Source organism: Anser cygnoides, chromosome 2 (genome assembly GCF_040182565.1).
Source record: "Anser cygnoides isolate HZ-2024a breed goose chromosome 2, Taihu_goose_T2T_genome, whole genome shotgun sequence".
Classification (NCBI taxonomy): domain Eukaryota; kingdom Metazoa; phylum Chordata; class Aves; order Anseriformes; family Anatidae; genus Anser; species Anser cygnoides.
The window spans coordinates 62,310,658-62,597,715 of record NC_089874.1 but is presented as its reverse complement, the minus strand read 5'-3'; the positions used below and the strand labels follow the sequence as shown (position 1 = coordinate 62,597,715).

General features: G+C 40.6%; 1 protein-coding gene and 1 long non-coding RNA gene across 5 annotated transcripts; both read right to left on the bottom strand.

The window, feature by feature from the left end:
- Positions 1-54,221: 54,221 nt before the first annotated feature.
- ITGA9 (integrin subunit alpha 9) lies at positions 54,222-271,752 on the bottom strand. Of its 4 annotated transcripts, XM_048075532.2 has the most exons (28): positions 271,450-271,751; positions 263,826-263,953; positions 262,679-262,785; positions 256,578-256,701; positions 249,382-249,449; positions 246,183-246,312; positions 244,469-244,554; positions 241,805-241,873; positions 238,446-238,583; positions 235,892-235,997; positions 234,434-234,528; positions 231,486-231,576; positions 230,905-230,950; positions 227,840-227,994; positions 221,137-221,297; positions 161,979-162,134; positions 148,677-148,753; positions 133,044-133,194; positions 110,656-110,742; positions 109,144-109,223; positions 105,804-105,893; positions 103,305-103,413; positions 100,488-100,595; positions 85,672-85,797; positions 84,959-85,078; positions 83,186-83,287; positions 75,067-75,186; positions 54,222-58,968 (listed from the first exon to the last, which is right to left on the bottom strand). In XM_048075532.2, the coding sequence occupies exons 1-28, from the start codon at positions 271,602-271,604 to the stop codon at positions 58,870-58,872; spliced, it is 3,084 nt and encodes a 1,027-aa protein (XP_047931489.1). In that variant the 5' UTR covers positions 271,605-271,751; the 3' UTR covers positions 54,222-58,869. The 4 variants fall into 4 exon arrangements, with proteins under 4 accessions (XP_047931489.1, XP_066848340.1, XP_047931490.1 ...); XM_066992239.1 differs by lacking the exon at positions 75,067-75,186 and having other exon boundaries at positions 271,450-271,752; XM_048075533.2 differs by lacking the exons at positions 54,222-58,968; positions 75,067-75,186 and adding an exon at positions 75,193-81,937 and having other exon boundaries at positions 271,450-271,752.
- A 2,488-nt stretch (positions 271,753-274,240) lies between these two features.
- Positions 274,241-279,340, bottom strand: LOC136790093 (uncharacterized). The gene is made up of 2 exons (XR_010829350.1): positions 276,783-279,340; positions 274,241-276,400 (listed from the first exon to the last, which is right to left on the bottom strand). It is a non-coding gene; the product is annotated as an uncharacterized lncRNA (long non-coding RNA).
- Positions 279,341-287,058: the final 7,718 nt, after the last annotated feature.

The window sequence follows — 287,058 nt, the reverse complement described above, 5'->3', positions numbered from 1 at the left end:
CGAGGCTGAGTCATGGAAGCCTGGGGATTTCTCATTTTAATTAGAAGGTTTAAGGAGCTAACTCTGTTTGAAATTTCCTCCTAGGAGATATGGGTGCAGGTGATCCCATTCAGAAGAATGACACAATATCAAGGCCAACATCTCATTTCCATATTAGATTACAGCTAGTTTGGCATAACTCCTGATCTGGATGCTGATGATGTGCTGCCTGAGCAGGAGACACGAACTTTTACCATTTGAAAACAGGGTTATGTCTGAAGATGTTTTAGGTTCTAGCTGGATGTTTCCTACCCTACCACACTGCTCTATCACCCTGCATAGAAACCATTTAGAAATGTGAATTATTTATTAGTCTGACTGAAGCAATAATTCTATGTCATTTAGAAAGCAGCGTTGTTAAGGATTCTCATGCAAAGAGATTTACCATATTGTCCAAAGGGCTGATCCTTGTGGTATTTAAGATATCAGTGTTTCAGATGGATTTTGTCTGCAAATATTATAAGCTGTATAAACAGAACATTCACCCAGCAAAATGTTTTATGTACGGCTTTAGTACTTGCAGTACACGAAGAGCAACGTTCCACCCCTGCCATCCAAAGGAGGTTATTCTTAGGCGCTCATAGCTGAGTTTGATCATTTGTAAGAATGCCTGTTGTTTAAGAGTTAGTCTGGTGTACTATTCACATGTCCCTTGATAGTCTATTGTGAAAAAAAAGAAACTGCTTCTTAGAAGACAGCTGTTGAAGTTTCATCAGCCTACACTGTACAGCCAATTCCTGTGCTTTTAGGAAAATAATGTGCATCTCTTATTCTTCCAGCATGGCATGCAGTTGTCAAGAAGTCAGATGAGACATTGTTTGCCTTTTATAACAGTAGGTTCCTGGTTTTCAAAAGACAGAAGTGTCTGTATTTTGGGAAAATAAAAATTTTCACCCAGCCTAAGCTGCAACACTTAAACTCATTAAAAAAATAAGATTTTATTGAAAGTAGTTCTACAGCATATAGACTTGATTGTGAGTGGAAGAAATAACATTTTCCATATTAAATCCTGCCACTCATCCCGTCTCCATGATTAGACTTTGATGAGCTTCAAGTTTTAAATTTGTTATACATTTTAAGACACCCTGTATATAATTATTCAAAAGCTTAAGTCATCATAAATTGTTTAAAGGGTTCAATTTCTATATAAAATCAATCAACTCATATATGCAATTTCTGTGTTCTTTGTTGCCAAAATACTCTAAAGATCTGGAGTTCAATTTGATGGCAGGTAATTCCCTCATGTATCACAGAAACCAAAAGGCAAAGAATTGTGCTTTAGGCTGTTTTCCAAAGACCAAATCCATCCTTACCAGCATATCACGGTCTACAAATAGCATTATTCCCAGTGAAGTGTTTCACCATTTGAGAAAAAAGAAGAAGCCATGCTAGTAAAAAGTAAGAAAAGCCAACCCTTGCCTGGGATATAGCAAGAAAAAAGAATTTGAACCAGCCCTAGATTGTGCATAGTATTTTGTATATGAAACATCAATATGCCATATAAAAATATCCTCATGCAAAGTGCAAAACCAGACATTTCCTCCAAGTGCCCGAGGGCCCAGATGATGCTTCAAGAATTGGCTGGATTTGACCTCTTGCTTCATGACTCCCTTTGCCCAGGAAGGCGGTGGCTGGCGGTAGCTGCCTTGCCAAACTACTTGCATGGAAGCAGGTTTGCCTCTGTGATATATGTTTATAATACCATTTTTTGTAATAAGAAGGCAAGTACACCCAGCGCTGTAATTTTGTGGAAAATCCAATTGTGTTGATTTCCAAAAAAAACGATGTAGGGGAAAGAAAGCATCACTTTTCATGCCCCATTCACATAACGGTTGAGACACAGAATGAACTCCAGGGTAGAGGGTCAGCAGAAAGCACAGGCAGCGACAGCATACTTCTAGGCAGTCAGACATCCAGCTCTGTTCTCCCCACTGAAGGCCCAAATCACGAAAAGAGGAGGAAAGACAGATTGAGAATACTCCATAAAACGAAGAGTTAAAGTGGCAGGTGAAGTCAGGTTCTGTAATGAGTTAAAGGGAAAATGTCTTCGAGTTCTGATTAATGACCAGGGACACCTAGAGCTGCTTTGCCTGTCTCAGCAGTACATGACTGGTGCAGCAGGGTAATGTCTAATAACTAATCTTTGACACTAGAATTAAGTCATTTTGCAAGAAAGCAGGTCATTAGAAGCTAAATTGAATTATAAGTAATACTATCTCTATGGAGGATTGTAAATTAATTGGTTTTTAACAATAACATTTCTGTATTTTATTAAAGCAGTGTAAGAATTCAGTGAAGAAAAGAATGTAGCAGATAAACAGGGCAGGTGTTGATGATGCAAATGAAATAGATGACAGATGGTTAGTAGCACGATCACTCACTGTGTGTGTATAATGGATAGAGGTAATCAAATTCCTTTGTGAATTGGTGACTTTCTTTACATCAAGAACTTTAACTATGGCATGCTTATACAGCTTCTCCTTAAAAATTAACTCCACTCCTTGTCATTATCTGGAGGTGCAGGACACTCATATTTGCATACTGTTGCGAACAAAAGCCAGGCATGCAAATAAAACCCCACCCAGGGAAGCAGCTACATCGCAATGTGGCCATGAGACTCTGAAGTCTCTGCCATGAAGGAGCAGTCCAGGTGACCCCCGGTATAAAGGCTTCCCTCCAGCCTCACAAACAAACCACAATGCTGAATGTGACCCCACAACATGGCCTCAGCCCCCGAAACCCCAGTTCATGGGTTTGTATCAGAAGGAATAGCCAAGTCATCATGAGAGCAGAATAACCCAACTGCTGTTTACTGAGGGGTGCTGAGCCCAGCTCAGTCCCTGACCAATATACCGATTTTTAAGGGAGATTTATTTCATGGCACCACACAGCCACGCCTGATGACTTGACATAGGCTGCGAGAGAAAATAACCAGGCTCTAGATGCAAAGATATCACATCATTATATATCTACCACGCACACATGCAAACACACAGAGGGGAAAAGCAGAGAATGCTTGAGCCAGCACTTACTTTACAGAAAGCTGTCCTTGTTCTGAGCCAAAAAAAATGAGCAAAAATAATTGCTCAAGGACTGCAGACACCATATCATGAGCCAATCTAATAGCAGAGCAGTTTCCAAGATAAGTACAGAATGGATTGCTGATGAGGTAGGATATATTATCTATGCAGCACTCTCTTAGTGTCTAAAACAAAGACATGCCTCTTTCATGGAAGTACTCTTTGTGCAGCAATGTCAGCAGAACCCTTGCAAGATATTCCTAGGATCATTGATGAGGCCAGGTTCATATTGCCTCAGCCCTTGTTCTTGCAATTACAGGTATGGCACTGCTGCACCAAGACAGCCTCTAGATCTGTAGCAGAGTGCTGTCAGCACGTTGTTGTAAGAGTGGTGCAAAAGGGTGATGGTCTTGTGTTCATGGTCCAGCAAAGCATTCCTCAAAGGATCTGCTCTGCTGAAGCACCTGCATTGCGCACCCCTCTGCTCAGCACAGAGGGGTAGAAAAGGGTGACAGGATGCTCTGCAGCAACCCTCTGCTGTGGCTAGTGCCAGTGAAGAGCCAAAACTTCACCTAAACTCTAACATTGCTGGGTGGAAGGCTTCATTAGCTCTAAGACTAGAGTAGTTACAGGGCCAGTGTCAGCTTCTTTTATCCTCCTTTGTCATCAGAAGCTTGAACCTGGATAAATCACTCCCCATGCTTTCGAAGAGCTTTGCAATATGATGATTTTCATCCAAGTGCTAAAATATTTTGGTGCTAGGTGCTCTGCTGCACACCCATAGCTGTATGCAGATTTAGAAATCTGAACAATAGATTTTGGTGATTTGCTTAAAGTAAGCAATAGTTCTGCTACATTTATTGAGATGTAACTTTTTTATACCTTGAATATTTGTTCTTGAAATTTGAATGCAAAAATGCAAAAAAATAAAATTAGCTAACAAAATACTACAGAAATTATATATATATATATATATATTAACCTCTTTGTAGCAATACGTACTCATTCAGTCTTTCACCAGAAGTATACTGCATGAAGTTCAGCAAAATAACTCATGCAGCTGCATTTCTTTGTGGAAAAATAAGATAGCCACATTTCAATAGAAAGGAATAGACTTTCTTTTGCTGTTAAGAAAGCCACTGCAGCAGCATCAAAAAAAAAAAAAAACAAAACACAAACACCATCAAGATATATAATACTGTGCTTGATGCTAAATGTCAGGAATTGTAGCAAGCTTCTGTGTTGAAGTACAGATATGCACAGATTCTAAAGAAAGTTTACTGCAATTTAAACAGGGAAATCAAAATCCTTCTCTATGCTAGATGGGAAAGCACATTATTAAATATCTTTTGGAATTCATCAAGAACACAGTTCTTGAAACTGTTTGGACCAGAATATTTTATTTTCCCCAGAAACTACATCTACTCCGTATTAAAATGAAATTGTATTACATTGCTATATCATTAGAACAGGGGAAATGCATGCACAATCCAGAGACTACAATATGCAACAAAAGATTGCAACTGCATTCAAGACCCTTTGATGTTTCAGTTTATTCATGCAGTATTTCTGTTTTATGATTCTTTAATATTATACAACCATTATTTGGGCTTATTCATTTCTATACTTATGATGGACACCTGCAAACAATTTAACAAAGTTAGGGAATTTTATTATTTTCCCTATGGGAAAACTGCATACTTCACAAAGGAAAGAATATGTGACAAGAAACTCTGCATAAATCCTTCAATACCGTAAGTATTTGGAATAAAACAGAATAATTGTCACTGAAGAAGAAGAAAAAAAAAAAAGCTATTTAGAACATATTTTTATCTCTGCCTTTAAATTATATCTGCTTAAGTATAAAAACTTTGTCATTACTAGTGTTGTTTCTGCTCCTTGCCTGCGCTACAGAGATGAAGCAGCAAAGAATGAGCTTGGTTATTACTTTTTAGGAAACATTATTGACAAGTAACTAAAAAATACATGGGCAGTGTGGTGACCCTAAGCTTTGTGTTAAGCCTAACCTTCAATGAAAACTGGCAGGTGAAAACCTGACCTGTTGCATTTTCACCACTGGTGGATGTTAACAGCTAAAGGAGAATGTGTTGGACTCTCAGATGGCAGGCAGAGCTTACAAGAGTATTTCTTACGGAAAAATATTTTGGTATAATCTACATTTGATACAGACTAGAAAGGAACAAAACTGCACCCACAAAATATCCATATGCTTTTTTAAGAACAGAAGAATGCTTCAAAATAAATGAAGTTAGATTCCATACAGAGGTATTTAACTGTCTTATGTTTGTGCTTCCTGATAGGTAAATACAAAGGCAGCTACCAAAGAGATAAATACTATGTGTGATTGGGGTGGGGGGTTATGTGGTAGTTAGAAAACAAATAGACAAATATGACTATTGTATGTGTTAAAATAGCATTTAACCACCACTGTTTTGACAAAACAGAAGTGTGGTCATTTTATACAAACCAGAGAGCTTAAAATCACTTCCCATCAGGGTAAAATTCTTCTTTTGCAGAGGCTGCAACTGCCTCCATGCTAGTCAGAATATAAGAAGGTCCATTAGGAGGCCACATCTGGAGCTCTGATCATCCAAGGTGTAGGTTCCTGCTCTAGCACGTAAGCTCTCACTGAAATTTGTGAAGGATTACATGCTTAGCAGGAAATAAGAATGTAAATATTTATTGATTTTAGCAGTCTTCCCCCCACCCCACCCTCTTCTAGGGTGACTGTGACAGAGTTACAGACACGAAAGCTGACAACATCCTGCAGGAGTCATGCATTTTGTATGTATTTTAGTAACTGCATCACAGTCTCTCAACAATGTTCTAACACTTTGTTGATACCACCACAGAAAATTTACATTAATATGTTACCTCTCACAGTCCTGGGGAAGGAAAGAGATATATCCCACATAGTTAAACTAAATTAAGATTGAATTTAGGTGTATAACCCCGATCTATACCTGCGTAGGTTGTGAGAAGCAGTCTTTGAAAGAACAGCAGAAACACCAGATAAAATTTACCATTTAGGCATGCAAATCTCCTCTGGAATTACTGGTGGTAGAAAGCTGAAATACAAAGGGAAGTTGAGGCAGAGGAGAAACCTACTTACTGCATTTTTATTTCTTAACTTCTCAATATTCCTGCTACCAGTAAGGAGATAGAGAAATAGTGTGATAGTTGCTTATGCATCAAAAACCTTACTCTGTGCGGAGGTGGAGAAAGCAGAAAATGCAAAAGAAATATAGCAGCAAAGATATCTTTAATTTTCCTGATTTTAGGAATCCAAAATATCAAAAGAATTTCTGCTTCCTTTATGAAGTAATTACATTGCCCTTTTCTCTGAGCTATTTTGGAATTGCTAAGAGCTCCCTGGGGTTAAAATAATGGTCTGCATTGAGAGTCAGATGCATCCCTATTCCAGTACCAAGCCAGAAAGTAACCTGCATTTGCACCAAGCAGCAGTTGCAAGGATGAGTAATTTTGCACCGCTTCCCTACAACAATGACAAAGCATCTGTGAGATGAAAAAAGCACTAAATTTTCACTTCTTTACCTTGATCCCCATCATGCCAATAGGCCTGGCCCTTGCACTGAAGCACTACCAATGTATTGCTCCTTAATCTTCTCATTAGGGATAGCCAGAATGCAGTTGAGTTTTGAGATGGGAACAGTGCACAAAAAAAAAAAAAAAAAAAAAAAGCTTGCCTCCAAGATTTGTTTGGAGAGTCCTTGGCTGCCAATAAACTTCAGAGAACACCGAAAGCATTTGCCTGTAGGCTGGGAGAGTGGCACACACAGAGCGAGGGCCGGACACTGGGAGCCAAAACGGTGCACAGCTCTGTCATCTGCTACAGGCTGATGGGAGAAGCCAGACTAAAAGAGTCCTTATGGCAGGCTCCTGGGATGTCCTGAAACAGATATCACTAATTTAGAAACAATTTTAAAATTTCTAGGTAGGATTTACCTTTTAAAGTTGTTACTGTGAAGGAACTGCCTTTTTGTTTCTGATATTTTTTTCTTACTCAGCATATAATTTCTGCTAATTATCCTTTTTTTTTGGCTTTTAGATGATTTATGCTAGATAATGAACTTTCAATGCTTGTTTTTAACTGGAATATTGGAATAGGAGTCCAGTACTGAGCTGCTATCTTCCAAGGATCAAACATCACCTCTTCTACAATGTCCAAAAGACTTGACAGCCCTAAAAGAGCTGAGAGGTTTCAGAAAGAAAGTAGCATTTGCTGCAGTCCATGAAGCTTCTCAGGATTTCACTGGGCTTCTTGGGATTTCACTGGGCAAGGTAAGAAAGAAATGGCTGCCAAAGCTTTAGGGGAAAGCAAATCACCAAGGAAATTGAAGTGTTACCATAAAGGAGTTGTTTCTTCCCATGGAGGGAAAAAAAAAAAAAAAAAAAAAAAAAGTCTCTCCTTAGACACGGCGTGAGATACTTTAATGAGAAAATCAAAGTCAAAGACATTATATGGAAAAATGGATGAAAAGGTCTGTCATGATCTAGACCTAAACCATTTACTAAATAAATAAATAAATAAATAAAAATGGGAAAGTAGACAGCTGAAAGGATTCTGTCTGCCTCTCAGCAGCCATGTGGTACCAAAGGTGAAGTTAGAGCTGCGCAAACTCATCTGTTCCTGAGAAAAAATCTGTAACCTAAAATTAGCGGTAGACAGCACAATCCAGTGATGTGACATGCATATGTGATCCATGATGTCCATAATGCAGTCACTCAAATACCTGATGGAAGAATTTTGTGTTGCTTTCACAGGAACTTGACTGTTGCAGAGGAGGCAGCTGAAAGGAGAGCCCACATAGCTAGTGCTGCAGGGAGCTGCATGGAAGACGGGATGGAGAGGGTGCCAAGGGAAAGACCCGGACAGCAGCTGGGCAAAAGGTACATGATAAGTGTGGGAAGAGAAAAAAAGCATGTGCACTGAAGCACATTTATAAGTATTTCAGCCTCTGCACTTGTTGAATATGGGGAAGTTGCACGATGCTTGCATGGTTCAGAAATGACTCAAAGCCGAGCAGCTCATTACAAGCTGCACCTGAGCTGCAACTGGTCAGCAGGGCAAAATGTGATCCTGGATGCAACACAGCCACTGGGCTCAACTCCTGTGGCAGAATCTCGCAAGAGAAAGTTCCCCACACCTTTCTCCTTGTTAAACTTGAGAATAACACTGATTACTCAATATGAACACAATTAACAACTGCAGATGCTTATAAGCAACCTGCTGATTAGAGTGGAAATGTTCCATTGCAGTGACACGTGGACCTCCACGTCCACACATAACAGCAGCATCACGTCTTGGGCAGCTGCAACAACATGTGATCCATGTATCTCCCTGCCCTACGGCTCAGATCTCACAGCTTCAGCTCCTCTGCTTCAGCTTAGTCCCAGGGTATCTTGATAGAAGCAACTGATGCAGTGCCCACCTGCTCTCTGGTGTTTCGAGGGGCTGCCACTTGTTTTTCCACAGGAAACCCCCAGTTTGCATGAGTGAAAGCTTCATGCATCTAGAGGGTTACCTTGTGTGCCAACCCCAGCTTCTGCAGCTGTAGCCTCCTCGTATGCACACAGACACACACTTCGCTCCTTGGAAAAATGGCAATACCCAGGTGGTCAAAACATTCTGAGTGTCTGTTTTTCATTGATCTTTATTCTTTCTGTATCCACTGAGCCTGACATCAGTGTCTAACCATGCAGACATTGTGCTGTGCAGCCGTCAGTTGAACAAAATGTCAGCAGGTGCCGACTCATGCTTCATTGATGCTGCTCTATAATTTAACAGCAGTATGTACAAATCAGGTCTGCCTCCATTTTTTTTTTCTTTTAAATGTATTTATTTAAGAAATGTGATATTATTTTGATGCTGTTTTCCAGCAACCTTTTTGCTAAGTGGTAAGGGAGAGCAGCAGATCCTGTTTGAAATCTTTATATGGAATGAAGAAATTGTGTTAACTTGGGATCATTCTTTTGTGGGAGTTACCATGCAAGATATAAAATGTATAAGGAATAGATTCAATATGAACAAATACTAAGCTATGGAATCTTGTAGTAAGAACATTTCAAGAAATGAGAAAGAGAACATCAGATTAAGAGAAATACCTAATTTTCCCTTCCTAGCTTACATAAATGTAAGACTACTTTGTTCCATGCAGATGTACATCTACTTTTTTTTGTTGTTTTGTTTTTGTTTTTGCACTAGGTTCAGCATTTCTTAAATTATGCTATATTTCTGGCCTCATCAGCAACTCCCAATAGCATTATTGGTTAGGTTAGAACAAAAGAAATTTTATAAAACTTATACACAGTTATTACATATATATTAATATATTAATTTATATACATTATATAACACATTTGTCAATTTCTGAGTGATCTTCATTATACTAGTCAAGAAATGAGTACATTCAAGGAAAACTCCATTTTGTACTGAGACATTTTTTGAAACGATTAAGAGAAGGGAACATGCTGTTATGCCCAGTATGTTTTAATAATGTTACTTGTTTTTTCTGGGTCTGCTCCCAACACTGGCAATTGCAATCCATGTAGCAACCAAGATCAGAGTTTCACAAAAGAGTGTTTAAATAGCGTCTCTTGGGACTTTGCTTCATTGCACTCTTTTCAAATGTTGAATATGACATGCTCACCACCACTATGCATCTCCCAGATTTGTAGCATACATAAAATTATAGCTGGGAAAAAAAAAAAAAAAAAAAAAAGGGGGAAGGGGAAGGGGAAGGGGAAGGGGAAGGGGAAGGGGAAGGGGAAGGGGAAGGGGAAGGGGAAGGGGAAGGGGAAGGGGAAGGGGAAGGGGAAGGGGAAGGGGAAGGGGAAGGGGAAGGGGAAGGGGAAGGGGAAAAAAAAGTGTCTCGGACCAATGCAGGGAGACAGAGAAAAATAGGAGAAAAAATGCCAAGCTAGGGATGAGTGATTTTTCAGAGTCAGTCTCAGTAAATGATCCTTCATAAATGCTGAGATGGATTTTTTGCACATTGTTACCTCTGGATTATTGGCATTCACTGACAGTGACTCAAATTTTTTACATCCACCTGCTAAAACCCAAACTTCTTCTTCTGCTTAAGCACACTTGTAATCAATCCACCTTGCCAGTCCCAAGGAGAAGCCATGAATCTCCAGTTTAGATCACAGCACTGTGAGAGAAGAGTAAAAATAGCCCAAGAAGCAATAATAAGAAATTTAATTTCTAAAATACTTTGACAGAAAATGTAAACTTTTGTTAACTGCTTCAGCCACTCAAGTGCTTGATTTAACATTACTTACCAGACCTGGTTTAAAATACCTTATTCAAAGTTCTTGGATCAGGTAGCTAAGGAGGATGTTTAATTCCTCCACCAGACTTGGCGTGTAATCTCAGTCTCGATATTTGTCATTATTTACTTAACAGTTCATGCAAGTCTAGAAAATATTAATAAATCTATCATTTTAGGAGTACTCTCCAGATACAGAAGACAGTATTTTTTAAATTAAAAAACAAACAAACAAAAAAACCACATAAAGCTAAAGTAAATGTGTTCCTATGGACTAAAAAAACCCCCAGTGTCTTTGGAAATGCTACTCTGCCTCCCTCAGCTTGTTACCAAAGAGCAGGTTTTGAATGATTAGCCCCAATGAGTGAATTGCCTGCTGGGGTTTATAACACTAAAACACGTTTCATTTATAAATGAAATATTTTTTCAGCTGCTGTCTCAAAGCAATCCCCATGCTCTGCTGTCTTATGAAATATCAAGCTTTAACATGTTGCTGATGTTTTATACATACTGACAGTCTTGTTTACTAAATACACGTATTGTCAATTGTGTTATCCCTAACCACATTATAATCTCTATTTACACCAATCTAATTGGTACTGCTGCTAAGCATTATTAGTATTAATAACAGCAACTAAAGCATGGAAAATACAGCAAATGTTTCCTCGGCTGAAGGTCACATTTTCTGTTGACCTATTCCCCCTTTACATCATTGAATTTATGGCAGCATAAACAGAGAAGTGCAAAACCACACTGAATTTGTCTCTGATTTTGTACTGTGCCACTTTTCCAAGTCCAACCCTGTTTCAATCACGGGCAGCTTCACACACAAAGGATTTTTGAGCAACTCAATTACAGGCAAAAATCTACTTGCATTTGACCCAGCGCTCATTGAAGTCAGAGAAGGTCCACCCTGACAATCTGTATCAGGCCCTTATTGTCCATTGCAGATTTATAATTATTAACTGGCAGCAGCATCAGCTAAAGACATTTGAGAAGAAAGCCCCTAAAATTCCGTACACAGTGTTTTTATAAAAAGCAAATAAATAAGGTTCCCCACTCTACTTTGAAGGACGTTTAAAAGAAATAACAGAAATGTTAATATTATTTATTAAATGATTTTTAAAGAGTAATGGGGGCATGGGGGTGGGGGGCATTTAATTTCTAAGCAGTCCCACTAGGTTTCATCTCTTCCGAATTCCACAGGGAAAAAAAAAGAGGTAAATTGCAATAATAATAATAATAATTAAAAAAAAAAAATCTGACGAGGAGAAAACATCTTGCCAGATCTGCACTCACCCCAGAAAAAAAAATGTAGTGAAAAGGATGATTTAAACAAAAATTAAGGACAACTCACATTTGAATATTATATCTTTGGGCACAGAGCCAAATGCAGATGCATCTAGCCATGTTTTGGACCGAGGCCAAATTCTCTCAGTCCCAGTTGTTCAATTTTATAGCAAGTGAACAAAAGGGGGGGGTGATATAATATGGTCGTTTGGTAACCAATGTTTGGGGGCTTGTTAAGGTGCAAGTGAGGGTGTTTATGTGAAAGGAGAGCATAAAATTAACACTGTGTTCTTCAAACCAAAGTATGATGTGTGTCATGTAGTACTGTATTTTGTGTTTATTTCCAATAGCAGCAGGGCAGCTCTATGCAATGATTTGCAAGCTAAGGCATTGTGTCGATCTGCTGGGTTTCTCTTCACAACCATCTTGAGAAAAATCAAACCTGGACACGATATGCAGTGACATATCCAAATATACTGTGACAATTGTGTTTCTGTCTACAGACAAACATCTATAACAATGTTTCTCATTTTTTCTCTCAGAGTACTGTTAAAACAAGCCAAACTGGCAGATCTCAGTACCTTTAATAAATCCCATGGTGTCTGGGAATATTAACACTCTCCAGTTTTAGGGGTTTTGCTCCAAATTAAAATGCATTCACTGGGCCCCACTGACCCAACACGTGGAAGGGGAACCTAATGGCTCTGGATTGGGATGGAGCAGAAGAGATTGCCAGCAACACAAGGGACAACCTCCCTCTCTCCTCCAACTGCACAAACATATTTCACGGTATGGAGGATCATTGAGTGAGCAAGCGACAGCTGCAGAGGCAGCACCAGCCACCACAGACCCACGGGATATTAGCAGGTACGTTAAGGCTGATCCTGTCGGCGTTCATTTCCTGGTTGTCCTCTCTGCAATGTGAAACTCTCTCTGAAAGGGCTCTGGGGCAGCCCAGGGAAAGCTGTGTGTTCTGGTGGGTACCCAAAGTGACTGGGACCAATCGAGGCGACAGAGTGCCAGTAGCCTGGACCTACATGGCTCTGACAGTTTGGGCTGGCTGCTCCACCAAGGGTGGAAAAGAAACTCTCTCTTTCAGTGCCTACTGGGAAACTAGTGAGAAGCTCAGTTAAGTGAGTAATAGTAATGATTAATAATCCTGGGGATTTGTAGCTGCAGGAAGTTAGAATAGCTGGCCAGAGGGAGAATTGAAAAGTCCTTTTGATGTTTGGGATATTTACAGTGACCCAAAAAATCCTCCACAATGGGAAACACAGAGTCCCAAGTGGCACTGTTGCTCTCGTGTCAACTGGAGAAGTGACATGACAGCCAAATGGTAAGAGTGGGCACTGAACCATGACAGCAAGCAAGACCACCCCACCACCTAGGGTGAGCTCCAACACCAAATTATCCTCCTGCAGAAGAGGGTAAGGCCAGCCCACCAGTGCTGTAACTGGCCCTGTTGGCTCAATGACACTTGTGACGCATACTCACTCACAGGTGAAGGCAGCAACAGGTCTTGGAGGACCATTTTGTGTGCTCTCCAGGCTGTTCTTGGGCACAATTCTCTGAGCCTAAATTCAGCTCAAGTGCAGGCGGCTGCCTCACAGTTGAAGTCAATGAAGTTGCACCCACCTACACCGGATCTGAATTGACTCTATGAATAGATATGTACTAGGGTAGGATATTCAAATTCTGTGGTTGCCAAAACTAGACATCTGTGTCAAAGCATTTGACAAGTGCACTGATATATGTCAGCAAATTGCCTGAGGTACTTGCTAAAAAACTACAGTAACTTTCTCATCCTGAAATACTTCATCTGCACAATGATTAGAAAATGGCTACAAAGGCAAAATGCTAATAACTCCTGCCTGAGAATGTAAGTGTATGCTTGTACTCAAGAACTGAGACTGCAACTTAAATTTTGTGTTCTGTTCAAAAGGAAAAACAAACTGAGTAATGCAAGGCTCAAACACAGGGCCTTCAAACAGCCTCCTATGCCGAAGATTTCACTGGGATCTGATGGTAAAAATCTCCTTCTGCAACTTGCCAACTCAGCCTTTAACCACTACAGGAAACTTACGACTGTCACGAGCACCGGTTCCAGGGAGCAACCTCTGTGCAAACGTTGATGGGTCAAGTGCCCCGTCCTGTTCTCTAGCTTAATAACCAAGTTGTGTTCCAGATTGGTGCTTGAGGAATCCATATGCTGACATTCTGCCTCTCTTGCCTAAGACCAGACTGCGCTGCTAGTCGCTGGCATTTCTGGACAACACATATGAGTGAGAAAAAAAGCCAAATTGAAAAAGAAAAACCCCATTCTGTCTCCTTTTATTATCAAGGGAGCTCAGAGCTTCTACAGCTTGGAATGGGCCATAAGCAAATTCTTTGGAAAGGAATAGCTGAGGCAGAGCAACGTCACTTCTCTTTTTCAGGGGAGGAAGGGTATAGTCGGGATTCCAGCAAGACACTGCATATACTTTCCTTTTTAAAAAAAAGTGACAGAGAGACAGAGAAAGAATATGACTTTACTCAGAAGTATGTGTCAATAAGTTACATAAGCTCTTAGAGAATACCAAAACTGCTTATTTAGATCTTTGATCATTGGGATTGGTATTACATTTTTTTCCCCTCTGGAAAAAAATAAAAACAAAACAAAACAGCATTGCTGCAAACTGCATTTTTTTTCCTTATGCATTCACTGATTAAACATTCTAGAAAAATCAGCAGATATTTTGAACCCAGCCTGAATAATTAAACAAATTATGTAGAAATAAAAATAAAAAGATAGTCATAGGGAATAATTAAGAAGAGAAACATATTTTATAAAACAACTGAGACAAGGTAGTGCTCCAAAACCAGCAGGAACAAAAGGCAGTTTTCCTGAGAATATGAACCCAGCTGGAAAAATTTAGTTAGAAAGTCTTTAACAACCCTGCGGAGCAGAGCAAATTACCCTGGTGCACTGCAGTCATGACATGGCTGTATCAGTACCCGAATAGCAGGTAGCATCTCTTCACAGCACTGACAGTATTTGACATCAGTTTATTTAGATCTGCAAATGCACAGGATAGCCACATTTCAGAATTTGCTGTAGCTTAAGCTATGTTACTCTGATGGCTGCAAGATTTAGTTCAGTAATTTTATGCAATTGGCAAATAGGCAGATCTAGTATAATTTAGCATTTATGAATTGCCAATCTTCTTATATAAATACCGTAAGGAATGCTGCAATTATCAAATTATCTAAAGAAAGTAAATTGCAATTTGGGATGCTGCTTATTTGTTAGCAATTTATAAACAAACAGAAGCACATTGACTTAAAGAGGCTAATCCTGTGACTCAACAGAAAAGTTACTCTGCCTAGCACAGGTGTTTTTGTAATTGTGACACATTAGGAAATTTCACTGTGTTTAATGGACCTCATAGTCACCCTTCCTCTTGAAAACGAACTATTGAGATCTTTGATGGAGAAGTGCCAAGGAGCCATCTCTGGAGTCACAGGTAAAATGCAATCATCAGCCACATACATATACATCAGCTATAACTTATTTGGCTGGCTCATGTTCACGGTTCCACTGAAGTGACAGAATCACAGAATCATCTAGGTTGGAAGAGACCTCCAAGATCACCCAGTCCAACCTCTTACCTAGTAAGTCCATGGTCTAAATTTAGTATAGCTAAAATTCAGCACCCTAGCATTTGTAATTTGACGCACTTCTATCAGCTAGGTTACATTGATTGCAGGGTAAAGAAAGCTTTCAATTCTCTTCCTTTCTCTTATAGTGAAGATATATATCTTCTCTTCTCTTATAGTGAAGACCACAAGAGCACCTCCTCTTCCTCCATCTCATTGCCATGGCTGCTCAGAAGCACTTGAGAAGACAGCAAAGTTACAATATCAGAAGGGGGGGGGGGGGGGGGGGGGGAAGGAAAAAGAAAAGAAGAAAAAAAAAAAGCCCTAGTTAACTTATAGAAGGGGAAGTGTCTGCATATAAAAGGAATGGTGTGGGGAGAAACCACTTGTTCCTGAAAAGTTTGACATTAGTTACTTAAATATCATATCAAGCCCACAGTTTGGAATGAATCGACAAGCAGGAAAGCTTGAAATTTGTTTGAGCCAAAGACAGACTGGCAAAACAGTCCAGAGTAAATAGCATATACTACAGAAGTGTATATAAATGCCAGATATATAAAGTAAGGTGGAATGTATTTAATGACATAAAGAATGCATATAAACATCCATAAATAATTGTACTTCCAAGAAACGTTTTGTCTACTACATCAAGCTAAGAATTAGAGTGGAATGCACTTGCACCTTGTCATCTATTGTTTAATTATATAAAAACTTTTCTTGGAGAACTGTATGTGGGGATGCATATATTGCATTCTGATGTGATCCCAGAAAAAAAAAAAAAAAAAGAGCACTAAAAATTTGATAACTTAGCAAAAGCACTTCTATTCAATGTCTTGCATTGCATTCATCACTGTAGTATCAGAGTGCCTTCCAGTAGGACAGTAAGCAACATGACTAACATCTGTTACACGTTTGTTCTCTCTTCCTCTCCCTAGGGGGGCAATTGTGTGCAGTGGAATGTTTTTCATTTGCTTTTTCTTTTTATAATGCAAGTATACACAAACATACACTTGCACACACAGACTCTATTGGTACTTCATATCTGTGCAAAAGCATTATGAGCCCATACAGAGACTAACTTTGTCCTTTGTGTAAAAACACACTTTGGCCTCATAAACAGAGTCATTTTCTCTTGTTGACCCACCTTAAGTACATACTGGGTAGAGCACCTGATGAAGGCTGAGTCATCAGCATTATAGAAAAGACAGAGGATTCAGTGAAAACACACTGAGCCAACCACTAGAAAATTCCGAGTTGAACTTTTCAATTAGCATACATAAAAATTTATGTAATGAAATGTTGAAACTACTTAGACACCAAGAACTAGCTAACATTTTCCCAGCAACACTTCCAACAGAAATGTGCCTTTCTGACTAAAGTTAAGTCTTAAGGAAGTGTCTACTTTCTAAGGAAATTTTGCCTGCTTGTTGAAAAAAATAAAAACACGAAAACTTTTTGAAGCCCATTCTCTGAAAAGTTCCAGTCAGAGGCATAAACTTAGCTTCATTTCACACTTCTTGACAATGTTTAGATCTGTTGACAGTGTTGTTATCAAGAAATGCCGAGGGGACACGGACAGAAATCTGTTTCATGTAGCTCATTTAAGTTAATACCTTCCCCTACCGTTTGCTATCCCAGCACAGTCAGTATGTCCAGAAATAGATGGAAACAACCGTGTGCAAAGGGTGGCTGGTGATAAATCCATCAAAAATAAAATTCAAGGTTCGAAAACCTTGACAGCAGGAGGGATCCAGATTTGAATCTGACAGCTAAATGAAAAGAGCAAAACTCTCATTATAAGTACTTTCATGGCTATCTGGAGGTTTAATCCTAGAAAGCTGCATCACAACTGGGTAGCAGGTTGCCACTGCTCTCCTGGAGGATTGAGAGGTTCACTGTCACCTTTAGAGATTTGTTCCCGTGACACCCCGCTCCTGCAGCTTGGGGCCAGGAGAAACATTAGGAGAAAACCTGTGTATAGAGGTTCCAGCACCAATGATGAAGCCTGGAAATTGATTTTGGCCTTTTGCATTCAGGGTCTAAACAGTCTCTAAATTTCTTCACTGATATCTTAAATTCAACATAAGACCATTTTTCATTGAGACAGCAACTGCTTGCCCAATTTATTCTAACATTATAGTGTCCTCAGTAGCCCAATTTAATTTCTTAATTTAAATTTGTCCATTACCTACTATCATAATTTTCAGATACTTCTTTAAAATCAATAAATAAATCTTGTTCTATGTCTTCTGCGCAGGATGGCTCTTCTGAGACTCTTCTGGAGAATTTAGGCAAATGCCCCCTGATAATCCAAAGCCCAGGAGCTTGGAGAGGTAGCAACACCTGTTTGTCCATGGAGATGGGCATATCACAGGAGCCAGGGCTCTGGCCACAAAACAAAACCACATGAGGGCAGGACTTGGAGTCTTATCCCCTTCTTGCCAGCCTCTTATCAGCTCTCCTCCCAGCTCTTGCTCTGTATGCACATCGATAATTCAATCAGATTTTCAGCTTCTTGTTAACCTAGGCTGTTCAAATATGTTTCAGTGTTGTGTCTACTGGTGGTTTCTTAAATACCAGACTGCATTGTATATATGTGTTGTGTGCTGCAGACCTATCAAAATGACAGAAACATGTTTAAGTAAAGGACTGGCCATCACATACAGACACCAAACAGAAAAAAAGTAAAAGTCAATACTCAAAAACTAAGCTATGTGAAACATTTCTAGGAAAAGTCCCCAAATATTCCTAAGTCATGCAGCCTTTCAAACATTGTTTCAGCCAACATTACTCTATAGCTGTGAGTCACCAGAGAAGAAATTTCAAGGTCACATATAGTACAAGGCATTTGAGGGCTTTAATTGTCACCCGTATGTGCATAGTGGTTGAATTTATTTTGCCTTACATTTTGCTAATATCCACATATGGAGATACTGCAGGGAGAAAACTCATCCTCATGGGACAAAGGTGCAACCTTCACTGCTCTTGGAAGGAGCCCTGCAGGGAGAACCCAGATCTGGGAGTGATATACCCAAAAAGAGTTTCTTCAGTGTGGGTTGCATTTTCCCATGTGTCAAAAGAGGATGGAAAGCTCCCTTTCCTGAAAAAGGCATCACTTGTTTTGGCCGTGAGCAGCACCAGTTGTTCACAACCTTCTTTCTCATCAGCCAGGGAGGAGCAGACTCATGTATTTGATATTTTCAGCTCAGTTTCTTTAGGCAGCCCTGAAACGGCTTGCGAGTAAGTGTATTGAGCCCCAGGAATGCAGACTGGGAAGTTAAGACATCAGCTCTGTGATTTTTTATATCTGTGCTCCTGTCAGCGTGAATGCTGAAATCTCCAGAGGTATAAATCTGGAGTATTTCACCATCATTGCCGACAAGGTATCAGTAAACTCCATTACGAACCCTTTGGGGGCATGGTAAATGAACAAAAATGTATGTTAGCCTTGGCTCTGTTATCTGTTGTTAGATGAATGAATTAAATCAAACGTGTCTGATCTGAAGGACCGCTTGGGTTTTAAAGTTTGAAAGGATGATAAATGAAGTGCAGCCTTCCTTCCTCTCTTCTCTGAGTTTGTGATGAGCCCAGTGGCCTGCTGAGAGAAGGGAGGCAAAGAGAGAGAGAGACAAGGAACAGACTAATGCTGTGTTTGCAGCATCTTCTGCCTGGGTGTCTGTGATAAAAGCTTTATCGTATGCTTTGTCTCTGAGAACTCTACATGTTGTTTGGTGGCAGGTAATCTTGCATCCATACTAATGTTGTTAGTGCGGATAAGTAACATAATATTCTTCAACCGACTGTATCAATAATTTCAAATCCTCAACATCCATGCTAATAAATACATATACACATAAGACCAGTCTGACCCAGGCACCTTAATTATGTTCCTTCACTAAATACCCATATGAAAGAGCCTCCCTCTCAGGGAACACCTACAGAGACCATCTTCCTAGCTTTGTTGGTAAGCTAAGGTCCCTAGCAGCAATTTCTCACACATTTTCTTCAGTCACACACATTTCTTGAACGTAGTTGAGTTTATCAATGACAAGTTCAGAAAGACAAACTCCTGCAACAACTTTCGAAGAGGAGCCTGCCCCATATGCCAGCACCCAGAGACAGCTGCTATGCTCCTCGGTTCTCCAGGGAGACAAGTAACAGTGATAGCTGAAGAAAGCAAGGTCTAGTGAGTCTGAAACTGGTTGGGAATGCAGGAAGCCTGGATTTTATTCCAAATCTGTCACTGAGTGTTGTCTGACTGACCTTAGGCAAGTCTTTTTTACCTCTCATTAGCTCCTTTTCTCTCCCACACATTTTCTATCTTATCTCTTCATGCAATAAGCTCTTATAGATTAGAGCTGCCACTCTATAAACAGAGAACCAGGAAACCTAAGCTGGCTGTTACACAATTAAATCAGCACTTCAGTTCTTTGGTATGTGCATGTAATTTCAAAACACTGTACAAACAATTAATGAAGTCTGCTTTTGCAGAGTAGTAAATAGACACCAGACACTCAAGTGACTAGCCTTTACATCTAAGAAACAGTGGCAAACTATGAACTACAGCCTTGAAATCTTGACTGCTAACCGCTTGATACAGTCCTTGCTCTCTTTGTACGAAGTCTGCTAAACCGGAATTGTTCTATCCTTTCCAGTGATATACATCCACAGCTCTTGATAAAAAAAATCCCCTAAACTTATATAACAAATGCAAAAATGTATTTTAGCTCAAAAGTATTACAGATCCAGAGTTGTCTTTACATGTCACAATCACATTTTCTTACCCATGCTTTTACCATGTGTTGTAAGCATATGGCATGTTGGCAAGACATGACAAGAATGCACAAAGTATGGTGTCAAAAAGAAAAAAATCCTACCAAGAAGTTTGAGAAGCTTCTTGCTACTCTATTTGCTCTTGGGTAAATCAGGCACCTTCTAAAGTATCTATTTTCTTGTAACCTGAAGTTTCTCTCTACTCTTGCAAGAAGATTTAATTTTTGCACTTAATAGAAACATGCAACTCTGGAAGGGGCTTGGTATCCTGGTCTCTTGCTGATGATAGATAAAGGTTAAACCTTCAGTTGGTTTACACCAGGAAAGAGTGTATGCTATATAATCTATCAGACTCCCAGATGTTTTTGTAATGGGCAGAAGAGTCCTGATTTTGGCTGCCTGTGTGTGGCACCAAAGCTCTGCCTCTAGTATTCATTCACTGACTAGCACCTGTAATCTTCTTTATTCAGTGGATGAAACAGACAAGTAAGGTGCCACTTAGCCTATACTACTGAATTAAATAGTGCCAAGGAATATTCCCGGCCACTAGAAGCCAAATGTGAAATTCCCAGAACAGTCTGCAGCCCACCTTTGTCCCAGGCCTACTAACACCTCCCCAAGCCATTCTTCAGCATGGTTCAAGTATTAATAACGCAGATGTAGGCTTCACTGTGCTAGATGGCATTGGGGCAGAGAATAGTCCTAGGCATGTTTAGTTTACTACTATAAACATAGCCAATATGAAAACACTGGTGGCATCTGATCTGAAATCTTAATAAAAGATTCTCAACAGAGAATAAGGTTGTATACCTCTTGGTTAGGATGTGAAAGCAACAGGTATACAAACGATTGAGTCGCTGCTTTAAGGAAAGCTAGGGCTATTCCCGCTGTGAAAGACTACAATAATCTCTAAGGTTAATTCTCTCCTTTTCTGAAGATCCCACCCCACCCCAACCCCTACTCCAAATCTCCTTGCTCTTTTCTGTAGCAAAAAGCCACATTCCTCAAGTTGACCCTGTAGTGTCCCTGCTAGGTGAGCTAGTTCTGCCACCAAATTTTTGACAGCAGTAGGAAGACAACTGCAGTAAGAAGCAGCAGCAAGAAGCAGTCAGCAGACAGGATGGTGCCACCTCACACAATTCCCAGCCAAATCCTGGGTAAATACGATTTAAAGCAATTGAGAAATGGGCCTTGAGCTTCAGAATATGAAGGAAGGCTGGAGTGATTACATTTAAAAATTGCTTTCTAATGATGTCAAAGTGGCTCTTTGTTATGCACTAAAACACATGTGATTATCACAAAGGACACTGGAAAAAATATTTAGGCAGACCAAGGAATGTTTTGCTCCTATTCCAGATCAAGTGAGTGATTTTGGTAATGAATACCCAAATTCACTCTCAAGTAAGGGGATGGTAAAAAGAGTAAAATTCTTCTTTTAGCCATCAAAATACTTGTCATCATGCAGGCAGGTATTAAGCAGACAGAACATGTCCAGCTAAAAACATTGAAACACAACGTGAAAAGCAATTTAAATGATTAATTACAATTAAGACTACACTACATATAGTGGTAATCAATGTATCTAGCAGTTCAGAGAGAGAAAAAGAATCACAGTTCATGGCACAAACTATTCACAGCTGCAAACCAAATAAGTTGTTGTCAGGATTATTTTGGTAAAAGTCAGATAAATAACGAGGCTGCCTGTCATTTTCAAGTCTATATCCTCATCATAAAATGGGCACTACTACAAAATCTTCATAACAGTGATGCTGAATACCCACAGCCCTTCTCATCATTAAGGTGTATTACAGTAACTCTTACAACATCCCGCAAATATAAGGACAAGTGATATAGATGTGATCATTGTGACCTCTGATACATTTATGAAAACAGAACAGTATTCTCTATTTGACAGCACCTCAGGCTAAGCTCAAATGGGTAGTCACACATTCAGGGTACCCAAAATTTCCTCATTATTATAAACTACACATTAGTTTTTAAGTAATTCCTCTAGTAGAAAGGCAAATCCAGATAATCATGTGCATGCAGAATAATGTATCAACTGACACCATTTACAGGATGCAAAATCACCCCCTTTTCTTCTCTCACACAAAATTAGCAATAGGACCCGCGGGAATGGTGTTAAGCTGAGGCAGGGGAAGCTTTAAGGCTGGACATCAGGAAGAGGTTCTTCACCGAGAAGGTGGTTGCACACTGGAACAGGCTCCCCAGTGAAGTAGTCACTGCACCAAGCCTGACTGAATTTAAGAAGTGATTGGACTGTGCACTTAGTCACATGGTCTAAACTTTTGGGTAGACCTGTGCGGTGCCAGGAGTTGGACTTGATGATCCTTATTGGTCCCTTCCAACTCGGGATATTCTATGATTCTATATGATCTCTACTTGTCATTCTTGCTTCCTAATAAGCTTTTGCCAGACACTTTAGAAATATTTGAATTTTATTTTAGCAAACATGATGTCCTGGACAAACGAAACTCTTAACAAGTTAATTTCATTAAGTGAGTAGGAAGACTAAGCCGTTAGTAGAGATGAAGTGAACAAAACAATGAAGTAGACAAAACAAAAGGAAAAGCCTTTGGTAGACATAGGGCAACCAATGAACAAACACTGAAAGAAATTATGGGCAAAACTCTTCTTTCAGACCCACATGGTAGCCTGTACTCCAATATTTTCACTCTGCTGGCCCCCACTTCCCCTGTTGATATCAGTGCGTGGAGGGAGAAGAACATCAAAGACATGCAAAGACTCCACTCTGCTTGGGGCATCTCTTGGCAGCTCTTCCTTTTGACCTCTCTTCTCACCCTCACTTATCTGTTACACCTCCCTTGCTTAAGGGAAGGAGGGAGGCAATGCTGCCTAACTCAGTCCCATAATCAATACTAATTTGCAGTTTAAACCTTGGTAGATATTGGTGGGTTTTACCCCATAGTGTAGAAAATGAGCAGATCGTTTTTTCTTGAGCAAGTAAGCTAGAGTCATGGGTTTGTGGTGTGCTGTTGAGACAAAGTAGAAAAATGCTGAGTTCCAGCCCAGTTCCCCGGCATGCTTCCACTTTCATGTTGGGCAGTTCCATCAGCTTCAGCTTTGAAGCTGGGAATTTTGTTTCTCTGAATAGAAAATACATTAAAAATGCAGCTTGGGAACCATAAAAAGATATAGAACCCACTTCACTGTCTCGTTGAAGCTAGTGAAGAGTCTCAGCTGATTTTTTTTTTCTGAAAAGTTGAAATGCCTTCTTTAAATTTTCAGTATGAAATGTTCTGATTTTTCTTTTTACTGAGATTTTAATTTCAAAATAACTTTTTTTTTTTAATGTTTTGAGAAGTGTTGCAGCATCCCAAAATAACAATTGTAAGTTCTGTATCAAAATAAATATTTGGCCACTGTTTTTATTTCTGTCTAGTAATCAAGAGTTCAAAGAAGATAAAATTCCTATTAAGTAAAATACTAAAAAGTGTTCCCCTTATCTTCAAATGACACACCACATATCTGCTATAAATGGGTTCATTTATCAAAATTAGAATTGCAGTTAGGGAACTCAATAGAAAAAAAACAAACTTGCCTCACAATGACATTTTTTTATTTTCTTCTTGTAATTCAGATTATATTCATTGGATCATATCTTCAAGGTAAAAATATTTTAAGTTTTTCCCTTCATGACCACAGCACTGAGTTAGGGTTGTTACAACGACTTAACCATCCAAAGCAGTACGTATATCTAGGGATCTCTGTCCTTCAGGGTTTCTCTCTCTTCAGTTCAGAGAGAACTGATCCTTCCTCAGCTTTCTCTGGTGCTACTGTCTTAATTTGCAGACATGCAAAAGCAGCAGCATTGCAAGAGCCTTTAATTCACTGATCTTTGTGTGGCAATGTAATATTAAAGGCCAGCGACAAATGGACCAAGAAATCCTCTCTTGACGTGCACTTTCCTTGAAACCACCAAAATCAGTAGAACTGTTGCAAGCAAATTAACATCAGTGGAAATGCACTTCCCAACAGAATTAGCCATATTATATAGACTTTACTTAAGAGTTATAAAAACTCTTGACCAATGCCTATCTACAAGTATCTACAGTAATCATAGTGATTCAGAACAGTTATTAACAGTGTTAATAACTTTGCTTATTTACAGCGTAATTTCTTCAAACATAGCCTAAACATGAGTTTTGAATTAGCTTCATACGAAAAGACTTAAATGACTGTTACTATGCTGTTAAGACCATGTGGGACAAAGAAAAGACTGACAGAGATGCCAATTTTTGTAAATTACCTAGTATTTAATTAATTTTAACTATAAAACTAATTAATGGCTTTCTATGAATGTTTTTGGAAATTCATCCAACAATTGTAAGCGAGGAACTCAAAGTTTGGTAAGGATATGCTGCATCATTTGGAGGAAACAAAGAGCTGATACACTTCTCTGTAAGCCAAATGACCAAGTTGTAACTTTTGGCTGATGTCTTCCCTCTGTTAAGTTTTGTAAGTATTTAATGGACTTGAATCATCCATAAATATCCTAGCAAATTAAGACATCTTTGAAGAACTAGCCTACCAGAATTCATAGAACAGGCTTAATGGAAAACAAATGATATCAACATTATGAAGTAAAGGCAATGCAATTGAAAACATCTTGCAGAGGAAAACATATTTTCTAACTCATATTTGAACGGTGGAATTCATCTGCACTAACTGAGTCAGTGCACCTTATGTTCTTGAAATAACTCTATTGCTCTATATAGATGTACTGTTTGTATTTAGGTAGTGCCTAGAGATGACAACAAAACTCCAACAGAAGAGGTGCAGAGATGTCCTCTCCTGCCAAAACTTTCTATAACCAGTTGGTTAGAGCAGTTGCTTGAGTGAAGATGGGTTTGAATCCCATCAGGCTAATGAGGGAATTATGTTTTGGTTGCCAAAGGTTGAGGACTCTGATTTGCTGCATAAAACTCAGCAGCAGCATTATTTTAGAAGGAAATGGCAACAACAGCATTTCCTGAAAGGCCCAATCATGTTAATATTCATGAGGCACATTCATAACATACCTTCTGGCTGAAGTCAATGAAGAGACTGAGACAGTTGAACATTGAGGTTTCTGGATTCTCATTAGGCTTAAATAAACTGGAAACTGGTATTGACATGCTCAGACGTCTGGTACAGGGTGCAAGTGCACTTCTAAACATTAAGAAGTGATTGAGAGGCACAGAGATGTTAACAGGTTTAAGGATTTTTCATTGCCAGTCAGGACTGCCATGTTTACCTTCCATAATAATCCCGTTTCAAGCACCCCATTTTTTACCAGTGGTCTTTTTAACCAGCAGTCATGGAACATATTTTGAATGTGATTGTAGGTTCTGTGAAAAATAGCTTGTAAGTATCGTCACACAGCCTAAAACACTCATACCACAGTGAGACTTACACCATAACTTGGTACAAAACATTCAGACACCATTACTTACAGATCTACTCAGTTATAACATGGCTTGCGTTTGCACCTAACATTAGTTGTAAGCATTGCAGGAACTTATAATGCATGGTTGATTTAAAACAAGGCAACAAAAAGGTTGGTATATGGCACGGTTTCATTTTAAAATGCCCATCTATGTCCAAAAAGAAAATCATGCTAAAATAATCCTGCTAGTCTAATATCAAGCAATAAGGTTCTGGATTCTGCAAATGGTTGTAAAATTGGGGTAAAAAGTGTAAATGGAGCTGAAATGTCACACAATTAACCAGCTATGTTCTAGAGGCCTCCCTTCATTTACTTTTTTGTAATATAAGGGGAAAAAATAAGGAGATACTGCTGTTGGTACATTATTTCTGCTTAACGCACAAGATCAGTAATTAAATATATTTCTGCTGGTCTTGTGGCCATATGCCTGCAATATGTAAAAATATATTTGCTTTTTTCTCTTTCTTTTTTTTTTTTTTTTTTAATTCCTTTTGTTCCCAGTACTGACTGCCTGTCAGAGTGAACCCTCCAGATTCCTGTGTGCTGGTATCCATGGGCTCTTTCTTGCCAAGCTGCCAGTCTGGAGCGTCACACCTTACTGCCTTTAAAGATTGCCCTGCAGAGATAGAGGAAAATGGCAATTTTTACATGATGCAGTCTGGCGGCCCAGGAGATTTGAAGTCAGAACTGGTGCCAAGATTTACCCAGGAGAGCAAGCAGAGGCAAAACAGAGAACCTCGGCCAAGGGAAAAAAAAATAAAGCAAAGGAAGAGAGAGTGAAAAGGAGGAAAACGTGGCAGAGTGGGAGCGGGTTTTCTCATAAAGGGTGGAAGGCAGGGCTAAGCAATGGACACTGCATGTTGTTTGCATGTGTTTATTAAGAAGGTCAGGGTCCTAAAGAAAGTCAAAGGGAAGAGGTTGGCTTTTTTTGCATGCCCCAAATTGTAGTAGATTGCAGAATGTAAATGAGACAATTATTACACCAATGCTCATCAAGCTGTGCTGGAAAGACTTCAATAGCCTGATGAATATGCATGCAAATTTGTTAATTAAGTTAATTATTCTGCTGAAAATTCATTTGTCTTCCAAGGACATTTTCCCAATGATTTTAACATGCTTGTGCCATTAGTCATGCTCCATGCTATTTAACATTACTTTTTGTCCACTTTTTCTTTTTTCCTTCCTTCCTTCTTGCTTTTCTGTTCTATTCTATTCAGCTTTTTTATTAAAGCTTTAAAACCAGATGATTGGTTCTCTTAATTGACCCCTGCAATGCTGGAAGATGCTAACAGCCAGCTCCATAGGAATCCCCTAAACCAGATTTCATTCAAACAATTGCTTCCTATATAAAAAGTCCCTAAAATGTCACCTAGGAAAAAAGGAGGTGCTGGGGGGGAGCAAACCTATCTGGAATCATTACAGCCGGAGTCTCAATGAATCCATGCAGGGATGGAGAGGGAGTAATCTGTCCCTGCTGCAGGCTATTTCTTCAGTTGCAGCCATTCTTTGGCACGAGCCGCTACCTTGTTCGGGAAGGTGTGATCTTCTCACACCTCCCTTCCCTCTGCCTGTACCACTATACACAGAAACATATGCGTTCAAAGAGGAACAAGAACTGAGATACTTTTCTGTCACCATGAGGGCCAAAACCTGTTACCATGGCAACAAAGGGAATAGTGAGTTTAAAAATCATGTCTAAATGGCAAAATGAGATACTTTAAAGAAACAGAAGGATTATTTCCCCCCGCCTCCTGTGGAAGAAAAGCATGGCATTGTTACAACTTTGTATGATTACGCGCTCAAAAAATGGGACCTTTCTCTATCCATTCTCAAATCCACATCATCTGAAAATGTGTCAGAGTGCACAATGACTGTTTTACATTTCTGGTATGTATTATGTTTTTGCTATAACTCCGCAGCGTCTAGCTATTGGTTCCTCTGAAGTTCTCTTATTCTATTCACTTATTCTATTCTATTGCCCATGGAAAAAATAAATTGTGTTGTTTTTTTTTTTTCACTAAGCTCAAGAAGAAAAGTCCCAACATGATTGTGGGATTGTTTTTCCCACAGCAAGAAAGGTACCAGGAAAAGCTTAGCAGAAAAGGGATTATAAGGAAGGGAAAATTACAGATAATGGAGTTTAAGAAAATTAATTGGCAAGATTTCTCTTTTGTGCAGTCCTTATACATTACACAGTCTGAATGGCACTGTAGTGTCACATAGATCGTAAACCAATTAGGATGATATTTTAAACCCTGTAATTTCTGTAATTCCATCTGCTTTAGATGGTTTAATTAGTGAAAGTTACAAAAGCCAAATATATTTGAATATTTTGAAATCAAGCCCAAAGGCAAGAAATAAGAGTTACCGAAAACACTTGGTGTGCAAGTGGGCATATTGCAGGAATATATGAAAGAGGGGAGGGGAAGGCTTTTTTTTTTTTTTTTTTAATGGAAGATAAGTTAAACAATATTAACGGTGAAATCCCAATTGTATTGAAGACAGTCGCAAAACTGACACGGACTTCAAAAGGGTTTGCGTTCAGCCCAAAAGAAGACAATTTTTTGTCCCGAGCTATTTTTCTAGCGGAGGTACAGCTGTTTTCTTCATTACCTAGACCCAATCCCTTTTCTTCTGAAATCAAATGCTTACTCCTCACTGGGGACTCTGACTGAGACATTCATCTGCAGTATAGAGAGTTGAGGGACTCTACCATATTTCTAATTTTAAGAGAGTCAAGGGAAAGACAGACCAACGGTACTAGCCCTTTTATATCCAGAAGCTCTGCCCAAAGCAATTGACCCTACTGTTTTATGTCTATAACCTTTGTCCGGGAAACTGGTGAATACTTTGAACAAAAACAAATTCTCACTTAGCTGCCTCCTGCTCTCTCTCTTTTTTTTTTTTTTTAATATATAATTTACAGTGGACCTGATAGTGAGAAACTAAAAGCCATAATTTTCTGGTGTGTTTCCAAATTGCTAACAGTACATCATAACATTGAAAGTCTCAGTTCTGGTATATTTGCTCATGCAAGCAGTCCCAGAGAAGTCGACGATTTGCTTGGAAGAGGGTTACACAACCCATGAAATCACTTTAACTTACTGGAAAGAAAAATAATCTCTCTTTTTTGAAATGAATTTATCAGAACCTTAAGAATGTCAAAGCCAAATTAAATGATTAGCACTGCACCATGTTTGTTTAGCTATGGTATTTCTCCTGCACAGCAGCTGTGCATTATTATGGACCACGAATAGCTTCAGTCACCAGTGACTGACAGCAGCATACTGAAGACAGGGTGTATGATATTACAACGTCTGTCACCCTCTGATTGAGACACTGTAGGTGTCCAGGGCTGTCCTTGCTCACTCTGATAGGTTTCTGAAATATTCCAAGGTAAAACTGTTACCCAGAAAAAAAAAGATCACTTGTCTTCCCACAGGAACACAGTAACAAAAGTCAGCTATTAATTCATCATACCTCCTACAGTTTAAACAAATCACTTTTGTTATAGCTATTGTGAGAAATGTCAAGTCAATGAAAATATCTAACATAACAACAATTGTCAACCAGTTACGATGAAACAGAAAAATTGAGGGGAAACAACAGTTATGTAGCAGTGCTGAAAAAACAAGACTTTTAAAATACCTGTATCATTATAGAGCAACATCCTTTTTCCATAATTGTCAGGAAAGGTCTTACTAATAAAATTAGGCACATACCACTTTTTGCATATTTGGTTCTGTAGCCATTTGCAACGGGATACTTCTAGTTTGAAAAACAAAAGGGGGGGGGGGGGCGGGAGAGGGAGGGAGAGGGAAAGGGAAGAGGAAGATAAGAGAAATAAAACTTTTTCCCATCCCAAACCTACACCCTTGGCTCCAATCTAAGTTATATCAGAAGCAGCTGTAAAGATGAAGGACACCTCCTGCTCCTGGGATTACCCAGCTGTTTGACTCTTGTTCTGTATAATGCAGGCAAACAGCTTGCTTTCCTTTCCATGGCCTAAAAATTGCATCTAAACGTCCTTGTGACAGCTGGTAATTGTCACTGTAGGTGTGTCATGAACATACACCTTTCCTCCCAGTTCACAACCCACTGATAAGGGGTGGGCTGAGCTTGCTCTCAACATTGCTGAATCTTTCACTAGTGGCTCCATTATGCATGAAGTGTAAAGCTGGCAGGCCATGGATAACGATTTGTACAAACACCACTCAAATCCAAGAGCATCAGTAGTCTAGTAGTTTGGGCACTCTCTGTAAGGAAAGGTATTTGTGTTTGTACACTCTATTAAATGAGCAAATTTGGGCGAACCACAGATGCATCACTGTTACTAATTAAAAAAAAAAAAGACAAAAAAAAAAGCACTATTGCTTCCACTGGACAACAATGGTTCCTCTGTCCCCACTTTATATTTCTCTCTCCTCTGGATCTCACCAGCACATTTCAGGATTAGCTGTCTCTGCTCTTTGCTCTTCATGACATTTTTAGGTAATTCAGGAGCAATGGAAAAGCAAGATAAACATTTATTTCAGGACAAAGCAAAGGTAAAATAAAGAAGATTAGGAAATCCAGAACTAGGCACAAAAATGAAATAACTAAATATAAATACTCATTCAACACTATTAGAGCAGAACACTACTCTCCCATAAGGGCTAATATTCCCTGCACAAGTATGCAGCACAGAAAAATCCAGCCCACATCTCTCCACAGGCACAGCCAGTGGAATTAGAGGTCAACGAGACGCCTAATGCTTATGCTAGGAAGCCAATCTGTCATCTTCTGCAGTAGGGTCACAGGGTGCTCTGCACTGGCAGCCTCCCTGCTGTCCAGTGGCCCCAAGGCTCGGCTGTCAGTCAGCTCCCACAGGCAAAGGGGAAAGGACAGCTTGCCTTCTCCAGTGGTGAAGAGAGGCAAAAAGGCACCTCCCCATCTGCTACAAGGAGCAGCTCCGGCACTGCTTCGCTTCCCAATGTGGAAACCAGCTCTCCACAAACTTTTAATTCCCCTTCTGACAGCAGCAGCACTCATATGTAGGTTTTTAGGGCCTACAAACTCCTCACAGGGGGACTGTTAGCAACCCTCTTTCTCCTGCAAGCATCTTGCCAGGTCTGACCCACCCCACAGAGCAAGAGAGTTCTGCAGAGCTGCAGCATCTCTTTGGGTTCTGGATTGGCCTCTGGAGGAGGTTTGTGCCTTCTGGACATGGCCAGCAGAACCAGTTTCACCATGTGATGGATATGACTTTGATCGCTGGCATTCTTTTCAAGCCACCAGAGCAGCAAGAATATTCCTGTTTGTTTCTTGCACTATCTAAAAATCACGAACTGGGAGTCCCGAGTGAAGGTACTATTAACCTCCAGCAGTATCTTTAAGCAGAAGGTGGCTTATTACAACTTATTAGTGTCTTGTCCCAATTCTTTTTTCCTCCAAACGCACCACTAAAGTTGTACTTCTACTGACTCAGAGCTGCACTGTAATTGCTTGCGCTCTATTGACCCTCAGAGAAATGCTTCGTGCATCCTGAAGGACTATTTTCATCAGGGTACTTCCCCTCAGGTATGCACAAAGTCCTTGTGTTCTTGCCCCCTCTGCTGCCTTTTCTGTTGACTCTACATCTAAACGTGACTATGACATGGAAGTAGCACAAATAGTGATAAAACCTTAAGAAGTAATACGTTGCTAAGTCTGCGCCTTCAATTACAAAAGAAACTTTAAGGAGAGTTGACTCAGCACACTACTGCAGCAATTCATTTTCATTTTTCTTTAATCCAACTCAGCCTATAAAAAAAAAGAAAGGGGGAAATGAAATGGCAACAGTGACTTAGTCATGGCAGATTTTAGCTCTTGTAAGACTGGCAAAGCAACAGAGGTATACCTAATCCTGTTACAGTCTAAAAATTAATATTGTAGCCCACCCTCATTCTGTGCAATAGAGCATTCATTATTATCTTCTGCGGGAAATACTGCATAAACTGCACGAGCTACGGTGCATTCTGTAGGAGCACCCTTTGGGATTATGGTCTGAAATGCCCAGGTGGCTGAGAGGATGAAGCATTCTCGTGACAGACCTCCAAAACAGGAGCAGAACTTTGTTAGTGGGACATCGGCTGCCAATGCCACAGTCGTGATCAGGCTAGAGCTTAGCATTTCTGCCTATGTTTGCTACCTCTTTTTTCATTCATTTCCCATATGAAGGCCAACTCTATCCTGTTCTGACAGCACAGCTGTGTTGGTCAGAGGTGCGATGAGATGTGTTCTCTGACAGCGTAAGCTGCAACCACACTCTGGAATGTTATTTTTCTCCAGTTATCATTAACACTTACAGTGAATAAACCTCTTAATGCAGATTGCAGCAAATCCCCATTTGTCTTCTGTTCTTTTAGGCAAAGAAACACAATATGTGTCTATGTTGCAGTCACAACAAAGACTGCGAGTTCTGCCCACAGTCCAAGCCAGTTTTAAACCGGCAGCAGTGTGGAGGCAGAGCTACCCTGCAGACAGCCAGGCAGATGAGCTCCTGCTGAGCTCCCTGCTGCCACGGCTCCCCCAGATAGCGTGAATAAAGCCAGCCCAGGTACACCGCAAGCACAACAGCAACTGTCAGGTAGAGACACTCGAGTGTGTCACAAGCCTCATGGTAAAAATCACAAATGTCTTGAGCTGAAGACACTCCTGTGATTTTCCTGCCAGAGATGAGATCTTTGGGATTTCTCTTGAAATCCCAGTCCTTTTGAATCACACAATTATGTCAGCATTTTCAGCCTCCGGTTTATGAAAAGGAAAGCAAAAAGTAAATCTTTAGCCAAGAAAAAGTCAGCAAGTGAGACCTCACTTCTCAAAAAAAAACCAAAAGGCAAATAAAAAGACAAGAACCTCTGGAGATTTGTTTGAGGGCTGGACACACGAGGTGTTGCTCATCATGTTTTGATTGATTTTGTGCTTCTTACAAGACTTCAACTGCTGGTCTCTGCAGTAAATGCCAGTGGAAGCTTTGTCATGCTCTGTGCTTGCACTAATGTATGCTATCTAATACACTAGAAATTTTAAGAAATACATCTTTGAGAGTCTGAAAAACAGCTACATCGACAATTGAGACTGCGGGTTTTTTTTGTTTACTTCAATGACAGCACATTTTAAACTAACACATGCTGAGCTAACATCAGGTTCTTATCCCATGACTCCTCGTCGTGATATGACTCCATTACCAAATCCAAAGAAACAGGGACACAAGGTACTTGAGCTTACGTGACAAAGAAGTAACAGACACATGCAGGCAGAAGGCTTCCTGCTCATCCCATGGCAGAGTGCTGTGTCCTCAGAGTAAAAGTGCCATCCGGAGGCACTGCATGGAGGTTGAGAAAGAAAAGAAGGAAAAAAGAAAGAGACCCAACAGGAGACAGGCAGCCAACTGTTAAATGGACTTTCTCTTGGTTGGCCACTACAAAACAGAACTGGGAGGGGTGCAACAAGCATTTGCAAATGACCACATTACCAGAAGAACTTAGGGGCAAAAATTAACCACACACATGCACTGGGCCTACTACAAACTGAATTAATACCTTCCAGTACATACATCAGTCTTAATCTCCTTGACCAGAACATCAGGGTTAACTTCCAGTGGACGTTGCAACTTTGCTTTCAGTGGGAAAAAGGGAAAATGGGAGCTGCTGAGGCTGTACTACAGTCTGCATGCACAAATAAGGTAATGCCAAATAAAAACAATGCACTGGTAGGAATTTATTCTCATTATTGCATTTCCTATTGCATAACGTGAATTATCCCTTTTAAGCTTTTTTGCAATGACTCGGACAAACACAGAATTCCTTGCAACGGAAAGCAGGGCACCGTGATTTCAGCTTTTCCTCTCCTCCCTCCCTTCTTTTCCTCCTGATTCCTCACCATCACCACCCATTCCCTGTTTACAATTTCAGCTGTATTTACTGATCATCAGCAAATGTGTAAACAATATAGTCGGGATGGTTAACATTCTGTTTAGCCAAGATCTTCAACCTCGAGCTTGCAAATGTTGCTGTGAGCACTGGTGGCTAAAGACAGAGGTTTTCAATTAGAGCTGAGCAAGTGCTTAATGTGTGCATCTGTTCTGCAGAAAGGCTAAACATCTTTAAAATTTTAACACAAGCGCACTGACATTGCAAAAAGAAAATCAAATGTCATTGAAAAGCGAATGGTTAAAAAGGTTTCTGAGGATCTTATTTGCATTTTTTGGATGGCTAATTAGGTCACAAGGGTTAATATGTTAAAGAATGGTCTGTCTATTGTTATGTTGGCTGTCAGAGCCTATCTCAATCAAGCATAACTACAGATTACGGGGCAGCTGTCTTTGATCAAAATCTGAGTCCTTGTTTAATTTCAATTCAAAATGAAGAGCCTAACAGTTAATAATTTAAAATATTTTGTAGCCTAAGTGTCATTGTCAGTAAAAGTCCCACTAAGGAAAACAAAAGCTTTCTCATGAAAAAACACTGAACTTCTCACAAATTTAGTCAGTCTGATGCTTTATGCCACAATAATAGACGGTGGTGTTGGCATCATTTCTCCCTCTAAAACAAACACTAATCCAGTACAACCCTGTTTCAGGAACTTTCAAAATCTGAGCAACATTTGCTGAGGACTTGTGTCCTTTCCACATATTTTACTGGAACAAAAACAATGGGCATATTCCCCTGTTATAGTGAACAATTACTCGGCAGTATAGGTTATTTTAATGGACACATCACTTTAAACTAAGCTTTCGCATCTGTTCTGCCCTCTAATTACAAATGCAGAAAGAACATAATTCACAATTGCATCATAAAAAAAGAAGCTGTAAGTGATTTAAATGCATGTGTATGTTCTTTAGTAAACACAACATGCATCTGCTATGTTTTTCCCATGTACTGGGAACAAATCAGATGGAAAATCTGATGTACCACACAGAGATTCCTCTTTCTCTCTAATTTTATTACCCCTATAGAAGAAAAATTTCACTGTATGAATGAATCTGTTGAAGAAGTAAACCCAGTAGAAGAATCAAGTCCATTCTCCTGCTGCTTTCTTATACAGTAGAGGATTGAATAAAGTTGAGCAAGTAATTCACAGTTCCTAATTTATTTAACAAACGTTGATGTCTTCTGTCTGCACTCTGGCCCTGAGCAACTTATTTTGTTGGTAATTCTTCATAAAAAGTTAGGGGAAAAGGCCATACAATTTTTTTCCCCTTTTTAGTAAATACCACATTTTAAAAAATCATTTTCTACCCACTTTTGATATTTTTTTCTGCTGCAGTTGCTGCAAATACTGAAGGAGTTTTGCTACCATTTTGTTCCCAGCTGACCATGGCTCATAAGCAATTTTGAACAGCCATCTGATATGTCAGTTTGAGCAGATTCAACTAGTTACTGGAACACAAGTTATTTGTTCCAGATCTTACTCAGATCACAGTGGTTCTCAAAATAATGATGTTAATAAATAATTGTATTTTTAATTTTTTTCCCCTCTGACTATTCACTTCAAATTCACAGTTGCTATAAATATGCCCAATAAGAAACTCACATATGAAATCTGTGTATGAATATGTAAATAACCAATACAATCTTTCTGATGTTTACTCATTTCTCCCTCTAACACTATATATGGAGTAACAAAGGTACAGCCCCAGCCTATCAGCTACATTGCTTGCTTTTCAAGTTGCTACCACCAGGCCAAGTGGATAACATTTGCTGTGATTTCCTCACACTCTTCTATCATCCTGTTTATACTTCTGAAGAGCAGACCACAGGACTTCACCCTACAAACTCAGTGCTGTAATCTAGCACTGAACTTTACAGAATGGCTGCTGTAGGGGCTGGCATTATGGGGGGAGTTTGTTTTTGTTTTTGTTTTCCAACTATCTACACTGTCCACCACAGCAGAAGAGAAGACATCAGGAGAAATGCTGATGTGTCTGAAAGTTTTTACCAATTTTTTTTCCACCTATGTCTTATATAAGCCATCCCCTCAGTCAGATATCTGTCCTCTCATTTACTTTGTCCCATATGTTTATGGAAGACATGGTATAACAGAATTGAGCTTTTTTTAGATCCTTGACATGATGAGGTCTCCAAAGGTTTTTGGAAGGAGACCTTCACTCATCAGTGATTTGCAATAGTTATAGAACATTATCTGCATATTTCAGTACTTTTGCTGGTCACCTAACCAGAAGTTAATTTTTCTCAATTATTCCCATCCAATATAGCATTGTTTCTGGGATTTTTTATTATTTTTTATTTTTTTAATCCTTTTCCTGTTGAGGCAATGGAAACTGGACAATGTTATGAGCAGAATGGGCCATCGCCCACTTTTTATACTTCTTTGAGAAATTTACCCATTAACACCTGTTGTAAGGACCAAACCCCCAGATCTTTCATTTTCCCTTTCAGGGGTGTATTACTGTCGTGGTTGATAGTATACTACTCACTAAGTTTGTAGTCATATCTTATGAGAGTTTGGTGGTGTCTGAAGATGCTCAAAGCTCCCTATTAATGCTCCTTCCCTTATACCACCTGATTATGGTGGCTGAAGAGTCCAGGAATGGTGGTGCCCACAGGCTCCTGTTACTATGCCACTTTAAGGACAAATCTAGTTGGCAAATCTTGAGCAATGCTTGAAGGTTAATGATGTAAAGCTCTTAGGAAAAACATGGGTATGGAGATTTCAGTGATGTCTGTTGAAAGCAGAACTTGCATGGCAGTTTGGCATGCTCTGTGTGAAAAGTGCACTCCATGGTACATGTTCCTTGCACTTGAAGGCATTGTCCAACAGAGATACTACTTGCAGCACTAAAGTATCAAAATGAATGAATGGGATTTCTTTGGCCACTCTACGGACTCCATTTAGAGAGACAGAGAACAAGGATTCAGATTCATATGCAAAAACCCACAGCAGAGGCAATGACCTTTTAGAGAGTCACCAACCAATCATCCAGCCAGAGCTATGACCTAGAAAATGTCAGCCCTACTTTTGGTCTGACAGGCCCAAAACAACTCCCTCGGAGCACATGAAGTCCATAGTGGTGCAAAATGTAGAGACAAAATTAGTCCTCCATTTTTGATTCCACAGAACACTCAGGAAAGAGAAGCTCATGACTCAGCTGGTGTGTTCCTCAGAAAATGCTGTATTTAGGGCCAGGTTTTCCCCCAGAAGTGATACAGGAGGAAGCATGTTTGAGCCAGGCTTATCAGCAGCAGGAAAATAACACCCATGCCCAGGAAGAGAAAGAAAGGCACTGAGTGATAGCATATGAAGACAAAATGGGTGTACAGGACAATACATATTTGGCACCAGCTTCCGAACTCTTCCCTGGGACATTTCAAGTCTGAAACAAGCAAAAGTGGTATCAGCGCAAACTTCATGGGGTACAAACAAAAGAAGGCAATAACATTCACTGCTTTTCCTTTCCTTGCTTTTATCTCCTTCTTTTGCCACTGAAATGTAGCAGAACAGGTGAGCGGCACCAGGCCACAGTGGGGCTGAATGCTGGACAACAATGCTGAGGCATCTTGACCCACGTTCACTCCCTCTGCTCTCCCCCATCCCTCTGCTGTTCCTGGCTGCAGCTGGCACAGCAAATGGCCGCTTTCTCACCGCAGCAGTTGGTTTCTATTGTTGCAGGGCATCAATAGGCCTCCTCTGCCACATTTATATCCCGCTAACAGCAAGTGCCCCAGCAAGCTGCCACACTGTTTGTTTCCACCAGTCCCCAGGGACCATCAGGGAAGACAGCACTTTCTCAAGAAATGGCAGGTGCTTGCTCTTTGACAAGGTGAATTTAAGTCTAGCGTGGCAGACGTACTGGGAAGAAAACAATCCTTGCCATGATTATGCCTCTAGCATGAAATGAAGGTATTTTCACTTGGTAGTTTCCATCTATTCTGGGCAGTTCTGTGCCCTCATGCCCAGTGATAAGGGGAGGTACAACATCAAGGGGAAACTATGCAGGGAGCCCAGCCCAGCCAGCCAGACCCTGCTACTGTGTCCTCTCCTCTGGCAGGCCTCTTTCCCCATGGCCGCAGAGAGCTGCAGACGACCACTGAGGCTCCAACTTTTTTTTTGTTGTTGTTGTTATTTAGCTGAAGCTCTCCACCTTGCTTCCTGCTGCCTGGCCTACATCAGGAAAATTCTCCTTTTAAACAGGCCCCAGCTGATGGCAGGCTGGCGTAGCAGAAGCAGGGACTTGCTTGCAGGAGGAACCCCACAGGTCCCAAATGAGACATGAGAAAGTGCAGCTAGGGGCAAAAGAGCAGAGGAGCCAGTGCTGCTGGCCTTTCTGGTGAGGAGCTAGCTGAGGACTGGTGAAATCCTCCCATTTGATGTTTTTTCTGCCCTTTAACGTCCTACTTCTTCTGGAGCACTGAGAGTCTGCCAGGAAGTAGGCCGACCTAGAGAGAGGAACAGATACATTTCTGGTGATCAGAAGGGAGCAAGAAATGGGAAGGCTTCTCACTGGTAAGAAATATCCTTCACAGAACTGCATAAAATTTGGCAGCATTGAGAAATCTCTCTGGATCTCCTCACCCCATCATATGTCATGGCTAAATGATAAAACACACAGTTCTCCCATTAAATAGCTGTGGAAAAATCCAGAAAGTAGTACACGGCATTCTCCTGAGTAGTACCATCTCTCAGCCAAAGGTGAGGTGGGCTGCAGGAGGACTTTTGCCACCATATCTTAACAAAAAAAAAAGATATGGTATTCACCTCCTTCACCAGCTGTGAGCAAAAATAGTTGCAAGGTAATGCGGACAGTTGATAAATCAACACTATGGAAAGAGCATGGGCCTGTCAGGCAGTGAAAACCCAGCTCCCCCAAAATAAAGCCTTCCACACTGAAGAATGAAAGGAAGAAGCAGGAATGGTAGAGGTCAAACAGCCTTTCAGTAACTTTCTAGCAATTTCATATTTCCACATGAAAATAGTGATCTTTTGGAGGGCCATAATTGCCAAGCATTTAAACAGCAATAACTAAAGAAGGTTTTTTGTTTGTTTTTGTTTTAATTGAAATCAAAAAAGAAAATGCAAAAAATAAGGATAAAAAAAGTCTTTTTTTTTTTTTGGGTGGGGGGAGGGAGATAAGTTCTCATATTAGCAAACTACACATGTAGGTTCCCATATACTATGTTCTAATACACACATTTTTAATTTTTCCACTTGCTCCAGCGCAGGTCATCTGGTCATCTCAAGTGGCAGAGGGGGCTCGCAGTTGTGGTTCAGAAGGACATTGAAACACATGCAGCCTTTACACAGTGAGTGCTTCCACTGCAGCCACCCGACCTCATCACATTCTCTGTGCTAAGCTGCCTGCAAATCCTTTACTGGAGGAGGCCCCATATTCTGTTTGACTCAACTGACCTGTAAAAATCACATTTTTTTCCCATCATTCCCTTCCTTGCAAGAAATAGAAAGTCATCAGTACTGTATATTATTACCACCTCTTTTATCCCTTCAACTAAATTCTTGCATGCCATTAAGTGTTATATATACACCCTACCCACACCTACCTTATACAACTCATTTCATGAACCTAGAAAAGGTCAATTTCTTTCTTTCTTTATATATATATATATATATTTATATATATTTATATATATATATAATCTTGTGTGTGTGAATTATGGCAGTGACATTTATTCTGCTTTTCCATGTAACTATGTGATGCTTCAAAATATGCCTTCTTTACACTACTGTGATATTTTATCACAGCTATTTGGTCAGATAGTTACTGGATATTTTTGTAACCGAATGCCTGAGATTTCTATAATTTCTATACTGTCCAAACAGGATCTTTAAACTTCTGTTAATAATTGGTCATATCTCCCTATATAAAATGCTTACTAGTGTAGTTATGTTGAATCCTGTGCAATTAGGAAATTAAGAGAGTTTAAAGTGGGTCACTAGAGAACTTACCAAGAAGCAGTTGCAAAGCAAGGCACAAAAAATGTACCATATCATTTCTGTATTTATGCTTTCTCCTCCAAGTGCTAGGCCAGTTCAAAACAAATGAGCATAGGGTTATCAGCAGAATGTATAGTATTAGATAGCTGATGCTGTATTAAAAGTCATTTGAGATGAGGAAAAATATAACAGCTACGTTTTGCAAATATGGCAGGTTCCCAAGAGAGGGCTGTGGCTGCTGATGCCGCAACAGTTCATCAACTGGATAAGCATATACTTCTGTCTCTGCTAACAAGTCATAGAGCAGAATCAAGGCTGACATGTTTAAATACTTTAAATCTCTTTTCTAATAGGATTAAATCCATTATTCATAGAAATTTGCATATTTTGCAATATGATGCAACGGTGGGATTCTGTGCTATTCAGTTATAACTGATACCATATAGAAGGGACCACAACGTATCTAGCTCCACCAACACACATTTCTAGCCATGGTTACTTTTCCTTGTTTAAAATTTTCTGTGGAGGAAGTTTTGGCCAGCTGTTTTTTCACTTATTATAACTACATGTACTTGCATTACAGTAGGATTTGCTTTGGCAAAATTCAGTGAGCAGGCTATGATCACAATACTGTGAAAAGAGGGAATCGGAAAAAAAAATCTAGCATTTTTTTCATATTGCGAAATAAATCTATTTTTCTAGCATTGAGACAAAGAAGCTCACATTTCACAGGTGTTTCAAAATTTATAGCAGACCTGAAAAATCCTGTAAAAGACTGACTGCAATTGGGACATTTTGATATCTCTACACCTCCCCTTCAAAACTGAAATTCTAGATGTTGCTCACTGAGTATCATGATGCTTTTGAACTATTGTCCGCTTCCAATGTATACCTACTACTGAGTCTCAGAGCTACCTGAAATCTGCATTGAAACTGGAGATTTAACTCCCCACCCAAAAAAAAAATTAAATCATATGCTGAAAAGAAAAAAAAAAACAACACCACCACCGCCACAACCAAACATCAAGGAGATACTGGTGATTCATGCCACAAAGCTAAATCAAATGCAGCCTAAATTGAGCAGCACAGTAGCATTCATTCCTATTAAGAATTTGAAGAGAAGAAACCCAAAGTTGTCTTCTTCATCTTCTGAAGGTGAATTCTGTCTTGAATTGAAAATAATTACAACAAATTAGCCAAATTTATCCTTCTTTCTTTCTTTTTTTTTTTTTTCCAAGTGCAAAGGAGGAAGTCATAATTAAAAAAAAAAAAAGGGGGGGGGGGGCGGGGGGAATAACAGCCAAGATCATTTCATCTGAAAGAAAGAAGGAAAGAAAGAAGGAAAGAAAGAAGGAAAGAAGGGAAGGAAGAGAAGGAAGGGAAGGAAGGAAGGAGGAAAGAAGAGAACGAACGAACGAAAGCAAGAAAGAAAAAAAGAAAGAAAGGCAAGAAAAAGACATAAACCCTGACTCTACCGTCAGGTTCCTGGTGGTAAGCTTCACAAGTCTGAAAGTGAAAGAGAGAGCAATGGAACGAGGAAAGAGAGAGGGAGGAAAGGCTTTTCACGAGAGTTATGAAACACCTGCTGACTTTCCAGACAGCCCAAGCCAGCAGGAAGCCACATTGTCCTTCTGCATGAGCCAGGCACAAACTTCACTCAGTGCCATGGAGGACTCAGTAAAATCCCTGGATCGCAGTGACCCCTAGGGGTAAACTATACTTCTGCAGGATTTCCCTGGTTCTCGTTGAAACGCATTTTCCTTCTATACAAAAGGCGTCTAACGAAGATTTAATTGAGGCTCATCCAGAAATCCTCCATGAGGAGCTCTCCAGTGTATACAGTTATTTTAAATTGTGAATAAGTCTTTCCAAAATACGAACTTGATGCAAAAAAAGTTGTTTCTCAGAAAACAGATTAATGTAATAAACCGGCTGAGAACATGATCTCAGCAAAGAAGAAAAATAGAAATTGACCCTGTCTGCCTTGAAAGCAATGGCAAAACTCAAACTCACCTTAGTGCATGAAGTGCAATGTGTCACTGCCAACTATTTATTGCTACACAAAGTAACTTCTGCCACAGCCCTGGGAAGAAGCCTTAGCACCTAAAAGCCTATCACTTGTAAATGTTGTTCTTTGAGTGTTGTGAAAGCCTGTTTCTCCTCTTTAAAATATTGAGAATCTGATGCCCATTTACTCGGAGAGACCTTTCTCTCACCAGTGTAGCATGTAAGTCTTTAAGGCAGAATAACATGGCAGGTTACATTTTAGCGTGATTTCCTCTGCATGAGGAATTAAAAGCTCAGTCCCTGATATTTGTGAAAATTACATAATTTATTTGTAGCATGCATTAAAAAACTCCTGTGAACTTGAGTGGATTAAATTAGTGATTTTCCTATTGTTCAACCAAGCTACACCTCAATTCTTAGAGAAAGGACTAGGAACTATAAATGGGAGGTTGTAACTTTGAAATCCCACTCCCAGTCTTACTTCAGCTGCCACTAAGGTCCAAACTGCGACTTCGCGGTTATTTGCAGGCTTCTCCCTAGAGCCTGTCTGTCCTATACTGGTATTTCAGCAGCGGACATTCACAGGGAGAGGGATAATACACAGGGAAACAATTTTCTGGTCTTTTCGGTGGCTACAGCAGATTCTGTAACACTAGCACAGGGAGTGTGGCTGTCTGCCTTCAAATCTTGGCAGAACTGGCTTTGAGGTGTCTCACCGCAGGGTTGTCCACAGGGAATGCCTGTAGACATAACCTGCAAAGACTTACGAAGTCTGGACATTAGAGGATTGGATCTGGAGTGTGAGAGGAGGAGGATGTGTGTAGCAGGCCCTTGGAGAAGACAGAAAGTGCAGCTCCTTGTCCACGTTACTGCTGAGGAGAGGTCTTCCGCCTCCTCCACCATGAACAGTCCTTGTACTTTCAAAGGTATTTAGGCAACTGATCTGTTTATTTCACCAGTGTAATTTTACTGCTATTAAAGATTCAAATAATATGAACCCCTCTGGAAAAAATAATAATAATAATAAAAAAAAATAAAAATCATGAACAACACAGCAGCTAGTTAGGAGAAGAATATGATTGGATTTATTGGACACAAGACTGCAGACAGGGGAAATACTGCTTAGAATAAAAAAACATGGCCCAATGCTTCCTTAAGTGAGGGAGAATCAGAGCAAAACAGCCTTGCAAATCAATCATCCATTACAAACCAGAACATATTGGCATCTCAGTCTGCAGTCACTCAGGATGGGGGCGAAGTCTCCTGATGCCAGCATTGCTCCAGGCTTTCTGAGACATCTGGTCACTTCACTGAAAGGTGAAGACTCTGAACAGAAGTGAATATACATGAAAATTAATTTAAAAGAGGGGGGAAATCCTCTCGCTAGTGCTGTTGGGATGATTTCAGGAAAAAGAAGAGTCAGTGCACTGCAGCATGTTGAGTAACAAGCAAGATGGGGGATTTTAACTGGGCTTGCTGCACACAGCAAAACCAGCATCCAAACCATTTCCACGATATTTCCTTATTCATTGTAAACTGGGTGAAAGAAGCAAATAATACGAACAGAAGTCAACCGAAATAACACGAGAGGTCGCTCTAGAACAGGATTACCCGCACTGACAGCTCCCCCTAATCCTGTGTGGTGACAAAATCCGAGCAAACACAGCTACCCTGTAGTGCAAGGAAGTCACACCAGAACTCAAATCTGGTTTTATTCGTTTGTTTGTTTTGCCCATGTGGAGCTTTTTCAAATTTACACAATGTTTACACATATTCATGTGCGAAACTGCTATTATATTTTTTTCTCTTCTCCCACTGATACTCAGAAAAATCAGATGGACCCAAAGTCAAGGTGACAGCAACATACCAGAGTAGAAATAAGTCCTGTAAAGGAAGAAAAGGGCGATGATATCTTCATCAGTTATGCTCATTTTCTGTGAGAAATAGTATTGCCCACAATAAATAGTGCAGCTTCACTTTAGTTACTATGTCAATTATAGGGCTCACCATATAACCAAAAATTGAAAATCAGTCAACGGAAAATAAGCAAATCTATGTTTGGCATCTGACAGCAAGGTCCACCGATGTCCCCTAAGTGTCTTCACACAGACTTAGCTTTAAATCTGCCCTTTCAAACAAAATCTCTTTAGCCATGTTTACTTTTCTACTACTTGATTCCCATGCACACAAGCAGTCGAGTTACTGCCTGTTGTCTAGTCCATGGAGCTATGCTGCCTTCGTTCATCATTGGCTCTCGGCTCTTTTCTAAAATTTATGACTCTTCCTGCATCATACAACTCTCTTCATTGAAAGAAAGCTTGTCATTTTGTTAATAAAATTTACGTTTTCAAAGAAAGAAACAGAAACCTCTCTTCTAATTGCCTGCACTCATATAAACTAATGATGCTAGGTTGGTAATGAATATGACAAATTCCTGTGGTAATTTGCACTTCATGCTGGCTCTGTGTGGGCTTGCAATAACATTTGCTACACTAAAAACATGAGGTGAAATCTTGGCCTCATTTGAATCCATGATTTTTTTTTTTCTTTCAGCCTCCGCAGGGCTGTGCCACGATGGTGCCTGCTGAATTCAGTGGCATTATCTGTTTGATTGCTGTGAACATGGCCATATGGACATATCCTTTGCCACATGGCATCACAAATGAATATCTGATTTTTCCCCCAAGAATTACAAGATGTTATAGTAAGTGATGGTACCATAAAATATTTAGGTTAAGTCCCTGCTCCCGCCAAAGTTAACGGCAAAGAATCTCTGATCTCAAGGGAACAGGACTTCACCCTAAAACATGCACCTAACTCCAAGGGCAGCTCTGGGAGTATCAGGGTCCCTTAAAAGGGTGCACAGGGGAGTTATTTAAGCTCACGTCCTGGAAGTGGTTTTGGTATGGTAGTACTGAGTTTTCATTCATGCAGCTATGTAAAGATAGTGCATTGTCTGTACTTTCACCGCTCTTTCCCAGCTTTTGACTGCTTTTCAATGCAAGCATTTATTCCTTTTACTATACATAAGATTGGCTTCCCCCCAACCCACATCCCTCACCATAAAGTAATGGGCATCCATCAGTATAGGGAAAACTAGGAAAGCTGAGTAGCTTATGACAGACATGGAATCAGGCAAGACTCCATCCCACCTCCATTTTGAGAATCATTTGGAGCTTTCAGCAAAATTTCTCAAGAAAGGGGCTGAGCACTCCTTTTATTTTCTGTTTTCCATGATTGTATTCAGGATTTTATTGTTAAAGCCCCCTTTCCAATCTTTCTGTTGCATTCACCTCCCCAGTCAACTCAAGCAGCTCTCTTAAGGCTCTCCTAGGTTCTCCTTAAGAATCAGCATCTCCTGGCTCCCTGACCAAGCCTTGTATACCCAAACCTTTGAGCTTATTTTCCAGGCAAATCTTCAGGAGGGGCATACTGCAAAGTCAGTGAGGGTGATTCAGATATCACCCTGTAACCCTGAGCTTTGCATGTGTGTGCATGGAGCTCGAGAGCACAACCACTGCTCGTTGGGCTACAGAGATGGGGAATTGCCTTAGGAAGCACCCTGGACAAACTACAGAAAGCAGAGCAGTGGGTCCCTCCTAGCTGCATAGACTACTTTCGCAGAAATGGTATGGGGAAGATGCAAAATATTCTGTGGTAGTACATAACCACATAGAAGTCTGGCACGAATAAAAGAAATTTCTGTTTAAAGACTTCAGAAAATTCAGTAAGAGGACAGTTTTTCAACAACCTTGGGTTTCTCTTAACGTGCCTTTTGAAGTCTATACAAAGAATAAATGCTTGAAATGTGTAACCAATCCAAAATCACAGTGGCTGCCAGTGAAGAAGTCCTTTCCAGGCTTTTGCATGTAACTTCCAGTGCTTAGGCCAAGCTAGTTTATATAATGGAGCCTGTTACAAGTTAACATGATGAAGTAGTGTATAAAAGAACTAAAAAGGGCAGAGCTAATCCTGAGGGTAGCTGCAGGCAACTAATAGCATAAAAGGAGTTTAGTCAGAATAACGATTGCAGCATAGCCAAAAAAAAAAAAAGTGTAATATGTTGTCATTCCAGTGTCACTTCCACACCAAAAAAAATTAATCAGAGGAGTAACTTTCATGATGTGATGCTAAATCTGATAGGGAAACTGGACCACTACTTACACGTTAAGGTATCTTTCAAGTCACTTCTTCTTATAACCATTATTCAGATGTTACCTGCCTCCTAAAGACTGTAAAAATTTTAACAACTTCTTTTTCTATTAAGAGGTTAATACAGCTTTCTAACAATACAGCAGTCAAAGCAGCAAAATTATGGTGCTCTTTTTTTTTTTTTTCCTACTTATTGTTCAAGATCTGCTCACTAGCAGTGAGTAGCTCTCTGTACACAGGAACTTGGTTTTTTTAGAGTTTATATGGTGTCAGTCTTACCTCCAATGTTTCATTTGGCATGTAGTGCTTGACAGCACTAGCACTGGACTGTGAAGTAGACAAATAAAGTTTTGTGGGGAGAAAATGTTCACTCAGAGATTCCGCTGCTGAATATTGTAAAAACCTAGGAAAGGAATATTTAAGACAAGCCACTGGGCCATTTTCATTCCTTTCTACTTCTGGTATCCTTTCCAACTTCTTTCTTTCCTCAGCCATTTTAACTCCCAATAAAAAATAAATCAATACATTAAATTAAAAAAAAAAATAAATCTTCAGTCCCTAATGTACTTTATCCAAAAATGTCACCAGGGTCTCTTTCAGCACAGTTGGCTAAAGCTTCGAGGCTAATGTTCATGTCCATTAGTGAACATTAGAGTTGGTCTGATCTCTAATTTTACAGTCATCTTGCCTTCAATAGCCTGTAGGTTTTCTTTGGCAGGCTGCTTGTAATGATAATGAATTGATCACTGCTGGATTGCTTGAAAGCTACACGAGCTTTATAGACAGTGGTCTTAATCCTGCTCAGAGTTACAATCACTTGTCTGCTCCAATTACCTCTGTTGCGGCTGTGCTGGAAGTGCCTGTCATAAAGAAAGGAAAGCATCTAAACTAATCAATGTGCTGGCTGTTGTTTGGTTGCTTGTTTATTTGTTTTTTAACAACCAAAGGTTTTAGCATCTCTGTGTGTATGTATGTGTCTAGGATTCAAGGTCTATCCAGGTTTCAAGCAGTCTGAGGTTTTTTGAATCTGTAATTCAGCGTTTGAAGGCACAGACTGATCTGAGGATGTGCCAAATAGAGGAGAAAGAATCCCTGCCCCACCAGTTCTGCAGTTCTGTAGTCCCAGGCATCAGGTCGATAAAATAAATGGAGACAGGAAAACAGAAGGGGATGAAACAGTAAGACACGGGGCACTGCAGTAAGTGACACAGCAGGATACAACTGTGGTATTATTGTAGGCATCATAAGAGACAAGTCATTTAAGGAGATTATCCTAATTATGCAAGGTGGCTTTGAATACACTAGTGATTCAAATTCAGGACAAATGAGGAGAGCATTATATTAGAGATGGATATGACCCATATTTTCTTAAACCAGCTTATAGTTTTAAGACTATTATAACATACCAGGGCAGAGACTCACCGTTTCATAGAGTTAGGTGACTGATTTTTTAGCAATTTAGGTCAGTCTCATAAATATGAATTACAATGAAAACTTGTCTGATATCAAAATCTATTCTACTTTAAAAGTGCAGCTGTCATTCAAAGTGTGTTCAGAAGTGAACGACAAAGAAACTGCTGTATCACACTGGAATAATTTGCTCTTAAATCATAGGACCAGTGTCACTTTTGTTAAAACCAAATTTTGTGTTTCAGTCTGCTTTCACGCTCTTTGGCTAACCTTTTTCATGACAGGTAGTTTTTTACATCGAGATAAGTCTGTAAGATAAAGATCAAAATCCTGTAGGATCTTCTAATACTACAGAAGCTTTGGAGTGTTTATTTTATTTCACATAATAGGGTCTAAGTATTGGAACATCTGGGCCATAGTGTAACATTAATATACAGACAACAGCTCAGGAGACAGATAGCTGAGTCTGCTGTTATTCAGCTCTAAAAGTACAGATTTAAATTTACCCAGTATCAGTATTTAACTTAGTGTCACATGTATTAGTGGCTTACATGAAATGAGTTAATGATTTCTGCTGGTTCCTGGGAAAAATTGCCAACACTAGATTTATTATCACTGTAGTCATGACTTCTCCTCTTAGACACATCTGCTGCAATGGTCTTAAGGACTGTGACTGATTCTGCTAAACAGTACGTGCATACCGACATTGATGTTGACAGTCCTGCTGAAGTTTTACTCACATGTAAATATTAGGATCTGGCTTTACATTCCCACAGCATCTCTGGTTATTTCAGCATTCAAATGCTTGCTATGGCAACACCCGTCAAGACACTGCAGTGCTTTTAGGGTTGCCTGCTCCCCGGTGAGAGGACAGTCCTTCAAAGCTTCCATTCCTCCACTCTCAAAGCACTACATCTCCACTGAAAAAAAATAGAGGGGGAAAACAAAGCATAAACATTTATTAGCACTTCACATCTTGTGATTTCTGCAAGACATGGAAGAAGCAGCCATCACCTGTTATTTTGAGATTCAAATTAAGATTTCAAATTACAGTTCTTTGATATTCTTTAGGTGGACAGCCTTAACTTTTATTCATATTCCTGACTAGCCTTTAGAAGCACTTTAGCTTTTAGGATGAGCTAAGCCAAGCAGAATTTGTTTTGTTGTTGTTATTAATATTGTTGATTGTCATCTGAAGGACGATTTTCCTCTGGGAACAACCTGAAATGTTTGTAGCTGGAGCATATGTTCGGAGTGGCAGGGGGAAGGCATTTGCTTTCTGCTATGTGATGGGAAGATGCTAGACAATAAAAAAAATTATAAAGATTTATGACAGAAGGAGCAAAAACTTTCAATGATGGAAATAAACAGAATGTTTAGTCATCATTTGGGTGAATTCTGAGATGATACAAAATGATATTGGGAAACTGGATATTGGGAGTATTTGATATGTGATACTTGGGATATTTGATATTGGGAGCCTCTCATATGTTTAGTATGAAATACTGATTTTCTTGGGAGGTATTTTGGGGTGACAGAAGAACTGTTACAATAATTCACTCTCCAGCTGCAACAGGAAAGACACAAATGTCAAGTTAAAAAAAAAAAAAGATGAAGCACAAAAAAAGGTCTTCTCAGTTTTCCTTATTCTCTATTATCTTCTATTATTGTGACTAAAATGACATTTAACTTATATAGAATGTTATGGGGATTTTTTTTAACTTATAAGGAAATAGGTGGTATTATTATTATTATTACCACCAAAACAAAGCAAAACCTCTCCCTCAGGAAGCCAAAGCTGTTCTCTGGTGCCATAGCTCATCTGGACAGTTTCCTGTGCCTGCTCTGCTGATGGAGGCTCCTTGAAAGCCATGAGGATGTAGAAATGCCTACTCTGCACCAACCTAAGGTCCGTTTTGCCCAGCATCCAGTCTCCAACTGTCTGGGGAGCATACAACAAGAACAAAGATCAGACCATGTGGGGAGTGACATTTCCCCTGAATATTTTTCCTGTTTCAAGTGTAGAAATCACTGGGATTTCCTGAGTGAGAGGTGATGTATTTTATTTCTAATAAGTATTAGTGGATTTTTTTTTACGTGGCAGTCAGTTTCCCATTGAAAGCAAAATCAGTGAGGCGAAGTCTGAGTATTTGCCTATGCATTGGCTACACCCCAGAGTTGTCCCAATTTACATAAACACACCCTAACCAGTGAGGGCAGACAAATTCTGCCAACATAAAGGTGGATGCATTTCTAATTCATGAGAAAGGTAGCATATTGTATCATTATAAAAACCCTCTAATCCATCTGGAATTCACTATGCCAGGCATTACAAAACTATCTATAAAAATTTACAGCTATAAATACAATAAATATACAAATTGAAAGCTGAATTAAATCAGAATCTTAATTAATTGAAACTTCATTGAACCGAGTATGTGAACCATTTCCGTAAGTTTTAGCTTAAACCCAATGCTAGTCTACCAAAGAATAACAACATAAAGAGTTAACTGCTATAAGAAGTTAATATGGAAAAAGATAACTCCAGATTCTTGTGTGGCACTTAGCCTGCGTCACTTTTTCCGTATGTGGAAAAATATATGTGGGTTTTAAGACCCATTTACACTCTGGCCATTTTATTTTTCAGTTTATTGAGGAAAAGATTATTCCAAACAGAAATGTTTGATAACTAACATTGTCCTTTCATAGTATATGTCAGCTTTTGTTACCTGTCATCAAAATAAGCCATTCTTACTACACAAAAACAGAGCCATCTTAAATGAGTACCTACTGAAGGTGATTTTGGTTTATCAGATACCAAATAGCTGTGTGGTTATGAACTTACAGATACTCAACATCTGGGGAAATATTTATCCTGTTAAATAAAACATGTACCTGGCCCCTTAATTGTCAGCTATAATTGACAACAACACTTCAGAGCACACTTTTCTACCTATATCACCTTGCTGTAATTAACTAGACAATAATTAATGATGCCTTGAATACATGACAACTTCAGAAAAACTCCAAGCATAAGTAAGACCAATGGGTCCCTTGGTCACCTTGAAAATGGTCAGCACTAGTTGGCAGCCCTTTGATGAAAATACTAACTTGTTGAAATCAAAACACTTTGTGCTTTTATCTATACCTATATCTATACACACACCAGTTTCAATTAACTTCTGCCAAAATACAGCCAAAGCCTCATATGAAGAATCTCCCCAGTTCCTCTCCAGTTTTACTAGCAGGAAGCATTATGCTCCAAGGAGCTGCAGTTCCAGGTGCAGCCATGGAATGGATCACTTCTTTTCATAACAACCTTCTCCACAGGGCACATATGATGCTTAGGTTCCAGACTCTTCAGACCTGTAGATGAAAAACCCTTGAGAAAGGTCTCTTGTGTTTGAGTTTTCAATGTCTCTCATTGTTCAAGACATCTCAGAGAGAGCTGGTAACTCACAAGCCAGGCTTATGTACCTGTGATGTACAAAACAATGAACAAGGCATTCAATACTCCATGTAGAAAACAGTGTCTTCTTATGGCCACCCATATTCAAAAAAGATCAACTCAGAACAGGAAGGAAGGGAAATATTTAAGTTAAAAAGACTCTGTTGGCATGAGAACAAATAGGGATGAAAATTACCATTAACAGCAGCATCAAAATGAGGTGCTAGAATAGTCTTTTAGCAAGAAAAATAAGGAAAAGAAATTTAAGTGGTTTGACTGGATCTTGTTCAGTTAGTTCAAGAAAGGAAATATATGGAGTAGACGCCAAAGAAAATAGGCAACTGGACTTGAGGACCTTCCAATCCCATGCTCCTAAATTGCATTTCAGAATTTCCAAACAAAATGTTTACATTAATCTGAAGGGCTGAGGCTTTGGCAGGCTTGGCCTTTTTGTATGATTTGTCTGCTTTCAAAAAAAGGCTTCAGTCACATGTTCATGTCTCTATGTATCTATTTCAGATTTCACGTTCGTTGGGGATTTGATAGTGTACATTTCAACTTAGATGAAAAGCAAGCCAAGGAAAGGACCACAGTGCCCAAGAGAACTTCCTGCAGTCCTTAAAACCATGGATGTAGTTGGGAAAACTGCCAAGTTTTCAGAAGGACAAACCTTTCTTCAGACCTGAAACAAAAATAGCACATTTCAAACTAAGTGCAAGTTAGAGGAAAAAAAAAATCACTTAAATTTAAGGTAGCTCTCCTATTTAGACAAAAATGAGAGAAAAGGTTAATCAACACTTATAAAGCAGAGGAAGAAATTAAGAAGAGATCACGTGAAAAAGTCAGTAGTTTCTGTAAGATGACTAATGAGTGTGGAACAAGCACAGCTGAGCAGGCAGCGGAGTGTGAGACAAGGTTATTGTACAGGGACACATGCCACCTGGCCAGGGTAAAGCATGGGCCTCTCCGTTGATGAAGTCACATCATGGACACAGTCTTGAGCTAGGAAACAGGGCACCAACACCATATCTTTACGTTGGCATTTGGCAATCTTACAAACAACTTGTATTTTCTTATGCTGTTGAATGCGATCTCTCATCCTCCACTCAGAAAACAAAACAGGAAAAGCATTTTATCCCTATTTCTGTCACCTTCCATCAAAGACTATATGTAAGCATCATGAATTTAACATTGAACAGGTATTCTGATCTCTTATTGGGTAAACACTTTATTGCCAGCTTCCTATTCTGGGCCATTCTCTTAAAATCAACAGAGCAAAATCTGTCTAAATAAATAGTAGGAATTTTAGCCACCAGCCTGAGTTCTGAAGTTCAATAAAGGCAAGGGGGCAGATTGTATCCACCTCTCAACGGCCCCATCTCCATTGAGAATCTGGTGTAGGACAGATTGTATATAATTAGCTCTCTCTGCTGGATGAAGTGATCACTTTCTTTACTGTTCCTTTTCTCTTTCTGAATATAGCATGGAGCAGCATCATTAGGATTGAATTACACAGCTCTCAGATAGCAAACCCAGAGGAATACTATTTAAATGACAGAAATTACTGTAAATTACCACTTACGCAGATTAGTGCAAAGCTTGTCTCATGATGTGTGTCCTTCAGCTTCAAGGGAGTCTAAGTCCCTTTTCACTTGTGTTAGTATAAACCTAGAATAATTTCATGAAAGTCAATACATCATATCTCAATACATGTCTGCAACAGGGAACTTTATGCTCACGGTTACTACTTCATTAGTTTCTGATTCTTTACAGGTGTTGAACTGCTGGTTAACTTACCAAAACATTGCACATCTAGAAGCTCAGGCATTAAAATGACACTAACTACATCAAAAGCAAAGGAGAAATGTACTGGAAATTCAGAATTGATCTTTCTAAACAGTCACAGATAATTACAACGTGGCTAAGACATGAAAAACTGATTTCCATCGCCCCTTTGTTAAGATGACTCATTTCCCCACTATTCCACTTTACCTCTGTCAAAAACGCTTTTAAATAAAAATCTCCATTTGCAGCCATTTACACAGAACCTTAGATGTGGTTTCTCTGGTCTCTCTTCAGATAGTATTGTGCATCTTAATCTTAAAAAAAATATTAAAAAAAATATTTAAAAAGTGCTTTTGTCATATCTTAATTCTGCTGGCAAACCAACCAAGGCCAGAGGACCATAAGATCTTTGCACCTGTCGTGACTCCCACGACACTTTCCTTAACCATTCTGGCAGTCAAAATTTTAATCAAAACCAAAACACATTACCTAGGACTACACAATATGCAAATAAATCTGCAAAAGGCTTCAGGCTTGAGACATCTCAGTTTTCTAAAGCAAAGTCGCTTTGTGATAAGGCTCCTAAGAGGTTCTTAAAAACCACTTACGTCGAAGGGAGCACACAAAATCATGCAATGTACAGACTGCTGTTCTCTGCTCATTAAAAAGAAAAAAAGGCAAGCAAGCCCCACAGGGGGCAGTATTAGCTCATCAATCCTCCTTCCCCAGGAGGGGAAAGCCACCGCCTGCTTCCACAAACATACATGCTCGCACCGTAACAACGTATTAGTACCTCTCAAAGCTTCTGTTTATTATTTTAGCTGCTGCTGCACTGAAGCTTCCACTAATCTTCAAAAGCAAACCGTGCCTTGCATTCCTTTCTGCAGCAGCATCCTCCTACTCCATTTACCCAGCGATGCTTGCTTTGTCCGGAAGAAAGCTTTCCAGACTGAGAATATTTTACTTTGAAGGCTGCTACCTGCATGCCAGGACCCATATCTACTTAGAGCACTCCTAATGCCATTGTGGTACATGAAGCCATGGTCTTCCACCAGTAGAAACATGCTCTGAGTCACAGGGTAGGTCCTAACCCTGCCCAGTCTGTTCTTAGATATTTAGCTGACCCCATGAAGCAGAGGAAACAGAAGGTTTCTGTATGTCTGGAGAACATGTAGGCACTTACACAGAGGGTCTCCAAAAAAAGCAGAGAATGGACTAGAAAAGAAGGAAAGGGATAGCCTGAAATTTCATGTTCAGTTTTTCAGTTTTATTTTCAAATGAAGGTTCAGGTCAGTTCAAGTTTTACCACTAAAGTTCCATCCATCCTCAAAACGAGGAGACAACACTGATGGAACCTCTTAATAGGTATTAGAAATACAAAAGGAGACATTATAGCTGTAGAAATAAATCAGCTTTTTTTATGGCTTCTCATCAGCTTCTTACCCTTGATAGAGTAAGCATGGGGACGGATGGAGTTGAAGAAAATATATCAAATATATTATTTAGCTACTTATGAAATACAAATCATTGCAGAAAAAAAAATATGTGAAAATGAGTAACTTCACTTTCATCCTAATTCATACAGATTTAAACAGAACTCAAAGTTGCACAGGTTAACACTCTTAACATAGGGCAATATCACCACCACGGGTATTATTTCATGTTGAAGGAGCAATACTGTTGGAATATAAACGATTCTTACTGCTGTTATTTTATTTCCATGGGCTAACAATATTGTAGTCAAGCTAGTTATATTCTTAGTCCCCAAAAACCTAGGTTTTATACAAGTTTTTGAATGACAGTGAAAGATATCTATTATCCACAAGCAGATAAACACATGCACATACCACTTAATTCAAACATACATGTGAAAATGTCTCACCTAATTAATAGAAAAATACTTGAGCTGGACAAGGACAAGAAGTGACAAAATGATATTATTAGCATAATTTTGCAGCCACTTTTTATTCAAAAAAAAAAAAGTTGTATTTTTTGTAAACCTGACATTTCCAAAACAGTGCAAGTGAATTAGAATACAGGTGAACATGAGCTTCTAAATACAGGTGACATCAATAAGAGTGAACACATTCTTCCAACCACAAGCTCACAAAAAGACACACAATTTTACAATACATAAGGAGTGACATTCTAAGAAAAAGGTGATGATGTGGGTACCCTACTGCATATGCAAACCATGCTCCAAAAGCCATTATAGTCTTCACGCCAGTTTAATGAATGTACAGTAAAGGAAACAAATCCTACTTTCATTTTTATCCAAGAACCCTTAGCGTCTGTTTGGACTTGGAAAAACATAGAAATTAGTTCTATGACTTCCTTAATCCTTAAAGCAATATTATATATTCCCACATCACATGGATACTACGCTTGAAACTTGTGCAAGACTCCAAAATGTGCCCATAAACAGAAGACATTCAAGAAAGTCAATACTAAATATTGCCAAACACAATCTTTGTGCAACTGTTGCTTTCAGCAAGCCAAATTACTCGCACATGACTGACTTGTAGATAGGGCCATTCCTTCTCATGTATCAAGGTAGAGAGGGCTGTCCTCACTTGGTATGCTAGGCATTGAGAAAAACCTTTCCCACTTTGAGATGAAAGGATTGTTCAAGTGGTTCAAGGGCTTGAGGTTCACATCAAGCACAGATTCTCTCTCAGATAACCCAAGTGATTTCCTCATTGTAGGTTTATTCGGTAAAACATACCTAGTATTTTTATTAACAATAATGGCCAAATACCAGGGCATCCCCAAAACAGTCTCAGAACACAGTAGCCCTGCTGCTGCTTGCAGTGAACTGACAGAAATTCACTACCAAGAGCAGAATTTTGGTTTGTAAATGAAATGCATGCAAAGCATGCTGTGAAAAGTGGCAAACGCTCTCAGCTCTTGGGAAGTAAAATTCGCCCCTGTGCTAAACTCTGAAAGAACTGTGATCCCCTTCTTGAATTCCATCTTGAAGATAGAAAGTAAATGGGGTTGCAACAGTATGGGTTCTGCATTAAGTGAATTCTCCCTTAACATTTTTTTCCCTTTCATATTTTCTGAGATTATTTTCTTCCTGCCCTAAAAGCAACTATAAGGGTACTATTGGAAAGAAGACATCTACACATTACAGAAATAACTTTAGGGTTAAAATAAAAGATCTCTCAGGTGCTAGATGACACATTTGAAAATGTTAATGCCCCACTTCTAAGCTTCTACCTGCATAGCTTACGGCCAGTGCAAAGTGAGCCTTTTACAGGGGAAAGAAAAAATAATAAACCAATGCCAATTCAACAAACCTTTCGATGAAGTTGTCCAAGACAAACAATGACTTAGTCCTGAAATGGATTAACTGGGAGAACCCATACAATGACTTCCACCAGCCCTACTGCGTGAGCGGTACAGCACAAAGGAACTAACAAGCAGCTGACAGATGGTAACTTCCAGAACCCTAGAAGCAATTTCCAAAGTAACCATGCCTCTGCATTTTGATACAATTACATTTATTATATTTTTTTAATTAAAATAAAAAACAGCTGAACTGTAGCACAGTGATTTGCTATACATTCTTGAAGTACACTACATTTTCATAAGATTTCTGAAACTGATTGCAGACAATTGATATTAGTGAGTACTTTGTTTGGCTCCCCTTTCTTTTCTTTCTTTTTTTTTTTTTCCTCTGCTTCTATAAAGAGTGGAAAGATGCAACAATAGGATTTTAATATTAAGTATTGGTACATTTCGTTGTTAAATCTGACTCTCATAATTGGAACTAAGCAAGAGCAACACTGTAATTTGAAAAAAAAAGACAAGTATACATAGAAAAACAAAAGCATGTGTGACAATGGAACTACTTAGTACATAACAGTGATGATACTAAGAATTTATGGATTATTTTCACTAATCTATCCAGTGCCTTGATTTTCTTTAAGTGAGGACTTGTGCAGGATGAATAATAGATATTTCACCTTCTTTAACTCTCTTCTTCAAACACTTTTAAAAGACGTTTCAAAGAAAGATCTATTCTTGATTCTTAAAATATTGAAATGAAACATTTTTGGCATTTTTGAAAGTCATTTTTTGTTTAAAAAGTGGAAATGCCATGGAGGCATTTCAATTTTTCCAAGGAAATTTAATTTTTTTTTGATAGAAACTTTTCAAAATCAGTTTAAATTCACAACTTGTTTCTCTTGTCCCCTGAATTATTTTTTTTCAGGGAATTCACTTTTAAATTTTCTTTTTTTTTTTTTTTTTTAAAACTCAGTTTTAAAGAAGTCAGATATTGAAAAATATTACAGCTAAATAAATGGACTCATTACTTGCTTTTCAGAATATATTTTAAGCAACTTCTTACTCAATTCATACTTACGAATCAATTTCATGTCTAACTTCTATCTGACATTCTTAGGTATTTTACAACAACAGAAAAAATAGATACATGAGGTTTAAATACTCCTAGCAGAAAAAAACTAAGTGATGTCAGAAGAATCATACTGTGAAAAATTCTATAGTCTCTAATATAATAGTGCAGTCGAAGGCTGTGAGCCTTCTGGTTTTGCACTTTGATGCAAAATGTGCAGTCCACTACATGTGGTTATAGCAGGATTTGTTCTCAGCAGTTTTTTTTTCAGATTCTAGCTTAAATGATCACTTACTATACCAGATCTGTCAAATCAACAATAATTTATTTTAAGAAAGATAATCAAATAGACTAATAGCTTTTTTTTTTTTTTTGGTCATACAAATTGATATTCTTCATTCAATTAAGAACCATCTTCTGCCTAATGGGTGCAGATAGTTAAGTTAATAACTATTGATCAATACTGTAGTAATAGGAGGCAACTAATGCCGGGGGGGGACAGAAACAGGAAGCAGGTTATTTTTTTTTTAAATTTAAAGCCATAAATGAATTTCCAAGGAAGAGCAAGAATTAGGCATGTTTTCAGACAGATTTCTTGCATGTGCCCTATATTCAGGTTTCCAAATGTCCAGCAGTTCTTTTACTTTACCCTTATGTGAGGAAACATCTCCTGCCACCATTCATTCCCGTTAATCCTTCATCTTCTATCATAGAACTTGATCCTTCTTTCCCTTAGATGAATTTTATACTAACACAATTACTTCTTATTTACACAAGGTGCAAAGTACAAATAGAATCTAAAACCAAGTTTTCACAGAATTCCACTGTTTCTAGTCAAAAATCCAAGAGCTTTTTGAAGACATATGGCAAAAAAGTGTCTTTCAAGTAAAAAAAATAAAAATGGTTTTCTAAGGAATTAGCAATGAACAAAGTGGCAATCTGAGATTCAATAACATCTACACCTTGACTAACTTCCTTCTTAACATTTGATGAATGGATGACATTCTGTACTAGGAACACCCACATAGGGAATCTCAAGATCCAAAGAACATTTTAATGCTTGCATCTACTTCTCTCTCCTAAAATTATCATATAAACAAACTCATGACTGGTGTATAAAACTCACAAGGCAGGTATAATGGTCATAGCTTGCATTAATTCATCACTTGCTTTCTTGCTTTGACAGCAACAGGTCACAATCATTGACAGTAGCTTAAAAAACATCCTTCTTAACATTAATAAGGCTCCATCTTTTTTTTTTCTTTTCTTTTCCTTTTTTTCTTTTCTTTTCCTTTTTTTTTTTTTTTTTTTTTTTAAATTCCAAGGACTTTATAATGCCAAAGTACTTGGCCCAATTACATCCTTTTGGTGTCTCAACTGTCCAGTCCTAGACCACAACACTAGAGACAGCAAGAGAAAACTTCCAAAAGGAAAACATTATTTTATGCTTTCTTTAGTGATACAAGGTGAGCTACAAGTCTTGCTACATGTCACCAAGGAAACATTTTCATCCTCTCCCATTTAGGTCAGTGAAGCATAGACTCAAATACAGAACACCATATATGTATAATGCTTAAGGTTGTTTAGTTTATAAATCAAACACCAAATTCAACTCAAAACAGAGACAGAGAAAAGATTTTGGCTTATTGTCATTAAATGGTCTATATACAATATTACCAAGCCTTGTGAATTAAGCATATGACATTTCCAGCTACTTTCATCTGAAAATCTTTGTCTCTTGCATTGAAGTTTAAAAGTACAATAGGATTTATATATACATATATGTATTTCCAAGGATTTAGCCAGATATCAGTGCTTGAGTGAACTATATAGCTATTCAATAGAAACTATAAACCATTGATACAAATATAAAGACATAATCAATATAAAAAGCTTATATTTATAAAAAATATTTTTAGGTAACAGTCTTCCCCTGAGGGTATACCACAGAGTTGGATTCATAAATATTGCTCTGCACTGCAGCTTGGTTACCAAAGTTCAAAGTTCAGCTCTTATATGAAGTGTAAATTGCTCCAGTCACCCGACATTGCCGCAGTGGTTGCCTCAGGATATGTTCCCTAGCTTGTTAGAGTGATAAGGACACAGCATCAATGGGGCCTCCGAAAAATCTGGAGAAGATTCCTTCTTCCACATATGGAAGATACGAAAGCAGGACCTATAGGCTAGCAAGGGCGTGTCACATGACTGGGCTTTTCATTTTTGTGGGCAGTTCACTGATTTTTCTGGACCCAGTCCCAACTATCTTCATTTTCCTTTCTGTTCTTTTCGGCCTCAATAATTTCTTTGTACCTCCGGCGAAAGAAGCCCATCTGTAAATCAAAAAGAGATTACAGTGGTAAGTAACAGAATCATTAAATTGGAACTCACACTGTCAGAAAATAAAAAAATTAAAAAAAAAAAAAGAAAATAGCACAGGTATCAATATACAATTTTTAAGCATAGAATCATAGCTCCTTGTTTACATCAGTATGAGATCAGACTGAGTCCCAAATCTTCACAAGTACTCTGCTCCCTATAGCTGAACTACTCTGACTCCTCTTATATAAAGTAAAATTGAAAAAAAAAAACAAAAACACATAACATATCTCTAACAAGCACAGACCAGACAAAGCAGATACAGGTTTATTGGTTTCAAATGAAGACTAATGCAAATTTTGGATATGAACCTAAAAACCAGGCTAGCCCTTGGGTTCCATGTAAAGGCTGCCAGAGTTTTATGAACTGTGCTCTCAGTGTCCACAAATGCATGAAACAAAAGAGATCAGAAAAATTCAATATGGCCATCTCCCAAACTCCAACTATCTGCTTTTTTCATAAACTCCTCTTCAAGAAAAGCCAGTATGGTCTATTGCTGGTGCTCCAACACAGCTCTGAAGAGGTCCACTGCCATTTTGGCTCCCCTGTTTCTAGAAGTAAAAGCCCATTTCTGTGTAACTACAGGTATTCTCCTCTTCCTGGCAGCAACGTCAACTCAGATCTCAAATTTTCTATTTAATAATCATTTACATTAGGATCCTTTGGAGGAAACAGCTTCAGATTCTTCTTTTTGCTAAATGCAATCCTTGTGCCATTGCTACCAGCAGTGTAAGGTCAGAAGGCAAAATACAAGCCTGATCCTACAAAATGCAGAGCATCAACAATAGCTCCTCCCCAAGCTTTCAAGCTGATAATCACTTCTGCATATCTGCATATCTTCTTGTTTCCTAAACCCCTGTACTGAGTTTAAAAAAAAAAAAAAAAAAAAGCAAGCAGTTTTCATTTCAGTTTGGGTAAAGACCTCTCGTATCTCTGTGGTTGTGGATTTTTTGTTTGCCTTTTTTTTTTTTATAAGTCTTTCAAATAAACAAAAGTTGTTTTAATAATAGACTTTGGTAGGCATTCAAAAACAACTCCTCAAGTTTAGTAGTGCACCATCGAGACCACTGAATCAATATTTTGTTCATCTTAATTAAACATTTATGTAACTCCTACCACTCCAAACCTGTTTTCTTACTCCTGCTGGGTAAAACACGATGCTTTAGTCTTCCTCTATCATCTAGTTATTGCCATCCTTTATTCCCCAATTGGCTGTATGTAGGAATATTTTGTGCTGTTTTGTCACTACTAAGTTTCTGTTAATTTGGACTTTTTAGTTTCAGTTCCTTAGCAATTTTAATTTTCTTCAAGTATATTTTAACTTGCAGGGGTTTGGAAGGCAGCTTGTTCAAGCAGATGAAAGCACTTTTCCAGCAGAGGTTCCTATAAAGCCCAGGTCCTTGCAAGTGAACCCCAACTACATCCTGGATTTATGGCAACTTGAGACCAGACACACACCACCTTTTCAACACCTGTTACCTCCACCACTTATCTTCTGTGCAAAGGACACAGAAGCTGCAGCACAGTTTAACAAGTTCCTTTTTTTGTGTAATCATGGACCACAGCCCTGATGCACGCTACTAATCCAGAGATAGGTGTACCCTCCTGAGTGCATGGATGTGCGTTACACACACAGCTACAATCACTTTATAAATACACAAGAGACAGACATATATGTAAATGCCTAAAATCTTGATTTTACAGAGTTTGATTAAGTGACCTTCCAGAGGCTACCAGGGATAACTGAAATCAGACCTGAAATGTGATTTGTTCGTAGTCTTGTACACAGACTGTGAACACAGTCTGCTCCCCAACCACCACAAGCAGAGCTTTATCAGCTGCTCAGTACATATAAACACGCTGATAATGGTCTTTCTGTTTCAAAAAATGTCCACACAAAAGGGATATTGTTGAATTTTGAAGGTCCCTGTCTCCCTCACTTCCCGTTCAGAACAGTGGACTCAGGAATACAGAAAAAAAATAATAAAGAGAAGTCTCTAGTTCTCTGTTCTTCAATCTTGCTTCAAAAAAGTCAGATCAAGTTCCTTCTTCTGTAGAAGGAAAATATCATTGCTAGTAATTTTTTGACTTGTACATACAGCTATATCAGTGCAAAGAATGTATTTGGGGAATAAATCCTCAAGATAAGAACGTCATAAAATCCCAGTAAAATCTCATTGTTGATGCCAGTGTAATTCGTATCAACAAAGACTTAAAGCCAAGAACAAAAGTTCCCTTAGATTTTCATGCTCCAGCATGGAGACTCCAGTGAATAGTTTTATTGGCAACGAACAAAAAAATAAGTTACAACTTACTCCACCTCTGCTGTCCCAATATTTGTCCCAATATCCCAGTAGGATTAATCATAAGTACTTATTTTAGTCATAGGAACCTGCAGATACACCTTACATATGCTCAGGTAGCAGATGTGTTGAAGAAGTGTGTGACATTTTTGTATTATCAGTTTTTTATAGCAGACCTACAAGTTCTGCACATAGACAAGAAAATTGCCAGGGGACTTGAATTCCTAAGATTAACAAGAGAAGTTCAATTTGTAGCTTTTAAAAACAGGTTTTAAACCCTTAAGGTTTCCATCCTTCATGCAAACACATCCTTGGTAAAATAAAATCCTCACTTGAAGTTATAATCAAAATTATAGAAAGGCTTTTTAATTTCCTCGAGGGCCAAACAAACAAAAGCAAACTCTATCCCACTGTTATTTTAATAAAAATGGTCTGTTCGTGAACATCTGCTTCAGGAATTATCTTTAAAAGTTGGTTATGATGGTTCTGGTATTCTACTATTTTGTTACTGGATACAGAATGTTTTTGTATAGCTATCCAGCAGGGCAAAAAAGTGAGCTGAAGACCTTAATAAATATTAACGAAGTATGAAATCCTGCACCAACAGGTGCCACTGTGAAGCCATGTATGTTCACTCGCTGTAAGTGCTGCAGGTAATCCAAAATTTTGTAGAGGGCTTAATTTAAGCATAATAGAAATGAGAAACCGGTCCTTAAGGATTTTTTTATTGGACACTTTGTAAAATAATGGTCAGGAATCTGATATATTTGCCATACCCAGAAGGCAAGGGCATGCTTTGTTATGGGATACTATTCCTTAGCGTTAACACAGCATATTTCCGCTTAATGAGATAAAGGCCCTCTGATCACCAGAAAGATTTTTTGGGAATGGCTGTGAAGGAATCACAACACAATCATTGCCTCACGAGAGACCACACAGCCCACATATCTATCTCCTTACAATAAACTGATTTCATTAAAAATGACAGCAATGTTAACCCATATGGTGATGGCGGAGAAGTGCCTGTGGCAAGGTGGAGAGAACAAGCTAGTTTAACATGCAGTGAGGAGACAAGGGGATAAAAAGGAGGAGGACACATGGACCCAAGCAAGAGAAATGGTGCAACGGGATGATTATATACTGTCTCTTGTCACTGGGGCAGAAGCGACACCAGAGACCTATAGTCTCTGATATTTTTTGTGCTAATGCAAAGCCCTTAACAGAACTTAGAAAACCCAGTGAAGACAGCTAGGACTCAGTGCTGGATGTCAAGCAGGGCAAAGGGGAGAAATTGTCAGCTATTGCTGTAATCTCATTTGTGGAAATGGAGTCTTCAGTGGACCAATGGTCTCCAGCCTGTTTCACGGGCCATGATTCTCTACTATTGTTTCTTTTCCATAAATATGTGTGTATGTATATGGCAAAGGAACACCAAGTCCAGATTCATGACCCCATCATGCACACCACCACAGCCGAGAAAAGGACTGATGATGAACCTGTGCCTGGGGAAGGTACTCATCAGAGGAAAAGCAATAGATCCTATTTATAGGAGGCAAGGAGAGAGTACCATGGGAAGATAAAGGGTTATAACGGAAGAGGAAAGACCAGCCACCAAGGGTAACATAGGAAAGGAGAAAAGCAAACCCTAGCCAACACTTCAACGTTGGGTGAAAATGATTTGGGAAGGCTGAAGAGGCCCTTAGGGGTGTTTTGAGTCAGTGTGGATGAAAGAAAGGTCTCAGGAGGGGGGCACTACTCAGCCTGAACCATGCTTTACTCTTAAACCTGAAAGACCTCACCAGAGGGGAACTGCCAAGCCAGGGGCACCATGTCCCAGATCCTTTCCTCTGTGTGGAGATAAGAGAGGAGAAAGAGGGACATTATACCTTGGGAAACATAGGGACAAAATCCTGAGGTTACAGTGATACTCACAATGGATTCACACCCTACACCAGGAAAAGGAGTGAGACACTGAAATATTTGCAAACCCACAAACTGTCATACTTCACATCTGCCATGATAAACTGCAAAGGAATGTCTCCTTGCTTTTAAACAAATTCACACAAATTAAGGCAGAACCAAGCAAAAAGGAAATAGCAAGTTAATTTACCAGAATAGACAAACAATGACCAGTCCCTTCTGGAGGTGCTTCAAGTAAGGATTAGAGCTGCTGTAAGTAGGAGGGGGCTTAGATTTGAAACCTAAAACCATCCATAGATTTTTACACATATACTTTAATTTAGTTATTTCAGTATGTGCACCTTTTTCTAGCATAACCTTACTGCCATCTACAGTATATGCTGAGCTCAAAGCATGTTCCTGGCAAAACAGAACAACAAAGCAATAGAAAATCTGTGTTACTTGCAGTCTGGGGAATTACACCTGATAGTGTGAAGTTATTTCTCGCCATGCAACAGCACTGTCAAGTCATCTATTCAATCTCAAGTATTCAAAGTCTCTTTCACTAGCATACACAACTCCCTTCTGCTGCCATGTCAGGTTTAAATCCCTTAAAAATCACCAGTAAGTGCCATCTACCAACACTCGCATGAAGATGCATTCTTCAAGCACTGACACAAACTGAAAACCCCAGTCAAAGTCATTCCAAAGTGTTAACATCACAACAAATTATTGTCTTTTTTTCTGCTGCTGCTTTCTTCATTCCCATCTGCATGTCCACAGGCTGGTCACTGAATTACTGGACTTTGTATTTTTCTAAATTCTGAAAGTATAAACACTTAGCTGACATTTCCTGCATTACGATCATGTGGCACTCTCTCTAGGGTGCCAACCATAAATACGTTTGAAGAATGAGGATGTTACAAAATAAAATTTAATCCACAGTTGGGAAAAAACAAAGCTGATGAGAGTGCAAGTAATACCACTGGCTTTGTTATATTTACTGTTGGGTAAATGCCTAAAGCATTTTTATCATACCCAGTGAGACTCGTATTCTGCCAAACAAATAAAAAGAGAAATATTTTGAAATGTGGATTGTAGAAGAATGGTTATGCTATATATTTGTTTAAAAAAGTACTTTTCCCATTAACGTCTTCCATTAAGAAACAAGAAAAAAAAAAGAAAAAGAAAGGAACAGCTACATACTGCTGTAAAATATCATTATGACTTGACTTACAGTAGTGTTTGCAGACTATAACTGAGCTAGGAATATAGGTTTGTGAACAATGTTCATACAGACTCCATTATTGTACGAGAGACTTTTGCCACTAATGTCAATCAGCGAGGTGCAATATTTCATTAAATTTCTACTGCATACTGATGTACTTAGCTGCACACACACAAAAAAAGTATTGACTTTTATCAGTATGCCTCCGCTGACAAACGTCTTCTAATGGAGATTACTGACCACAGTGCAAACCAGCAAGTAAGGAGAGCAAACAAAGTGCTGACACATGTAGCTAAGAAACAAAAATTTGAGAATCACCCCCACTGAACTAGGCTTTGACAAGGTACTTTGGGTTTGGTGCCTTAATCGCAAACCACCTTTTCTCTATTATACAGTTACTTCATCTACTATAAGAACTATCCAGACATACCTGCTTAAGAGCTACAGTCTGGATTTATATAAAATCATAAGGGTTGGAAAAGCCCTCCAAGATCATCTGGTCCAACCATACCCCTACTACCAATGTCACCCACTAAACCATGTCCTTAAACACCACGTCCAACCTTTCCTTGAACACCCCCAGGAATGGTGATGCCACCACCTCCCAGGGCAACTCGTTCCAATGCCTGACTGCTCTTTCTGAGAAGAAATGTCTCCTAATTTCCAACCTGAACTTCCCCTGGCACAACTGGAGGCCATTCCCTCTAGTCCTACCACTAGTTACCTGTGAGAAGAGGCCGACCCCCAGCTCCCCACATCTTCCTTTCAGGTAGCTGTAGAGAGCAATAAGGTCTCCCCTGAGCCTCCTCTTCTCCAGACTGAAAAACCCCAGTTCCCTCAGCTGCTCCTCACAGGACTTGTGTTCCAGGCCCTTCACCAGCTTCGTGGCCTCTCTCTGGACATGCTCCAGAATCATGAGTTTTTACTAACCAATCTCTTTAACTTAGGCTGAGGTCCCTAGCCACTTACCTTGCAAACCTTCATAAAGAATTAAACTAGCCTTTTATCACCTTTTTGGGGTGCATGCCTCATGAACTCTTCTCCCTTCTCTCAAATGATACCACAGTTAAAAAAGAGTATGCAGCTAATTACAGTTAAAGGGAGATCAGGAACCTCACCCCCACCAAGATGTCACCAGCCGGCAGAGTGGTGATAACCTGAATGTCTGCAAAGCAGGCTGGTGCTGCTAGGACTGGAAGGGTAGAGTGTTTCCCTTTGCAGACATAGATCACTGCTTCTTAAGTGCATGTCATTTTATTGCTGCCAAGATGGTAGGAGAAAAAACGCTTTGCACTTGGGTTCACGTGGCCCTGGATAATTCTGGCAGGCCGCCAGCTCCAAGAGGATGCACCACTTCCTTTCTCCCAATTAAAGCACCCCTGCCACAGTACAGAGGGGTCATGAACAGATATTGTGTATCAGCTTTTCCATAGAGGACTGGCAAACTGCCACTGCCTGGGCCCCCCTGTGAGGAAAAGGCATGTTTGGAAAGCTGCCATAGGCCTTGGCTGTAGTTAAAGGAGAAGCCGTGTATTTGGGAGGAAGGATGATATCGTGGTTAAGGTAAGCTCGTGAGGACTCCAGTGGTCTGGCTTTGATTATTCAGTCTCTCGTTGAGTTTTTGGGAGGCAAATCCCTTAGCTTTTCCGTAACGTAGATCAGCATTTGCTCAATGAAACATGTGCAAGCAAATAAACACATATGCTTCAAACATCACTTTTCCCTAAGTGGCTGGAATGTGTGCGTATATATACACAACGTATATAAATATGTCTGCAGCTAGGGAACTGAGGCAAAGAGAAGTTGAGCAACTTTCTTAACGGTAAGTTCACCTCTACAAACACTTTATTAGCTACTCGGGAAGAATTTGACGCCTAGCAACTGTACTTAATTCCGATTTATTGGGAGAGGGACGTTGCTATTCAGAAAACAAGTAGTAGCGTACACAATATTGCAACATACCACCTAACTTTTAAGTTACTTTCATCCAGCTAGCAAACTGACTCAAGATATTAGTATTAGTACCTAGAGTGAAGATTTGTAATCCACTGTAGATTTTAAAAGGAAATCCATTTCACGTGATTTTGTAATAAAATAAGCATAGTTTTAAAACATACTTTTTAGTAGGCATTTACTTTGAGAGGCTAAAATAATAACGAAAAAAATAATTAAGTGCTCTTTTCTTGCTAAGAACAGTCAGTCAATTAATAAACAGAACTCATATAGTCGTTAAATAAACTACTAATTTAACCAAATGCTTTATGTCTGTCTCAAAGGCCAAGTTTTCAAAAACCATAAGTAAGGCTAAGTACTCAAAGTGGATACACAAATTCAGTCTAGCCTCATACATGCAAAAGGCGTCTTTAGGAGTGCAAAAGAGAGAACTGCACACAGAGATGGACACCTGAAGACAATCTAATTTAGTATTTTGGTATTTTTTGAGTATGTGTTTTGCTGTTGTCACTGATGTACTTGATGTGGAATTCATTGTGTGACAAGTCATATCAAGATCTGTATGGTACGTTCACACTGCAAGGCTACATCACACTCCACTCTAAATGCAAAGCCCAGTCATCAGTCATGTTCCTCCCACACAACTTTTCTCCCAGGAGTTGTCCACTGAATTCAGTGGACCTGCTTGCTAATGAGGTGAAGAATAAAGCTGGTGGTTCTGGTGTCTACCCTTGGAATATCTTCACCACATAGGTAAGATCTTGTTTGCCTCCGACATGACTGATACTCACCTAGCAATTGGTTCATTTGTGCATATATTTTGCTAAGGAAGTTCTATGCTGCAGAAACAAAGAGAACGCCTGTGACTGAACTCTCGAAGATCTTTCAGTGCTGAGTTCTGGCAACTTGAGTTTAATGAAAGCAGGAACTTCTTGCAGGATAGTAACTTAGTACAGTAACTTGCATGACAGATGTTGCAAGCATACTTTTAAGTGTAATCGAAGAGCAAATTAGCCAACATTAAAACCCATAAACACTTCCAAATAGTTTAAAAATCTTTTCCTATTGCAAAATTTTACTAAGTAGTTTATTTTAAAAAAAAGTCGTAGAATGAACATAGCCATCATCCAAAGTTCATCTCTGATTACCAGTCTCAAAAACTGGAGAAAACACAATGTCTGTTGCAGATATGTCTGGACAAATTACTATAGACTGATTTCTTGAATTTCAGCAGGGAACAGGACAGCAATTAGATATATCATTCCTGAAAGTGCAATTAATTTAAGATATATCTCAATCCGTGCTTTCCATTTCCTCTTCAAAGAAAAAAAGAAAAACTGATGAAGTATTTCTGGCTTTGTTTGAAAACCAGAGATTAAATGTTAAAGACTATTTCTGGAATCAATAAAAAGTAGCTTTACAATTGTATTTTGATATATTTGACCTGCCAAAAATATTTGAATGAAAGTTGTACTATGCCCATAATTATCAGAATAAACAACTTCCATGGGTTTAGCTGAACCAGGAGGAAATGGCTATGATTGGTGTAAGTCATAACACAGCATTTCCTACTGTGACACCAAGCTTGAAGAGAGAATTCAGACTATGTAAGTCACATTTTCTCTTGTTCTTGGCATTTGGGTATGAGGGATGCTAATGGCTTCCAGTAAACACACATGTTGTGTTCCAGCAGTGGGGAACCTTGGAACCTTAGGTTCTTATTTGCAATTTTTCATTCTACACACATATTCTTTTTTCTGGTTTGGGCTCCTGAAAAAGATAGCTATCTTTTTTCTTTTCAGAAAGACGTTCTGAACCACAGCCTGACCTCTCTCTTGCTAGTGGATTCAATTTGTTCTTGCAGTGCCAGGATGAGAGCTACATTAGCTGCAATGGCTGTGATGTTCCCAAAGTGTCCTGGCAAGCACTGCTCCCATTTGGAGGATGCTGGGACCAGAGTGAATGCTCAGCCACAATATTATTATTGTTGTACATTTACATAGACCATTTTATCCAGAAAGATAACAAAGGCATTTCACAAGTACTGGACACACACCACCACTGAAATGTTGCCAGCCTTGCTCTCGAGGGTGTTGAACAAATATTACATGGCAGCCAGCAAACCCACTAGGGAAGGCAGTGTTTTGGCTACAACAGCAGCATTAACCATTTACTTGGCTAAGAAAAAATAAAACGTAAAGATGTCCAAACCCAATTTTTCCTGTGACATATAGTCAAAATCCAAAAATCACTGCAAATCATCCAAGCAATCTACTGAAAAGCAAACAGATAATAACAACTACCCCCCCAAAAAAACAACACCCACAAATAAACAAAAACAAACAAACAAAAACCCCATAACCAAACATTTGAGTCACTGCTGCCTGAATACAATCCCTTTTGGTCTTAGGTGGGTAGTGGGTGTCTAAAAATATTTAATAATACTCAGTGTAGTCCAGGAAAAGGAAACAAAATAAAACACGCCTTAGACTGTTCTCTGAGAACATAAATCTCAAATGATCCACCTAATTTCTGCCTGGTGAAATTGTTGTTATTTATACTTATAACCAACCATTTTCACTGCTCAACTCCCTCAAGGTTTCCTAGCTGCTATAAATAATGAAGATCCATCCATGTTTGGGAGATAATATGGGTTTGATTTTGAATCACAGAACCTATTTATCACCTGACTGCCTTACTATTATTACTACTGCAATAGGATAATACTGAAAAAGCTTAATTCTAGACCTATTGAGCCTAAAATATCAAAAAAAGTCAAGTAGTTCCCCTGATAAGACTACGCATCCTATAGCAAATTAACAATTTCCATGAAGAAACTACATAAATGGGTAAGATGTGGGACATAACAACAAAATGAAATGTTTATCAGAAACACTTCACAGAATGCAGCAAAATTTGAGACGTATAGAAACAGGAATTTCAGAAAACATGAATGAATTACAGGTTTTGCATTTTTGATGGACAGTTGAGACAGGTATACAGTATGTAGCTCATACAGGTAAGATTCATACTTTTCTAAGTGAGACGATCTGAGAAGTGAGAGAGGATAAAGCAGGATGGAAACTCGGAAGAAAGTGTGAGAAAGAAAAATAAAAAGGAGAAGTATAGACCTCCCTTAATGAGTTCTTAGGCAGCTGTAGCATGCATCTACATCTCTACTAGGGAAGACTTTTGTGCACTTTGAAATCCACCCTTCCCATCACCAGACCCTGGTAAGTGCTCTCACAGCAAGTTGAGCCAACTGCCTTATTTATCTGAATTATTATGATTCTTAAAATTAAAGCATCATCACAGTAAACACTGGTTTATTCTTGGAACTGCATGTACAGAAAAGAAGAAGCACGCAAGTTATGAACTGGTGCCACAACTTTCATCAAAGATATAGAATGCTACTCAGTTTCAACAGGTTTCTCTGATCCCAGCTCTGCCACCTACATTTGATGCTATACAGCTGCGATAACGGTTGGGTTGCACCTAGCTGGGAGGCTTTTTCAGCAAAAAAAGGTTTTTCATGGAAAGACTATATGGGAGGACATATGTATGTATTTCCTCAGGTAGAAGAAAGCCAAGCCTCTCCTCTACACTAAAATCCGAAGAGGTTTAGTGCCTATGCTTCTCTGTGGGGAAAACAAACAAACAAAAAAACCCCCCCACACACAAAAAAAAAAAAAACACACCATGTTTTATTTCATTATAGAGCTACTATTCCAAAACCTGGCCACCAGGAAAGGGGGTTTGTACAAACTGGCCAGGAAAAGGCAATTAGCCTTTGCTACCTGAGCTGTGGCTTGTAAGACAGGATACAGAGCAACCACTGGCAAAGAATAAGTGGAGGATTTGGGGTTTGTTTTGTTTTTGTTTTTCTTTCTCCCCCGCCCCCCCCCCCCCCCCCCCCCCGCTGGAAAATCATGAAATGTATGTTTTGGCCCACTATTTAAAGCCTTAAATGTTTGAGGCCCTAAGTAAGAAAAAGTGTCTCCTTCTAAAAAGGGGAAATCAGTGGTTTCTACTATATAGGTGAATTTCAGTTAGCCTTCGTTTGCTTCAGATATTTTCTAAACACTCAAACAATATGAGGCAATGACAAATACTACATGTAGGGTAGTTCCTTCAAATGTTCCTTTAAAGATGCTTGTACAGTCACAGGAAAAAGTCAAAAGGCTTCTTCAAGCAGTATGCCCAAATGCACCCTTAAAAAATGCTTGGGTTTGTCTGGCTTTTTTAATTTTAAATGAAATATGAAGTTCAAACAAACAAACAAAAAACTAACAACTTTGTATTTCGAAGCTTCTGCCCCTGAACAAGTGTTAGGGAACAGCACCACCCATGCAGACAGCCTCTGCTTAAGTGACGATTTTGCGAGTCCAGCACTTAGCAGGATTCAGAAGAAGCCAGTTCAAAGCCTGGACGAACTGTAACCTCAATAACTGAAGAACCGTCTTCACAATATCCCTCCTGAAAGCTAAAGAAAGTCTTCAAACCCTTTTTTTTTTAGACAAAAAGCAAATAGACATTACGTGCAGCACATACTAAAAGGCAGGAACCCTCTGGATAAGCAAAAACCAACATATGTGTGTGCTATTCTGCTTGGTCTTCTCCTGTCTGCAATCCTGCCAAAAATCCAAGGTTTGGAGAAGAGCGTCTTACCATATAAGGAACATCCATAGCATTCATAACATCAGTTCTTTGCCCCAGGAGTGCAAAAGCCATAGAATAGTGCTACAAACCTCATTTTATACAAATTAGAGCTCGGATACCATAGGGACAGGCTCAGCTCAGAAATAAACTTAATGTCTAGTTAAATAACTTTAGTTATAAGTCTAGCTCCTGTGTTAAACATGTCACAGAGAAATATGAATGCAACACCTCTGCTTTGCAAATCACTTCCACAACTAGCTCCACATACCACTCAGCTGCCCCAACATCCATTCTGACACCCCCTGACACATCCCCTCCTTGACATCCTCTGAGCACAAACCACTTTTTTCTTTCTGTGCACTTAGTCTAAAACAATATGGATCAACGTTAGTTCAAATGCAGCACTACTATAATTAATCGAATATTTATTGTGGTATAATGTAATATTTATTGTGCTACAATATATTACACTTCAGTTTTTCATTCGCACAGTGTATGCCAATTTTCCCCTGGTTTACGTGTGCATAAATCCACCAGACCTGAACAGGACCTTGCACCCATGCATGGCTGCAGCCTGGCAGCTGAAGGGACTGTGCATGGGAGGGCACTCCCCAGAATAATCCAGCCATGACCACCTTTTTCCTTCCTGAACTGTTGCCAGTACTTATGAGTGCTTAAGTTGCCATGAGCTCAACCAGCACAGGGATAGTTGGCCTGAAGCAAACCAGCCTCCTCCCCTGCTCCACTCTCCACAAGCATCTGGAGGCCACCAAAAAGGTGCAAGCCAATCTCTGTGGGTAAAAAGCTAAATTTATTACTGTAGGCATTAGCATGAGAGCCCCTCCATCTCCTCCTGTGTATGGGAGACCATGGGCAAGGCACAAGCAGGGATTGTGAGCTGTGCACTGGACAAACCAGTAAGAACAGGCACATGTCCCCACAGACACCTGTGCAAAGGCATCCAGAGCAGATGAACACCATATGAACAATCAAAAGCGTTGGGGGTAAAATTGGGCTATCCAACAAAATATACAAAAAAAATAAGGAAACTCCTGACAGTCTGCATTATGCATGGCACCTTGTGGAAGTCAGGGAAATGCTGCTTCACCCCCTCTGAATCTGTATGCATTTAAACCAGAGGAAACGTGGTGTCTACATGAAGTACTAAAATAAACGAGCAGAGAAGCAAAGCCAGTCAAAAACTAATCAAGCTCATGCTAAAGGGCTTGTTATGTGTGTATAAACATGGCTGTGGTCTTGCATGTAAATAAATAAGCTTTCACTGAAGTGAAATAACCAGGCCTTTAACATCATTTCCATTGACATGGGCCCCTAAGCTGGGCAATTTTAGATCTACAAATAATGAAACAATTACCATCCTCATCTTACGGTATGCACAATAACTTTATTTTGATTCAAAGTAGGATTTAGGGCTGGAATTTCCCTGAGAGCTCATTCCTGCTAACACCATTAATTCAAGCAGTATGTAACATGAAATGTTTACATGTACTGCAATATTTTTTTGCAACTGCAAGTAGCTCCTCACTCCATCTGTGAAATGCTGTTGTGTTGAAGGACTTGCCTGTTGTGTTGCAACACTCAAGGCACAATCGACTACACAACGAGAAGGTACCTTCCACGCCAAGCTGAGACACAGGTGCTGCTGCCAGCACTCAGTTCCCCGATAATGGGTTTGCTACAGCTCCTACTTTGTTTTTTTGTGAACTGTTACCATCCAGGACCACGGCCAAGCTCTAGTTAGTTTCTTAATAAATATACAATTTAATTTGTACTCGTCCTAAAACGTGTGTCATTTCTAGTTCTTGCTACTAATTCTGCAATGCCCCAAACTCCACCTAATTCACCACTGTTCTTTCATTCCACAATTAAAAAACAACAACAACAAAAAAAACCTCTTCTAATGTAACTTTTCTTGGACTTTTTCAAACATGAAACTTAGGCATGACTGTAGGATATACTTGGCCAATTTTGTCTAACAAATATTTACAATCAGACAATTAAGATTCTTCTGTAGGATTGCAACTTTCCCATGTCAGTTTTATCTTAGACAAGTTTAATATTGCCAGTAACATTAATAAATAGAGAAAACAGTGAGTGCTAAGTATTACTTCTATATTTTTATGACCCAAAATAAGATTTAAATGAAAACACTGGCTGATACTAGCAGCTACACACTTTTAATCACTTTTCTTTAAAAGAAAACCATAAGTTACTGGCTACTTAAGCAATCATGCAGCTCAATGGAGTGCAGCTGATGAAGCCTGGCTTTTACTGCCATCTCTGCCATAGGACTCTGGGTATGCCATCTCACCTTGCTTTGCTACACCATTTTAACATCTGCATACAGCAGAAAGGGCTGTAAAAGACTAGAATTAATTGTACTTATTTATTCTTGTCACTCAGAACTTTCACAAAAAAAACTTTCATGAAGCAAAATGTCAGCATCTTCATGAGTATTTGAACAATCCTGATAACATTCAAAAGGGCTCAAGTCTCAAGATGACACCAGAGAACAAAGTATTGTATAAAGTCTAGTACAGACCAACAAATCAACTTGTGTCAGATTCTCATGAAGACTCATGGTGAAAAGTGCTACTCTTCTCACCTTGCACGTTTTCAAACAGTTCACCAAGTGCCTTTATACCTTGAGAAAATGCACCTTTTTCCAATCTCATGATTGGTCTGCCACCATAACTGCGCAATTTCGTGGTTTTCTTTTTTTTTTTTTTCCCTGCTTTCTGCCACAGAAAGCAAAAGCATTTCCCATGTTCCAGAAAAATAGAAATTACAAGATATTCTGGAGTCTATAGCCTATTGTAAAGAATGCTCTATTTTGACCTGGCCAGTATATGCTTAAAAAATCTTCAAAATTGACTATATAATGTTTAAAATTTATAATCCATGTAAAAGCTAAATATTCTATGAAGTAGATTTATAATCTATAACAGCTATACAAATATCTGTATAATATAGAGCTAGAATCTCATGACCAGTTTTTGGCCCAGGTCTGTAAATCTGTTTTACAGCCTTCCCACCTGCAGTGACATATCCTTTTGCAGCCCACTGTGGCTGCGACCTACAGTCCCGACACAGCCGGTGAGCAAAGCCTGCAGCACACATGCTGCTCAACATTGTGAACTGGGCTCCTGGACCTCTGCCACGGGAAGCAAACTAGGGTTGGACTTGTTCCCACGTGTGCATTCAAGATTTACGTCTCTCAAAGACAGTCCCTGACCTTGACCATGACCTTTTAAATTTATGGGTTGGTAAGACAGAACTGAGGAATGAAAACACTCAAAGCTCCTTAGCCTTTATACTTACCACACCAGATGGCTGTTGCTGAGTGTCAGCATCAGCCCAGCTTTGCCATGTAACCGTGTCTGGGTACAAGAATTATGTCTTATCAGAGATTGTGTGAAGGTTGGCTTTAACAAGTCATGGCACTTTTTGCTCTGGTAATGCATTTTACTCATCTGGAACTCTTTCTCTGAGAGATCTAAAAGAATTATTCCTAGATACTGCTCTCCTCCAGGCCTTTACCTCTTGAAAGTGGTAGCTACAAAGTGGTTCTTGCTAGGCATGCACCCGATGTTTTAGCTGGTAAAGCAAAACTGACCTGATTTTCAGGAAACCCTGTTGACATCAGTGTGCCTCAGTCATCAGAAAACCATGGAGATGTACCATATATCTGAGTGTGAGATAACGGCAGGTTTCTAGAGGGATCCTCCTCCATCTTGAAACTGTAGTGGAGGTTTTAAGTTTTAATATTCAAGCCCCAAAGAATCCACTTTTCCACTTCTCTCCATGAGGAGTTTATCCCTGTCCCTCACAAAAGCCTAGATATGAAAGTATTTTTGCTGGCAGACAACTTCTGTAATGGAGTGGACAATTATTTAGTTCCAAAAGCAAATGGATATTAAATGCATGGACAAATTCAAGCTTTTTTCCTAGGACTAGCCTCAGTGTTTACGCTGCATCTGTTACCTTACCTTCCATAACAGCACAGCCAGCAACAGGAAGATGAGAATTCCCACCAGCAAACTGATGGCAATGATCCATCCGACAACATACCCACGAGGCTCCAGATTGTGTAAAGCCTCAAAGACCACCTACAAAGCAATTAGAAAGAGATATTTTTATGATTGGAACTTGCATCGTTTTCTCTTGTACTCATCTTATTAAATATATTGGATGGTGGCCTCACTGATCATATTTCGTCTGTCAAACAAATATGGAATGTGCCCTTAATTTCATGCTTTCTGTCTATTTTTTGCAGGGATTTAAAGCTTTCAAGTGGAATTTGAGTAGCCATGTGCTCAATCCAAAGGATATCAGAGCCTTCTCCAAAATAACCCTTACTCTTCCAGCTCTTCCATCCCATTCCAGGCACTGAGCTTCTTCTGGTGCTGGGCCACCAAAAGTGCAGTTTTGCATGAAAAACAGCAAGCCTTGGAGTGGCAGGGATTGACATGACACCTTGCAGGGTCTGCCTTAATTATCATGTTCCCAGCCCCACAGAACACCCCAATGCTTCACATGAAACACTCATGTATGCTAAGCGTGTTAACTTTTTTCACACACACACACAAAAAGGGACAACTTGCATATATCCCTATTGCATATGTATAGTCCCTGCTGTGCTTCACAAGATGCATTGTAGGAAAAGACGGAAGGGCACGTGCAATCGTGAGTTCTTCTGGGAATGCAAAGAGCAGTCCCCTGCTGTTCTCTTCTCTCTTTTTGTACAGCATGTATGACAGGGAAATACATCCTACAAAGTGCTCTCCTTAACTGCCTGCTCTAAGAAGAAAATGGGAGCAGATTATACCACAGGTATACACTGTGTGAATTTCCAGTCTCTTGTTTCAATCAAAATCAGCTCCTCAGTGGAAAACTCAAAAAGAGTTGTCAGTGTTGGCTATTTCTTTGTTAAATTTTGCAATTTAATATCCAACAAATGCAGAGAGGCTTTTTTTTTTTTTTTTAAGGTAGTACACGTTTGCTTTATCTGGCTTTGGTTTGATTTGCTTTGGAAGGTAAAGTAGCGAGTTTTCCTCCCTCCTTCATAAACCTCATCTTTGCTGAAAAACATCCAAACCCTTTCACAGATAGGAATTGTTAAATCAATGTTTTAAACAAAACAAAACAACAACAACAAAAAAAGGTAGTTAAAAGCACATGAAAATCCAGGAGTTAGAGTCAGATACAATTATGCAACCCCAAGTTGGAAGAGGCCGCAAAAAGGCTCTGGGTTCTCCATCCTTGTAGGTTTCCAAGCCTCAGGCAAAGCCATGGGGATCCTGAGCTGCTGTGGGCAACAGTCCTGGTTTGAAGAGGAAATGGGAGAAGATGGCCCCTCAGAGGTCCTTCTAACAGACATTTCTCTGTTTCTATAAGCATACCCAACTTCAGCAAACACCCCCAAAAATTAAAGGCACAGATGTGACAGAAACAAATGGATTGGGCTACATTTTGTCATGGTGCTCCCATAAAGAAGTACTCATAAAGATCCTTCATCTCAGTTTCACAGACTAACGTTGATTAAGACCACAACTTTCCTGCTGGAGGAATTTGAATACAGCTGATTCACATGCACTGCTTTTTCTGTCAATGAGACATTGTCAGGTATTTGATGACAACAAGAAATGAAAACAACAAATAGACAGGAATGCTACTATACATAGATAGCATTTTCCAAACATGTTCATATAACCAGTACTACAATGCTCAAAATAGCTCTCAAACATGGACCAGTTCTCTGAGAAAAACAATCATTTTAGCATTTCATACATCAGCACAAGGCCTTTGTCAAGCTTTTTAAGATATCTTACTGAACAGAGAAAGTTTCCTAGGCAGCAGAGTCTCCCTCAGAGCCAAGACTTACATAAGGGAAATACCAGACGGAGAGATCAAAGACAAATCTTGTGCCTTCCTCCTATTTCTGAGCCAGCTTGGAAAGATGACCTGATGTGGCAGTCCATTTCTCACAGAGGCTACGGTTAGCATCCATCTTGCAAAGACAAGTCAGATGACTATTTCTTAGATGATAAGGCAATAATGTTATTTTCCTTTAGGACTCTAAAGGAAAAAAAAAACAATAAACTTCTAACAGATTACACACTGTCATCTTCAGTGAAAGGAGACCTTTTAAACAGTCACTGGATGCAAGATGAGGTGGTGCCTTCTCTCCGCTACTCGGGGAGTAAATGTTAACATAACACAGCCTCCAGCACAGTAGACCTGTACCCTGTGGTGCCAAAAGATAGACACAGTAAGAGCTGCAGAGAGCAAATCATACATCATCTCTACAGCAAAAGCCCCACATCTGGGGCTTCAAGTGCACTGGCTAGAATAGCTTGGCTCTATCTTACACAGTCACAGATCAAGCTATCATAACTGAGAGAGCTGAGAGTAACAACAGCTTCTTATCAGTTTGCCTTCTAGCAGTCTGGAATCAACTGACAGGCACAAAAAATACCCTGTTCATGGCTTTGTGGTTTGGAAAGGAGCAGAGATGTCATGCATTTTAATGCCCTTATCCCTCTCAAGCCATCAAAAACTGCCTGCATTAATATGCAGTCACAGCAATGAGTTTTGCTGAAGAAACAAACAAAACAAAGCAGCCAAAAAAACACAAAACACAAAAATGAACAAACCAACCAACCAACCAAGTCCCAAACCAACCAGACCGGGAGCATCTGGTTTGTGTTCATCACATGCTGGGAGTGTCAGGGAAGAATCAGTACAGTAAGTGGTGGAAGGGAGGGAAGCAAGTCATCCTGGAGAGGAGGAGGTTGAAGGCAGAGACGGTGATGTCACTGAAAAGAAATTCGCAAGCCACTGCCTGCCATTGGACCTGTGGACCATTGCACAGCCTCTGAAAGCAAGCCTTGATCAAACTTGGCCTCCTCGTCCCAGCCACTGCAGCAGAACAGCCCCTGTGGGGCAGCTGACAGGACAGGGAGCACAAGGCAGTGCCTAGCCTAGCGTACATCCCACAGCCATGACTTGTGGAGAAGATGGGAGTGATAACAGGGACTGATGCAGAAGGATAAGGGGTTGTGTGTGGGAAAGCATCTGAGAGGGCAGTGGGGGCGGCAGCCGTCTGGTTTGGAGAAAGTACATGCAACAGCCATAAAATATGGAGTGGATTATAGGCTTGTTTTCAGCCTCTGACCAAACGCCAGGGAAAGGCCACAAAAAACACAGTTGTCTTGACAATGTATGAGGAGTTTTAGTTTCATATTTATCATTTGCATTTCACGCTGTACTAGTGGGATCTGAAAGCAGGAAAGCCTGGGAGGCAGCTTAGTCCGCCTTTTAGCTGCAGGTAGCTCAAGTGTCAATCAAGTTTTACACAACGTAATTGCCCTGCTGTAAATTAATGGAGAACTGCACCCTACCAGCGACTTCTAAAAGGTTGAATGTGTATGGACAATGGCATCTTCTACCTGTGCCAATCACTTGTTATATTCTGATAGTCTTAGTGAATAAATCAAAAAGGATCAGATATGTTTTCAGTGTCTTATTTCAGTAAAGTACATAGGCAAGAGCTTTACAACCTAACTGAGCAGGAAATCCAAAAATACCTGAAGTTCATACTACGCTTAAGCCCTTAGCAGAATAGGAGCACGTTGTTGCACTGGGACTCAGGAAGACAAGAAACATAACTCAGCAAATTTGGTTAGAAATGAGTAACTGTAAAATGTTCCTTTCTCCCTCCTAAAAAGCATTTCTTTTTGCTTATCCACACTGATTGAATTTTATGTGTTTGTATCACGAAGCCCAGCACCAGGAGAGGCATGGGTTTATCAAAAACACTATTTTATTTCTGTATTATCACCCAAAATATTTCTGGTGTTTCAAACCACGCTGCACTGCTGGCGGACTAGTCTATTCAAGTGCCAGTATACTTGAGGGGACTTCCAGTAAAGACATAATTCTCACACACATCCGTACACATGTGTATATGCACATTATATCTATAGTATGTGTTATCTATAAATATTTACATTTACTAACAAAAAACTTGGAAGCTCTTGAGGAATACAGACCTGAAGTATCCTTGCTACCTGTTTGTGTCTAACACCATGAAATTATCTGTATTTTGTTGTTTTTCTGTATAGTTCTGTTCCTTTACTCAACTCTGTGTTTCAACCTGCTAGACTGCACAGTAAAGACAAAACAATCTCTAAAGGGATTGTTACAGTAACAGATGGAAAGGTAAAACAAGAAAACAAAAACAAAGCCCAGTGAAAACAAAAAGGCTGCAAATAACCTGCTAGAAAGGGGGCTTCGCAGCTTCTGCAAAAGGCTCACATCTGGCTTCAGCCAGGCTAGGTAGGATGCTGTATCCGTCTCAAAGGTAAGCTGGAGAGAACAGGTGCCTAAAATGCTCAGTACGTCTAAAAGGCAAGGGGGTGAGGGTAGTGGATTGCTGAGAAGAGGAGGTATTTCCATGTGCATTAAAAAAGGCTGGGATGTCCCATCCAGATTCAGGCAGAGTACCGCAGCCTGCTCCTTCTGATCCCAACATGGATAACAGGCCAATGGTAGGAGTCTTCCAAGTTCAGTCTCAGGTAGACAGCTAAAGCTTAGGCTTGGAAATACGCATTTAAATCATTCTGCATATATATTTATGCATATAAAGACCTCTCAGAACATGCTGTAGGTCTTCATGCAATAAACTTTTATCATTTTTTGTTTTTGCTGTTTTCTGTCAAATATATTTGCATATCATCACAAACATAAATCCTGAACAAAAAAACACTTGCGTGTGTTGCATTAATCCTGGGGTGACTGGTCAGAAAATGAGAGAACAGTGAACATTACCCAGGAGGAGAGAACGGTTCAAAGGCTTAATGAAATGTACATGTGCTGAGCCTAAAACTAGACAGCTTAAATCAGCAGCAGGGAACCTGCAGCTTTTTACAGGGCATTTTGCTGCAGGAACTGCGTGCATTTTAGTTGGGGCTCTCCCTTCATTTACTCAGCTTTGCATTCTCTCACTTTGACAACAGACACTTGAAGGTATTTAGCAGGTTTGGACATAGTGAAATCCAGTCTCTTCATCCCTCCACACCAGCATTCACAGAAGGCAGTTGTTTTGCTTCAGAAGAGCACTCCTGCACAAATGCAGAGCACACAGGACGTGAACCCTTGGATCTGGTATTTGACCACTGTGGTCTCATGGAACTTACCGTTGGTTTTGCCTCACATGCACAGAAGAAAAGAGCCAAACCTTCGTGGAAACCCAAATGCTTGAGAAAAGAAAGTATGTCTCCTGAACGCATCATGCATCAGTTTCAGCCAATATATACTCATGTTAGTACAACTGTCATCACAAAGAGATATCTAAACTCTGTTCACCTTCATGTGACTTATCCAGTATGAATTTAAGTAGTCTAATGTAAACAGAGAGAGAAAATACATTATCCCAAATCACATCAAACCATATCCAAATCCACAGAAATTATTTCTGAACATTTCATTTCAAAGACTGCCTGGTACCCAACTTACAGATATTTACATAAGCTTTTGCATCTCCCTTAAAAGTAGGGTACTGGAGTTCATGACAAAACTGATATTTATATGGGTGGTCCTGCCACCATTGGTACTTCTTAAACTAGCATCTTAAATATAATTCACCCTTTTCCTTTTGTCTTCTATATAGATATTTTGCACTCTGGTATTATACACTAAATTGTAAAAGTGCCCAGTGAAGTAAGGGCAGCTGGTTCTAAAGGACAGATTAAATAGGTTTAATAAGTTTACATTCAGTTGTAGACAGCAAAGAGACCTTTTCAAATTTACCATGATAAAGTCTCTAAGAGAACGTGTTTCACTGTTAGGGAACACTTTCATAAACAGACTCAAAGGAAGTCTATGCACAACTGTTCAGAAGGAGCTATTATCCAAACGGATATGGTACAGCAGTCTGTGGTCAATGAAAAGAAAACATAATGGGATTTTTAAAAGGAAGGGAGGAATATGAACAAAGACATTTTCTCTCTCCTGTTTCTACTTCCAGCGGAATAGCTGTGGCTTGCAACAAGTATTGCTCCCTTCTTCATTCCACAAGAAAAGAGAGCAGGGAAAAAAATGAATACCTTGAGCCAAACCACATCTAAATTTTTTCCCTTAACATGACTGTATGCAAAACATACAGCAATAGAGAAGCCAACAGACATATGGAAATAGCATAAAGGAGAAAGCAAATAGCACTCACATTAGAAAAGACTTTAAATTACAAATTGATGTTACATGGCTACAACATCTCAAGCATGCTCCTTTACAGCTTGGGCTTCCCAGGAACTAGGAGCAAGCTCTTGTGTGAAGATTCATCTAGCTTTCCAGCACATACAGCGTACTTCATAATCATTGCAACTCAAGGCTTGATGAAAGGCTTTCCGGGAACAGGAAAAGGATAATGTTGTAGTTTTTATTTTTTTCCTCCAAGCATTAGATAACAACAACATACAGCAGAGCTTACATTCCTGGATAAAAGCATTTCTAAATATTGAACATTAAATAGCAATCCCACACATTTGACACTGCAGCTATCATTCTGACATTCCAAAATCACTTACAAATCAAAATATCTGGCAGAGAGATCTTGGTTTCTCCTACTTCAACTGGTGCATGGGTATCACAGTCAAGTGTTAACTCAGTCATTAATGAAGTTTTGCCATAAATTTGCAAGATTGTGCTAGCTGCAGAACTAAAGAGATATCTAGCAATGCATTAGCAGTCAAGGCTGCAGGTCATTTATAAGGCACATTCCCAGGGAAGGCTAGATACATTTTTCAGGTCAGCTGCCAAGCCTATTTTTTTCAATGTTCTTTAGAATGATCCAGAAACCTGACAAAAAATAAATAAAACAGAAAGGGAAAATGGGGTCCTGTCATACAAAAGAATTTTTTTTTCCCTGACAGTTCTAATAAAATCAAAGGTTAAAAAAAGAAATGTGAACAAGGTTGCAGACATGATGATGGTGAAAGTGGTCACTGTAGCAGTGTCTCTGATTTCAGACTAAATATAGTAAGATGCAGGCTCAATTCTTTCTTTGCCTTTGGTGTTTAAAATCCAGTATCTCCTAGATGAATGCTCTAATACAGCATGTCGGTTTCTTTCAAAAGTGGTTTGAACTCAATACTCTCATACTAAAACCTCAAGAGTACTCACTTTAATGAAGCCTATGAGAGAATGGTTGTATGAGTTGGTGGTGATGACAGTCACTGAGAATAAGAAGATAACAGAGGTAGGACCTAGATTATGTTCCAAGAATACACGGTAAGAGGAAAAATTGAATTTGATCCTCATGTGAGATAGAAATAGGAAATGAAACTTATAAATTTCTCCAGGCAAAGAGAAAGCTGAATTTGAGTATGGCCCTCTGTCCAATTTTCATGCATAAGCATTAGGCAACTTGGTAGTAGGAAACCAAACTCATCACCTTCTTCTTCTTCAGCATAAGAATCAATATGGCCCTGTAGAGCTTTACTTACAGCCAAAACTACAAAGTAAATTCACTTTGAACTTCAGTATTTCCCCTTCGATTTTCAATCCAGCTTCATGCAGATTAACACAAAATGCAGTATCAGGTTGTACATGAATTCCACCAGCTCAGCACAAAGGAATAGTTCAATGAATCTCTGTAAATTTAGCCCTCCTTGCCCATTTTCACAGCTCCCAAAATATCATTAACATTTCTAAATATTTTCTATTGGCACATTTGAAAAAGCTTTGCTGGGGTTTTAAGACTCTACTAGTTTTTCAAGAAAAATCTGAATTAGATTAAAGCAGACATCAACCTCAGAGCAGGAAGCTAAATCTAATTTTGGCACAAATTCCTCATAGGCTAGTACAACACAGATTCTCCTACTCCACGTAACATCATTCACAATATTGTGGTTATCACAGTGAACAAAACCACAAAACCACAGAGGCAAGGCTGGCTGCACTGTTAGTCTAGCCAGACAAAATCTGGGCACTCTCACCGGCTAGCCAAGCCCATGCCCAGATGCAAATTCCAGTTTGCATAGTGCTGTTAATGATACCCAGCCCACTGGAATCAGAAAACTTTTCTCTTCAGGCTCATTTACTTACTGGCTTTTCTTCTGGACTCCCATTGGGCACCTCTACAACTCTGAGGTCAGGGTCCACCTGCACCCTCGCCCTTGTGACAAACTGGATGACTGATGAACTGTCCTGAAAAGAAAGAACAAGAAGAACTGCATTTGGGGTGGGGTGGAGGGAATCACCAAGAGACCTCAAAAGAAAAACATCAAACATTTGCCAGTGTGATAAATACATAGAGATAACATGCAGCGTAGGTTGAGTTGACAGTTAAGTACTATACTGGTTAAAAGCCTGCTTTGACAAAATATACTTTACACTCATAAAATAGACAGACAAAACAAAGCACATTATGTCAGGTTAGAATAAAATGAGGTATGTTGGACTTTAAACATAACATTCATATTTGAACTTTAAACACATCATTCATATTTGGCTGTTGTTTTTTTGTTTGTTTCCCAATTTTTACCACAAAAGCAAAAGACAGAACATTGCCAGTCACTACAGACAAGTTCAATATTAACCACCAAAAGTTCTATGTTTTTCAAATGAACAGAAAAAACATACATGAAAGCTGGGATAGACTCAAATATAACCCAAGATAAAAACTACTTAATTATTTGAATTTCTGCACTGCAAATATCTTAAATATTCAATGTATATCTCCCCATATTAATATATGTTTCTCTTATATTTTACTCATTGCATTTTAACAGACACGTTCCAAAAAATATTTTAATTCATAGGTTAGTCATTCAAATGCTGTTCACCCTGGGGAGGGTAGATGATAGGTAGCAAATGGCACATGTTGGTGATACTGATCCAAAAACATGGGTAAGCTTTGTATGTCTTTTAAAGGTGGGATGAATCCTGACTATTCCTAGGACCGAACTCCCCAGAAGCACATTTTACATGCTACTTGCTAACAAATACCTGAAACTTCTTGCCTTTCTTCTATCTTCTGCTTTCAAATATGGACAAAAAATCAGCAGATATGGTTGGTTCCAGCTGGTAAAACTCAGAGCTATGTATTGCTTTAGAAACTGCTCTCTAATAAGGAGTCCCTCCAATGTTTTTAATCTAGCTGCTATCAAAGACAGGTTTACTTCAGTAGGTCCATATTATCAGCTTTCTCCTCTGATTCTCTTATATGCTAATAATCTCACAACATCTTGCCATAACTACACAGTCAGCATTTTTTCGAAGTACAGAAAAACAGGGCAAATGCAGTAAATCACTAGAAATTTTAAAGATTTGCTATTTCATTCAGTGGCTTCACAGAAGACAGGAATCAACTTGCAACCATTTGTTTCTTGTCACAAACATCAAGCTCAGCATTAATATGGTTGTGATGCCTCTTCTTTGAATAATAATCATTTGAAGTAAAAAAAATTACAAAAAATTGCCACATCGCTGTTTACACAGAGGGAATGATAGATAGATTGTCACAGTTTACATGCACTTAGTCTACTTCTCATTTTTCAGAATAATAACTTTCAGAAATCAATTCAACTTTCAGAATTCCCTAGCCTTAACACCATGCATACAATTAAGGACCTCATTTGTTGTTTCTCAATGTATAAATTTCTGAACTTAATTTATTTCTGTCATAATGGGTAATGGCTAAGAACTAGGATTAACACCTCCATGCACACTTAATAAATAGATCTGTATTCTTTGACACTGTGATTTTTTTTTATAACACACTAGTAAACAGAAAGAGTAATGCATATCTCGAGTCTGCTGATGCACATAAGCATACTCGAGTTGGTATTTAAGACAAACGATGAAGGAAGCACATACCTTCTTCAGTATTTCAGTGTTCAGCAGCGTGTAAATACTTATATCACAAGACTCTGCTTTTGCTAGTGAACTTAAGTTGCAGCGTATAATCAAGCAGGACCTGCCTGGTCTTTCACAGTCCTATAGAAAATATGGAAAAAGCTGTTAGGCAAAGGAGGAAATCACTGAAAACTGTGTGACTGCAAACACTCCAGCTGACTGGACTCAATGATCCTTGGACACCAAAGATCCTTCACACTTGGGATATTCTATGATTCTATGACTAAAAGAGGCAAGGTAAGCTGCAAGGTAATCTGCTACCCAGATCTCCTGCGTTGAAATTGCAGCAGCTTTCAAGACTGAAGACAGCTAGGTACCAAAACCTGCATGAAAGCAAGGCAGATTAATTGCAGCATCTAAGATCCAAGGCAGGCTCTGAGCATGGCACAGGGCCCTGCAGCCCCACCTGCCTTCAGCAAAGTATGGGAGCAAGGGCTCTGGTTACCAATTGCACTCTGCCACTTCAGATACCTCCCCTTCCTTCTATCCATTTAAAAATCAGATAATTAAAATCACTGGATATCCCAAACATAACTAGGTATCCCCCCACATCAGTATTAGTTTATATACAGCAGCTGCTCTAGTCAACTGTATGCTTTAGTTCTTCATGCTGATCTTTGCAAAACATTTTGTAATATGCACTGTATGTTTAAATTTGTCACGGGTGGACTTACCAATACTTTTCTGCCAGACTTTGTGAAAAAAGCAAATATTGTGTGGAAAATATTTTCATTCTCTTGAGGAACAACACAAGGACTGTGGTTTCTGTGAAAAGAGCAGTTTCCTTTGTCCTGACCAACCTGCAAGCACAATTATACTCTCAATTATTATTCTGAATTACAATAAAAGACACAAGAAGACAGGATTAACCTGTCCAAAGAAGGCACCTACATCTGAGTTGGATGTCTGTACTCATATTAAGAGTCAAAAAAAGACAAGCCACATACCAATTTTAAGTCAGTTGTGTTGCCCTTTGTACTACCTTTCTTTCAACTGTATCATTTCATGCTTTGGCCATCTTGACATTTTCACAGTTTTTATCAGAACACATGAACAAAATGAAATCTTTGTGTAAATGCACAATCCTGGACACCACATCTGTTCTCCTACCTTCAGCATAAATAGTACAAAAATAATGAAAAAAAAGCATCTTTAGCTTATTCACTTGTCTAGAAAAACAGATGAAGCTAGTGAAGTGTACCAAGGTTTGATAAAATGATCTTCAATCAAGATAACCTTCCACTAGAAAATCTTTCTTACATTTTTCTGCTTATGAATATTTACTGAAGAAAATCTACTGGAATTTAATACAATTTATGACAATAAAGTATCAGCAAATTTCCCCTGTTCCCCATCCTTAAAAGCTGTGAGGGAGAGTTTTTGCCACAAACCACCAAGTGATATTCTTGCGTATCTTGCTGTTAATGTCCCCACATCCTCTACTCTGAGGATGAAAACTTCTGTCTTACTTAAACCATAAATGTTTGAAAGAGGTAAAAAAAAATTTGCTACAGTTATGAAATTACTGCGTGCTCTGCATCCAATTGCACATTAGCAGTTCTTAGCTGAGTTACCCAAGGTGTTGCCAAAAAATAAACACAGGTTTATCTAGATTTTAAATGCTATCTTCCAGACAAGTGATGGCCATGTCTCTTGGTAGGATGTAGCTTTTCTGCTTCACTGGCCCCCAAACTCTTCATAATCTGTTCTTTGAAGTATGTATTCACAACCTGTCTTTACACAATCTGTTCTTACATTCCCATTAGATACAGACACAAGTAGCTACCCAACATTTACAGTCTTCTTGGGATCAACTGAAAATTAAGACTATGATGTTCTGTACTTGTTCAGATCATCTGGAATGAGTTTTCTTTATTTATTGTATCTAAGAGATACACAAAGCACACTGACGTTTATTTTCTTTGAACTTTCACATGGGAATTAGATCCAGATCTACCAGAAGGTTTATGTTAAATCAAGAACAGCAGAGTCAAGATCTATTCAGTACCTGCTCTTTCTTCCTGAAAATTTGAATTACCAGACATTTGGACAGATGTCATTAGATTCATGCAAGAGATATAGAGAGAACAGTATGAGCTTCTGCACTATCTGAGCTTTTGGCGTGCTTTCTAAATAGTCTTTCTTTACATCCTGTATAAACACAGTGTAAGAACAAGCTAAAGCAGAAATATCTCAAAAGACTGAAAGTAATTATCTGACATGAAGCAACATAAATCTGGTCCTCTCTCCTCTAAATGATTAGATTTTCTAAAACTGAACCTTGGACACACCTCATCCTTTTCAAAACTCTTTAGCTGAAACAGAGAAAGCCACCCCCAGGGGACTAAAACTGAACATGGAAATGCCCTTCCCTCTCTGCCAACTATGCAGCAATCCTGTGCAAGGCAGCTATTAAATTTAGCATCTTGGTCTGTGTCAGGAGGGGCACATGCAGGACCAAGTACCCGCTGTCTGTCACCTGTGCTGTTTGTTCTGCAGCAGAGCAGTGGCTCACTGACAGCCTGTTTTAGTAGCCAAAGGTAGAGGCCGCTTCTTACATGGAGAAGGTAGACACTACTATTTGGTTAGCAGAATTTGGGTGAATTCCACCAGGCAGCAATTTCATATTCAGGCGCAATCTGTTTATCTGCAACCAATCAGCATATGTTGACAGCCAGTGGGCAGGAAAGGATGTAATGCAGCTGAGAAGCTCTCAGGTTCTTTAAGCACTCTTAGAAACGCCAGAGCCACAGAGCTAGGAAAAAGATAACAAAAGCCTCAGAAATGTGTGGACCATGTGGAGGTAGGATGAAATCTAGCCTTCCCAAAGGACTGGCCACTGTTGTTTGATTGTTTTTGTTAGGATGGCTGTCAGTCATTTAAATTTCCTCTCTCTTATTGTCATCAATTTTCATTTGCATAAAGGAAAGGTTCAGTCAACCAGTCAGACAAAACTAAGTATAGTAATTTTTCATTAAACTCTGTCATCAACGAAGGATTCAGATGTAGAAAACCAGCCGGTTAGACAAAAGCTTTACACAAACCTTTAAGCTGAGACTGAACTGCATCTCTGAAGTGCAAATCAAGACATGACCTCACATTTGAGTCTCTCTCTGTCCAAACACAGTACTAACCCAAGCACCTGTTTTTCTTCTTACGACCAACTTCATAATCTTGTACACACAGAAAATTTCTGGAAATTTTTTAAGGGCTTTGCATAAGCAAATGCTTACCATTTACAGAAGCAAGAACTGTGCAAGTAGATAACAAGCCTCTGACAAAGTCTGGGAGTTGCTAGGTACATGACATAATAGGGCTTGTTGGAATTTTCCATGTAGTCTCAGGAGCCTATTAGCAGGAAAAGGACTACTGACAAAACAATCTTTCCTGGACCTGGGATATAACATTTCACAGAAACAGCAGAAGGGGGGTTTCAGAGCAGTGCAGGGGACGTGGAAAGAGATGTTTATTCCCTTTGCACCCCGTACAGAGTAGTCTCAGGGAAAAATCAACATCCAACTCCTAACACAAACAAACAGCAACAAAAATGGGGTCAGGGGAACAGGGATAGAAGAGAGATTGTCCTAAATCCTGCACTGAGACTGCAGCTTGGGGAATAAAAACCGTGGCCCGAGCAGGGCACCAAGCAGGAGCCCCCCTGCTGCCTCCCAAGGCGGGACTTCCAAGGAGCCGTGTTGGAGCAGTCTCTGCTGGAGGTTGTTTCATTCCTTTTTCCAGAAAGCACTCACCCATTGTAAAACCTGTATAAAATTATTTGCAGCCCAGCACACTGGCAATACAGTCCAATCTCCAACATCAAGAACAAAAGTAAAATCTTCCCACACAAGATTTTACTGACAATTGTTTCTTTTTACCAGGTTCTCCTTGTGTAAAGTCATTCTAATTCTCTAGGAAGAACTTGTCATATGCTGAAAAAAAACACCCTCATGTCAGTGCATCATATGTATTATTTTTTTCTAGCTTTACTTCAAGCCCCAAAGTACTTTTGTTACACTGCTCAGCCCCAAGGTAAAGGGAAACATGAGAGAACAGCAGAGGGATAAAATGTACACCCGTCATTCAGAGCTCGCTTGCATTCTTGAACATCCATGGATGCCAGAATATTCATCTGCAGTTTTCAAAGAGGGAGAAGTTATTTTGGGTGCCGCCTCCTTTCAACACCTAATCAGGCCTGATTTCAGCTGTGGTGGTTTTTAAGAAGAGATTTATCTACATACTCATCCAAAATCTAAGGAACTGAAAACCACTATTCAATCATAGACATACATATGCATGTATTCTCCTGCTCTATTCAAATTGTGGATATACATGCAACATGCATAAACACGAAGAGATAAAAGTCTGAGGATTGCCATTGGTGCCTTGCACAACAGGTCTCTAAAGGTTACCATAACTCTGCAATAGCTAGCATTATTTCTAATCTGTCATCGTGTAGAAAGTAGACCATCCCTTATGCTACCTATCCTACCCATCAACAACCACACATTCAAACATGTCAGTCTCCAGCTTTATTTATTTACTGGAGCTCACTGTCCCATTAAAGGGCCCATTAACATGACTGAGAGACAAAATTTAAATATTACGGCCTACACAATGGGTTACTCTGCCAATTTTTTGTCGTCAGCAGAAACCACTAAGCTTCTCAGAGACAAGATATAACCACTAGAGAAAGCATGTGGATTACTTCATGCTTTAGGAACGCTGTATCTGCCAAAAGGAATTAATTTCCATAGGGCTTCTTCAGTGGATGCTGAATATTTGAGAAGTCTTGCAGAGCAAGGGCAAACCCGTAACATAGCAATGATTTTTAACCATATCAGCTTACACCACCCTTAAAAGAAAGTGGTGGGAGGACATTTCAGAGTGAAAGCTGTATGTAAAACATGTCAGGTATATTCCACATGCATTACATCCTTAAAAAAAAAAGCATAGGATATTTAATATGGCTGGACAAATGTTGGATTTGTTATGTAACACAAGTATCATCCTCTGACTTTTCCTGCACGTGCATGGATTTATGGGTTGGGCTTGGTGCTCCAGCAAGGTAGTACCAGTGCAAGGAGGACAATCACCATGTCTCTCCCAGAGAACACTGAGGGTAACCTAGCATCAATGCAATACTACCCGTATTTCTAATCCAGGTCAGATATAGGTTTACTGGGTTTGGGGTTTCTAGGAGAAATAATGTATTTGCAGCCTCAGTACATTCACTTTCTCCTATCAGCTCTGTTCCCCACATTAAGGGGACACATCCTTTCTTCTTATCTGTAACTACTCTCTAGACTTTATCTCAAACTGTTGAACATGCATCAAAGATGAGACTTTTTTTTTTTTTTTCCTAAAGCCCTGTATCCTGCACAAGATGGCAATCTAGGTGAGGGGAATGAAATACAGTTTCAAAACATTGGACTGGAAAGGTCAGCTGAGGACCAGGCACAGAAACTGGAAATTGGCAGTTGGTATGAGGTTAAGTATGTGCATATGATACAAGTCCCTTGGAGGAATGAGACTGAAAAATGAGAGGAAAGTAGATGTTGCTCCCAAAGAAGCATTAAGTGCAATCTCCCTGCTGTGTTGCTGCATATAAGAAGCTGAGCACTAATCCCATATATAATGTTTGGCATTTTACAAGATAAACAGGCAAGCAAATGTCTTCAGTCCATTCCTTATAGACAGCATTAGATTTCCACTAATGCAAAGAAATTCATTACAGTATTAAAACTTAAATTTTCCGGGCTTTTCCAGTAAGCCTGATTCCCCTCTTGAGCTAAATCATCATCAGTTATTAGTGAGAGTCTGGAAGCCAAGAAAACTAAACTAATACAAAACAAGTAAGAAGGTAAAATCCAGCGGTGAGGGCATGTGATGAGACCAAACCCACCTTTGAACATGGAAAAAGCATGGGGCCAAGTTCAGGAAAAACATCATGAGACACAAGATACTTGGAACAGCAGATTTAGCTGCAAAAATCATGACCAAGGGCTGAACGCAGGTCAGTTGTTTCACAAAATTGTTAGCATTTTTCAACTCTGAAATGGATGCCTTTCTCATCAGCCTTGGAGTATGCTGGCTTCAAAGGACAGTTTGGCTGTAGTCTTATTGAAATTGCTGCCAGACAGTTTGTACATATTTCTTCTTTTTTTTAAAAAAAATTTTTTTTTTACCTTTTTTTTTTTTAATGTATGTATGCCTAATCAGTGGTTCAAATTTACAAATTGGATAATAAATAACAGATCCTCTTTTATTTGTCTTTCTTGCTAACCATAGTACATTTACCCTAATATCAGGGAGAAAATGTGCATGTGTCCTGATTCAAAGGCACTGATTCACCCGATAGCAGGTAAATGCAACAGAGACGAATTGACAGGCATGGCAATCTCACATGTCACACACACTGACGAAAAAAAAGGGCTCTGACAAGAAATTCCAGACAAGGTCAGACTTTCAACAGTAGACAAATAAGTTATGTAAATATGTTATCTGAGTACTTGCTCCATATGCCAAAAATATTTAATATTCACAGATAATGAAATATGTTTGATTCAGAGCAGTTCTGTTGATTCTGGCAATGAATTTAAGAGCCACTGAAACAACAGAGAAGATTTTTTTTTTTAAATTAACCCCTTGTACACAACACTTGAAAGATTTTGACTGAAAATAGCAATGCTGGTAAGGAAAAGCAGTACTCCACAGATTCTTCCAACAGGGAAGCACGCATGGCCATGAGGAAATGCAAAATTTAAACAGCAAAGTAGAGATGTTAAAGCATTAAATTATGATAGAGAAGTACCCCACCATAGCTCTGATTCCTGCTTCTTCAGCTGGAAGGGGAACACCAGAAGCACATTTGGCCGAAATCTGTGCTAACCTGTCAGCAACGCTTGCAGATGTACTTTTGACACGTTTAACTGTGTAGCTTAATTAAAGAGCTGGGTTAGATCAGCATAATCCTACAGCACTTACCATCACCAGACAGCCACTGGCCCTGCAACCACATTGTGCATATTTAGTGGCACTGCACAGAAGCACTACTGTTAAGGGCTAGTAGGATGTACACGGTTTAGTAAGAAGAGCATGATTTTCTGATTTAAAGTACCTGACTTGCAAGACAGTGGTTTCTCTCCGGGACAGAGGGCATCACCACATGAACGCAGTGGGAAGAAAAACTGAGCACTCATATCTGTGCTTTCCACAGAACGTTCAGGCATAAGAATGAACACCTTACATGGAAACTAAAGTGACAATTTACCTTTAACGTGTGCTCCTTATGATATATAAGCCTTTACCAGCTGAAACACAGGAATCTCTGACATGCACAATCCCTATTATGAACTACTTAATCAACACGAGGCATCAAAATACATCTCAAGGTACACGTCTTTTTAAAAAGCCTCTGAGATCACTTGGAGTTCAGCGCTCTTTTAGCTAGGTTTCAGCTACATTAATTTCTAAAGCCTTTCTTATGATGCAGAAAACATCATTAAATGCATGAGATTTCTTTACCTACTTGTTGGACTTTCCTCACGGGCTGTGTTAATATTAGGATGAAAAGCTCTGAAGAGCAAGCAGATACATACATTCCCTGCAGGGCTTGAACAATTTGGATAGACAGCAGACATTTGAATGCATTAGAAAGATATATAAAATCAGTCACCCCAGGTCACTTCAGAGACAGTGTAGAGAAGGTGGAACCTCCAGTGAATAGTCTCGTTGATCTATGGTCGACACCTGAAGGTTAAATGAGTCACCCTCATTAAAAGAGTAAGTATTTTAAGTTATGTAAATGTCCTTTGTTTCCAGGACATCCTCAGAGTTCTCATTTCTCCAAGGAACGGTTTATTGATACTTTTGATGTTATCTGGTACCTTGTCCAAGACTGGAAGGCAGCAGAGACATCCAACGCAATGTGCTTATTCCCACTCAGGCACATGATCCGTGAGGGAAACTCTCCTTTCATCTTTCTCCGTTGGGAGATTTTATACACACAAACAACATTGTTTTCAACTCTTCCTTAGTTTCCAAATTATCATTTTAACCAAGTATCTTGTATGTTATTTATAAAAGAAAAAGACTAGCTTATGATTCAGCATTTAAGGCAGGCATGTATGTTAAAACAATTAATCAGTCAGCTCTTTCCTGAGTTTCCTCCTTCATTGTTTTTTGGCAGGAACAACTTCACCCACTGGAAAATGGTGAAAGGATGCAACTCTCATATTCATTCAAGAATTAAAATAAAATTAATTTACATTAAATTTTAAAAATGTTGACTCATCTTCTCTCATTCAGTAGTTCCTTCACAAGGGAATTCTCTGTCTAGGAAGCTTAAAAAAAGCCTACTGTATATTTTTTTCTATACCTCAGCAAAACTTCTGATTACTGTGCTATCTACCAAACCTCCTGCTTCCTTTGTGAATCCTCTTAAGAGCTGGTATATATATCCAGTTCACTTGGTAATGCTTCTTTCTTTACCTGAAATTCAGTTGTATAAAAAGACAAATCAGACATCTTTTTCAAAACAGGAATTTCATACAGAATTTTCAAGAGTCGAATTTCAAACTGGAGTTTCATGAAAATAGGAACTATGGACATGACTTCTGTATAGCTATCAAATGGATTTATTATCACTTTGGATTTATTTTAAGATCCTAGCTCAGGAAATAATTTTATGGCCAGGCACCCTTTCCTGTATAACAATATCTTAAATGAGAACTAAGTTCCTCTTCACTGAAAGAGCTTCAGTTTGTCACGCTGACATTAGGAAGATGGTTATGAGAGCTCTTTCTGAGCTGCTTTGGGCTCCCATTTCCCATGCCTAGAGGTGACCGTGCTGTGCTGGAACATGGTGTACGTTCTTGCCTCTCCTCGCAGTCATGCCAGGGCACAACAGATGCACCAGTTTCTCCTGCAAGTGACAGGGCTCCCAGGCAAAGCCTGATTAGACTGCCATCACAGAGATGCTCTACACGGGTGGTGGTGGGGAACCACCTTCAACTACCTACGCAAAATGTTTTGGAACAGTCATTTAAAGAAGCAATTAAAGTGAAGGAGGCAGGAAGGTCACCAAGTTTTGTACAATACACTCCCTGGAATGAATAATTTCCTGCAGCAATCTAGCTATGCCTTTTAAATACAGTGCCAAAATATGTGTATGTGACTGTGAGTATAGCGTTCACCGAAATGAAGAGACCACAGGGGGGATCACTAATACAAAGGGCTAAAATAATTCTTGCTGTAAACCCGAAACATTCCTACACAAACATGTTATCAATGGTGGCAACCAGCAGCAGCATAAATAACTGCTGGAACAATATTTTGTTACATAAAGTACTATCACCAAATATTTATATCTTCACATGCTGGGACTGTGTAGATATGCTTTCAGAGCCAAGACCTGAAACTTCAAAAGAAACAAACTAAACAATTTTAAACTGGCTGCCAACAAACAAGGGGGTTTCTACATCAAGATAAATACAAAGGTTTGCCTCAGTAGGTGTGGCGTGCACTAGTGAGCCTGAGAATCTCATGAGGTACTTCAAAGAGCACTCACACACAGCTACCACTTCAGAGAGCTCTGGCAGTCTCCCTTTGTATACAGTTTTAAACATCAGCAGTGCAGTTGCCAAAGCATCATATTCTTATGCTGGAGTTTAGCAACCTACAGATAATAAGCAGGCAGAAATTACATTTAAGGTTTTAAAAGTGCAAAGATGTCTCAAAGATACAACTGAAGAAAAACCACAAGCAGCCTGGGACCTTTCACAAGACAGCAAGCTCTAACTTGTCTCTTGCACATTTTCCTGCTCCTCACGGATGTTACTGTGCAAATGGCAGGAAGAAGAATGACATGAGTGCTACACAAAACTGGCCTTAAAAATGTAACCTGTCATCAGCCACGAAGGACTTGAGTCTCTGGAACTGACTCCATTTCACTTTTTCAACATTCACATGAATAAAATAATGTTTATTTCAAGAGCTTTCCTTATTGAACATGACAGGCTGTTCTACAGTCCCATGCTCAGGCAGCCATTAACTTCAAAGGCAACTTGCAAAGTGAATTTTTTTCAATTCCTCCATGCTTCTGTATTTCCAGCCCAGCTTTTACTGATACCCAGTTTTCATAAAGGCACAATCCAGGTCTCACCTGCTCAGACAGAAGGAATGGAAAAGTATGAAATGAATATGCCAAGCATAATAGGAAGCTAAACAAAGAGTGAGGGGAACACTGGGTCAGGAACAAGGGACTTGAGATAACTGGCACTCTCAAGGTGAGCAGAAGCAGGACTCACAAGACCAAAGTTTAACCCATTTATTTCTGGAGATAAATATCAAAGTCCTAGTGGAAACTCAAGAAGAATAGATTTATTTATTTTTTATATTGTCAGCGGAGACAGGCAGATGCTTTTACAAAGTTACTTCTATGCCTACCTCTCTCCATTAATAACTAGAGTAATACAACATAGTAATTAAAAATATTCCATTACTAGCAATTACTACACCAGTAATTATTACACTTAAATATCAAAAGTTACATGCTAGGAGTGACTTTCTCACTGGAAAACTGAAGACAGTATTTCTTTTCTTCTCCCTTTTTTCTCAGAATTTCCCTTTATTTCATCATCCAGACTTCAAACTCTTTGAAGAGAATGAGCTTCAATGTGTGCATCTCAGTTTCTAACAAGATTCCTATCTCAGTAGTGTTAACAACATGTTTTTTTCATATCCTCGGTGTTGATTCATCTAAACAGGCTCACAAAGTCAATGCTTGCTGGCCTGCATGATGCTTAGAACATAGAAAAGTTCAGCTGGAAGGGACCTACAAAGATCTGGTCCAACTGCCTGATCTCTTCAGGGCTAACCAAATGTTAAAGCATGTTATTGAGGGCATTGTCCAGACACCTCTTGAACGACAGGCACAGGGCATCACCCACCCCTCTAGAAAGCCTGTTCCAGTGTTTGACCACGCTCATGGTAAAGAAATTTTCCCTTATATCCAGTCTGAACCTACCCAGCGCTGTTTTGTGCCATTTCCTCATGTCCTGTCAGCAGCGACCAGGGAACAGGGACGAGCACCTCCTTCTGCGCTCCACCTCCTCAGGACATTGTAGAGAGCAAGGAGGTCTCCTCTCAGCCTTCTCTTCTCTAGACTAGACATGTCTCATGTCCTCATAGGACATGCCTTCCAGCCCTCTTACCAGCTTTGTTGCCCTCCTCTGGACACTTTCAAGGACCTTAACATCCTTGTTATATTGTGCCCAGAGTTACATACAGTATTCAAGGTGAGGCCACACCAATGCCAAATATAGCAGGAGAATGCTTGCAGTAGCAGCTAGCTTCTTCCAAAAAAAACAGGAATGCACAGGGCCCTTGTTACCAGAATTAAAGCTGCATGGTGTGAACCAGGGCAATTATCTGAACAACTTGTCAGCCCTGCAGAGCCTGGTTCCTCCAGAGGAGGGGGTGAGGATCATCTGCTTGCATTGCAGCTGGCTTCTGGTTTAAACAAATTATGCCTCCAGTTGTTGGTCCCTTGTTCCTCATAACTGTGTTCACCTTTGCTGGAAATAAAATAAGTGGGAATGCAACAATCCTATCCAGTTTCATAAAGCCAGCATTGGAGCAATCTTAGATTTATTGCTAATTTATCAACAGCTTCAGGAAATACTCTGGTTAATTTGGTAGGAACTCCCATAGTGAAAATTTTTCTGGATGCCCCGGAAAGCATCTTCTTGGCTGGCAAGTCAAGTAGTGCTTCCCTTGCTCTCCAAATTAGCTGGATACCCAAAGGAAATTATTAATCTTTCAGTTCAAAACCAAAACACAGACAAGTATAATGAGCTTGTTTTCCTTTGTGGAAAAACAGATAATCAATGGCATGAAGAGCAGAGAATCTACATTTCTGTTAACACTATCTCTCCTGTACTCTAGGTGAAGCTTTCAGTGCCATCACCTGTACTGTGACAATCCTAACACTTTTACCAACAAGCTCAGGTATTTCTTTAATTATGTTTTTAACCTGCCTTAAAACTTCTCCAAGAAAGCAAATACAAAAATACATAAAAGCAGTTTGTCGTACTGGCTTCCAAAATATCATCTACCACTGCAGACTTTGACAAATACTATACAAAATCAATGTCAATGGTGAAATTTCCTAGTTAAATTCACTTGCAAAATTTCTAACATTTCCATTTTGTTTAAAATTTCTGATGGGGGGACATTCAGTTGTTAAGTCTCTAGTTTTCTTTCAATTATCAATTTTCTTCTATTTCTGGCTTTTACTATTGACTTGTTTATTTTATGGGGGTTTTGTTGGGGATTTGTGCTGCATAAACCCCCTAGACCCCCTTGAAAAGAGTCTGAACATCTCTAAAGCAGAGCTCCGGATGTCAAAATATCTTTGTGACCTGAATTCCTCTGGAAGAAAATCCTAAAGCAGTTTCTGCAATAAAGCAAAAGCTTAGAGCAACAGGAACAGAGGAAGCATGAGGGCTGTCATTTCCTCCAAGAGCAGCAAGGTAATAATTCATATTAACACCTCCCAGAGATGCAGACCATTCCAGCAGGCCACATGTGACTTTCTTCCTTTTATTATTTTTTGTGACTGAATGAAAGACTAGATCAGTCAACACAATATGAAGGAATTATCTCCTGGCACTATCTTGTGTGGTTTATGTATATTTGAGACACAAACTCATACTTACTACGCTTTTTCACCCATAAGTTTCCCTGCCGTACTATACACTAGAGAAGTGCCGAAAGCATTATTAGCTTTCAAAAAGAAAAAAAAAAAAAAAGCATAATGTCACCAAATCTCAAATGCTGTATCAACAGTTTAAGTTACAGATAAATGACAATTCCTGATCTGCTGTTTTACTGACAGCCCCTCTGAAAGGTCCAGTAACGCTGACATCTATGCCAGCTGGAGAAATGTGTAATTACAGAACCCTTTGCACTGTCTGAAAGGACACTATCACCTTTACTACAGCCTGGTTTCTCATAAGTTCAAAGTAAACAAAAGTTTGAAATCTTTAATGAATAGGCATACAAAAATGCTTTTGAAAAATATCTGTTCAAACTCATTTTCCAAAGGTCATTAAAATCTGCAGCTTTTAGTTTTGATTTTGTTGTTGTTGTTGTTTAAGTATATTTGGTATGAGAAAGCATGAAAAAGTGCATGATTTTAGTTTTCTTTTCAGTCAATAAAAACTCAGTGGGAGAGAGGCAAGAGGGAAGGGCAGGATGCTTTTCTTGTTACAATACTAGGACACAGGAGATATGGGTTCAGTGCCCATCTCTGACACAAATTTCCTCTGTGACCTAAGGCAAATTATTTGGTTTTTCAATTATTTATCTGTAAAGCCGGGATAGCCACTAACCCAGACAGGATTTGCTTGGATAACGTTTATGGACATGTCAGAGATGCTCAGAAAATCATGTATTAGACTCCTACTGACCATATATTCCAAAGCAGTGGTTGAAATAATACAGGGTACACCAGCGTTTCATGAAGATACATAAAGCCACACTTGCCTACTACTACCCATCAGCCTGCAAGGCAAATAAGTCTCACAACAGTAGTTGGAAGTTTCTACAAATACAATTCAAAAAGTAGAAGAAGAAAAATATCAGATAATACTGGTAAAAATGCAACAGTTGTTGCAGAAAAAGTATGCAAACCCTACAAGCATTTACTAGCATGGTACCCGATGCCACACTGACCAGCTGGACCTCCTCTAGATAAGCCATAGCATGCAACAACAGCAATAAAAAACACGAAGCTCTTTTACGAGTTAAATGCAAGATTTAAGGCTTTTGCCTCTTCTTTTTTTTTTTTTTCTTTTCCTAACAGCTATTCAAAACTATATAGGCCATCCTAACTTGTTAGCGCAATTTAGGGTCTTGAGTAGAAACGATGAAAATTGTTTGGAAATTAGCCCTTGTATACCTTGTGGGTAGCATACAGCTAATTTAAGCATGCAAAACAGGTGTCTTGTCTAAGACAATTTGCCCTGGTTTCTAGAAGAGTCAGCATCAAAAAGCAATCAATGCCTAGAAAGAATTCATCACACCCTCAATTAGACAGGCTGAATTTGCTATCCCTCTCTCTTGGCTGTACAGGAGAGCATAGGATGGATGACTCAAGAGGAGACAGAGTTCGGGCAGAGAAAATCTGTTAAGAAGACTCCCGCCTCTCTGGTGGGGTTGTGAGCACAGACATATGTTCATGCAGCATACAGAGATGGGGTCAGACAAGGACATGGGTCAGGATCCTTTGACAGGCAACGTGTCAAAGGGAATGTGGATTTCCACGTATAGGGCTGGACTAAATAAAACACTGAAATGCAATGTCATGGAAAAAAAGAGACAAAGGCTGGAGTATTATTTCAGTCTAACTGGAGAATCAACTCAGTCTATACAATGCTGGTGCCTCATCCAATATCCTAAATCTGTTTCTGTCTTGAGTCCCCACCTGTGATCCATATATATACACCATACCTATCAATAGCACAGATCTTGGAAACCTGCTCAGAAAGGTCTTACTGGATCTATATTCACATTAATTCAGTAACACAGTTACCTGTGTATGAGGGCAGGTAATACCTTTCAGCCAAAACGCTAGAAAAGTAGCTAACCACAAAGAAAGTATAATATTTCTATTCAAGTAAACAATGAGCTGATGGAAGGAGCTGGTTTTGTCTCATAAAAACAGATTACTCTGAAATTCAGCAATAAATTTACCTCAGGAGTGACATTCCACTCTATTGGCCACCACAGTATAAATGATGGTATTTTAGTGGTTTAACAAAAGCTTTGAAAATAATAAATAAATATTAAAAATGAAATCTAAGAATGTGTCTTCTTTACCACAAATTATTTTGGTTTTCTTTGTAGTTGACACAAAATCATCTTCTGAAAAACATTATGTTGAACGAATAAATTCCTCTGTTGCTTACATTGGTTAAAAGAACAGTCAGAAAGAGTAAATTATAATACAGAATATAGGAAAATATACACTGATAATGCATGCAGATCTAGCCAGTGTTTTTGAAGATTACCCTAGAAAAAACAGGGAACATAAGTGGACTTTGTAACACATCATTCTGATATATCACATGAACCACTCGATCAGAGTGGACTCAGAGTAAGACTCAATCCTCTTTGGAGGCATGACTCTGGGAAATATTCTCCACATTTCCTTCAGAATTAGCCTGATCCAGTTTTACACATCGTACGAAACCAGGAACACACAAACAGCTGTTTGCCCTAGGTGATGAGGAACAGTTGACAGCTTGAAGAGATCAGCTGCTTTTGATGATCTGGCCACAGCTACAAAGAACCTTTTATTGTCTCTGAATAAGTAAATAAATAACCCAATTAGTCAACTCATCTAGTTCTGCTGGACATTTTTTGTTTCAGTCATTAATAGGTCTCAGCATCTCTGTGGGCTCAATGCACATTGTAATATACTCACCATCATCTGCTGAACATGAAATATTTCAGCTCCAGTAGCAGAAAGGCGGTTTGGAAATGAAATATCAAGAAAAGCACCAGGGAGAGTGCTTGGTCCAGCATTGTAAACCTATTAAAAAATATGCGTATAAGTGTATAAAAAAACAAAACATATGACTGGTCATAAATAGGAAAAAAATGTACAACCAGAGCTGGGATAATAGGTAAATTTGAAAAAATTCAAATCCTATGCCAGCTTTTCAATCTTTTCAGACAAAATCTCCTTTTGTAAGTACCAAGATGAAGTCAAAGGTTTAATTTATCTAGAAGTCTTTAACTACAGCTCATGTATCAAGTGAGAAGCAGTTTTGCAGGATAATTACCAGTCATCAATACAAATAGCATATGACTTTATCTTATGTGCAGAGACATTGCAAGTACTCTTTGAGAGTCCAGAAGACAGTAAAAAACCACTGCTGTCTCTACCAACATTCTCATTTCCATCTGGTAACCGCTGCATTATATTCTGCATGTGTTTTATTATGGAGCAGAACGCAAAGTAATGTTGACTGTAACTAGTGGACTGTGGGTTTGCTAAACTGAGTTGCCAGGAAATGCATGTGAACAACTTCCATTCAAGATCTGGGGTTTCCAATTAAATTAAACTCTTAGTGGAAAACTTTGGCTTTCTATCAAATCCCCCACAACTTTTCAACAAAAGCTCAAAGAATTTCCAGTCCACCACTGAAAAGTATCCAGAGAAAATTCCAAAATTTGTGGATTTTTGCTAAAGAGAAAAAAAAAATCCATGGAAATCTGTCTATGAAAATAAGTTTTTATGTCTATCTACATTTTTTTTTTAATCAGGAAAAATATTTCCTGGTGGTTTCTAACAACACATGCATAAGTGCATCCATTAAAACATTAAGCCTGTTAGAATATTTACCTACACTGAGATAGTACCGTCAAAAAATGTAGCAATCAGTGCTTCAGTTGTGTAAAGTACTGATATTAAAAACAACAACTTTTCATTCTTCAGTCACTGTTTATATTTGAAGAAATGCCTGACTGATAAAGAGAATCAGTTCACAATGCCAAATCCTTACAAAAACCCTGAGGCTCCAGGCAGGGGGAGCAATCCCACTACAATAGAGCATGATAAAAGCTGCATGAAATACAAACATAATGTTTCTTGTAAGACATTTAAAAAATCTTGATTATCTCACTGAGATCAGATATAAGACTTAAGGAAGAAAAAACATTTTCAGTGCACGTCTTGTTACCCAAAAAAAATGATGCATACATCTCTTTCCTTATTAACATTAGACATGGTATAGATTTTCACATATAAAAAAAATATTTTTGTATTTTTGTAAATCATCTTTTACTTTGGTTAAGAAACTATTACTTTTCTCCATCTGGAGGAGATTAATAAGTGACAGGCAAATCATTAAAAACAATTACGCGGTGATACAAACCATGCTTTGCCCATTATGAAACTCTACCCTCTCTTTCTGACACACACAGCTATGAGGTTTATCACGTCACTAGAGAGCAGATCTGTGACTTGTTACAGCATAATTTTCTAATTCCATATGGAAAATAACTTTTTAATATTGCAGTTTACAAGTGTGTGCATTATACACAAGAGGATGGGGAAGGACAAATGGTGGCTCTGCCAATATATAGGTTTTCTTTTCCTTACCTGTTATCACTTTGTTTTACTGAAAATAATCTAGTTAAAGCATCAGTACATCTGTTCTTTATCTGCTTCTAACCACTAACTGGCTGGGGAAGACCTATAAAACCTCAAGAATGAAATCAGAATCACATGAATCAATAGCCTGGTTCACAAAAAGCTTTAATGTCCTGAAATCCTGTTTTCACTCCTTTTCAGTAAATAGCTAAGGGCACTGCATGACAGTGGGGGCTTAATTGCTCTGGACCACAGTCTGTCCATGGAGGCAGACATGTGTTGTTCATTATAAGCCGAGTGGCATTCATGCCTAGGAGAACAGAAAGGGGAAAAAAGGCAAAAGACTATTTTTCACAATAAATGATTCCCCCATCTCTTCCTTATTTATCATTCCCTAGTTCCATCTAGCGGTCAAAGATGATGTGAAGTGGTTGTAATAGAGATAGTCATGGCAGTTAGACAAGTTCATTTTGGTCCCATTGCAAGAGCTTATAATAATAAATGCTCCATATGTTTTACAACTTCAGGAACCCAACAAAGTGTCACATGAAATTTAATCTGTAGATAATACTTGAATAACACTGATATGCTATGAGACATTTAATGAAACCTTCTCACACCATATTTTTAGTGTTACATTCTCTTCCCTGTGCTATGCTCTCATTAGTAATGCTATAAACATTTTCATACCAGGAGCATTTGGCAAAGTTGGAATCCCTTGCATGGTATGTGCTCATTCTCATGGATGTAGGCTGCCCACTCCTCTGCTCCATGACCAAGCTGCTAAAAAGAATTACTCCTGCCTTCTGAACCTGGGGCTGCATCCAAGATGTGGCACTTCAGTAACTAGAGTTCTTTACTCAGCATATGATGAAAGGTAAAATAGAAACAAACAGTAGCAGCTTCATTCCTATGTGAGATGCCCTGTTTGTAATTCTTGTAATAATATACTCAGATAAGGAAATACACCATCCCTGCACACTGTAAATATGGCATCCACTCAAGAATGCACTGCACAACATACCGTGATATGGAAACATGCACTAAAGCCCATACCACATTCAGAATAAAAGAGATATAACATTAGAAAGTGCTGTCAAGCAGGAAAGCAGTCAAAAAAAAAAAAAAAAGGATCAATTTTACCTGCAGTGTGAAGTTGAGAGACTGGAAAAGGCATTCGTGGTTTTCCAGTTGAACAAAGTTGGATACTTCCACAGAATCACCATAGAAAAAGGAAGTAGGAAAGACTTCTCTGAAAGATCAAGAAACATATTTATTAAGTTGTGCCTATCAACAAAATTAAATATATTTGTGGGCTCTGAATCTCACCTCTTGCTTTCTGGCCATGGGAAATTCTATGGAACCATTTTACATTAATCTATTATTTGTGATTTTATTTTCTCTTGACAATACTAGACTACACAAACAGCATCTCAACTGACCAGACTTAATATCCCAGCACTGATTGAAGCAGATTTCTTTTGATTACATCTCTCTTTTTATCTTTTCCTATCACAAAACCTCTTCTCAGGGCCCACGGGCTCTGCCAATGATAATTTATGCAAGTTCTTTAGCTTGTGTAACACAGGAAGTCATTGCACTACCAAGTAAGTCTGAAGCAGTTACTAACAGGATTACTTTCAGTTACATATTCATTAAACTAACATTTCATTTTTATCTACTGTTTACAGAGAATTTCATGAATAAACCCCTCATTAGCTATCACTACCTTTATGAGTTGCAGATGGTTAAAGGGAAGAATAGAGGGGATATGACTTGCTTAGAGCTCCAGTGGCAGAGGCCAAGTTCCCTCAACTACTCTTACCACCTTATTGCAAGGTAAAACACAGTAGGGTTTTATCAGAAAAGACTTGGAAGCACCACACAGTACCCAGAAATCCTAGAGAGGGGGACCAGGAGTGCTTTAAGCATCTCTTGTTCCTCCTCCTAATCTTAGGCTGCTCCACTGGCTGGAAAGGTTCCTGGTGTAATTTCAGACAGACCTCAGTGAGGGTTTGCCTAAACTCTGCTTTGTTCCTTGGCTGTCCTTTTGATCAGAGTATTTTGAGATAGGATTTTAAGCCTGTTTAGTTACATTTCCTTTTTTTCTGGTCTCCTGACCTGCCTCCTGTGCCAGGGATTGCTAGGGCAAGCAGCAGGAGACAAATTTTACTCCTCCCATCCACAGTGTTGTGCCAGAAGGCTCCTCCCAAATGTGGTACAAGCCCTTCAGGGCTATTTATGACGAGGGATGAAGGTTGCTCTTGCAGCCTCAAATGCAGGATAGCTAATAAAATTAAGCTTTAAAAACATACTGTCTGAAAAAGAGTATTACTGGTATTGCCTAGTATTGCCTGGGAATGCTGTACCCTCCAATAAACCAAACTTTCCCCCAGTAGTTGGACATTTCCATGAACTTGAATCAACTAAGCTTTGTCTACAGGAAAGGACAAGATAATCCACACAGCCAGCTGGGTGGGGCTGACAACTTCAGAGACCTTGTGGTTTTAAGAAGCATATTCTGAAGAGAAAGAAAGAAACCCAATCTGTATCAGCGTTTTCTACCTGCAGTATTCTGTAAGCGGGGAGCAGAGAGCTAAAGACACGTTATTTCTTTCATATCTGTAAAGCTGCATAAAATCTGTGTCAAAGCATCAAGAAGCAAGGGATACAGAGTTAAATTTCTACACAATCTGTAACTGTGAAAGCATTCAAGAACTTTCAGAGCATGCTGCTAGGACTGTGTTCTCAGTATAGAGAAGATTTTTGTCCTTGCTAATCGTCTTGTGACATCTGACAGTACTCTTCACTTCTCTGAGCAAGCTCAGACGTATCTTCCACTCATTCTGACTTCTGTGGCAGTAAATAAAGGATTTTATTGCTATGCAATATGAGGGGAAATCAGCTTTATATGGTAAAACCTAGACCTGGACATGAATTTGAGTACACCCAGCCTTTCAGCCAAATCACATGTCAGTGCAGGTAACCTTGTTTCCTCTGTCTCTGTTAACCACTGTCCTCTTCCAGGGACTGGGCATGTGCTATACAAGTAAGTATTTCAGTCAAAGGGTGAGTGATGTTCCTCGGCTGGTATTCAGACGCCTTGCAGACTAGGAAGCAGAGAGAGTGGGAAAGGAGACAGAAGCAGAAGCAAATTCTGATTGTGAAATTAAACAGAAAGGCAAACAGCTAGACTCCACCAAGATCCTTAAAATCCCAGAACATTTGACCCTAACCTTTGGCCTGGTGATTCTTAACCATATCTTTAAAGGGATGCCCTAAGGAACAAGACGCAATTTGCTTTTCCTATTTTTATTTTATTTTAAGGTCCATCATATCCACAAAACCACATGAATTCAAATATAGTCACTAAAATACCTATTATAAATGAGGTGACAACTAATCAGTGCTAGCTAGAACAGAGTGAGAAAGAGGTACAGGGCTGGAACGAAAGGAATGACAAATAAAATTCCCAGATAATGAATGAGGTTGTCCTTATTTCCAGACTCTGGGAAACAAGAAAAAAGCAACATTCTCACTACATGTAAACAAAGAGAAAAATTCAGTTTTTCACTCAGAGAGACTGAGATGTTATTGTTAGGACTGTTATTATTTTGTTTTCATTTGATGACTAGTACTTACCCATTGATAGATGAGTCCACTTCATGCATCAGGGGCACTGACAGGGTTAGAGTATTATCATGCAGAGACTCTGTGCGTTCTAGGTTTCCACTGTGCCAGAAAGGAAAAATAAACACACTGTAAAACCACAGCCTTTACAATACAGCTACCATCTCTCTGCTTTGTATTCTGAGCCTCTTCCAGTGATGTTGCCTCTCATTAAGACGCCTCTCAAAGATTGTTACTTCTGTTCATCCCTCTTTGGAGGGGGCACACATACAAGACATGCTTTGCAGCTCCTCCTTTGTGGCTGGGGCATAAGCAAGATCATGCTGACAAATCTATCTTTGAGCAAAGTGCTCAGTTCAAAAGTGCAGAACGACAGCAGCAATCATGCATAGTGGAGAGGAACAAGGATATTTCAAATGCAACTCCAATGGTTGATTTTTTTCCCAGCCTGACTGCACATCAGTTTGGGAGGGATACACACACTTCACAGAGGTTCTTGACACAGTAAATGAAGCTCCCCTTTTATTGTACCTACATTATTTCACAGCACTGTCTCAGTACTGCTATGAGCAACTTTGCATGTAGACCCTCATACTGAACTAGCCATAAACTCTCAGCTGTTCTGCTCCCTCTGCACGTTTTAATTGTCAAAATGAAAGCAGTTCTACTTTGTATCTTCAAAGCCAGTTGCCACCGCTGGTCAAAAGCAGAAGAAGGAAAGAGAAAAGTGAGCAATCATCTCTCATTTAAGTCAGTTTATTTCAGTGTGAATACTTGTGTATTAAGTCCAGAAAAGGTTCCTGAAATGCATGACCAACAGGCAAACTTGTAAATATTCTAATTCTGGTGGTGAGTCTGCTTGGTGGGTGACAGCTTAAAATAAGAATATATTGCATATATTTCTTGTTCCTTCAGCAGTGACTCTGATTGCTTTTGCCTTGGTGTTTATTGGATTTACTCACAAATCTATCTGTTAAAAGATACGATCCTCTTTACTTCAGAACATTATCACTGAGGCAACAGCAGGTAGTAACATCCCAAATGATACCATGCATATGATGAGTTGCTCAGTCAGGTTATGAAAACAGAGCCTGTTGGCTACATACATATGTAGATACAGCTCAGCCTTCTGAGACTGACACATTGGCTATACCGGCTAAACACAGCTATGGCTCAACAAAAGCTTTTCTTCTGAATAGGCTCAGGAAGAGTCCAAAATGGAGATATTTCTCATCTCAAATATCAAAATATTATGCTGAGAAGCAGAATAAGCAAGTAGAATTTAATATAGGGCTCATATGTATGTATTTATCTGTTTAAAAAGAAGCAGTTACTGTAAAAAAAAAAAATGAAAACATAGCTCGGTGAATCTAGCTCCAGCAAAATAGTTCACTCCAGAAAGCAATAGAAGAGTTATGTTTAAAATAAACAAAAAAAAAAATGAAGACCTAGTGTAGTGCTGAGTCTTTGATCTCTCTCTCCCACTACAGAACCAGTCTCTCTTGTTACAGATGCTACTGCCAAATTTGCAGCTACAAGGGACAGGTTAAGTGGCCACTTGAAGTGTAATACTTAGTTTCCCATGACAGCATGGTATAGCTAACAGCTTTTCCATGCCAGACATTTCTGCAGGACTAGCTCCAGTTTTGTGTGGGAACAACGTCCCCACTCATTGCAGTCTAACCACAGTACAACAGACATTTCCCTGTCCATTTCCTTATCACTGACTTTACCCCAGGGCTCCCTGTTAAAGCCCAACAACTTTTGTGGTAGAAACATTTTATTACTCTCATTTGACAGCAATGGAATTGAGCAATTTGCCCAAAGTCATGGAGAAAATGAGGGTAATTCAGCAATGGGAGCTACACTGTTGCTGGAGGTTCAGCTGAATCCTGAACGACACAACTGTCCTCCAGCCCATCCTTCTGAAAGATAGTCTTTTAATCCCTCTGATCATTTGCACTATGTGTACAAACTACTACATATTTATTTGTTCCATCTAAAGGCAGCAACTAACCCTCTTCACTGGTAGTGCACAGAAATCTTGAGGAGTGAGGTTACTGAGGAAAGCCCTGTGCTATCCAAGGCAGGGAAAGGAGAGGTACAGCCTGGAAAATGCTGGTTGGGCAAATGTAAAGCACTCCTGACCTATCTTTGCAATGGCTGGCATTTACATGACAGATCCCAGTACATCTCCCTGACCTAGAGGTATTACAGGGTCATCTGAACACAAGATCAACTTCTCTTCATGGAGAATAAAACTGGTCTAAACGTGCAAGACGTGGTCTTGCCCATCTGATGCGAGGTCTCACTGTCAGCATTTCCTACTGGCACCACATGCTGCAAGATCTTTTTCCCTGCCTACAGCTGTTACAGGAGGGAGAGGATGCTGCCCTACAAGAGCAGTCACTCAGCAACTGCTACATCCCCTCTCTCATCTCCAGCTGGCCTCTGAAGTGTCATCAAAGTGGGGAGGAGAGTTCACACAGGAGATCCTGACTTTGATGTGCCAGGATACGAAGCTGGCCTGTTCACACAGTAAGTGGAAGCAGCAACCAGTCCCACATTCAGCACGTCAGAGCAGCAGTTTATGGCTCAGGTTAATGAAGCTATGCTACAGTTGGTTTCCATAAACACCCAGACACTGCCTGTGACAGAACCATCCCTGGTGTCTGCTTCTTTGTGGCACAGAGCACTTGTCACATCTTTTATTTTGCCCAGGATGAAGTTCCTATGCATGTATCTTAAGGTTACTGGCTAATATTTGGCACCACACTACCTTAATGCCTGCTGCAAATACCTCTGGGACAGTACCCCATTCAGCTGTTTCATGCAGTCTGGCATACCTTCCTAAAGATCCAGAGAGGGGAAAAAATAGACATCAACTTTGGAAACTGTCAGTAAGATCCCTGACCATCTGATGAAAGCATTTTTCTTTTCTGGTTTGCATCCAAGCATGCTTATTTCATTCAAATGCTGGAACAAGTGGATCTGCCTGGTTCTGATCGTCAAGCACAGCTGAACTGAGCTTGACTTACAGCCCAAAGGGAAGGGCACATAAAAACAAGGGCCTTCCAACTGAGAGAGCACAAATTGCTCCTTCAGAAGCACAGCTGCCTGGCAAACAAACCCTACACACAATCCCACCTCATTTTTCAGGAAGGTAAGTCACATGGTTCCTCTGCATTATCAAAATACACACATTTAGCTTCAGCCATTTAACCTTGTTTACTGTACATACATGTGTTATCATATCATGTCACTGCTACCACACAATTGTCAAGCACATGCAATGCACACATCATGCAAGGAAGAATATTCAAGTCATCAGGACGTACAAAGGTTCTCTTACCTTTGGGCAGTGACAAGGAAGGTAAGTGTTTCTTCTTGCCCAGACAGGTGACTTGTGTCAAAGATCACACTGAACTCATACTACACAAAGAAAAAATGGCATTTAGAGACATTGTACTTTGTTTCAAAACATACTTATTCTGAAACTTCATACATATTTTACTGGTCTAGCTGTACAGATGTAGCATATTTTGACACATTTAATAGAGCCTCCTCTACTGTGGAGTAGCTTTTAAATCTAAGGAATTGCTCATCTGTTCAAATACTACAGAATCCAATTTTTCTTTCATTGTGAAAAGGCCTTTATTAGAACTGCCATTCAATGATACTTTTGGAATAGATTATCTGCCAGTGGAAGAGTCTTCTAGTTTAAAGGGATCATTATCCAATCCTACCTCAGCACCAATGTGTACAGTAGTTGCTGGTGAAGCGATCTTTTCAGGGAATAAAGATCATATAGGCATGCACTGACACCCGGAACAACCAACAGTAGCCAAAGCACCATTCAGGCCAATAATCAAACTGGATAAAATCAGGTGCCAATTTTGAATAGAGAACCTACTTTGATGATCCCTGTAGCACTACATTAAAAAAGCTGTTGCATCAAATATTTATGTACCTCCAAAACCCAAGTGAAAGTTTCTGAATTCATGCTAATTTCAATGGCTTACTGAAAAAAAAAAATGGAGGTAACCCAACTATGTTATTCTGAAACAAAACACTGAAATTCTTACATCCCAGGTAATATTTTGCTGTTTTATTTTTTCCACTGTATTTTAAATCTTTTAAAATGTTTCAAAAGACTACGTTCCAACAAATATATGACCTATAACAGAAAATTTCATATAGGGTCATATGCTATGTCAATTCAAACAGAAAGGAGTAATTTTTGAAATTTAAATTTTCTAAAAAGTTTCACATTGATTTTGTTTGGTAATTTTCTTAAGTTATTCCTCTTCTCACCTTCCTGAGTTAGTCATGTGTACAGCTTTATTTAGGGACAGAAAGAATGTAGCTGGATTTGTAAATACTATGAAAGAGTTCATCCTCTACTACCCAAACAAAATCTTCCAAGAAAAAAAAACAACAAGCTACCAGGAAAACATAATACGAAAAAGTTATTACAACATTTTCAATGTCATTCATATGAATGCAGTTGCACTTTAATGTGAAAGTAGGCAAACATAAGAACAGAGTAAGGCAATATAAGTAAGGCAAAATCCTTCCCTATTTTTCTGCAGAGGAAAATTTTAAGGTTTTGGTAGCTACAGCTCTTGCACCATTTTTGAAGAACATTCAATTGCAATGCACAAGGTGTTGCCATTGGATGTATCTGGTGGGAAAGAGTACATCTGCCTTCCCACAACTATGAAAGGCTTCAGTATCTGGGTTAGAACACTACAGAAATTATCAGCCACACACATTTAAGAGAGCAACTGTCTTTCCCGTTACTCCTTGGAGACAAACAGAGGAAGAAACCATCACTCAGCAGATGAAAATATCACAACATTACCCTAGATTTTGATCTCATGAAAGGAAATCCCACACTGCACTTGAGGAAGTCTGATTCCAGCAACTCACAGGCAATGCCCAGCTCCTCCTGTACGAAAATAAAAAAGACCTTGAGATGATGGATTTGAGGAGAATAAGAGAAGGATTACCAAGAAATATCATTGAGATGAAATGATCTTAGAAAACAAAATATTTCCCATTGTATCACTGCTATTCCCAGAAATCTAATACTCCTTGAACAAGGAAAGGCACAATGAGGCATTTCCTGACTCCACCTCAGTAAGATCAGCACTAAGATGTGGACAACCATCTGAACGTTGCTCTAAGAGCCAGACCATGGGGAAATATGGCATGACTAAACTCATTGAAGCCAGTGGACCAGCCCAAAGTTCTTGGATAACTCAGACCATCAGTTATTCCCATTGTTTTTTAAAAGAGCTTTTAAATATTCCAGAATACAGGTTCTCCACATCAGTTTTCCCAGTATCATGAAGACAAAATTGTATTGGGTGACAGTGACCAAATCAGGACAGGCACAGATGCTGGAAAAAACTTCATCTGGTCCTAGTGTTATTCACCGCCCTGATCTCTTTGGTCCACAGGATGAGCTGCAATGATATGGGTACCAACCTTCTTTGATGATACAACGGTGGAATAAATAAATTAGGGAGATGGCCCTCTCCTCAAGATAAGCAATGACAGACTATGAACATTACCCATAATACAAAGGAAAATGTTAGAGCAGCCCTATCCTGCTTGATTGGCGACTCCATTAAACCAATGGAAGTGTTTCTATTGAATAGAAAGTGTTTCACTGTTCCATAAAAAAAAAAAATGTCTGGCTCCAGGTTAGCATGTTCTCATCTCCAGGTTATCACTCTGAATAAGTCCATCACATAAAACTTTAGGGGTAGGATTCAGTTCCACAGTCTGATGTGCACTTTTAAGTGCCTGCACAGGCCTACTTTTCGGTGCCTGCTGTGTGACTTAGATGCTCCCTTCATAGTCAATAGAGCCAGAAAACTGTTCAGCAGGACAAATGTAGATGTTTATTCCAGACTAAACTGAATAGTTATCAAGGCCCTGGTATTGTCTAGATCACCACTGTGGTACTGAAGTATGCAGCTACCACACAAATGCCTGAATTCAGCTATCTGAATCTAGAAATTAACTATATTCTAGACATGTTGCTGGGAATCTCAGAGGTACAGGAGATAGGGTTTATTTGACCTATTTTAGGTACCCAGAGTAGTTTGCAAAGCCCAGGGTCTGCCTCCTTATGCACATCTCCCAAATTGTTTGAGTTCTGCTTTAAACATGTACTTCAAATTAGATATTTGCATGAGTACCATTCACATCTAGAACAAGTATGTGCTAAAGTGGCTTCGTGAACCATGAACTCAGACTAAGCATCTCCAGGAAATGCTTCTCTGGCTTTCACGTTCTGATATGAGCATGGCATTAGTGTTCTACAGACGTAACGTCTTTCCTAACTGCAGTCTTGATCTTTCAACTGCTTTCTGCAATATCTGAAGGACAGAATCTCCTTTAACATCACGGTTCAAATCATGGCACACATTTATAGAAAATTATGTCCCTCACGCTTTCTTCTCTCAGTATTTCACTGGTTTCACATATAAAGAAAGTAATCTAAGGAGAAAATCCACGTATGCTTTGAGATGCCTGATGGCATGAAATTACTCCAGCACCACTCAACAGCCAGAGTTGTGTCCTCCATGTACATTTTCTTTATGGATTTGTTTCCTTGCAATCTTTAGTAGACCTTATTTGCAAAATTACAAAAGTTGGTACTGCCCAGCAAATCAAATATCTATATTCCGTTGTATAAAGCTGCCATTTTCATATTCTGTTTTGGATTTTCTCCTCCATTTAACACATAAAAGCAAAGAAAGCACTTCATGGACGCAGCGTCTCCTTCACTTGCCTCTTCCTCTCAGCTACGCGGGAGGTTCTCCAGCTTTATTCAAGAGATCAAGTGAACACAAACTGAGCAGCTGCATAACCAAATGAAAAATTTCACAGCTGTTTCCTCTGGGAACATTCTCATTTCTGTGTTGTTCCGATGTCCTTTGCTGTCTAACTGTGGGAACCTATGAACTCTCTTTCATCATCTCCCTCTCTCTGCTCATTCAAGAAGGGTTTCTATTTACATAGCTGTCTGGTGGTGACAGTCACCAGACAGACCCAAGAGGTTGTCTCCCCTCCCCAAGCCCGTATCACTTCAGAGATGTCAAGAACAGTAACAGAAAGAACACTCATCTTGATAATGGAAGAAGTACAATTCTTCTTCATTTTGCAAATTGGTAGCTGCCTGCCTTTGCAGTTCTGACAACAGGCAGGCAGATGCCAGTTGTTTATAAGGGCCTGTTAAGGAAGCATCAGGGAACACCGCATTGTGGCTGTTTTTGCTGTTACTGCTTGCAACAGCTTGATAGATGTATTGAGATTGACTTGAAAGACCTTCTGGCTTCATCAGCATACCAACCAGTTTAATGACTAACATTAATAGGACATTATTAATGCTGCAAATTCAAACTGTTCAATGCTAGGAAATAACAGAAGTAAGTTTGCCTGTACCACACTGGTTCAGCCTTCTGCACGTTTTTAAATTCCAGTGTACCTACAAACCTTTTCTATGGACCTATTGCTCTGCGATTAGGATTAAGAAGCTCTGATAATGGGTAAACAATTTGCTTCTCCTTCATTGCTCACTGTCTGGCCTCAGGCTTTATTTGCTGCGTACTGTTCTGGAGAGAGAAAAAAATGTTTGTTTTTTTTTTTTATGGGATTTCCTATGGTGTTCAGCTCTGTAATGCATGGACACTAAGCAAGCATTAAGTTCAGTTTTCAGAAAGCTGACAGACTGGTGCTGCCTTAATAACAAATAGGGAACAGAGGCAGGGGATTCTGGGCTTCCAGAAATTTTGGTGCCACTTCTCACTGATCTGAGGTAACACTTTAAGTGCATGGTGCTTCTCTATGACAATACAGCCTAGCTGAAAAGACGCAGTTTATTGCGTGAGTTTCCCTAGCAGAATTTCTAGTTTGCTTAGAAAACATAGCCAAAGGGAAGCTTCCCTTCCAGTTACAGAGTGTGAAGTTTTATCTGGACAACTTTGTTTTCTTTCTGAAACATTTCACAGTTTTTCATATTTTAAGGAGACTATCAGATAAAGAGTGAGCTAATTAGCCAAATAGCTGTACTATTACTGCATAACAAATAAAGACCCGGGTGTGAGAAACATGAAGCTCAGGCTGGCTCACAGTCTGTTTCTCCAAATCTTTTATCTCAGAAAGAAAAGTTCTTGATAATTATGACAAGAGCAATTAAACAGTCAAGTTTTAACTCCATCATAAGGGGCATATGGGGAAAAACAATTTAACCTAAATTTTATAGCATAATCCTTTCAAATACAATCCTTGAGGTATGTAACCAGGGTTTGATTAGAGATGTAACAAAATGGCCTTACTTCTGGGGTGTTTGTTTTAAAGCATAAATATCACGTGTAGTTTTCAACCAAGTAGTGCAGGAAGCTGGTAATGATCTATATATTAACGTTGTATGGGAGAAACAGCAACCTGGAAATGTTGCTATTTGTTAAATTTAAGACTTAAAGGAGAAGAAATTTCAGTAACGCTTGTGTTCTTCCTGAGTCAGATCCACCTCTCTTGCTGTTTCAAATATTCATCTGGTGTACCACGCAGCCTGCACTGGGAGACATCAGCTTTCTTCTCCAGTGGCATCTCTGGCCAGTACCTGTCTCCGCAGAAGCAGTCTGTTGCTGAACGTGGGGGCTCGGAGTACATCTTACTACTGGCTGACAACACAGGAGTGCTTAGGAGCAATGTCTCCTCATGCTTTGTCCCTAACCCACATGCTACATGCAGTCCAGTCTTTACTGCCCTGAACAGCTCAGCTATATAACCAGAAGAAAGCAAGAGGCTCACAGAATAATCTGCTTAAGACAGGAAAACAAAACATTCAGCTTGGCCTAGAAAGCATTTTAACATGAATAAAGCACTTTAACCACACAGATGGGATGCTAGGATCATTATCCTATATTAGAATAACTCAAGAGCAATATCCTTTTGCTGGCTTCACCTAGCTGATTATCTAGGGATATAACACATGGAACAACCCAAAATTTTGCTCTTTCCCTATCACAGAGGTTGTAACTGGACTGCAAGAGAACCTCACATTTCCCAGGCCACAAAAGGTAGATTATCACTAAGAAAATAGCTTGTCAGTACTAGAACAGGTTGTACCAAGCCAGTCTTTGACTGCATGCATCTTAGCATTTAGAAAGATTGTCTTCCCTTGATGTTTGATGGGCGTAATGTTCTCAGGATACGAAGATAGGACCAGCACCAGCTGGAGCACAAGACCAGAGTATTTTAGGTATGATCCTGAAGAAGACCACTTACGAGACCCAAACACTGCTCAAAGACAGCTGCTGTTTGTCCCCACTCCTCCTGAGACTTTTTTTTTAAATAAGATTTCTTAAATATTGTTTACTTTGACCTCAAAGTGTCGTTTTCAACTTGGTTAACTGCCAAATCTAAGACTTAAGAAAAAGGAAAAGAGAATGTCTTATGAAAAAAATAAAAGGGAGCAAAATAGGCTGCCTGGCTCTGGATAAAACACAGTGACAGGTTAGAGGCTTGCCTCTGGGAAGAGTCTTCATGCTGACATACCAACACAGGACATTGCTCCTTGTTGTGCTCCCCCTTCCTGAATGCCAGTGACCAGAAACAAACACTGTACATGAAGTGGAACAAGGAAGGGCACTGAACCTTCTTCAGCTTCAATTCAACTAGCAGTTTTAAAATCGAATCACAAATGTATTTTTCCCCTACAAATCTCGCATAGCTGGTATGTGGTGACTTAGTCATCAGCTGATACAACCTGAACCTCCTCTGCCTCATTCATGTCCAAACAAAAAGCTTCAACCTCAGAGGAAAAAATTTTCTGCTTCCCTCAGCCTGACCTGGAAGTTCCTATAAAACACATTATCCTGGTTTTCTTTTTCCCATCCTTAGGGTTATTCATTTCTTCCCCAAAGACAGAACAACCCTCCTCTGAACTGAGGTCGCCCCCCACCCGGAGTCATCAGCACACTGCTTTGACCTGCTCCCACTGCTCATCCCCACCCACAACTGGTTGCAAGCCTGATACCTCAAGCAAGCCCTCAAGTAATCATCCCCAGCCCATTGGTTCCCCTTCAACACCGTCTGCTACCAAGCTCTTATCTATTTGACAACTCTTCTACCAAATTATGACTATCAGCAAAAGCAAACAAATATAAAAGTATAGGCCACTTGTGCTGTAATTTGCACTCACCAGTGCTCTCACAGGAAAGGTGTGAATTCAACCATCCTAACACCCATTTATTGCCTGTCAGATCTCTGTTTTTTAAGAATACGAGCTACTACTAGATAGTGCATCTTCAGTGTCAGCATGAAGCTGCACTAGAACAGTACTCAACTTGTAGAATTTAGCAAAATGATGTCATGGATACAACTTTTTTTTTTTTTGTAATAAAATCATACCAGACAGTCAAGAGAAAGTTATATTAATTCCTGCACTGATGGTGAGTTGGGTACTGCTCTGAATACTGTTGGTTATCCGTGCCAGAAATGACCTAATCCTGTTAAACAGTCTTCTGATTCACTGTTATTTTTGAATGGATTAAAATCACTAATAAAAAGCACTGAAAATATTTTTGTTGCAGAATTGTTAGGATAAACTGTATAATTTTTGGCAGAAAAACAAAACAGAACAAAACATCAGACTTGCTAGATATTACATCTAAGAACAGATTACTTCTCTCTTTCCTCAGTTATATTCAAATTAAAGCTTTTGTTGTTGTTTAGATGATAAAATGTCTCCCCTGCAAATCCTGGCTGCTAGCACATATGCTTTGGAACAGAGAAGAAAATGTCCTGGAAGCCTTGATGACATGTTGGCAGAACACCCCTGTTTTGAAGATATTGAGAATTTCTTTTACTTGTTAGGTTTTTTCATCCTGCTGCACGTTTTCCAATGGGTAAAAAGGAAAAGTGTCAAGAGCAAGTACTGAGAAACCCTGCACTTGTTGCTGGAGAACATGCTCTTGGTTGTTTCTGCTTTTCCTGTTCTGTAACACCTGTCTGTCTGAGAAACACCAAACCTGACACCACAGGGCACCACCTATCCTCACCTGAGAGGTCCTACAAGTGCACTAAGGAAGGCTAGTTACACTGTCTACTTCATGCTGTGTTAAATCCCCAAAATTAGATACTTTAAGTCTACCCAGTACAGACTCTCCAGTATATAGACTTCACAACTAGTTCTCCCCACTAGTTATTTGGAAATTCAGGGTATCTGACCTGCACATTAAAGGTAGAGGCTTTTATCAGACACTAGGTAAAACAGAGTTTAGTGAAATAATTTAGCTAAATTTGTACATTTTTTTTTTCTATATTCATCATGGACTCTTGTCGTATAGCACATACTTGTATCTCAGCAATTTCAACTTACAAATTAGAATTTTTGGTGAATAGGGACACTTTCCTAAATGAGAGATTAAACGAACATCTGGATGTTTTGTTCCACCCCAACAGGACAATTATATAAACCTGACCTGCATTTTGTGAGCTTCTCACCTTAGGGAGATATCACTGAACACATGTATGTTCACAGCTGGTACCTGCTTCTGTGCACTGAGCTAGCAAACATGGGTAGCACTAACAGCTCTCAGGTCAGGAACCTAAAATAAACGATCACTTCTCTGATGATATTTGGGATGGCCTCCTCAAATTACTGTTCATAATCTCAGTGTAAGCCCTTCAGCTGTACTTCAGTAACTTCCCCCCACTGTGGCTTTCCCTAGGGTTCTGAGAGAATAATTTTTATTTTGATCCTACCCTTTGCTCTCCCTGCCTCACAATCCTCTTAATGCCTTCACTGAAGCTTCAAGGATATGAAGATTAGTAAACTCACTCAATAGCCACCTGAGTATACTGATTTAGTTCCCTTCCACAGCAACAGAGGTCACCAAAGAATGTGGGTCACAGTTACATGCACATACAGAGCAATTAGGAAAGCTTCAGCTCCTGAAAGCTTGGGGATTTTTTCAATACAAATACTGGCCTAGGTTGAGTTTCCCTATGACTGTAAGCAAGCGCAGCTCAAGTAATTTCATCTTGCAGGTCCTTTCTTGTGCAAATAACAGGATGGATTTTCTAATACAATTCCATAGATAACATGCTTGCCTCCAAAATGGTGCTTTGCTGGGTATTTTAAAACTGCAGGAACACAAAGAGGATCAGTGGTATTGTAAACAGAGAACTCTTCCTGACGCTACACAATAATTCAAGTAGAAGACATCTGTTATGACTGAAATGGTGACATTTAGAAATCTCAGGACCTCACAGACTGAGGCTGGTGTTTTGGGAGTTTGGTTCTCTTTTTTCTAGCTGGGAATGCCACGGGACTTTTTGTGAGCTCCAAGCATGTGTGTGACCTGGCAAAAAGAAGACCCTATTGCTGACAGCAGCTTTGAAGATGGACTGCAGTGGTCCAGCACAGGTGACCATGTCTTTAAAAGCCATCGAAGATCTAGGAAAAATTCTCATGTACATTTCAGTGAGTTTTGCTCTCAGAACAAAAGTCTCATGAGTTTTATTCAATTTCTTGACGTGGTATATTTAGCTACTTCAAACTTCTGAATCTCATGTTCAGAAGCTCTTGGGTACATTTCTCTACTTGCCAACGCAAATTGGGTGACAAGGAACCACAGAAAAGAATTAATTTATTTCCATCATGAGTTTTGTTTTAAGATGGATTTTATTCCTTCATCATAACAGCTCTGTAGCCCCAGCTTCACAGGTTTCTTCTGCTGTGTTTTCCAAACATTGGTGGAATGCAATCAACAATGTGAATAATGTGAAGGGCAATCCAGTGATAAATTAGCAGCAATGGCAACTATCATGTGAAAGTTATTCTAAGTCAGTACCTGCTAGGAAAAGTATTATAGAGAAGGAAATACAGATTCAGTAGGGACTTGCTCACCTAGATGTTAGCCTTACGATGTTTATTTAGTCTCCTGAATATAATGATTGAAAAATATTGGATATCCAATCAAATTACATGATGGAATAAAAATACCATGTGTTCTGCAAGGGTCTGTTTTGAAAGGCATCACAGGGCCTAAACGTTTTCCTTCACTTTTGAGCATTGGGATATTATCCCAACAAACTAAGCCAGCAAACGTGAGGTGTCATACATAAATTCTGTAGCTCCACAAACTGCTGTTTCATTGGCAAAGAGCACTGTCCATGCCAGCGCTCACATGAGCAAGCAAAACTGCATACCCCAAGTATACTGACACACACGCAACCAAACACACACAAAAAGATTTGGGGAACCAGGGTGGCTGGTCTTGTAATTTTGATAATGAATCTATCCTTTAATTCATTATCAAAAAATAAGCTTGAAAGGTGATGGGGAACCTCTTTTTTCTCTAGTTCTCTTCATGAAACAACAAAATTATTTGGCATCAGAGAGAGATTTTCTGTCCTATTCCATGATCTCATTAGTAAATGCTGTAGGCACACCCCACCCCCAAGCCCAGCAAGCCTGGCTTCAAACATCTTGGATTTGCTGCTTATTTTGTGAAAACAACTATTTCTATGTAATTAATTAGAGCATCCCTCCTCTTCCTTCCCCACCCTTGACAGAATCTATTTATAGACCATGAGATCACCAATCCCAACCAACACAGCAAATCTTTGAGGAAGGAAGGAGAGAAAAACAAAAGCTTTTCTATTTGCTGGATATTTTCAGCATTCTTATTTTTCTTTCTTTCTCTCATAACATTTATCTTAACCAGAGAAAAGCTAGCATAGCAGATTTTTAAAGCACATCATCTCAGAAACCTAAGCAGCACCAGAAATTGGTCACTCAGCTCATGTAGGTGATTAAGTCCCCAAACACGTTTTTGAACAGGTCAATTAAAAACAGTTGTAGTTTTGCAGCTCCTACCTTTTAAGGGACCTGTAGGGCAGGTGGTGAAGTTGTAAGGAGAAAGGGAGGTTTGGTGCCACTCCAAGAATTTTCATCTCCTTTGCCAGCACACAAATTCACATTTTCAACAGACCAACTGGACTTGCATCAGCTTCCAGTGTACTACACAAGCTAAACCCTTCTCTCTCTTTTTTTTTTTTTTTTTAAACTTCGGATGAGTACTGTTGATCTTAGTTAATCAACAAAAAGGAAAAAAACAAGCCAGGGAACATCACCAAGATCCTCTGTCCCCCTACAGCTAGTAGGTCAGTTGTCCCTCATTCATTGTGAGGTTGACTACATTTCAGCCATGCTGCTCCTAACCTCTTTTTGTATGTGTTAATGTACAGCTATATTTACTCCAGTAGCAGAGTGGGAACAGCTTAAAGGTCAGGCTTCAACCTGCCCACTCAACAATGTTCATCCCGTGGAGCATCCTTGGACATGAGCTGGATGTTATTAGTAATATAAGGAATGCCATTTAAATTTGGGCACAATGGGACATATGACTAAGTCATGTAGAGATTGTTATCTAGGATAAACTGACAAAAAGCCCCCAACGTATAGGATATCATGCCCCAACCACTTACAGCAGTGGGTGACCAGTGCCCACAGAGGAATCATCCAGGTGAACTGGAGACACTGGACTTTCCCTGGGATCTCTTTACTATATCTCAGAAAAGCTTGGAATAGAGATGAGAGCCTTATTCTTGCTTTTATACTCTTTCACAGACAGTGGTATGAAAGCAGTCACGGCAGAAAATACTTCTCACCAGAGCAAATATGTATTTTTTGGAACATAGTTGTTAATGACAAGTGCGCATTTCTGAGGCCACCTCCCCTGCCCCCCCTCCCAGCAGAAATTATCATCTTAGAAGTGACATCATTGCTGACATCACCAATTCAGGAACACGTGCTGGGGTTCTGGCCCGTGTAGCTACATACACACTCCGGGGAACATGCATTACCTCAGACTTGGCACTCGCACCTCTTTTCTCAGCACAGGGTCTGCCGGTCCAGTCGGGATAATCTCAGGCTCCTGAAAACCTCTCTAAGTCCTGAACACAACCCAAAACAAATGTTTTCCCAGGGCCAGAAAGTTCAAGCTGCCTTTCCTCCCTATCTCCACATGGCTCTAACACTTCCTAGTTCCTGCTGGGAGGGCAACCACCTGAGCTGAAAAGGTGTTAGGGAGACAGACTTGCAGGGGCCAGCAGCTACCTTGACTGGAGGCACTAGAAATGTCGAGAGGAAACCTCCTGTCGTGCAATTTCACAGGCATTTTGCTGATTTGAGGCTTTGGAGGACCATGTAGGGGTTTGAGAGCTTACCCCAGCCACTTCCTGCAAAAGCTCCTTGCTTTTAATACTCAGCTCGGGGGGCTTTGGGTGCAACATGTCTGCTCAGCAGAAGAAAGATCCTGGAAATGTTGGAGTAAGATCAGTATCAGTCCCAGTGGCAGCTCATTCATTCTCGACCAAAAAAAGGAAGAGTGTTCTTTTTACAGGAAGGATTTAGATGTCCTTCATGGTATATAAGAAAAAAAAAAACACACAAAACAAAACATCTTAAGCAGGTCCTGGCAGGGAGCACGGCTTGCATTTGGACTCCCTTTTATTTTCTCCATCTTGCAAATCAATCTTTTCTTTTGTCCTTCCTTCCTTTAAAGGATGATAAGCAATGACAAGGTAGTTCTAACAAGACAACTTCATTTAATGCTGTATTGTCATTAGCCGTTCCTCAAAAGCAGCCTTTTTGGTTCATTGTGTCACTTCCCCCCCTTTAGAGAAAAAAGAAAGCAGAGATAACAGGGCTGCCTGCCTGTAGGAAGGGACAGTTAATGACACTCCACAATTAAAAGCTGCTAAAAATGCAAAGTGGTGAAGCATCAAGCCTGGAACACAAGACAGTTTTGTGAGCTTAATTTATGTACTAAATAACGTAATTCATGTCCATTGTGACCAAGAAATTAATATCTAAGCCTGTGTGAACTCAAGTTTAATAAAAACAAACAAAACTCATTCTGGTGATCCAGTTTTCACCTGTCCTTTGTAATCCTCACTAAAGAATCAGGCTTGTAACTTCTATTAAGACACAAATGCCTTTCACATAACGAGTGCTTTTTATAGTGGAACATGTAATTATTGCTTGAAATAGAAAGAGAAACGATTCATTGCTTGGAACTTGCTAGCTAAAACAATAAACAGGCCCCTCTGCTAGGGGCATGCAGCATGCAGCACTGCAAAAGTATGTACAGGCAGTGGGGAAAAAGGGCTGAGAAAAAAGCTAACATCAAACCTCATTTGAGGCTTTCTGTTAATGGCTTTGCTCACGCTATTTTCCAGCTGAGGGAGACAGACATATACAGTGGTTTCAAACTGGGATTAACCCATTGGCTCCACTCATATGACCATGAACTAATTATTTTTTATTTCCTCTGACATATGCAGTTAGAATGAGAAATGGCAGAAAGGCATGTCATAATTGTATCAAAGCTAGTAAGATGCTACACCGTGCGTGCCAGATAGCTCCATATATAAAATGATCAGACCCTGCACATATTTCCAAAATATTTGCTGCTCCTATAGCTATACTCCTCGCCCTATAAATATATAGGAACATATTTATGGCTGTATTAAGAAAAAAAAAATCTCAAGAGTAATTTCAGAAGGGTAATAATAAAGCTAAGCGTTCTTTTTCCTCCTAAACTGACACAAAAAAAGAATCTTTCTTTCCAAAGAACTGACACAACTGGAAACACCAATCATTCAACCTGAAGAAGTTGTCTACAGAAACTGTCCTGAGTTCTTCCCAACCAAAACATCCTCTGTGCACCTGAAATCCCATGAATGCCACCAATGAACACATTTAAAGAGATAAGGGGACAGGAAGTGGCAAGGGGGACCTCTCTTCTCTTTGTGTAAGAACTGCTAGACTATTCTGCCTTAGCTTGCAGAAGGATTGTCCCTAGAAGGATTATGTCCCGTTATATCCCTAGAAGGATTGGGGACATAAAGGGTGCCTTTGTTGACCTAGTGTTGTTAGAAGTATTTATACTTCAACCTATTCATATTGTACCATTTTTTGAACAAATTCAAGTATCTTTCACACACACACACATTGCCCCATTCATTAACAAGGCACAAAGTGAAATAAAAAGTTAACTGTGTCTTTGCAGCCAAGCAAAAGAAACTATTTCCTAGAACCAAAACCAATAACACACACATACACACCACAAATGACCCTAACACAGCCACTTTACCACAGGTATTTTGTGCCCCACAGGTTATTACCATCAGTAGATATAATCACTGAGGAGCCAAATATGTGCAATGTGCAAGTTACATGTACATTTGCAGAGACTTTTCAGTAGATTTTTATAAATGCCATTTACTTTTCCATGAGCTTTCCAGCTCAGTATTGGAAAGAAGAGCAACTACCACTTCTAATGTGAACTCTAATCACACAGATCATTTCATGTTCTTATCTTTCAGGGCTATTAAGATAAGCTTCTTAACAGCAGTGCATTCTCATGCATATGAGTGCATGCTCTTCAATACCTCAGACAAAAGTCAGAGACAGGGAAGCTGTTCAGAGGAGAAAAGGGTCTGCGGTGAGCTGTCCTTCATCCTGACTACACATGTAGATGTACGTACATATATGTGCACACATCTCACTACTAAATCATGGTTGCATGTTAAGAGGAGAGTTGTTTTTCATTATTACAGATAACCCATGGGCTGTAACATTATTCTATAGTAATGAACGGAAGTTCAAAACATGTTTCTCAAAATTAAAAGCAGAAAAAAAATCAGGTGGCAGAAACCAAAGAATCAACATTAATTTCCTAGTGATATTTCTGAAAGCACAGATAATATATGCTCACGTGTAAGACAACCTCCTATATGTAAGCTGTGAATTATTCTGAATATTAGCATATTCCCCTGCAATACAGCTATTCCCTCATAGTGTTATTAATGAAAAGCTTAAATTCAGAACAAGGTCAGGAAAGAAATTCAAATGTCATCACCTCCACATAGTTTAATGGAAAAACAAATGGAAAAGCTCACTACTAAAAAAAAAGTTAAAACAGACTATGATGAAGCAAAAAAAAAAAAAAATCAAGCTTTTTTCACCTTCTTCCCCAGCGGTAATTCTCAAGGGTAAAGAATACTATTAATGGAATAACAATAATAATGAGTTTGGCACTGTATATTTTCCTGGAATTAATAAACCTCAGCTCAGCCTACAGTCACCAACAGCCAAAGGCAAACCAGAAAACCCAGGAAATGCTTTTTGAAAGCACACATAGGGCTTTTGGACATTCAGAAACACAAACACGAGGCACATCAGGACTTTTTCCACAGAAGGAAACGGTAACATGATAAACACTAATCTAGGGACACCAATGAAATGCAAAGGTAAAATTCATTACCTCCTGCACTGGGATATTGAAAAAGTTGCGAGTTGTATATTTTTTTTTTGTTGGTTGGTTAGTTTGTTGCTGGTGGGGTGGGTTTTTTTGTTTGTTTGTTTTTAATTAACAGAGGCTTAGTTCCTTTGTAAGGCTTTACTTGAAGAGATGCTGCCCTACTATTCAGAGCAGCTGGTCATCGCACTCCTCCTCTCTCCTCTTCACCTTGCCACATGGAAATCCCTGCCCTGCTCTCCTGCAGATGGTTACAGCCAAGAGTCGAGCGCAGGCTTTCTGGACTCCTCCCAAATGCAGGCTGCAAAAGCACTGTGGCCTGGGAACTCGCCTGGCTCTGCGTCCCCCCACAGCCTTGCCCAGCTGGGAATCTTCTGGGACAGCCCAGAGAGGGGGTCCCCTGCTCACCCCAAACGCCCAGCACCCCACGGACCTTACAGTGAAGCCAGCTGGGATGCTTCTCCCTCCTCTCCTCTTCCTCACTCAATGCCTTTGGCTTCGATGAAAGGCCATAGGAAGCTCAAGCTCTTAAATAAAAATAAAAATAAAAAGCACCCCAAACCACCAGATTTTGGGCCCTAAGGCCTCCTCCAGAGGGGAGGGGAACATGCCTGCATTTGCTAATAGGAATTTAGACTGATCCCGGCTGAACCCAAGGCTGAGCCTGTGGCAGTCGGCTGCGCAGGGAGGGACATGCTGAGAGGAGGGAGCCTGCCTTGCCTAATTCTCTAGAAGAAAGCAAGGCCTTTCTGAGGGCTTTCTTGCTGTGTGTTTCGGGCAAAGAGGAAAGAATGAGCAGGAAATTCAAGGAAAGGAGGAAGAGAGGGAGGGGAAACAGAAAGAAGGGAAGAAAGAAACAAAAAAGTCAGGACTTTCCTTTCACACCAGAAGCAACCAAGAAGTTTACAGGAGAGTCAGAAAATCCCATGGCACTATTACCAAGCCAAAGGAAAGCTTCTGTTTACTCACACCACCCCTCCTTGGATTTTCAGCTTAAAACTCTTCACACCTTTACTAATCCTTCTGACTGTGGGTAAAATACTGTGAAGCTGATTGGTTTTGTCTATTTGTTTGGCTAATTTGTTTGTTTGCAAGTCTTTCTACAAATAAAACTGCAGTTAACTTCAGAGAGGCTATGCCCCAAGTATAACTGCAGAATCATGCCTTGTGCTTAATGAGAATAATTAGAGGGTTTCATTTTTACCTATAGATCCTATTGAAATCAGGGGAGAAATCTGAACAACAAGATGAAAGAGAGCAATTACCACGGCTTCCTGCCACAGGACTCAGCAACTTAGCCATACAGATATTTACACAGTTCTGGTGGGCATTCGGCTCAGAGTGTCGGTTATCTCCAGGCACCATCTTGATCCGCCTGTCTTAGAAGCGATGAAAGGAAACTCCTACAAGAACAGAACTGACCTCCTGTACCGGAAAGTCAATCAACTTGAAACTTCGAGTTACAACAAAAACAACAACCCCCAAACCCTCATGCTGTAATTACAGCCACTAAAACCTGTGGAAATCAATCCTTATGTAAATCTTTTGCAGAGGTCTTCTACGTTTGGACAATTGTAAGCCCCATCCTTAAGAACACAGGAGACAAATTCTGCTCCATAGATTTATTGCCACAAATGTCTGCAAGTCCCTCTGCACTGAATTTAACACCAAATGATGAGAAAGAAGAGACACTGTGACACAAGAAAGACAGTGATGATCTTTCCTGTAGGGAGAGAGTAGCCTGTAAATAAACACGACCAAGACTGAGTGTATGGAGCTTACTGTATACAGGGCTCTACCCTTTGCAAAGGGTTCTTCCCTTTCTCCCAGCAATGCAATTTATCAAGATAATCATCTAAACAGCAGTAGCCAGATCTCAGCAACTGAGGCAGACAAAGTCCTTTTTTGAAGACCTCTCTAATGGCCAGCAAAGATTTGACCACAGCAGTGGCTCCTGTCTCTGCAGAGTTCCCAAAGATGCATGGGGTGAAGCAGCTCATCCAGTGAAGAATGGGCCACATGGGGCCAAAACAGAGAGGTGGCCACCACCTCCAGCTCTGGGAGCCCTTCTCCACACCTTTGAGAAAGTCTCATCAATTCATTGCTTCAGATTTCCTTTTCCCTTTCTCATCCGGAGGGAAACCAGGACTTCCACTCATGCCTGGCCATGGTGAAGCCCCACCTTGGGTGGTACAGCAGCTGGTGGGTACTCATTCACCATCAATGGGCTTTGCTACAGCACAGGCTGCCTTACAGCTTCCACAAAAAGAGTACATCTCAAATGTACTCATCCACACAGCTGTTATTCCTTTAGAAACTCATTCTTCTTGCAGGCCCAAGGGAAGAACAGGGCTAGGCAGTCAAACAAAACCTCCCTTAATAATCTGAGCCACACGGAGCATCCCAGGCTACTCCCTAAAACCATTATTTGTATATATACATAAACAGTCTAAGAGGCATGAAAAGCTACTTCCAGGACAAACACTTTCCTCATCACATAACCCAGAGCACAGCCCAAGCAGATCAGCATAAAGCTTCTCAATATATCTGGTCCTTCTGTATGTTATTCCAGCACCATCAAGTCCTTCGAAACAAATGTTTGTTAACAGCTTACTAATCACAGGCTGCTGTAAAGCCTCACAAAAATTAACACCACATTTTTGTACTGTAAAATAAGTTTTTACTCTAACATCACCCAAAAGAAACAAGTACATCATCAAAAGCCTTGTCTGTTTCAATCTGAAGTTTCTACTGCTTCCTATAGAAATGCTTTGGGTGATCTCCCACAGCAAGTCATTGTTTCCCTACAAGTAGCTTAAGACTGCAAAAACCTCAGATTTCTAAAGCTAGCTGGAGTTGGCTGTATCCAGTTTTGCAAGGTCTGAGTCACATCATCATCTTACACATTACCACCCTTCAATCAGTTTTCTAAGTATGAAGCTGCTCCTAAAAATGGGATTTAACAAGCTTGCATAGGCTCTTCCACCGCTAAGCAGAAAAAGATCTAAATTCCTGAAAAATCATGGCTTCTGAATCATTTATTCCAACAGGGAGTTTTCCAACAGACCTTGAGGATTCTGCATTCTATTTGTTGATGGGGGAAAAAAATAACAGACTTCATTCAGACATAAACAGTAAGAGGAAAATTTACAAGACTTCTATCAGTACTAATTATACAACTAAATCCAGTCTCCAATTCCCATTCCCTGTCAGTGGGAATGATATTTGAATCCCAAAAAGAAAATCTGGATCAAATGTTTAGCCTTCAATTCCTACCTGCTAAGAGTAGGTGGATATTAAGTGGCTCTAACAACTTCTGGCCTGAAAAAAAATTGTTGCTCCTTACTTATCCCTTGGGAAGTATAAAACTTAAGGTTTTCATTGAGCATTCACAGAAAAAGACTAAAATAAACAATGAAGTCAGATAGCTTGAACTACATGTATTTTTTCTTCCCAATCAAGAAATTAGACAATTTAACTCCAAGGATGCAAAACAGTTTTGTGCACTTTGGAACACCAGTTAAGCATTAGATTCACAAGAAAGGAGAAGCAGCAGGTGGCAGTGACTGCCACACTACTTATTCCTGAATCCTGGCTATAAAAGTTCTCTTGGCAGAAGGGTTCAAATCCCCTCACATAAGTGATATATTGCTTGGGAGGTCTTCCAGATGTGCTCATGTCAGTGCAGGGGTCACAGGTTCCACGCTACTTGGCACCACTCGCTCTGACACACTGGCAGAGCAGATGACAGGAGCAACTCCAACCTACTCCACGCAATGTCAGCTGGATTAACTCAAGCCTCTAATTTAAAAGGTTTCTGCTAACCAGCTGGAGGTGAACCGAGAGCAATCACAGTAAGTTCTCTACCAGTCACTCCAAAGGGGCAAAGACTACTGGAAAAAAAAAGACATCGGGAATACCCATGACCTACAGTTTCTTCCACTGGCACAGATGGATCCAAAAGGAGGTACGTGTCCTAGGGTTTTGTGCTCTATCAGTATCCTGTCCCTGCCAGCCCTAAGACTCTTAGAAAGCATGAGCAGCATGGGAAACCAGAGTAAGAGAATTTCCAAATTGGAAAAAATTAAAACTCTGTGTGTGCAGCTCTTCTGGGCTCTCTTAGTCAGGAGACGTCAGCAAGCTCTCAGGGAGTGGGGGAGTGAGGGGTTGGGGGTGTGTTGTATCCAAAGTGCACGACCTGACCTGCCTGCTAACCCAGAGAAGGCACTGCATTACTTATCTGAAGAAAAATCCCAGGGTCCATAAACAGTGTGACTCAAGATATCAGCATATTCATAATGAGCACCAAGGGTTCAGATAGCCATTCCTTGTATTTCCTTCATGTGTAAGTCCTAGGAAACGAAAACCTTGTTGCTCACTCTGTCCTGGCCCAGCCCTGCAAACTTCACTCAGCTGTTGCTTGCAAAAGTTGCTGCGAAAAGCAGGAGGAATGCTATACACAGCTGGCTCTGGATGCTGGGAGCTTGCCTGAAATAAAGAAATAATCCACAGCTGGAAATGACAGTCAGCAGTGGGATTTCCTGACCTCTGCTCTCCGTAACCCATGCTGAAATGGGCTTAGCTGTTAGACTCCCTCCAGTCCTTGCAGAGCACTTCAAGAGCAGCCAGAGATTAATGCTATAGATATTGGGTTATTGTTGGGTTTTATTATTACTATGTTACATATGCTGTTTTTATGCCATTAATATAAAATCTCCTGACCAGATTTAATAAAGATACGGTCCTGCGTACACCTACCCCCCAACATCAGCTCCTTGATCGTGTACTTCCAGCGCTCTTCCTGCATTTACCTGGTGCTCATCTGACCCCTTGCAACCTGGCTCGCCTCACTGAACCCACAAAATACTAAACCAACCAAAAGGAGTGAGAAAGGCTGGATGCCATGGCCAGGCACAGACAAAGAACGGGATTTTCCCCATCAGTGGTGGCTGTTGTACCAGCCTACTTGGGAAGTCTCTGAAAACTGTTAACTGCCACTTCCAGCAAGCTTATAGTACTTTTTCTGTAACTGTACTAACAATACCCTTCTGCTCTAAACAGCAGCTAATGAATGGTTACCGAAGTGCCTATTTCTGACAAGCATTTTCAGCAAAACTTCACAAGTCAGCAGGCAATTCCAATAGATGAAAAATGATGTAGAAATTAGCAGTAAGAGCCTTTTATTCTTTTCCAGACTCCTTAGCACACAGGCAGCACTCTGTGTTCTATAGGAAAGTGGTATTAACACCTCTGTTAAGTGGATTTTTCAGGCTCTGAAATAGCTTTCTTGAAATTGAATTAAGATTATAGGACAATAAATTTTAATATTAAAAAAAATAGATCTACTATTTAGGGAAGAGGTGACCAATCTCTGTCAACACAGTAAAAGTGAAATCTATGTGAACATGTGAGGTGTCTTTTTTTAAAAAAAAAAAGATTAAATCTCTTCATATTTCAAAAGGGACATTTTTCCTAGTGGACAACTTTTGAAATTCATTACAGTGCAATGCTCCCATGCACCTGTAAAACCACCAGTTCTCACTGAATCAGAACTTGAAACTTTTCACAGGCTTTACATCAATGGCCACGCTTTGTCAACCTCCTGAGAAGAAAACCAGCCTTTGCCCAGCCTTGAATGGACTTTGCCATTCTGGCTTTTTTTGTTTGTTTGTTTTTCTAACTAAACAATGTAAGTTATAATTGGCTTCTAAAAAATCTCAGTTTAATTCTACCAAAGTTAGGAAGAATTGAAAAATAAGGTTTATAATCCAAGTGCTGCCACTCCATATGAAACCATACGGTTAACGAAACCATAATGAAAGGAAAATAATATGCACAGTAAGCTACTAGAGATGAAACCCACAACAAATTCAGGAATATCACCAGTTAAGAAATTTACTGTTTTGTAGCTATACGTTCACTTCCACACAAGAGTCTCCCTGTATGTAAAAAGGGTGAAGGGATGATTTGAGCGTAGGACAGTGACACTTCTGTGAAAACAGTCCCTTGGAAGGGCAGCAGTGATGACAGAGTTAAAAACACTGCACGGAGGGTAAGCAGAGATGAGAAGTCTGTTGCCTGAAGCCGATGCCACATACTGTGCCTCTCAAGAAGGAAGAGGGCTGTCTGTCAGAAGCTGGAAAGAAAATGCTGGGCTTCGTCCACAAAGCCAGGGAGGACTGGCAGCAGCACAACAGGAAAATTAGACAGTGGAATAAATGGAGTCGTTTAAACATCAGTCAGCAAATGCTTTTTCACCTCCCAGAGAAGCGGCAAAGCCCTGCCAGGTGCTCTATCCACTGCAGCTCATGAAATCTCAGTCTCCACAAAAGGAAGAGCTATCTCCATAATGCACTTCAGGGAGTGCTACTGGTAATCCCTACTGAGCTTGGCCATACCGTTCTTTTCAAACACAAACTGTGGCATTTTGTCACGGTAACTCTGTTGAGAAAACAGCATTACATTTTTTGCAGTGTCAGCTCTCAATGTAACCAAACTACAGCAAGAAATAACCAGACTGAATCTGCCTGGAATTCTACTGGAGACACAGGGAAAACAAACAGGAGATTTCACAGCATCCTGAAAGGACTACAGAAATCGATTTAAAAGCTCACCATGCAGTCACTGTTCTGAGGTCCACCTTGCAGAAAAAGTTTCAAGCAACCACGTGGAAGAGACCCTTCTTTTCCACTTTACCGTCATTCATTAAAAGGCAGTTGCAGCAAGAAGCTTCCCATAAGCAGCAGCTCTTTTGATTCCAAAATTGCTCCACTACGGGAAATCTTATGAGTTGTCATTTTTACTCCAGCTTTATGTTCTGGATTTTTGCCTGGGCAACGTTCAACCAGGAATAAAATCTATTTAAAGTACATGCACAGTACATATTTTGCATAGATGTCAAGGGATGGGAGTAGGTTATGAAACAGAGTCCATGATATTTTATTTAAAAAAGCATTGTTCAAGGAGCTTAGGGAAAATATAACACTAATTGAGGCTATGAGGTTGTAATCCAGTTTCCCATCTGGATACATGATGAGGCCAACAATCCATTAGCTTGTCCTGTAGCAAAAGCTGATCGAGAGGAAGCAAAGTCGCCCAACACAACCCTGTTTCTTAGTTTTTCAAACCTGTTACTAAATTATCAGAGGAAAAAAAAAAATATCAAATCAAACACACAAACAGTGGAGCGGCAGGAATAACATACCCTGTTACAGCTCTCAAAACCAGAGGAAGAAGGAAGCCTACATGTCTCCTTGATGTACGCTTTTTTTTATTTGTTTTTAAAGAAATGATAGCTTCTATTAGCTGAAGACACATTGAATAGTGAGATAACCCTACAACAATGTCATTTGCTTCCAGAAACTGCTCCTTCTAGGGAGCATTTCACACAGCTGTTTCAAGTCTGCTTTAGACCCAGGCTCAAGGTACAATACCAAGGGAAACAGCACATCATCTTCAGCTTGTTCCCTGACAGTGTTGGCCAAGAAGAACAACGAAGGCAACTGGTGTTCCAGTTAATCCATGTGTGTAAAATATTCAACAAGTAAGTACAGAAGAAGAAAAAAACACACAAAAAAACCAACCTTTTAAAAGAACATACATCAAGCTCTTTTTCTTTTCCAGTGCAGAGCAATGGAAACCCTCTCACTGACTTCAATGGGAGCTGGGCCAGACCCTAAAAGTCTTCACGTAAACTTCCATTAAGGAGAAGTTGTGTATTGGCGTAAGGCATTTCTGCTTTCTTTTTTTTAAAAAAAAAAAACTCATGATAAACTACACACTTGCAGCACATACTCTGAAAAAGAAGCTTATAATAGAAAGAACTTTCTGAGGTTTGTAACTGTATGCAATGTCAGTCTAATGTGAAAATCAACAGAATTAACTTCTAACAGAATTTATCATACTTTGTTATGTAATGAGGCAACCTAAGAGGTTTATAATAGCTAAAATCTATTATAATCTTTCTCTATAAAATATGAAAAATAATGACAAAATATCATTGTTTCAATGGGCCATGTTAATACCATACTTTGAAACATTTGTGCTACTGTTTTTAATATTGCTCTTATGGCTTGAAAAGCATAGCAAAGCTCCAGCAGAGAGACAAACGACTGCAAAAAGCAGGAGCAAATAGTCAGAATGTTATTATGATTGTATTTCCATTTTGCGCAATTTATTTTTATGTTACTCACACTCAGCTTTCATAGCCATCAGTTTGCAAAAAGTTCAATTCAGTGTTTACATTTCAACATTTTACAATTCAAGCTAATGAAAACATCTGAGCATTTCAACCTAAAATGTGAAGAGGCTAAAGCAAGAAAACTTCACCTGAGTTGATGCAGGTGAAATCAAAAGCACTTTTGAGCTCTTAGTTCTAATGAAATGCCCTGGCCACAATCCAAACTTGCACCCAGATGTGAGGAGAGAACAGCCCTACATCTTGGTTTCTGCAAGGAAAACAAACAAACCAAAACAAACAAAAAGCTAGGAACCCAGGTCAGGAGATGATCAGGACTGGTGAGCGCAGTGTGGCACCACTCAAACTAGAGGCAGCCTTTGTATTTCAGTGTCATTCGTTATTCAACAGATTTCCAAACCAGTCTCCTCCTGTCTCTTAATACCTTAGTACCTCAACCAATGTTTCTATTTCGTTAGCTAACCCCAAATAACAGTGCTGTGCCTTCTATTGAAACACAAACTGTATCATTTTCTCAGCTTAAACCCACAGAAGAGAAAACCTCAGTAAAAAGTCTGAAAAAAATTCAAGCCCAACGTAACCAGAAACAACTTCCAAATCTCTCAGCACTGTGGACCAGGCCACCCCCTGTTCCTACTCCTTGCAAGTAAACTTAACATTAAGAGATTTCCTCACAGCGAGATTGGCATTTCTTACCTTTTGCCACATTTTGATGAAGAAGAGCTCCCCAGAAAAGTTGAAGAAAACGTTGGTGTCATAGGCGTCATCCCCAATGTTAGAGATGGAAATGTTAAGTGAGATGTTCCTCACTGCTCCCAGGGCCAGGTAGGCAGTCCTGTCATCAACACTGTAGGCAGAAACAATTGCACCAGATTAACTCTTGGCAACTTTTACACTCTCATCTTTTTTTCTGCTGCAGAAGTGTTACAACTCAACTGCTTAAAAGCTCTGCAGTTAGTAATTCATCAGTGTGCTGTATGGCCAATAAGCAGTGCAGGCAGCTGTAAGGAAAGTGAGCAGCTTGTGATTCCTGGTTCTGACACTGCCTCCTGTGAAAGGAAATCCCATGATCCTCACCTGAAACCATTTCATGAGATACTGTTAATATGGCTTTATTGGGAATAAAATAGTTAAAGACTGTAAAGTCACTGGATGGGGAAAATGCAACAAGTACAAAACGTTATGCTCACATTCAAACACAAATTCTATTTCATTTTGTTTCTCAATAATTTAATCTTACTGAAACATTATAGTAACATTCTGAAAAGCTTAGAATTACACCATGGATAGAAAAAAAAAAAAAGGAAAGAGGGTCAAATAAAATCCAGAAACTGGTACGAGTGAAAAAATGCATAAAAGTTATAACAAAAACTATCTATTGAACACAACTAACCTTTCCTTGTGCATTTACACTGGACCTAACACAATGGAGTCATGTTCTATAAGTGGAATACCAAGAGAATGGTTAATTAAGATAATAGTCATACATCATGAATCAGTACACTACTGTAACAAGGCATCATAGATCACAAATACACACACAATTATAATTTGGTATATATTTAATCATGCTAGTTTCTCCAGAAGATGAGCTAACAAGTGTGAATGTAGGCTTAAGATCACAGAAAAATATACAGTAACAATGCATGGGTTTGCAGGTCTAAGAATAAAAACACAATGAAAGATATTGTGAAATATACCAGGTATAAATTCAAAAATAACCAAAATATCAAACTGGCTAGGGTTACCATGAGTATAATGTAAAACCATTCATATAGCCTGGAGCAATGGAGAGAGCATCACAGGGAGAACATCAAGCAGCTGGTCAAAAAAGGGCAGAGTCCTGCAGGCACATAGCAAAGAGATGCTCTGTCATTTCCTCAGAGGGACAATGAGCCCAGAAGTATAAAGGAGGATCTTCTGAGAAAAGGCATCCTCGCAATACCACCCTGCCAGATGCTGTTGCACAGCACACAAGCACACTGCAGCAAGCATCAGCACGGAGAAACCCAAAGCTGACCATGCAGCCTGCCATTCGCCCTATTGCCACGAGGGAATGGCTGCACCAGGGAGAGGCACATCGGCACATGCTGACTCTCTGCATAGCAGTGACTGTCTGAAAGCAACTGGGGTGCCGGATGCGAGTCATGTTTAAGGCAGCCTTGCTCCACTACTGCCAGCCCTCCTCGTGGTGCTGCAGCCACAGCATCTGCGTTAATAGGGGGTTTCCAAGGATGTGGCACTTATAAACCCTTCAGCATCCTCTGCCAGCTGTAGCCCTACTGAACCTCCAAAGGCAGATCTCACTGGGTTCTGTCTCTCTGCATTTGCCAAGGAGTTTTCCAGTTTTCCAGACATCGATTTCCAAAGGGATGTAATGAAGCAACCAGGGGCTCTGGTATGTGGGAAGTGCAGAGCAAGATAGTCTAGACTCAGGCTTTAAAGCTGATGCTTGTGGATTCTGAGCACAACTTTTCCACATAATGCATACAATATTTATAGCATATTTGTTTCCTGAACTTATTTAATTTATGATGATCTTCATTTATTGCCCAAAATTATGGCTTACAGTTCAATGACAGGTTCTTATGAGGCAGATATAAATCTCTGGGAAACATGCCTGATTTCTCCTACTTACACTCAACTGCAGACACCACCAATCCTACCTATAACTGGACACTTTGCTTTCTAAATGTTATGGTGTATTCTTGCCATCAGCTATCACTGCAAATAAACATTGGCAAATGTGTACACTGCACAGAATCCACTGAAAAAACTAGCTTGAGAGGTCAAAATAGTTGGAGTAGTTGTTTCTTATGCACCAAATTAATGGGAAAACTACATGAGAGTACGTGGAAGCATTTAACCTTTTGGCCTCAACGTCAACATTCACTGTAGAAAAGCTGACAAATTATGAAGATATACAAAAACTATTTGCTGGGATTTGCTAATAATCAAAAGTACATAATTGGAAGCCAAGAAATAAAAACAACCACTTACAACTGCAAATTATTTGTCATGAACTTTATAATCTCACTTCTCGTTATTACTTCAAAAAATAAATCAGCATCTATCAAACCCATTAGCAAAATCTGGAAGTATCACTTCTGTAAGCAAAGGGATGTTACAAGCTATTTATCTTATGCCAGGGTGATACAATATGCAATGCACACTACATATCTGTGTCCAGCTATTACTATTTAACACAGACATTGCCACTACTTCTTTCCCTTCTACAGTAACTTATTTATGATTAAAAGAATAATATGCAAAGGAGGAAAGAATCCACTCTGAATTGGTGGCAGCAGTACTTTAAGATTTAATTTAAAGATGATCAAGATTACTGTCTTTCCTACTGAACAATAAAACAAATATTCAGAATGAAACCCTACTTAAAAGTAATCCCACAAAAATAACATTAAAATAAATACCATTAGGTTGTGTTACTCCTTTACAAAGCTATCACTCATCTGTTAAAAGTGCATCGCACCTAAGCAACAATGTTTATAACAATGTTTTCCTCAGCAGAAAAGGAAAACCCCCTTTCTGAGAGCATACTAGTTGCTCCCTGATTAAAGCTTCTACACAAAAACTCACACCCTATTAAACTCTGAAAAACCTCACTGATTTTAGGCTGGCAAAGGAGTTCAGATCTTCCTCTAAAAGGCTATAGGAGATTGTGCTGTAAGTCCCATTTTAAGAGTAGCTTTCCAAATCATTAAATCCATGTACATCTGGAATGAATCAGGCTCACTTGCTGTAAGAAAAGGATTAGGAATCTCCCTGCTTGCAGGGGAGCTCCCGGGCCCCCTTTGCTGCTCGAGGGCACAACGTCACGGGCGCAGACAGCCTACTGCAGCATGGGAGCAGCTCTGCTGCCAGCCTGGTGCCAGCCTCTGCCGGCAGCTGCTGCACCTACAGCAGCCTCACTGACAACTCCAATGTGTCACTGAAAAGCTGTTGTCACCGCAAGAAACAAACTAGAGCCACTTGTGGTCTTGACAAGGTATGTCAAATAATTTAAGGAACGGAATCAAGCAATGGCTTTTAGTTTACATTTCATTGCATGAAAACTATACAGCAGCCAGCATCCTCACCACAGCACTCGTCACCCTCCTTGCAGCAAGGAAGGCAGGTTAAAAATAAAAACATGCTCTAAAAAAAAATGATAGAAAAGATGGAAAATAATCAAGACAATCACTAAATTGGAGAGAATAATACCACCCATTACATCGGGTAATACGTATTAATAATGAAATGGGCAAAAGCTCTGGTTAGACTGTAGAGCTATTAAATTTAGGCAACCACATTTCTATGCACATGCATACAAGCACACAAAATATGTCCGACTATCAATTTTTGCATGGAAAGGGAAAGAAATTTGACATTCAGAAGTACTAAATACTTGCAGCTTTCATTCACATGAGCTAGACTTGCAGGTAACAAGCAGTTCTGAAAATCAGGCTCCAAGTTTATGCTACACAGAGGATCAACTCTGCCATGGTTTTAAAATTTACTTGCCATGGTACTATGCATCAAACATAAAAAGAAATCTTCAATGTTCTCTTCTTTTGGAAAAAAGAAGAGGAAACAATTTTAAAGCTCCAGCATAAAACAAATAGCTTTTTAACACACGTTAACATTCTTTGTTAATTTCTGTGCTGCTTCCTTGTATTATGGTCAGAAAGTGAATAAAGACCAGCTGGGAAATGCTAACAGAAGAGATCTGCTATTTTCATTTCTCCACCCCCCAAGATGTTGGTGTTTTTATTAACGTGGCTCAAGGGAGACATAATCTGCATTCCAAAAGGTACGCAGGGACATATTTCTCTATTTCCTGTACTTCAGAGACTTATTTAAAAAAAAGAAATGAAAAAGCATTTAGCGCTTTCCCTTAGCTTGTGCAGATCGTACATAGTGCAAGGAATGCAACAGGGTTGCATTTAGCCTGTTAGTCTGGATCATCGACTTTCCCTTTAATCTTAAGAGCCTTTCTCTCCTTACAGAAGATCTGCATCTGCATGGGTAAATCCCTGCTATTGTCCAATGGCCAGTGGAAGCTACAGCTGGGGACAGTTAGACTTCATCAGGGTAAAAAGGCTCCAAACAACTGAAGTCTAACCTGTCCTCCATCTCCATCAGATAAAGGTACACTGCTGAAGAAACAGAAGTCCCATCTCTTTCCTTTAAACCAGTAAAAGGTGTGAGTGAACAGCATCGGTCTGTGACAGATCCAAATAGATTGATTTCTACCATCACCAACCAGCATTGCAGCTGGTCTTCACAGTTACTGTGATACTGAATGTGTTTTTTGCCCCCACAAACTCCTATTATCAACCCTGAAAACCTTTCTCCTTCTGGGGTTTTGTCATAGGCCCCAGGATCAGTTGAACTTTGCAAACACTTAAACCCCAAAAGCCAATGAAAAGCTGAAACCCTCAGCTCATCTTCTGGGAATTCATTTGAAGACGCAGAGCAAAACAGAGAGGTAGACGCCCCATAAATAATCCCAAACTATGCAAAACTTTTAAACATCCCTATAGGTAGCAGAGCTATTGGATTTTATACTGCCTGTGCATTACACTGTCGCACTATCACATGTGTATTCAAGGTCAATTATCTCTGCAAAGCTCGAAGGCAATCTAGGTTAAGGACTCAGGCAAACACTCAGGATACCAGGGTTTATCCTGCATTAGTTGAACTGCTGCCTTCCCCTCCTCACATTGACGCCTAAGCCACCACACGCGGTAAGAGACCTTGAGTAGCTGATGACTGTGGCCTAGCTAAGATGCACTAAGCCCACCATGGCAAGCTAGCTCTGGGCCAACCAGATCGTTTCATTAATGACCAGTTCTACTTCCCAAGCTGAAAATCTTGCTTTCCAGTCTGCTCTGAATAGTATGAAGTAACACGAGAAGATGGGACAAATTTAAGGGAGAATTTGAGAAGCGGCCCACAGAGCTCCTGTGTCAGCAGAGTACAGTTTGGGAGTAACGCTGTACCAAGATTGCTCCCTGTGAGGGCAGAATAACAATGTGCCAATGTTTCCCCACGGGAAGAGGCTGAATGTCCCAGATAAAAAACCTACTGCGGCGAGCCCAGAGTCAAGGAGGTGGAACTGCTTGTGCCTGTACCCTTGTCAGGCAGAGCTGCCCCTCTAGCTATTGAGGTCCTATACATATTGCAATTGAGGAATACAGCACAGAGCGTTAACTTTTCCACCTTTCCTATATGTTATTTTTTTTATATATATATAAAAAGAGAAAAAAAATGTATTTGAGTAGTAAACAATAGAAAAAAACTCTAGGAAACCCTTTTTCCTCTCATTCTGGAATTGAAACAGAGCGATTTCAATTTACAGCCAGTTACTGTATTTTGAAAGCTTCTCTGGGAATTGTCCTCTCTTCCTCCAACATCATTTCTTCACACGAATCCCCCATAATTACACAATACACATAACTGCCAGCCCTTTAGTCTTCAAAGTAGAAAGTACAGAGCAGGGCACAACATCCACGTAAAAATACCCCTTATCTTACCATGATGCAGAAATCTGTTGCCTTTCTTTTACTATTATCAGTAATTTCAATTGTACCCAGCTGTTCAAAGCCCTTTATAAACAGAACTGAAGAGTCAATGGTGAAGGAACCAAGTCCTTTTTCACAGTGTTTACTCTGGGGAGCAGCTTTTGGGTTGAATGCAGCTATCCTGGTTTGTGAAACTGTCACATGAAAGCAAGATCAGGCACAACATCTACAGAACCTCTAATCTAATCTTTCACCCTTGCAGACATACATACAAACTAACATCTTTTATAGCCACAAGCCGTGTCCTTTAAACAGATGATACTGTGCTCCTAAGACAGTTATCCTCACATGTGTGGGTGTATGTGCCTAAGGTTAGAACACAAAAGCTAGTTACTAGTGGCAAAAACAAATTTAGAAGATAAATGGTATGACACATGTAGCTGAAGTTGCATATACTAGCCTGATGTGGAAAAAAGTCTCTATATTTCCCCTGTTTTTTAAAATACAGGAAGAGCAATGCTAAAATAGAAGATTGATGTCCAAAGATCTTGGAGAGGAAGTGAAATTTGAGAATGAATTGAATAGCACTTTGTAACAAGGAACTTTGTTGTTTCCAGGAATTAGAAAATTAAATTCATCAAGCAAACCACATATTTACAATAAAAATTATGCGCTCAGCAGTAGACCTGTTAAAATCTGATGAGGCAGGTCTGATTGTTGGCCTTATTCAGGGGATGATGGGGTGCAATATGTAATTTAAAAAACATACTCAGCTGAGCCTTGATGAGGAAGAAAGAGATCAGTGCCCCCATCTACCAGTTACCTTCAGAGGTCAGTAAAAGGCAGCTAATTAGAGATGACAAGTTAGAAGCAGCACCAGCTTGTTATTTTAGGAAATTTGTTTTGTAGTAGCAGGTGTGATATGTCAAAAGTAAGTTATATCTAAATGTCAAACACTATAAGCAGCATCAACCTACATCTGCACATTTCCTCTATTTCGACCCAATAGCTCATCCAGAAACAGCAAAGTGATTTACGTGGTGACCTGCAGTGAAATTCAGCCTTATCAGATTTTGTACTTGCAGGATATACTATGAAAAACTTTATAAAGCTGTACAACAAAAGTATGTGTGTGTGTGTGTGTGCACACGCATGTATTTATCAGTCAAGAAATATTCTGCAAATCCAAAACAATGGTGCATCTGCTTTTCATTGTGGTCTGTACAGTATCAAGGACTTCCACCTCTGGAGGCAGCTCATGTATGACAGCACTGCCAGAGGTTAAGCTTTTGTTTTGTTAGCTTTATACTTTGGTTGCTAGAGCAGGAAAAAATATGACAACTTGAACTATCTTAGGTCCATAAAATACTGATGTTGGGCTGTTCACAAGGAAGGCCAGGTTACACATTAGTTCAAAGATCATTTTATGTAATGCAAAAAACTCATCTCTTTAGGATCTGGTTTAACAAACAGCAAAATCGTGTTCCAGTGGATACAGTCAAGTGATTCTTAACAAACAAACAAAAAACCCTCACAGAATAGCATTTAAGAAGTTATAAGACTGGCTTGTACAGTACCCCTGATTGTCAATCAGTATCCTTTTCTTAAAAAAAGAATAGATTGGGAATCTGTATTCTTGTATTAGATGCAGACTATTGACGTTTGTTACAACTTGTTACTTGATGGCTCTATTACCATCCACATGGGTTCAATCACCACATGTTCAAAATGAACAGGACTGCCCACTGCTATCAAACTGGACTTATTTATTTTGGGAGAGATTTATGAAGCTCTGAGTGTAAATAACCAGATGGAAACCAAAAATCCATTCCTTTATCCCCATTCACCCTCAAAAGGGGAAACATTCACTTGTTCCTGAGATGATTCTCCCACTGCAACTTGTACTACATCCTGATTAATTGCTGGCTCTACTGGGTAGTCCTTTCAGGAAACTGCAAATCAGACCCTGGGTATGCTACAACAAATTTTTCCATGTGCCTTGCAAATGCAGCATTCAATTCACTAGCAACTGTCTGTAGGCAAAAGATAAATGAAAGTCGAAGTAAATTAGAAATCAAATCTCTCCTTCCTGGATTCACCAAATAGACTTACTTCCAAATAGAATTACAAATGTGCTAATATACACAAAATGCTATAAACATTTTCATCGCTTCCTTTACAATGCACCAAATTACTTTGAAATAGCATTAAACTACGCTATAATTTGCAAAATCACTTAAATCACAGTTAGAAACAACATAATTTTGAGAAAACTGACAGCAACCTACTCATAACCCCCTTTTCAATGTTTTCCTCTTCTTTCTGAACTCTTTTGATACTTTAAAAGACCTGGAGTTAGGGTAGTACTTGGGTATAACCTAGTAACCTATGGGCAGCACATGACTGCAATGGGATGGGTCATGGCTCCATATTTGCATCCCAGAAGTCAGGAATATTGACACCAGCATACACAGTTTTATATACACATGGTCCAGACTGAAAGCTCATGGCACTTTCCTAGCACGAGGCATGCTAAACCATAGCATTTACTCATTTTCCTTTTGTTCTTTGTAAGGCATCAAATTAGCTCCATCTGACTAGCTATGTTATTTAGGGTAGCCTGTCTACAGTAAACAGAATGTCAAAAATATTTTTAAAGAAGTGTTTGTTCAGTGAGAGATAAAATAAGTGAAAACAAATTTTTCATCTGCTATGAATGAAGAGGAAGGGAAAAATAGATATCATCAGAGCATGTAGTCCACCTCCAAATGAAAGGATATTGTTTTTCCTCATCACGACTGTTTTGTTAAGATGCACTTCAGGGGCATAAAACCGCGACGGGCAGGCCATGAAACCTGAGGCCTCTCTGGAAACAAATTCCTGTTGTGTGATCAAAGGAAGATAAGTGCTGAGGCGTGAGCCTGGTCAAATTTATGAAACAGCTTTGCTTCCCACGTTAAACCACGAGCTTGCAGCTTTGCTCCAACGGCTTTACAAAGCCTATGATCAGTGAAAACCTTTATTTATTTATTTGAAATCCTACCATATTCATGAGATATAGTCAAAACAGCTTTGATCTTTTTAATCAACATTTGATGTTATTGCTCCTTCCTTCAGAAAGCATTGACTATCTGCATTGTCACTGCACTCTACTATGGTCTCTGCTGTTACGTCTTGTGCTGGTGAAAAGCAAATTGGACAAAGCTGTCATAACACATGTTTTTATCTATGACTTCTGGATTCCTTCAGTCAGGGTTCTGCAATATTTTGACAAGCCAATATGAAACTGCTGAAAAAACTTCATTTTTCAAATCCAGGTGCTTAATGTCTGATCGTGTGCTTAGTGAACCACAGGGAGTCCTTCCACACATTTTAACAGGTCCATGAACAGACTCTTTGTTGTGTCTATTTGCGAAACAACCACACGACTAGCTATCGGTTGCATAGCTAAATGAAATGTATTTTTATTCACTAATAATCATATGCTTATAAACTTAGAAGTTGTTCCAAAGTCCAGCAAGCTCAGAGGGTGCAGGACCATGGGGTGGTGATGCAGGTGTTTTCAGTGAAGTGTGGGTTAGGTACTTGGAGGTTACATGCCAAAAGATCACATTGAATTGTTAACCTGCCTATCAAGTAGATACATGCATAGGACAAAATAGATCATAGAAACAAAAGTACTGTCAGAAAATACATTAATATTTTAGCAAGTCACAGAAAGAATTTACTTGAAGTGAAAAAAAATGCTTCTGTAGAGCTGACCAGAAGATAACTGGAAAATACTTTTTTTCATAAATCACCATTTTATTAAAATGGAAACATTTCAAACTTGATTAAGTTTGACAGATTGCTTTTTTGTCCATCTTCTGCCAGTCCTTCTGGAATTAGCCAGAAGATGGCCCAAGTCACAAGCATGACCTTTCAACTGGAAAAGGACGTTTCTCAACAATTCCATTGCACAAGAAAACTTATGAAAGCTTTGACTCCAATGCAAAACATGAAAAGTTTGTAAAACCTTGCAAATCTTTGCAAATGCACCTGTTGCCCCTTTGGCTTTCAACAACTTTTGCTTCCAATTTGACTTCTCCAAAACAATTTGCAGCAGTACAGACAGGGACCCCAACCAGTCTCTAGTGAAAGAAGGTAAATTTGAGTCTAATAAGCAATCTAGAACACCTAAGGGTGCTCTAAAACCTATACATAAAAGAAAGCTGCATATTACAATCACGCAAACACATGAGCAAAAGCATTCCAACGAGTGAGTAATGCGGTTTCGAATGACAGATGAAGGATAACCTTATGTCACATAAATATATGGAAGACAGACTTCCTCCTGGAACCTTCTCAGGAATAGCAATATTTATTACAGCATATTCTACCCAAGGGAGCTCACAGCCCTTATCCTTACAACTTGATTTACATAACATGTGCACAGCTCACGCTGGAACATTGCAGCTACCTGACATGCCGCAACATCATCTTTCTTCTACTGCTGTTTGTTTTCAGTACAGCTGCACCACTCATTGCGGCATACAGGCTGTCAGTGTATTTACACAGTCATACAGGATTTCCTTCCTAGCTGCATCTCACAGGGAAGCCACCACCCATTCTGCTCTGGTCTTTTAGCTAGTTTGTTTATTATAGCTGGAAGAAAGTCTGTTTTTTCAAACACCCTTACCATCACTCAGATGTATTTTCTGTGGTTTTCACTTGGCTCCCCTTGAAGCCTAATCAGATTTTGGTCACTGCTATTGCCTTTGTAGACAGTTACCTGAACACCAGTCTGAGGCATTGGACCAGGACCAGATTTCTGCTCCTGTGAACGCTGTTCTCTCAGCACATTTAGGTTCTTTCCTAAAAGACCAGAGTGCTTTCCGCCCACATAGAGTACCATAGGAACAGATTAGGCTTCTCTAGCCTTGAAAATCTGCTAATCTTCCACAAAATACATGCTTCAGTTTCCCCCGGCACATCTTGAGGAAACAGATGCAGTTCAGCCTCTAAACAAGTAGCTAAGGAGAGGCTCAATAAAAATGTGGTATTTGCTACAGAAACCTAATGGAAAAGACATTTGCTGGGCTGAGAATACGAAGTGGGGCATTCAAGTCAAGCATGATACTTTATAAATGCATTTGTAATATTAAACAATATATTCGAAAATAATGGCTAACAGAGCACTCTTTAATTGCATTTTGCTTTTCAGTAATGGATTACTGGCAAGGAAATTCAGTTTTCTACTGCTGTCCAAAAGGCTGTTACCATAAAAATATGACTTATTGCAAAATATCCTATTCCTATTTCTCTTAAGGTTTCAGATTGTCTTGATAGATTTACCCACATGCAATACATAAACGCTGTATTTTCTTTACACTAAAATACTTTTAAATCCCTTCCTTTTTAAATCCCCTCCACCCCTCATCCTCCGCACTAAGATGGGGCAGCACTGCATGGATAGGGCCAGATTTTGGTATCTGCTATTACAGCTGCAAGATTTAACACTGGAGTTTCGTTGATGGGGAGGTGATGAAGTAGTCTCTCTACTCTGTGGTGCTGAAACCTCATGTTTATTCTTCAAGAAGAATGGATTTGAAAAGTTATGACTGGAAAGACAAAACACGTTTCTTCTGATCCTTCAGTTTCTCCCAATACTGCCTTCACCAAATCCCCAGCACATCCCATGGCTCTTTTTCCCTACCCTTAAGTTACATCTGTAGTTTTAGGCTAACAACACTCACAGTCCTGAGAATAAATGCAGGCCCAGCATTGTGGTAACGTTTGTGGTAACACTAGCATGCACCACTGTGGCTGTTTCACATGCTACCTCATTATGTCTGCACTAGAAAGTTTAATCCCTGCAGTTTTTGTCAGGTCCAGCATTTGATATCACCATCCCCTCTTGTGATGTTGCATGTTCTTGCTGGCAGAGGCAGCATCAGTGAGAGGCAAGGAGCCCCACAGGCAGGTTTCAGCCATGACACTGGAAGACAACTGTCTTAGGCAGCTGTTTCCACCTTGATGAAGGGATGCTCTTTGTTGAGGCAGCATTGGTCAAGTTGCAGAGAGGATTTTACCTTGACATGAGTCAGAGAACTGCAGCAAACTTGGTTGAAAGTCATCTCTAGAGACCATAGCATCCATCCTCCTCCTCAACACAGAACAATTGCCAACCACAGTCAGCTGGGACCTCGGACCTCATCCTGCTGAGTCCTGAAACCCAGAACAGCAGAGCCCATGATCTCTGCCCTCCTTCCAGTGCAGCACAAACTGCCCACACAAGACAGTTTTTCCTGGTCTCCAGCCTGAAGCTGCCGAGACACAGTCTGTGACTGTTGTCCCTCATGCCATCTGCCACAAGCAGGAAGAGTTTGGCTCCACCATCTCACAATCCTTGCAACAAGTTGGGGTGGGCTTACATGCAAACACATGCTCATGAAAGTAGACAAGCCTTAAAGAGGGCCATCTCTTAACTGAAATCAAGCCTTAAAGAAATACCTCTGTTAACTGAGAATGTGTATTTTTCTATTCAGAATAAATGCATTCTAGCTTGTCTTTATTCCAGTACAACATGTTACCCTGGTCTTTAGCCCATGTCTCCAAGGACACCTTTCACTATAACAAAAGTGTTTGAAAGAAAAAAAAAAACAGAGCATAGGAATCACTACCACATCCCATTCTCACCCTCTGAAATCTTCACTAAAGCTTTCTGATAGGGTTAGAAATCGTTGAGGTTTTTATCATTATCCACTTTCAAGGCCTTACCCCCTCTCCTCCCCACTACCAACATCACAGTGAAGGATTTCAGCTCGCCCAGCAGCACAGTTTTCACTTGCAGCAGCACCAACGGGAAATAACAAGGCAAACATAACTTCATCTGATCAGAATAGCAGTTTTCAATTTACAAACACAGATTTGCATGGTTTGAGCACTTTGGATAAGTGGCCATATATTAGATTGTTATGTGGATGTGCTGGTTTGTCTATTTGTTATGTATCAAAGTGCAGTGGCCCCCATTTGTGGAGGTACTAGTGTAAGTTTTGGGGAGAGAAGGAGGATCCCAAGAAATTCCAAATTAGAGCAGGATCATTTTCCTGTCAGTCATTTGGTATGCTGGTTTGGCATATTCAAATGCAGGTGTGATCTTAACTAACATGGTAAGTCTAGTGATTCAAATGCATCTCAGGTGAACTCTATATCAGAGTAGCTTGCATGGTTCCTGAACTCGTGAGCGTGACCTCAGCAAGCAATTCTCATGATGATAATGTAATCTGAGCTAACTTCCTACACACACAAGTGCTCTGACCAGCACACATGTGAAAGCCTTTTATAGTGATGGACAATACTATACCTCACAATATATCACTTTCTGCATAGATTTTGGCTCTAACATGCTACAAATTAATGAAAAAATGTGTAAGAACAGCCAGAATAAATCAGTCCATCCAGCAGAGAGCCCTACCTCTAACTATGTCTAAAGCAGAGGCCTATGGAAGAACAAGGCAAGCATGTAGTGTTATTTTCCTGATAGATTTCTGCAGTTTCCAGCATTCAAATTTGGCATCTCTACTATTTCAGTTCTCAGCGTTTACAACATCCCCAGCAGTAAACTCCACTGATTAACCATATGCTGCTTGAAAATATACCTCCTCATTTGTTCCTTTCATTACTCTAAATAGCTTAGTATGATTAGCAAACTTTATCACCTTGCTGTTTATTTTTAGCAGATTTCCCTGATTGTTTATGAGTATGATGAGTACCACTGGCCCCAGCACATGCACACCAGAAAAACAGACTAGTTACTGCTTTTGTTGACTACTTTTTAATTAGGTAGTAATGCTCAGGCATCATTCCTCTTAGGTCTGGACAACTTACTTTCTTCGTGAACTTTCAGTGAGAAATTCTAATAAAAGCTTTGAAAGCCCAGGTAGATGACCTCAATCAGATCACCCTACCCATATGTCCAGCAACACCTTCAAAGAGCTGCTGCATATCTGAGACACCGTATTTACTGCTGCCTTCCCATAAACACCCTGTTTATTTCAATCTATTGTGTCTGTGTTTCCTAAGTGCACTGCTTCTATTAATAAGTTCACCAATTTTAGTCAGATGTGATTGTTTAGACAAAGACATTGCCATAACCGTCCTAACAACGAAGTCACCCATTTAGTTCTCAGGTTCATATAGTAATAAAAGATTCACATTCTATGCTCTTCCTACAAAGCAAATGCTTTTTAAACAGAATTATCATAAGCAGCCAGTATGTGAAAACAGGCTCACAGGGTTCTTTAGCATGAGATATATGGGGCTGGAAATATGACCATGTTTTTCAAGGTGGGCATTTTTCTATAATCAGAACCCATAGCATGCTTTTGTATTTTTACAGACCAATAAAGTGTTTTCTTCAGAGATGTTTGCTGTGTTACGATTCTTATTAGCTGAAGTCTACAATACCCTTTACCTAAAGAAAACCTGTTCTATGTGGACTTGACAGATTTGATGACATCCTGTTTATTTCAAACAGGACTTCAGAATGTCACTGAACAAAAAAGACTTGAGAGCACTTGTTCAACATTTTGTTACATGACTGTGGAAACTCTATTTGAATATCCTCAGCTTTTTTGACAGGTGTGGTTTTTAAATTGTCATGATAGCATAAATAACAGCTATAAAAGTAAACAGTTTAATACTGTAATCACAAATACAGCTCTTACTGCTAAGATTACCACACACTGACAAGTTTTTAGAAGCTGCTTTTTTATTGATCATTCCTCAAATGCACGACAAACCCCCTTACTTGCTTCCCCAGTCCACACAGACAAGTCTCCAGCTCTACTCTCAGTATGTTCTTCTCACCACTAAAATCTACTGAAAGGTCAAAAATCCAGACTAATCACAGTCAAAGTGTGAACTCTGCAACCTGAGACCTAACTCTGCTCCCAGCCAATACCCCAAAACATTCCTGTGGACTTCAGTCGTGTCTGGAGAAGTCCAGTCCGTAACTACTCAGATTTGACTCTTGTTCAGTTTTGTCTCCAACTATGGCTACAGCATGCTGTAGACTTACATAAAATATGTGTATATCTCCTATTCATGTTTCTTTCTTTTTTTTTTTTTTCACTTTTCAAAAGCAACAAATTCTCTTCCCCTCTTTCCTGACCTGAAAGCAAAGCATTTCACAGAGAGCATCTGCAAACAGCAAAACCTCTGGCACACAATTAAATAACTCACATCAGCACTTCCATTTCTAAAAATGTGCTAAAATGCTGAAAAAAAAGGAAACAGAAGTGATGCATGTTCACCTTTAGCCTGATTTATCCCGAAATTGAATAACTGCATCCTGACAAAACAATAGGTGCTTTCCTAGGATCACCAGTCTCAAAGGACAGAACATGAACTTCACCTCTGGCCTATTTGACAAGGTTTATTACCCCAGAAGAAAGTGAAATCAGACACCCCCTGAGTTACTAACAAAAAGACAAAGGAGTGCAGTATTTCAAGAGTTTGCAAAGTATACTATTTCAGAAATTAAAGGCTGGGGTAGGGTAGAATCACAACCATAGAAGACATATTTTTCTAAAACCTTGTGTGACATTTTTTTGGAACAAAAATGCTTTTCTGTGTGCAGTTTACACCTACACCTCTGTGTACATCTTGAGACCTTACTGCACTAGACATGTCATCATTATCAATGTCCTAGTCTGGATATAAGATGACTGTATTTGCATTTTGATTTTTGAATACATCTTACATAAAAGGAATGGTGTACTAGCGTATAAGAATGAAAAAAGAAAAAACTTCAACTACTCACCTAGATAGCAGTAATTTACCCTGAAGTTTCAAATCAGCAGCACAGTCATCAGATTGACAGTTCCTCTCAAAAACAGTCTGTGAAAAGCAAAGAAAAGAACTGTTATAGCATAAAACGTATAAGATTAAAGCTCCCCCAAAGAGGCAACATGTTTGGATGAAATAAAAAAAAAAATCACCAAAATTTGTGATACAGAATATGCAGTGTGAATGCTAAGGAAACTCAAGGGAAGCCAAACCTCATCTTTATCAAAAAAGTCTTTATTCTCTTCTAACTGAACAAGAAGGTTCAACAAAAACAGACTCTCTCAGAGATTTTCCTCAAACCATTCCCACTTCTCATCTTACAAGAATTACTTCTCTCACACAATATTTCTGGCACCTCTTTCCAACACATGTACAAGAAAATGAAACAAAATATAAACTATCAATGAAACTATTTTCAGCCCTGAAAATTGGAAGAAAGGAAATCATGCAAACATTCAGTGTTCTACATCAAAGATAAGGATTTTTTTTTTAAAAAAAAAAAAAAAAAAAAAAACTTTGTGAACAGTGGCAAACCTCTCTGCTATCTTGTGATCAACAGAAAATTACAGACTGTTATCTACCCAGTGATATCCTAGGATAACAGGACCACTGTCAGTCTTGTGATAAAGACTATCATTTATGATCTTTAACAGATTGATAAAAACAGGACTTGTGAAAGAACACCAGCCGTTAGCACACTAAGCAGCAAAAAGAATGGCATGTTGACAGACAGGGAATATGTACAAAGTCTCCATTAGCCTACGTGAATCTCTGTGGCAATTTGTCGTAGTTAAATGAGGCAGCCAACAGAGAGGTAAAGGAAAGGATAGGAACACATTCCTGGTGGCCAAGAAACTCAGAAGCTGTCGGGATCGTGGTTATTTTCCCCTGCTGTTAAGAACAGCAACTAATACCTTTCTGAACAGTTGAGCAGTCCTTTTCCTGTCCTTTGTCTGTGTTTTTAGAGCTCTCCAAAGAGGACTGCACCTTTATGATATCAATTAGTGTTGGACTAACAGTACAACCTACAGCATAGTTTGATATCTAAGTTGCAAATAGGACAAAGAAAAATGGGAGTACATTTGGGGTGATTTACTTTGTGCTTTCATTTTACTATCCCACCTTTTGCTTCTTCATGATCTCAGATGTAGAAATTGGTGTGTGTTTAAACACAAGGTCTGAGACTACTTTTCCTCCTTAATAAAGGCTCCCACACCAAAGGACAAGAATCATGATAGCCCTTGGACAGGAACTGGCACAAGGAATCCCTCTCAAAACATGGTACTTTTCAGAGGTATAGTTTCAAAGGTTCTCAGCACTAATCCTCAACCAGCATAGTACCTATATATAGAAAAGACTGTTTGGACCTTCAGAGGAGAAAGAAAAATAAACTGCAAAAATAGTCTTGCCTGACAGTTTCCCTATTTGCATTACAGAAATCTTGGCAAAGTGAAACAGAGTGATCAAAGATATGACCTGCACTTTTAAAAGAATCAAGTACTGTAAATACATTTAAGTAACTACCTAACAATCTTGGAATTTTGTTACTAAATCCATAGATGTGGTTCTTCACAAGGAATGAAGAAATACCTCATTTTCTAAAACTACTGAGCACATATCTCTTCCAACACACCATGCAGTGGACAGCAAGCTACTCTTAAAAACATCAGGAATATTTTATGTGATAAAACTCAAGTTCCTACATAGCACTACCACAGGAGAAATAAATAAGGATGATGAGTCCCCAGATCTATAAATGTGTAGGAGCAAACTTCTTACTTTTGTGGCTAATTTTGAACCCAGTCAGGTTTGAGGGGGCAGGGAGAAGATTTCCAGTCCAGACAGCTGCTAGGACCCATCCAGGCAGCCACTACTGGTTCAATCTGTCATAGGCTAATGATATGTCTGGATTATTTTGCTGTTCTCCAGTATTCCCCTTGTTTGAATAGATTTTGCCATGCTTCTATTCTACCTCCTGTTTTTGTGTCCCTGCTACAGCCTCAATCCAGTAACTTCTCACTTCTGCTTCCTCCACTTTCTTCTCTGCAGTCTTGAACCTTCCCTTGCCCAGCCTGTTGCATCTTCTGCCTTTCCAGTTGACTAATCCCTGCCTTTTCAAATCCCTCCTAAAGAATTAAAAGTGGTAAACACACTGTAAGTCATCATAACATTTGTGAGCACTGCTTATACATTCTGTTACTGTGCCCTTAATTGGTCTACTTGGACTGTGATTTCTTCAGGCCAGAAACCGTACCTAATTCAGCGCTTCATGTTGTTAGAGCAAGCATCTATTGTTGGGATATGCATAAGCACTACTAGAATATAATCAGTAATTTTAGCTCTAAGCAATCTTTAAAGTGGCTTTGGCTTTAAAATAACAGTTTTTGGGATTTACAGAGTTCTTTCCATATTGAAAGTGTTGAACAAGGTAACCAACCTTCACACCGTTAGGCTGTACGTAATATTCAGGATGGGAAAGAGGCAAGTAGGAGGAAATAAATTCCTTGGGGATAGGAAACACTTCACAATTTTTGCAGTTGCTGCTGCTCAAGGTGAGGAGAAATTCTGAACAGTGGTTTTACAGAAGTTCAAATTCTTACTGGATTCCACTTCAATTGTACCAATTACCTCACAGTTTTGAACACGTTCATCAGAAATGGTCAGGAAGCTTCTTTACATAAGAAATACATTCAAGAGAATTTTTAAGCTTGTGGGAAGGGGTGAACAAAAATTGTCCTGAATGAGAAACACAGCTGCATCTCTTAAGGTCACCACACTTCTGTCTGGCATTTCCAAGAGCGAAAAAGGTATTTGTGTGCTCAGCGGCACAGACTGAATAACGTCAACGTTTCTAGGACACATCTTCACGGTAAAGCACAGAGCTAATACTGTATGTGTGTGCACAGTGAGTCTGCTAGCCTTCCTGCAATCCCCAGATCTACAGCACAGCAGAGTGCAAATCCAGTGATTTCAGAGTCCACGATTCCTCCCTGCATTCCCCCCTGCTGCGCAGGACCCAGCAGCTACACGAAACTGCTCCATAGCGGTTCCCACCAGGTCACCAAATATCCAGGACAAACGTGGTTTTCTGATATTCTGCCTGGCAAGTTTTTTGGGTAGAAAAGAAGATGCTTCTTGGGAGGTCAAGGAATGTGGCAGATACATCCTGAAAGATTAGCAGAGGCGGATGTTGCCCAAGTCCTCCAGAAAGTAAGCCAAAAAGCTTACGTTAAGACATACTTGTTATACAGCAAATAAAGACATCTGTATCTGATAAGTGTACTGTGAGAAGAGACCTAGAGCCAGCTGACAGGGAAGATGTGTCTACACAGGCCCTCAGGGCTTTGTAGCAAGTACCTTTGTGTCCAGCTTACCTCTTGAATAGAGGTAAAGGATTAAATTCCACATTTTACATAAATATACGATCCTTTGCCTTATGAAGTAATAGGATAAATCCATAGTCCTGCAACCTAAAGCATCCTTAAGCACAAAGCTGCTGGTTAGTGTGGTTAAAGGTATCTCCATTTTTCTTGTTGCTGATCTTGGACTGCTAAGAAATGATACCAAGAGGAAACCAAGCAAGGATGAGCCTGACTTGAGCCTAATGGTCAGTGCTCTCTGCTCAGAGGAAGGCAATCCAGGGTTTCAAACCTGATTTGCGAAATTGCTTCAGTTTCTTTAAATGGCTATCTAAAATTAAACATCTATGTTTCTGGGTGTAGGGAAGAGAACAGGAAACAGAGAAAAGTGAAAAAACCTGTGTTTATGGCACTCCTGCCCACAGAAAGTACTGGAAATCATCCAATAAACAAAGAAAAAAGTATTTCAAGACATTCAACCCCCCAGAATTCAGAGAAGCAGTAGAAATTTCAGGTCTTAGCCAAAATGTGCAATCAAGACGTTGAGAGGTTGCCAATATTGTGTTCTGTAAGAGTTGTGCCCATCTTCTCTGAGATAAAGGAAAGTGACAGCTGAAGGTCAGCACTTGAAGAGAAGGGGGAGAACTGGGATTTTCAAAAGAACACTGAAAACACATTGCTTTATGGTTTGGATAAGAGATTTCACTCTAGATCAGGTCTTTAACTACTTCTTCATACATCAGTCCACGAAAAGTTCAAACTGTCTCTCTTACAAAGTGGCAGAACTGGCCTTCGGAAACTCAAGGATCCATCCATTTAAATTCACAAACTGTGCCACATACTTCAACAGAACACAGATTATGCACAGTAATCTGGATTAAGAATACAGCATTCCAGTCTCTACACTGATTTCCTGTAAATTGTCACCATACCCTATAGTATGTGCAGGGATTCCTTAGAAACCACATCACAGTAGTAACACAAAAGCACTGCTAAGAATAAGAGGGCTTGCCAGTCTTTTTTTTTTTTTTTTTATTTTTTTTTTTTACTTTTCAGATCCTGATGCTATGCCTATTAGCATGTGTTGTGGTTTAACCCGGCTGGCAGCTAAACACCACACAGCCGTTCACTCACCCTCCCCCCTCCCTCTCTGGAATGGGGGAGAGAAACGGGAAAGTGAAGCCTGTGAGTTGAGATAAGGACAGTTTATTAAGACAGGATAATAATAATAATAATAATAATAGTACTACTACTAATAATGTGTATGAAACAAGTGATGCACAATGCAATTGCTCACCACCCACTGACCGATGCCCAGCCTATCCCCGAGCAGTCGGCCCCCCCACCCAGTCCAGCCACCCCTATATATTGTTTAGCATGACGCCAGATGGTATGGAATACCCCTTTGGCCAGTTTGGGTCAGCTGTCCTGGGTCTGTCCCCTCCCAGCTCCTGCTGCACCCCCAGCCTGCCCGCTGGCAGGACAGAGCGAGAAGCCGAAAAGTCCTTGGCCTGGTGTAAGCACTGCTCTGCAACAATTAAAACATCAGCACGTTATCAGCGCTCTTCTCATCCTAATCCAAAACGTAGCACCCTACCAGCTACTAGAAGGAAAATTAACTCTGTCCTAACTGGAACCGGGACAGCATGTTACATGGTGAAGTTCAGTTCCTAGCTCTATATTTAAGGACATGGATATGTGATCTGATTTTCAAAAGTACTGAGCAGTAAGCAAATCTCACTGCCTTATCCAGGAACTATTTCCTATTTTATAGCTTTACAAATCAGTCACGTGGATATTAATATGCTTAACCAGATATAGGAGCCTGATTTTAGACCTACATTTTGTCTTTAAGTTTTCCATCTGCCTGCAAAATAAAGCTATTACCTGCAGATCTATTGACCGCAGACAAATAGTTACTGGCTCCCCCCAGACATCCAATACTTCACTATACTACTCATGGAAGTGATCCATTCAAATATCCTGCTAAGCCAAGTGCAAAAAAGCAGAGTTACATTCCTGCTAGAAATGCAATTAATACTCTGAAAAGCTCTCCAGGATTTCATCAGATGCGCCGGCTAAACTAAGAACATACGATTTCCACAACACCTCCAACAACTGGCAGAGCAAACACAGGACGAAGGCAGGAATACCAGGGGAGCTAAGCTGTAAGAGTTGAGAAGAATCTTAGCCAAAATCTGAACCATGAAACCAAAGAGCAGCCACCTTGGCACCACATGGTGCAGGGGACTCAGGTTAGCCAGGAAGCTCCCTCAGCTCCACGTAGACTTCATCAGAGCACGCTTTCCCACATAAAAAACAGGTACTCACAGTGCATTAGTATAAGAAAACAGGAACTGAATGGTAGTAATTATTTTATTACACTAATAAGGGTTCATGACACGTGGAACCTCTCCAGCTGGGGAAGGCTACAAGGAAATTCATCCATTCTGAAGAGTGGAAGACTCTGGGCCTAAGGCTCACGACTAGTGCATTGACACTTGTCAAGCCATCTAAGGTCAAATGCATTAATTTCTCCCCTATTTCAGCTCTATCCTGCTATTTATACCTTTCAGAACGTGTTGAAAATCGGGCTGGAGCACCAAGATAAAAAGGGGAAAAAACACTCAAGTGTTTTTCGAGAGGAACAGGAACTCCCAAATGAAATCAGCCATTTAGAAAAGATCAGGCATGAAACCTGTTAGCAATTGAATGCAAACATAAATTAATAAGCATATGTATTAGTTATTCCTCACAGCAGTAAGTGGATTTAACAATGCAATCGTTTGGCCTCGTATTCTCCTGGGGTGAAGAATTACAATTGGTGGCAATAGAAATACACCTCCCAAAGCCTTTCAGAGCTTTATTAGATTTCTAGTCTGACTCACTCATTTTTCAGGCTGAGGCATTTTTTTTTTCTTTTTGAAATCATTAACAGTTTAATCATCCAAGAAGTGTTCTCATTATACAAGATTTCAGACCTTATAAATCCATAGAACAAAGATGAGAAAGACATACCGGGTTAATTGTTCCATCTCCCAATACCACTATAGGATGGATTTCTGTAGCACATTTCTCAATATATTTTCCTGTCTCATCTTAAATGGTCTTCCATTTATTTTGGATGACTACAGAATAATTCAATTGTTTCATCTCAGGAGCGTTTTTAATGATATTTGAGAACATTTTCTACCCTAAATGTCCTTATTTCTACCATCAAAACTGAAACTGTATAAGATGAATCTTTCACCAAGGATGCTTCCATACTTAAACATTTTAACATAGGAGTCAAAACCATTGCTGCTCATCATACAATAGCGTGATTTGAAATATAAGAGCATAATAACAATGATAAATAAATATATATATTTATATGTGGCAACTGTTTTGATGGCTAGAAACACAAAGCTTAAGAATAATCAGATAAGCAATTTATGTCTACCTGTAGCTCCTTTAGACCCACAAGGATGTGTGAAAGTTCTCTCCTAAAAATTCACCTGCACTTCAGTGGTTTTGTTTTTATGACTGCTACACTGAACTGACAAGGATTTTGTGGCACTGAGGTACTCTGAACTGAACGAGCTAATACTATCGTATTATCTGCTCTCCAGATGTTAGGTATTCCAATTAAATTCTACTGACCCTTCATATAACTCCTGAAACAATATCAAGAGAGCTAATGAAGCCTGTCATCTGTCTGTGTGGCTTTTAAAGTATATTAGGATTTTCTTTAACAGCTCAACACAAGTAGAAACTGTCCCCTCTTACACTTACAATTCTCCATCCACAGAGTAGCTTGGAAATGAAGTTCATGCAGTTACATGGAACTGCAGAAATTACCCAACAGGAATTCAAGTTAGGGTTCAGCTTGCAAATGTTCATGTGATCATCTCTCACTTTCCTACCTATTTATTTGAAGAACACATAAACTAAATTGGATAACTCATGTCCTACCACCTCAGACAAGATCACCTTGCAGTCTGACTCTCCCTGGCAGACAAGCACAGCTTACACATGCAGGTGCACATATCTGTACGCACACACATGTGCATGTCATATTGGCTGTTGTTCTTCAGGAAGCCCACGAGATCTAAACCATGTCTTATGCATTCCCAGCTCTGATGTTTTGCCTCTGCCTCTAAGCAGGACTATAAACAAGTTGGACAATTACTGGCCAAGCCTTTCATTGCTTAAGAACAAGCATATAGAAACATGCATACCAGAGGCACTGATTTCCACTAATTCTTACTTCAGCAAGTTTGCTAATTACAAACATTTCAGAGGTACAATACATCTGGATACCTGCTGTTCTCACTCAGCGCTGAATCTCTTCCAGACTTGTAAATCCTTCCTCATTATTGCCATTCAACAAAAAAAAAAAAAAAAAAAAAAAGAGCAGACGAACGCAATACTCAGCCTAATCCAGTGTATGCTCAGGGTGGGTCCTTTCCAGATTTCCTGGCATGAACAGCACCCGGTCCCTGCCAGTTCAGCACTGACTCTGACCAAACTTGTCTAGAGCAAAAGACTGACACTACCAAAAGGATGGCAGAGGGAGGAGTGGAAAGCATCATTTTCAGCAATCCCACCCTGCCTGATGGAAAAAGAACAGCGATAAAGTAGGAAGAGTGGCACACGGCAGATCTCTGCAAGAATAAAGGCAGAAGGGAATGTGGGAGCTTGCCCTGTCCAGGGAGGAAAGGGAGCTTAGTGGCAAGAAGTTTCACCTGGAACACAGCAATTTGGCTGACTCCTGCAGTCTCCCAGAAATCTCCTATATGCCTGGGTATAAAATATTTGATCGCCACCCTTCCCACAGATCCAGCTCCAGACAAGTACATGAAGCTTCTGAGGCTTCAGCTGTACCAGTAACTTAAACTGCCCTGGCCTCCAAGACAGGGAAAGACCCTTGGAGCATCCTAGCAGCTGACCCATGCCTGGGAATGGTTTGCAGTAGCTGGCACAGGTTGAAACCACGGCAAGAGCCACTCCGGCAGCCTATCAGGATAAAGATGTCACTCCAACACCTAGAAACGCACCAGGCACAGTTCAGTTTGCTGGTGGAGACCTGACTTAAGCAGGCATGGTGGCATCTCTGTGCTTTGAAGAAGGTGCCACTGGCAAACCTGGATCACGCTGTGTGGATGAACACTACATTTCAACCTGTGTAGATCTGTCACTGCCTTGTGCTCAGTGTGAGATATTGATTGGGGGGATGTTTTAAAAAAACAGAGAGTGCCATTATTAACACAGCAAGCCAAAATTACTACAGGTGTTCATAATTCAGCTTCATAAAAAATACTCCTATGCTTTCTCATACCTGTCGAGTAAGCTAGTTTATGTCCAAATACTTTTCAAACATGTATTTCCAAAAATAGCGCTTTGGTTTAAAAACGTGAAGCCTGTCCCAGAGACGTGCAGCCTCAGACACCCAGAGATGCAGCACCGTACCCAGACTCTCACTGGAAGTCTGACATAGCTGGGAACAGAACGTCCTAAACATTTTCTGTCTCTTATAAGCAGTTTTATGACAGACCATTCCCAAAATCCTGAAGACGCTGACGCAATTAAATCTACTGAGAATATTTTCCTATAACAAAATGGTGTCTCCATCCACACAACAGCAGGTGATTTTATTACAGTATTCAAAACAGACAGAATTCTAGCATACCACATTTTAAACTCTAAGATACATTACTGGATACTACCAGAACAAATCCCCGCTGTATTTGGCAGGAGATCTTTGTCTTTCCTGGTTGACATGTATTTATACAGTGGGTATACAAAAATAAATGTTATAGTACAAACCACTTACAATGAACGAAGCCAAACCATGTTCTAAATACACATTAATTTCCCTGAAGTAAGAAAATTTATTAATTTTTTCCAGTGGACGGAGGTAGCAACTGGATTTGGAAGGCAATGAGGAAGTTAATGGAAAGTCATCCTCAGGGTGGGAAGTTTTAAAGTTCATAATACACACTCAAAAAGTAAAATCTTTGTTTCTCCACCCAACCTTGATCCATCAGAGATTTTCTGTTTGAACAAAACTGAGCTGGCTAGCCACTGACAACTTGGAAGGCTGTAATCTTCTCCACATAACCAGTCTCCACCCAATAATTGTACAAAAGTTGCCAAGGCATCTATCAATAGACATGTACACATAGCCCGTAAGAATTTGCTTTTGCTACCACAAATGATTACACCAAGCTATAGCAACCATAGTTTCTGGTAAGCATATACAAGAACTCTAGAAAATGACTAAGTTAGTGAGAAATCAACTGTTGCTGTATCCTGGACCAGTGTAGTTACATTATTTTGAACTAGGAGAGCCTCTTTGCTTAGAAAAAAAAAAAGCCAATGCATGAAGTCCCACAATAGCATCATGCTCATTAGGAAATTTCTGTGAAGATCCTTTTCCTCAAATTACTCAGAAGTTTAAACTATTTATCATATTCTGATTGCCTTAAGGCCAGATCATTTAGGAAAAGGAGGCTCCCCTCCCTGAGTAGTCATAGGTATGTTTGTTTTTAAATACAAGCATCTTTTTGCACTGCCTTACAGTAGAAGTTGCATTATTTTAAAATAAACACGATCAATAAGTTAAATAAGTTAAGGCATTCTGAATGAAAACCACATCAATGCAATCCTTTACTAACTCTAGCTCTGTTTTGGTCTAATCAATTAGTACAAGACAGTTTTCTCACATACAACGTAATGATTTAAAGAACTGATTTAAAGAATGAATACCCAACATAATCCTCTTCAGTGGTTATGCCACCAGTAAGGGATACACCTTCCCACTGGTGGGTGCCTATGAACTGTTTCCAAGCTGACTCCTTAATGCATTGGTGCAAAGCACCATGAAGAACTTTGTATGTTCAATATAACCTTTAATTCTTACATCAAGAGGTTACTTCATACTTTTTCCTACCTGCTTGTTTGTGAACCACAGTGCTGTAATTCTCCTTGAGGGAAGTCATGCACACGTGCAGGGAACATCTGGGTCATGAAAAACAAACTAAAATCCACTGAAGCAATCATTTCAGCTTTGACATCACTTTAGCTTAAATAAAATCATATCCAAGTGACTATGAAGCCTGCATGTTTGCAAGATGTGTGGCTTTTCAAGTGGGTCTAACAGACCTGAAGCAGGATATTGACAGATGGAAGTCTCCCCCTCTCCTGCCCAGTTACAGCTCCCTCCCATTTCATCAGCTGTTCATTATTTCCATCATCTTCTGCCACTTTCATTCGCAGAAGTTAGCCACCTGAGCTTATCAGCAAAGCATCAACCTGTAACAACAGGTACCTTGAAGCAACAGATGCAACATTTCCAGCTTCAAAATGCCACTTCTCACTGGATCAACAGGATCTAAGACTTCTGAAATCACACACCACTAGCTACATTTAAAGACTTCAGTACTAGCATTAATACTATACTTGTCCATCTGCCTCTACCCTTTTGAAATCTTGCTGTTTTCACAAGCTAAATGTGGTACCTGTGCTTCTCCTGCTAAGTACTTATCTCAACGTTATCTGGAGCTGATATTCAGAGGGAGTTGGATCTTCTGAAAACAGAACCTACTAGATCTTTTCTGAGTTGGATTTCCAAAACGTAACATCTCTCCAGAATCGTTATATTCTTTGAAAATGCAAGTCCTTTGTTACATAAACTTTGTTTCCTACTATTCCTCTTGGCCTTTAAAAACAATTCTGCTTGCAAGATGACAAGTATCCTAAGAGAGAACACTAAGCCCCGATTTTTCCATGAAATCGGTCTTTGAGGATCCTGTCACAGTGCCTCGAGGCTACTCAGCCAGGGCTTTGTCACCATGACTGCTACGCTGAATGCGAAGCTCTGCCCACTTCCTTAGCTGAAAGCACACTTGCAGGCACACCCCATGTCAAAATCCTTTTCTTACTAAGCTAAGTGAACATCTGGAAAGCAAATGGAAAGGGATTGTTAAACTGGCTCCCTCTCATCCAAATTACACAAGAAAACAAGTCAGGGAAATTCCCAACATATTTTTGTTTCTGCTTTATAATCTCAGTATTTAGGTATTTTAATATTGATCTGAGAGTATGCCTGCAGGGCAAGATGTGACCTTTGGAGTTTAAAGCCAGTGGGTAAAGTGTCCAACCAGTTTAGTTCATGTAACATTCAGTTTCCATCACACTGCACAGGTTCCAAAGTTCTCTACAAATTCCTGTTGTGTGTTTGCAACAATGCAACATTCAGGTACTTAAGAGACACACCATCCCTCTTCATAAAAATAAGTTATTATTCGATTCCCTTGTCATTCATTCACTTAAACATAAACTTAAATACTCAGTTCTCTAAGTACAAGAATTACAGCAAAATGCAATTCCAAACACTTGGGTATATGACATTTTTTTGTTTTTGTTTTTGTTTTTTTGTTTGTTTGTTTGTTTTTTTGAGTAGTATTTAGGGACCTGTAGGTTTCAGTGCAACAGAATATCCTTACGAGCAGCATCAGAAAGCAATGCTACAGATGATGATGCAAGCATCTCTTTATATATCAAACTTCCCAAGGTTAAAAAAAAAAAATAGATTTAACAATCCACTGTAAAAAGCCTAAAATTCCAGACAAACTTTTCAGAGCTTAAAGGAAAAAAAAACGTTTCCTATTCAGAAGCTATACCAAATCGTAACTCTATAAGTATGCTTTGGAAATCAAACTTGACTGGATACAACCCCAAGAAACTTGATCTAACTTTTATGTTGGCTCTTCTTTGAGCAAGGAACTGGATCTCCAAAGGTCTTTTCTAGGCTAAATTATCCCGTGATTCTGCAAATGAAGAAGTTTTGCAAGCCACAGTCGTCTGATTTCCCTGCAGAGCCTCAAGCCTCACGGTTGGATGCTCCAGTCCTGGCACAGCAGGAGGTGGAATTGTCCTGCAGGCTCCTTCCTTGGCAGGCTGTCCTGCACCTAAAAGGACCACACACAAACTGGAGCCTTTTGAAAGGTCACTAATGGGGTCTCTCTCCTTGACCTGCTTTCATGAACCTTGAATATGTTTAATACCTTCATAAGCACTGTCTTGATAACTCTTGTCAAAACGGCCCAAAATTTTCCAAAGATACCAGTGAGGTCAAGACAGATGAACGGACAGGCAGCCCAACCACGTACACTTCATTTCCTAAGGGAATGTTTTGGGGGAAAGAAGGATCCCCACTCTCTAAATGATGAGTGTTTGAAAATTATATGAATTCTCTTGTTCTGACCAAAATTAAAAAAGACTGTTCTGAAACGCAAAGGAGCAAAACAAGATCCTATTTATACACTGCTGTACCTACACTTCACTTTTTTCTGAAACAGAATCACTATTTCAGTAAAGCATTTTCTGCAATAACAACAGCAGAAGGGGTTTCCCCTGCCACATGATTGGATGTGAGGAGCCCTCAAGAAAAGAGGGCAGTGGGCCAAGCAAGGTATTCTTAATTCCAACCATCATTCTTCCCTCCTGCAGGTGGGTAAAGTCCCTGTGTCCCTTCCTGGACCCAACCCTGTCCCTACAAGGCTAACAAAGCCTTGACCTGAAAGAAAAGCTGGGGCTAAGTCTTTCATGAGAAAGACTTCCATCATTCAGAAAGGGAAAAACCAGAAGGAGCAGCACTTTTCTCACCCTTTCCCTCATTCAATGTCTTTCTGCCCAGCACAAACAGTTTGAAACAAGCAAGTAACCTCACCTTTTGCTGCCCAACCCTGTCAGCACAATTCTTTACTACCTCATGGAAGAGCAATGACATCAGAAACAGTAGGGACAATACAAAAAGACTACTGGGTACAATGGCTCTAAGCTTTGCCATCATTTTTTACATCCACTTCTCCTGTCAGTTCAGGATTAGAGCATGCCACGGGCCTAGGGCAATAACATAGTCCAAACCTGACCTGATTCCTTTGTGCTATCTTTTGTCCTTTCTTCCAGCGGAGAACGGGCTTGAGAGGAGGTAGTTCCTTGTCCTCTTTACCTCTTTCTAGCACATGTTCCCCAAGACTGTAGGCAGCTTCAAATACAATTGGAGATATGACATCTTTGACTCTTTTCTGTAAAAGAAAGTGGACAGAGATATTACCTTCACATACAAACAAGCAGATTTTTATACACAACAGTTATACACACAATTTAAGCGGAACTTATATTCAACACTGCAGACATGAAGCAGATTTCTCTGTTCCCCTTGGTCTGCTCAGTGACATACAGGAAAAAAGCACATTATACCAAAACAAGAAAGATCAAAACAAAGCCAACAAAAAATGAGTTACTCTTTTGGTACTCTTGGTTCCACTGAAGTCATTGGCACATTTGCCACACCTGCAAACCAAGTGTTTTTCAATAAAACCAAAACACTTTCTAAAAAATATATAAATTAGGACGTATTTCCTTTAGTACAGCAAAATTTGGAAGCAAACAGTAAGTCTTCTCTGGGGTTTCTCAATCCTCAACTTTGAAGTCACCTCTACTGTGCTTCACACATTTAAAAAAAAAAATGAAACCGTCTGGCCTTGTTTTTTGTGTTTTTCCTTTGTTTTTTGTCATGCTCCCCACAGTATTAATGAAATTATTGAATGGTTAAATGTAGCTATAAAAATTAAGGCCACAGACATGCAGGACCAAGAAAAGCCATCTTCCAGCATGTTTCTGAAAGGAAAACTCACAGCTTTCTCCACCCTCAGAGCAGTAACATTTGCAGGAAATATGGAAGAAAGTTTTTCAGTTTCTTTTAATCACTGTGTTCTAGGCTTCACACCAGAAGTACTATAAATGGTGCCACATTGTTCTTTTATCCTATCAGACAAATAAAGTGCTCATTGTGCTCTGTTCAGTCTTGACTTCCAAAATCCAATTTACCAGGAAATAGAACTGGCAGACATCCTACCTTTTCATGGGCAAACATCCCTCTTAAATTTCAGCTACTTAAAAGACTGTGTGTAAATTCTATGCGGATTGAGGCGATAAATACCATAAGTAAGGACAACAAATCTTCAAATGGGCCAACTCTCAACTTCACCTTGAATCCCTCAAAGGGATGAGACATCAACATCTTCAGCCTCTACCACTCCTACTCCCTTGGGTAGGAGTTGTGCCACTGAGAGATTAGAAAATACCAATGCTAAAATTCACAGAAGCTACTAGTTTTGCTCTCCCAGAGAATCACGTGTAATAACTTCAGTGAGGATTGTATCAGCATACGAGAAGACTACACATACACAGAAACAAGACCATAAAAAGCATACCATGAGGCAGCAGTGAAACACAACAATTCATCAGGCAAATCACCACCTAATCCAACCCTATGCAGCCAACTGTGTCAACACAGAGCAATTAAAACTGTAGGCAGTGAGTCAAATTAAAATCCACCTATAGCTTTTCTAGCTCTGGTACTGCAGTATGGCAAGAGTAAATGCTTAATGACTTTTAAGTGTTTTAGTATGATCTTGCAGGGTTCAGTCCAACGCCCTTTGAAGTCAAAAGACAAGTTTCCCATTTACTTCAATGAATGTTGGAGTGTGCCCATATTGTTCACTGGTGTCTCTTTCTGTTTCATTTTAGTGGTGAAACTGTGACTTCCAGCAGCTAGATTAATTACATGTGTGGATATTCCTCCACCACAGCCCTGGGGAAATGTATTTCACATACCCACTTGTCTTTAATTAAGGATGCAAGTATGAATCCTACCCAGTTATTAATTTTGCCACATGTTCAGTCCCTTCTGCTCACAATCTTAAAACACGAAGACAACATTATGTGGGATTTTTCCTAAGACAAACACAAGACAGTTCTCTCTCTCAGGTATACCACAGACTGTCTGGGAAGTGAGTGCGTAATGAAAATACTGAATATTTGCCCAAAAGCAATCTGGAGAAGCATTATTTTAAGTTGGAAATACACCCATTTTCTTTCTCGGACAGTCTACCTGCTTCCAGTAATTGGATCATGTACTGGTGACACTGCACATGGACCACCTTTAAGTATTCCTGAAGTATTCCTGATTTCTAAAAGTTGAAAGATGCAATGACAATCAGGTTTGAGACAGACTGAAAAATTCTTCAAATCAAGGAAAGTATTTGTTGTATTTTCTCTCAGTTACATGGCCCAACTGAAGCAGATTTGCTAAGGGGAATGGTTTCTACAAGCAGCTTTTATATGCATTCACCTTTCCTCACTATGCCGAGGAAGTGTCAAATGTTAAAGACACTTCTGAACTGTTAAAAAGCATCCCTGGCAAGTCACGGCACATGGACAGCACAGCTCTGTTAGCTGGAAAAGATGTCTGGAGGACATCAAAACAAGCATAATACTCGAGGAGTTCCCATTATCGACAGAAACTACCCTATAACAAGTGTTCAGTGAGTAATAATAATAAATAACATGTGTATAGCCTGGATGTCACTAAACTGGTGCAAGTTTTTGCTGTGCCTGAATTAGACCAGGGACCTAAAGGTAAGGCACGTTTCCCCATCAGCTACACCATGTAGTTTGCCTGTTCTAAAAGCCATTTCTCTAGGGTGGTTTTGTTTGTTTTATTTTTTCCCCTTTTCTCTTTCTGACCAGATTTCATCCTGGACATAAGAAACTTTTGCAATAAGGCTTTGCAGAAATCAATACACTTCAGTCCCAGCACATCGTCCTTCCACCAGCAAACTCTCTGCAGAGGAAACAGCCCTTGCCAGACGTATTCCTTTGTCTGGATCTTTCTATCTTTTCCTCTGAGGCACATTGCATGACTACACTGAGTTGATGAAAAAGTTGTTTTGGTACAAACAAGCTTTTTTTTTTTTTTTAATCAAGGTGCTCTCCCTCACTATTATCAAGTGATGACAAAGAACTCCAAGTCCAAAAACAGCACACTTAAAAGCATCAAAGAAAGTAGTAAGTTGCTTAGAGGTGTTTCAAAAGACTCCTGAAAGCTCACCCTAACAAAGAGCTGGCTTGCCATCTACTCTCCCAGAACAATCACCCCAAATAAATACACTTTTTTTTTTTTTTTTAATTCTGTGGTAGAAGCTGGGCACAGCAACATACGTTTTCCTTTTTTTTTTTGTCTGGCTTCGCAGGAGAGAAAAAAAAGCAAGTAAGCAAGCCACTGTCAGATTCATGACTGCATTTCTGTTTGGCTTCTGTACCTATGGGGTCCTAAAAACCTGAGAAAGAATCACAGAGCACTGATCAAATGTCATAGCTGTGATTCTGAACAGGATTTCAATTCCCTCTCTACAATAGAGCGTGATGATTTTAGGAAATTGTTTTCTGCCTTTTTTTTTTTTTTAGTAGGCACAGCTTAAGGCACGCCGTGACAACATAAACACAGACTGCAGCCTCACAGAGGCATACCCTGCCTTGTCAGGCAGACACTGTCTTCTCCAACACTAACTTTGTGCTACCAAAAGCCCACACACATCAGAAACTTAGGAAAATTTGGATGAAACAGGACAGGGTTTTATTATAGGGATAGGATTTGCTCTGCTCATGGTGTGAGCAGTTGCCAGAGAGGACTGTATACCATTTCAGCTTTCTTTCGGCTCAATGCCACAGTACAGTCAGGGGACTGTACATGAGCCCAATAAATCATCACGTCTAATCCCCTTTCTTCTACAAGGTGAAAGTCTCCAGCAGGGGCTCTGAAGAGTGCCAAATTCCATTTTTAATTATGGCCAATGGGCTGAGAAATAAATTGATATGTAAATATTCTCTACAATCCACAGCAAGAGTCCTGCAGGAATAAAGGAGGAAATGTGGCCCTTTAATAGCAACAAACCATTAAGTGAGTATGAAGTCATTTTCAATAGCATTGAATGAGGAAATACATATTGCCATTAGCAATGACTTCTATCGTTGCCCCTTGCTTCTCGTCCTTGTTCACATCTTTTGAGTGTTTCTCTTGTTATTCCCTTCGGGAAAGTTATCTGCTCTATCAGGCCTTTTTTCTACTCTCTGGCTTGATCCGGAGGGCATCAACCCATGCAAAATTTCAGAGCTTTCAGTGAATTCAGAACAGCTTTTCAGTACTTCTGAGAATTAAGCTTTGTTTAGCTTGATGACTAAGAATGAATTTGAGAACCTGGCTTTTAAAAACATTTAACTTGAAACTTCTAGTCTAAACATATTTATTTCAAGTTTTAAACAAGCACTAATAATAGACTATAAGCATTTTTACAGGCCTAAAACACACAAAATATATTTTACAATCCTAGTTTAATAGATAAGATATTAATGCTGTAAAACATATAAAGCCATGGTGCTAATGCTAATCCGGCATAACACTTTAGTCAGCTTGCAGGTCACTACCACGTATGTCCTCAGCTCGGTGCCAAGGGATAAATAGTTCCCTGCTCAGTGGTTTCAGAAATGACTCAAACCTCCACCAGCCTTCAGAGCCAAAGCCAACTACTTCCACAATTTATCATATGTTTATTAAGACCTGCAGCCGATATTTCATATATTATGGCTCATGAATCAATAAGATTACAGTGTATGACTTTAAAATGAATTAATTTCTCTTATTATCTCAGCCTCGCTCCCTGAACTGTAAGTCATTCAGGATAAAAGACTTTGGTGCATTCAATTCAGTACAAACTGGGAGACAAACTTGCATTCATTTCAGACAAATGAATGCATAGGTCTCGTTCCCGTACCTGAAAATGAGCAAGAAGCAACTTAACTTGTTTGCCCTGTTCTTTGCAACACTTACTGCAAATCTAAACTACAGACAAGCTTAGACCCCTCACAGCACCAATTCTTAACACATGGTGCAAGTTACTACCTTCAACCTCCTACTAATCCTATGCAACAGAAAAAAACACCTCCGTCCCCAGGAGAGCCTTCCTCTCCCTCTCATCTGTATTTACTTTGATCAAGACATTCTAAGGCTTGAAATTATTTTTTTCAGATTGGTGTGATTTTAGCATTTGTATCTCCCCACTGCAAGAGCAGACAAAACACAGTCATGCCAAAGTCATCTAGAAGAGTTTCCATTCTGCACATAACATATAAACACGCACACACACATTTTAGACAGTTCTGTAGTCTAACGGGAAAAAATACAACTGCTAAGTCCGTTCCAGTGGGGAGACAAAACTGGAAGATTATTTGGTTGGTAAAAGCTCATTTAAAACATTATTGGTGAATTTTTGTCAAATTAATAGCATATGAAAGCAATCAGAGGCCTAACATTTCAATAATCTGTGCTTCTGTTTTCTTTTAAGATCTTGTGACAGCTACAATTCAACAAGAAGGCAAACAGTCTTTGTTGCTAAACTTCAAACATTACAAGGCTTCTGGAGAATCCCAAAGTTTAGAGAAGCAAAAAAGAGCAAAGGACTTGCAGGGTGTTGCACACTCCGGCATTATTTACTGTTTGAAGGAATGGGAGTGCTTCCTTTGTCCTCATCCCAAATGTGTTCATCTGGCAAACAACTGTTTCCATCAGGTCAGCAACCCTTGCTTCAAACACTGATAATGGGAAAGATGCTGTAGTGGAGAAAATAGCAGATCTTGAGGGAATGGAGTCCTAAACAAACACCAGGCGCCCAGGAGCCTGTGTGCATGGGAGGGACACCCTGAGATGGTGAGGGAAGGGCTGGGAGTCCCAACTCCAGCTGGGTAGAAGCTCACTCTGAGTTTAACTAAGTGCTCCTCATCCCTGTGTGTCTGGCTTCCTGCTATCAGCCCGGGAGTGATAAAGCTATTATCGATGTCAGCATGCGAGAGACTGCAATCAGTGGCCTCAATACTCCATGTCAGAGGTTACAGAGACTTAACAATAATATATTACTGATGATCTTTCACGGTAATCAGTGACAGAAGTCATCACATGCAACCCAAGCACAATGTAACTCATTACTGAGCTCAGACCTTGATTTTCCAGCTCAATACTATAAAACACATTATGACAATATGGTTTTACAGTTTTGGTGTTGTTTTCTTTTCCCCACACCCTAACCATACAGTTTAATGTTGTGTCTTTCATTGTGTCTAAAAGTTCCAGGGTGGGGTTCTTTTGTCTTTTGTTTTTCAAATCACCCATTTCTTTCTCTCTTTTAAGGTTCACTCTTGATCTTTCTTTTCTAATTTTATTCTATTTAATATGGAAACAGAGTAAAGGAGAAAACATAGCTCAGACACCCAGCTTTTTGCCTCATACCAGGCTGGCCACAGCTATCCTTGTAACGTAAAAACAGCTACCTGCAATATCAACAGCACTGAAATATAAGCAACTAGAAAAAATGCTGAGAGCTGATGAGTTCAATTCTCACCCAAGTTCAGGTCTTCATTTCACAAAGAGAATCCAAGAAGAAATAACCGGGGAAGCAATTAAAATATTTATTTTACTCTTTCTTAAAGTATAATATATTTCAGTAGTGAAATACATACTGAATTGAGACAATAATTAAATCCAGACTCCTCCTGCACATATGTAACCCTATAGTATACTTGTCTTTTCCACTGGATTTACCACATTTCATATTCTGCTGATATGACATTTTATCAAAACCAGGCCTTAAAGAGATTTCCTTTAACACTGTCTTAAAACACACAGAGTCCAGAATTTGAGTTAATCCAACTACCTGTTTTGTCTTTATACAGCATGTCCCTCCAACACTGATGGAAAGGCTAAACACAGAGGTCTCGGTATGAAGCTGTTTGAGAAGTCCAAGAGCTTTGGCACCTGGGCCATAGAATACGGTAACAAGTCTGCTAAAAGTTGGGATGTCCATAGCTTGTTCACTTTCTTACGGTATACATCTGGCTAGAGGTAAAACCAGCTGAGTGTATGTCATCCAACAAATTTTCAGTGCAAAATCTAACATGCAAACTGTCCTCAGAGACAAGGACTGTGGTTGAGAACTCACCCTCCCAGCTGATTCCCAAAACCACAGCTCACAGAGATTATGAGCCCTTCTTGCTGATCCTGCACCCCTTTCACTGAGGGCAGCAGCTCAGACTGAATGCACGGAGCAGTCCCACAGGTGATGGCTGCTGGCTGGGGGATGCTCCAAGACACTATGTGCTTCAGCCTTTCCCTGAGCTCAACCTGCCACGTATAAACTGGTCTGTAAGAAAAAGCCACCTCTCTCTCATTCTCTCACTCTCCAGATGGATTTTCTCCCGACTGTTGAAAGAAAGGGCAGAAGCACCTTTAATTCCAAGAGGGAATGGGTAAGTAATCAAAAGGTTCCTCCTAAAGCTCTGTAGAGGACACAGGAGCATAGGGAGGACGAGGACATAGGACACACTCCTCAGCATTTCCCACTGACCACCCCACAATGTGGCAGACTCTCAATGCCTGTTCCCATTTGCAGGTACCTACACTTACTCAAAGGGAGAAAGCATCTAACAGTTTTATGCAAACTGAGAGAAGATCCATACACTTTCTTGGATCTGGGTCTTAGGGTGCACTGTATCTCACACTCTCATACATCTCTCATATCTAGTAAGTCACTGGGAGATACATTATTATGAGTAGATCAAACATCTATGGGCTGAACTGAACTAGAACTGAAGCAGATTTGATTGAGAAAAGCATGGGTCTGTACCACCTGGCAAAGGTCCCCTCGGTTCTAAGCCTGGTATCTCCAATAGTCTAGGTGGCTGCATTTCTGCTGGAAGTTCAGAGAGTCAGGGCAGAAAACTGAAAATCTGGATGACTACAGAACATCACAATAGCGATGGAACAAATATTTTAATATTAATAGTGATGGAACAAATATTTTAATGAATGCTTCATTTAAAGTAGACTAGATTTGAAGGCCTGACACTATGCTGTTGAGATTCTTTCAACAACTGTTGTGTCGAAAAGCATCAACAAAGGTTTATAAAAACACTAAGGGACACAGAAACGTTCTACTTAAGCCCAGTTTCCTACACGAAACAACTAAAAGACTAGATTAGTAGCATTGTGTCAGGATTGAACGAAAGAAAAATCATCTTCAGCAAAAGAAGATAGAAAGAAGGTTATCATCAACATTTTTACTGACAGCATTTTAATTCAGATGAAAGAGCTGACAGAAATGGTCCTTAAAGTCTTGCAAAGAAAGCAATACACTACTCACCCTGCCTGCCTGCATCAGAGAAACAGGCTGCATGCATAAGAAGTATGGTGCTAATTTACTTTCTTTTGACATACCATTGAGAGGAGAACAATTTAGTTAAGAAATCTGGAGGTACTTATGCACAAAAATATGAATCCATCTTTCAGTCATGGGATAATGTATAACTCCATGATAGGGTCCTGGGAGGAAATATGATCAACGTCTATTCTTCCACTATTAAATGAAAGAGGCAGTATTTATTAGTCTAGTCGTCTTGAGAGCAGAATTTCAAATCAATATGGGCAAAAGGAAAAAGTGCTGTGATTGTCTATGTTGTTTAAAAATGTAAACAACACTCCTCTGAAGTCTAGAGCAGGAGACCTCCAAGAACTTAGCAGTGTTTTCAAAACCCTAAGAAAATGGCCTGCTGCTAATATAGTTTATGTGCGTGCATGCACACACACGTGCATATACTTGTACAGTATGCACGAGCACAGGTGTTTTTACATACACACATATATATAGCCGTATCTATTTATCTATACATTATATATAAGAGTGACTACTCCAATATGACCTTGCACAATTTCTGGTCTTATTTTTCACACAGACATACAAAATCAGCTACAGAAGATTTGTTGTCTTGATAGTTATGACAACTCTTACATTGCTCTCCCTCATGGAGTGCATTAAAACAAGCTCCAAAGCAAACAAAACAAACAAAAAAGCCCACACCACAAACATGAAACAGAATTTCCTCTAAACCATTTTAAAATATTTTGGCTCATATTTCAAACCTGGATCTTGAGCATATCATTACACAAGACTGTTTTATGTAGTATTGTTATTTCAGCTTTTAATACAATCAATCTATAATAAGCGTGCAATTACAAACTGAAAGTTGTTCAAAACCAAAAAACTCTGACATTGATTCATTTTCACCTGGGGCTATTTCTCCTATGAATTCTCAAACAAATCTCTATATTTAAGTGCTTTCATTCTGATGAACCCAGAATATTTCATCTAAAAACAAAATTAAACTTCAAAAAAAAAGCAAGAAACCAATGAGAACAAGAGAACATTCCAGGCCAATCAGATTAGCAAAAATGCTAGCAACTTGCTTAATTACTATTATGGTGCTTGCATGTGTGTGCATATGCATAAACATGTAAACAGAAATGAAAAAGAAAGCATTCAGTCTCATACTGCATCTTGACATCATTAATAAATTCATGCTTTTAAATTAAACTAAGAAGTGAATTTGATTATTTCAACGCTTCTGTTTGTTTTACTAATGTGAATATTTAAACATGTAATACAACTCAATAGGAAAGTTAATCACACAACTACCTGCACTGCTCCAACTACATGAAAACATATGACAGAAATGCTGTGAAAAACAGACAAACGGACAAAACTCCTTAAAGTCTCTAGGTGGGCTTCTGAAAACGGGATCCACAGTCTGAGCTCTTTACTCCCGTGTTACAGCCTCAGCATGTACACAAGAGCAGTGATATCTGAAGAGGGTGAGGGAACCTTATTGTACTGGAAACAATGAAATCTCCAAGGATGAGAAATCCCCATTCACTATTCTGTAACTTAACCTAATTATCCCAATTATTAATTACTAGGAATTTTTATTATTAAACAAGTAATGTTGATGGGAAGAGTTGAACAAAAGTTATCCATTACGTGGCACAAGCATTACAAGACTCCAAGGCTGCTTCATTAGCTCCCAGCTCTCCCATCCTGCACACACCAAAGTCTCAGCACGCTGATGACCACCTCAGAAACACCTTGCCCCTGTGCCATCTCACAGAATGGTTTGGGTTGGAAGGGACCTTAAAGACCATCCAGTTCCAACCCCCCTGCCACGGGCAGGGACACCTCCCACCAGACCAGGTTGCCCAAAGCCCCATCCAGCCTGGCCTTGAACACCGCCAGGGGTCAAGCATCCGCAATTAATCCCTACTTTTTTACTAGTTCCTCTTCTCCCACTCCCCTCTGATCATTCAAACACCACTCTCACACCCTCCTCTCTGTAGGGTCCCAGACCATCAATGAAGAGGCAGATCCAGCAGCCTCCCACCCAGCCACCATGTACATGGATATGATCGGCTGCCTGGGCCCGAGGATGCCGCGCAACCACAAAAGGCGATTGTTGAAACCTGTGGACAGGAGCTGGGATGAACGAGACTTTCTCAGGGGAACCGAGGAAAAACAAAAACTTTCCCTCTGAGTTCCGCTGGCTTTAAAAATAAACAAGGCCGATGTTTCCACAAATAAGTGCTAATTGTACAGTTCCCCAGATCAAAGCTGAGAGCTCTGCTCTGAAGCTGGAGGTGCATTCATGGGAAATGGAAAAAACAGCCCTCTACAGCTGCAGTACTGTGTTTACCGTAATAAGGTTTTAACCAAAGATGATTAAGTTTATGTATTGCCACTTCACACATCTGCAGCTGGCATTTGCCTACTTTTGATTATTTTACACGTTACCTGCTGAGACAAGAGTTCTGTCAGCGACACTTCCTCAAGGCCCTGTCGCTCGCCTCCACAAGATGGGGCAACAGAAACTTATGGCGTACGCAGAAGACTACCTTAGATGATATGTAACAAAGGTAGAGTAATAACTGGATCATGCTGTAGTGTGAGGCAAAGGAAGAGATGCCAGCAGGCTGAGAAAGGCCTGAGTCAGCCCCTGCCCAACCACAGGCAACGCCAGTTGAACACACACAGATTCATGGGGAGAGGGCTGAACGATTATGAACCACAATTATGATTATTTTCGGCGAGAAATAAGCACCAGAGTTATCAGAGGTAGAAGGGTTTGGTAGGCTTGGGGATGGCTTTTTTGGGGTTTGTTTTCAGAAGGAGTAAATAACAAAAAAACAAGGTTATCTGCACTAGATATTATCTTGTATTATAAACCCATAAAGTAAGCTTGGTCTGTCCACTTCATTCTCATGTGAAACAGCTTCCTCTTACCTAACAGAGGCAAAGCCAGCAAATCTCACACCAAGAGCTGATTTTGTTGCGTTCAGCCCATCAGGCTCAGTCACAGACCTGCACATAAATGCCAGAATGGAGAGAGGCTGAAATTTCTTTATAAGACAAAAAAAGCACAATTCCAAAGGCAGCAACGTTGTCTAACTTTCCAACACCTTCATCTGTGAACCGCTCACAGTACACCTCAAAGCACATACTGGTGGTAGCAGCCAGCACCCAAGGAGCAGAAATAACTTGTGCTATATTTCAGCAACAATCAAACTGTTGGAGGCTTGGTGGTTTGTACATCACGAGCCAACGAAGGTACTGCTTCATCCCTTCATTTCCAGCGCCAAAGGGAAAGAGAGCTCTCCGAAGCCCTCCAGTTTGGGAATACATAGCACGGCATTGCTGCCCTTCAGTAACTCTGCTTTCAAAGATCACATGCTCAGTAGCACTGGACTCAGAAGCAGCCTTGTACACAGCACCAACAGCACAAAAATAAACTTGCCATAGCTATGAAACTAGTTAAAAGCTGAGGTTTCATTTTAAGGAGTGAAGCCTTCCTTGAATTTTCTTACTGCGTGAACTTTTGGAACATATTTTTTCCAGGGTTTAATCATTTCCAAATTGGCTGGGACACAGGGCCGAAGTAAGAGCAGATCAGAGAACAGTAAGCATGTCAGGGGAAAAAACATCAGATAGCACAAGGAGCAACTGCAGAGGCCAGGGAGCACTTGGAGAGAGCTGCAAGTGCATCAGAAGTGTGACACAGAGCATGGGAAAAGACAAAGGGAAGGGGAGAGGGAGAAGAAAAGGAAACCAAAGCCACTGACCAGGATGGCAAAGCTTTCTGACCATACAAGCAGCACATACCAAGTCCTGAAAGTCACCGACAGCAACCTCTGTAAGTTTAGTAATAGCTAAAGAACAAAGAAGAAAATGTAAAAGTATCTGTGTAGGAAGCTTCAGTGGTCTGATTCAAGACAGTCTTTCATGAAACAGTCACAGGTCAGAAATGTGCAGACTCCTAGTACAGCCTGCTCAAGCACCAACTCATTTTGCATGGTTGTGCCTAGACTTGGACCAGCAGCATGGAATAGGTACAGACCTATGCTGTAAACATGTAGAATATATACCCACTGGCACCAGCGGGTCATGTTTATCTCAATTTGTACTTTACTTGTTAAGAAATTATATTTTCTATCCCAGACATAAACTACATCTTTTTTTCCCTTTAAGTCCTACTGGCTATGGGATTTTGTTCGTATTTCTGCTTTAGTACTGCTTCAGAAATCCTGTACACAGAAACCGATATTGCTCTGCTATAATTTGTCCCTATTTTATCAACAGGAAATTCTTAAAAACAAACACTGTGATGCTAATGATGCTCCTTGAAATTCTCCTTTTTGTAAAAATAAATGATCCCAAGAGGCAGTAATAGACTGCATCATTTAGTTGGCCTACTTGTGTATGCCAGACATTACATTTCATTTGTTAACCCTCCACTGCATGAAATCATTTGTTTAGTTACAGCACATTTTCCAGAAATGCATATAGTTGGATCCTATAGTAATCCCTATTGAACTTAAACAGCTGAGGGTCTGGCTTCCATAAATGCATGTGGCATCACCTTTCAGTCACAGGTTTTTGTCATGCTTTTCTCTGCTAGACTAGAGAGCCCTTTACTGTGCACCTTCTTAGGTGTCTCTTGGCCTTCATTAAAATAAATGCTGTGACCAGTTCAGATTTCTAAGCAAGGCCTTCCCTTTGATGCCTGAATGCCTTCTTATGTTGCTTACAACCTTTCCTAAATGGAAAGCATTGTATCAGTGATTGCAAAACACGTCTAGCAGTAGCCTGAGCAATAGTCCATACTCATGAAGAATCACGCCAAGGTACCGTTCTCTCTGCTTATATACCCAAAGAACTCATTACTCCTTTCTGCCAATCATCCTGCTGAGAAGTCATCTTAAATTACTGGTCTGCTCTGACCCTGAAATCATTGTCAGAGACCCTGCCTTCCAGGAGACGAGCCCCTTCCCCCTCGCTAGGTGGGACCCACATTCCTCATTCCTGGATATATGACCTCACACTTCGCTCTGCTGGAATACATTTTGCTCAACTGGCTCAGTTTAGCAGCTGATCCAAAACACTTTACAAAGAATTCCCCGTTCTCCCTTTTAGCCAACTATTTTTGTATTATGTGCAAAGTCTAGAAATCATTTTCTATTTATTTTCAAATCCTTAATGATTATACTGATATTGAGCTTTCTATCGAGCCCTGAAGAATGTCAGTAGAAACAACCCCACTTACCCCTACACTGACATCTCCTTTTTAGATCAGTCTTCTGTCCAACTAACTTTTATATATACACATCTTGTACTCTTTTTTAAAAAATAATTGTGGCTAAAACACTAAGAAAAATTGCAAGCCCCTGAACACATACTACACGTTCACCAAGCAACTTCGTTATTATTTTTAAAAGAAATGCATTTTTTCCTTTAAAATTTTTGACCAATTACACAATATTTTGTTATTTCCATTATATTGCTTGTACGGTGATGTCTATCTGTAGCCCCTGAGATCAGCTTTCCTATCCTTTTTTGGTATACTGACACTTTAGCACCCTTAATGCTTGCTGGAAACTCCCTTGCATTGCAAGAATTAGCAAAAGTTGACAATATGGAGCCAGAGAGCTCTTCAGCCAGTCTTTGGAATTCTTGAGTCTCCAGACCATTTTAATGTGTTTATTTCTGGTAAACATTATTTGACTCTGTCCATATTTACAAATGCATTAAAAACAGAGCATAATCTTAATGAAATAAATGCACTGTTCTCCTTTCAAAATGCTTAAGTATTTAACAAAACACTTCTGCCTTCTGTGTATGAACAGTTTTATTACCACCATCAAATAATGGGCCAACACTATGGCTAAGATTTATTTCATTAATGCATCACAACTTTATTCTGAAGAGGCTATAATCACAGAGGAAGAGTCTTCCACATAAATTCTGAGAGTAAACAGTACAGCTGCTGTCCCACAAGTACTCATACCCCCGTTATGGATCCCATGGAATAGCCAGGCAATATTTCAGAAATGCTTTATCTTTGAGAGCAACATCAGAACTGACGTGAATTGAGAAACCTCTAAAAATGCACTGCCCTTTTCCTTTGCTCTGTAAAGATAAATGCAAGTGCTTGAACAACTACTCTCTGTTTCCTTACCATCCAGATTGATTTCAAATGTGATAGCTTAACATCTCCATAATCTGAAAGGATGAAAAAAGCCACAAATAAGAGCATGAAGACAAATTTATACCCTAGACTCACTGCAGTAGTACAGCTCAATAGAAACAAAGATTTATTTATTTTTAAACTAAGAATGGAAAACCACCCTTTAAAAAGCAACCATGCAACACAGTAGGTGTTTAAACCTAGATGACAAATGATTTACAACCGCCCACAGGTGATCTGACTCCTTTTTAAAAGACCTCAGGCAGGCAGGGAAGAATAAAATGAGACATCACAAGCAACAGGATAAAAAGAAAAGGCTTATACTTCGCTTTGTCTATTCTGTTAAAAATAAAATGATTTTTAGGTTTTCTTTCTGTTTAGAGTAGGTGGAATTCTCTTTCCACAAAACCCTGTTTTTACCACTATCCATCAGTAAAGAAGAGACTTCTCTCAGCATCTGACATTTAAAAAGGAAACAAAAAGGGAAAAATAAAGATCATGTTACAGTAGTAGGTATCCACCTCCAGCAAGATTTTCCAACGCCTCTGAGAAGAAAACCCTTTCCGTTATGTAGAAATAGCCTCAATTGACTTTTCCACTCCTTTAACTGCCGGTCTGCAGCACATATAATCTCCAAGGTCTACCTTTAGAGCTGACCAAATTAACAACCACATCTTCTCCTTGGAAAGGGCATTTAAAATAAACAAAAACAAAATAAAACAGCAAAAATATATTACAAATCCTCCAGAGGACCGTAAATTAAGAAGTGTTCAATTTCTCAGCTTACTGTAGATGGATGGAACATTTAACTAAAACTTCAAATACTTGGGCAAGACAGATACACACAGTGCTGCTAAACCTTAATGCTTTAGGAAACAATAATCGAGACATTGGTGGCATTCTGTGTATACTACACAAACCACAATAAAGTTATCTACTTTGCAAATAAGCCATTAAGAAGACTGAAGGTCTCCCACTTTATTTCCTTAGAAAATGTCAGTGGAATTTAAAATGAAAATTGGCTACCCAGGAGAGGCCACCACTGCCCCAGGATCCACAATAATAGTTATGAAAGTTTGTTAATCTCCTTCCTTGGAAACCCAAAGAAGGGAAAACAGTCCTTTTAAACAAAATCTGGATAACTTCATGTCAAAAGTTTCTATTGAAAAAAAAAAAAAAAGGCAAAGAAAGAAGTGAAAGCCTGGGCACCTAACCAATGGAAACCACTGCCTCAGAGGTGAAGCCTAGGTGAACACCTGAACACAGCAGCTGTGCAGTCCTGAAGCACACCTGTGACGTGTCAAAACCAAAAGCTTACAGAATTTGGAAGTGGTATGTTACACACCCTTCATGCCCATTGACCTTTAATACCTATTTTTAAAATGCTGGGTCAAAGAAAGCATTCTTATACTACCCAACTTGATGGGTACAAATGTACTAACCCCCTCAAATCATGACTCCTGTGCAACCAAGTTTGCATCCTGACATCTCTGGTTACAACCCTAAAGGAGTACTCTCACACCCTAATTGCAGCCCAACCACTAGCTAAAACGAGCTTTCTCTGAAAATCCCAGTCTAAATGGCACCTGCAGGTTTACATTCCCTTTGGACCTCGTGGTACTGCAGCTTGACATGCAAATTAAGCGATGACCCTTTCAACTGGCCATGCACGTAGTTACTATTTTGTTCTTACATGAACACAGGTGCAGCTGGAGTGCTTACGTTTGAACATCTGCCCTTGGTCCGATCATTTCCCTGCACTGAAAAACTCTGGGTAGTATCATGAGCTACCACCCAGCCTTCAGACAACGGCACAAGCTATAAAGGGCATATCAATTCAACAGAGGCTCTTGTGTTTTTTTTTTTTCCATTTTGTATAACTTCAACATATCCTGCTTTTCTTCACTATATTTTACACCATACCGTAACATATTTGACATTTATTATAAAAACATCACACCTGAAAGATTCTGGAAGACCTCTACTTGATGATTAATCACATTCAAACTTCAAGCTTTGCCCCATTAGGCCTGCTTTAAGTCTGCTTCCTAAACAGACATACAAAAATCTTACACACAATTAAAATTGACTTTTTTTTTTTTTTTTTTAAATCAAGACAGACATAAAATATGGTTTGAATATAAATTATCATTTACAAATTGCTTTGGGCAATCCCAACAGAGAATAAATGGCACATTAACAAACTCCCTAATATATGACAACCTGAAAATGCAGGCCTCTTGGAAAGGATGGAATGGGAACAGAATACCTTAGCCAGCGACACTGAATGCTGGACATGCTTTCCAAATTATACTCCTAAAAATAAAGCCTGTTCTACATCTGTTTGGAGCTGAGACTGAAGATGCAGTCAGAATGCCTGCTTATTATGAGCATTATGCACAAAGTCCTACTTCTGTGAACGTAGCAGTAACATAACGCAAGAAAACAAACTGGTCCACCCCATAGTTCACAGCCCACACTTTGTTCAGCTAAGGTCTTTCAAACCTCACTGGAAGGAAGGGAGCATAAGGGAGCCTTGAAGAGCTGTGCCGTGGGAGGGAAAGCAGCACAGAGACTGCTGTGGGAAAGGCAGGCAAATGACATTTTTGCTTTATAAAACTTCTGTGGCACCTCTTGCTTAATGAAAGCACTTGGCCTTTGGTCAGCCTAAAGAACACCTCCGCAGCCATTTAAAACAGAGCTGTCAGGAGGCGTTTATATACGAAGCACTCAGACATACACCGTCTATCTTTTAAACCAAAAAAAGGAGACTCCGTGCACTCACACTTCGGAAGTTATTCTTAAATACTCCTGGTGAGATTTTCAATTCTTCTTACTTTCTACACATCTGTTTGCTAGAAATTCGTATGTTCAGCCTCCCCTCCCCAGCAGAACATAAAGAAATCTGTATAAAGTATACCCTTGCTTTCTTAAAACCACCCCTTTCTATTAACGCAATACAAGTATCTGGCTAGCCAGATAGCAAATAAATACAACTGGGCAATGGAGGCAGCAATGTTTTTGGTGAGGATGAATGGAGGCAGCACATATGAAAAACCCAACACGAAAAGCAAAACCAGTTTTCACCACAAACCTAAAGCACAGCCCCAGAGCCCTTCACGAGCAACCCCACTGCAGACAGCTTGTTGCCTGTGCTACGATGCACCATACCTTCCCAAAAGCGTGGCTCATTTCTCTTCACCCAGCGTTAGCACTGGCTGCCCTCGTGCCCCTCTGCTCGCAGTAGCTCTATCTCCATGCTGCAGCTTCGGGCTGCCTCTCACATCCACCCCACCTCGGGGTTTGCGGGGCCACTCTCCCGGCTGCAAAGCAAGCTCAGATGTTTCCTTATTACAAAGCGTCTTCAGAGCCAGCTCACTTCAATGATCTAGTGCACAGGTTTACAGTCCTGCAAACCAGAGGGTGCAGCAAGCTATGGCACTGGGTTGGAAACAGGGTTACTGCCTGGGTACCCATCTGAGTTGAGCACAGATTATGCCAGCTAATCCCACTTCTGTATATAATGAATCAAAACATTTTCTGCCCAGCAAGAGGTTTCCTGAACCTCACTTTCACCTCCAGCATAAATGCACATGGGAAAAAGCAAATACACGAATTAGATTCTGCTTTTAAGAAGCAGCACTCTTGATAATTGTCTTGTTCTGCTTTTGTTGTAGTAATAAAATACATCTGCTCCACCATCCTTCCCTGGTAGTACCTGAAGACTATAACACAGTCAATAAACTCAGATTAAGAACTTGGTAGGCTTTACAAGCTGTAAACAGTCTGAAAGAGTATGTTCACCAGATAATGCTTGTAGGAATCCAGTATCTTTTCATTCAATCTTTGCATCGTGAGCAATTAAGCATGCATAATAGGAGTCATAACATTAATCAAGCCATTTTAAAGGGCAGGCTTGCATGTCCAGATTCACATTTTAGTCCATGCTGATGTCTACTTTTTTCATTAATCTCGAAGTCAAAGCCCAATCCTATTAGGAGTCCATTTAAAGACCTCACTCTCTTCAAACTCCAACTCTGCTAGCAATTCACCATCTTAGTCGGATAATGAAGATTTTTATGTAAGAAAAAATAAAAGAAAAAAACACTGATCTCTTACAAACGTATCAGAGGCCAATAAAAGTTCATGCACATCATGGTACGACATCTCTACTTCCCCATGAGACCCAGCGAAGCAGCACTGGGTCCTTGGCTCTCAGCTTCAGCCCCAAGCACACTAGGATGGTGGGCTTGGTCCTGGGGCTCCATCTGACTTTGATGTGGGATTTCTGAGGAGGGGTTTTCCAGGTGCCCTGCACTGCCTCACTGCCATGCAGTGTGCCCCTCACCAGCATGGGAACTCCATGAGCCAGAGGCAAATCCATATTCTACAACAGAAGGGAGGGACACTCAAACCAGGAATTAGGCATAGAGATGTCTACACCTGCTTTCTTCCCAGGTATTTTTACTTTCAAAATATATACTTGATAATCTACTGTGTTCCTCACCCTCACAGAATAGGTGCTTATTGCAGCTGCTGTTTAAGAACTGAAGGATTTTACCCCACTGTGGCATCTTCATCTCTTTCATTGATATTCCCCAAATCCCAAGGGGATGGCTGTCCTTTGCCGCTTTTAGAAGATACATGCAGTCTAGTCCACATTTTACCTGATGTCCGCTCCTAACAGGTGTCAGTCACAACAAGGACATTTTTCAGGCTCTGTAAAAGCCCTTCCTTTGAAAACAAAGACCTTTCAGATATCTATTTTACTACCATGAGCTTACCAGAAAGCACTTTAATTTTCAAGCTTTTAAAATATATTCCCTGAGGAGGACTATTTCATCTTCAGAAGTTACATCTACATGTCATGTCAAATGAAAGCTTGTGTAGATGTTAAGAAGAAAAAAAAACAAATCGCTCAGATGTGTATTTTTCCAACAGTGCCAGAACCTAAGGACGAGTGGAGAAAGTATCATTTCTTCTCACTGCCACACCACACGGAAAATATAATTCCTCAAAAAGCAACCTGCTGAAAAGGTGTGACAGTGTGAAAAAAGGGTGCTGTAACTGAAATCCTTTCACAGCTGTAATTATAGCAGTTGCTATGAAGCCAAAGCTGTAACTTTTGCAAACCAGACTGAAGCAAAAGGAACAAAAGTACTGCAATTGTTTTGGAAAGCTATGAGGGAGGCTTCCTTTCCTTCCCTGCTGTTTAATCAAAGTAGCAAATTGTGGGATCATGAAGACACATGAAAGCTTCATATAATTCTCTGCTGGGATCCAGGCTCCTCAGTACTTTTGCAAAATAATCCAATCAGAGGATACTTGCAAATCATCTGGAACATTACCCAAATTGAATCCCCCCCCCTTTCTAGTTAAGTAATCAATGAGCTTATTAAAAAAAATAAAAGCCACAGTCCTACAACAGGCTCCACAATGGCTTATATTCCTACTGCCACAGAGAAGCTATTAATTTGCCTAGGGCAGTGTAACAAGCTAATCAGCTAATTGAACAAGAGAAGAGGCAGCTGCATTAATTCCATCCAAGACAGGCCAACCATGCTTGCAAGGGCATGTCCTCACTGAAAAAATGCAGGCTGAAGGATGCACAGAGCCAACCTGCCCTCCCAGACCTCCACCACAATCTGTAATACCAGCTACCCACCTAAGAAACAAATATTTGTTACAGAAAACAGTATTTGCTGTTTCTGTGTTTGTTTGCTTGTTTTGTTTTTTAATTTACACTGATCTGATTTTTTTTTCCTGAGATTTCATTGTTTTTCAGCACAACAACAATTAGAGCCCAAAGAAAAACCCTGAGAATAACCTGACATGGTTCCGGTCCTCGGGGTGAGAGGACACAGTAGCAATCCCAGAATTTCTGCTTTAAATGTTTTATCCAGGTTTTTTTCATCCCAGTTTCATAAAAGGACATGTTTCAGCCCCTGTATTATCTGCTGAGGCATCACAGGGCACTCTCAGACCAAGCAGAAGCAGACAATTCAGGGCAGGCCTTGGTCTCACGTTCCTGTTTGCAGGGTGAGTAGGATCAACTATTCGCACAGAATTCAACACTGCTGCAAGATCAGGTAGTATTTTTTCCTGAACCATAAAAAATTCTCCACATAAAAGAGAATGTGTTTCATTTTTCCTATATTTGAAATATTCTTGTTGTGGTTTTTTTTTTTTTTTTTTCCACCAAGAAAAAACATTCATTTATACTACTTTGTAGCATGGCCAAGCATCCATTTTGAAATAGCAGCAAAGTACAAGTTACCAATTTGTCCATAGTTACAAGAGAATAAACAGTGCTATTTTTGGTCACTTGAGCTTTAAAATATTACTGCAGAGAAGTGGTTGACCTCTTCCAAACCATTTAATTATCAGTCAGCTACTTAAATACAAAGTCTATATTCCTTGCTTCTCTATAGCGTCTCATTTTCCTTTTTAAACCAATTTTCTGTCAGATAAAACCTTACTGCAGATTATGGTTCTAATTACAGACAAGGAGGACTCTGTAGCCTGCTTTTACTTCTCTTCTGATAGAAGGATAAACATTGTTACATTCAAGGTTCAGAAAAGCTGCTGAAGAGGAGAAAAAGTATGAGTTCTTTTGGTGACAAAAGTTTTCCTTGAAACTGTAACTGCAAGAAGTTTGAAAGGACTTACAAAATTTAAAACTGTTTAGAAACTAATTTTGAATTTTGGGGAAAAAAGTGGAAATAAAAATGACAGGGTGATTCACATCTATTTCCCATGTAAATCACTGAAATTACAAAAAAAGCTTTGAGCATAAAGTGATGAAAAAAGAAATAACTACAGATGGAGGAGAGGGCTACATTAATCTGCTAACCAAACTCCCCTAACCGAAACTGTCTCAACCCATTCTGTTTCTTCCTGCTCTAATATCCAGTGCAGCAACACATCATGACAAGGTGAAACTCTTAGTGGAGTTCACAGATATCTGAAACTATAAAGGAGAAATGCACATGAGAACATACAGAGTCATATTTTTATAGGTATGATACTGTTTACAGGTACCTATATTTTGCTTTGAAAGCTGTAATTGGCAGGACAGACAAGACTTGTGTTAGTTTGTGATGATTTTTTTCATTGTTCTTAACTAAGGAGATGTGTCCACCCTCTTTTTTTTTTTTTTGGAAAAAATTCTAACCCAAAGATAAATTAATTTCTAAACATTTTTGTGGTGTATTTAAGGAGTTGTTGAAATTCAAAGCAAAAATTCATATAGAAAAGCAATACTGCTTACTAGCAGTCCATCTGATTGCTTATTAGTTGCCAAAGTTCACAAAGCTTTATTACACTGGGAAATTCCTCCTTCTAAGTGCCTGAAAGACGAAAAATGCATATCTCAATTACAACTTGTTCTCATATCAAGTGAAGCCTAATTTTACTGAAACAAAATCTCAATAAAAAAGTTCTCTTTCAAGAAAATAAGATTAGTCTCTTTGTATCTCTTCCTCATGCAAATCTGTTTACACAAGATTATCTCACTCTTACTAGAAAGTCCCTACTATTTTAAGCTATATGAATGTCTGTCACACGTTTGTATATTCTTGTCCCAAAAGCAACAGTCACCAAGCAATGCATCTTACATAGCAGGAAAGAGTATTTTGTTCTTTTGTGCCAAGCTGACCACGCTGGGACACTGGCTTCTTATTATGGGCTCCATTATGCTTGCCACCAAAGCCTGTGTGTTTAAAACATGATGTTGACCCAACAGAAATTATCCAAACACTCAACGCGGATCGATGCAGCTGACAAACACTGCTCCCAGCATCAGACGGACACACAAAAGGCTTGGGTTTGGGATAGTTCCTGAATTCCCCTAGGGTTTGCATGGAAAGGTTGTTCTGCTTTTGGGTACTGAAAGTTTAGTCAGGCAGGGTCAGATCTTGCTCTTTTATCTCACTGTGTTATGGGAAATGCCCTGTGACAACGTACAAAGAGCAACTTGTCAAGTTCCATTCAACCTGATAAAAAGAATCCCTCAAGAGCAACATAATAATGAAAAAAACACTTCCCACCTTGGCATGATATTCATAATAAATGAACAATGCTCTATACTCTAAAGACTACACAGTCTTTCAAACTATTCCAAGTAAGGCACTTTAGAAGCATCGTATTTCACATGAAAAAACACATAAGAAAGGAAAATGATATAAAATATGTAAATAAACCATCTCAGTAAAGGTAGTTTATTTGCAAATCCACAGTATAGAAAACTTCCAAAAAAATGCTATTTGCATGTTTATTTCTTAAAAAAATTATCAGAAAATAGAGTTCCTTAACTTGCTGTTAAAGCAAAGAAAATTCAGAACAGAAAAAATGGGAATAATCAGTAGAGCTAGGAAGAGATCGCTGTCTAATGATCTGTGTTACAACCCAATAGTATAGCTGTGTAGAGATATCTGAACTAGCTTTAAACTACGATAACTATGTAGCTGCAGTTTTGCATTTTGAGGGATTCCTGGATGCTTGGGAGTGGAAAAGAAATGCCTGTGAAGCTTGTTAAGGGATTTATACTTCTGCATCTTTTTTTTTCTTTTAATTTTTAATTCTCTGAAAACATTCCATGGATACAGCCTTGACCACTGCCAGTTTCTAGAGGGGATGAAGAAATCTTGATTTATTGAAATAAAAGAAATCTTGATTGAAATAAAAAGTCATAAATCCATTCTCTTATTAAGCGAAGCACTGTGCTGCATGGACAGGCTTGTATTGCTATACTCTCTACTGCTCCGCTCCCCTCTAAAAATATCAAAGGGTCATTGCACTCTTCCTCCCTGAAAGCCTCATAAGCACATGAGAACTTAGAAATGCACAGACCCAGCACTTCGCAGGGATTCATTTCCTGCCCAAGAATAAATGACAGTATTTGTACTTCAATTCCAAATCCTCACCGGTCTCTGCAGACTGGCCATCACATATCCATCCTCTGAGGATTGCTGATGCGGCTGCAGCTTTAAATTATCTCCAGGTGAAGACCCACCAACAGGGGTGGCTTTCAGAGACCTTGCAGAAGTGGGGAGCAGGAGTTTGTGTGCTGCTCCAGCACATGGAGGGTGAGCACTGCTCATTTCCCCTGACCATGGTGGCCTACATCAGCTGGACATGGGCTGGGTGGAACTGCTTTTGGAGAAACAAGTTGGCTAAAGTGGAAAAAATGCTTTCACTTATGAACTGGAGCAACTCCAGAGAACCTCCCCCTGCACAGAAACGCACCACCTTGGTAAAACGTTGCTGCTTTAATGATGGGCTTCATCTATGGCATTATAAATAAAGAACCCAAGCACCACTGGAAATGGAAAATCAGCTTCCCCAGAAGGAGCAGAGGTTTTCCCTTGCTGGAGGAAGAGGGGGCAGAGGGAAAGTCACTGAGGGACACCACAGGCTTCCTGGTTCACGCACACATCCAGGCAGGCTCCCTCAGAAACATCTCTCACAAACTTCTCCAAAAGCAACACCCGTGTTGGCAGCCCTGCCAAGCCCTGGCAGCAAGCAAACCAACCCTCCCCACCAGCATCACAGCAAATCCTCTATGAGCCGCAGCATCAGTGCAGGGTCAGGTTTTGGCTGTGGGGAGCACATGCTGTTTCTGCTTTTACCTCCCCCCCCCCCCCCCTTTTTTTTTAAAAAAAACTACAAGGGCACACTATTGAAATCAGCTCCCATAAGCCATCTGAATGGCTGTTAGGGAACCACAGTAGGGTCTGGGGAAGTTTGGCTGAGAAGAGGAGATTGCAGCCTGCCTGCTGGTGCTGTTCCCTTTGTGAAACATCCCACAGGCAGACACAGCTGCTCCACTGGGGCTGTCACCAGCAGATATATTACAATGACTTGTTTTTTATTGTGCATCAAGTTAAAACAAGTTTCCAAATGAGCCTGGATTTCTGAAAGAGCTATTTTTAAGAAAAATCAGTAACAGGAGTTTTTAATCCCTTTAAAAATCCTTAATAAGCCAAATTTGTCTCCACTCTAGCTCCAGAGGCTGAGCATCCCCCAGGAGGAGCGAGATAAGACCACAAGCAAAGACACCTAGTGGTTCTTCCCCTGCTGGCTTCAAGCACGCGATCCATGGGGAGCCAGGCACAGCCCACACCAGCTCCCCAGGTCTGCCCAGGAATCATTCAAAAGAGCTGGTTTGGATCAAAACCACACCGGGAGTGATGCTAACAACATAGTGCCACAGGTGACTGAATCACAGTGTCCAGCAGTACTTACCAGCAATGTTTTATTTAGCACTACGGACAAAGCTTTCTTCTCCACATAAATATAGGTCATTCTACTCAAAGTGTAAAGGCGTTGTGTGTAAAAAGTTAAGTTCTGCACTTAGGTTTGTATATATTTCTGTGCCTGTTTCTCTTCAGAAATGGCCGGTGCAGGGCTACTTTCATGGGCCTGCACCCAGCAACTTCCAGCTACGCAAACGGCCCCAAGGCTGCAAGGCCGATGGTGCTGAGAAGACAACAGTGCAACCCTGCAGCCACCAGCCCTCTCCAGGGACACCTGCCATTTTCATCTTAAACTGGAACAAAACCAAATTTCAAAAATATCAAAGGCATCATGTGTGAAGTAAAATTAAATTTCTCTAACAAAACCCACTCAAGTCTACTGGCTGGAGATGACCTACATCAAGGAGAAATGCAGTCACAGGAAGCTTTCAAGTCTGTGTGAAATATTTCACTGCGTTCTCTCCTTGTCTGGTTTTGCTTTCAAGCCTCGACTCTGATTTCTTCAGCAGTCTATAAAAGAAGAAAACTGAGAAGAAAGATCGTTTCCCCACTGCAGCGTGTTATAAAAAATTACTTCCCTCAAGAGATCTGCTGGGTTCTGGAGGTTACGCAGCCTCTTGGACACATCTGAACAGCTAAGACAAACGCCAAACAGAACTCCAGCAACTATGAAATTCCACTACATCTAACCAACAAACATTTTGAGTAAATAAATCGAACTGATCTGCATACAAATTACATCTGATGACCCCACTGCTGGGAACTCAGTGGTGGGGTGCAGCTTTCACAAGGCACAATGTGTCCGAGCTGCCCCTATTACTCCTGTTGGACCTCACCTGAAACAGAGGCAAGGTCAGTTTTTTTTTTCCTTGGGATTCTGACACTTTGCTCAAAACCACAAATCATTTTGTCTCGCTTGAAAGTAATACTATTCACACCTATCTTGAAGGAATGTTGTTGGGATTAATTACTTAATTTCTGCAAACCACTCTGAAGAAAAACACTATACGAATGCTAGGTAAAACATTTTTCAACCTAAATTCCTATTGTCATCATGTTTATTAGCAAGGGGAGAACACCTGAGATAAAACAAGGCATTGGGCTGTTGTTTCCCCATGAGGCTCAAAGAAACTAAATTGCCTCCAGGGTAATTGCACATCATTTAACTCATATCACAAAATTTAACTCGTACCATAAAAAAAGTCTCAGATTAAACTGCATTAATACAAACATGACAATTGGGCAAACAACACAAAATCCCACTGTGTATTCAGTGCCACACACTTCAGAGGCAGCATCTGACCCATAGAAAAGTGATCTTGCACTTGGGCTAAAGCCAAGCCCCTGCATACCAATGGCACGGCCACCAGAGCAGCTGAGTTACTGAAACCCGGCTGCAGGCTGCTTCATGAAGTGGGAAATTGGAAGTGAGGTGTTGGTTGTTCTTTTTTTTTTTTCCTCCTGTGAAACATGCTATCGTTTCACAGCAACCCTGGGGAGGAGGTTAATTAGGACTTACTAGTGATTTGCAGCCATTTAGGCTCATGGTATACATCTGAAATTCGGCTATCACAGTGGCTGCAGATGGAGTGGTCAATCATGAGAGAGTAACAGGGCACAGGAGGAGACCCTGCACTTCTAAAGCTTGTGCTGTACTGGAGGATTTGATCTCGCAAGATTTCCCAGACCAAGAGTTTTCAGAACCACTGCAGTTCCCATTAAAAAGAAAGCAAAAAGAGGAAAAACCCAATGATGTTACTTTCAGATTCAGCTGCATAATGGCTGATGCAACGCTGGCACAAGTTTTGAGTGCTACGACTGAGTGCTGGATAATCAATGAGATAAAAAGCAAGAAAACCAGAATGATTACTAAACAAGACAAACAAATTCAAAATCAGAGCTGCAAATGGACATTAGATAAGAAAGAAATACATGATTTTTACCAGATGCTCAGCACAGTTACTAACATGAGTGGAAACAATGTATTTACAGTATAAACCGTAAAACAGCAGTTTTGGGGGACTTTACATAAACTTTATATATTTTATATATACATACATGTACATCAACATCAAAGCTTAAGAAACATGATTTGACTAGCTACCAACATACTACTTTTGCCTGGAGAATAAATAAATAAATAAATAAATAAATAAATAAATGCTTTAAATGTGTGCTGTTCTATAAGCCACATGGCTTCCACCGACTTCTGTTTATTTCACCTAAATAAGAATTTGAACAGTTAAGAGCACAGTAGCAGTAGTTAGATTTGCCCCAGTGCAACCTGAAGCCAAATGAAAATCAGACGATGATCTCGAGCATTCTCTGTAAAATTTATATAGTAAAGCACAGAAATGACTGCATATAGTGAAGTCAGGTTGAAACAGCTGGGTACTATGGACTAATCAGTAATGCTCAAGTCTTGCTACACTGCTTTAATTTACTAATGTAAAGCATCTTGTGAGTTATAAAACCTGTGCTGGCATTAACCTCAGGTGAGAAATGGGCTGCATGTTGCACCCACATCCTCCAGAGAGTTGGCATCTGACTTTAGTCTCAAGAAAGAAAGAGTACAAGCATAAGTTCAGTGACTGAATGGGGGGATAGGACTGTATAGTCATTGTGGTATGGTTTAAAATAAAAATAAAGGGAAAGAGAGAAGAAAAGGAAGTAGATTAAAGTAGATTCTCCAGAATTAGCAGATGAAAATCCAATGGCTTCATTCTAGAACACATGCAGTTGTCTGTTCCATCACCCCCTCATCTTGGGACTTTGTCCTTTAACCAAAGATTCAACCTTTTAAAATTCCTGGCACAAAGACGACTACCTCCCCATTATCTCCAACTTCCAGTAAACCAAAGTATTATTATTAGTTAGACATTATTTGCTTTGGATTGCAAACAGCAAGTCCTATCCCATATGTCAGAGAAAGCGTAGGGGTAGCAAGATAGAAGTGACTGCTCTTTTTGCACAGTAGCCTTGCAATTTCTTAGCATCGTCCTTATTTGATAACTGGCCAAATCAATATTGAGCACCAGACTAACCAACCTTCATCTATAAAGACATGTTAATAGCTCATTTATGAAATCAAAGGAATAAAAATGTATCACAGCACAGCAGGTGGAATCCCAGGACGATAGCAAGACCACCATCCACCTCTAATGTCAGCATAAATGTGAAACTAAGTTAAATGCAGCACATTTCCTTGAGTACATTTATAGCATCTTTCTTTCTCACTGGACTTAGTGCACTTCATCAGGAGCAGCAGCCGTTAACCAGCAGCAGCCTAACAACAACCCAGTGCATCCTCACATCACACTGGGGCTTTTTTAGTAGGGAACTTGTTAAGAGTGCATCCTCATCCTTTTTTCATTTGCTTCCACTGAAAAGAACCCAGGTACCAAACCTACCAGAGGACTTCATCAGTGAATCAAAATATATGCAGCGGTGAAACCCCTGGGGCACAATACACCTCAGTTGTGAAGTTTCCCCACTTGACAATTTTTGGAACTCTTTAACCAGCTGTGTTCTTTTGTGAAAAAGAGGGGCTGAGTCATCCTGTGTAGGAGTAACTATAAATACCTAATGCTAAGGCTTCTACACAAAAGCTGCAGCACTTGATATACAGTATTTTGGAGACTCCAGAACATTAGAGAAGGAGTACGGCATGTCCTTTTTAGGAAGGAACATCTGTTGCACTCTCTGAGAAGCAACTGGTGTGACCTCCCATCCTCCAAATAATGTCAACTCACCGGTGTTACTTTTTACAAGCAGCATCACGAGGTTTCCTCACAGTTTGAGGGGGAAAAGTGTTTGGAATGGAAAAAGAAGCTGCTGCCAGAGGATTTGTTCAGCCACTAAAACTGTGTTCCTTTCAGTAAAACTTAGTCATTACGTTATCTCATAATGACGCAAATAGCTGGTTCTCTTTATTCCAACATTATATCCTGCAGTTCATCCTGGTACAGAAATGAAATGCACCAAGTCTGTTTACAAGCCAGCAGGCATCATGCTGCAGTCCCATTCTCCCATATTATTTTCCTGAATTCAGTGCCCCTAGAAGTTAGCAAGTACGAAAACCACTATTTTGATACATAGCAGTACCAACACACATGAGAGTTTAAATTCAATGTTACAATGACTTTTCCCTGCCAGGATCAGCTGTAGGAGTGCAACCTAACAAGAAAGTCCTGAATCAAAAGCACGAGACCACAACAGTACCCACCCCAGGCAGGCTCATTCACTTTGCCATAGATAATACGGATAAATAACAAAGCCCTCAGGCTCCTTCTTTTTCCTTTTGTCTGTAGACAGCTCTGCTAGTTCCCAAATACATTTGTACCAATGAGTTCTGCTGTCTGGCTCTAACAGTTTCTGTAGCATTTCAACTTTGGTTATATAAAGTTAGTATTTATAACTACCTCAAGCAAGGGCCTGAGCACTTCCTACACCCTGCAGATAAAAGCCAACTCTGAAATCCCATCAGATATTATAAACAACCATATTTCATGCTTGCAGTATCAACAGAATGCTGAAATTGTCTTCACCCACATACTCACTTTTACCTTTCACATGCACATTTGTGGGGTTTTTTTGTCTTTTTTTTTTTTAAACAAGACGTGGCTTTCTGCTAGTCTGCTAGCTAGTTTCATTTTGAAACTGTAATTAAGATCTTGAAGAACACATTACCAGCTCCGCTTTCCCCACACTCTCTCTTCTTTTAAAGACCAAAACTGAACCTGAGCTCCTCACCATACAGCCAGGACGATGACAGACATCATGAGAGATGACAAGTTGGGCATGAGTGTTGATTTGCTGGAGGGTGGGAAGGCTCTGTAGAGGGATCTGGATATGCTGGATCTGGACAGTGAACAGTAACACTACCAGCTTTGTAAGAAGCAGGGATATCCCCTGAAAAAGAGTCACACCCTCATTCTATTTGCACACACAATAATTCTTTTCTTTTTGTATGTTCTATCATTTTGCCTGGTACGTGAGGAAGATAACCAGTACTTTGTTTCCATGAAGTCTGTTAAATTTTTCTCACATTTGCCATTGTTCTGATACCAAAAAGCAAATTAATTTGCAGCTTACAATTACATTGGGGTTGATAGTTCACTATTTCCTATTTGAGTTCCTTCAGAACTTTTGGGTGAATATCAGCTCGATCTGGAAAGGTGAACACAATTATTCACTCCATCAATTTGTCATATAACCTCTTCCCCTGTCACTGAGCTGGTGACAATTTGTTTTCACCAGAATGAAATATTTAATTTGAAAGTGTCTAAGGGTCCCCCCCCCCACCCCCGAGGCATTTTTGTCAAGAAATAATAAAAACCTGCTTCTGTTTAGTCCAACCTTTTTTCTCCTTTTTCATTTTCTTTCTTCTTTCCCTCCCAGTTTTTCCAGTGTAGAGCCGCACCAAAACTCATTTAGCTATCATTTATGCTCTAATTAACCAATGCTCATGAGATAAGGAAATGACATACCATTCTGAACACTGTTTTCCAAATGAATCAGAAAACCAAAGTCTTCATTAAAACCACAGGGTGTTTCCTCTGTTCCTGTATCGGGCCTAATGGGCTGTCCAAATCCCAGCCAGCCTCCATCTCTGCCCTTTCACACTGATCCAGCATCCTTCCTGCTCCCAGCCACAGCTCTTCAAGCCTGATAAACATTAACTGGCTCTCCTCAGGGCAGAAGTATCTCTGCTTCAGCCCATATATTTTGTTTGTGGTTGCAAAAATCAGTTCACAGTCCCTTGGACCCAAACCCCATACAGGATATAGGAACGGTAGATACCATCATTGGGTTGGACACCATTTTATTTCAGAAAGTGCAGTTTTGGGGGAGGATACAACAGTGACGCCTCCAGCACACAAAACTACGAAGAGCTCGTGAGCACCACACCTCTTTGCTCATTTATGACCCTCCTCTGCAAAGAGACCATGCCGAATCACGATGGTGTTCATCTGCTGTCGGGTGCACTTGTTCCCGAGCTGGGGAGGGAAATGCCTCCCGGGAATTACGCTGGGGCTGACCTACGAAATTCTAGATGAATTGCTTGCATGTTACATGGGCAAAAAAGCCTGCACAGAAGCTCTTGGGGCTCTACAGACAAAAACAATCAAAGCAGGCTGAATCCCTGAGATGCTGTCATCAGTGTTTCTGTGTATACCGGGAAAGAGGAACATTAATAATTTCAGTGTAACCTGAGAGGGGGCCAAGCACTCCAAGACATCTGAGTATTGCCAACTGTCACTGCATTTTTTCCCTTCTGAGAATTAGATGAATATCACCATCAGCTGTAGCTGCACTTTGCTACCCCATGTAAAATCGCATTTTCTGAAGCACTGCTCAGTTGCCTGGCCCTTCATAAAAAGCATCTGCCAGGGTTTAACAATACTATCTGAAATCAAGTTATCTTCCCCAGCCATTACCCTCCCTGGAGTTCAGGTTTTCCCCTCATTTTTAAAATGCCAAATACTAAAACACAAAAGGCTTCCAAAGCCAGTCCGACCTCTCCCTGGGAATCATTTCTCCCTTTTATTAACTCAGAGGAGTGCTTTTAGATCCATTAAAAGAAAATTTGTTTAGTTTGTCCTAAAACCCGTTGACCAGACAAATATAGCCACTATTTTTAGAACTAAAATCTGAAACCAGCTTATATATTTCTGCACTATTTTGCCAATTACCAACATATTCATCCTGGGCCTCTGCAACAATAACTTGAAGAAAGAAAATGTTAAACAACAGGTGGCAGAGGAAGAAGGGTTTTCAAGCCAGCTTCACTTCCATGTCGCTTACAATCCAACGAAATAGTTGCTTCCTACTCAGCTAATAAGAGCACTTCCATCTGTTTATGGAAACAGGAAACGGTGCAAAAAGCTGATTTCTTAAAAGCAAATAGTGATAAAAATTAGGATTGTTTCACAACAATATGGTCACTTCAGAACCCTTCCCTTCTCCGTCTCGGTTGCTGGGAACAAATACACACCTGCAAAAAGAACAGCGCAGAAGTGTGCTTGTGTGCATTACCTTTTTATTAACTGAGACATTTATAGAAAACCAGGAGGGACAACCACAGTAAGAGGAAATGCTCTTTATAATAGCCCTTTGGCTTTATCTCACTCATGTTAGAGTCTCACATCCCATCAAAAATTACTTGTCTGGGCTTTAACCTGAGGAAGGAACAAAAGAGTTTTAGAGCCCAGACTCAGTCTCCAGCTCTCTCCTTCCTGTTTTGATGCCAGTGACCATCCTTTTGGGGGATTATCCTGCCAGTAACATGCCTACAGCCACACCTTTTCTATATCTTTCTACCTGCCACTGCAAAATGCTTTTGGTGCAGCTTTGCATAAAAGGCGCTACTTGAATAGCCAGTTGCTAAAGAACGGCTGGTCAGCCAACTGGAGCACGAGCAGACATTCATTACAACCCTGTATAAGGATCTCCCATGACCCTGTTATTTCAGCTATAATTAACTTCAAATATTCACAAGGATGAGAATATGGGGTAAAAGTACTGGATAAGGCCAAGGGATGGTCTCACTCTGTGCCCACTCCCAACCATGGCTTTAGCTAAACTGTGTTTATCTTTTTAGATAAACCATGTTTATCTTTCAAGTTTCATGCCATGCAATCAGTTTTTGAACCCAGATAAATTTTTTGGCATCCAAAAGGAACTCAATTCCAACCAGCTGCCTCCTACCCTACTCTGTTACGAGCTCTGATTTCCCAAAAGCACACCCCCAGCTTACTGAGAGTCATTCAGAGAAAGATCTGTGCGATACACTGCCTCCAAGGCTTGGCTTTAAACCGAAATCTCATCTCTATCTCCCTCGATTGTTCTCTGGAGCTAAGCTGGAGCTGCTGGAAGTGAGAAAGGCTGAAATATTGGCTCCACCAACATCTACAATACTGATGCCTCCTGAAAAGTAGGCTTGAAATATCCCAAGGTCAACCCCTTCAACTGAGACTCGTGACTGGATGCTTAGAGTTTCCATTTTCACATTCTCTCACCAAGACCCAAACTTGCTCATTGCTAAGTCAGAGGAAGGAATGGCAACGCCAAATCCTACACCCACTTTGCTACAGATTTTTGGTCTTCATTTCAAGTGTTCCCACACAGTTTCCCAGCTAGCTAGACCTTGTTTGTCTTATGAAATCTAAGACACAGTCTGAGGTGTTATAGCTCGAGGCACTCTGTGCAATTCTTTGCTATCAACCGGCCAAAGAAAAGCTTATTCTGCTTTTGTTGAAAAACATCAACATAGCAGCTTAACCCACTGCCTGGACAATACACTAAAATGGGTTTGGGTGGAACAGCCCAGGAGAAGATCTCAAATACAGAACATGATTGAAAGCACAGTTAAAAATGTATTTACAGAATGAGGTTGATGTAGCCCAGCTGGCAGATATGCATGCACAAAAAAATGCGTGGAAGACAAGAAGAATTTTAAAGCAAACAATCAATGCCTCCAACTTAAAAGCATCTCTGTGATCTATTGCCTTGGCCCCTGACCCTGGAGCGCTCAGTCTCTTACAACACCATTGGCAGTGGTGTGTAAACTATCTGTATGCTTTCACCCAAGATATGGCACCGAGATTTGGTAATGTCTATATTCACCAAAGCACCCAAAAGGAGGGGAGAAAAATGGAGTGCAAGGAGAACAGCAAAGACAAATTAATTCATTTGGCAGAACTGCACTGAATTCTGAACATAATTCAAAGAAATAGTATTCCTCTAATACACAAGTACATAAAACAAGTGATTACCATAGGAACTGCAAGCAAGTTAGAGACCATCCTCAACGTGCAAAAAGCTGGAGGAGTAAACACGCATGACGACCCAAGGGCAAGGCAGAGCTCAGAAACTGAAAGAAAAATGGTAAATGCCTTCCCAGCTTCACACCACATTACTGCTTTACAGCTGAAAATTGAACTCAGATTTCTGAACTTCCAGCCCAGGACTTCAAACATACTACAATATTTCCTCCTAGAGGAACAACAACAGCTCCAAACAAAGCTCTCTAGGACATGCCAAGTTTGGTGGTGGTGGTGCAAGCTTTTTTATTTTTTTGCCTTTCTTTTTCTGTCTTTCTTTTTTTTTTTTTCCTGGGGGTGGACGGGTTGTTAGACTCTCTGGATTATTTAAACAAAAGACTGGGTGGTCAGGAGTGCTTGTCACAGACTGGCTAGCTCCTGGCTGGTCCACAAAGGAGATTGTGACTGCTAATGGTAGCAGCTAATAAAACGATTCCTTCAAGTTCAAACAGTAGGGATGTGTGCCTTGGAGATGAAATGTCAGGATTTCTTCTTTGCTGGAGGTGGTAACTCCAAGCATGTCCAGTATTGCATTAGTCAAACTGTGGATGCTTGGAAAGTCACCAGATGTCTCATGGGGAACCAAGGAGAAACCACTGAACGCTCTGGGTCTGTTTTATACAGAGAGAGACCAGGCACAGAACCAGAGCAGACCAGTCCACAGACCAGTCCAGACCTGAACTCACGCAATGCATGGAGACAAGCAGACGTTTCCTATCGTTAGACATTCAGTGACGACACTTCAGTGCTTCCTAAGTAATTAATAAGATATGGATATGCTTTAGAGGAGATAAAAAGTGATTATTTTACCATTTCTTTTTAATTAGATAACTTCATTTAAAATATACGTATTTATTTATTAAACCTTAAGCCTCTGCCTGTACCTGTTGCCTTTTCATTGCTCACTTTTTCTTTTTTGAGGGTGGGTGGAAGCAGTGTATGTATTAGGATGCCAAACTCCTAGTGATGTGACAGGGTTTCTAAAAGCTTTATTTCTAAGGTCCTCAGGTCTAAGCTCCAGGCACTGTCTTTCACGTGAACATTTTTCCTTCCCCAGGTGATTCATGTCAGAATTTTCACCACATTAAACCATTAATCGAAGAGACACAACTAGAGGTTAAGAGGGCAATCTGGCACTCAAAAAGGGAAGACCACTGTCTAATGCAATTTTAAATGATTGGGGAGAAATAAGCAAGCACTGAAGTGGCAAGTGATGTCAAATTATTAAGTTTAGTCAAAACTAGAAAAGACCATGATGAAATTCGGAAGCACGTAGAAAATGGAAAAGATAAGCCAGGGCACATGAAATCTAATTTTGATAAAGCTAAGGTAACAGGCACTTAGAGAAATAATTTAATTTATACTGTTGGGTACCATTCAAGAGAAGGAGGTAGGCAGCACTATGGACAGGCCAGGGAGCACCACCTCCTGCTTCCTGTAAGGCAGTAGCCCGAAAAATACTTGAATAAAGTGGAGTTTCTGATAGATATGAAGAACACAGAAGCTTTTATCTAACGTGAACCAGTTTGCTCAGCTATTTGTAACAAATCTCTCACTGAGTCCACATTTTTTTCTAGAAACTGAATAAAATATGGTCTTCCAGCTGAAGAGCTGGCTGAGGCTTCACCTGGGAACAGGACATTACAGGTCTGCCTTCTGGAACCAAGCAAAAGTAATCCTGCCTCAAACGTCCGTGATAAGGGAAGTTTTGCTTCAGATGCAATCTCATAATTCTTACAAGGTTTGATGCACTACTTGGCAAAGTATTTTTATACGAGAACACTTATGATCTTCCATATAATCCTTAGCTTCACAGTCTCTGCCACAGAAAGACTTTTTTTTTTTTTTTTTTTTTTTATGTCTGCAGATCACATCATTTGAGGAAAGCATCGGAAACCCCAGTAAAAATAAAGCCATACAACAATGTAGCTGCTGGGTATGAATACACTGACTCAGGACTCTGAAAACTACAGTAATATCCACTGTAGCCCAAGGTAATGAAAGATTTATTACAAGCAATTACAGATGCTTCTTTGGGCTAGCTGAAGCAATGAAGTGAATTTTGTGTATTTCATCCAGGAGGTCTTTCTTTCCCTACCACACTCTGGGATATAAACAGAGTAATTTAAAAGTTCTTTTCAGTGTTTTTTTTTTTTTTTAAAGGAGAGAAAAAAAAGACCTCCACAGGATCTGCAAAGTTCCACATATCCTAAAGCTTTAATGCCTGAAGAGACAAAATTTATTTCCTTGATGAACAGGCATTTTAAGCTAACAAATACAGCACAGTTTTCAAAAGTGGCTTCAGACATATCACCTCTGTTGTTTCTGATCAAACATACACTAAGACTGGGCAAACACCACTGCCACATTCGCATGTGCACAGTCCATACCTTCGAAGCCTTTCAAAGATGTCATGCCTTGAAAAGAAGCCAACAGATGGGTGAGATCCTCAGAGAGCCCACTCAACAGCCCACAGAAAGTAAAGGGCTTTTCCGAAACACAAAAAGAAAATTAAGGGCTAAAAGTGATTTCTAGAAAAGGGAGCACTCTGAAGTCTACAGCATATGACCTGCACATGCGTACAACTGAGATAAATACAGAAGGTTTAAAAATTGTTTCACTTAGAGACAACCATCGAGTTATATAAGTGAAAGTACTGGAAACATTCATCCTCATGGTACCATCAGCACACACAAAACTTACAGCACAGTGGCCTCACTTCAGTTTGACCTGGTCACACCAAAACCAACCCACTGAAAGCAACCCTAGAATAACCCTAGCAGAAATGTAACCTTATCCATTGATTTTCCTGCAGAATTCTTCATATATTCTCATTTTGACTCTTCTGTTGTAGCTTAAGCCTGTGTGAGGAAGTGCCAGGCTGGCTGCTTTCTTGAACTTCTCCTGGACTTGGACTTACTACCTAAAACAAAGTTCAGGTTCCCACAAAAATCCTCGAGAGGAAGGATCACCACACACTACTGGCATCTGGAAGCAGGACTGCTCTGCTGAAGAGAGGCAGACAGATCCACACTGAGAAGCAAGTCTCCGCGTGCACGTCCTTCATTTCCTGTGAACAGTTAATGCCGATGCTGCTCTGAGCTGACCGAGCAGCTCTCAGTCACCCAGCTCACTGTTTCTCTCTCACATCTCAGCATTCAAATCTCCTGTGCATCCTCTCCTTTCAGAAACTCATTCAAGCTTATCCTTTTTTTTCAACCCACAGACTCAGCAGCACAACTGAAACCTTTCATAACCAAGCAGAACAACTAACATTGCTCCTTTAGAACAGATTCCAAGTCCATCATCAATGCCTGTAAGATGAGCAGCTGCAGTTGTAGCTCTGCCTTCTACTGTGCTGTTGCAGCATCCTTGTGTGTCAGCTTATCTTCCAAGAGAGGAAGGAAAAAAAAAACAACTCTTTTTGGTTACATCTAGAAGTCATTGTTAGGCATAACAGCAAGAACCTGCATCTGCAGCTTGAAACTTCAAAATCAGATACCTGCCTCATTAAAGGAACCACCCTGACTGACTTTAAAAACAAGCAGGTTTTTTGGTTGAAGAAGTTACTTTAGTGAAAGACTGGCTAAAGAGCTGCCTGGCCAGGGCTCACTGTTATTTCATGCCCTGAGTCACGCTGTTTACACTGTGTTGAAGTACAGTGGCATGTAATTATATATGCAGTAAGCTCATGGGATCCTCAGGCAAACACACTGTGTACTTAAATCCTAGCAATACTTTTGACCCTGATAAAGTCAACTCCGACGAAGATGAAAAAGAGAGCAACTTCATTCTAGTGGCTAAGGAGACATACAGACAGACATTTGCATATACAGGATTCAATCGTTAAGCAAAACTTTACTTATCAAAATGGGACTGATGGCTTCTTTATGAAAGCACAATTTTTCTTTTCCATGTACCGACACAAATGGGGAATCTTGGGAGAGCTTTCACGTTTGTCTGGAGAACCAACTAAAAATTCTCTCTACCATTACTACATGGGAGTATGGCACATTATGTGATTACTAGAACCAAAATGCAACAGGTGAGGGGAGCAGTGGAACAAGAGGAAATTGATCTACTTTCTGATCTTACGTTTTTCATTATCTCTTCTGAATTCAATAAAGTAGGCTCTTGGAAGTTCTCCTAGAAAACTGAGATTTAAAAAAAAAAAGAAAAATAACAATCATTTCACTGTCTCTAAATATGTCAAAAACTATATATTTTTTTTCCTGGGCAATGTAGAAATTGGGCATTACCACAGGACACAGAATCTGTTATGGTAGAATACAAAGATGCTGTCCAAACACAAACCAGAAAGAAAGCATTTGTACCAGAAGCATAAAGTTTAACTGAAGAAAAAAGGTAAATGGATGAAGGTAGTACTTGAAAAAGCAGAACAGAAGCATTGCACTTATGCCTTTAAAGAAACATGCTTAAGTAGTCTCCTGAGTTGAGCTGCTAGGTAAATCTGTGAGAGTTGAAGTAGACTTAGCTTTACATATGTTATGGCATGAAAGCAGTCCATGATTCCAAGAAAGCCAAGTGAAGCAATGCTTAGACAAGGAAAAGTGATTCTGATTACACTGATGTCTTTATTAAATAATACAGTCAGGACTAGACTGTGCTTTCAGATAACAGGGCAAAAAAATGTTTTACAATACTACATCTGCTGGCATAAATGGTTAATGATTGTCAGGGAAATCATAGGACAGAAAGTGAGGTTGGTTATTAAATAAGGCACTTTCTAAGTTGCTGTCTAGGAAGACGGGTGACAGATCAGACACAGCAGCCACACACTGTGGGAAAGCAGCAGGGCCATAAAAACATCAAAGAGGAGATCCAGTCTGGCTCTTGTGGAGAAAAAGGGGAACAAAAAAGGGTTGTGAGAAAGCTGCAAAGAGACAGACCTGACAATAGAAAAGCAGAGGAAGATGAACCCTGTGGCAAGTACCGCAGCATCTGATGCACGTAGGGATCCCAAACTGAGGGCTTCTCTCCTACCACATAGGAGTCAAAATACAATCTAATTGTATTATAAATCAGCATATTTGGGCGTCTTAGAAAGGCCAGATCCCTACTAAGCCCTTTTTGTACGCTGGTTGATATTGGTGGGTAGATTTAGCTGGGTTCAGGCAATGCAACCCACAACGTTGCTTTATAAACAAATACAAAAGCAATCTGTTTTCTTCCCCTCTGGGTGCAGGGCAATGGCAGTTCTGTCATCAGAAACCTTCTGGGACAATTTTGCCTTTTATACAAACTGCCTTAAGCCATGTGTACAGCAGAAAACAAAGCCACGAGATTGCAAGTGCTATGGTTGCCAGCATGCAAGTTTGTTAGCTTCCCGCCCTGCCAAGGTTCCCATCACACACTGATCAATGCAACCCTGATACCTAAAACATCATCATGCTCATCTGGTGGAATGTTTATTACATAGCTATAAATCTTCACACAAAGATGTGAGCTTCTTGGGTAGAAGCCATAGGACAAGGTTTCCCGACAGATACAGCTTCATCGGCTTCAGCAAGGTTATGTGCAAAAGTTGGTGTAAGCCCTGCTCTTTGCTTTCTAGTCAACCATACTGTAGTAACAGCATTCCAGTGCTTGAAAGTAATTTGTTTAAGTTAACAAACTCTCTGTCTCAATTTCAAGCCTGAGCTGGAGTGCCTGGGTTATTTTATGTGTTTTTGGTTTGTATTTTTTTTTAAATACCGCTCGCACACTGCTCCCTGAGCTTCCCACTCCTGTGGATACTGGCCTAGAAATCAACAACTGTGCCAGCCAGCTCGGGGAGAAGGGGACGTCCCTGGAACAGATCACAGAGAAGCAGAGACATGAACAGCATCTTCAGCACTGTCCCCGCACGTAGCTGGCAAAAGTCCACATAACAGAAAATGATCACAAGTGGGCACAAGAGACTGGGAAGAGAAACACTCCCTTCTCCCCTGCAAGTCCCACTCAACTGCCCCAAGGCAGTTTTGTGCAGGATTATTTGCTGTACCTGGTTTGCAGACCAGATAAGGGCTACAAGATTTTTCCCCGAAGGAAAACATCAGGTACTTGCTTACGCTATACAGCTGTATTTAGGTTTTTGGTTTTTTTTTTTAAAGTGAAGTTCCCACTAGCTTCTTTATATTTCCTAAGGAAACTCTTAAAACCCACTATTCATTCACGTGGCAACATGCTATGGCCCACAGACTTTTTTATCCCATCTTATTCTGAGATGAGCTGGTGAGTTTAACAAAGGGAAGAGAAGTCTCCATGGTACAAGTTGAAACTCTGGGATAAGGCCAAAGCCCAGAGGCTGAAGGACAGCCTGCCATCATGACTGGGACCCAGCTGCTGTAGGAGAGTCTCTAACAGGCTGAAAAGCTTCTCCCCACTTCTCTATATGCAGGTTTGGTGTTTCCTGGCCACTATGCAAAATACTGACACGAAGCGCTAATTCTCAGTTTCTCTGGGCAGCCATCAGGTATGAGGAACCTCTCAGAGAACCACCCCCACAGGTAGCAGACAGGGATGGAGGCAAGAACAAGGAGATCCCACCCAGCACCCCACGAGGCAGATGCAGTTTCTGACCTTACCTAGGACCTGCCATACTCTGCCATCTTCAAGCAGACCTGCGCTCATTCAGCACAGCACTGTGCCTGGTGTCACTTCATTCCTTTCAGTCAGTGCATCCCTACCTTCGTATGCTGCAAGCAGGCAGAACAAGGAGACCTCTGTTTCCCTCACTTGCAGACACAGGCCGCAAGTCCTTGGCTGATGCCAATGAAGACGCAGTGAGGGTAAACTCAGCAGTAGGAATGAACTCATCTGGGATGGTCCAAAAACCAGTTGTTCTGAGGTTTAAGACAAGTAACTACATGTAATTCAGAACATGTGGAGTTTACTAACATGGAGATGCTGATCTGAAGTTCATCCTACCAGTAGCTACAAGTATTTTTTTCCAGGATGAGAGGAAATAGTCACTACAATCTGAACCAGCTCTCCCTTGTGAAGTCCTTGTGAAGTATGTCACAGGAACTGCATCCCTAGAAGGAGCAATGATGTGCCCTTAAGAAATGAATCTACCTTTTGCAAGGCAGTTAAGGATGAAAGTTCCGCATCTTAATCATGCTTGTGAGTTAAAATGAAGCAAAAATCTCTTGAGAAAGCTCTAAAGACTGCTTCAGTACTAAGAATGAAGGAACTGCTTTTACACTAAAAGCAGCAGTGATATGCTACAGAAAATAAACTTTTTGAACTAGATATAAATTTAGACTTCTTAATCCAGCATACTTTAAGGCCAGCTCTGTTTCTACTTCATTTTACTTTTTTTGTAGCCTAACTAAAAATAAACTACCTTACTGAGATTAACTTTTCCATTCACAGGACAGAAATTAGATCTGTCAAGCCTGCAGTGGTGACCGTATAAATACAGAGTACACTTTGCTCAAATACAAGCTGCTACTGGGAGGAATGAGCACAAAGCTTTGCTTCACCCTCTGTCACCACTGGCTAACCTCTGCAGCAAAGGTCCTGCAGATTAAAATGTCCTTTCACTAACAAACTGCTTGACTTTTCTCGACTGTTGACGCATTCCTCACCTGTCCAGTTGTTTCCTTTGAAGCTTTCCTCACTGTTCTTTTAAGGCAGGAAACTCATTAAATTCAGCAAAAGCCACAGCCAAAGGCAAGGAGAAATTTTACGTTTCGTTATAGAAGCCAAATGGTTACACAAACAAAAACTGAAGGTGTCATCAGCTCCCACTGAAAGCAGTGCTTGACCGGCAGAAACACACTCATTTTTATCCTGGCAGCCTGGGCTTGAGAGAAGGTGGCACAGAAGGAGAGAAATTCCATCTCTGCCTCCCCGTACTTCTAAAGCTTTTAAAAGGAATACGGTTGGGAAGGAAAGAAACAAGGAGCTTGTTTTAACAACTTCCCTACCATGCATTTAGGAAACTAAGAAAACAGGACAGACTGAAGTCAGCCAGAGTTGAGCGAACCTTTCCAGGTGTCCTTTTCACATCTTTTTCCCCAGCAGTGGAAATGTCGGGTGCGTGACCCACGGGCACTGCGTGACCCTTTGGGATTCGAACCCTCCTGCCACAGGTCACATGCATAGGGGATGCTCTTCTCTCCTGGGATGGGGAGAGAGCTTGGGAATGCGCTTTTCCCCAGCCAAGTGCCACCACCGTCACTCGTGAAAGTCACTCATGTACCTCGTGAAAGCCCTCTCAGATTAGCACACCACTTTCCATCAATTTCAGTGCACTTTGGACCAACCCCAATGCAGCAGCTACAAAGAGACAAGCATACGTATTCTCTTGCCTTCACACACATTACTGATATTACTAAGGTCTCTTGTAGAGGTTTCAACATTTCTCATTTTAACTTAATAAAGGAGGTCACAATGATTCAACAAGAAGTAGTGTAAAACTTTCCAGGGGAAAACGGTAGGCTTTTATTGTTGTTTTCTTGTTGTTGTTTGTTTTCAAAAACATTTGCTTCCCCCCCCACCCCCCAAAAAAAAAAGATTTCCATGAAGACAGACAAACTGGCTGCCTGCCCGCCCTTTTTTTTTTTCCCTCCCCCAAAGAACTAATACCTTTCATGAATTGATTTATTATTTTAATCTACACAGCAGGTCAGCTAGGCACCCTCCAAGCCCCTACTTCATGCTTCCGTAGGGGCACTCATTTGCTACCATAGTAAATAAAAGCCATCTCACTGTTTCTTCCACTCCAGTAACCTCCCTCTGAAACTCGTTAGAATTAAGTCTGATAGAGGGATACTGCTGCTTTATTCCAATCTTTAACAGCAAATCTAAAAGGAGATGGTAAACTGCTTGGAGATGGATTAAGTGGGTTTTACTATTTATCTTGCAGTGAATCTAGTTAATTATCAGGCAGTAAAAACAACCCAAAAAGAATTAATTCCACTGGAACTCAAAAAACAACAATAGCAACAAAAAAAAATCAGAACAAAGTGGGAGAAGAATTTTCTTATGGCTTTACTTAATAGTGCTCACTCACATGTCTTAGTTGTCTTTCCAATTTTCCTGTGACTATAGAAAAGATCTAAAAGGTCTTTGTGGTAATCCCCATAAAGCAAGTGAGACATCAAAATCCTGACACAAAATCTCAACTCCAACGTTCAACACTGGAACATAAGAACAAATGGTTCTTCAACACCTTATTCCTTAACAGGGCTGAGAGGGGCCAAGAAAGTGTACTGCAACTTTCTGGAGATACGGCTAATCACAAAGGGCACAAGAATATATCTATTTGTTAGCTCTCAAAGCCACATCATATATCAGTCACTGAAATCCAAAACACATCACGCATGTTTTCAGCTGTTGATTTCAGCTTTACATTCCAGCCAAATAAACAAACAAGTTGTTATTCCTATCCAGGAGGGAAAAAAGGTTCTCACATAAGTATAATGGAAAAGTATTCGTCTTCATATCAGGCTGGAAGCATCTCTGAATGATTAACGCAGAAGTAATGACTGAATTTAATTGTGCCTGCTCTCTTGAAGGTCTGCTTGCAAAAGTGTTCAAAGCAGCTGTGGACATTGGTAAGGAGCAGAAGAAGCTGAATGCACTCAATCCTGGCAGAGTCCAAACACGAAGCTCAGCTAGTCCCTTGCATTAAACTACTCATGCTGCATTATCTGCCTTTTACTTTCCCGTCTGTTCTCCAAACTTATAAACGATGATAAATACTGCACATGAGTTGTACACCTAAATTCCAACCACGGATGTTTTATCCTTATGCCCTCTATATTTTCGAAAGATGAGGCATAAAATATGACTGGCTTCAACTGCAAAGTAGCTCTACAGTCATTTCAAACAAAAAATACGAAGACCATAACAATGCAACTGCTAAGCTCTTCAACAAGACTAATGTAAACTATTTAAAACCATTTAGCTAACGTCCTTCACAGCTGTTGGGTTGTTTGTCAGGGCTTTAATCCAATCCTACTACTACAACTACCAACAGAAAGACTATGACTGAGTCCCACAGACATTGTTTGCCATTTTAAAAGCAAGGTAGGCATATATGTAGGATACCCAGCTGTAATAAAGGAGTACAAATTTGCTGATTAAAGATAGCCATCACATGACATTTCTGTGAAGCTGAAGAAAATTAGCAGGATTGGCTTGTATAAAAGACTCCTACATCTTTTTAGCCCACAACCAGCAGACATCAAGAGCGGGACATGCAACAGGAATTGTGCTGTGCTGGCTTTCATTCCTTTCCCTCTGCTAGACCTTGTATGTCCCACATTGAGCTGAGGTTTATAGCTGAAAAGCCTTACGTTTTCCTTCTTAGTTGACTGCAGGGAGTAGGGGAAAAAGTGTTTTTTTCGCTGTATCACTTCTCTACTCCAGCTCTTTGGCTAAAAATCAATCTAATTCAATCTAATTCACTTAATAAATAGAATATTGGAAACAGATCAGTACATCATTACCAACTGATCATTTTTCCTTAACTTGCAAATAATGTCAGACAACACTGGACTGGATTGAGTGGGATTCATTTGGCTAAATGTAGACATCTGTGTTCCAGATGTCTACCTCTGAGTTGCTCTTGGCTTTCTTGTGAGCCAGTGGAGATGTAATCAATGAGTCTGACTTGCCTCACCCTAACACACGCATGTGGAGTGGGCCAAAAGAATTGTGCCCCAAAAATGCTTCTTACCATTAATCATAAGGACAACCGAAAGTGAATAGATCACACAGAAAGAGTGGACAAATGAGAATTGCTCAGTCATGCTTGCAAGACTCATTTATGCCAGCACTGATAGCAGTTTGTCTTATTTGATCACTGCCTGCATCTTGTTCCAGAGAAAAATAAATAATAATAAGTGTCTTAACTCATGCTACTTTTCCCTTATAATCATTTATTTCTTCCCAAGGTGCTATGGGTCTTGTTAAAGCTTAGATGACTGAGCTGGAATGAGATACGCTCAGCATCATAGCTTAGCCCCTTTGCATTATTTGGGAAAGGCAGTACCTGAAAAAATAAAATAAGTAATAAATGATTTTTTCTGTGCAAAAAGTAAAATTAGACTTCTTTCAACAAAAAAGTGAAGATTATCTACTGAAGAGATCCAGTTGCAAATGCAGCATTAAAACATCTATACACTTTTAAGTTACAGATAAACAGAAAATGGCAGAAGATAAAAAGATTTCAACAAGCTGTAGGTATGGACTTACCTGCTCAAACAAAACCAATGCACACACATTATCTAGTTACAGCAGGTCATATGTGCACCCCATCACTGCCCTCAGGCTAAGGGACATTGCTTCTTTCACATGCCACACTCACATTCCTTACCACTGCCTCCATAGGAAAGGGCCTGGCTCGCAGTTTTTGCATGTGGTGCATATGGCTTCAAGCCACAGCCCATCAGCCACTGCCTGATAAAAATCATGGATACTTATCCTTTTAGCCCTTGTAACTACGTCCATAAAATGCAGGCAGGAAAGGGATCTAACCGAGATGACTACAGAAGACACACTGCAGCAAGAGCTGCAGCCATCTCTGTTCTCATCAGTGACATCCCTTCTTGGGTTACCCAGAGACTATGCTGGAGCAAGGAGGTTCAGAGTTGCCCTGGCAGATACAACTGAAGGGTAAAGGACTGTTCCTAAACCTGCTTTTATTCATGCCTAGCACAGTACAAGTTCCGGTCACATTAAGAGTTTATAGAGACTATTGCAATACACCCTTACTGGTTTTCTTTTTCGTCAAGATGCCTCCTAAGCTTACTTTGAAATGTTTTGTTTTCAAAACCAGCTTTGCTTGGGGACAATTTTTTTAAATATAATTATCATAAAAAATAGCATCACTCCATCCCCAAAGTAAGAGAAATGGTGAACAGCAGAAGGCTTTGTTAGACAAATCACTTCAGTTTATTCCAGCTCATTACTCAGAAATGTATGATTTGTATAAAACAGAGGATAAGCTGAAAGTGCATACTGAGAAGTGTAAATATTAGTCAAAGTATTATTAAATTGGTGGTAATAATGGTGATTTTATAATAAAGTTTTGTTTGTATAGACAGTTTTTGACCCAAGAGCCTCTCCTACGGGAATGAATTAAACTTGCATATTTTTAGTTAGTTTCATCCATCTGTCTAGTGAAGCAATCTCATGGGTCAAGACTTCTATCATCTGTGTTTACTGCGTACATAAGATAACCGTTTGCAGTCCACAACTTGATGTAGTCCCATCTTTGTTTCATACCCAAATTTGGTTGCAGCCACACACAAAAAAAATCACTTCTTGCAATATCTCAAAATAAAAATCTTTTTCTGAGGATGGAGCACAGATCAAATGGTGAGGACAAAGCTGAATCAGAATATTTGATATGTCCAAAATGTATATGCAAATGAGTGAAAATTGATCATACCTCTCCTTAACACTGTTCAGTTATTACTAAGTGAGTATCCATTAAGGAAGCTAGCACACATCTCATACTCTGCAACATGTAGTTACTAATGCTCATGTTTGACAGTTATCAGCTGACAAAAAGGTTGTTTTTTTTTTTTTTAATAAAGCAGTTTGCAATGGAGGTACAGTAAATTCCTAAGCCAAAGCCTTCAGCACAGACCAATGAGCTCCTGGGTAGAGTGTAAGCTTGGCAGTATGCTCCTTGGCAATCTAAGCCAACCTACATATCATGCTCCCTAGGGATCATAAATCAAGCTTTTTTTGGATAACGCTGAGCCTTTGGCAAGAGAAAACTGCTACACAATGCTTGTCTCGTAGCCTGCACCTACCATCCAGCCTGGCACTGGAGGAAAAGCATCAGCAGAATGAGAAGAGATGTAGTAGTAGGAAAACCTGCACCCTATGAACAACATCAGTTTTGTTATTAAGAAAATACCCAGATACGGATCTATTACATTTTGAAACAAATCCTTTGGAAAACACAAAAAAAGCATAAGCATCTATCTGGTTGATTAGATTACTTTTTACCTCACATGTAGCACAGGTCCCTAAGAAGTTCTCCAACCCTACATATATACAGGATTTGGGGAAGGGAAAAAAATTAAGTGGTAGAAGAAGATTCGAAATGTGTGACCATTAGAAATGCATCATCATATCCTAAGCTCATTTCAATAGTCCTTGGATATTGAGAAATATGTATGCATCACTGACACTCTTCATTTTTTCTTTATACATACTTAGTTTCACTTGCTGCTTCTCAACCGCCAGCAGAATACTGCACTGTTCAGACAGCAAAGACTGCAGCCAAATCAAAAAAATGAAGCATATAGACAAAGCTTTACATGAGCCCAGGAAAGATCCTTTTCAAGCTTTAGATTTTTTTTTCCTTAATACACTCACTGATTATTTCTGACCTTTCTTTTCTTTTCTGGTTTTGACTGGAACTAGGAGCATGAGAACACATACATCTCCAGAAACACCCCTACAACACAGACAAGCCAGAACAAGAAAACAACAGGGAGGAAAACCTCCCCTCACGGGACTTCCAGAGTAAACTTTGCTTTCTCAAAAGAACTGGACAGTTTACATATTCTTTTGGATTATCTTGGGGTGCCTATTTTAAGAAAACCACTCTTGAAACATCCAGACCTTACAAGGTCCTATCCAACACGGTGATCATCTCTGCGTTTTAGCCACAAGTACTGCTGCTGTTTACAAAGGGAGCTGTAAAGGCAGTCCCTCATCCCAGCATCTCTCAATCCAAAGCCCTGGCCTGATGCAACCAGTCACAAAGGAGACAAAGAGGTTTTAAGAAACACCATCGTTACAGGCAGATGCGTTGCTGTATCTTAATAATTCCATTGACTCTGTGGTGCAAAGACAATGGGGAATCGTGATAGCTTCTGTGCCTCTGGCACAGGTGGGAGCAATGGGTCCCAAACTCGACTGGCAATCAGAAAAGCAATCAGAAGAGATACAGAACCTTATTGAGTGGTACTTCACCCTTTTTGCCTTTGCAATGTTTTCAAGGCTGGTTCTGTGTAAGAATCAGCACATTAAATAATAAGACATAAGGTAAATGCTTGCAAGAGTAAGAGATCAATAGTAATAACACAGCTTAACATGCACTGATGTCTTCCCACCATGCAATTCTCCTGAGCCATGTTCAGAAGCATTGTCTTTAAGATGAAAAAGACAAAGTTAACACCATGAACAGGTTATGAAATCAGCATTGTTACATTTTAAGGTAGCTGTCACAGTAGGCAGAAGTGAGGCACAGCCCAAGCTCTGCAAATCCATTCTGCTCATTCCCTGGAGCAAATGTCTTTGTGCTGAACCCATCAGCCTTTAGTCAACCCAGGACATCAGATCATTATTTTACAGAAGGGAAGAGAGAGAAAACCAAAGTCAAAAACGAACAGAGACAATGTAGGGCAGACTAAAGCCTGTTCCCAAAATAGTAAGGAAAGAAAAGTGAGCCATCACAAATATTTAAGTTGTTTATATAAAGTTTAAAAATAAATTCTGGCATTTGCTCAAGTTCTTGAAAGGGACAACTGAAAAACAGCTCTTGGGATAATATTTCTTGCTTGCAGTGGCCACAGCATCACTGCACAATTTCATGCAGTATCTCCATGCCAGGGATGCACTTTGCCACAGCTGACCAAACATGTATCGGTCAAGCAGACACATGTGCAGCACAACCTGCTCCGGTGCATTTAGCAGGAGGAGAAATACTGGAGGTGGAAGCTCCGTCCCAGCCATCTTCAACAACGGCCCGTTCCCCCATGCCAGAAATATTTAGTAGGTTCGGGAAAGGATTTGGTAACACTGCTTTCTGTGAGAAAGGTCTGTTCTGATCTCCAGGAAAGATCTTCACCCCTTGCAGAAGCCAGGGATGGTTTTTGCCATGGATTTCTACTGCCAGGGTTCCACTGTACTGTGCTTGTGCTGTCTTGGCACAGACTGCGGACAGGGCTCCCAAACCTGGCTGTGCTCCAGGGCTTGGCCTCTCAAAGCAAGCTCATGATTTTTGCTGCTGCTATCCACAAGCAGACCAGGGCAGCTGTTATAGAAACAATCCTGTGGCTAACACAAGAAAATGGAAACTTCCTCCTCCAGCTCCCTTCCTGCAGCTGAGCAGTGGATGGGCTGAGCGCTCCAATGCGCCAAGGCCCTCGCAGACACCTCCAAGTTACAGGGACGTTACTCATGGCTTGCCAATGACAGCTACAGGGCTCCAGTGCCCTCTTCACCATGAACAGCACAGCTCACTGTATAGGGGCAACACAGCCACGCTTCCTGGGCAAGCTGTTTCTGGGATGAAAACACAGGCATCTTCCCAGCTCTGCAGGGGTATGGGGTCACCCACCACAGATGGGAACCAGACTCGCTCACTTTCACAAGAGTAGTATTTCTCATACAAAATTGGATTTGTTACCATACGAATGTCAGACTTTTGTACTTTACCAGGGCATGAAGCAACAGTTTCCTCCAATGGCACGCAACCAAAAAAATGTGATTCAGAAGCACTCGGTGATCTGCTCAATGATTTAAAAGGAGGAGTTTATAGATATTACAATTGCATGAAAACATCAGTTTTCACTGAAAAAAGAAATCCCCTTTTAAAAAACAACAACAAAAAAGTTCCCCTTCACAGCTCTTCACCCTAGTCTCAAAGAAGTAGTACCTGAAAGAAAGAATGCAGCTTGAAGAACAAAAAAATATCAGTTTCCAGGTTGTGCTGCTTCAGTGTTGTTGCTGCTTCTGCACTTGCAGGAATATTTGCCACTTTATTTATTATTTAAGGACTGAAAGCCTCAACATCATCTAAAAACAGCTATCTAGTCTTCAGTGAAAGATGAGATGCAGGGGAGTAAAAATCTTTAATCTTTATGTATTTCAACATCTTTCACCTGTTGGAGTAAGATGAACTTCCTGGCTTTTCAATTTTCCCATCCTTTCTAGCTACCAGAGCAAAAGCAAAAGCCAGATTTGCTCACAGAGTGACAGGGCTTAGCCTCTTGCATGGAATGGATTTTAAAAGACTTTCTGTCAGACCACTGTCCCAGTACACTTGGGCTTCACCGAAACCCCTTTTTCAAAGCTAATGCTTTCCATATCCTAGCAGGTCAAAAACATGCAAAAGAAGTTATAAATTTATATAAGACATGCCTTACCTAAACTTGCATTTTTTGTTAGTTGCTTCTATTTTTACACCCTCTTCTTCTCGAGGAAGTTACTTTTATGCTGGTTCCCCTACATCTTTTCTTGCTGAATGAGAAGCTGCCTTGAGGTGCCTGCTAATATGATGAAACTTACTAGGTCACAATAAGTTTAATCAGTTATATTTTAAATTTATTTTGTCATCTACAGAAGTCTTAAGTGATGCAGTGTATGTGCCAAAAGAAGGAAGTAGTACTCTTAGGGATTAGATTCCCTTAGATTTACAGCTAGCTGTTTATATTTCAGTCTAAAACTTAACACGAGACCTGGGTCTTCTCCCAGGACAAAACAAATGCAATGTAAGCTGTTACTGAATTCTCCTCATTATTATTTGTTATTACAGTATGTTATTTGTTATTACAGTATGGGTATCACCCAGTCCTAGCCTTACAGGATTAGGTACACTCACATATTACGGAGTAAAGCTTATTCAGTACCTTAAAACCTAGAAATAAACGGAGATTAAAATAGCTAGAAAATAAGATGGCAATAAAAGAATCCAACTTGATACCCACATAGAGAACATGGAAACACTCTTCATTATCAAGTATTTTTCGGGCTTTCACAGATACGAAATTTCAACAGGTAATTTCAAAGAGGAAAGTTATTTCCATGAAACTACTCTTGCTTTATATATGAAAAAATTATATACACTAGTAGGCGTAACTTCAGAAAAAGTGGTCAATATCTTGACAATGAAGACAGACCAGAAAATCCTCTGGTTAAACTTTCTGTGAAACACTGAAGTTGCTGTACATGTTCTTAGTGGAACATGATCAGAGAAACCTCTCTGATGCAGTAACAGAGTTTTCAGTTAAGAATCAATCAGTTCTCTATGTTAGATGGAACCTTTAAAACACCCACTTCTGAAAACTGTTCTTCTAAAGCTTTGTGATTGGCATGCAGCAATACAGATTTTGACACAAGATGAAGATAAATGGCACATTACAATAGAGGATGCCAAAGGAAGAAACAAACCCTCAATATTAGATTGCTCATATTCCTAAAGTTTGACTACTTGACTGCTTTGATGATAGCTTTCAAAAGTGTGTTTTCAACAATAATCCTTTTTCCAAAAGGAAAACGGTCACTAAAAGCATGCACAGTGGCCATAAACGTGTAATGGGAGAAAAGGTCATTCTAAAATCATGCCACACCAAAGCAGAGAAGTGCAAGACAATTTGTTGAATGCATCCAATCCACAAGAACACGTGGAATACAAAGTTAGGAAACAAGCTGAAGAATATGCCATCAAATCAAAGACATTGCGGGCAAGCGGAAAATAGTTCTAACTCTCAGATAACTACCAATTTCAGATCTCTGGAGGAGCAAAGGTAGTGTAGGACAACTTGCAGGTTCCAGTTGCAGAATACTAAACATTCTCTCAAATAACTGGGACTCCAGGAGAGGTCATGGAGCTCTACAGGGGAAATCAGTAGTGAAAACTTTGCAACAAAACTGGAAGCATAACTAGGAGGATATAACTTTTGATCGCCAGCACAGCCACACTGGCTGTAATTACCTCATTACTTACGGAAACGCAGGTGGAAGCATGGGTTTGATGGCACAGGGCATGGACCTTTCCTCACTTGTTTCTGCACCTCAGGCATTCAAGATGAATTCAGTTCCACAACTGAAGGGGGGGGGGGGGGGGGGGGGGGGGGGGGGGGGAGCAGTTGGGGGGAAAGGGCAAGAGGCATTTTCTGCCAGAAAAGAGCTCCATGCCTGCAACATATTACTCCCACATATCTTCAAGCACATTGTCAGGTACTTTCAGTATGAATTAGGGCACTCGATTAGCATTACTTGTTGCCATCCAAACCAAACCAAACACAGCATCTGTAGGAGTCTCCCTGGAGACCCAAGTCTATTCTGCCTATCAGGAGGTTATAGCTTTGGAACAAACCCAAAAACCACAGCCGTCAAAATTAATTGTTTTCTTTCTAACTTTGAGAGGAGTTTTCTGTTGGAAGTTGCCTCCAGTGTTTCCTAATGAAGTGCCTTGCTCATTCCTTTCTAAGTGTAGCGAAATGGAAGGGTGATAATTTTAGGCACTCCCCACTTTGGAAAGGATAAGCTGATCATGTACTTGTATGTGTCTGAGATCACGGCACAGACTGATATTCCTCCATGTGTTATAAACAGGAAAACCACTAAGACAAACAAGCTGTTCCCTATTGTAATTTTCTGGAGCAAGACTCTAGTGTTTGGGATTAAACATATGCCCCCTAAAGTGTATATTTGTCCCAAAGAAGTACTAATACACCTTTACGGTAAAATTTGCCATCATGTGTTTGGTTTGTAGCACTCTCCCTGAAAAACAAGCTTAGAAAGTCTCTAAAACAGTAGTGTTACCTTCTTTGTTGCTTCTTTCCACCTGACAAAACAAGCTCTTCGGTTAACCAGGAGTGCCAGAAAAAGAAAAAAAAAATCCTTTCCATCATTACCTGCCTTTTGAAACGACTTTTCCTAGCACAAAGTGTAGCACCTCTTTTATCTGTTTGGCCATTCACTTCCTAGAAGTGCCATCACTGGGAAAACACAATGAATCCTCTCAGAGAGGAGCCCCATGGACAACCTCTCCCAAGAGCCATCCTCCACCCAAGCCTAAATCTGCCCCTCCTAGGCCTCCAAAAAGATTTAATCTGCAAGTAAAGTCTCTTTTGAGGAACTACTACATCGAACTAAAAGACATCAGTGGGCAAACAGTAGAGACAGGCATAAGCCTATTACTGAACGTTTTAAGACCAATAACAGCATCACACTTCATGTAGACATTAGAAATAATTTTCAACTCTGTTCAAATTTAAGAAATATAACTTTTTTTTAGGTTGAGTTCATCTAAAATACGTATTCCTCTCCCATTGCGGTTTATACCAGAGGAACAAGCACATCAATGGGCTCAAGACTGAAGATTTGGATCCTTTTATGGGTTAGCAGGAAATGTGGTAGCTGAAAAAAGACAGGTAAAAAGAAATACAAGGCAGGCAAAGCAGAATTTCAACAGCTGCTGTGCTTTAAGTCTACTGACTGAGCCTCATGCAAGATTATATTTATTTTATTTCAAGAGCATAGAGTCTCTTTACTTGGATTTATGAATGTGATTACCTAGGCACTTTATCTGACAGCAGCTCCACCAGAGCAACCAAGTTTCCACCTGGGCCATAAACAACATATGAGGTCTTTTTTCATACATGCTGGCTAAAGCTGAAGAGCACCAGTGAACTAAATTGAAATTAGTTACTTCGCTAAAATTTGAAAGTTTTTTTTTTTGGTTGGTTGATTTTGTAACAGCCGTGCTTTGTACAAAGGCATTCTCCAACCAGGCAAGAGTGATTTGCCACCCAATTATGTCACTGATCAGTGTGAAGTTAAAAATAAAAATAATAAAAAAAAAAGTGATTTCTTCAAAAATCTGATAAGATTGGCATTGGAGTGCCTGTGGACAAAACCTCTGTCTTCAGTTCAGAGATGAAAGCCTCCTAATGGCCTCAGGACACAAGACTTTTTGTGCTACCAAACAGCCTTACTAACTACGCTGCCCACTAGACCAAAGCCCCAAAACAGCTAATAGCTTAATGCCTGCCACAGTTTGCTCTCTCACATAATGGCACTGCCAGCCCCAGTAGATATTACAGCACTTAGCCACTTACAGCTTGGGTCCCCTCTGCTAGTGCCAGACAAATCTGGCTGCTTCAGTTTGACCATGTTGTACAGGACAGTTCTGAATATGAGTCTTGACTTGCTCCTGATAAACACTGCCAAAAGCTTCTGGAAAAGCCAACTCCATGGTCACTAACAGTATTTAAGTTTTGATATTGCTAACATTCATCTCAAAGATGTCAGTCTTCCCACCAACTCCTAACACTTTTACTGTTTATCTAAATCCCTGTATTTAAGAGGCAAGGAATAAGAACCCTGAGTCATGCAGTTCTTCCCTTGCCCATGGGAGCTTCTCAGGAAAGACGTGCAACTTCTCCTCTACCTGGTCCCCAAAAGGAGAGGGTTGGTCACACTAGAACAAGGCAAAAAAAAAAAAAAAAAATCACACCATATTTATCTTGCCAAGACAGTATTTGTTTTGCTTTGCTAGAGGGAAGGCAGGCTGCGTTAATAGATTACAAGTACACTTTGCACGGTTTTGGAAAAAAGACTTGTCCTAGAAAGTGTGCTTCTGTAAATAAGCCTCTGTGTTTTGTGATCACCCCACCTATCCCCCAGCCCTTTAAGACCAGGCACAGGCTATGAGTGCATCTGGCTCAGCCTGACAATTTCTCCAGCCTCCAGCTGGCTCAGCAAAAGGGGAGAAAAATGTAAAGTAAAAAAAAAAAAAAACACCACACACAAAGATACACTCTGCTATTGGTCTTAGTGCTCAGCCTCGCTGTAGTCATCATTCCTGGCAGTCCTACACAGCAGCTTTCGTCTTTCTTCTAGTGGCTATAAACTTTCTGCTGAAGGCTAGAACAGGTCACTGCTTCCCTTGTCTGCCCAGTGGTCCAAATCCTCTGAAATTCTAGACAATCATGACTAAGTTTTCATAGCTGCTGCTATGAAACCAATCTCTGCTTCAAGCATTATCCCCTGGCTTGCTTCAATTTCTCTTCTCTTCCACAGAGAGGCAAGCAGCACAGCTGGGTCACTACCAAGGGAATCTGTACTTCACAAGGGACTGGTTTTCACCTCCTCCTCTGCAAAGCGGTTGTTATCATCCACATCCAGCACATAATTGATCCATCACTTGAATCACCAGCATCTTAGAAAAGGACTTAGCACACATGAGCAACCAGGCTCAGCCTGGAGCCACCAAACCGAATGTAAATGCTTCAGCAGCAAGCTCTGCCAATTAAAAAAAAAAAAAAAAACACTCCCGAAAGTTACATTGACTATGAAGGAGACACCAATCCCATTAAAAATTGATACCTCAAACTAAACTGCAGAGTCTCTGGCATCTCTCTGCATCCTGTAACAACACCAGTCAGACCTTAACACATAGATGTTAATTCACTATCAGACAACTTTCAGGAAAAAGCCTGTCTGGCAAATGATCAAGGTGATACCATCTCTACACCACACGACGGTGAGACTGAATGCTTTGCCACCCAGACTAGGAAAGAGCAGAGTACGGTGGATTAAGAACAAAAGACTTTAATATGTGCATCCCCCTCAGAGGAGATCAAACAGCTACAGAAGGAGAAACGATCACAACCACAGACAGTGACTCAAGTTGGCGAGAACTAGAGTCAAAGTTGTGTGAGATCAACAGCCCATAGTATCTTCAAAGACTTGAGGTAATAGCAATGCACAGCAGACAGAGGCCAGAAACATTTATAAAAACGCAAATTTTTGGCTACAGAATTCAGCAGTGAACGAAACACATAACTATGCCATTTCTATTCAAAAAGAAACATTTTATTCCAACCCTAGCTGTACAAAACTTACAAGCACCTCACCTACACACAAGTCATGAGAAGCCCCCTTGTCACTTCTCAGCCCCATCTTCCCCACAGGCTACGACCGGATCTGGTAAGAGTTAATATGATGAGCAACGTGAGACTGCTTAAAACAACCAGACAGTCAACCGAGATAAAGATCAGTAAAAAACATAAATACTGTGTCTGGGTTAATCCTGTGCCAGGACTGCTGATGGTGTTTGAAGCTATTACAACCTTCACTTTGCACACAGACAGCCGTGAGTGGTAGCAACAGGCAGCCCAGCTGGCTGGCCTATAGTGGGTAAGAAACCAAGCAGTGCTTTTTTAATAAATGTATAACGTCTTTAATAAATCATACAAGGGGCTTTCACCATCATCTCCATCATACCTTTGTGAGAAATCAAGGATGAGATTTGGCCCCATATAGATCTGCACGCACAATGTGCTTTGATGTCTGCATCAAGTTCTCCTTTTCACAGGCAAATCTCTCCTAAATATTAAGGGAACCCATAAAAAAAAGGTAATGACCAAGGCAGTTAATGCAAAATGGGAAAAGTTTCCTCAGAGACTATGCTCCAGCTGGAGCAAGTGTTAAGCACGCAGCTTAAGTCTTTTTAGTGATATCAAATTCAGCTCTCAAGAGAAAGTTTTGTATTTCAGCTGCAAACCCAGACACTAATATTAAGGAGACACCTTTAAAGCATCCAAATCCATTTCTTTTTTTTTCCCTCTTTTTTCTACCCCTTCCACAACTCTGCTCATTTTCCTCTACTTAGTACCAAGTTCCATTTTCTCATGTTTATGTTTCCTGTTGCTTCTACAGAGAAATGAATACCTTAAAAAATGATGAGAGGTTAAAAAGTAATGTCTTTTTAATGTCTTTTTTTCAACAAGGGTTTACCCTTGTTGAAGGAGAGGGTAAGCGGCAGCACGGCCAGAGGAGGAATCATCCAGCACCAAAGCCCCTCCTGAGAGTCAACAGGCATCAGCTATGCAGAGATGCACAAAAAAAAGAGCAATACTCCTGAAGGTCATAATTAATGGCCACTTGAACCAGCTGTTGATTTTCTACTGAGCACATCAGTCAAACCTCCAACGATCGTTGAAATTAAATGCTGCTTTTGCAGATGACACTTGAGGTGATGTATTGAAAATTACTGTTGATGGATACTAGAACAATCAAAGTTTCATAATTGAAAATCAAACGGGTTCCAAGGGGGAAGAAGGGAGGAAACTGCATCTCTTCTCTGCTTCCCCATAACCATTAGAGAAGCAAACTCAAAGCATTTTCAAATCCAAACATACTTCCATTTTCTTCTCTGTTCACAGCCAGATAAAAACACACATTTGCTCATGAACCACAATAATTCTAGCAATTTGAGCTGTAATTCAGTAGCTTGCCTTGTACAAGATTTCTGAGCTATACATATCCTACAAGCTTTGACGTCCATTTATCTCAGCCACACAATCATGAGGAAAGACAGACTTTAATACTCAGAAGGAGAAATAAGGACAGTAGCTCCTGTCCTGAGAGAAGAGAACAAATAGGAAAGGACACCTTCAGAATGTTGAGAATTATCAATCGCAAAATGATTTAACAATTAATCCTGTTGATTCCTTTGCAGCCTGCAACTATTTAGTGCTCAGTTTCTTTGAGATCTCTTGAGATCCTATCTGTCGAAAGAGATCACAGCAAGCTTGTATATGCCTGGTTCTACTATTACTTTCCTCAGTCCTGTTTTATGTCTCCAGCATGCTATAACTACTTGTTGGTAAGACAATGCCATCCAGCAAGCCTTGGCACAGGCTTTCATTTAACTAAGGCAACCTACAGAGCTCTGCTGTTTGGACTGGACGCTAATAGGGTTTGTCAAACCAGCACATGAGGTCATGCACAAGCCCAAAGTTTCTCCATCCTTGAACACAGCCACTCCAGAACTGACATCCTCATGTAAACTTATAAACCTATTTATCACCAGGGATTCAAAAGAAAAGTAATAAAGTGAACAGGTTAAGGATGCAACTGCAAACAACTCAATTAGCCATGGAGGCAAATTAGTCAGGCATACATTAAACAACAGGACAGAGGAAAGCCTAAGTGAAATACTTCATAAAAAATATTTTAAGCCCAGATCTTTTATCATCCATCCATCCATCACAAAACTATGTGACTAAGGAGAATTCCAGGTAGAGTTCAGATTTAGAGTTAGAGTTTTTTTGGATTTCATTTTTTTTGTTGTTATTTTTAAACCAGGTGTTCCTTAAGGATAACAGCAAAAGATCATGACCCCATTCCCACTCCTCCACAGTCTGTGGGTCTCCCTTTGATGTTTCTAATGTCATGTAGGCTCATGGATATCACCTTTCCCATGAAAGCACAGGGATTATCTTTCTCCACTACTTTGCATTCTCCCTTACACGGACAAATGACACTTCCTGCTATTCTTCCAACTGTGAAAAATAGCTACTTACATCAAGCAGAGCACTAGTAGCCTTGTTTGTTAACCAGCTGTTTTGCTATAAGTTGTTATTATATTTAACATTTCGAAATGTTTTTCTTACCTATAAAAGTCATTTTTTCCAGGAATTTTCCAGAAAAAGATAGTTCTTACCTTTTCACTCCCAATAAATGAAACAGTTTCTTGGGCATACGTTGCCTTTTAGTGAATTCTGTGTAGTACCCAAAAATTACAACAGGGCTAGCATAAAACAAGTTATTGGGTTAAGATAGAGACATGCTCCTTTTCATCTGAACTCAACACATGAAAGCCTATCCACATGTGCTCATTTGAAAAAGACCACGATTAGTAAACTCACATCATATTTTCTAAATAGCGGTAGTTTTGTATGTCTACATTTTCTTTAATGAGCTTTCCCAAAGCAAAAAACAAAGGTTGCTGCAGAAACAAATAAATGCAAAAAAAAAAAAAAAACTGGAAGATATCTAGTTGCTTCTCAGAGATCTGTAAACTTAATACGACGTCATTTCCTCCATGGTGGTCCCTTTATTTATTTTATTTTCACTCAACAACCATGCACAAAATGTTGATAAAGTCAAAGGTTGAATCTTATCTCCCATTCTCATGGTTTTTTAGGTACATAGAAGTTTCCTGGAAAAGTTTATACATTTAGGGATGTCTGGACCTGCTGGATTCTCAAAAACAAGATGTTACCAAGTGATATCCACTGAAGTTAGGTCATAATCATCTATGGGAATATGTCCTTCAGTAAGGAGGATATGCAACTCACCCACACAACCACACTGCCTTATATTGCTCTCTAGGGTGGTAGCACAGATTAGTGTGCTTTTAAGATGTACACAGCTTAAAAGATGAACCTCCTTTCTATATAATTTTCAAATCCATTATATAAATCTCTAAGCAGAAGAGAAACTGTTTTGTATGCTTTGAAAACAGAATTGTACTTGGGTGGAATTTCTTCAACAACAGTCGTCAATTAAAGGTAAAAAGCGTCCTAGCAGACACCGGAAGAAAAGTACTGTCACATGAAGAACTGAGCCTTTCTATGCCCCACAGTGTCTGGAAAGCACTCCCTATATTCCCCTAGGTCTATGATACAGATGAAATTCAGTTATCCCACTGGTATTTTTAAGCCCAAATGAAACGCATGCTCTTCAAACCCAAGAGTCCAATTGCTTCAGGACAGATCCTGCATTACCCTGTCGTTCCTATGCAGATCCCAGCGTCAGCCCCATGCACAAAGGAAAATACCTGACAAAACTAATAGATTAAACTTTCTGCTCCTGACAAAATAACATTTTGCCTTCCAATTTTGAGTATAACAACGGTAACAACAAACCAAGCCAAAGGAAGAAATCTCCCACAAATGCACCAGACAAAAAGTAAATAAAATACATATTCCTGGCACTAGGCCTCAAAGGCTCATAGGCGATAGCGCTCACGCCGACAAATTATGCCAAACAAGAAGCTCTGAGCTCCCACTCAAAAAACTTCATCCACCTCTCAGGAAAACAAAGCACATCTTTAGCCAAGCTACATCATTTTAATTGGTTAAATAATAAAAAAAAGGGGGGGAGGATTGCATTGAGGCCAATGTAAGTAAAGACAGGGCTGAACTGACCTTGACATACGCTAGGTAATGCTCGCACTTTTCCTGCATGTATGACAGTTGTAACTTCTCTGTGACCTGTCCCACTGTCTCTCCAGAAGTCACAAAGTAAACTCTCGGTTGCTGGCTCTTTTCCTTCTTTGTCACATCAGCAGTCAAGTTATAATTCAAACCTGTTGTAAAAAAAAAAAAGTAAAAGAAGAAAACAAAGGATGTCAGTGAACAATAGTTACTTTCTAGCCACCTGTCAATGGATCCTGTTGTCCACAAGGCATGTGTGATTAAAAAAAGGTCAGGCCTTGCAGGCTCTCAATCAATCACAAAGTTTCCTGTGGCTGCACAAAACCACATCCAATTACTGACATACTCCCAAGTTTTGTGCCACTACTTTCCCCAGCTCTTCCTGAAGGATGATGAGAAGCAGTAGGAAGTCATGTGTAAAAATACATCTAAACACGCACACCTAAAAAAAAAAAAAAAAAAAAAAAAAACCTTAAATTATGCTATTAAAAGAAAAAGCAAAAAACACAACACAAACAACAACAAAAGCCTCAAGCTTTGTTTTCCTCATAGAAAAGCACAAACTATGCATATGTCAACCAGGATGCGGCATTTCCTGACAATTACTTCTGTTGATTTGCAGTCATCTTAGAGTTTAGCCCTTAACTAGAGGTCACTGCCTTGCACTGAGCATCCATCCCCTTTTAGATGTTACACAACCTTGGCGGTTTATGGAAGAAATACCCAGAGACTAGCCAGCTGTTTTCCTGCTGCTCTACAAGGCAGGTAGCTTAATACAATGGGTGGGTTTGTGACTGGATGTTTGTTTTTTTTTTTCAGAAAAAAGCTTGTTTGCTATGTCAAGAAGTTGCATAGCAATTGAATAATCCAAACTGACTGTACCTTTTCCATCAGCAGCAAAACTACAATAGAAGCACAAATACTTGCTCTGCTGCTGTTTGCAGACAATTTAAAGGCAGGCTGTGAGGTTCTTTCACTCATCACAGACCACGGTCTGTATTGATTTCAGCTGTTATCAAGGCAATGATGGGAGTACCATGAGATTGGCCCACTATAAATGGCTTAATTAGTTGATTATCTTTCTATATGACAGCCAGTGACAGCTCCTGTACTGATTAGTTACATATGTAGGGTGATTGCCAAATTATTGCTTTGGTTTTTATTCATGTTTTAAGTCCTAAGTGATTGAGGCCAGATAAAATGCTCCCCATAAATGTAAACTTTTTTTTAACCTAGAATTTTATAAAAATTCAGTGCAAATGTAATATATTGCTGGATTGAGGTCTTCTGTACATAATTTCAGCAAGGGATCTTTATTGTTGTTTGCTGCGTTCTCATTCTGTTTTGTGTTGTCTTTTTTAATCAATGAGAACTGATCTCTCAAAATTAATACTGCCACCAATGCTCTCACCTCTAATCATTTATTCACCAAAGTCTCACTGCTTTAAAGAATTCATTTAATGATATTGTGCAACTTGGTTTCTGTGAGCACGCATCATTTCCGTAACTCACGCCCACCTCACTTTGTGCTGTATCCTGCTTTCTGACCAGAAGCCCAGCGTTTGGCCTGTTTGAAATCCCAGCAGTCTCTTTAATTTTTTTCTTTGAAGTGTGCACATCCCACACCCAACCCCGATTTTCCCTCTTCCTCTTTCAAGACCCCACAAGCGGGCCTAGGGCTGTGCCTCCATCCCCTGCATAACAACAAGGCGATGTGCCAGAAGACCGAGGCCCGCATGGGTCCATGGGGCTATGCGTCCCTTCGCTGAGGGAAGAATGGCAGCCAGAGGGACAGGGGCTGCCCAGGGAGGCCCCGAGGGAGGTCTCGTCCCAACACCAGCCCGGTACCAGGCCTCAATGCAAAACGTTTCCAGCTACCGCAGCGGCAGTGGATGTTTTCAATCAAAATGTGCAGTCGGCCTCTCATCCCCCCCTACCCCCCCGTGGCCGCCTCCCCTTTATTTTGACAACTTGTTTCTATGTTATATCCAATGATGTCACATCAGTGGAAAAACTGAAATATCATGAGTAAGGCTTTTTTTTTTTTCCCCACTCTGTCTTCATTGCTTCCAAAAAGCAGACGGGGTGGGGAAGATAACTGGCCAGCCTCATCACCGCTGGTGGTTTAAGTTCCTCCTGCTGGCTCCAGCAGCAGATCAGGAGGCAAGCTCTTGCTAGCAGATTTAACTCTTGCAGGTAATGCCTTCAAATTCTCATCCAGCAGCTTAAAGTGTAGTTAGCAACGCTTCTGGGGATCTGCCCATCCACTTCACACAATCAAAAGAAAATTCTGGCATGGATATGATGAGATTAGATGAAGGGCTTTATTTTTCTAGTGATTATTCCTTTCCTATAACTAAAGTCTAATGCCTAAGAGGCCTCAGTAATAGCTCCCCCTGAGAAACTTTGGGTCATATCTCCAAGAGGACTACCACCCAGCAGAGCAGACAAGTCACTCCAAGTGGTGCTTGGACACCACAGCAACATACCTGTCGAGTAAAAATGGCATTTTTACAGTGGATTTTCATTCCTAAGAGGCACAACATGCAAGAGGCACGCCCTGCAGAGAGCTGAAGGTAGCCCTGAAGAGGACAGGAGTGAGGAGAGGGGCAAAGAGGACAGTGGTATCCCACGGTCTGAGACAGGATCCACAGCTGGCTGTGCGAATGAAGAGCCTGCACAACCCCAGGCACCCAGCAAAACACTTCACAGCTCACTCAGAGGATGCCACAGCATACCAAAGGCAGGTGGCAAAATGCTCAGCAGGAGCGCATCCCTAAGGACTTGATAGGCTGCTAACTTGTACCGATTCGGGGGTGGACACCACATATACTGAAAAACACATCCCTACAGCAAAACTGCTGCTGAGGCATTCATAGGGTAGCACCGATTCAGGCCTGCACCCAAGCAGACTGGAAAAACAAGAGACAGACAGAAATAACACTCCTGCACCAAACTACAGCAGGATGCTGATAAGAAGAAGAGTATCTGCTTTTGTCAGATTTTGGATCAGTCACATTTCTTCAGTCCTAGTAGCATACCAAAGCAGAGCAAAAATACCAAACAACTCATTATTCCACACTACATCTCACAAGGCTCTCTCAGACAACACTATCAGGGACATGAGGACGACCCTAGAAATGGATCAACATACAAGCAATGCACAGCTGAAGCAAAGAATGAAGGAGAAAGCTTGAAGAACTATCTAAGGCACCTAACTCCAGCCAAATGCCTCAAACCTCTTGTTTTCACAGCCACTAAAATTCATCTAATCCTTACATTGGCACTGATTTTTTATTTTTGTACAGGAGATTACCCAGATTGTAGCCACAAGTTTAATTCCCTTCTCTGGTGGATATGAATGCAGTAACAGTGACTCATGCACAGAGATGCCAGCAGCCTCGCTTTTCTTGTTCTGGTCACCCAGAAGTGTGTGGTCTGAAGAGGCTGAAGCCTGATCATCCAGGCTAGGAAAGGACTTTATCTCATCCCTGCTTTTTCTGAGCTGTAGCTCAGCCTAATGTTCAGCAAGCAAACACTGTCACATTGTGAGATGTAGCTGGGGTCAGGCAAAGCAAGAAGCATCACTGCAGAACACAACCATGGCAATGCTGAGCGCGTGTGCCCTCAGCCTAGCCCATAAGGGAAGACAGCAGTGGCAGCAACTACGCAGCAGTGTCTATGCAGGACCCTCAGGAATCTTTGACCATTATTTGCAGTGCATGCCACAGTCCCTATTGCCATGTCTTCATCAGTACTTCTCATCTCTCCTGCATCCTCACTGCCACCTTGCTATAAAGCCACACTGCATGCCGCTAGCTGTATCAAACCTAAACTCAACCCATTTCCTAGTATAGAGGACACTAATGGGGGACAATAGAATATTTTCTGTCAGTTTAAGATGCTTTGGGATGTTTTTTTTGTTTGTTTTTAAAGTGTGCAATACATACATATTTACCTTATCCAGGAAAGCTGCTTCCTTTCTTTCTCACCTTGCAAGAGCTGCTGCTGCAGGAAGAGAGTATGCTGAGCACTATTCTACAGATAGAGAAACCCTGGGGGGCTGAGAAAGCATTGTATTTCTCACACATTCAAGACATACCAGAGCTTGACTCTGATGGTGGATGCTCAGCTCCCCAGAGAGCACTGAGGCAGAGTGAAGGGTCAGACAATGCCTGGCATGCAGAGCAGAGCACATGCTTCATTTGGGCATTGCTCTTTGTTCAGGCAAAACCATTTCTGCAATAAATTCATACTTGTGAAGACCATAGTCAGCAAACAGTATCCACAGAATGGATGGGAATTATACAGTCATTGTCAGCATCAAGAAGCATCAGTAAACACAGACTCTCAGATAGCTATTACATGACCAATAGTACTGCAACTGCTGTTGGAAAAAAGAAGAAGAAAGAAGAAAGAAGAAGAAAGAAGAAGAAAGAAGAAGAAAGAAGAAGAAAGAAGAAGAAAGAAGAAGAAAGAAGAAGAAAGAAGAAGAAAAGAAGAAGGAGGAAGGAGGAGGAAGGAGGAAGGAGGAAGGAGGAAGGAGGAGGAGGAGGAGGAGGAGGAGGAGGAGGAGGAGGAGGAGGAGGAGGGTGGGAAAGGTTTATATGCAAGTGAGACACATAAGACAGCTTTTCTTCACATGGCAGTTAATGAAACAACACGTTCACGTAAGCATTGTAGACAAACATTTCCCAGAGAAGAATACTGCCTGCATGTTCAGCTTGACTTTCTAAACATGTTGTAGTAGGTGACCAACTTCAGCTGCCCAAAAGCAAGGGCAAAGCCCAGATTTTCCAACAGTAACCAGCAGTTTTGAGTGTCCATACTGACAAGCCTTAAGGGAACAGCATTTTCAATGAGCCCTGTGTTCTCACTGCCTGACTTATCAGACCGCTCCCAGACATCTGAAGCTGAGGCAATCCCAGAGTCTCTGCCACAAAACTTTAACACAGCATTTCAGGAATATTTTATTTTTTTCCCTATTTAGGCACATAGGAGAGGAACGGTTGCAGTATTTCCATGAATTGTTCCACCCTTTATTAATTGATACTCTTCGGCTACAACATAATTAAAATGGCCTGTTAGATTACAAACTGAAAGCTTATTTGAGATACTGTATCCAAATCATATCCCCAAGGGTTTTTATACAGTCAGTTCTGGCTGCAATGTTTTCAAGACAAATCACTTTGCTAGAAGTATTGTATAAAAGGACAATGGTTGGAAGTTTTATAATCATCTACTTAATAGTAAAAAAATTCCTTGCAATGAGATGGATGTTACCCACCGAAAAAGATGCACATGTGCTTTCACCACAATAAATCATCAAGAGCACTGTTTATATGACAATGCAGAGGAATGCAACTGGCTCGTACAAGACACGATGAAGCAGAAGATAACTCCTTCATTAAAAAGGGGAATATATATTTAAAATGAGAAACAGGCAGATAATTTCTTAGCCACAGGTCAAGAGATACAAAATTAAAGCAAAGGAAACATTTTAAGCAGTATCCCCCGGAACATAAGAAAACCTAGGCGTTCAGTAGATCTACTCTTGGATTTTCACAAAGAAATCAACACCCCTGAAGCACCCAAGGACAAGCATTTTCTAACTGACAGAGTAGCAGGACATACAAAAAAAGCTGTATCAAAGCACATATTTGTCTGCTAGGAGTCTGACATTATTTACAGGGAAGGAAAAGGGGGCAAAAATAGAAAATGAAGTCTCAGTTGCATCTATATGTTAGAATCCAGAGAAATCAAACTACAACTCTGTTTTTTTGATCTTTCAGGTGACAGTGATGAGCTGCATTAAGCAACTCCAATGAGCAGCTCCTAGTTCGTACTCCACATGAGAGATAAAACAAGCCCATTGCCATTCTAGAGCATAGCCAAGTTAAAACAGCATGGCTGAACTAAATAAATCCGGTCTTCATGGTATTTAGAAATGCTGTATATATCTCATACCACTTCAGGCAATACCCAAGACTTGTAAACATTGGGATGTAAAAGACATAAGCAATAATTTAATGCAGTCAAGATGTAATGGCTGGGACAATTACACACCTTACGTGATTTCATTCACCCAAGTGAAGTGTAAGTTTAGAGAATGGTCTTTAAGCCACCCATGCAGTTTAGAGACTAAGTAACTCAAAAGATATTCTTGCCATCAATAAAATACTGGGCTATTTATAATTGTTTTACAAATGGGTAAACTGATGCACTGAAAAGAATTTGCTCGTGTCTGGTGGTAGTAACCCCCAAGAGTTCAAATTTATAGTGCTCTGTTTCAAGAGCTCCTTGTAGATGTTCAAAAACTATTCATCCAGAGCACATCACAGCTGCTTTATGATAGCGGATGTCTATAAAAAATGGGTTATCAACAGGCAAATAGAGAGAACATGAACTTTCAAAGCATAGTTTGCTTGTGTTCTCTATCCTTGTAGTAAGACTAAGGATACATTCCTCTCCTTTCACTGAAAACTACCCCAGTATTATCTCATCCTCATCAGAAGATAAACAAATGCCAAAGGAAGCATCTTGGGAGCCTCCAACTTTCTGTAACTGCATACCCCAGCTCACCTCAAAAAAAATTCTTTCACAGAAAACCTTTGATACTGACTCCAAAGGGAGCCCCCAGCTCCACGTCAACCTGTCAGGGTGCCCCTGACCAGGGTTGGCACAGGTACCTTACCTATTTCTCCAGGAACATGCTTGCCACTGAAGCGAAAGCATGCTGTGACATTGAGGCAGTTCACAGGCTGCAAGCCGTCATGGCACTGAGGAGCTGTGATATTGATGGATGCTGGCAGAAAAATGGAGATGTCCATGGTGATGACAGGTCTGGATCTGGAGATCAACATAGAAGTGGAATTGAACAATCATTCAAAGAGAAGTTTCTCAGCCAAAGCAAAACAAAGAAAATTTGGTAATGTGCACAATTTCAAGCAGAAATAAAAAATAAAAGAATGCATTTGAACTCTAAAATAAATTAGCTCTTGACCTAGCTGGCAAGGACAGCTAGCTTCTGAATGAAAATCACAGCATTAGCTTGAAGTTCAGTGCTCAGATACAGACTGCAGGAGGCAGCTGGGGTAACTGATAATATATAACAAACATCTCCAGCAAAAGTTGCATAAAGTCTTCCTGATGTTTGAAGACAAAATTAGCAAGCAAGGACAACAGACTCATGCAAGTGAGACTGCTAGCTAAGGTGCCTGCATAGTCAGGAAAGGATAAATAATGGCTTTAGGTAAAATCTGTAACCTGAAAGTCAAGTTGGGAACACAGGGGTAGGAGATGCATCCATACATATTTTTTCTTATGGTGTAAGTGGGACAAGAGACAAAACATTCATATTTTCTGGAAGAGCGAACATTTGGGTAATTTCCTCCCAGCAGGTGCTAAGAAATGAATATTCTTTCCATGTTGTAGAAATCTACTTTGGGAGTCACCCAGTGCACCGTGAATGAAAGTTTTCCACCCTTGCAACTCTTGCACTGAGCTACAGCTACAGTAAGTCCCAGCTGAAGAAGAGCTCGGCGAGAGTCACAGAGCAAGCTAAGGACCAGCAGGGCCCAGGTGAGTCTGTTCTCACATGACACAGATGTGCCACCAGCTTTCCTGGGAAAAGCAGCTCAGAAATCCAGTATCTACAGAGCTGTCCCCAGTGCAGGACTTCAGTCCAAGTATTTAGCAAGCGTTATTCTTCGTGGTTTCAGTTCCGTACATGTCCAATGTGAACATGCTCTTCCAAAAACAACTCCAGTATTTAAAAAAAAAAAAAAAAGTGCAGCAACCAGCAGATTAACTTATAGGGTAGTCCCAGCACCCTGTAAGGTCAGACCACATAAGCAAACCACTTCAGGACTCTCACTCCACAGGCCACTTAATTTGGAGGTGTGGGAGAGAGGGGAGAAGAGAGCAGGGATTGTGGTTACACCTAATTCATATCAACTGGAACAAGACTCACATCAGTCTCTGAGACAGCTGCTCATGGTCTTTTACCGTAGCTTGAAATAACAGTGCAAGTTTGCCTTACGAGATGGAGGCTGAAGATAAAATGCTAAGCCTAGAAATATATACAGTAATGGGGAGGAGGGGAAGGAAAAAGGAGGAAAAAGAGTGAGGTTCCTAGGAGCACCCCACTATGGGAAAAACTCTCTCCAAGTGCTAGGGGAGAAGTAAAAGAGTAAATGCTATAATTGATCTAAAACAATATTTCTTCTTGAAAGGAGAAATTTCTCCAGTCATGATGTACTGATTTTTCTTTAATGTTAACTCACTTGGTTATTCACTGGAAATAAAAAAAAAAAAAAAACATAATATGCCTGTCAAACGGCCATACACATGCGCGAGCAATATAGCAACTACAATCTGCCCCAAGTCACCACGCCTTCCACAGAAGCCTTTAATATCACTTGGCAAAACGTTTGTTGGTTTTGGCCAAAGGACTTCACAAACGCTTCTGTAGGGGTGCAAAAAAAAAGCTGATTTCTTTATCCTAATCTGAATCTAAACAGCAAGAGTGACACGCTCTGAACTGGAAGCAGCAGCAATTAATCAGGCTGCCCACATCGTTAGCCAGCAATGCCTAGATCTCCACAGAAAGGCACAGGCAGTGACTGAACGCTTGGCTGGAGGTCACTAGGCTGTTGTGGTGCATGTTATTCTAAACACCACAGCAAACCTTTCTGAGGGCCTTTTTCCACCTTGCAAGGAACGACAGTGCACGAGAACCGCACACAGTTGTACTCTGAGTGGTTTCATACCATTGGGGTTGTGAGGTCCCATCTCAGGGCACAGCACACCATTCCACAGAGCAGCAACTGGCTGCCCCTGCTTGTGTGACAATGGCACAGAAAGCCCTTCAGAAGACTTGACCAGCTGCCACACTTGTCGTTTCTTTCTTCCTATCCCTTTATTTTGTTGTTTAACTGACTCAAATGGAAACAGAGTCATGTTTTCCCTGCTTTTAACTAGATGTGGGTTGGCACATCATTTCAGCACTTCAAGCATTTGTCTTGCCAATCTCACCACACTCCCGTATCTTCCATTAAGATGCAGGAATCCCTACTTCTACTTGTAACAACACCTAGTTACTGGCAGGATTGTTCTGTTAAATATTTACAAGTGCAGCAATGGAGCTACTGGCAAAATGAAAACTACCCATTCTCTTCTCCAGGTCTGTGTGCCTCAAGCCTGCTCGTACTCTGTCTCCACCTGTGCAATTTGGTGAATCAAGCTGCCACACCTCTCTCCATCAGATGAAACAAGCAATTGTACTTAATGCACACAACTGAACAGTAGCCCAAATGCCGTGTTTATTCAAAACATCTCTGTATTTCATTTCCTTACAGACTCTTATTTCATTCTGCGTTCCATTATAACTCGCAGAATTAAATTCTGGCATCGTATGCGGCTGGCTTTTTGTTCCATTTTGTTCCCTTAAATAATACTTTATGTACTTTATGTAAATGTAAGAACAGTAACAATCTTCTCACGTATTCAGAGCAACCTTTCTCAAGAGGCACTGAGATGCAACACATCTCCACCTGGCTTTAACTCTCTGGTTTCTTCATAGCACTGAGAGGTTATCCCTCACTATGCTGTTATGGTTATGCTTGAAAAGCAATCCAATTTGCTGCTTTTGCCTACAATAAACTAGGGAGAAAATATGTGGGGTGGAGGACCTAGACCATGTCAGATATAAACAGAGACAATTAAAACAACAATAGAGCAAAAAGACATTGATCTCACCTTAGGAGTACCACACTGTCTGACAAGAAGGCTCCAACAGTCATATCTGAAATTTTTGTAACATTTAGACAGTTAAAAGGGAGGCACAGAGTTCAGTTCCCTCAAGTCAGTTGGTAAATGACAAAGCATGCATCAAAAAAAAAAATATTTTTCTGTCTTATCAGACAGCTGATCCTTTAAAATATTATTATATCAAAAGTGTTATAATTAGAAGATTAGGTCTGTGAGGATGCTTCACTTCTACTTCATCATTTGTTTATTATTATTAATATTATTGTCTATATTTTTGTAAGTTTATTACCATGACTGAGCAGCTTCCAAGCAACTTATAACCCTGGCAGGATATTAAACTTCCTCTGCTTCAAGACCTCAGTCTTCTGTCATGACTGCCCAAACCCCCTGAATCAAGCAATCAGCTCAAATTTTTGAGCCAGGAGCTTTGAATAACAGAGGGAAAAAGGAGGAACACACTCAGCTTCATTGTCCTCTCACAGATGTGGGAACCAGCAACCTGGAAATGACCAGCTCTGGTGTTTTCTCAGTGTGTTGCTCCAGTGTTGCTGTCAGAGCAGCACACGTACCTGGGTAGCCATTGCCATCCATATCGACTCCCCCCGATATGGACTGGCCGAACATCCGCAGCATCGGGTTTATCGCTTGCCCAGACAGCTTCTGCAGTGGAAAAAACATAAAGTGAAATCATAGTAACACAAAGAAGCCCTGATTAAAAAAGAGAAAACTTTGAGCCTGATTTTCATGGTCACCGGGGCTTTCTTCTGTGGGCTGGGAGTGCTGCACATCTGCAGGCTCATACTTCACCCACACAGCCCTGAGCAGGAAGGCTGCCGACTGCAGGAAGCCCTTCTGCTCTGGCCTAGGAGGCTGCCAGTGCTGACTTGCAACAAAACACACACCTGCACCACAACTCTCATGCAGACCCAAGCAATATAAAGAACACATCAAACAGATTTCTTTGTGAGAAGGAAATTTAACTGTGCCCAAGAGATTATTTTTTGTTTCACATTACCTTCATTTATGTAAATAAAAGATTAAAAAACAGCATCTTCGCAAAAATAATCATTAAAAGAAACAGAAAATCCTGCACAACCATTTCTTTTCACAAAGTTTGCCAGCATACCCAAACTGATTAATTTTCATCCCACTTGGAAATTCTGTTTTTCATCAGCAATTATGCAGTATTTTGTGTCAGTTTGGAAGCTGTATCTCATTTCTGCCTCCCCAGCACAAAGATTAATTAGCTACTAGCACCACTTCTTTTTTTTAATTACAAACACAAAAACTTTCTCTAAACAGCTTGAATTGTAAAGGTCTTTGCCTGAAACAAATTATTGTATCAAATCTCTTTTTCTACGGCAAGCTGATTTCTCCCAAGCCTTATTCATTATGCTGGGCCATCAATGCAAGACCTGAACTCTAACTAGCCTTTGACTGCAGAAGTTGTAGACAGAAGAAACCTATCCCACCAACTAATTTTGAGGCTGGTGGTGGTGCTGTACAGCTTGTGACATGTGACCAGCTCTTCCTGGCCCACCCACAAAAGGACACAATATTTGGCAAAAGGTCAGAGAGGAGTTTCATGGAAAAGAAGACGAGGGGAAGAAAGACATCCTGCCGTCCTGACAGCCAGTTTAAAGGGATATCAGCACTCTGTCACATACAGATCTCCCCTTCCTCCTGCTTGTGGGTAGATAAGACAACTGGAGAGCACTTCCTCCCCACATAACATCACATTTTGGGAGGGTGGGTCCCAGTTAGGGTGGTAAATCCTGCCTGCAAGCAGCCCAGCAGACATCTGCAGGCCATTACAGTCTAGAAGGCAGAGGTATAAAGCTGCTCTGCTTTTAAGTGCCATGAATGGAAACAGCAGGCCACGAAGCCAATTAAGTTGCTTCTGCTCAGAGCCACCACTCAAGCTGCTCTGGCAGTGTAAGGCAGCAACAATGATCAGCAATTTGAATGAAGGGGGAAAAAGCTAACAAAATGAAAAGAGCGAAAATGTATACCCTACAGCCCCCACCACACACCTTTCTTGGCTTATTTAAAAAAGGAAATCCAGGTCATTAAGATGGCTCAGGGGTATAGTAATAAGATACAAGAAGTCTTTCACCTCTGGGTGAAACCCAGGGCAGGTAATGAGCTGAAGCTGTTACACAGCTTTTTTGGGTTGCACGTGGTATATGAATCAGCGGTGTGTCTGTCCTGGGAAATGGCACAAAAGTAGTACTCCCTCAGCTGCCTGGGGACAGGAGGCAAAAATGGGAACAGTATCACAGTATCCTGCCACGCTCTGGAGCTGGGCTTTGTCCCACTAGGGCAAGCAGAGAGGCATGTGCTGTCTGCTGCCCTTGCTCCTCTGATGGGAAGGGAGAGATAGCAAGAAGGATGTTTCACTTACCGCTCTGCTGATCTGGGCTCTTTCAAAAATGTTGAATTCCCCCATGAATGACTCCGCCCCCCCAAAAAACAAAACCCTGATCCGTTGCAGCAAGAACTGGAAAGCTCCAACCTTTGAACAGCCCGAGAACCTCCCATCCAGGGGCTCTTGGAAAAAAATGGGCAGGGTCCTCCAAATGCCACAAATTAGTGCACTTTAGAAGTATCCGTGAAGAGTCATTTAACTTCATTTTTTAAAAAGCAGTGCATGGCATATACATGCTAAAAGGAAGAAGGACTGAACTTCTACAGTTTGTTAGAAGAGCCTCCAATATAACCACTAAACTCTTTTAATCCTGCTTAAACTGGTTTACTGTGAAAGATCCCACCCAGAAACAAAACAAAACAGCCAGAACTTCAAACACGCAGAGGGAGGTAGGGAAGAGTCAGGCTCTGCAAAAAATAAATGTGCTAGACAGAGGCTAGGGGACACATGTTGGGCAGCATTGACATCAATTTATCTTCTCTCCTGCCTGGCTACAGTAGCTGAATTGCACTGTCATCTCTGCACAAGACTCTGTAGCATACCTCAGCCTAGTTTTTACTTCATAACAGTGGTCAGGGAGTGGTACCCAAGGACCATCATTGTGATATATTCTCACATCAGAAGTAGAAGGCTAAGAAGCTGTGGGGAGAACAAAAGAAAACTTAAGTTCCTCTTCCTTCTTGCTAAGTCTGCTTTGGTGGGAAGAAAGAGCAACCTCCCGATTCTCCCTGGCCTTTCCATAATCTGTATATGCTCAACCTCTGCAGAGTTTGTTTGTCTTCTGCTGTACTACTCTCTCTAAAAATTGACATTCAAATCCCAAGATTTCGTTTACTTCAATAAGGAAGTTACAGCTAAAGACTGTAATAAAAGAAAGTGAAAAAATATCTCCTGATTAACACAATTTTACCTTACAGCATAAATAAGGGCAAACTGGGAGATGCCATCTTCAAATCAGGACCAAGAAAGGGCTGTAGAGCTTGAACTGCATAAGACTACTTTAAAGGGATCCCCAAGCATGTTTTTTTTTTTTTTTCTGCAGGCCCCAGGAAAGAGCTTTCAGATATCATAAAAGACAGTGTCACGTACCATAGAGTACTTGGGTACAATACCATTGGCATCTCCATGATAAATATAAACTGCTCCTATGTAGTTATCCTCCTTAGGCGCCCCAATGGCAACATCTGTAAAACAGGACAGATGATAAACATTTCACAATCCATTCTGTTAACCCTGCTTCTTCCCAGTTTTAGAAGCCAGATCTCCATAGGAAAATAACTCCCTATGAAGACGATCAGCAGCTTGTGTCAGCCTGGCTACAAAAACTTGATTGATTTAATGAAGAGCTCATGTTAAAATAAATTTTAAAAATACACAAATGTATGTGAATTTGTACGTGCATGTGGCTGTGTGTTGTGCCCAATCAGAAACACGTGTTTTCTATGAAAACATGTGTTTACTAACCAGTAGTCATGCTCATAAAGTTAAAATAGAATCCTTTCATATCAAAATATCCAATCAAAACCTAGGGGAACATCAGCTTTATGAACTAAGACAGCACTGGCAAAACATCTGTTGTAGCACTACATTAAGTTTGCTTTAAAACCCAAGCCTCCAAAATGAGACTGGGTGCCTTATATGGATAGGCAGAGACAAAAAAGTGCTGCCAAGGGTGCACTTGAAAATTACATTTGATCCAATTTAACAGCAGAGTGATCCTACCCTTCACTCTCTTCTGCTGTTTGGATCTAGTGATTGCATAGCTGCTAAAATTAAATTCTTCCTGATGGCATCATAGCCACAGATTGATCCAACTCAGTCTGCAGCCCCTCCATCAACACGGCTGACCCAGAAGCAGCAGGAAGAATGTGCAAATGCATGGACAGGTGCAGAGGGAGACTATTCCTACCACTTGTGATGACAACCTGGAGTAAGGTTAGGTTAGGCTGAATGTGCTATCATGCCCTGAGTAGCCTGGAAGAAAAAAAAGTCCAGGCACACAAAGAGCAAGTCAGCCTTTGGTCAGAAGTCCTTAATCTGTCCTGCCAGATATCAGGTGCCAGCACCAACACTTTGCTCTCATCTATTGTTATCACAGCATCAGGTCTCATACTGAGCAGCCCGTGAAAGGTGCAAGGGTTAAATAAAGCAGGAGAGAGTTCATTAGTAGAGTTCACAGTATCAGGAGCAAGAAGCTACTTCTTAATTTCACTTCATGGTAAGAAGCATCACTATGCCAATAAAACGGGAAAGGCTCAAAGGCATAATTGGGAAAAAAGAAAAAGACAGGTTTCTGTGCTGTTTGGGGATTGGGTATCTGAAACCTTTTATAAACCACACAAAAAGTAAAACAAGGAAGGCAAACCAAAGTTAATGAGATTGGGGTGCAAGCTGCATGGACGTCAACTAAACCACAGCACGTAGGACCAGCTGTCAAAGGTTTTAGATGACAAATCCCATGCAGGCCTGTTGTCCTCAGCATGAGCCCAGGGAGGAGACAGGCAGCACTGCCAGCCCCGCTGACATCTCCAAGGAAAAGGCACTGACCTGGGAACCCATCATCGTCGATATCGCCGAGGGCAGCCATGCTCTCCCCAAAGTGCGCATTGTAGGCACCATCACCATCCAGGACAAGCTGCTCATCCAGCACTCCCTAGCAAAGAGGAAATAAACCAGGCTCAGGGGAACAATGATGCAGGAAGTACCAGGGCAGAACAGTGGAATGACCATCACCCTCACCGCCGAGGCATCCCCCCACCAACAGAGATCAGCTGGGTGCCATAAATCAAAAGGGTTAACAGTAAAACCAACACAGTTGACTCCAACAGGAGCCATTAGGTCTCCCTGGCACACTCCATGGCCACAGGTGGCATTGCCAACATCAGAACCTAGGTACCACCAGCCTGGTGAGCCAGGGACCTAAAGGTCCCCAGCTCTGGCTGAACAGGTGAGCAGACACTGCCTGAGGATGACAACATCAAGGTGAAAGAATCCACTTAAAGAGGAATTCAGCCTTTCTCTTTCAAAAATCCTTTAATGTTGTGTTACTAAACCATTTGGTGGTGCTCAGCTTTAACTGAACAACAGCACCTTGTAGAGGCTGGTGGGAACAAGTTTAATGCTGATACAAATTTCTATTTTTAAACCTTCTTATGTTGTTATGTTAACAACAAAAAAAAAGGGGGGGGGGGCATGAATGATAAAACCAAAATGCTAAATTAGCTAAATGATAACTCAGTGATACAACTAAATGCAGTCACGGGGCTTGGTGAGCTCGTGAAGGTTTCCCGGACACCTAAAATGTAACAGCTCAGAGCTTGCTCTGCTGGCAGATTACATCTGAGGAGTGAAATCCTCAGTCCAGGCTTACTCAGCTAAACCCCAGTGAATTAGAGAGAATTCTCCCTTAAGAAGCGAACATTTGGGCAACTGGATTTTAAAACTTGAAGCATTGGACAGAAGGATTAAAGCAAACTACCCAAAAAGCCTTCTGAAATGAAGAATAAGGAAAGAGCTTTAATGAAATAAAGAGACAGAGGAAAGTTCAGAATAAAGTAGCTTTGTACTCATATGCCATGAGAAGCCTTATATGGATTTGGTATTTCTTGCCCACCCACTTTCTGGTCAGATACATAAGCTTCAGTTTCTTGCAGTCTTCCCTCAAGGGGAAAGGAACATTTCCACAAGAAAACAAAATATTGTTATGCAATCCAACTTTGTACCCACCTCAAGGGTTGTTTTTCTTTGTTTTGCATCCTTTGTGAATGAGGGTAAACTGCCCTCTGGAACATGTAATAAAATCTTTTTCTTGGCTGCAGGGAGTTGCTGACTTTAAGAAAATCCCACATAATGAAATTGAAACATAACATAGAAGAGACAGGCAGGCCTGTATGTGCAACTCATTTCTCTGCAATCCTCATAAGAAAGAGAAAAACATAAGTGTATCATACCTAGCATCACTATAATGCAGTTTTCTCTGATCCACTGCAATAACCTCTTGAGCACTGATGCTTGTAGAATGAAACTGCAAGCTTTAAATGACCATACCCCAAAAAGAAAGCCACCAATCCTGCAAGCCACTGCTGCTTCAAGTAATCCTTGCTGCAGGAGTTTTATTATTTAACTTCACCATTTTATAAAAGATAAAAATGAAATCATATATACTCTCACTGTAAGCAGGAAATATTAGGTATTATCTGCTTAGCATTCTGGATCTATTCTGATGACATTGCAGCCACCCTGCAATATAAGAAGTTGGGCAGCCTGTGATCAAGCTGAAAAAATAAAGCCCATTTAAAGGAGGAGCAATAACTGAAGATAAAAATACAACAAAATGAATTCTGAAGTTTCTCAAATGCTGCCTATAGGACTCACAACGTGTGTTATGCCTAGCATAAAAAAACTCCATGTATTAAAGTTCTCAAAGTTCTGATTAATTAAACCAATTTAGTCAGTAACAACTCCCCCTTTGTGACAGCACAGTTTGGACCTGAATATTAAATGTGCAATAATTAGTAAACAATTATTGTTTTCCTATAAATAGAATATAATAATGATCTTGCTTTGGTGATGGAAGAAAGGTCAGACTTTTCCAAGACTGTGGTTGGATCGTGAGAAATCCGACAGTATCAGCTGATAAGAACTTCCCACCAGTGGAAATATATGAGCCATAATGTAAAGATAACATGAATTCAGTCTCTGCTTTCCCTACAAAAAGACTCCTAAATCCCTACACATTTTTGTTCTGATTCGTAGGTCCCAATGACCACCCAAAACACAAAAGAAAAACTCAGTCAAAGCTACTGACTTTTACTTGGTTTTGGCATGTAAAGCCACTGATACCACAAAGTTTCAATATAAAACCAGAAACTTTCCCAGACCTCCTTGAAAGATTCACAGCTCTGTGATGAATGTGGGTTGGTGTCTGGGAAACCATGATACCAGATGAGTTTTTTGTGACTGTATGCTCTGTCAGAGACATCTAGAGCCCCGCTGTTTGAGACATCGAGTTTCACCATGCAGCGCTGGAGGGGACATTGGTGTTACCCTGCCCAGACCCACACCCTCATCCCTTACCGAGTCATCTCCTGGACATACTCACATTTCCTCTGTTGATATAGACTGTGACTTGACCCTCATCTCTGATCTCAGAAAACATAGGTGCTCCGACCAGCAGGTCTGACAGCCCGTCAGAGTTCAGATCAACTGCACATAAGGAGGAGCCAAAGTAAGAGCCCATCTGTAACCAAGCCGAGTCACAACAAAGCATTCAGTATCTGCCCACACACAGGAGGATATCATTTAGGCATGTTTTTTGTTTTTTGTTTGTTTGTTTGTTTTTTATTTAAAATGATAACTTGCTGCTTTATCACTCACAAGTACTCCTACAGAAAAAGCTTAGGGGATAATTCAGGCAAGAATTAAACATTTTACTCTAACAGTGCATGAGCTTGGATGCCTTATCAGAAGAATAAAATCTATACCCTGGGACATGCTTAAGTGAGACACCTAGGCTTTTCTAGACTAACTTTCAGTTGTCAAATGCTTAACACCAGGAAGGGGGTGAAGTAAGTTTCCCAAACCAACACCTTGCTAGTGATTATTCATGCCCAGTACCAGACTTCCTAAAGAGATCTGAACTTATATACCACAGATGGCAATGCCTAAAACAAAACAAAAAAAAAGGGGGGGGGGGGTTGAAGAAAGGAGCATCCATGAAAAGAGGCATTTGAAGTTACCCCTCATTCATGGAATATTTTTACCTGTTCTATTTGTATCAGTCACCTTTAATTAACAGCACTGGTTGTGAGTTTTGTTTGTAACCTTTCCTCTCACATACAGACAAGTAAGTTGACACAGAAAGACGACTTTCAATAAAAACTTTTCAGTTGATACAGAAAAAAACTAAGCCACTTCTATCTCTGGTTATTATTGCTTGATAAAACTAAATTGCTTAAATTTAAGAAATTCATTACATCATTGTTATACAGGTGAATATGAAATGCTAACAATCTCCCAACCAGCATCCGTATTATGAATTTAAAAACACATTTAAACACAAAAAGGAAACCAAAAGCAAGAATGATATTCTGCTCTTATTTCATCCACTTCTGCTAAGGTACCACAAGGGATACTCTTTGAGACCAGTTAAAAACCATAGTCTCAAAACTAAAAATAACTTCTAAAAGAAAAATTAAAAGACAGCTCTTCATATTTGAACTTGAGAGCTGTCTACATAGCAGAAAAAATTGAGGTTACGCAAATAATTATTTAGGTTAAAAAGAATGAATCACACTTCTTGCATGTTTTCACATTCCTCTTTGTGGATCCCTGCCCCACAGCCTTCCATGTCCGATAGCTCCAAACGTGTGAGCCAGAGCTACCGGGCACAACAGGAGATGGGCAGCAGCAGCTCCACTCCTTAGAGTCTGTAAGATTTAAAAGCTGCTAAATCTATACAGTGGGGTGAGTTAAGGGTAGAGTTTCAGTTTGTAACTCAGATTTTTGTGCTTGTGTGGGTTTAAGGTCAGACCTCAAACATCATTTGATTCCAGTTATTTTGTAGTTTAAGTTCCCTTGTAGATTTTTTATTTGTTTATTTTTTTAATCCACTAAGGTTTTAAAACAAATTTCTCATGGGTAAGGAGTGAAAGTTATGAAAAGCATTTCACTGTGTATTCAGGCAGTTTTCAGGGGAAGGCTATTATTTACTTAACTGCAATGTGGTACGTCTGCAGTGTGGGTGAGTTCATGGTGCTGTGAGAACCTGATGGTTGTGCACTTAACATTTGTAATGAGGCACTGCATTTTCTTTTTTCATCTCCGCATCTGATTTCCCTGTTCGGCCTCCACAGAAGAATAAAAAAAAAAAAAAAGGAAGGAAGGAAGAAACTGCCCACTAATGTCTGTCTAACAGGAATGTTTGAGCAATGAACCTTTCATACCACTGGGAAGGACACAGCATTTGGTGAGAGCTCATTTCCAAGCATTGCTCATTGCTGAGCTTGTCTGGTTATATTTCAGCCACAGAACAGAAAAGCTGTGATTTAGGATGGGTTTCTTTTAAAATACAATCCTCATTCAGATTTTACAGAATTTGTAGAAAACATACTACTGAGAAAGAAGGCAATGACAGCCTAGAAGTACTTGAAGGATGTAAATACTTGATTAGTTAAGTTACAGATAAGAATAATGTGATTACATTGAAAAATGAAAGTTTTTGGCTAAGACCTGGGAACTTCCTGATAGCTCTGTTTAATAGGTTGAGGAATACTTCTCCAGGAGCACATCCTTAGGGGCAATTAAAAGTCAACAGGGAAAAAAATGAACAGGAAACAATCAAACACAGGAGGTGCCCCAGATGATCTGGGAGGGCTTTTCCTTTCAAGATGTTGGCAACTCTGCTACAGCGCACAGAAAGACATTTTGCAGAGACTCTTAAACACGAGTCACAGCATCTACCCACACATCCTTGCAGTTTTTACATATTCCAGGCATGTTTTTAAAGATGACAACAGTGTTGGGGGGGGGGGGGGGGAACATGCTAATACTATCCACTTAATAATACAGTCAAATTCTCAGATCCTTCTGAGGATGGCAGATATTTCTAGAGCCAGATGCCACCAGTGACCTTTTTCTTCTGCATTTCCTCTCATCCCAGGAGAATACAGGCAACCCCAGGTAAGAGGTGTTGTGTCCTCAGGGTGCTATTCTCAAATAAACCATTTTTTTGTTGTTTTTATCTACACCTAGACATACTGTCCACTTCATTCTTCATGTGACACATCACCGGCAAGCCCCCAGTGAAGAATGTAAGCTGTTCCCCACTCAAACACAACATTGCATGGGGGAGTTGGATCTCACCAGCAATCACTACATTTTTGGGCAGGAGGCAGGGTTCAGTTCTAAGGCAGCGATCATAACATTAATACTCAGGACTGATTCATGGCAGGAAGAGGAAAATCATCCTCTCCTGAGGCACAGAAGCTGCTCCTCCACAAAACAGCATAACTCTCATGTCCCTGCCTTGTCACAGCAGGGTAGAGAAAAACAGAGAGGGGCTTTGTGTAATAAACCAAGCTCCAGGCTACCCAGAGCCACCGGTAACATCTAGTCAGAGGAAATCTCACTGTCTGGGCTCTGCCACATCTCAGAAGGCAACAGCAGAAGCTGCTGCTACATTTGTGTAAGGCTAAGCAGAACCAGTAGTACAATTTTCAGGAAAACCCTTAATTTCAGTCCCATGGGCATTGAGCAGAGATTGCAGTCACCACCATTGCAAGACAAAGGGAATACAGGTGGTCTGTACAATGGGCTTACATCTTCAGGAAAGAAGAGGAAAAACAGCCTTTGATCAAAAACTCACAAAGCAGTAAATTGCAAGTGATGCTCTGAGACAACCCTGCCTTTATTTCCCCTCCCTCCACCCTCAGATGAAAACATATAAATATAAAATCTCACCTTTTTTCCTGAAGCCTGAAAAATCTTTACCAAAGACCCTGATCGTCTGTCTGTTCTGAAAATATAAACCTGAAAAGTGAAAAAAGAAAAAGGTTATCCAATAGTAACTACGAAGCACATAAAGGCACAGCATTGGTGCTTTCTCCTTGTATCTGCATCGGGATCATGGCCATGGCTATTGCCAAGATCCAACTTCAAGACAGTTTATTGCTCAGTCTTCTTTTAAAAGACAAAACATGTACTTCCCCACTTTCCTGGTGAATCGCAGGCCTCCTATCACAAGAGATGCTTGAACAGTATTTTGTCCCCTACTTTTTTGTATGTGAGCATGTGCTGACTACTTAAAAGCAACCCATAAAGGAACTCTCCAGCTCCCAAACAACAGGCATTTGGAGAATGCCAGGAAATGAGCAGGGCAAAGGGCTGAGTAGGCACAACGCTGCTTCCCTTCCCTTACCCAGCCTTTCCTTCTCAGGGATGCATGCCTGCACGTACGGCACTGCAAACTTCACAATGCTTTAGCAAAGGTCAGAGTAGAAATCCCAATCAGATCACTCAAGGCATTTGCACTGTTTCTTCTGAAATGATCTGTAAATACACAGCCATTCAAACTCGGTCCACTTGTTGCTCATTTCCATTGGAGAAACTGCTTAACCAGGAACTGCTGGGAATAAAAGCATTGATACAAGTCCAGTAACAGATCTTGTACCAAAATTTAAGACCTAAAGCACGTTGCTTGTAGGAAGGGACTCCCTTTGGCAGAAGGGCTGGCACAGTCAGAGTGTTTTGAGACTCTTCCAGCATTTGACAGGCTTTTTCCCAGCAGGTCTCCATGCTGTTTGTGGGATGAAGGATCCTTATTTTCCAAGGCCATGTGGCTGAGCCAAGCACTCGACACAGCTGAATATGTGGTGAGTTATTAATAGGCGGTGAGACGGAGTTCAAAGCCATTCTCAGCCGAGAACACAGCATGTATTCACCGTGGATTGTTGCTGTAGATATAAAGGACTCCCCAGTTTTTGCAGCAGCCTGTTTAGCAGCAAGTGCATGTTGCCAGGTGTCATGACTCCAAACCCAGTTTTACTAATGACACTCCTGGTGCCATTTGGGAAATGACTCGGTCTTGTTAAGTGTCTTGGCTTTCTCCTCAATGGAAAGGGTGTGACAACAGTAATCACTTTCTCTCGGAGAAGTGGTAAGTACTAACTTATTAGAGAGTGTGGAAACCACAACAGGACTGCTCAGCATAATGTCCTGCGTTCAACACCTCTTACCGCCCCCATTGCCATGCACTCCTGCTACCCACATTCCATGCCAAGTGAGAATAACAGGAGCTTTTGCAACTAGAGCAACAGTCTTTAACCTACAGAGCCAGCTGCTTCCTCGTGGATCTCACATTAGCAGCTGCATTTTTTTTTCTCCTTCCTTGTAGAGAATTTAAATCTGTTCCACTGAGAAAATGGATTGGAAGAAAAATGCACTGGAGCAACCATAACAGAGCACCTGGGATAAGGAAACTATCTTGTGCATGTCTTCTCAGTAGCAACTGTGCTGCTGCTATATCCCTTATGTCCTAGTCATGCCAGACCAGGTGTACATACCAAGTTCATCCTCTACTTTTATTCCATTATCCCCATTTACTCTGCTGCCCCCAGCAACTGCAAGGACACAATCTGTCTAAACCAAAGGACAGTGTTCTTGCTAATGGAGACCTCTCACTCTTTATTGTTAGGACTCAGCTACAACCGATGCCCCTACAGAGCAGTAGAGAGAAGAAGGTGGAAGGACCAGACGTCTCTGTTGGAGCAACTGGTGACAGTAGGCCCCAAAAGGATTTCAAAGAAAGAGTGGTAAAAGCAAATCCTTCTCGTCTCTTCCCTCCTTCTCCCTAGTCCTGCTCCTCCACCTTTGGTTCAGAAGCATAGAGCAGTCCCAGTGCATACCCTCACCCTGCTACTGACAGCAGCTGGGTATCCTACAGGGAAACTACAGGAATGCCTAACTCATCAGCTACCTCTATCCAGCCATTCACATGCTTACACCCTTGAGATTGCACATACATATACCTACAGGAAAACCTTTGGGTTTTTGCCTTCTGAAGAGCTTGTCACCAAGATTTCTGAGCACAGCTGTCAGAAATCCAGATGTTAACCTATTAAATGTCAATGTATTGTAACATTTTTTAAGAGAGACATCAATAAGGCTACTAAATTTCATGCTATTAGAAGTGCTACCCTGAAACAAGTAGGGATACAGTCTACATGCAAAGCATTGTCAAATGTCTGAAGAAAACAAGCAGAGGACTAACCCTCTTTTCCAATTTTTCTCATTTCTACACAAGGTTTAAGTGATGCCTGTACATTAGAAATCCTGAACAGAAGTGGTGTGAAAGAAATGTTGCCATTGTCTTGTTAAAATAACCATTTAAAGGATTGAGTGGGAGAGAGAGGAAAGAGAGGGAGGAGGGATGTGAAGCTCCAGAAGAGACAGGTGGAGAAAATTTGATGACTTTATCAAACTACCTCACCTCTCCCCTGCACAGTGCTCCAAAACTACTCTGTAGGCAAAAATCTCTTGGCTTGTCAGACATTTGGGAACTGCATCAATACTACTTTCTTTGCCCAGTTGCATCCGACCACATTATTGTTTGACAAAAAGCCGCACCTTTCCAATGCCTCCATCCTGGGGAGCTCCTCCCACAACGTCCGTGGTAGTCGGCTGAGAGAAATGACCTGCTGTCACCGCGTATCCTGAGCAGGAGATGGGGTGGGGTGAGAGAGAAGAGAGGAAAAATAAATAAATAGATAAATAAGGACAAAAGGAAGGAGCCTGAGAAACAGGTCAGCCATCTGGAGCATGCTCATCGGGTTTCACGGCTCCTCTTAGACTGTGCGTTGTTAGCGTTATGCAACCATTTTGTCCAGGATGCACCAATATTCACTCAGTTCCAGAGCACAAGGCTTCAGGAAATGGCACTACACCCTCTGGTACACTTCCAAAAGTGGAGAGAAAAAACGTGTGTGTTGTCAGCAGGGAACATGCAGGGGGGCACACAAACCAGTTACAGGGAACAGTTCAGTAACCCCGAGTCCCTAAAGGGAGGTGGTAAAACAGGAGCATGTAAACAGAGACAAACAGAACAAGGGGAGTACATCATTGCAGAGAAGTATCACATCAAAGAGCAACAGTCCCACATCAGCTGGACACAAGTCTCCTCCTTTGGCTGAAATCACTGCCCAGGAAAGCTAGGGAAATTACATGCCTTTTTGGTAGGGGGGAGAATGGAGGAGAGTAGACAAAAAGGTCAGAAAAGTTAATGGCTTAAAAAGATTTTTGTTTATGCAAGAATAAAGAGGGGAGGATAGATCAAAGAAAGAGTGTATTTGACAGAAGGAGATCAAAGATTTGATCTTATTTGTTATATTAAAATGATATATATATATAATAACTAGAGAAGAGTACATAGAGCAGAGTACTTTCCTTCTAAGGCTGTCTTGCATTTGACTTGGCTTTTCTGTTGTAAATTATGAGGCTCTTGTCTACATGGTAATCACTATATTTCAGGTCTATCAGTGGCAAAATCTATGTATGTCCTTAAATATTAATAATATGTCATTAAAAGCACTCCTCACTTAGCTATCTCCAAGCAGCATTTCCCAAGTGGTATTTTTTTAAAAGACTAGAGGTTAAAGGGAAGAAGACAGGTCAGTGCAAGTCTTTAGTCAAACAATATCAAACCACTGACTGTTTGAAATGCCTTCTAAGTCTTGAGCACTAGGGATTTGGTGGAAGCCTTTAAACTAATTATGCTTGGGACATTAGCTGGTTTTAGAGCAAGTAAAACCAATGGAGTTAACGTTAAAGATTACTCAAACCATCCTTCTCAAGCCAATTATTTCATAACCTTCTGCTGCTGCCAGTGAGTCACTTACGTGGTAATGTTTTTGTTCACACAAATTAGTCTCTGCAATACACCTTCTGTAATTATGTATTGTGTCCATTTTACAGTAGACACACAGCGTAACTGATACGCATAGTTTTTCCATCACAGTGTAAAAGGACAAATGTAGGAGGCCCACTACCAACCTGCTTCTCAGTCCAAATGCACTTTACATATTACTCAAAAAATTACAGCTAAGGCTGGTTGTTTTTTTGTTGCTGTTGTTTGTTTGCTTGTTTTTCAAGAAGGGACTAGTCTGGCTGTTTCCTTGCTTACATTTGTCTCCAGGTAGGTAACCCTTTAATTCAGACACTCTTCACACTTTTCATAAAAATACTCTACACCATCAAAAAATCAGCATCAGCTTCACAGCATCCAAGCCCTGAAATATGTTGTTCAACTCAACTTCCTCACAGAAAGCACCACAGAGCTACTTACCAAGGTAGGTGTAACGCCTGGCTATTACAGCATCATCATTCAGCTTGTAATACGTGTTGTCAGTGAGATTCAGTACTTTGACTGTTCCTGTCCAGTAATAAGATCCTGGTGCCCCCATGATGACCAGCTCCTACAACAGGAAAAACAGCAGGGTGAGGAAAGGATGGGGAAACAATAAGTAATAATCAAAACTGGACAACAATTCATTCCTTATGAAATAATGAGAAAGGGACAGGATATTAACTTAAAACACCATTTATAAGTCCATCTATAAGAACCTCCATTCTGTGGTCATGTAGAGTCTCTTTCTCCCCAAGCACGGAGGTTACTATACATATCCTAGAAATTCTTGATCTCCCTTTCTGTGGCCCACTTTTGCTCAGCTGTTCTGCAACTTCAATAAAAGACGCTCCTCAGCCTTACTAGCCACAAAACTTACCCCTGCTAACACACAAAAAACGCTTCTCTACCTGCTGCCTTTCCCAGCTAGCCTCAAGAAGACCCAAAGACAGCAAGCCGAGTGTGCACATTTAAAGAACTGAACATCTTGTTTTGCTGTCCTCAAAAATGCTCCACTCTTTCAGAGCAAACCTGGCTATATTTAATCACAGACACACAGAGCAATTCAGGGTTTTGAAAGACTGGAAATCAAAAAAAAATTGATGCTTTTTTAACATGTCAACTGAGATCGCCCAGATCCAACATCCAAATATAGATACTCACAGAGAATGTTTTCAAATCAAAATCAAATGTACATTGGCACACCCATACAACAAAATTCCCACTATTCCCATGAGTAGGGGATGCAAGAAAGTCACAAGCAAGGCTGGAAGAGGTGCAACAATGACATTGCAGAGATTTCAAGTGGTAGCCATGGTGGCAAAGGTAAGGAGAGTAAAGTAGGGTGAGCTTCAAGTTGAATCCTACATCCTGAAGTTACTGGCTGAACTCCAAGCACAGCTGAAAAACTTCAGAGCAACACTTGATGCTTTGACTGTGCTGGTCCAGAGAGAGAGGAAGCAGGAGTTTTTATCAGCCCACTGTAAGAACCGGCCATCTCTAAAGTAAATTAATTGTGTGAAAACAGTGCTTCCAGTTGAATACCCTTTAAGGTGACTTTTTCTAGGTCCTGAGTGTACCTCAAAACCTGCTCCCAAATATCTACTACGGAGATACCCTGGTTCTCTAGAAGGTTTGGTTCTACCCTCACCTGTACTTCTCATACTACAAGTGCATTCAATCTTCAGAGCTCTTTCCCATTGAAGGAGACCATGTGCAACACTAATAGTTTTTGTTTTGTGTCTTTTTGTGTTTTTTTTGAAGTTTTCTTTTCTCCAAACACTTGGAAAACAATGTAAATTCACCTTATCAAGTGCCAGGCTGTAACAAGTAAAAATGTCTGTGTTTTCCTGGTTATTCAGAAGAAGACAATAATGAAGAGGGAAACCCTTTCTTTTTCTTTTCCCAGTTTCAAACTGGTGAGAAAAACTTCTTGCTTGTTTTCACACATGGAGACTTACACAGGCATGTGAATCCAATTCCAGGATTTTCTTAGCTATTTTTGTCACAATTTAAAGCAGAACTTGAATGGGTATTTTTCAGATTTGCTTTTGCTTATGGAAGATCACCTGCTCATTTGCTGCTAGCAAAATGGCACACTTTTTTCATTTTCTAGGATCAAGCATTAGCACAAAACACCTGTATGTGACACAGGAAAGACATGAACTGATTTGAAACTGCTCATGACATTTTTTAACCATGCTTTGGTCACAGGGAAACCTGTTGCTTATAGGGGTAGGACACAACTATTTTTCAGTGAATTACAACTTCACTCCAAAAAATAAAGACATTATTGACAACCAAATAATTTTATTTAGGAAAACAAAAAAAAAAAGAGATGAAGATGCAGTGTGTGTTCATGATCCAAAGCTTCCAGCATCCTCACAGCAAACCTTTGCTTTTGGAAAGCAGCAGATGTGGGTTTAAATAGCCCCAGCAGAGGATTTAGTGAAGCCTAGAGAACATTAAGCCTAGGTAAGTTCTCCAGCCACAGAGAAGACAGAAAACAGATATTTTGCCTCACCGCTCCTTTCAGCGCAAGCTTTGGGTGGACTCCATCGTTGTGGGAAATCACTCCCATACTACAGACCCCTTGGGGTGAGCGGCTGCAGTAGCAGGGACTCTAAACAAGCAAATTTCCTAATAAACCTAGAGGGACAGGACTGCACGCCCAGACAAAGTATGGGATGTGCTCAGCCACAGCTTTTTTCCTTGGAAGCCGCCGTGCCCCTAAGGTCAAGGGATCGTTTACCAGCAGGAATGACGACCATCAGCAGCACTGAAAATATGGTAGGGGCTTGCCTGTTTGACCCAAAAAGCCATTTATCTGTGTTTCCTGCTCAGTCTGGAAGTGCTGGAGCCACCACTGGGCCCGAAGCAATGAAAGTTCAAAGCTATCTTTTGAACTAGGCGAGCGAAGAAGGATTTAAAGCATGGGAACAGAAACAGGCTAGAGAGAGCAGAGAAGCCAGGAAACAGATGCTGTTGCTGATGAGCATCAAGTTATTGGGCAGTGCCACTGTGGCAACAGTGCCTGACTGCCATTCCTGTTTACTTGGACATCAGCTCCTGACAGTGCAGAGGGGACATCATTTCTGTGTTTGTATCAGCCTGGACAACAAGGTCTGCAGCCCAGCACATCTATATTTAGGAATAAGCATATATTGGACATGACAGCAAGGAGCCTGACACTGCACTGAACTAGTTGTGTGTTTGTTGGGGCTTTTTTTGGTTTTGTTTTTTAGATCTTGAAGCATTAAAAAAAATCCAGTACATACATAAGGGAACAAAGTCATCTTTGCCTTAACTAAAACATGGCTGATAAACTGCTGTCTAGCAAAGAATATGGTCCAGTATTCATACCAGCTCTGTATGCTATTTTTTTTCACTTTTTTGAAATGAAGAACTGAAACAGAACTGGAAAAATATGTGTTTCTTATCTTATTCTGAATATATGTATATATATGTGTGTGCAAGTTTATATATTTATATATTCACGTACACATAATTAAACAAACTCATTCAGGGAAAAATGCCTTAGACCACCACTGAAAGAAAATAAATAGTATTAGACACAGAGATATCTCTGTCAGGAGAGCCTGCTCACAAACCCCATCCCCACCTCACTACCTCTGCTCACCTCGGTGAAGAAGCCCGCGATCCCCGCCTGGCACGAGCCGTGCTCCTCCCCGTACTTCTTCTTGTATTCTGGGTGGGAGAAGGGAAGAAAACAAACCGCAGTCACTTCTGGCTTGTGCTGGCAACAAGTATACCACCCCTACCACCACCATGCAGTGGGCATTTCACACCCAAGAGGTCTGCACCCCCCTACACACAGCCTGGAGGCTGCCAGCGTAGGATGGGGGACCCCGCAAGCATTTCTGGTGGAGGGATGCTTTGGGACACCATCCCCAGGAAGAAGGTGCTGAGGAAGGAGAGGGCATCACTTTTAATCAACTGTCTGCTCATCTCATCTGGGGGATGCTCAGCTCCACTGCTCTCAGCCACACGCTCACAGCTCCCAGGTCACAGGGGACAGGGCTCCCAGTCCCCAGCAAAGGAGCTTTCGTCTGTGTTTTATGAAGCAATTGTTTCCCCTGTCAAACCTGAAGAATTTTTACTTTAGCCTTCAGTAGAAAATGGAAGGGGAAAAAAACAAAAACAAACAAACAAACAAAAACCCACTTTCCTTAAAAACAAAACAAAACAAACAAACAAAAACACTAAATTCAAAGGATGGTGTGGAGAGAAATCACTTTCCACTTGGAAGTTTTTTTTTCCTGACCATTACTGTCAAATATTTACCGTAATAATGAGTGAATAATGACTACACAGCTTCTGCATATTGCCACTTCCTGCGTGTTACAGTATGTTCCAAAGGATAAAAAAAGTCCAGGAGAAAGAGCAATTCAGGCTCCAAAAACAGTCTCCAAGTAGCCTAGTAACTTTTTTTTATTGTTCTTTTTTCTTCTTCTTTGAAGCAAGCATCATTAACTCATTGCTAAATGATTAAAAAAATAGTCATGGAATCAGTGAGCAAATGGCCTCTTTGGAACCAAAGAAACTCCTCACAAACTTAATTTTATCATAGTGAAGACCAAAAGGAATTATCAGCAGCAGCCGTGCCCCCCCACACTCGGCTTCCCAGTGGGAATGTGCAGCAGCACACCCACAGAGCAGTGAAACCAGCATTCACTGGGCTTTCTCTTTGCTGTTTACAGGCAGCACCAGGGCTCTGAATCTCTAGCTTTTCATGGATAGTCTCTCACTGAGTCAGGCTCTCCTCGCTTGGAAAAAAATCCTTCTTTGTAGACATGAGCACTTTTTATTCAGCAAGCTGAGGAGATGAGGTTTCTCCCTCTGGCATTTCCTGAGAAATAATGCCATGTGTGTCCCAAAAGGCCCTACTTTTCCAGTGGCTCTGTTTCCAGCCTTGCATGGGATACACTGCCGCAAATTCCACATTTGCCCAACTGAGGTGCTTTCACCTCCAACCACAATTTCTTTCTTTTACCCCATGTACCAAGGCATAAACAGATCCTGCCTCTTCCCAATTCCACACTCAACCTGTGGTATCTCCCAGGTTCTGGTAATCCAAAATCACCCCAGAGCGAGCATCCCCCTACATGGTTTGGCAAGAGGCCTTCCAGCCCCCGAGCACAAGGCCACAACCAGCTGCTGCAGCTGGGCCTCGCTGACTATTTGATGGATTTAAAATGGTATATTTCCCTACAAAAAAGGTATTGGGCTTGGCTCAGTTTCTTTAAGTGTCTCCTTCAAAAAAAAAAAAATCCACACCGTTCAATTTGCTTTAAAATAAAAGAGGAAAATTGCCATAGGATATTTAACTAATGCAGTGAAAGATTTAGGTCAGAAAAATAATGAAATAATCACCTGGAATGCTTCAGCACAGGTTGAATGGCAAATAAAATTTATTTCTTACTTGTGATTTTTAAAATTTCTCCTTCTATCCTTCTATAAACAGGCTTTACAACACTTTTTTCCCCCAATCGATCCTGCCTTAACTATTTTACCAAGCTTTGTTTACACGGCACCCAGGGTACCCACTTGTGCCTTACATCTCACCCTCTGCAGCAAAAACAAAAGTCTCAAACACAACTGAATGCCCCGGAAACTGAAGTTTTGGCATATGAGAGTTCTGATTCTCCAAATCATCACCCCATGTTGCTCAGGGCAATGGAAGGCTCCCTCCACAAACACTTGTGGATGCGAGTATCCCAGCTGACACAAGCCACCTCTTGAATGTAGCTGCAAATAGAAACCAAGGAAATGTAAAACCATGTGAGGATGACAGAAGAAAGAGCAATAGCTTCAGCCATGCAACGAAGCAGCCATTCAAGGCTGGTGGATGAGTCCAGGGCTTCATGCAGTTGTTTTCCAACAACGAGCAAGATAACTTCGTTTCTTGGGATACAAAGGATTTTTTTCTGATAAAAAAAAATGCCTGTACAAAAATAAAATTATTTCTCTAATCACGTCAAAAAGCTTATCAAATTCAAAGCATTATTTTATTATAGTATAATTTTGCCTACTTTAAAAAAAAAAAAAAAGAGGCCAAATTCAGATCCAGGAATAACCTGAAAACAAAAGCCCCTACATCACAGGACACAACACAGCTGATTTTCATCAGCAATATACATATTAGAAAAGGAACAGAAAAACACATTGTTTTCATTGTCAGGCAATGAAAAAAAAGTTTTTCTTTAAATGGGATGAATGACTGGCTGCAATGCATAAGGAATAGGAGAGATTTGGTGGTTTAAATGGTTGTACAATAAACTCAATTGGTATGTCCACTGAAGCTCATACTTCAACAGACATCATTCATGGCTTCCTGTGGTGTTCAGTGTTTTTAAGTCACTTATTTTGCCAGTACTATCATATCAAACTAATAGCCCTAGACTTCACCGAAATAAATAGTTACGCTGTGGTTGTAACAGTGGTCAGTTGGAATTGCAGCATTTCAAATAAATTCTGAGCATGGATATAACCGTTGTCTCTGTGAAATGAATACAAGACACGAAAATATTTGGCTTGAATAAATACCTGATAATACTTCTCAGGAAAAAAAAAAAAAAAAAAAAGAGCTTACAGGGGAATAAATGGATTCATTACAGTAGCGTGGCAAGACATACAGCAACAACGCAAAGCAGTGACCATCCTTCCATCCTACAGGTATCCATCTATCCTATCACTGCACGACCTGAGCAGATCACACATATCGATTCATCTATTTTCATACTACCCTTGAGAGAGAAAACAGCTTTAATGACATTCTGCAAAGAGAATCTGAAGCACAGAGGCACAAACACCACAGATATTAATGCTACCTGAGCATTTAAAACTCCACTGAAACAGAGAAGAGAGCAGCATCATGTTTTGGAGGGATGCCAACACAGGCAGTCCTGCCCAGGGAGACAGCAGCTCAGCCTGGCTGGACACTGGGCTCCTGGATTCTGGCATTATTCTTTCAGCACAAAAGCCACTCCCCTCTTCAGGCCACCTCACTCCCACTTGCACATGGTTCTCAACCCAGGCAGATCTCCTCCCAGCTCACACAACCAGGGTCACAGCCCAGAGCAGCCCCTCACATCCTGGATGATCACCTTCCAGCCCCACAGCCTTCTGCCCCCTCCTAGAGCCGTTCTGCTTCTCTCAAGCAGCAGAAGAGCCCCAAAGGCTTCTACTTCCCCTCCACCCTAGTACATGGCCATGACACTTGCCACTCATACCACCATCCATCCATCAACACACTGAAAATATAAGCCAGCAGGAAACTGTGCAGATACTGCATCAGCTTACAGCTTTTGCACACCTGAACAGCAACATTTGCATGAGGTTTAGATATTACATGCAGTGGATTAGGTAGTTTCCACATATCTGCAGGCAATAACTGCTGTCGTGAAAGGACCCTTTGTTTTTACACTTCTTTATTGTTCTTTAATCTGTCTGCAGAACACTGCACACCCTCACTTATGCAGACCACAAGCCACTAAACTAACTGCTGCAGCAACAGCTGACAGCAAAACAATAAGACAAGGCTGAGCACGAAAGAGGTGGCTGCCTTTGTGACTTCGAAAACATGCCAGAAATAACTGCTTAAACCTCCCAAAAAGGTTTTTTGTTAACAGGATGATTTTAGTTTATAAGAGAAGTAAGGCTGAGGAAGAAGTAATTGGTTAAAAGAGGACACAAAAAAGGATGAGCTATGATGTGTGATGACACTGAAGGCAAATGCTCCACAACCTCTTCTCTGACCAAACCCAAGTCTCTAAGCAAACTTCAATATCATAACATAGCATGAGTTTCACTGTGCAATAAAATCCTTTACCATTTTCACAAATGGAAGTGAAATGGACAGTTACAATAAGCTACCATTTGCACTGAGAGCATCCTGTTTCCCATCTTCCTGTGTTCTACTACACTGGGAAAAAACAATAGTAATTTTTCTGACCTAGCACTTTGGTATTGGTTTGCACCACAAAGCAGGGATATTTTGATGCCTCCCAGAAAAACAAGTGTGGTCTGGACCTAGCACTTGCTCATCCCTTCAGAGGGAAGGCACGTGAGCATGTGCTGTTCCCCTTATTTCCTAACCACACAGTCCACCAGCTTCCCCGCCTCCATCACCAGCTCCTACCACAGAAGGCTAGGAAACCATCCCAGCTCTCCCCACACAGCTGGGCTACCTCTCATGCTGGAAACGGACACCCTTCATTGCAAACTGAAGGCACTGGGGGAGTGAACAGGCAGCTACGGAAAAAATAAACAAGTGAAAGCACCGCCTGGAAGATCATGGCTCCATACCCCAGCTATACCTGAGAGGACAGCCAGCTCATATAAACCAGATTAGTTCCTATTCAGAAAGATTGCATTTAACTATTAGGCTTGCTGCTGTTCTCATTAGCTCTCAATAGCTTCCAGACTTCTGTCAGCTGTTTCAGGGAAACTGGACAAGAGTAAGATGGATTGAGACCACTGTGTTGTTGCACCACTACCATCCAGTCAGGAAACGGAAACTTCCTTTTTTGTCTTTAATTATTAAGCCTGTTTTATGCAGATAGAAAACATACTGTGTGCATTAAGGACGTCCGTCCCAAGGTCAGATTCCTCTCCCTTTCTGGCACAAGACTTTTGTTACACAAGCTAATAATCTGTCTTGAGGTGTGTGCACACAGACGTATGGCGACTGATGTGTGCTCAGCTGGCTTGCGCACTTCACCAGTTGGCGAGCCACTTCTGTTTGTGAGCTGTACAGCCACGTTAGCCTCTCACAAGGCTTATCACTTTAGGTGCACTAATTACAGGCTCTGGCTTTAGAGGCACTTGGGTTGCATTACTGACTGCATTTATTATTCCTACCAAACCTCCAGTTTCTTTCCCTCAGACTGTTTTTCTTAACCCGTAGCGTCAGTGGAAGAGAATTTCTTCTCCTCCTTCCAGAAAGTGAAGGAAAAAGCTTAAAAGGACTGTCGCAAGATGAGCGGATCACAGCCGACCTCAAACAACGCACCCATCTGCATGCCGTATTGTGGCTATCACTCACGTTTGGGATCAGGCTTACTTTATCAAAACCTAAAAGTTCCAGCAGCAAACAAACACAGCCATCTCTTGCGACACTTTGTGATTTCATGTCTGACAATGGCGGATGAGGGGGGGGGGAGAGAAATCAGTCCCAAAACTCCAATTTTCATTCTAGCATGCAGTGAAGCTAAGCCAACATTGTACTGCACCAGCCCTGCCAATTTTCCACTGGCTGCTTTGCATACGCTAGGCCCACACATTTCTATTTTCTAGCAATTCCTGGCAAATATCCTGTCAGATTAGCAGCCATTTTACTCTCAAGACATGACGCACAGAAAAACACCAGCAGTTTGTCTCCTCTAGAAACCACCTCCCTGCAACAGATTCAGACAAGCAGTTTTTAAAGAAAAAGCGGGAGTGATGACAAAGATTCAGAGGAAGCTCTGGCAGCATCTCCATACATGCACATTGACCATCAAGGCTCGTATCGGACAATTTGCATTGTGTTAGCTCACTGTGAAGCCCAAGCCTGGTTTTGCTGACAGGAACGAAGGAAAAAGAACAAATACAATGGGACAGCACTCACAACAGGAAGGCTTACGTGGTTCACTTGTATTCTGTCACAGATCAGCTGGAGTGGCTGGTTCAAGAGACTCAAAAACTCTCACGTTTCAAGTAACGAATAATTTCAGGACTTGTTAAACATGCAATACACAAGTGTGCTGCCTCCAGACTGAAACACGCATTTAAGACAAAAATTGCATGGGTTTGCAATGAAAACAGTAAATAAAATCAGAAGTCTTGCCCACATCAAACCATGCTACGCCTTGTCTTCCAAACTCCCATGCTTCCTCAGGCTCCTACAGGCAAGAGGGGAACGCCAGGGACAACCAGGAGAAACCCAAAAAGGTGTTTTCCCCGAGTGCCTCTCTGGGGGCTGAGAAATCTTAGGAGACACCCTGTCTTCTTCATAACAGGATACTCATGGCACTGGTTTAGTTAATTACTTCTGGCTGAGGTGATGCTGTCTTCTGAAGTCTTTAGGAAAGGAAACATGATACATAGATTTCAAATGCGCCAGAAAAATGGAAAATTAAGATGTTGACACTTGGGATTTACAATAAAAACAACAGGAACAGTAGCCCATTGTTCAGGGTGGTGGAGCCCTCTTTCTTCATGCCCACCTAGACGCAGACCTTTGGAGGATCCGAACAGGGATCAAGACACCTTACAGCATCTAAAACACAGCAGCAGTTGTATTAAGCTGCTGCAGAAATTCCCTGAAATAAGCAAAATGTTAAGCAACACTTTTTCCTCTCTAATCCTCCAATGAATCCCAACACAAAAATGAAAATATTTCCATGAGATGGGAAAACAGGTTCCCAATTACAGTATTTCCAATTTAGTCTGTTCTACAGCTAACCATGAGAGTCCAAGCTCACATCAGTATCTACTGATTATTCATACACAGGAAAAAGAACCATAGCCTCCAAACACAATTCAGATAGGTATTATTTCACAGGTAGTTAAATGTGACCGTGTACAGAAAGTCTCAGGATCTGTTCAATCATTGTGCTATTCTCCCACCTTCACCCAAAACCCAACCTCCATCCCAGCTGTAACTCAAGGCAGCAGTATGTTACAGAGGGGGAAAAAACAAAAGAAAGAAAGAAAAACATCAGCGGCGAGGGTTACTGCGGATGGTTTTGCAAAGAAAGGGAAAACAGAGCAGCCATAAGACATGAGATGAGAGATGGAGGTGAGCCCCACTCCCAGCCCCCTGCCCCTTACCTTCGTAGCAGGGCAAGAGCTTCAGCCCATTGGGCTGCAGGTTGGGGGGAATGATGTTGCAGAAGCCGTGGGGCAGGATGTACTCTGTCTCATAGTAGATGTTTTTCCAGCGGTGTGCGCAGGCCTAAAGAGATCATACCACATGCATTACTATCCAAGAGTCACAGGAGAGCCCTCCAACCAAGGCAAAGTATGCATAGTGCATGAACAGCACATATCAGCATCACCTTCCCCGCCACTGCCCCATCACCCTCCTTTTACACTCCAGTCTTTCTAGTCACAGCATCTTCTCACTGTTATCTTCTGTAGCTTAGGACATTGCCTAACTTGGTGACTCAGATCTCATCCTTCGTAGAACAGCTTGGGTTGGAAGGGACCTTAAAGACCATCCAGTTCCAACCCCCTGCAATAGGCAGGGACACCTCCCACCAGACCAAGTTGCCCAAGGCCCCATCCAGCCTGGCCTTGAACACCTGCAGGGATGGGGCATCCACAGCTTCTCTGGGCAACCTGTGCCAGTGCCTCACCACCCTCTGAGTGAAGAATTTCCTTCTAACATCTAATCTAAATCTCCTCTCTTTTAGTTTAAAACCATTCCCCCCTATCCCATCATTATATGACCGAGCAAAAAGTTGCTCTCCATCTTTTTTTATAAGTCCCCTTTAAGTATTTAAAAGCTGCAATGAGGAAATCCTTCATATGTGCATGATGAGGAAAACAGCAGGTGTCAGAGCAAGTCATAGCTCATGCTGGAGACTTCAAGATCTCTCGTTGTGTATTGATCCTCATGGCCAGGGGACTAGAAGAGATGCAAGGACTCAGAAGGTTACTAAAAGCGTACTAGAATGTTATCCCACCAGAGGATGCCTGTGCGAGTCAAAGGCTTGTCTTATTGGGAATAGCAGCTTTGCTCCTGGTGACAGAAAAGCCGGGTCTTGCTTACCGGTAATTAGTTTAAGTGAAGATGTCAGAGATTTTGTGGCAATGAGACTGGCAACATCAGTCATGGCACAGACAAAGGGCAGAGATCAGGGTGCCTTCCCCTTTTAGTGAACAATAAGATCAAGGAGGGCTAACCAGCTTCACCAGGACATAGCACTCAGTACAACTGCCACACAAAGACATGCATGCCAGCAATATAGAGCCTGATTCACACCTTTCCAGAACCTATTTGCTCCAAACATTAACACTGCATTCCTGCCAGAAAAATCACAAGTTATCCTGTGCATAAGGGTTACTCGGAATAAAAGGAAGTGAGATGTGAAAGAGCAAGGGCTTTGAACACATGCTGGGCCACATCTCCAGCTGGTCTAAGTCACTAAAGTCAGTGTAGGTGTATCAATTTGCTTCGTTTAAGGCTTGGTCCCATGTGCATGGAGCAGGCTCTCTGCTACAAATCACCTCCTCTGCATGCTTTCAACTTTTCCTGGAAACTTCACGTCAGCCCTGCTATCTCAGAGGGGCCTGGGACAGACCCCGTCATGATCCCCACGTTTTACCTGATCCTCCCCAGATGAGACATCCTCTCTCCTCCTTCCCCTTATGCTACCCCACTTTCCTGCCTCAGCACCTCGCAGCCGAACACATTGCCATTGGAAGCATCTCAACAGCAGTAAAGAAATCCATGAAGACTGCCACCCGTCACACAAAGGATGCTTATAACGGCACTTGGGTTGACAAACAATGTATGTGAGCAGTCCTGTACAGAGCAGCCTCGGGGACTCAGTTCCCTGCTTTAAGGAAACTCATTTACGATTTTAATCCCCAGGCACCCCCCATTCAAAATTCAACAGCAATGTCAAAAAAAAAAAAAAAAGAAAAGAAAAAAAAAGAAAACAACACATGAAATGTTAATTCTCAGAGTAAACAGGAAAGAGCTTCTCTCCTGGCACATCTGTACTGTGAGCACAAATACATTCAGGCATGGCCCTTCTAAAGAGAGTACCATAAAGACACATACCGTTAAAGCTACAGTCAAGTCAACCTCAACTCTGGATATTCACTCAAACGGAAACAGACTGAGAGTATTTTTTAAAATTATGTAAAGACAAATAAAGGACCGTGATATTGCAAATTCCCTGCCAATTTATCTCTCAGAAACTGCCAGGGACTCGCATAAATTTACCTACTAATCTCTCCCAAAGGAGCACAAATAACGGCATGTCAGGGTGAGCAGCAGCATTTCATCAGAAGCAGGAGGCTCTGCTCAGGAGCAAGAAGGAGTGAAGTGCAGAGGCCAAGAAAGATAGAACAAGATAAGAAAAAAAAAGAAAACGAAGAAAAAGATGCCACTGCATTAAATGTACACTCAAAATTCAACAAGAGGCTGGGAGCTCAGTTTATTAATTCTGGGCACACTTCCCTAATCTGTTTGGTATTTTTTTTGTTTGCTTGATTGCTTTTGTGAGTATTTTTGTTTGTGTTATGTTGGGGAGGGAAGGGGAATTCATTTTTTGTATTTTTTTGTTTTGTTTTCAAGAATGATCACTTTTCTGTATCTTCAGCATAGTGCATACTCAGGCACAATGCAATTTACCACTGACTGCCTGAGTCTGCTGACAACCTGTGAGTAGATCTAAGGGATGAGCTCCACCTCAGACTCCCCACCACCACAGCCGCAGAATTTGATATTTTCCCAATGCAGTGGAGTTCAGCATCTCCTCTTCCTCCCCAAAACTCACTTCTTTGCAGCCAAGCAATCAGCATGTTTGTCCCGCTGCCACAGCAAAGCTTGTCTGCTGCTGCTTTTGGTTCTCCTGCCTTCCCAAAAGTGCTTACTTGGATTATAATACATGATCCCTGCACTATTCAACATTGCTGTGTCAAGGCGATGCACCACCATAGTTGGCTACAGCCTTCCTTCTTCAGCACATGGCTGAAGAGGTCTTGGGAATGGAGAGGAATTTCTTGAATTTGATGTGGAACAAGGGAGAAAGGATGCAAATCCTGAGGCAAAATAAAACCTTTCTGGGCCAAGCACACAGAGGTCTCCAGCAATTACAGAATCATAGAATTATTAAGGTTGGAAAAGACCTTCAAGATCATCTGGTCCAATCATCCCCCTACTACCAACGTCACCCGCTAAACCGTGTCCCTAAGTACCAGGTCCAACCTTTCCTTAAACACCCCCAGGGATGGTGATAGTAAACACTGCATCACCACAAGACCACGAACAGCCCTTTTCAGAACCGCAGATGCTTTTTGCTTTCTTGTACATTGAGCACCAGCCATGGGCTTTGCACCACAGGAAAAGCACACGAGAGACCAAGACTTCACTTCAGAGGCTGACTCCTGAAGTCAGAGTACAAACAAAGGACTTGGTAAATGTACCACTGTCAGACTGCTTCTGGCTTGCTCTGCCCTAGGGAGGGCTTTGGCACCGTGATGGGTTTGCCCCCACACACGCTTTTATCACTAAGCGTGCCAGTAAGCTACTTAGAGTGAAAAATGGCAACACTTGATAAAACGCAGAGTAACGACAGATGTGACAGGTATTTAGGAAGAGCGAGATTAAAGGATGTGGCTTATCTCCAAATCATAATGTACTGTCCCCAGCACCTCTCCCAGTAAAAGAGACAGAAGGAATTTTGCCATTTCAGTTGGGGAAGAGACTGCAATCTCAGCAGTATCACTGTAGCTCTTAAATTAATGCAAATATTGACTGACAGCATACCTGAGGACAGGAAGCCACCAAACTGCAAACTCAGCTTATTTTTTAGATAATCTTACTTCTTCTTTGCTTAAATCTTCATTATTAGATGTTTTTCTATTAATTCTTTTACACAAACATAAAACACTGGTTCTGTAATGTTCTGGCACATTATTGACTCAAATAAAACCCACATTACCAAACACTAGCTAGGCACACTCCTAACCTGCACACTCCTAACCTTATACTGAAGCTGGTACTTTCATCTGAAGGAGAGGAATCTGCATTGTAGAAAACTGTTAAGACAGATTTGAGACACTAAGTAGTTTCAAAGCAAAAGGAGAGACTTCTTCATACTCCTATACTTTCACTGTGTATTGTAATTGTTCTAACACATGACATCAAGAGCAAGAAAAGTTCACGTGGGTTTAAAAAGTGACTGCCCATATTTATGAAAATATATTTTTAAAAAATCCAGGGCAAATGAACACAAAACTACTGCACTTGATGCAAGCTCTTTGGGCAAGTACTCTCAAAACACTGCCCTCCTACCAGCCCATGAGACGCTGGGCTAAGTAGCCTAATCTTTCCTCGAAGCAGCAAATAAACCCCTTTTAAAAAGCTGTTTTGATACTTTCCACTATTTCTTAGTGCTCCATTCTGATTTGCTCAGCAGACATCCCCTTAAAATCTCCAGTGCCTTCAGCTAGGTCTTCCTGCCTCCAGTAATGAGCACGGAAATTACCCCTTCAAGCTAAGCCCTCCCAGTCTGCCCACGTCCTTCACCCCTGCAGCCTTCCCTCTGCCAGTGAGCAGCCAGACCTAGCCTTGGCAGTTAACTGGCTTTTTCACCAACTTCCCTTTCCTCTGCTGCTTTTGCTTAGGTACCATCTCCCTAGACATCAGCTGCAACCTCTTCCCCTTTGAACCGAGATATATGAAATCATTATTCTTAAGGTAATTGTCATTTTGACAAAAATGTTTCAATGTTGCCTAACGAAGTATATACACTAGCTTCTGAAAATGACAGAAGGGCTTGTCTAGCTCAGACCAATGACTAGAAAATCGTGAGGATCATGTGTCTTAGAATCATAGAATGGTTTGGGTTGGAAGGGACATTTAAAAATCATTTAGTTCCAACACCCCTGCCACGGACAGGGACATCTTTCATCAGGTTGCTCAAAGCCACGTCCAACCTGACCTTGAACACTTCCAACATGGAATTGTAGCATGAAGTTGGGTTTTCTGGATCAGTGCATGTTACTCTTCACTCATGCAGGGTTATTCTAAGAACACATACTGGGTTATCCGTTGAAAATATGAATTGCTTACAGTCTTCTGGTTGGAATGCCTTAATTTCATGCTCCCACTCCCCCATGGGAAGTCAGTGTGAAAGAACCTGGGGTGTTAAGTGTTTGGAATCTAAATACAAATTAAGAAAAATGACTTTAAGTCAAGCAGCTTTCTCCACTTGGCTTAGTAAGTGGTTGGTGCAGAAGTTGTCGCACAAAATCTCCTGTAGCTCATTTGTGACTGGTTGGCACCACTCACCAGGGCGATTCCCTACCTCACTGGAAAGATGCGGTCATACTGCAGGTTTTCGACTCCCAAATGTCAGTGTTTAGAAATAGATTGTTGTTAGGGTTACTCTGATATGAGCTTGAAATTTGCCTGCCACATATTATGCACAACATTTAGTTGCAATTTTTATTTTGTTTAACATTCCTGGAGGTAGGCTCCCAGGGTAGACAGAGCTCAACAGCAGATGCAAACACAGACAATTATTGATCATAATACCTTTTTAAAATACATGAGTGTATTTGTCCAGCTCTTTTTATGATTCTTTCCCTGCACAGGAAGTGTTGTTTTGCAGAGATAAATTCTACATCCTAAGGACCACATCTGCTCTCCTTGACCCTTTCTATTTGCATGGTAACCATATCAGAGACAACAAGGCCACCCACACACAACTAATTCATCTCCACTCTCAATTCTTCCACCTCATTAATGGAAAATTCATATACATAAAGACAAAATATTGCCCCAAAGTCTCATCTTACATTTTTCATGGTGAGTTCTGACATGCAATACATATGCTAGTGGAAAATGAATGGATACATAAACACAAACAACCTACAAAAAGAACAAACCAACAGATACCTCACAGACAAAGTTCTATTTATTCTGTTCAGAGATTTAATCCCTCAGATTTAGGAGGAAGCCCTTAGGTGACACAAGTCAGGTGTGATTGCTTTGAAGCCGTTCCTCTATAAATAAAACTTTCTGGCTTGGGTTCATTTTCCTTCCGCTTGAAGGAAGGGACTACGGAATTTGCTGCCTGTAAAGCTGGACTCAGTCAGTCACTACCAAACACATTAATCCTGACATGTTTAGCATTAGAGTCAGACAGCAGCAATGATTTTAATGAGATCAAAGAAAAGAGTGGACTTACCAGCACACTTCCACCAGCCTTAGGCTGTCTAGCCAGGCTCACGCCCATCCATTCGTCATCTCTGTCTTCTTTACAGGTCTTTCCACAGAGCATGCCCCGAGAATTGCCTACAGAAGGAGGGGAAGGGCAGCAAGGCAAGGAGATGTGAGTTTTAAATATCTACCCCATAGGAAAAGTGATTGTCCATCAAACATCTGCCTGTCAGTGCTTTTCTTTTCCCTTTCAACCCAGCTATTACTTCTCATATGCATTAGTCAGGGTGGTGTTCTCACCGTTACTAAGGCACCATCCATAGTAGAAGAGAGACCCTGTCCCAAACAGCCAGCAGCTATTACAGTATGTCCACAGCTTTACTTGAATAAACCATTCAACTGAAATCAATGGGAGAGATGGGGGATTGCTTGCAGCATGCAATCAAAATAAAGTTATCCTGCAAAATGAGATACGGGGCATTTAAAAAAATTGAGGTCTAAATCTTTAGTCCTCTCAGGCAGTATTCATGAATCCATGAAAGACGGTTTACGCTACAGTAGGGGGACAAATCAAACTTGCCAAAATATCGTTTTAACCCATGTAAGCTTCATAAAAAGAAATTCTATGTCACTCAAATGTGAAAAGATTAATAAACCAATACTAACATATGTTTTATTATAGATGGAGAAATCAATACTGTGAATCACATGACCAAGAAAGAGAAAACATGTAAAGACTTCAATTTTCTCCCTCAGAATCCAGCAGAAGGTTTTAGATCAGAGCCTTACTTTGGGAATAGGCAGCCCATCTTCCCCTGATTCAGACAGTAGCTCAGCGAAATGAGTTGATCCTGATCACCGTACAATGTACACTGATCAGTGTACCAACAGTGTACAAGCACGGCTCTCTCAGAGGACCTTACTACTTTTCACACACGAAGCAAAGGCAAGGTATCATTAGCTGCATTACGAGGCAACCCACAGACTGCTATGATGCTAATAACTCTGACATCACGCACCCATCACCCCACCACCTGGTCAGCCCACACCCACCTCCACCAGGAGAGGCAGATGGATCCCTCTCAGGGTCCTGGAGCCTCTTTGAAGCTGGCAGGAGGACTGCCAGCTATGTGGGTCCTTCTGATCCCTCCCCTCAGAGCATCACTGCTACCCACCTCGACCCATATCCAGCTCCGTGCATCTTCTGTCAGGATTGGTGTGGACTCGACATTTAAACACTGCTCCTGGGGACTGAACAGAGGTGCTGTATTTAGAGTCTGCCTTGGGAGCTCCAACCAAGACCCTGGAAACCAAACACAAAGTAATAAGTGATTAATTTCAAGTCAAAAGAAAAAAACAACAGCAAGGTTTGCGTTGCCAGAGGTTCCTCAGCAAAAAGACTTTTTCCAGCAACCTTGTAAAATGATGACACTGATTCACAAGCTGAAAACAACACTGACAGTGAAAGCATTTTTTTCCAGTGAAGCCATGAATACTTTAATAAGTTAAATTTCCATTAGCAGTGTAAAACTTTTGAAGCAAGTCCTTTCCTCACCCCAGATAGCATTTAGGAGAGTACTAGGAAAGACAACAGCAGCTGCATCTATTTTTCCTCAGTTTTAACTATATCCCTATCAACCCAAAAATTCCACAAGAGCTAAAATACACCCATGAGATGAGGAAACCTGAACCTGCTTGTTTCTGGCCAGCTTAAGTTTAATAAGGCTACTAAGAAAGTTGAGGCACCCCCTTATCAGAAGATTTTATGTAATTACAGTTTGAAAAAGGGGGGGGGATGACAATACAGGAACAAATCTCTTCCACAGTGCCTTGCCATCAGCCCTCATTAGCATTAAGGCTGGGATGACTATACCTGGAGTAGTCGTCCCATGTGTGAGAACTAGTACCTTGGGAAATTCCAACACAGCTATGCTCATGGGGTTCCTAGATGTAGCCTTGGAAGATGATAAGCACTTTCAGCTAAGTGGATCACCCCACAAGTGACTGTTTAGGAACCTGGTAGTTTCTCATGCCTTCTCCTCATTAAAGGGACAATCTCCTCACCTGGCTGTGAACTTGGATGTGGGCACTTGAGGGTGAAGAAGGAGGTTAAGCAGGAGGAAGGCAGTGCCGGGGAGGATGATGGGGAGCACCAAGCAGTTCAATATCAGTTCTGCAGATACCCTTGCACTGTGGGACAGGGCAAAGCTTTTGTATCTAACAAAATCCGTGCTGAAGTTAAGCCCAGGGCTGGAACTGAGGGCAACCGTCTTTAAAAGACGGCATCCAGCGTTTGTGTGCATGGGTGCTGCCTGTTGACCAAGGAGGCACCACTGTTGACCACGGGTGCTTGACCAAGGAGGCACCGCTCTTGGTTTAGCCACTAAAAGGATAGAGAGATACTGGTGCAAAGTCCCTCCAGGCACACAGCCCGCCCGTGGCACGGATGGACAGCCCAGTACAAGCCCCAGAACAGAAGCTTTCCTGGTTTTAAAGGTTTTCCTTCTTTAAAGTTCCATTCCCAACCACCACCCATTGTCACCATCCCCGTAAATACAGAGACCTGAGGCATAATGCACGCACATGTCCAGCACCAGCCTGGGCCACCTGGATGAGCTGCCATCGGGAGCCTCTTCTATACCATATGCTTCCCCACACATCGCAAAACCACCCCATGGCACTTGGAAACACATTCACAAAATGAAAAGAAACCCTACATTTTCTCCCAAGTCTCATGAGCTGAGCAGTATCATTTGGAGAAGTTCAGTGGGGCTGCTCTCGATAACACACGTCATGTTTGCACAAGTGAGAAGAATTAGTGGCTGAAATGCGTAAGTTCCTTAAGCCTACAAAGCCTGCACATTGGGGACCAAAAGCAAAGGAGCCTGAAATAATAGCCCAACATGGAAATCCCACCAGCCAGGCAGCAGGCAGAAAATCCAATGCCAATCATCTCATTTACACAGGCAATGAATGCATGTCATTCACTTATTGACATTCATGAGGTCCAACAAAAACAAACAAGGGGGCATATTACTAGCTTAAAGAGTTACTGGTTTGAATTGCAAAGGGCAAGAAACTGTTTCTATGACCTGTTGTAACAATAAGGTAATGTGGGCCACGCCGACCTCCAGTTTAAATAAAGCTTTCCTCTAAACCAAGAAAAGTAAATTTGATTCGGCAATTAGTGCAAAAGATACCTCAGACTGCAGAATGGCAGATGGAGACCTCTTCAGATCTCTTTAAAAAGCTGAATGGGAAAAATCGGTAATTAATGATCTGAGTAGGCCACAGGCGCAGATTACATGACTCAGATTGTCTTGAGTGATACCTTTCAAAAACATTTGTCATATCTCCCCACGTGGACTGAGCACAAGGAAGCAGCCACTAAAACCAACTGGTGACACATGCCAGAAGCAAATCTATTTTGGATTGTCCTGAATGGCCAAACGTCCAAATTCGGTAGTTAGCCTACCTCATACACCATGTAATCTTAGGATCTTGTTTCTTTCATTCACTCTTGCACTTCCCCCCCAGTGACTGAAATCTCTGCAGGCTTCCTGTTCCCTCTGGTGTGACCCATGCTCGCCTATGCCCGGGAAGAAGTCACCTTCAGGGAGATGGGAGGTCTTTCTGCTGGGTCCCATGCTTTTTCGCTGGTCAGGTTGGCATTTGTCACATACCACTTGCTGTGGTTCTATTCAAAGACTTGAGGCTGGGATACTACCTTTGTCAAGAAAAGATTCCTTTACTCTTTCATCAGTTTCTGTATGTGACTGCTTAAACTGTTGGACGAAAATCACCTATTTAACTGCCACAAGACTCCCAGCAGGTCTGGACAGAAGACTCACTTTCCTGCTAGCGTTTTGGAGCTCACTGAGCAAAACAAACGTCTGTTTTGCATCTCCCCTACACATTAAAACACCTTCGAGGTCTTTGGAGACTTCTGTGAAACAATGCTGCAACCGGAGAAGGTGTTTTTCTCCGGTACCATACCAAAACAGAAAGGCATTTCAAAACAGAGCCTCGGAGCCTCACACAGTCTTCTCATGCCTCAGCACTGTGCATTCTGGCCTGACCTAAACACAAGGATACGTGAACAGCCCAGAGAATCACAACATTGGTGGTTTTTTTTTGTTGTTGTTTGTTTGGTTTGTTTTTTTTTGTTTGTTTGTTTTTTGCTATTACCAGGCAACCTTCCAACCATTTTAACAAGCCCTAGGTTAAAATAGCCTAATTTTGTGGTACAGTTACTTCAGGGGTACTGTAGGACTACTTGGACTATCAGCAAGCAAGCACCAGCAGTCTTCCAGCCTTCTGCCAAAGGCTTATGGTGTGGCCTTTGTGGTGATTATCCATGAGCATAAGCTCTCACCACAACCATAATGTAACACAGGAAGCCCCTACGATGTTGTGAGCAGCTGCAGGGAGACACCTCGATCAGGAAACCACACCACAGGAAAGGGATCACTTCCCAGTGAAGACAACCAAGGGGTTAGGGCCATTTTAGGGTCACTTTTGCTTGACAGGCACAGAAATCTCTAAGAATTGGCTACAACTCACTGGCTCTGTGAACCAAGAATTGGGATCTAAACTGACATGAGAAGCAGCAAGCAGAGAGGCCGTTTAACCTTCTCTTCTTGCATTCGTACTCCCACAGCTGAGGACAAACGCCCTCATCTGTATGGAGACAGCTATGCAGCGGTGCGGTCAGAAACCATCGCATTGCAGGGGCCACATCAGCCAATATTATTGGACGACAAGGAGTTTTCTGGCCCCAGGGAAATCCACACCTTCTTAAAATTACTTCCTGACGAACAGTAACTATCACTTTGCTGGTGATTGACCCTCAGGACGTACAGATTTGGAAACTAAGTGCTGCATTTAGCGGAAAGAACAGTGAAGGAAAGTGTCAAGCTGCCCAATGGCGTGGAGGGATGCCAAGCACATTAAGCATCAGCCTGGAGCATGCCAGGAGTGATTAGGCAATCACAGTTCAAGGACTGGGGAGAGTAGGTACCTCACCTCGCTGCAATGTTAAGTGGCAGGGGAAAAAAGTCTTTAAATATCCTTGCATACCGCAGCGGATTTCAAAAGCAGTGCCAGAGGAGGGTGAAACTCATCCCAGCTGAGTTTCTCCCCACCAGAAAGGTCTATGCCACTTGTTTAGCCCTCAAAACAAAAATCACAGAAGTTCATCCAACACATGCAGAGCGAGAAGCAGGACTGTTATTGGGGCAGTAGATGGACAACTTGTGAGCAACACCAGCGATCCCATATTCCCCACCTTCTCCAAACACCCTTGCTGCATCTACAGCATCCCTGCATCATTGATGCAACATGGCATCATTAACACAACAGCCAGCCTCTGCCAGGGCAGTCTGCTCCTATGTCTTATTTTGGGTACAGACACGTGCATCATACACTAATGACATCTATCCATCCATCAGCCTGAGATGCAAAACCACCTTCATGCTTCAGCAACAGTGCAATCTGGCAAAGAACAGGGCCAAAGAAGCAAAGCAGCAGCACAATAGCCAGCCTCATTCCTTACTGTAGTTCTCACAGCAGGCTGCCATGCAGCTAAACTGACTCCCTTACTTTTTAGTGCTGGATCATGTTGCCAGAAAGGATGAAGTTGTTACCCTGGGCTTGCTGAGGGATTGGGGGGTGTCAATAAGGAGAAGACATAAGGAGGGGAAAGGAGAGAGATAAAGTAACATTATTAACAGAAGAATGATGAGGGATGTCACATCATTGGGGCAAAATCAACATTGTTGCTTCTTGAACTGTCTCTGAGAAAAGCAGAGGAAACCACATTCTTGGTCGCTTTGTCGGGTCTTTACTCGAAGCTTCCAAATTATTTCCAGAGAACAGAAGCACTTCAGCCTGTCTGTGCTCCAAATGCAAGCAACCACCTGGATCCTTACTGTGCTGGAAATGGCAGTGACGGGGAGCTGGGTAAGCCTTTCAAGATTTACAGTCATAAAACCCGCTCAAGGAAGGAAAACGGGACATTGTCAGAAAAACAATAACTTCAGCACATCTGTGATGACAAACCTTTCTTGACACAAAAATTGTGCGAAAACAGCTCCAAAAAGGAAGCATCATTGCAATTAACTATTTCAGACATGTCAAAGGCACTGACTTTCATCACTATTTCAGTGGAGGCTGAATACCCATTATAATTTCTGTGTCTAGGGCTGTGTATCTGAATTTATCTGACACAACACTTCAAACCAAATATTCCTCCTTTAGTTCCTCTGGCAAGAATATTTGGCTCACATAAATCTTCACAAATCATCAAATTCTGGGTTGGTTTACTAAAAACCTGCAGGTTTATGGCAGATAACACAGACAAGCTCCTTTGTGGTGTTGGAAAACAAGTGGTTGAAACACTGAAGTTGAAGAGCTGGCAACTACAGATACCATTTTATTATGAAAAAAATGAATTTATATAAAAAGCACATGGACAGACTGCTGAGAATACACTTCAGTGATTAGAAATATGCTAGGAGAATACTGGGTCCTCGGGCGATAAAGATTAAGAAGCCTTGAGCTATCAGGACAACATTCTCCAATGGCTGGGAGCATGTTAACACATGAAATAGATTTAGACAGGTAGGAGACAGCCTCAGATAGGATCGATCACAGTTCTGCAGGCTCACATAGTGCACAGCTCACCAGGCAAGCCATGTATGACTGAAATATCACAGTCCAAAATTAACAGGTTAATTTCCCACAACAGCATATAGGCCAAAGGGACATGAGAAACCAGAATCATAATGTTTCTTTGTGTAAAGAAAAGCTATGAAGCTAAGAATGAAACTGACACACAAAAACAATAACCCTATGACTATTAATAGGAGCTGTACGTTACAATGGCATGAATAGAAAACATTTTTGCTACATATTCCATATAACAGCCTTCACCCTGTCCACAGCTTATCACAGTTTGAAAGAAAAATACATCACCTGCTAACTTTACGAGCCAACTAAGGAAACAGCTATATAGCTTTGCACACAAAAGCTTCACACAGAAAAACCTGACAAATCCAAAAAATGCTATCAGTTCTACTAACTATTTCCCTCTGCACTCAGCCAATAAAACAGAGACTGTATCTTGTGCTTGAATAATCTGCAATGTGTAATCTCTTTGAAATGGAAATCAGAGGCTTCTATGCTCTGAAGTGATATCTGTAGGCAGAAGTAAGGTTCTGTCCAGTATGATTAGGATTTTAAAACAGTACTATACAATACTGCAAGCCTTTGTGCCCTACTCAGGGGACGAGGATATAGCTAAAGGCTCAGACGAGGGTTCAGTCCTTTGATGGTCTGAATGCCCAGAAAGATTGGCCAGATATTTTAAGCTCTCCAGAAGAAACATGTTAAACACTTAAAATCGATTTCACATCACAGAATGAAAAAAAAAAAAATGCTTGCACTCAGAATATGCCCATTCAGTTCAAGGTGACATCTTCAGAAAACTGAAGAAGGCTGCACATACTTCTATGAGCAAAACTCTTTGCTGTCGCTTCACAGGTTGACAATCCTACCCTCACAATTTTTGACAGCCCTGTGCAGATGCTGACCATATAAAGCTGCTGCTCACCCTTCCAGGTGCTAGGGCTAATGCGTTTTTTTAGTTATTTAAGAACACTTTGTGATGTTAGACACTTTATGGTTCTGGGTGCCACAGGCAAGGCTCCGTGAAGAAGCTGCATTTTCAGAAAACAGGTGTGAAATAATTTGGGGCATCAGACTTCTTACAGATGTCTGCCTTCAGACGGATGCCCTGGGCTGCTGATCCAGCATCATTTACAGGCAGAGTGGGATGTCGCAGAGATTCTCCTCCCTGCTCACCCTCCCCTTCCAAAATGACACCAGCAGGTGCCACCTGAAGGTAATCCACTTCACCATCCAGAAGGACCGGCACTAAGACAAGGAGCAACAAGCTGCATCATTCTCTTCTCACCCTACCTCGCTTACCCCGCGGCAAGCCCCCCGCTCTCTGTGTCGAACACAAGCCACTTTCAGCCTTTTCATCCTTTGTTGCTTCCTGCCCCGAGTTAAGCATCGCTGTGAACTGAGAGCTTTTCTTTCCCGAGAGCTTTTCCTCTGCGAAGCCTTCTGATAAGTCCTTAACAGCAAATGCTCCGGGAAAGCCGCTGCGCGGAAAGGTAGAGTACACAACTACTTGTGAACTAAGGGGTGTGAAAGAGAGTCATTTTGGAAGAACTGGCCGCCAGCATGAATACATTTATTTATCTATCACAGTGCGCTACAGTTCCAACACCAACAGCTGAGCAATCGGGCCGTATCTACACATGAGAGATAAAGACGAGCTTTGTTGGCACGCACTGGCAGCGGCGGCTCCTGCTCGTGGAAGGCCACCAGACGACACCAGCTAGGTCCAGCTAAGAGAAAAAATCCCTTTTAATTCTAACAAAGAGCCTCTGACCCAGACGAGGGAGAGACAGACCACGATCCAGGGCTCTTTTCAACCAAGGGGACCAACGAAAAGCTTGCCAGTGTGGATAATTTTGGGGGGAAAGTAGACAAACTTCCTATCCTTACCCAAAAAAAACAAAGTTACGTGCCTGCTCCCCCGTGCCTCGCCCCAGGAGCGGGCACACGCTGGCTCTCCCACTGCTACCCCTCCATGACCGGCACTGTCACCGCGAAAAAGACTACTAAAACCCATGTCTTTTCCCCTTTTCCCCCATTTAAGGCAGCACGACGGCTGCTCGCACCGCCTTTCCCCCCGGGGATGGGTGTCCGGCGGGGTCCCCTACTCACCACCGGGTGCTGTCGTGGTAGTGCTGCAGCACCGAGTAGCCGAAGAAGGAGCCGTTGGGGCCCTGGAAGACCACCGGGAGCCTCAGGTCCACGTTGTAGCAGCGAGCCAGGGCCGCCGCCAGCAGCGCCGCCAGCACCCGCCACCCCGCCGCCATCCCGCGAGCCCCAGCCCCGCCGCCTCCTCCTTCTTCTCCTCCTTCTTCTCTTCCTCTTCCTCCTCCTCCTCCTCCTCCTCCCGGGTTCACTTCTGTGCCCGGCTCGGCTTCGCCCCGAGCCGCCAGCACCCAGCGGGACTGGGCGCCCCGCTCCGCCCCGCGCCGCCCCGCGCCGCCGCCGCGGTGCCCCCTGGCGGCCGCGGCCCGCAGCCGGCCCCCCGCGGCCTGAGCCGCGCAGCCCCGGGGGGCGCCGTGAGGCGGGGGGAGAGGGCCCCCAGGGGTGCCACGGGAACCAGGGTGGTCCTGGCAGCACCCCGCGGCACCCCTCGGGTTGCTGATGGGGGGCGCTGGGTGGCCGGGGTGGGTGAGGAAGGGGGTGGTTCGCGGTGTGGTGAGGGGAGAGGGAGGAAGGTCTGGCGGTGAGGAGCTGATTTCTGTCTGAGGGACGGAACACAAGACACTTTGGGAAGAATACCAGGCCCATGTGTTCTGCCATGAGGCCGTGAAAGAAGTGGCAACAAGCCGTGAGTCCCTAAAACAATCACAGAATCATAGAATGGCCTGAGTTGGAAGGGACCTCAAGGACCATCCAGTTCCGGCCCCCCTGCCATGGGCAGGGACACCTCCCACCAGACCAGGTTGCCCAAGGCCCCATCCAGCCTGGCCTTGAACACCTGCAGGGATGGGGCATCCACAGCTTCTCTGGGCAACCTGTGCCACTGCCTCCTTACCCTCTGAGTGAAAAATTTCCTTCTAACCTCTAATCTAAATCTGCGCTCTTGTAGTTTAAAACCATCCCCCCTTGTCCTGTCATTATCTACCCAAGTAAAGAGTCCTTCTCCATCCTTTTTATAGCCCCCTTTAAGTATTGAAAGGCTGCAATGAGGTCACTCCAGAGCCTCCTCTTCTGTAGGCTGAACAGCCCCAACTCTCTCAGACTGTCTCCGTAGGAGAGATGCTCCAACCCCTTGATCATCTTTGTGGCCCTCAAGCAGCAACATTCATGGCTAAACAAAGGCTGAAAGTAATTGTGCTAATATTTTAAAAGGTAGACTATCTGGGACCGAAAATAAGCAAACAATAAAAGATGGGCAAGAGCCAAGGCAAGAAGGTAGTTGCCTCCAGTGGGCAAGAGAAATGTCACACATCCTCTTACATGAAGAGGGGAGGGGAGTTACAGGATAAAACTCTCCGACCTATAGAACCCACGCATTTATTATTCAGCAAAAAAATAGCAGTTTGTTGTGCTTGGGGTTGTTGTGAAGGTGTGTTTAGGTTGATCTTGAGGATTGACGCGAGGAGCTCAGGAAAGAAGTGCTCCCACAGGGATAACTGGAAGTTTCATTCGTTGCTGTTAGCCCTCGTTTTGGCTACTTCATTCCACGTACTCTTCTCATCCAGGAGCAGGCTCGCTGAGAGAAGTGCAGTACATCCCAGGAAATGCAATGGCAGAGGGGCCAGGAGCTCCAACACAATGGGAATTGCTGCTTCTGCCAAGGAGCTGAAAACACACAGACACGTGCTCAGCATTTCTTGCACTGGCACAAGCTGGTTGTGCTTGGCACCTGCGGGTTTGCAGGGAACTTGCTGCAGATGACAACAGTGAACCCTAATGAAGAATGCTGGATGTCAGGGCTGTTGGAGAGCTGCTGTGGGAATACTCTTGAAGGTAAAGTCATCTTTCCATACAGGAAGCTCTCAGGGAAAGTTTAGTATCTCCTGTGAAGGGATTGAGCTGATTGTGGGTTTGTGCTGAGGGTGCATATTCAGTGAGAAGGTAATTTTGTGGTAAGCTGTTTCATGACATTGATTTGGCTCTTTCAAAAGTGTAGCTTGTTCCTGCAGGGGAACATCCTCAGATAAAAGCCATCTCCAGACTATAGGTAAGCATTGACCTTGAGCATCATCCGCAAGTGCCCTGGGGCTGTGCGTGTATACATACATGTTGCTGTTTGGAAATTGCCCTTTTTGATGTTGAATGTGATGCCAGAAAGTGGATGTGAGCATAGGAATATTCTGGGGACAAGTTAAGTAGAGCGGCAGCAATTACAGAATTAGGTGGTGGAAAAAATCAACAGAGGAAGGAAGGCTTCCAGCCATCCAGATATTTTATACTTACTACATAAAGCTTAGCAGTGTACTTATTTAAAGCTCTTGCTCAAGGTGGCTTATGGACAGGCTGGGCCATTTTGAGTCTTCAGTTTTGGGGGGTTAAAATTGCAAATGATGATGCAAGGACTTAACAACACATCACGTTGAAAGGAGAGGTTGAACTAGTGAAAGTGACATGCTTCTGCCACAGACCTTGTCTGCAGATTACTGTAGCTCCACCACCATGAGGGTCTTCACATTGGCCTCAAAAACAGGTTGAGCAAAGCAACATTCCATTGTTCCCTTATTACCCTTCTGTAACCTTAAAGAGTGTGTTAATTATACACACATAAATCTATACACAGGCACATACACATAAGTATGGCCAGGGTTATGCAGAAGTGAACAGTGAATGTTCTCCCGTATTAAATCTAAGTGGCACAGTGCTTAATACCAAATAAAAAGGAAAGGTCACTCATCAATACTTTCAGCCGTTAAGTGTACAATCAAATTGAAAGAACCGATTTACTCATTACAGCACCAAATGAAATTGACACAGCATTTACGTTGTTTTAGCAAGGATATTTACATCACGTAATGAAAAGATTTTCACGGGAGTTCTCTAACTGTGCAATCAATATGGATAAAAGTAATCTGATTTAGCCAGAAAGTCAATATGCAGTGATTAAGCAAATTCCACAAACGACATGCAATCCCATTAGCACTACCAAGCCAAATTCTCTGCACTTTGAAGCAAGGAAGTGATGGGGCTTTTCAATTAATTATCCAGGCACTGAATGATGCTAGACAGCTCTCCAGTGAAGTTAAAGGAAATGTGAGCTAACACACTGGGGAGAAGGATGGGTTCATTCATCTCTAGAGGGATAAGGGAAGCAAAGTGGCTAGATGAGGTGAATGCAACACTTGTCTCTCACGTTGTAGAGCGTTCCCAGGAGGGCTTATTTCAACTAGCAGCGATACAATACGGAGGTGTGTGAGTCCATGAAAAACTTTACCTCTCCATTCCTGGCAAGGAGGATTATCCAAGGAAAGGCCAGGAACACTGTACTCCCATGCCCTTCCCCCCTCCTTTTTTTTTTTTTAATTTCTATTTTTTGTTTTACTGTGCATCCAAATACTAACGTAATCTCACAACATTTAATCCAATGGGAATTTTGTCAGGCAGAGCAGAAACAGAAAGTACATGTTTAGGTCTTTACCATTTCAGCTGTTAAAATCCTGGCATGCACTGGAAGAAATGAAAGCAATGGGAAGCATCTAACTGCAACTACAAGCATTATAATAATGTACTGTTAAATGAATATGATGCTAACAATAAGGACTGGGAACAAGGAATAGTGCACTAAATCATATGCCAACCTTTTGTTAATGAACTATTCAAACTGGAATTAGCTGTGCCTGCATTTCTATATCCCTGTGTTCTCTCTGCTTCAACCTTGATGTTTATATTGTTTGGGGAGGCTCCACACCCGCATCATAAGGGTAATTTGTATTTTACACCATTCTATATTAATTAAGTACGTAACCGCAGTTTAACATGCTCTATTTTGGCAGCAGTCGGTCTCCAGATCAGGTTTTAAATTAGAAAAGTTATTTGTAAATTGAGAACCTACGGTGAAAAGCACCCTTGACAATACTTTTTAATTAATAACTTGAATTGCAGAGCTAAGGAAAAAAAACAAAACAAAACAAAACAAAAACAGTAATGCTATGACTACAGAAAGAGACAGAAAACAAATGCCCAATGTCTGCATTGTTTACAGAATCATTGTGTACAGACTTGGTTCATCAAGTCGGCGTGTTAAGAGGTAATTCCCCTCCTGCAGGCTTCTCCTCCCAAAATGCCACTTCTCACATCATTATTAGCTTCTCAAAAATACCTAATTTTGCTCCTGCACTGAACATATTGAACTCGGTATCATTTTCATTATTTTGATGAATACCTCGATTAACTTTAGGACACCGCTTTTTGTTAGGCTAATCATTTGCTTTTCCTTGCATTTACACCAAAAAAGTGCTGTGGTGTCCCCCGCACTATTATTGTGCTTGAGGTTTTACTGTCTCTTTTAAGCTGGTCCACACGTATGACTCAGATGCGCTCCCACAAGGGGAGGAGGAGAAGGGGAGCACATCTGCCTGTGCTGCTGCTACTTCTCCCACGCTGGCAACATCACCAAGAATGCCCCAGCGGTGGGCAGGCATCCCACAAGCTCGTTAATATAAGGGCTGCTGCCTCTCCTAGCCCTTACCCATACATTTATGTCAGCATGTGCTTAGTGAGGAGACTTCAAGTGAACTTGTGCTAAAGCTTTCCCATCACAGCTGTGAGACTTGCTGATTCTTCACAGGCATTCTCTGTATTTCTCTGGCAAGTGCTCAGTACAAGGAGGTTGGTCACTGTGTTTGTAAGTCAGGTCTTAATGGTAATACTACAGTTTATTTTTAGCCACAGAGCTGTGTGATCTAATCCACTTTCAGACTCAGCTGTGACGAGCTAAGGAGACCAAACTTCTTCAGTCTTCCTGTGGAAGAGAAATTTTCCAGACATTTTTGTAGCTCTTCTTGCACATCAGGTCAGAAGCATCCTTTTCAATTTCTCTTTCGGTGTGGCTTTGTGACGAAGATTTATCGTGGTTGCCTCTCCCATTCAACCAAAGAGAAGAGCACAGCCACCTTTTGTTACACTGTAAAGAGAAGAGGAAAGACTTTTCTTCTCTCGTCTTTTCAACCCCCTGTCAGTGCTGAAGCAGTCAAAGAGGAGGATGCCACTTTGAAACATAAATACGTAAAAGGAGTAATTATGAAAAACCAAAAAGTACACTAACACATATCCATAAAATATGATAAATACCAAGTACATTTCATAAAGAGGGAATTCCCCACATTCACTTACCTACCAACAAATTAGGTAGGAACCTGCTGGATCAACAGGGACAGAGCTATGGGTTTTCAAAATAACAGCAGTCATACTGTGAGAAGCTTTCTACTTTAATCTGTCAGGCAGTAAATTGTTGTCAGCAACTAGATTTATCAGCAAATCTAGATTGCAATTGTCATGGTACAAACCGTATCTTCAAATGTTGTTCCCATTAAGTGAAGGAGATGTTTTCTTTCTTGTTTCTCTACTTGGGTACAGTTTTCCAAGTAGATTTAGAATCCAGAAAGCTTTATCTGGGTTGAAGACAGAGTCAGTACAAACCTTAGGTGATATAGAAGCTGATAATTCAATCAAAAATCTTCTTCTCATAATAATAACTAAAAGAATAGCATATAAATCCAGAATTTTCAGAGCCCCATATGCAAAAAAATCAATTCTCCCTTTTTAAATATTTAAGGATTTTCTTTTCTTAAACTGTACTATTTCAGCAGCAATCCCATTTATTTAGTGATCCAGATTCACCATTCTTCTATCCCCTTGAAAACTATGCATTAGCATTAGACTTAAACACTTGCCCTGGCTTTCAGTAGGGGGGGTATATTTCTACATGATTTATGGTCAATTCATGCCCAAATGAAAATGCATCTTGTAATGTAAAACATATTTCTAAAACATTTATCATATACCGTATACCAGTAACTGAAGGAATTCCTCAGAGCCAAGTAAAAGAAAAAAATACATCTGGTAACTTTTTCCCCTTTCATAGAGTTTACTTTTTTTCTTTAATACATCTAGATTTCTGCATTTTCCTTCTCATGCAATAAACCTCTACTCAGGAGTCTCTATTCAGCTGTGCTACGTGCTTCATTAAGGACCTGCTTAAATATGAGTGCATGCTTACGCTTTATTAACTTCAGGTGAACCGAACGGCAGAACTGAAGCTAAGCATGTGCTTGGGTTGAACTGGGACTCAGGCTAACTTATGGACACACTGCTAACAGCAAGTAGCAGTCATGTTTTGCAGCTCTCATATTTTCCAACAGCCGTCATATATTTGTTTGGATGTGGTTAGAATTACAGCTGTGTTGTATGTATTCGTACATTATATATTTTAAAATGCATATACACACATGCTGTAAAACCACACACAGGCTTATTTTGAATTGCTTTTCGTTCATTACGATTGGTCTCGCTAGCAGAATCATCACTGCATATTTTTGTTTCACGCTGACACCAGCAATACTGTGTTCTCACTCAGTTGATTGAACCTCACTACCTCAGCTGAGGGATCAATGGGTCTAAAAGCTTTCACCACCATAATGAGAGGAGACACACTTGTGTTTGCCAATGTACTGTAATGATGTTCTCTTTGTGCTTGCTGTTTGTTTGTTGCTTTTTTTTTTTTCCTGATATTTATTTTAGAGTGGCTATAGGAGGACCTGTGGACAGAAATCCTTAAATCCAAAAGTTGGCCATGTGGCAGTATGCTCCAAAAGCACACACCACACAATTCAAGACCCCACCGAAAAGAGCTGCCCCAGTCCTGCAGGGGACACAATGAAGAAGTTGTCTTTCCTTCATCTCCACTGATGGGTGGAGATGAAGGAGATCAGGACCACAGTGAGGAAAGAAAGAGGCCATCAAGGTACAAGAGCCATGGTTAAGGAAAAGTGAAGCTCCACCAGAAAGCAATTCAGAGCACCTGAAGCTGAGATTTCATTCTCTCTCACCTGTGACTACAGAAAAACTCCAAAAATACTAAACCTCACTGCAACAAGGCTAGCCTTTGTCAGTACCTCCTAAATCACTGCATTGCAACCAAAAATGTAATGACTACCCTAAAACATACTTCATGAGTATCCCCATACTTAAAAAGGTTGATATGCTCTTAATGAAATTCTCTTGCCAGCATCATCCCAGTCTTGTCTGACTCAATGCTGGTTGGCTAAGCAGCCAGCTCTCACCCATGGCTGAATTTACAGCACAGACAAGATGACAATGTTGGATGTATCAAACCAGTTAGAGAGAAAAAACAGTTAGCTTTCAAAAAGCATTGCCCCAGCCTATATCTTTTCCCTGTGATCTTCTTAGTAACCTCTTGGGGATTATAAAGGAGATGAATGGTGAAATTGTGACTTTTCACAAGAGATTTTTTTTTTCCCAAGAAGACTCACTCTTTACTTGCTAGTCCTGGGACTTCTGGGAAAAGTGCTAGGCTACCTAGAGCAATACATCAAAGAGAAACAATAAATTAAATCCCCCCTACTGACTACCCTTCTTTGTCCAGCGCCAGGAGGGGATTAGACCTGCCACAAAAACCGCAGTTTTTGCATCAGCCTCAGGCAGATATCCAAGAATTTGGGTATCTGAGACAGAGACACAATGGATTCTTATCCCAGGTTTCTTAAATGCCCTATCCCCAGTAGATGTTTGCTCTGCAAACCACTGACAGCTGTTCCCCCTTCTCTGAAAGGATCCCCAGGACAATGGGACAATTTCATAAAGAAAACAGACATGCCACAACTCCGCAGCAGAGCATATAAATTGCAAATGTAAATCTGCAAACATCACCTCCAGTGCAAAATTCCCACCAATTTCAACCTGTGCAATGTGTTAAGTGTGAAGCACAGCTGAAGCCCTACTGTTCTTGAAGACAGATAGAGCCATGGTGCAGTCCTAGGCTCAATTCAGCCAGTATTTCTGCAGTGCTGTCACAGAAGCTTATTGAACTGTCACTTTACAGGTAGCTAGCCCTTCCTACCACACTCAAAGGCCTAGCAATGATGATGAGCCCTACAAAACTAACAGAAGATTATAAACCAGGACCTGCCATACTTTTAGAAAGAGTTTTAAGTCTTACTCTAAGTAAAATTAACTAGACTTAAAATTATATAATTTTACACACATTAAATTTATTTGTCATAGTTTTCTATAAGATTACAGCTGAAGACGAAGACATTGGGTAGATAATTGAGGCTGTTGATTGTCTTCTTCGTTTGATTTTCACTGTTTAAGTTTACACGTAGAGGTCTTTTCCAACAGCCCAGACCTAACCCACTGAAACCCAGGGAAAGACCCCGTGAAATTTTAATGAAGCTGGACTGTCCAGAATTAAGTCCGAGTGAATTTTGTCTCATTTATCCCATTTCTCTCCATCAAAACAAAAATCACAAGGGGTAAAGTGTACTAGATGTTATAAAGTCATGAAATACCAGTCACATGGTGGATCCTGTGGTTTACCACTTTTCTACATGATACTAAACCTCACGGAGTTGTACATCAAAGTGCTGTACTCCTTTCCTATTTAGCCTCCCCTTCTAAATCTATTCCTCTGAGACCCTGGTGGTCACACAAGCTTGGGCCACTTGTCGAAAGGCCCAATTTGCACTGCAGCTTTCAAACATTTTACTTGGAATTCTTGGCACATCTGCTTCCCATTAGCTGGCCACTCCGTGTTTATTATTGCACATGTTAACTATCATACAATACTTGTGTGAAAAGTTCAGATGAACAATAACCTATTTGTCATCTCTGAGAGATCCAGATATACTCTCCCCCTCCAGAAATGACACTTTTTGCAGTTGTGTGCATGGGCAGTCAAAGCTTGAGCCCTTAACCAAATAATTTGTGACATGCCGGACCCTTCTGTGACCCAGTTATTTCTAAATTGTCTGCTATGCTACGGCTTAATTTGGTGTGTGCTGTACATACACAGTAGTTCAGAAAAGTAAACTATGGGACTACATAGGATTTGTTATCAGCATGAGTTATGCCAGAAGAGGCATAGTTATCTGGCTTAGTAATGTGAAAAACATTGAATTTGAGTATCTGGATAGCATGAGGGATGCTGTGTTGCTGCCGGTGATTTAAAAATAAGTAAGTAAAAATGCAATTTCCCCCAGCCCCTCTCCCGGACAAACTTCTTGTGTATATAATTCATCTTAAACCAGTGGAATTAAGGCAAGGAATTTGCAATCCCTAGAGTCGTATTCACTACAAATAACGTGAGGAGAGAAGCACAGAGGTTGTGATAACAGCAGGCTCTCTTGTTTATGACGTTACTCGTGCACCTCAGTGAATGGCCCTGGTGTAAGAGGTTCTGGGAGGAATTTGGCAGTATCGACCTATGCCATCCCATAGACCAGCAGTGCAAGAAAATGAGGCAAATTTGGAGCTTGATGTCACAGATCTGTGGTTTGCCTGCTGATTTCTACTGAGTTACTTTTATCATTACTCTGTAAAAAGTTGGACGCTCCTAAACACTTTGCTTGGTTAATGAGGACAGACCAGTTGCAACTACCAATGTTAGTGTTTTAGTACAGGCTCCTTCTTAAGAAAGAAATAGTTCAAGCTCACCCTAACCTCTGATTTCAGAGAAATGCAGATGCCTTTAGAAAAACTGAGAGTATGCAATGCTTCCATGCCCTCCTTGTGAGTGCTTACAGACCTACAGGTCCCAGAAGAAAGCAAGCCCTGCTTCCTTCCTCAGCAATGTCACTAACAAAATTGGGAACAGCCTGGCTGGGTTTGTCACACTGCACATGAAATCAAGTGAGAGGTTTAATTACCTTGCCTTCCCCGACTCATGATATATTAGTCCAGGCATCCCAGTGTGATACATTAAACAAACTATACTCACAATTAGTTGACAGCAGCAGTGACATGAGGTGTAAGCAAAGTTTGTCACCTTGTCAAAATGGCATGAAGTTATTTTTACCTCCTCTTGCCCACCGTGTTTATTGGATTCCCCAACTACAGTATGCCATTACTGCAGCCACAAGGGGCTTTCTGAAAACCATCCGGATCCTGCTGAAGGATGTCTATAGCAATACATAAACCGACTTCTATTTTTAGTCAATATTGAAGCTTATCTAAAGTAAATGTTAATTCCAGTTTACCCTATGGCCAGCATCCGTCCCAGAAATACACGCTCTTACTCTCAACCTAAAAATAAGCGGGTGACTTCATGCATTTGTCTCTTGAACCCAGTCCCCACACGCTATGTGCAGCAACCAGCAGACCCCTGCTCTGCAGAGGCTCGCTGAAAAGTCACCCTCCCCTGCTGCCCCCTTTTCCAAGGAGACACTGATGCAAAAGCCCTGGCAGGGGTCATCGAAGGCAAATGAGAGAAAGCATTTAATGAAGATTTGTACATATGTGGTACATAAAAGAGGAAGGGAGGAGCCCCCCCCCCCCCCCCCATACACTGCCAAGCTGGCTGCCACCAGCAGCTCTTTGGGCCTGCAGGGCTCTGGGCTAGGCTGGCTGGTTTATCGCGCTTTCCACACGTGCCTGTCCAGCTTTTCTCCAAGCAGAAAAGTTGTCTGTCTAATCACTAAACCTTTTGCTTGTTTTTTTTTTTTGTTTGTTTGTTTAATTATTCATACCATTGCTAGTAACTAAGGCATTTATATCTGCCTATATTCAAAGGCCTAAACACAGCAGGCTGTACGCATGGCTGCATGCACCCACCAAGTAAAAAATACACGCACTGGCCATTGACACCAGTGCATTCTCCCCTCTTCCTCCATCACTGGGTCAAGCAAGTCACTTGGAAAACAAAACAAAACAAAAAACACTACAGAAAAATGTCAGACATGTCCACAGAAAAAAGCCCACCCTGATTCCCAGGGGCTGGCATGGCACTTTCGTATTTCTTCCTTGGCCGAATATAGAGAGCACTTTATTACCAGCAGAACTTCCACGGTACTAGGTAGCATGGAGATATCCTAGTTTTGAGGAAAAATAGGGGCATCTTGGATCTTTCCTGCCCACCCTCTGTTTGTAGCAACATTTTTATTGGCACAGGAGCCTGCAGGCTCATCCCATAAATGAGGTCCATGGCAGTCCTGTATATAATACACAAAAAGTATCTTTCATCTTGAAGAGTTCAATACCCTGAGAGCCCTAATGCTCTGAGCATGCTACCTGAAGCTGAAGAAAAAGAAGAAAACCTCATTTTTAACTAAGCTAGTCACCTCCTGTACTGAAGTTGTGGTTGGGTCAGATTTTAATTTGCCGACAAAAAGTACCAAAATCCTGAGCTAAAGCCTGTTGTTCTTTAAATAACATTCAGATAACACCCGCCAGGGCTGTAGGATTGCAAGGTGAGGACAGTTTCTTTGGAAACACTTTCAGTGGAAGCATTTTTCAGGGAAATCAAATCTAGGGTTCAGTATGGGAAGGCAAAACATTAGCTCTCTGAAGATAGCTTAGCCTATTTATTAATTACTGTAAATGAAGACCCTAGTCTTTCAGCTCACACTCCCTCTTTTATATATGCCACTCATTTCATCACTGTTTTGAAAGGGCCACATAACTGTGTTCCTAGCCTAGGCTATGAGGAGGGGAAATAACATTATTATTTTTTAAGGCATATAAGTCTGTATATTTTAAGTCCTGGATACACATTGCAATAACATACACTAATAAGACTTGATGGATTGGCTATGTTTTTTTTGTTTGGTTGGTTTGTTTTTGTTTTGGTTTTGTTTGTTGTTTTTTTGTTTTGTGTGTAGTTTGCAATTTAGTTGTTTCTGTTTACAAACCATTGCCAAACCTGTGGGCTTTTCCAATTCTATGCAAATGGGAAGTACTGCCCTTTTTGTTACGGGATAAAGGAAAGGGAACTCAAACCCACAGTTCACTTCCAGAATAATTTGTTGGATTGGTAAGGACAATCGTTTGGTAGTATTCTTAAAGATAGATGTGTAAGTGAACCAGAATATCCACAGGTACATTAACACAGGATATGCCGTTCTGGTAATTCCCATGTGCAGTGGAAAGGTATACTTCTGGGCAGCTTGCGCCGCTTGGTGTAAATTACTTTCACCCCCTCTGCCAAGGGCTGACCAGCTGCAGGAACAACTGGGGTGCAGGTCAGAGACACAGCAAATATGGCTGACTCAAAATTTCTCCACAAAACCAGCGATGTTTAATACTTCTCATGAGCTGGCACGATGAATCTTACTTCCCAGGTAACTTTAGTCTGTACCTACTTCTCTCTCCCTCATTTTCTTAGTTTACTCTCTCAGCTGTTTCTCCAGAGCCTGTGGCTTGAACGAGAAAGATAGGCAAGCCTCAGCAGCAGAAGAAAACTTGCAGTTCAGGAGCCACAGAGAGTATGTCATGTTGGCTGTACAGAGATGCCTCTTCTAAATTTTTACGTACTGCTTGTTTGATCATCTTGATTCACTTGCAAAAGATATATGAGCTGATCCAAGTTAGAAGACTTTTAAGTGCTTCCTTTACTCCAATAAAACTGGATGATGCATACTGCCACTAAATGCAACAGCAGTTTTTCTTGTAGACATCAGCACTATAACAAGTAGGAACCATTGATCTGAATAACACGGCTAAATATGTTCTTGGACCAATAAAGTTTCCAAAATATAAACAGTGGCAAAGATTACAGCATACACTCTGTTATTCATCCCTTCTCCTTTCAGTGAATTTAAATGCTTGCAGAAAGCACTAGAGACTCTAGCACTCAAGCCACAAAAGGAGGCTGGTACAGCTCAGCCAGCCAAGGTGTCCTAACTTGCTTCAGCATCAGCCCCAGGGGTAGCCTCTGGACCCCGAGGCTGGTCAGGACCCAGGACCAGCATCTGTTCAGAAAAGCTATCAGCCAAGCCAGAGTGGCTTTAGTTACACTGACATGTCTAATTATAAACTAAGCAACTACCTTATTAATTTGCCCAACAGCCATGAGATGGCAACGTGACCTGAGCTGCTTTAGAAGCTGCAGCTGAGAAGAGCAAGTCGTGTGTCACAGCAGATGCCTGAACCACACTTCTCTATCATCGCTCATCACTGTACCGAGATGTGCTAGCACAGCTGTAAGATAACACGTAATTACCATGGTCTTAATTACAGCTTCTCTGAAATGTCACATGGTATTAAGTGGCAACTGTAGGAAATAATAGTTATCACTCTTCTACAATGAAGGAAATCTCTAGAGATGTGCTTATTTTGAGCCAACATGCCTTTAAAATTACTCTAATACATAAAGGAAACTAAATCAATGTTTGCAGAGGAAGACTAGAATCAGTGTAAATGACAGCCTACAAGAGAAGAGAAACTTAAAGGTGACAATTCTTAGATCAGAGACATGGAACAGCACACAACTTGATGCTTGTGTTCTGGCATCTCTAATTTGCAACACTATGAATGTACACAACCAAATACAATTTGCAAATCCCAAGCTACCACCGTTTTTGAGGACCAGTGTCTAGGAACAGCCACATGCATTCCTACTGCTAGGTCTGGATGTCCAACATGTGGGGGAGAGGCTGCCAGGTTCTGCTCATCTTGGTATCCATAACAAATCAGTGATGACATCGTGAAACTAAAAAAAAAAAAAAGTTGCTCAATTTAGCAAACTCTATAAAGTGGTTTTTTATTTGTTTGTTTGTTTTTTCGTAGCAAAGCTATGAATGGACAGTAATATTCTATGCAGAGAATATAAGAGAAGAATTAGAGAAGAGAACCAGATACAAAGCACTATGTAGAAAAGAAAACATCTTAGTATAACTCATGGAAAGAGGGACTATAAATGGCATAACTAGAAGTTGGAAGGATTTTTACATAATGCTTTATAATACATTTGAAATAGTACATTGCCAAAAGACATCAGCCTAGGCACTGAAACAATACAGAAATTCTAAGAAAGCAACACATTTTTCATTTAAATTAACAGTGATTAATCCTTAGGACACTAGAGGATGGTTGGTGCTTGTCATCTTTATAAACAGAGCTACACATTTTTGGTTTTCTATGCACATGTGTACAGGTCCCCAAAGTTACAAATGTAATGTACTTTGCATGTAAAACTGGAGGAAAGTTCAACATAAAACAACCAAATATATTCTCTCACAGCACAATGTTCTAACATTCCAGTTTCGACAAGCCTGGGATCCTCTAACCTTTGCTAAAAAGGCAGCCAAAACTTTGATACAGTCTTTGGCTTTTAGCTACGTATGTGTAAACAAGTATATTTTATAATCAGAGGTATTTGTGGTCTAGAGTTTATAGTTTATAGTTGCATTAGCACTACTATCGATATTTTATGACACTCCAAGAAACAAAACAAAAAAACATTACTCAAAATAAAGCTTTCATTTTTGTGCTTTCTTTGTGCCCTCTTTATATATATATATATATACACATATAAACTCTAAAGCAATGCCTTATATGCTCTTAAAATAAATCTAGAAGCAGTTAAAACTTCAGTCTGACAAAACTCTTGCACTTAACTATTCCTCAACATAATGGGAAAGATGTGATTGTTTATGAGTCATTTACAGAAGAGGGAAAAAAAACTTTTTAAAAAATAAATTTGGGCAGCGTTTTTCTGACTTAAAAAAAAAAAAAGAACAAAGGGTAACTATTATCTCCTTTGTGTTCTTTACTTAGGTCACTTCTTAAGCAAAAAAAATTGTTCTATCCAATGTTGTATGAATATTATACAGACTATTTCAGTTTGGTCTGCTGCGCTTAGGTCACACTTGACAAAGTACAGCCCATAACTAGTATCTTTCATGTAAAGGGAAAAAGAACAAAAAGAGAAAACATGAAAAATAGCTTATTTGTAAGGATAAGAAAAGAATGGTAAGTGATCATAATGATACTGCCAGAGTAACAGATCCATGCATTTAATTTCCCAAAGCCTAAGAAAACCTATACCTTACATGGAAATCTGAAACTCAAAATCTGTATTTTAAATCGCTGTAATGATAGCAATAGCAAAATCCTACAAATCCTAGGCCAGCCAGGAAAGGAACATACATTGTTTTGGAACCTGGTGTAGGCTGCTGATGCATCAGGCAACGCGCTGGAAGACATGGTTCTGATACACAGTGGAATCAAAGAAAAGCTCTTATATCTGAAACCATTACAAAGAAAAAAAAATGCAATAAAATCTGCTATATTTGATGTTTGATAAAGGGGGAAAGCTCAAAACAAATGCCAGAAATAAAGCAGCATGAAGAAATTTTGCTGGGCAGCAGTAGGAAATAAAGATGCAACTCTGTGTCCTTAGCTATCAAAGGCAGAAAGAACGATCCCTTCAAACTTACTTAAAACTAGATATATTCTCTATACAGCTAGTGACCACAATAGATCTTGGAGCATTGGAATTGTTGCACTTCGCCAAGTTTTGTTAGGATACAAAATTGTGCATATAAAATCAGCTTCATTTCCTTTCTTGCAGATGACAATAGAGGTGAATCCCAGTGCATCTGGAAAAACAAAGCCCACATACCTACAAATCATTGCCTCCTTGTAGAGCCACACACAAATATCATGTTGCTACCCAGTCATGTGAAAAAAAGGCTGAATTGTATAGATAATCAGAGGCAAATAAGGGGACATTTCAGTGAGCAGAGTCTTCAGATTCCAGCAACGCCATAGTAATCACAACTCTAAGACTGTCATAATCTAGGTAACAGTACCAGAAGTACAAAA

What these genes read in the sequence shown, in the direction of transcription:
- ITGA9 (XM_048075532.2), bottom strand. Translation starts at nt 271,604, where the DNA reads ATGGCGGCGGGGTGGCGGGTGCTGGCGGCGCTGCTGGCGGCGGCCCTG. An exon ending in CGACGATGATGGGTTCCCAG is followed by an intron (nt 234,529 to 235,891) that starts GTCAGTGCCTTT and finishes CCTGTTTTACAG; the next exon opens with ATGTTGCCATTGGGGCGCCT. An exon ending in ATTACCTAGCGTATGTCAAG is followed by an intron (nt 162,135 to 221,136) that starts GTCAGTTCAGCC and finishes TTTCTTTTACAG; the next exon opens with AAAAGAGTCAAAGATGTCAT.